Consider the following 288358-nt stretch of genomic DNA (forward strand, 5'->3'; position numbering starts at 1 on the left):
ACAGAGGAGTAGAATAGAGATATGCCTTTGATATTATGTGAGCATGAGGGAGGGACATCAAATCTGGAACTCAAATCAATGCCTAGAGTGATGGTAGAGTTACTGCTTTGGAAGTGAAGCTTTAGCTAATTTTTAGTAGAAGAGTAGGAGTTAGGGAAGAAGTAGAGATGGGACTGTCAGCAGATGGCCCTTGGAGAGTAAACACTTGGAGGCATGAAACAACATAATGCTGAGAGGAATACGAAGACATGCAATGAAAGAAGGGGTTAGAGAAATAAGTGCCTAGGAAGATAGTGTCAGTCGAACTAAACAGATTTTAGTTGATATGGCTGTTTTACTATCTGGTAGAAGTTTTCTTTTTTAATCTCCTCAAGGACCAGTAACAAATAGTTCATTGACGATTCTTTGAATAGCACTGCTCTGGGGAGTATATTGCATTAGGAAGATTAGAAGGAGAGATACTGGAGTGTGTGTGTAGGCTTTGAGAAGGAATTGGTGTGTATACACACACACACACACACACACACACACACACGAAAAATATAGGAAAAGAGGGGTTAAATGATAGGGCAAAGTCCAGGGAAGGCTTGCGTAGAATAGGGTTGGGAGCAGGTTGTGGGGTTCAAGAACATTTGGAATTGCTGCTGTGGACAGTAAGAGGGTAGGGGAGCTGGAGTCCCAGGATCAAAAATGTCATCTGTTTAAATTGACTCAAGAATGGTGGTTTGAGACTGAATGTGGTAGACAGACACACGGAGAAAAAGAGGAGGAGAAATTTGGGGGCATGGACAAGAAAGTAGTCAAAGAGATGGTCCGGTATCTGGAATGGAAGTGAAGCCAAGGAAAGAACTGAAGCCAAGTGAGAAATAATGGACTAGATGTATTAATGATGTTTAAGAGCTTACATAGAAGCAGTAGGGGAACGATAAAGCTGGAACAAATGGAGGTTTTGATCACAAAGTGAGAAATTCAAATGAAAGTTGAACTTCAGAAGTGGAGTTATTCTGGATGATGGCAAATGAAGTCACAATAATGAACGGCTGAAGTGAACTGGGGTTGGTCATTGAAGTTGAGGAGCCAACTAATGCTTCTACATGGGTGTTAAAGTCACCAAAATGATGGCATAATATGGTGTAAAGGGAAAGATGTGAGCAAGGTGAATGTGGGTGAGTAAATGGTTTTCATTGGGGGAAAGTGGCAAATCAGAATCACCTGGGTAGATTAAAAAAAAAAAAGCTATACAGGTTGGTCCCCAAAGCTAAGGCTGTTATTGGATATAACAAAGCCCACTGGCATGGAGAGGGGCGGACTCAATCACTTGGAACCTTAATAAGCAGGAGAGATTTTTCTCCACTCTGAAATTATCATTGGGGAATGCCTGTCTCTCTCCTCCCTACTCCCATCACTTCCTATTCTGTCCATTATGGGGAATCGGGAGCCACTAGAGAGGGCTAGTGTGGTAATAACTTTCCTTAGGAGAAGGATTTCAGATTCCAGTGAAAAGCAAGGGGAGATGATAGAATAAAGGAAGTATTCAGTAATGAGTTTGAGGAGATCTGTTTACAATTGGAACATTAGGTTATAAAGCTCCACAGAGGCATGTTTTTACATTAAACTTGATACCATAAAGTTACTTTAAAGAATCTAGTAGGATGTCAGGCAAATCTCCTTTCTTCTTGCTCCCAGGGGACATAATTTATATTTAAGGATTTGTATTTTGTAGCATAGTTTGAGTTTTCCCACATGTTTGAAAATGTTTCTTTTAAGGGATTTCAAATTAAAATTTGAGCATATCTTCTGTGGTGAATATTTCATGTTTTAGTGGAAAATATGGTTTACTTAAGAAATTTGGTTTTTAGCTTATCCTTTCAGAATGCAAATATGTTAAAAGGTGAGGTATGTTCGTTATAGGACATGATCTCATTTGAAACATTTTTGTGTTCTTTCATTTTCCTTCAAATTTTATGAAAGAATATTCATATTTCTATTTAAAATGTTTTCTTTGTTTTTGATGAGGGCATGCAATTACAGGACATAAAATTATTTTTTAGATTTGTAACAGCTGTGAAAATGTTCAGTTTCCTGAATCCACTTTTGATTTTTACTGGAGACTGCTTAAACCTTTCAGTTTTAAGTATAATAATGAAAGGAAAGCATATGATCCCTATTTTAAATGAATTGAAAGTACATTTTGCAGTTTTTGGTAAGTATTTTCAAGCTATTCTTTTTACTGTAACTTTATAAAATAATTCACGTACTACATTTTGATTTTTTGATGTAAGAGAAGTTGAATAATCCTGTTTATCAGTTTACATGCACTGCGACAGCATTTGGCAGCTAATAGGATTGTTCAATGAATCTGAACATGTTTAATCAAACCTAAGGTTGATTTTATGTGGCAAGATTTTTTTGCATTATTTTTATCTTTACTACATTTATTGGGGTGACATTGGTTAGTAAAATTATATAGGTTTCAAGTGTATATTTCTATAATACGTCATTTATATATTGCATTGTGTGTTCACCATCCAGCGTCAGCTCTCTGTCCATCACCATATATTTGGCCACGTTTACCCTCTTCTACAACCCTTCTTACTCCCTTACCCACTGGTAACCACTAAGCTGTTGTCTGTGACTATGAGTTTTTGTTTGTTTGTTTGTCTTATTCATTTGTTGCTTTCAGTTTTATATCCCACATATGGGTGAACTCATATGGTTCTCAACTTTTTCTGTCTGACTTATTTCACTTAGCATAATAATCTCAAGGTCTATCCCTGTTGTTGCAAATGGCAGTGTTTTATCCTTTTGTATGGCCGAGTAATATTCTGTTTTATATATGTACCATATCTTCTTTATCAAATCATCTATCGAAGGAAACTGGTTGTTTCCATGTCTTGGCCACCATGAATAATGGTCAATGAACATAGGGGTACATATATCTTTACAGATAAATGTCCTCAGAATTTTTGCATAGAGATCCAGAAGAGGGATTGCTAGGTCATATGGTAATTCTAGTCTTAATATTTTGAGGAACCTCCATACTGGTTTCCATAGTGCCTGTACCAATTTACATTCCCACCAACAGTGTGTGAAGGTTCCTTTTTCTTCACTACCTCTCCAACACTTGTTATTACTTGTCTTGTTGATGATAGCCATTATAACAGTTATGAGGTGGTATCTCATTGTGGTTTTGAGTTGCATTTCCCTAATAGCTAATGAATTTGAACACTTTTTCATATATCTGTTGGCCGTTTATATATCTTCTTGGAGGAAGTGTCTGTTAAGGTCCTCTACCCATTTTTTTAATTGGATTGTTTGTCTTTTTGTTGTTAAATTGTATGAGTTCTTTATATGTTTTGGACATTAGCCCCTTATTGGAAGTGTTGTTTACAAATATCTTTTCCTATTCAGTTGGTTGCTTCTCTGTTTTGTTGATTGTTTCTTTGCTGTACAAAAGCTTTTTAGTTTGATATAATCCCATTAATTAATTAATTTTTTTTACTTTCCTTGCCTTTGAGGTCAAATTCATAAAATCCTCTCTGATCCCAAGGTCCGTAAGTTTCATACCTATGCTTTCTTCTATGCAGTTTATTGTTTCAGGTCTTATGTTTAGGTCTTTGATCCATTATGAATTAATCTCATTGTATGGAGACAGGTAACAGTCTACTTTCATTCTTTTGCAAGTGGCCTTACAATTTTCCCAGCATCATTTATTGAAGAGGTTCTCTTTTCTCCATTTGATGTTTTTGGCTCCTTTGTTGAAAATTATCTGCCCATATATATGTAGATTTATTTCTGGGTTCTCAATGCTCTTGCATTAGTTTGTGTGTCTGTTGTCCTGCCAGTACCCTGCTGTTTTGATTATTATTGCTTTGTAGTATAAATTGCAGTCAGGGAGTATGATACCTGCAGCCTTGTTTATTTTTTTCATAGGATTGCTTTGTCTATTTGGGGTCTTTTGTGATATCATACAAATCTGATAATTTTTTGTTCTATTTCATTTAAAAATGCCATCGGGATTTTGATGGGTATTGCATTAACTCTGTATATTGCTTTGGGTAATATGGTCATTTTAACCATGTTGATTCTTCCAATCCATGAACACAGAATACCTTTTATTCATGCATATATAAAAATGAGAAGTATAAGAAGTAGTTAAGATCATGAGCTTTGGATTTAGCTGGACCTACATCTGAATCTTGGTTCCACTATCCTCAAGTTAATTGACCTTGAAAAACATGACTAATCTGTAATAGCCTCAGTTTTATCAGATGTAAAATAAAGAAAATAATGGTACCTACTTCACAAGGTATTTGTAAGGATTGAACAGCATAAATATATAAAGTGAATGGTATAATAGTAAGTACTCAATTATATTTTAGCTGTTTTTATTAAGAGTAACAGATAAAAGCTAAAGAAAAAAAGGATAGTTGAAATACTCATGAAATGTGTGGGCTTTTGATGAGAAGATAATGGTCTGGACATTATTTGCCTATACTTAAGAGATTATTAGGGAATTTAGATAGAGGGTGAGATCAATAGGGATCTTGATTCACCCATCTTATTTTAGGGGTGTATATACTGGTTAATTGTAGTTATAGCTAGTAGACACAGAAGGTTTTTATTTTTTTTCTGTGAGCCTTTCTAAAAAAAACTATTGATTCTCAGTGTTTAATGATTGGTTCCCTTTAGTTCTTCATACTATAATGTCTTCATTTAAAAAAAAGCGAATGCATTCTAAGCATCTCTCTGTGTTATGAAATAATCTTTTTTAAATTATGGTAAAATATGCATAACATGAAATTTACCTTTTTAACTATTATAAAATATATAGTTCAGTTGTATTGTAGTGCATGAAATAATCTTTTATAACAATAATTTTAATGGTTGCATAGTATTCTATTTAATGATGATGTTTTATTATTTAACTAATCTATTAGCTATTTAAGTTATTTCTATATATATATTTTTTTGTTATTACAAAAAAACTTGATGTTAAAAGGGGATTGGAGATGCTGATCTGGGAAACAAAAGGATGTTGAAATCTTTTAGCTAGATATTAGGGAGTGGCTGTTGTAAGTAGACAAGATAGCAAGCTCAAATAGTTAAAGGAAGAAATGATTATATATAATCCTATCATTTGTTCCATCCTTCCCAAATGGTGACAGAGAAGATAATGAATGAAGGAAAGGAGGAAGAAATCAGTTCTGGGATTTAACTGACACAGAAAGAATAGAGTCTGGGGAATAAATACTTGACCCTGCTGTCTTCCCCAACCCTTTCCTTTCAAATTCCCGCCTGTGTCTACCATTGGTTTAATCCAACAGGAAGCAAGTAGGTAAGGGAGCCATTTGATATGGTCCTTTCTTCACTTTACCTACTTGTTGTGTTCTTTGTCTGCCACAGACTAAGTTCTGAACTCATTACCATGTGGATTTAGAATTTAGAATCTAGAAATGTTCCACATTTAAACTCAATATATATTCGGTTACTATTTTTAGTCCAGACATTGAATTGGACCATATGTGCTGACTTTGTCTACTTACCTACATTGTGAAAGGAGGGGACTATGGATGTTGAAAACTCGGTTTGCCAGCAGTATAGCCTGAGTTCTTTAGTATGTGACTCCCCTTTCTGAGGAATGCATAGATATGCTGTAACTGTGTTATTTTCAGTTTGTTTGACATTCTATTTATACCATAAATCTACATTTGATTGATTTTATAGGCATTTTTGGGATGGATTCTATTGTAAGAAGGTGAGAATAGTCAATCCCTATTGGTTATATCCAGTTTATCAACTTTGCTGAGAATTATTTTGGATTTTTGTTTTGACACTTTAAATTCTTATAAATTTAATACCATTTGAAGAGTACAGAAAAGTACCAAGAAATAAAATAATTATTCATAGTTCCATCATTTTAGGTTAACATTTTGTGATATTTCCTTGAAATTTATTTAATGTACATTTTTCATGTAGTTGAGATTGTACTGTATTTGTATAATTCCACGTACTACTTTTTCTTGAACATTATATCAAGCATTTCTCCATATATAGGTGTGATCAAACAATATGGTGAATGCTGCTGCCAAGTACAAGTCAACAGAAAGGCAGGGATCTTCAATATGGGAAGCAGCGTGTTGAACCCTAGGAGGAATATGTGACAAGTTTTAACTTGTTTGGTGCAGTCAGTTGAGTATGAGCTACGGTAGAGAGAGGTGTGTTTTAAAATTTTTTAATTTTAATGAAGTCCACCTTATCAATTCTTTCTTTCATGGATCATAATTTTGGTGTCATATCTAAAAAAATCATCACCAAACTCAGGGTTATTTAGATTTTCTCCTATGTTATCTTCTAGGAATTGTATAGTTTTGCATTTCACATCTAGGTCTGTGATCGATTTTGATAGGTGTAAGGTCGGCATTTAGATTAATTTTATTTTTTTTTTTGCATATGGATGTCCAGTTGTTATAGCACCATTTGTTGTAAAGGCAACCTCTTCTCTATTATATTGCCTTTGCTCCTTTGTCAGGGATCAGTTGACTGTATTATATGGTTCTATTTCTGGGCTCTTTATTCTGTTCCATTGATGTATTTGTCTATTGTTCTACCAATACCACACTGCCTTGATTGTTGTAGCTTTATAGTAAGTCTTGAAGTTGAATAGTGTCACACTTCCAACTTTGTCCTTCTCCTTCAATATTGTGTTGGGCATTTTAACTCTTTCGCTTCTCCATATAAAGCTTAGAATAAGTTTGTTGATATTCACAAAATAGCTCGCTGGAATTTTGATTGGGGCTGCATTGAATGTATCGATCAAGTTGGAAAGAACCGACATTTTGACAATATTGAGTCCTCCTATCCATGAACATGGAATATTCTCCATTTATTTCATTCTTTGATTTTGTTTATCAGAGTTTTGAACTTTTGTTTGCATAGATCTTGTACATATTTTGTTAGTTTTATGCCTTAAGTGTTTCATTTTGGAGGGTGCTAATGAAAATGGTATTTTTAATTTCAAATTCCACTTGTTCATGGACAATATATAGGAAAGTAATTGAGTTTTGTATATTAACCTCATATCCTACAACCTTGCTATAATCACTGATTAGTTCCACTGTTACATATTCATAACATTTGCAAACATAAAAAATGTTATTGTAAGACATTATAAGTAGTTCTTTAACTACTACTTCATTACCACTGAAAGTCCCACCAAATAATTTTCCCCAAAAATGCTGTAGGAAGAGGGAGATGTGCCAGAGGTATCAATGATAAGTTTTCAAATAATTTAACAGTTACAGGATTTTCTAAGAGTATACAAAGGCAAATATAATTCACAAAGACCCATTATTAAAAAAAAAAAAAGTACAGATGGGTCAACATTATTTGTTAACACATATTCAGAAGGAATGAAACCAGATTTCACCTGATTTTTTCCTGTATAGTTGGTTTTATATGTCATGTTGATTCATTTTGAAATGGATATAAATTGTACAAACATCCTGCTTTATGTAAACTGATGCTTTAAAAATATTAAATTATAAAAATTAAATCAGTGAAAAATTATGAATATTACTAAAGTGTTTTTTTTTTATTTACAAAGGGATCTATCACAGAATTACTTTCAGTAGTAATTTATATTAGTGATTTCAAAAAAATCACTGGTTTTAATTTTCAAAATCACTATTTATATAACTTCATAAGGAGCACAACTATTTTAGAAAATGTTGTAGAGCTACATACGGATTTCTCTTAGTCCTTCACCACATGAATGATTTAAAAACCAAAACAAAACAAAACACATTGATTTTAGTTAGGAGTAAAGACATCAGTTTTTATTCTTAACTGAACTAGCACAGGCTAGTGTGCCTACACTGACTAAACATAATTTTTAAATTAGCAAGTTATTAACCTAGCATTAATCACATCATTGCATTGTTTTCATATTGTAAGACATCTTTTCCACCCTACTTGATAGTTTCTTTGAGAATGCAGTACTACCTGAATTACAAAGAGAATTTCTGTAGAATAAAGGCTTGTACAAGTTTTATCATTTGTAATTAAAGTTGGGATAATTAAATGTAGTATGTGATAAAATACATGCTCTTATCATATAGTCTTTCCAGTAATGGAAACTCTACTATTTGGAGAATGTTATTTAAATATGAAATGGAATAACATTCTTGTGAATTAATTTCCAAACTGTTTTTATTTATAGAAAACCATGAGCTTGATTTTGATGTGGATATTTTGGAAGAATACAGGAAACAAATGCACTTGGTTTCTCCTTAATGTCTATGACAGATTTATTTCTGAAACTCTTGGACGTGGTGCAGTAACAAAAAATGGTTAATTGGAACAATATAAAAATTGGGTTAATGGGATTAGTGGAAGAATTGTGGCTAGATACTTTGGCTAAAGTTAGAAGTCAAATGTAAATGATAAAGATTGTGCTGAAGTTGCTAACCAAATAGCAGTAGGATTTAAAGAAGAAGGAGCAGATCTTGTCATTGCAATAACTCATATGAAGTGGGAAATGATGCATGGCTTGTAAAAAGAACAGGGGTCAATTTTATTCTAGGGGGCCACGGCCATGATTATAGAATCAGGAAAGTGAATGAAACTTGAATTGTCAAAAGTGGGTCTGATTTAAAAACCTGACAAAAATACATATAAGACTCTTTGATGCAGCTTTCTAATATGCACTTGCGAAAGTGGATGTTTTGAATTATTTGCGAGAAGATTCATATATTAAAGCAATAGTACAAGATTTTACTCAAAACATACAGTAGATGAATATTGCTTATATTTTCAGCAAAGTACAGATTAATCACATGAATATTTATTGGAAAATACTGTAACATAATAGCATATAAGAAATGAATAACCAACATAGCAAATATCATCTTCCATCACAATTACTTAATGCTGCTACATTTTACTTTATTGGATTGTAATTTCCATATTCAATTTGTAAATTTATTTTGGTTTTGTAAGTAACAGGAATTTAATATTTGGATTTATTTTAACTATCATTCTGAAAATATTGTTTCAACACTCCAAATTCTGAAAGACTTTATTTTTTACTAAAGTGATTGCTACTCAAATTTATTAAGTAGTGGATTAACAAAAGAACAATTTTATATCAACTCGTAATGAAAAGAAGCTCTCTCTTCTCTGTTCTCCTATTGAAATACCTCAAACTGTGAGTGGTTTGTTATTAGACCACTTAAACTTTTACATGAGATTGAGGTCTGGAGGCTTGTCTTTTCTTCCACCGCAAAATTGTAGTGCCCAGGGGTGTGTGTGTGTGTGTTTACATTTGCAAGAGCTGATGGGAAATATGATGTAGGTTCTCTTTACATCTGTGCGTGCATCATGTCATGTAACTTCTGGTACCTGATTTGATTCTATGGGAATGGAGTTGTCTGTTCTGATCGTGATCTAAGTATTAATGGATGGCTTTATGTTTGGATCAGCTTGGTGTCAGGGATATTCTACATATTCTTATAACAGTTTTCTGGCTTTAGAAGGTATAGAAGAAAGCTCCTAAAATTTATGATAATCTAGACCCTTAAATGGCTCTGAAAAATAAATGATTGTTAAAATATCTATTACTTTGATATCTCTTTAATATTTTGGTATTTGGAGAAGGAGAGTTTCAATAAATTATCTGATTTTGAGCGAGAGGTAAAGAAAAAATAGTCAAGGCGAGAAAAATTAATAAAAAAAGGAGAAATGTTGATTTTCGATAGCTATTTTTTTCTTTTAGTGTATGTTAGAAGAAGTTCTCTGCCCAATTAATGTAGATGGCTGTGAAATTACTGTAAGAAAGGTCTGAGAGCCGTCTTGGAAATTTGGAGACTAAGACAGTGTCGTAAGCTACTTGTACTGATGTAGCACTATTTAACTCAGGTTATTTCATTGTTTAATTAGTTGAAAATAAATAATTATGCTTAAAAATGACTAAATTTTGTTTTTTTTAAAATTTATAGTAGCAGTACACTACTTATTAAATACAACGTTAGAAACCCATTTCATTAACTTCATGGGATCAGATCTTCATTTTCTGTTATGCTCAGATACAGCATTCAGAATTAGTTCAGTTTATTTGAAAATTAAAAATTTGATGAGATTTTGAATGAAGACATGGCTTTGTCATTTATCTGTTTTAAACTTGGTGTGTATTCAAGCCTTGATTATATGAGACGCAGTGGATTGAAATCTTTCACTTACGTTCTTGCTCTTTTACTAATTGCCCTTCTTACCTGCGCAATGAGGAAGTGGTAAAAAATCTTGTAGGATGATTGGGTAACCTACTCCTTTACCTAACCATTTTTGTTATGAGTTACAAGATATTAAGAATGTCTATAGGGAATAGACGATTAACCCTTTGGTGAAACCCACCGTGACTCATATGCCATAATCCAGAAACTTTAGATACTGTGACTGTCTGTTCTCAGTGACTCAGTGTGTGCTAATTATCTGAAAAGTTTAGAAGGTGACATCACTTAACATCCTAACCACAAACCTCTTATGATGACATTGTCACCGAAAATATATGTAATCTTAATATTCCACATGAATAATTCAGGTTAGTTTGTGGAAACATTTCCTAAGAGTGAGATTTGTTAAACCTTAGAATCGTTTCCTTAGCAATTCTTTGGAGTTGCTCCCCGTGGAGAGCTTTAAAAATGGATGATTTTTGCTTTGGGGTGCCTTAGGCATGATCTTGTCAGAAAGCAGTGGGAGAGCTAGTGGCTTTTCAGTTCTAATATTCTGTAATTAAAGAGAAAATAATAGCTAACGTGAAAGTGAGTCTAAAAATGAACATGCTCTGTATAACTACATAATTAAGAGGGAAGAGAATAGAAACAGAAACATGAAACATGGGTTAGGGAATAGAAAAAAATGGGGGAGGGAGCTTTTGGCAATGTGGTGCCCAATTCTAAAATTTTGAACATGATATTGAGTAATAAAGTTGACACTTTATGGAAAAAAATCAGTATTGCATTGTTTTTCCCCTCAAATTTATAGGCACTCTCCATCTGATAGAATACATCCAGCAGGGAATTTCACTTTGCATGATCTTTTGGCTATCCTTCCCATAGTGGACTGGTTTTAGTTGTCAGAGTACCAGCTGCATAATTGCTTGACGTACTTGAAAGTGGAATTTACATACCCAGTTCTAGATGGGCAGTATGTTTATACGTTTCTACCAATTGATGTACTCACTACTTTTTTTTTTTTTTTTTGTATAATGGAACTGAAAGAAAACTTTGGATTTAAATATGCTTTAATATTTTTAATGTTTATAAATCTTTAAAGTGTTAGTGCATAAGGATGGTTTTGGAAATATCTCAAATTATGTTTTTTAATAACTAGTCTGAGATTAGCAAAGTACTGGTCTACAAAAATTATACTTCTTAAAAAGTAGGATTATTTTTAGTTGTATACATGTATGAGTATATTTGAGTGAGTCCTTAATTTCAATACCTAAGTACCTAAAATTCCTTTTTTTTAATCCCTTTGCTTATTTGAGAATTACTACTTTGTTCACTGGAATTTTACTAAATCCCTGTGTAGCATTCTTAGGTAAATGGGGATGAAATAATAGACTTAACAGGATACTTCTCTCCACGCTTCTAACACTTAAACCAAAATATATAAAAAGGCACTAGCTCAACATTATAATCTACAGTATCATTATAATGTATATATTATAGGGTATCATAGTGGCAGGAGTTAAGAGGCTGAGAAAAGGGTGAGACCAACCATCTGGAGAGAAAGCTTATAGAAAAGTTTTGCTTTTCTAAAATCTTACTTCAGTTAACTTTTGTTTAAAAAGCTTCATTGAGATATAGTTTTACTGAGCTATATTGAGTGTACAACTCAGTGTTTTTTAGTATGTGCACAGAGTTGTGCAGCTATTACTACAATCAATTTTAGAACATTTTCATCACCCCCTGAAGAAACCCTGTAACCATTAGCAGTCTCTCCCCATTTCCTCCCAAACCTACAAGCCCCAGGCAACTACTAATCTACTTTGTTGTTTCTATGGATTTTTCTATTCTGTGCATTGCATACAAATGGAATTATACAATATGTGGCCTTTTTACTGGCTTCTTTTACTTAGCATGTTTTCAAGTGTCATCCATGTTTTAGCATGTATCAGTACCTTATTTCTTTTTATTGCTGATTAATATTCCATTGTATGGATGATAATACATTTATTCATTCATAAATGATGGACATTTGGGTTGTTCCCACTTTTTGGCTGTTATAATGCTGCTATGAAAATTTGTGTACATGTGTTTATGTGGGCATATGTTTTTATTTCTCTTGGGTGTATACTTAGGCATAGGATTGCTGGGTCATATGGTAATTCTACTTTAGCTTTTTGAGAAACTGCCAGATTGTTTTCCAAAGTGACTGTACCATTTTACATTCCCACCTATAGTGTTTGAGGGTTTCAATTTCTCAATTTCCTTGCAACACTTATATATATATTTATAATATCCATCCTAGTGGATGTAAAGTGGTATCTCAGTGTGGTTCTGATTTGCATTTTCTTGATGGCTATTCATGTTGAACATCTTTTCGTGTACTTATTAGCCATTTGTATATCTTCTTTGAAGAAACGTCTACTCATATCCTGTGCCCATTTAAAAATTGGGTTATTTGACTTTTTATTATTGAGTTAGAGGAATTCTTTGTATCTTTTAGATATGTCTCTTATCAGATATATGATTGCCAGACATTTTCTTGCATTTTGTTATTTGTCTTTTACGCTATGGTGTTTGAAGCACAAAAAATTTTTAATTTTTAAGAAGTTAATTTTTTATGTTTGTTTCTTATGCTTTTGTTTTCATATCTAAGAAGCCATTGCCTAATACTTCTTCCAAAAGTTATGGAGGTTGTACCAATACGCCTTCCAAAAGTTTTTTTTTTTAAATCGTTTTAGGTCTTTGATCCATGTTAATTTTTGTGTATGATATAATAATGGGGAGCAGCTTTATCTTTTGTGTGTGGATATCCAGTTGTTCCAGAACCATTTGTTGAAAAGACTATTTTTCCCCCATTATATTGTCTTGGCACCCTTGTCTGACATCAATTTACCATAAATATAAGGGTTTATTTGTGGATTCTCAATTGTGTTCTATTGATCTATAAGTCTATCCTTACTGGCAACACCACACTTTGAAATCAGGAAATGTGAGTATTCCAACTTTGTTTCTTTCAGTTTCTTTTGGCTATTCTGGGTCGCCTGTATTTCCATATGAAATTTAGAATGAGCTTGTCAATTTTTTCAACAAAGGCAGCTGATATTTTGATATGGATTGTGTTGAATCTGTAGACCAATTTGGGGAGCATTGCCATCTTAAGTTTTTTGATCCATCAACACCCATTGTCTTATCATTTATTTAGTCCTTCACTCAGTGTTTTGTAGTTTCAGATTATAAACTTTATACTTCTTTTGGTACATTATTTCTAAGTATTTTACTCTTTTGGATACTATAATAAATGACATTGTTGCCTTCATTTCATATTTGTACTGTTCATTGATAGTGTATAGAAACACAATTGGTTTTTTGTATATCGAGTAAATTGTGTTTTCACATTATACTAATTGGATGATAATGTAGAGAATAAACTCATGGAGAAACTTAAAGTAATATAACTGGCTTTCTATGTGTTCAGTTTATGGTGAAGTTCTTGGGAAGCTCTATAAGTACTTTCTTTTTCAAAGGTAGAAATGCTTGTTTCCCACAATAAGTGCAGTTAAGAAATCTAATCTATAGCCAGTAGCATTGTTTTTCTTAAGTAGTTTCTGTCTTGATATTAAATGTAGGTATGTACCCACAAAGGGATTTCAAACATGATTTTAATTAAGCCTAGAATGTAGATGAACTTCATTTAGATGGTTGGTTTTTCTTCAACCTATAGTTGTATTACTTGACCTTAGAGTTTCTTATCGTATGTCCTTCTCCCCAGTGTTGGTCATTTGCCCCAGGAAAATTATAGCGATGGGTTGAAAGATTTTACGAGGCTCCCATGTATTCTGATCCATGAGGCAATTTTCCTTTTGGAGTTACATAATGTAAAGTCATTCTATGTCATTTCTCTTTTTGAGTATCTATATACACTAAAAGTAGAGTCTTGCACACAGGCATTTCATAAATTCTTAACTGATTTTATAGGTTAGTATGGAATTAGGAGTAAGCAGTAATATTTTGACTTAATTTCCTGGAATGAAGGCTCAGGTGGGAGGCATAGAAGAAGAAGGATGAGTTTTTTGGAATCAAGACTAAAACTGTTTTAAAAATGATTTTATAGTATTTCAGACTTTACCTTGGTTGATTGGGTTTTAGCCAAATCCTAATGTTAGTTTGGTAGTTAAGGTGATATTAGGGAAGATGCAGCAATAAAAGAGATAATGACAAATATATAGAAGTGTTTTCCATTTTCTTAGCAGTAGGGCTAGTTCATATTCTAGGAAGAAAACCAATCTGCAATAGTTGACAATTGTTTGCCTGGAGGTGGGCTCACTGAAGCAGACATTCTATCAGAATTATTAATTGGGCTGGGAAGGGGAGATTGAGTCAAATGCCAAAATCAACCCAGTATCCGGCATATGGCAGTACTTCATCAGCTTTTCTCTGTGAGCAGTTATTGGACAAACATTTGCATGGGCCCTGTCTCAGGTAATCAAGAAACTGCTATGTACATAAGTTCTTCGATTTTTCAGTGTTAATTACTAATATGTTTTCAGGAAAATCTGCATTTTTTTGGATGCTGAGTCTGTCATTAGGAAAAACCAGATTTTTCCAGCTAAGTTAGTTAACTCTTTAACACCAGAACTTAAATCTTAATATTTTGGATAAAAACTTAAAATGTACTACGTTCTTTTCTTCCTTCAATTGTATCCCTAAAGTTGACCCACTGTAATCACTCAGGGTCATCATCATTAACCTTGAGTAATGTGCTGATACAGGCATCAGTGATATAACCACCTCAGAAAGAATTCATTTGTGTTGAAAGAGAGAGACAATCCACTTGGATTTTTTTTTGTTTGTTTTTTTGAAAAATTTCAAATGGCAGTTTTTAAAAATTTTAATAGCTTTATTGATTGAGATAGAATTCATATATCACAAAATCCATCTATTTAAAGTACACAACTGAATGACATTTAGTATTTTAGAGTTGTGTGACCATCTCATAGTCAATTTTAGAACATTTTCATCATCCCATGAAGAAACCCTATATCCATTAGCAATAACTCCTGTTTTCCCATAATATCCCCAGTCCTAGGCAACCATCCGTCTACCTTATTTCTCTATAGATTTGTCTGTTCTGGTTATTTCATATAAATGGAATCATATCATATGTGGGATTGGTTTTTTTCACTCAACAAATATTTTCAGGATTCATCCATGTTGTAGCACGCATTAGTAAGTACTTCCTTACTTTTTATTGATATATAATGGTCCATTGCGTACATGCACATGTGTGTTTTTATACACATTACATTTTATCACTTTATTTACACATTAGTTGATGGATATTTGATTGTTTGTTTTTTTTGTCTCTTTAAATAATGTATAATAAATATTTATGTACAAGTTTTGTGTGGCCCTACGTTTTAATTTTTCTTGGTTATATATGTGTTGGGTATGTATTTCTCGGGAGTGAATAAGTTTCGGTGGGTTTATTTTTTTTTGGTAGGTTGCTTTTTTCCTCATAAATGTGGAGTGAGGGCACATAACAATCATAAAACATCATAGGCAGTATTGCACTGCCACTTTTTGTATAATTAATTAGAAGATAAAAGGCTGAAGCTTTTCATAAGTGGTTCTCCCTCCAGAATTTACCGTGTTTTTTATTGTTGTATTTTTTTCATTTGTCAGTACCATTTCAGAACATCATCTAACTATTATAATAACATTGAAAGTCCTGGACATTACCTGCATGATGGAACACTTTTCATCAAGTATCTTCATATTTTGAATAACACCATTTTCCACAGATTGAATTAGTGTGGCAACACTGGGGAGCAGGAAAATGGTAAAAATATTCCAATCACTAACAATATTTTTTTGGGATAATTCTATAATTCTGTTAAAACAATAGTTTTGATATCCTTTGATAAGCCCATGATTCTGAAAATATCATTTAGTGATTATAAAAAAGAAAATAGTAGAATATCACTTATTAGGTTATCACTTATTCTATTTATTTATTCAATATTTATTGACTGCATGTACTGTACTCTGTAGTTGGAATTTAAAATGAACAGGGCCTGGTTTGTGCCCTTGAGGAGCTTAAAGTGTAGTAGATCTGGTATGTGAGAAGTTGCAATGAAGTGGTTCTTAATAAATGGAGTAGCAGGAGTACACAGTGCATGTAAGGAAGTGGTATGAATTTGAAAAGGGCCAACTTGGGAGTATGTTTCCTAAGTATTTGGGACCTTCTATGGCTTCAGGAGAACTGTCACTTAATTTTAAGCAGGAGCATGACATGATCATATTTATATTTTAGAAAAATAACTGGTGGCAGTGACAGTGGAGAGAATAACCTGTAGAGGGGCTGCAGGGGATGTGTGCCAGATGGATTTCAAAGCTGTAATCAGCACCAGTTGAAATTTGATTAGACTTTTATGTAGAGGTGGTGTCACAAATTTGATTATATTTGGTGCACAGATATTGTCAGATATCTTTAAATTGCTTTGAGACAAGAAATACAAATATTTGGAGGCCAATTAAATCAGTCTGAGTTCAGTTGTTCAGTAGGATGTGTTATCAGTCTTGAACGTTATCTGACACTCTTATCGCTTAACATCCATTGTATTTCCTGGATCGGATACTCTGCTCTTTCTTTGTACTTTTCCCCCACATTTTTGTGTTATTTTTGTGTTTATCTTGTTTTGGATATCTACCAAGCTTTGCACATTACCTTTTTTTAACATAAAATATTTTTTAATCTTGTGGTAATAATCATGATAAATATCTGAGGCAATCATAAATATCTGTTAGCCTTGGTTTCCTCAGAGAGAAATGTAACAGAGAGAAATAGCAGAATTTCAGGACACTTACAGTATTTACATTGCCTTTTATTATGTCATTTGTGTGTGTGTGTGTGTGTGTGTACACATACACATACTTGTCAAACATTTTGAATGATCTTAATTATGTCAATCATAAAGAGCTAGATAATACACTTAATACATATGTTAGATTAGATGTATTTTTCCAGAAGTTAAGCCAAATGGTATTGATCCCCAAATAAAGTAGTGTACGGATATTTGTGTACAGATTTTTATCCTCATGTATGGTTTATGGTTAGTAATGATAAAGGCTCCTATACCTTTTGAAGAATTCTGTGAGCCTCACATGTACAGCCAAAGGGCAGGAACATGGAATGGGTGGAAGGGAGGGGAGGCCCCCTGGTTTCCACAGCTCCGAAGCCCTGCCCTCAGATCCTGCTTTCCTGGCTCTGGTGCTCTGTGCTCTGAGGCCAAGGCCTTCCTCCCAGAGCCACGTGGGCTGGCCAAGTGTTAGGCCCTTAATTAGTTTTAAAACATTTTTTGTTTTCCTTTTCCTCCCCACACAGAATTTTGGGGTGATTTGATGAAGGGAAGCATTTCTACTTTTTCAATTTAGCATAATCAAATGTGCTTATTTAATGTTAATGCTTTTTTATCTTACCTACCGGTATTAATATATATTTTGTAGAATTATACAAGAATATATTTTTAAATTTTAGATTTCCTCAAGTTGCTGGAATAGAATTTGGATTTATCCAGATGCAGGACCAGTACACTGAATCATTAGAGATATTATAAAAGTTCAAGGACAATACTTAGAGAGAAAAAAAGTTTATCTTCTTGCTATAAAGGAGTACATTGGAAATGTGAGATTAATTTCTTTTGAAAATGTTTTAAATAAACTCATTGTTTTATGTTAATATATACACTCCTGTACATGCTTACACACACATATAGTATAATTGTCTTTTGATAATTTTAGACCCTTAGTGGTTTCAATAAATGTTTTCCGTTGCATTTTGATAATTTATGAATTGGACTTATTTTATTGTAAGCAGGTATGTGTTTATTATTAAATATTTTTTTGATTAACAGATTTAAAAATATAGAACATCCAAAATTCATGCTTATTAACGGTTTTCTGAATGATTGGCAAACATAGCTAGAGGTGGCTAAATAACAACCAAAATAATGCCATAATGGACTGCTGAATTTTAAATTTAGTGATAAATATTTCTAATACATTTAATGTTCTTATTGTCAGTACATTTTGTTAATGTCATATTTAGTAATATATGATGAAAATTGGGTCACTGTATCAATGAGGACTATAAAGTTTAGTGGGTTTCTGAACATACAAGTCTAGAGCAGTGTCAGGGTGATGGCATGAAGCTCGTTAAAAGTCCAGATTCCAGAGTTCTAATACGAGAGCTATTTAATGGGTTTCGGATGAGGTTCAGTAATATCCATTCTAAATAGACCTCTGAACAATGGTAATTTACAGCCACGTTTTTGTTTTTTGGGTTTTTTGTTTGTTTGTTTGTTTGGTTGGTTGTTTTTATAGCCGCATTTAAGGATTGTTGGTAGCCCCTTCCGAAAGCTGCCAGGCAATAAAGCCTAGAGCAGCAGGGTCAGGACAGCATGTCTAGATCCACGGAGTGGGACAGGACTTGGAAGTGTATTAGTGTATCATGTGGAATGTATGTCTTTTTGTATGAAGTTGCATTTCAGTGCTTCCTATAAATTTAAACTATGTAGTTTTTTATTTATATGTATTTCTGTATTAGAAAACTGAAATATGATTTGATATTTCAGGAGAGAGATGTTATATTATGCTTAAACGTTGTCCTTGAATGTTTGACACAGAAACGGCAAAGTACTTTCTACTGTAGTCATGAATCACTTTGAATCCATAAAAATTTTGCAGTAAAAGAAACAGTGCCTGAAACCTGAATGAGTTTAATTCCTACAACCAAATTACCACCACAAACAGGTGATCATATAGTTTTCCTTAGGAGTGGTTTCGGTTTTGAATCAACTTTTTGGTAAATTCTGGACATAGGATAAATGAAATTTGGCACTCTAATTTCTTCTGTTTGGGAAAATATAATAAAAGATGAACAGCTTAATAAAGACTGAGCTCTATGTGCCAAGGCATAAGGGTAGGACTGAGGGAAATACAAATAATTAAAAGAAAAGCATAAGCAAAAATTCAGACAAAATACACAGAGTAAGTTCTCAGAATGTATATATTCTTCAAATTCTTCTACTTCACAATCTTACCTCATTTTCTTCAGGTTTTTTCCCCCCTTTCACTTCAATTGTATATGAACCTTTCTAATTAGTTAAATTGGCTTATGTCCTATAAAACATTTTGTCCTTTCCTGCCTAATAAGCAGTGTACCTTGGCATATGGAGATCATTTTATTTTATTTTGGCTTAGTTTTACTCATATAAATAAGTAACTTAGTAATAATTCAATAGCAGATTGGATCAAAGTCATAATGGGTTTTATAATTGTTTAATTGTTTGATAAAATAATTGTCTTCCTATAATATACCCAGTTTCTGAAAGTCATAAACCTATAATTTTGAAACTGAAATGTGCCACCTTTTATAATAAATCAAGAAGAATTAATGTATTTTTAATTATATTTAAACTTAAATTGTCTCTTAAAATTTTATTCATGGTTGTACAGCTGACGTGGAGAATGGATATTCAGAGAAATTCTGGTTAAATTATACTATTGGTCTGAAATTCAATCCATGCATTCTAATAAATGTTTAGGCTTAATTTTAGAATATTTATTTTGGAGTCATTATGTATTTTAACCAGTTTTACTGTATTTTTAGCCTTTGAGGAAGAATCAGCTAAATCAGCAGTTACTGCAGTACCTAGCATAGGAGGACAAATTTGCTGTGTTTCTCAGGACAGGAGTAAACATTCACACCAACTTAGAACTGCAAGAAAACAAGGCTTAAGAACTTTTCCCACTGTGAGTGACAGTGCATGTGAAAATTCTGATTTTGATTGAAATACTGTATAGGTAAGGTGTTTTATTAGTGCCAAAATGAATCTAACGAATTAATACATAATTTTAGCATTGCTAAGCACTGCAATATAATTTTGATTATTTTGTATTGTTCTAGAATTGATTTTAGTTCTGGAGATGTTGCTTTAAAACTTTTTTTCATTTGATTCTTATTGAGTCATGTAACTTTTGACTCTTCAGTGTGTTATGCAGAAAACAATATGATACGTTTGTGAACATGTTGTCTGTGATTTAAGTACATACGTTGCATAAAGTTTCCAGATGCAATGATTTCCATGCTCACCTTTTCACAGTACCTATTTATACACTACCTTTTTTTTCCTCTTAATCTTGCTTTGCTTGTTTTTTTCCTATCTGAATGAAATACATATATTCATTTCCTTCCGTTGCTGGCTTAAAACTACTTTATCTTCACTATTATGACTCTGAGTTGATTCAGAACAGGGAAAAATACATAAATGCATATAATACTGATCATTACTGTTGACTGTTCTAGTAAATTTGATTATGAAGTTGTAAGGTACAGCAATAAGATATTAAATATTATTGTTTTAGAAGTTGTGAGTTTTTCACCTTAATAGACAGTGTAGACTTTTTATGCAGTGTGCTTATCATTTCAATTAAAACAGTTTTTCTTCTTACCAGAAAGAAATGAGTGGGAATATTGCATAATTTATCAATAAACTATGACAAAAAATTCATTTTGCAATAGTTTCAAACCAGGTTGGGCCAAATGTATAATTGGTTAATTGATAAAATAATCATCTTCCTAAATATACCTCATATCTGATAGTCTTAAGTTTATAATTTTTGAAAGTAAAATGCACCTCCTGCCTTTTCTCAGCCATAAGCTGTATATACCATAGTTAGGGCAAAAAGACATTCTTTCCCAGGGAGTTATGTGTACCTCTTTCTAATCTGTAGAGGAAAAAGACACACCCCAGTACTGTCTAGATGAGAAGTCGTGAATTGCAATAAGCTGTGTAGAGTAGCATTGTTAATGTGCAGGTAAAAGTGCAGGTTTATCTGGTAGAAAGAACTGAGATGGTACAATTTTCACTTAATTTCCCTCTACTTTTAGCTTTCTATTAGTCATAAGCAGAAATGGATTGCTTATACACACATATACTGATTATCTCTGACAAATCCATGATAATAGAAAGCAGACAGGAGTGGAAAACTTTGATAGCAACAATAGTTTTAGACTTCATTTGAATAATCAGATCCAGGTAGATTTCTGAAGTCTATTTTTAAATTAGAAGGTGTATATAGACTCCTAGGTAACAAGAACTTTATTCTGAAATCTTCAGTATATGTGATTGGCATTTAAGTGGAGGTTAGTTCATTGCCAAAACAGTATTATATGCATCATTTATACAGTAAGTGGACATTCATTTATTCAGTAAATATTTATGGAGCATGTTGTGTGTTTTTTTTTTGTCAAATGCATGCATGAATGAAGCGACCTTCTGAGTATGTTATTGGTGAATTTTACTGTGTGAAGATGGGCTGTTTTATATGAAAGTTTTAGGCGTAGAGGGAAATGAAGTCCAGGGGGTTAAAACCAAATGGAGCTAATTCACAGAAGAAAACTGAAACACGAGTATCAGAGAGGACAAAGGGAAAAGACAGAATGTAATGGAAAATTGAATATTACCTGGCTACACTACAACTTGTTTTTTACTTTAATAATTTATTGATATTACTTCTGAATACCTTATATGTTGTGATAAAATAATTTACTTATGACAGATGGCAAATATAAAATGGCTTTTCAGATTATGTTAATAGAATAGGAATTTCAGAGTTAAAGTTATTTGCCTTGAAAGGTAGTAGGTATGATGCTTTAAAAAGTATTAATTTAAATGTATATTAATTCAGACAGAGCTGAATAAGAATTTTACTTTCTTAGGAAAACCTTTATATTGCAAATATACAATATTAAAATAGCAGAGTTTAAAATACTTAAGAGAATATTTTAAACACATTTCTTAAGTCATTTGTATATTGACATGGTTATTATAAATCTTTAGTGTTTAAAGCAGAACTCTACTAGCTGAGGCCTCTTAAGGTGCTCCCCTCATTACCTTGAGTGCAGAAGTTTATGGTGGTATCTACTTCTCATCGCCTTGCAATTTACTACTCTCCTTACTTGAAGTTTTCTGTGTTTCAGTGTTTCCCCCAGGAACCTTCTTATCAGTTTCTATCAGGCCTCATTTCAGCATCCAACTTCATTTTATTCTCCTGACATGATGTCCACTGGGGGCAGGCTTCCTATTGGGAGCATTGGCTGTGCTAATGAAAGCATCTATTTTTTGGTTGTTATTCTTTAATGAGGTTGTCAGTTTTGTGTTGAAGTGAAAAAGGGAGATCCATATTAATTCAGTCATTCACATATATTGAAAAATGATTCAGTGACCTATTTGCTAGTGGGCAGAGATAGGAGGGTATATAGATCATTCGTTCTCAAATTTTACCACATAATAGATTTAACCTAGGGAAATTTTAAGAATCCCTATTCCTGTACCAATTAAATCAGAATATTTGGGAGAAGATGTAGGCATCAGTATTTTTAAGAACTCCCCAAGTGATTCTACTATGCAACCAAATTTGAAAACCAGTGATATATATCTAGGGTTGGAAAAGTTTTTATGATTTTATGTGACAGATGCTGTACGTATTATCTTTCTTCCTCAGTCAACTTGTCCTAGGCATGAAAACATAGGCATGGCCTGAGAGAGTGAATGTCATGTAGCAGGAATAAGGACCATGGACATTTGGCTACTTCCTCCTTCCTCATGCAACTTACTTGTGCCTTCAGGGTCTCCTCAAGCTTGACTGCGCGCGCGCGCACACACACACGGTGCCAAAAGAATGTATACACATATTAAAAAAGGAAAAAAAGTGTATTAAAATTAAGCTGATGGTAACCACTTTGAGCACCTCTTGTAATTGCAGAAGTCAAGTGTGACTTGTATTCATCTTTTGTTATTGGTATATACTGAGTATTACAATTTTAATACAGTGTTTTCCTTTTAAAAAATGTGTATACATTTTCTTGGCACCCTCTGTGTGTGTATGTGTGTGTGTATACACACACACACACACACACACACACACACACACATCAACTCCGTTTGATAACAGGGCACTGCTGTGCATGCCCAACCTTATGGGTTGGTATAATAGGTCAGACAATACCCACTTGATGATGGGCAGCTCAGGTATCATGATAACTTAGTGGCACATGGTCAGATATTCAGTCTCTACTAAGGCCCAGCAGTAGGCCAAGAGCTGTTTCTCAAAAGGAGAATAGTTATCCACAGAGGATGGTCTGGCTTTGCTCCCAAAGCCTAAGGGTCTGAGCTGTGATTTACCTATTGAATCTTGCAAAAGGCTTCACACAGCAGCCCTATCCATTCAAGCACCATTGGAATGTGCTGGATCACATGGCCCAAATGACAGCAGTTTGCATGGCACTGTGGACCTGTTGGAGAACCTTTTCTTGTTCTGGTACCACTCGATACCGACAGCTTTTTACATCATTTAGTGAATGAGTAGTAGAACACCCAAATAAGGTGTATTTTAATTCCAAAATTTAAAGAGGACCCAAGAACATGTGCCTCTTTTTTAGTGGCAGGAGGGTCAGATGCTACCTTATCCTTCACCTTGGAAGGAATATCTGTATCTTGACATGCTACTTTCAAATCTCATGCAAATTTCTCTTTATACGTGACACCATATAAGAAAGGAAATTCTGGGAAAATTATTTCCAACTTAGCCAAATAGGCACAGTACAAAGCCACTATCATTGCAACCATATAGGAAAAGGATTCGGAGAACCTAGTTCCAGCTTAGCCAAGCGGACACAGTGTAAAAGCACTGCAGTCAACTGGATCTGAGCAATAACGGGCAGCTGCAGACTGAAAATCACCTATTACCCACACATTTGTGTGGGTGATTCTACATAATAAAAGGACCCCTAGACATTTCACTGAGGAAGAATGTCTGAATTTTCGCTTAACGTTGTTGGAGAAGTCCCTAAGTTAGGCATTGAACTCCTTAGAAGGTTAGGTGGAAAGAATACAGCCTCCTGAACTAGGTATATCTGGATTTAACTCTGGGCTGTACCACTTGGTAGCTGTGTGACTTTAGGAAAGTTATTTAACCTCCATTAGCTCAAATTTTGTGTATAAAATGGGTGGGTAACAAGAGCCTTTTAGGATTGTTGTGAAAAAGCTACTGTATGCGAGATACCTTGAATAGTATCTGGCATGTATTTAACATCGATGTTAGTTCCCCCTTTATTACGTAGAATCACCCACACAAACGTATGGATAATAGGTGATTTTCAATCTGCAGCTGCCCATTATTGCTCAGATCCAGTTGACTGTAGTGTTTTTACACTGTGTCCGCCTGACTAAGCTGGAACTCTGTTCTCCGAATCCTTTTCCTATATGGTTGCATGAGAGTGGCTTTGTACTGTGCCTATTTAGCTAAGTTGGAAATACTTTTCCCAGAATTTCCCTTCCTGTATGGTGTCAGATAGAGGTGGCCTAAAGAGGAATTTGCATAAGATTTGAAAGGCAGAAGCAAAATCGCTGCCACTACACTCTGAAGGTGTAGTGCTTAGCGGCTATAAGGGGCTGAGGCAGCCGGCCCAGCAGGCTCCAGGCTGCCCTTGTCCTTCCCTGACCTGCATTCAGCTCTTCTTCTTCACTGCTGGTCCTCTGGCCATGAACATTTGCCTGCTCAGCACCCATCCTTTGGCTATGGATTAACCGAAGTCGTAGCTGCACGGAGCCAACAGCTTTATAGAACCCAGCTCCTCTTTGTGGTCCACTTTTAACAGCTGGGTGTGCCTAGCTTCCATACTTCCTGAGACCTCCCTGTTCTAATGATGTAGGGGGACTTGTCTCTGATGCTCAGATTCTGCTTTTTAGACCTTTACGTCCCCAACTCTTCCCACAATTGGGTAGTGCCTAATTCCTACCATAAATTCCTTATTCCATAAGACAGTCCATGTCATGGTTTTCCTTCCTTGAATGAACAGGGATTGCTACGCTGGTAAAAGCCTGTGCTGTGCAATATAGTGGCCAGCTGGTAGCCACGTGTGCCTGCTGAGCACTTGACATGTGGCTATTCCGCACTGAGTTATGCTGTGTGGAATCAATGCAAGGTTTTGAAGACTTAATGCCAAAAAGACAGTAAATATCTCATTATTAATTCTAAAAATAATTTGATATTATGTTAAAATGGTAACATTTCGAATGTATTAGTTTAAAAGCATTATTAAAATTGCTGTGTTTCTTTTGACTTTAGATGTGCCTATTAGAATCTTTAAAATTAGATATATTGCCCACATTACACATCTCTGTGAAGTGCTGAGCTAAGCCTCCATATTAGACATGCTTTTTCCATGCTGGTGGCTATGAGGACGATCTTCCTCTTTATCCTTATTCCATCTGGGGAGGTGGTGCTGCTGAATGAGACAAATGGATTCCAGGTATCTAGAGCTATGCCTAGAGAAACTCAAGTTCTAGATGGTGGTTAGGTGTAGTTGAGAAGTTGTATTAGTACTGTGCTAATGAATTATATAGTTTTATATGGCATTTTGGGGACTAATCTGAGAATCCAAATATAATGTTTTTCTATGAGAAAATATATTCAAATTTAGAAGAAAAATAAACGGAAGGAAGATTCTGTGAAAACAACTTGTTCTTAGTTGGAAACTGTTACTGTTAGGAAAGGAAAACAGTATAGAATTTGCTATAAAATATTTCAGAGCTGGAAAAATGTAAGCACTGACATATCTTCAAATATTAAAAAATTGCCCTCATTACATCAAGAATTAACATCATTGTGTAAAATAAATTATTTTAGTTAATTCTAGTTGAAAATTTGATTAATCTGGGACCTTTACTGTCTTATGTATCTATAAGTTAAAAAATTTTTTGAAATAAATCTAGTACAAGATGTTTGATGAGCTTAAAGATAATTTGGTATGATAATCTGAGAGTTATGGACAGAGGTGTAGCTTACTGATGTACTCTGACTAGATGTTATAATTTATTGCTGAGATTACTACATCGATAGTACTGTCAAAGTCATAACTGTAAGTAAAGGAGACTCCTTTTGCCCTGAATTGATATATAACGGTATACTGCACCTTAACAGTACACGTGTAAAAAATTATGAAGGCACCACATTACAATTGAATTTATGGTAATAAAATGAAGTACTTTTGTATGCTAAACATTACAAGAAATAACACTGCGACTCAAATTTTGCAAGCAGCTATCATCAGTATCATTTTAAATGTTAAGAACAGTAATGCCAAAATCGATAATAAATATTTCGTCAAATGGAAACTCCTGGATAACATCAAAATTAGGAAATTATACTCCTTTACCTTCTGAGTAATTTTGTAAAGTTAGCATAAGACTAACGCGTTTGCTTCAATTTCTCAGTAAAATGCTTCACTTGCGTGGCATGTGCCAGAGACCATGTGCCACAATGCCAAATAGATTGTTCTAAATCTGTGGTTCAAAATGAGACCTATGAAAGAATATCACAGCGCTTCACCCTGTTGACTAGAAAACTTCATTTATAATCCAATTTTGCCTAATGGCCCAGTTAAGTGATTCAATTCTTTGCTATACTGTGGCTGTCAGCTTAAGGGAATGTAAGACTTCCTTGGTGGTAATTAAGGATTCTGACTGTACACTAATAAGGAACAATGATAATGTATTTGTATCCAGCTCCGTCAGCCTGAAGTCCTGCCAAACCTCAACCTGGATTGCCTGGCCTGACATCTTTCCTTGACCTCCATACCAACTTCCTGGAGCATTTTGAGGCTGTCTCTTTTGAGGACCATTTTTGGGGGCTCTGGTTTTCCTTCCTTTGCAGTGTTGATTCAGTGTCATCTTGTTTTTCACCCTCTTTGAGGAGCATATGGGAGCCTTGCAAACTCTGGGCCTACCCCTGAGCCAGGTACTTTCTCAGCCTAGCAGAGCCTACCATGGGTCTCCTGTACTGGGCTTTCGGGGCAGTCCAAGGCAGGAAAGAGCTGTGGTGGGGAGCTTAGCTTTTAAAAAGTAAGACTTTTTCTATGGCTCTTTCAAAAAGTAGGTTTTTAAATAAGGGTAACGGAAAGGGTAACACGTTTATTGAGTATTTGCTTTCACTAGCATTATCTCTCTCAATCCACAATACTATTTTTTTCCCTTTCCTTTTAATAAATGAAGAAACGTAAGATTAGAGAGGTTAAGTAACTTGCCCATTATCAAATAACATATTTGGTAAATATTGCTTTGTCTTTGCACAAACTTTTTCTTTACGAACTTTTAGATCTGTTCCCTATTTTTCTTGTAAACAGAATTTTATCCCAGTAGAATCCGGTGAAGGTCTGTTTCAGCATGCCTAATTTTACAGCTGCAGAAAATGAGGAAAGAAAGGTTAAGGAAATTTTAGTCCTATAACCCAGGACGATAATGAGGTCTTTTGATTTTTGCAATTATAATGTATAGTACGAATTAGAGGTGAGCAGAAATGCCAAAGTATATTTTATTTTAAATCTCCAATGTGATATTATTACTGATAAATGTAGTCTCACATTTGTTCTATTTAAATGGTTCTAGATAGAGATATGAAGGCCAAAAGGTGGGTAATAGAAGAAGAGGGAAAAGTGGGAAATAATTTTTTTCTAAAAAAAAAAAAGGAAAAAGTTTGATTTGTGGATTTAAAAAAATCTTACATATTGCTACCTAGACTCAAAATCTCACCAAGTAATTTCAGAAGCTTATTCTATAGATTTCGGTAAAATGAATTATAACATAATTGATTGTAATTCCTATATATTGGATAACCAGTATAGCATAACTCTCAAATGCCAAAATAATGAGAAATTTGTCTTCTTGGGGCACTGTTACGTTAATGACAAGAAAGCAAGATTCATTGCCTTTTTTCATTTGCACTTCCAGTTCCTTGTTATCCTAAGTGTGACACATGGGCCAGCAAATCAGTACCACTTTATAGCTTATTAGCAATGGAGAAGCTCAAGTCAACCCTACTTTCTGAAAAATAAGCATTTTAATAAGATTTGATGAAGGCATATGAAGATTTAAGAAGGTTGCTGTGGATGACTTTTGATCTAGGTTGATTGCTATACTATATTATCTGCATTGGTTTACCTTCAAATAATGGGACCAGAATAAATATTGCCAGTAGCATCCATTTAGTTCTGTAGAACTGGAAAATCAGGACTATATACTTTTCCCCCCTTAATGACAGGGGTTTACATTTTTCTGAAATAAGAAAATTAAATTATGTTTTAGCCACACCATTATATTTAAAAAATCTGGTGTGTAATTCACAACTAGATTCCTATTAATCTCCTGTTTTCAGGTAAAATAAGAAGAATAGGACTGGAAAGTAGTTTACTCTTAATTATAGCTCATAACTAAATGAGTATATGTCACAATCTTATTAATTATAGTCAATGAGCTACATTTTTCATTTTCCCCTCAACAAATGGCAAGACATGTTTCTGAAATATGAATGCCTTTCTGCACCCTTGCCCAAGGATGAAAGATACCTAACATGGACTGATTTTTCTCATCACTCTCCTTCCCCATGTTTGAGGGACATTGCTGGTGGATCAGAGCACTCTTTTCCCATCAGAGCAAAAACATAACATCAGAATCCTTCTCAATAAAGCTCCCTAGGTAGCCACCACCAATCAAAGTTGGCCTTCAGAATGAAAGCTATTATCATAGGTAGTATAGTGTTTCACAGATATTAAGGAGTTTTTCATTGGTATAATGAAGCTTTAGGTGTACAGTGCAGTGATCAGGCATCTACACCATCCCTGAAGTGGTCTCCCTAATAAGACAAGTGTCCATCCAATACCCTACAAAATCTTTACATTATTGATTATATTCCCCAAACTGACTTTCGTATCCCCGTGGCAGTCTTGTGGTTACTGATTGTGCTTTCTAATCCCCTCACCTTCTTCTTCATCCCCACCCCCACTCCCATCTAGCAACCCTCAGGTTTTCCTCTATATCTCTGAGGCTGTTTGTGATTAGTTCGTTCATTTATTCTTTTCTTTAGATTCCACATATAAGTGAGATCATATGGTATTTGTCTTTTTCTGTCTGACTTATTTCACTTAGCATAATGTTCTCTAGGTCTATCCATATTGTTGCAAATGGTAAGATTTTATTTTTCTTTATGGATGTGTGATACTCCATTGTATAAATGTAACACGGTTTCTTAATCCAGTCATCTACCGATTTGCATTTTGGTTGTTTCCATGTCTTGGCTATTGTGTACAGTGCTGCAATAAACATAGGGGTGCATAAATTTTTTCAAATTAGAGTCTTGGATTTCTCTGGATAGACACCTAGGAGTGGAATTGCTGGGTCATAAGGTAGTTCCATTTTCAGTTTTTTGAGATACCTCCATACTGATCTCCATAGTGGCTACACCAATCTGCAATCCCACCAACAGTGCACAAGGGTTCCCTTTTTTCACATCCTCGCCAGCACTTGTTTGTTGATTTATTGATGATAGCCATTTTGACTCGGGTGAGGTGGTATCTCATTGTGGTTTTTATTTGTATTTCTCTAATGATTAGTGAGGTTGAGCATTTTTTCATATATCTGTTTGCCATCTGTATGTCCTCTTCAGAAAAATGTCTCTTCATGTCCTCTGTCCATTTTTCAATTGGGTTGGTTTTTTTGGAGTTCAGTGAGTATTTTATAAATTTTGTATACTAACCCCTTATCAGATATATCATTGACAAATATCTTCTCCCATTCAGTAGGATTGCTTTTTGTTTTATTGATGGTTTCCTTTGCTGTGAAAAAACTTTTTAGTTTGACGTAATCTCATATATTTATTTTTTCTCTTACTTCCCTTGGCTGAGGGGATATATCAGTAAAAATCTTACTCAGGATAATGTCTGTAAACTTTCTTCCTATATTTTCTTCTAGGAGTTTTATGGTTTCAGATCTTACATTTAAGTCTTTAATCCATTTTGAATTTTTTCTTGTATATGGTGTAAGGAGGTGGTCCAGCTTTATTTTTTTTGTGTGTGTCTGTCCAGGTTTCCCAGCACCATTTATTGAATAGACTGTCTTTACCCCACCATAAATTGTTGCTTCCATTGTCGTAGATTAAATGACCATATAGGCACGGATTTATTTCTGGGCTCTCTATTCTGTTCCATTGATCTATGTGTCTTTTTATGCCAGTATCATGCTGTTTTGATTACTATAGCCTTGTAGTATAATTTGAGGTCAGGTATCATGATACCTCCCACTTTGTTCTTATTTCTCAAGATTGCCGAGTCTATCTGGGGTCTTTTATGTTCCATATAAATTTTAGGATTATATGTTCTATTTCTGTGAAAAATGTCCTTGGTAGTTTGATAGGAATTGTGATGAATCTGTATATTGCCTTAGGCAGTATGGACAGCTTAACAATATTAATTCTTCCTATCCATGAGCATGGTATGTTTTTCCATCTATTTGTATCCTCTTTAATTTCTCTCTTCAGTGTCTTATAATTGTCTCAGGTCTTTTAGTTCTTTGGTTAAATTTATTCCTAGGTATTTTATAGTCTTTGAAGCAATTGTAAATGAGACTTTTCTTAATTTCTCCTTCTGATATTTTACTATTGGTATATACAAATGCAACTGATTTCTGAATATTAATTTTGTATCCTGTTACTTTACTAAATTCATTTATCAGTTCTAATAGTTTTTTGGTGGAGTCTTTAGGGTTGTATATATATAGTATCATGTTATCTGCATATAATGGCAATTTTACATCCTCCTTACCAATTTGGATACTTTTCTTTCTTTGTTTTTTTTTGTCTGATTGCGGTGGCTAAAACTTCCAGTACCATGTTGAACAGTAGAGAAAGTGGGCAACTTGCCTTGTTCCTGATCTTAAGGGGAGTGGTTTTAGCTTTTCCACATTGAGTATAATATTAGCTGTGGGTTTATCATATATGGCCTTTATTATGTTGAGATATGGTCCTTCCATTCCCACTTTCTTAAGGTGTTTTTTTTTAAATCATAAATGCTGCTGAATTTTGTCAAATGCTTTTTTCTGCATCTATTGATATGATCATATGATTTTTATTTTTCATTTTGTTAATGTGGTGTATCACATTAATTGATTGCAGATGTTGAACCAAACTTGCAAACCAGGAATGAATCTCACTTGATCATGGTGTATGATCTTTTTAATGTATTGCTGAATTCTGTTCACTAATATTTTGTTGAGGATTTTTGCATCTATGTTCATTAGGGGCATCAGCCTTTAGTTTTCTTTTTTGGTAATGTCTTTCTCTGATTTTGGGATCAGGGTGATAGTGGCCTTGTAAGAAGTGTTTGGGAGCATTCCTCCTTCTGGATTTTTTGGAATAATTTGAGGAGAATAGGTGATAATTCTTTTTTGAATGTTTTGTAAAATTCACCCATAAAGTCATCTGGTCCAGGGCTTTTGTTAGTTGGGAGCTTGTTGATTACTGATTCAATTTCCCTAGTAGTAATCAGTCTATTCAGGGTTTCCGTTTCTTCTTGAGTTAGACTTGGGAAGTGTATGCTTCTAGAAAAATGTCCATTTCTTCCAGATTGTTTAATTTGTTGGCATATAGTTGCTTATAGTAATTTCTTAAAATTTTTTGTATTTCCGTGGTGTCTGTCGTCACTTCTCTTTCATTTCTGATTTTACTAATTTGGGTCTCCTCCCCCCCTTTTTTTTTTGATGAGTCTGGCTAAAGGTTTGTCAATTTTGTTTATCTCCTTGAAAAACCAACTCTTGGATTCATTGATCTTTTGTGTTGTTTTTTGGTCTCTATTTCATTTATTACTGTTCTGATCTTTAATATTTCCTTTCTTGTACTCCCTTTGGGCTTATTTTGCTGTTCTCTTTCCAGATCCCTTAAGTGTAAGGATAAACTGTTGATTTGTGATTTATCTTGTTTCTTTAAGTAGGCCTGCATTGCTATGCATTTCCCTTTTGCTGCATCCCATAGATTTTGGGTTGTTGTGTTTTCATTTTTGTTTGTCTCGAGATATCGTTTGATTTTTTTCCTTGATCTCATTGTTGATCCATTCATTATTTAGTAACATGTTATTCAGCCATCATGTATTTATGTGTCTTCCAGTTTTTTTCCTGTGGTTGATATCCAATTTCATAGCACTGTGGTCAGAGAAGACAATTGATATGATTTCAATTTTCTTAAATTTACTGAGAGTTGTTTTGTGGCCTACCATGAGGTCTATCTTGGAAAATGTTCCATGTGCGCTTGAGAAGAACGTCTATTCTGCAGCTTTGGGGTGAAAAGCTCTGACAATATCGATTAAATCCAACTGGTCCAATGTGTCATTTAAGGCCATTGTTTCCATATTTATGTTCTGCCTGGAAGACCTGTCCCTTGTTTCAGAGGTGTGTTGAAGTCCCCTACTATGATAGTGTTACTGTTGATCTCTGTCTTTATGTCAGTCAATACCTGTTTTATATATTTAGGTGCTCCTATGTTGGGTGCATAGATGTTTACTAGGGGTATGTCCTCTTGTTGGATTGATCCCTTTATTATTATATAGTGCCCTTCTTTGTATTTTAATATATTCTTCATTTTAAAGTCTGTTTTGTCAGATATAAGTATTGCTACTCCAGCTTTTTTTCTCATTTTCATTTGCATGAAATATCTTACTCCAACCCTTCACTTTCAGCCTTTGTGTGTCTTTTGATCTGAGGTAAGTGTTTTGTATACAGTATATGCAAGGGTCTTGTTTTCTTATCCACTCAGCCATCCAATGTCATTTGATTGGAGCGTTTAATCCACTTACATTTAAAGTGATTCCTGATAGGTACATAGTTATTGCCATTTTTTTATTTGTAGTTAGATTGTTTTCGTCTTTCTTGTGCTTACAAGGACCTTTTAATATTTCCTGCAATGCTGTCTTGGTGGTAATGAATTCCTTTATCTTATTCTTTTCTGGGAAGCTCTTTATCTCTCCTTCAATTTTAAATGATAGCCTTGCTGGATAAAGCAGTTTAAGTTGTAGGCCTTTGTTTTTCATCACTTTGAATACCTCCTGCCACTCCCTTCTGGCCTGCAAAATTTCTGTAGAAAAGTCATTTGATAATCGTATAGTAGTTTCCTTGTATGTAACCTGCTGTCTTTCTCTTGCTGCTTTTAGGATTCCCTCTTTAACCTTTGCCATTTTAACTATAATGTGTCTTGGTGTGGACCTGTTTGGGTTCATTCTGGTTGGAACTCTCTGCACTTCCTGGGCTTGTATGTCGGCTTCCTTCACCAGGTTAGGGAAGTTTTTAGTCATTATTATTTCAAATATGTTCTCGATCCCTTTCTCCCTCTCATCATCTTCTGGTATTCCTATGATGCACATGTTGTTGTGCTTGATGTTATCCCAGAGGTCTCTTAAACCATTTTCATTGTTTTTTATTCTTTTTTCTTTTTATTGTTCTGCTTGGGTGATCTCTGCTAACTTGTCTTCTAAGTCACTGATTCGATCCTCTGCCTCATTTAACCTACTTGTAATTCCTTCAAGTGTGTTCTTTATTTCAGTTATTATATTCTTTACTTCTAACTGGTTGTTTTGATTTCCCTTTTTCTCTTAACGGTTTAATGGTTTGTTGATAGACACCTGTAATGCAATTAAAACATTTACCACGCTCTTATAAGAGCAAAATTGTCTCTTGCTATGCTGTCAATAATAAAATTACATTTTAGTAGGCAGTATGTTTACTTACTAGATATTCTTTGGGTGAGACTCTTATAAAAACCATGCAAGAGTACAGCCAACTTAGGAGGACTGTGTCTGTTTTATATTTTATTAAATTGATTGGGGTGACATTGGTTAGTAAAATTATATAGGTTTCAAGTGTACAATTCTATAATACATCATCTATATATTGCATTGTGTGTTCACCATCCAGAGTCAGTTCTCCTTCCATCACCATATATTTGACCCTCTTACTCTCTTCTACCTCTCTCCGCCCCTCTTACCCTCTGGTAACTACTAAATTGTTGTCTGTGTCTATGAGTTTTTGTTTGTTTGTTGCTTTCAGTTTTATATTCCACATATGAGTTAAGTCATATGGTTCTCAACTTTTTCTCACTTATTTCACTTAGCATGATAATCTCAAGATCCATCCATGTTATTGCAAATGGCAGTATTTCATTTTTTCTTATGGCAGAGTAGTTTTCCATTGTGTATGTATACCACATCTTCTTTATTCAGTCATCTATCAAAGGACACTTTGATTGTTTCCATGCTTTGGCCACTTTGAATAATGCTGCAATAAACATAGGGATACATATATAGGGGTACATATATAGTGGTATCTCGGTTTTTGAACATCTCTGTTGAAGAACATTTTGGTTTATGAATGCCATAAACCCGGAAGTAAACGCTTCGGTTTTCGAACACGACTCAGAAGTCGAACATGTCACACGGCTTCCGCTGAGTGCAAGATCCTGAGGCCTAGCTGTCAGCTGTTTTTGAACGTTTCAGAACTTGTAGATTACGTTAGAAAACCGAGGTTCCACTGTATTCTTTACAAATAAATGTTTCCAGATTTTTGGGGTAGATACCCAGAAGAGTGATTGCTGGGTCGTATGGTAATTCGTAATTTTTTGAGGAACCTCCATACTGTTTTCCATTATGGTATACCAATTTACATTCCTACTAACAGTATATGAGGGTTCCTTTTTCTCCACAATCTCTCCAACACTTGTTATTACTGTGTTTCCCCCAAAATAAGACCGAGTCTTGTATTAATTTTTGCTCCCAAGGACGCATTAGGGCTTATGTTCAGGGGATGTCATCCTGAAAAATTATGCTAGGGCTTATTTTCCAGTTAGGTCTTATTTTTGGGGAAACATGGTACTTGTCTTGTTGATAATAGCCATTGTAACAGGTGTGAGGTGGTATCTCATTGTGGTTTTGATTTGCATTTCCCTAATAGCTAGTGAAGTTGAGCATCTTTTCATATATCTGTTGGCCATTTGCATTGTCTTCTTGGGAGAAATGTCTGTTCAGGTCCTCTGCCCATTTTTTAATTGGATTTTGTTGTTGTTGTTGAGTTATATGAGTTCTTTACATATTTTGGATATTGGCCCCTTAGGACTGTGTCTTAATCGTACTTAATATATTGATGGTTATGTGTGTAAGAAGTAACCATAAGCATTGTGATAATAGTTCAATACCTATTTTTAGACATACTGGAATAAGAAAAATGATTCTCAAAGTATATCTATTGTACCTTGTGTGAGATCCTAAAAAAGAGTAAAAATGGCAAAGTATTTGTTTTCCTGACCCTATAAATAGAAGCATGATTATAAGATAAATGCATATTGCAGTAAACACACACTAGGATGTCCATCGTCTAACGAAGATTCTCAGGATCTATGTGAAAAAAACCGAAATATGGAAAAGGAATTCTTATTATAGGTGTTGTCTTCAAAAATAGCAAAAGGAAAATAAATTCATCCTGGCAAAGAGCATACATTGATAGAAGTTACTGAAAGCAGGCACTGAGAGTTTACTGAAAATCAGAAATGTTTCAAGAAAATGAGGTGAGCATAGGAACACTTTACTACATGACAGTATCCTCTGCCTTTAACTGCAGAATCCTATCAACAGAGACTTTAACTGTCACTGCATTTAATTGAATGCTCATCTATAATGCATTTGTTAACAAATGATCCAAATAAAAATCAAGATTTTAAGAATCTGTCTTCCTTTACCCATATAGAAGACATTTAAATGATAATAAAATGGCTTTTTTTTTTTTTTTTGTCATGCCAACTATTTTGGGAGCAAGTTTCCAAGGCAGAGGTGAAATTGATGGTGCTTTTATTGCTATATATAGCATTTAATACTAAACTGGCATTAGTAATATAGCAGATACAGAATTAAGCGTTTTTTTTCTGCATTCTTGAATTTGATGATTAAGAGTGGTAAGGTATTTCACATAAATTCTGATTCCTTTTATATTTTGTCTAAATTTCCCTATTTTCTGAGTATAAAATGAATTGGTGTTGGTTTTGTGAATTTGCTTTTTAAAATCAAGAAATAAATTACCTGCTGAAAGTATTCAGAAATCTACCTCAATTTAGGCATTTTTTTTTATCAATATGTGAAAATGTTTAAAATTAACCTTCACCATAATAAAGTTTGATAGAAGTAGAAATTGTTGATAGCGATAGCTCAGAAAATGAAACCTATTAAATAATAAATATTATTGTACTTGATTAGTTATAGGATTTTCTTTTCCTTTTCTTCTTTATTGGGAAATGATTTTTTTAATGTAATTGATACTGTGAAAAACACTAAATAAAAAGAATATTTAATTTTTTTATTTCACTCTAAAGCTCATTCATGTATTTTATTTATAACTTTAACAATCATTTATTGAATGGCTACTGTGTGATAGATACCAGAATGGTTTCTTTTCACCCTAGGTTTTATCTGTTTTCTCATAAACAGTTGTGTCTAGGAAATGCTGTACTTCTTACTATTTAGCAGCTGTTAGCTCCATTTGTATAAAATTTTAAAATATTTTAAAGTAAAAATAGAAATTTACAATTATTTTCTAAATTTACGCTTAATTTTAATATGCCAAATGATGTCATTCTTAGATCAAATTATTAACATTGCATAAAATCAGATCATTTAGAATGCTCCTCTAGACTGTTTTATTTTTTAAGGGTATTATATTTATTTAACATATATTTATGTTTATTATATATTTGTATTTAGTTTATACATACAGATTTATACACTGATATGATCACTGACCTAATAATATATACTGGGAAATCAGGACTGTTTCTCTGAGAAATATGTATCAATAATACTACTTATTTTACTTCATGTATAATTAAAACCAACCTTTAAGTAATTTAGGAATGAATAAAGGAATATCCGCTAAAGCTTCTAAGCCAGGAGTTGCCTGGGAAATGGCTCCAATTTATTTTCAAGTTCTTAAAATAATGCTCCCCATATGGATTTTGTTAATTTTTCAGTCCTGACATATATTTTATGAAGGCTATATTTTCCCTTATATTATTTTTACTTTGAGCAATAAATTTGTGATTATAAATATCCTTTTTTATTTCTGTAAGGTAATACTGAGCTTTGTCTACAACACTGTTTCCACAAGATATTAGTTACATGTCACTAGGCAGCACATATAATTTATATATTTTATTATGATGTGTGAGCAAAATTGATCTCTGTGTTTCTCAATTGTATTTAATGTTCTGCTTTCTGGACTTATGATGTCTAATGCACACTACTATTTTCTCTCACAGATATAATTTTAAACACAATAGGAACAGTATTAGAATAAAAATCTGTACCATTCTTCCATATTTCTTAGAACATCACATACCATCAGGTAAGTGCTTTTATTCAAATATAATCAGTAGTAATTTGGCCAAATTTGAACTTTTCATAGACTGAACTGTTGAACCTTGATCCATTCCAATTTGGATGGATGGTGGTAATATTTTTAGTACCATGAGAGGTTCATCTAAGCATATAAAAATACGCTTACTGCATTATCAGATTTATGCCATCATAGTGTAGGAATGTTGGATCGGTAGTTCATAATAAAAGCTTTTATCCTAGGTTACACAAAGACCACCTGAAATAAATAAGCTTACTTCTTTATGCTTTAGTTTTCTTATTTTTAAAATTGGGATATTTGTCCCAATTCCTTCCCACACTGGGGTAATTCATATCTTCTATTTTTTTTGTTTATTTGTTTTAATAAGGAAAAAAAACTAATTCCAAGGGTTACTGTAATAATAAATAAATGTCAGGTTTTCTTTCTATAAATCCATAAGTCTATTTCCAACAATTCTTTATTGCAGAAATTAGATCACATAATAACAATAAAAAAATTTATAAGCCACTCTTTATTGCACATTTACAATATATCTGACAACCTTCTAGTTAAATGAACCACTAAATTAATTACATTTTGGACATGCATTGCTGTTTTAGACTACTGAAAATCAGTACATTTTATATTTCTTCAGAGTAATCCTGCAATTCTAAGTGTTAATATCCTTCTCTAAGTGTCTATTGGTGGAGGTTAGTCTCAGTTTTTCTTAATATTTATTATTCTGTTCTTGTAGTAATTAAAAACGTTGCACTAAAGCTGTTACTAGGTCTGTAAGAAAAGGACAGTCAACTTTGTTGGTAATAGAAAGGGACATAAGTACCTACTAGGGATGATTGGAAATCAAAACTGAATATACCTGCTAGGTTAGTTCCAGAGAATATAGTTTACCTTTAATGCATATAATTTGCTTGAGAGTAAGTGGTGACTAACTATTTTTTCTGATATCTACCCAGATAATCATTTCGTTTTTTATTTTTATTATTTTTAAGTGGAGGGAAACCTCAGTCTTTACAATAAATACAATAAAATTAGAGCTCACAAATTCTAAACCAAGAACTATGAAATTAATTGAGTATTGTTGCTAAGAGCGAGATAGATTAGCTCTTGAATAAAGTTGCTTGTTACATGAAAAAAAAACATTAATAAATTACCTATTCTCAGACTTTCTATAAGCACCCACATTTTATATAGTGAAACATTATAAATAGTTCAAAGCACATTTTAAAAATGTTTACGTAATTGTTATCTACATCATTCGTGATTGTTCAGCTGTGTTAAGATAGTAAGATATGAAAATTCCTAAAACGGAAAGAAAAAATAGCAAAGAAAGCAGAAAACAATGAATCCAATGACCCAGTTTACTGAATAAATATAGATGATCACCATGTCCATGTCAAACCACCAGCCGCGGCTGTCGTCCTCGAAGGGCAGGTAGTCCATCCTGTGTGCGCCGTGTGGGAACTGCCTTCGTGTAACAGGAGCCGCACGTCGGTGGAAACCTACAAGGTGTATGGACACAGTTTAAAGCTCATTAAATTCAGATCTGTGCTCAGACAGGAAGCTGCATTCTGAACGCAGGTACCATGAACAGAGTATATCTTGATTTCACTTGATTGTTAGGTTGTATTCCTGAGTTTTTTTCAATGATAAGCACTTACCAGAAGTCTCTTTAAGTTTCATGGTGAAATGCTGTTCTTTTTTTCACTGTGATAATTACATGTGAATTTACAGCTTGACCATAAACTTGCCGATTGGCCACCTTTTTTTTTTCCTTGGCTGACCAATATATCATTTCAGAAGTATCTAAAAAATACAATTCAATTTTCCAAAGACTGATAACTTGATTATTAATCTTTGCTTTTTAATCTAATGCCTACTTTAAGTATTTCTGTGCTTATCAGTGTTAGTAAGTGGAGACAATATAATAAACTGAACAAAACGATTAGTACTTGCTGGTAACTCTGATGATAAAGGTTCTGTGAGTCTCAAGCTTGAAGCAGATTCTAGTTCATCCATTGAACTGAGTAATGTTAAACATTATGCCCTAGATTAGTCTGCTTATTCTGACCACTAGGTTGCATTCATCTGGGTGTTAGTATGTTTACTTAAAGTCAAACTTCTTTGATTAATAACAGTCCTAAATTATTGTTTATGTATGTTTTATTTTTAAAAATAAAATTGTACATATTTAAGGTGTAAAACATGGTCATTTGATATATAGTGAAATGAATATTATAGTCAAGCTAATTACTGTGTTTCCCCGAAAATAAGACCTAGCTAGACAATCAGCTCTAATGCCTCTTTTGGAACAAAAATTAATATACGACTCGGTCTTATAGTAAAATAAGACCCAGTCTTATATTAATATAATTTATATAATATATAAATTATTATATAAAATAAAATATAATTATTATATTATATTATAAAATATTACATTATAAAAATATATTATAAAAATATATTATATTAATATAAGACCAGGTCTTAATATAACATAATACCCAGTCTTAGAGTAAAATGAGATCTGGACTTAAATTATAGTAAAATAAGACCAGGTATTATATTATTACATTATATTACATTATATATATTATATTATATTATATTATATTATACCCAGTCTTATAAGACTGGGTCTTATATTGATTTTTGCTCCAGAAGACGCATTAGAGCAGATTGTCCGGCTAGGTCTTATTTTCGGGGAAACACGATAACATATCTCCTCTCATAATTACCTTTTTAGTTGTTGTGAGAGAGCACCTGAAGTCTATTCTCTCAGCAAATTTCTAGTATCTCTTATCAGATATATGGTTTGCAAATATTTTCCTCAAATCCATAGGTTGTCTTTTCATTTTGTTTCCTTTGCCATGCGGAAGCTTTTTAGTTTGATGTAATCCTGCTTGTTTATTTTTGCTTTTGTTGCCTGAGCTTTTGTGGTCATAGCCAAAAAAACCATTGATAAATCCGATGCCAAGGAGCTTACACTCTGTTTTCTTGTAGAGATTTACAGTTTCGGGTGTTAATTTAAGTTGATGATCTATTTTGAGTTGATTTTTATGTATGGTGTAAGGTAAGGGTCCAATTTCAGTTTTTTTTGTTTTGTTTTTTTTTTTGCATGTGGCAATCCAGTTTTCCCAGCACAATTTACTGAAGAGACTATCCTTTCCCCATTGTGTATTCTTGGTACCCTTATTGAAAATTAGTTGGTTTTATATGAGTGGGTTTATTTCTGACTCTCCACTGTGTTCTATTCACCTCTGTGTCTGTTTTTATGCCAAGTAACATGATGTTTTGATTACTATTGCTTTGCAATATAATTTAAATCAGGAAGTATAATGCCTTGCACTCTGTTCTTCTCAAGATTGCTTTGGATATTCAGGGTCATTTTTGGTTCCATACAATTTTTAGAATTGTTTTTTCTATTTCTGCAAGAAATGCCATTGGTATATTGCTAGAGATTGCATTGAATCTTTATATTGCTTTGAGTAGTATGGACATTTTAGTAATATTAATTCTTGCAATCAGTGAACATGTAAAAGCTTTCTATTTAGTTGTGTCTTCTTCAGCTAAGTTTATTTAACTTTTTTTTTTAAAATTAAATTTATTGGGGTGACATTGGTTAATAAAATTATGTAGGTTTCAAGTGTACAATTCTATAATACATCACCTATACATTGCATTGCGTCAAATCTCCTTTTGTCACCACATATACAGCGGTTTCTTTCATCAATGATTGAATTGTGCTAGGATGATAGCTCAGCTCCTCTTATTTTTTGTTTGCCTTATTAGTATTATCTTCAATCTGATTTCCTTATATAGTCTGTTCAAGTCTCTTGTCCACTTTTTGCTGTAATTTAGCTAAAACTAGATAATATAATTCAAATTTAGTTGGGCATATGTAAACTTGGATATATTGCAACACACAGAAAGCAAACTAATGAACTCAGCCCTTCTGTGTTGTCAAATCTCCAGTTTTCCTCAGCTAACATTACTTACCATAACATCTAAGTAAGAATGCTAGTATCCTCACTAAATATTAGTAAAGCTTAACTTTTCTTCTGCGTAAACATAATAATAAACTTTAATGTTATCTTCCTACATTCCAATAGATTGCCTTGCATCCAATGTGTGGGCATTCTATTTTGGAGAGCACATGTAGGGGATTTCAATCCCAACAGCTTTTTAAGGCTATCTAACCACTGTTCTCTAAAATATAGTCTATATGTTAGGAGGAAAGGGACTTTTCTGTTCGTGTAGAAGATAGGGAAAGTGGGAAGAGTTGTTCTCATGTTCAATATTATCCTAATACATAAACACAAATATTCCCAAAGTAGTATATATACCTTTTCAAAAACTTCTTCACAGATTTAGGCTGGAGAACAGGTAACACTGTTATTGGATATTATTACTGTTAACTTTACACTTAAAAATATGTGATTTTGCTATCCCAAAGGATTATTTATAGGCCTTAGTTTCTTCATATTCAAAAATTTCAGTTGTTTGGGTCAAGGAAGTAATGTTATTAATGCCACAGTTGTAAAACACAGTAGAGCTGAAAACAGACATGGCACAAAAGATGAAGCATCATGGGAGATTATACTTACTTGTTTTCCCAGGACTGTCTTTTTAATCTTGTTGTCCTGGTATAATTACTAATAGTGCCTCTTTTACTCTAAAAGTGTCCTCATGAATGCTAATTTCCTTCTTTTGGTGGAAGGAGGGAGAAAGAAGGCAATATTAGAAGACACTGGGATATACAATTTCCAGCTCTGAACAGCAGAAGGCAATATGACCCAGCATGGCTTAGGCAATACATTTTTATAGGTAAGCTGGATAATGATCATTGCCTGGTTAATGTTAATTTCTTTAAAAATTTTTTTAAGTAGGGACGGAATGTGTTAATAATAATTTTGGAATTTTCAGAACTGTAAATGGGATGGGATGATTGCAGTTTCTAAATCGAAATTAGACTAACAGAAAACAACCTCACAGACAGTGTTTGTAAGTATTAGATTGATTATGACATTAGAAAAATTGTCAGAATACTGATCACAGTGATTAATTACAGATTCCACTGTAAAATGATGATGAAAGTGCCCAATTCATTGAGCTATTATGAGGATTAGATGAATTACCACATATAAAGCATATGCCTGGCCCATAGTAAAGGTTCAATAAATGTTAGATTCTTCTTCTTATTGCTATTACTACTTTTTTTTGACACTTTCATTTGTGTACTGAACAAATATTAAGCATCTACTATGTTCCAGGCTCTCTGCTAGATGCTGGAGATATGGTGAATGATGCTTAGTGCCTATTCTAGAGATGTTTATAGTCTTGAGCAGAGTTTCCCAAGCCTGGCACTACTGACATTCTAAGCTAAGGAATTCTTTGTTGGGGGTGGGGGTGGGAGTTGTCCTGTGCATTACAGGATGTTAAACAGCATCCTTGGTCTCTATTCACTAGATGCCAGTAACACATTTGGCAGTACCTGTAGACAACCAAAAATGTCTACAGGTACTGCCAAATGTCCCCTGAGAGGCAAAATTGTCCTGGGTTATGAACCACTGGTCTAGAGCAGTACTGTCTAATGGAACTTTCTGTGATGATGGAAATGTTCTATATCTGGGCTGTCCAATACAGTCGCCACTACCCACATGTGCCTAGTGAGCATATGAAATGTGGCTAGTACAACTGAGGATCTGAAATTTTAATTTTAATTTAATTGCCACACATGCCTGGTGACTATCCTATTGGACAGCGCTGGTCTAGAGGACCTCCAATATCCTGATGTTATCCTGACCTTCACTTCCAGTGTCAGAACTCTTCCTCCTCTTTCTCAGTTCTTTGTTCCTCCCCTAGTACCTGTTTCATTCAGTCCTGTGTTACTTCTATTCTTTGGCAACTTATCTGCCTCCATTGTTAAGGCAACTTATCTGCCTCCATTGACAGGCAGGTGCTGTGTCTAAATTACTTCAGGGTCCCAGATCTGACAGTCGATTGTCTCAGTTGAAGCAGCACGATTTGGCATGCATTTGAGGGAATTTTTGAACAATAGAACTGTCCTCAGAATCAGGGAGAGCGAGAGGTGGACCCAGGAGGGTCCAGGAGGGTCCCCGAGGGCTGGTGGGAGGGTGACATATCCTTGCATTGGGCGGTCCCCAGACCCAAATCCCTGGAGGGTAGGTGGGCCCAGGAAGAGGGGACACCAGGGTGGCTTCTCCTTACTTCTTGTTGTCTTTGCCTTTCCTTTTGTCCTTTGCTTTCGATGGCATCTGCTAATACTACTTTTAATATGAGGAAGAAGCTGCCTTTACTTGCCAGTGCTTGTTGTTTATATTATGCCTATCTTTTCTGAATAAATCAGTAAACTTACCATTCATTGCTTGTTCAAACAAATGGCTGAGCAACTGTTTTCTTCAAGTATGTGTTGATTTCTCTAAGGCAATTGCTAACTTTTTATAGACTATCATAATATCAGACACTGAGAATATGGAATTTATTAAATATTTATGGAGCGTACATGTACTAACATTAGTGACTGATGATTTAAACATATTTTAAGACATGGTCCCTGTCTTAAAAACTCAGTCTAGAACAGTGTTTCTCAATCTTTTTTTCCATTATCAGCCTTGTAAGGAGAAAAAAATAAGTTAAATTGAAATTTATTTTAAATTGAGCATTCTAATAAATAAATTAAGCTAAATTATATCTACTTTCTAATGAGAAAGATTAAGTAATAAGGAACAAAATTTTGTCAGGTATGGTTGAGATTTTGAGGGCCACAAACCACTGCACTATCTAAGCTCTTTGTTGTCCCCAAAACCAATTTTGCCATCATGGGGGCTATATTGCCCCCATTTAAAAAGCATACTTAGGGACAGTACACTTAAAACCATTATATCAGTCAAAATACATATTTTATTATTTATTTAATTAAATTTATTGTGGGTGACATTGGTTAATAAAATTATATAGATTTCAAGTGTACAATTCCATAATATATCATCTATGTATTGCATCCTGTGTTTTAATATATACAACCACTTCATTCCAAAAAAAACTGGAGTTAATGGAGTGAGAAGCTTTTTTACTAGGAATTCACTTTTACACACACTTGACCACAACCTACTATTGGTGATAAATTGATAATAATTGGTTTGGTATTAAGTCATGGTTTAAAGAGTATCCAATATTTATTAGTACATTTTAACTATGCTATTTTAAAGAACACAATAAAGACACATACTTCATACTTTTTTGACATATAACATTGCAGTGAAAATCATACTTTTCAAGCAATCATAAAATTTGGATTCTTGTGCCAATGTTACACATCTCATTATTGGGTCAAGTCAAAATAGTTTCTCTGTATTTATTGAGATGTTCACATAGGTTTCCTATTTAATCTGTTAATGTGATGAATTCAAATAGGAGATATTTTTTAAATGTTGAAAAATTTCAAAACCTGTTAAAGTAATAGATTTTCTAATATTTCATCATTCCTTAATACCTAGGATAAATTCCATGTGTTCATGATATTGGTTTACATGCACTGGTGAATTCAGCTTTATATATTTTACATGACATTTTTATGCCTATTTCTGTAAGGAAGATTGGTCTATAATTTTCTGTTTTGTGCTATCTTTGCCTGGTTTTTATGTCATAATTTTATTGGCTTCATAAAACATAGCAGTTATGTGACAATTCCCTATGGATCTCAGTGTGTCTGCATATCTTGCAAACACAGACTGACTGCCTTTGTTCTGTACAATTTTTTTAAAGAGATATTTCTATAGCAAATAGTCTTGGCAGATAGCATGTATCCCTCTGTTCTAAGATTTTATAGCCTCAGAACATAGCATATTTAATACCTGTTATAAAAGATTTGAGATTCGTAAGCTTAGAGCTCTCCATGTAACACCCCCCACCACATGTATAGATATCATCTGGCCCTGTTTGTAATGCCCTAAGAGAAATGGGGCTCAGGTATCCATCACAAATGCTGTTATGAGTAGTAAACCATTTGTTGCTGACCTAGGAGTGTCATGTCTGCTGCAAGCATTCAAGAAACTGGCAGACTAAACTGATAGCTTGCAAATGAGGTAAATCTCAGACACTTAACAGTTCACAATATTGGCAATCTTGTGCTCTATTTTTACTGTGAAACAGTTTGCACAGAATTGGAATCCTTAAAAGTTTGATGAATCTAGCCTACAAAGCCATTTGGGCCTGCAGTCTTTTCAGGTGTGGGGGTAGATTTTTAAATACCAATAAATTTCTTCAATAGTTGTTAATCTAGTTCTGTTTTCTACTTCTTCTTGAGTCATTTCTGGTATTTATACAACATTATCCATACTATCCAAGTTTTCAAATGAATTGGACTAAAATTTTTATAGTTGTGGTAACTTTAAGGCTCTTCCAACTATTCTGGTTTCTTTCAGAGTAAATGGTTTATGTGCACTTCTCTGTCCCGTAGAAGTTAGGCACAGCCATGAGCCTTGATAATGAAAATGACTGTCCAATGAAAATACTGTATTGCTTCTAGGTAGAGCATCTATCAGTTTGAGATGTAGCAGCAGTCTCTTTTCCTCCTCAGTAACCTTTCCACAATAACCAGCAATGCACCAGACAGAGGAAGCTGTCATGCTGGGTCATAAAGTTTAGGGTGGTGTGCAGCAGGGCCCTCAGGAGTTCATGGAAAAAACATTTCAATGTTACTGTGAATTCTGACTGAAATAATAAAGTGACTTTAAAAAGTGTAAAAGAGAAGGGTGATAGAAAGTTGAATCTGACCTATTTTCCCACTTGAAGGGAAAAAAAATAGCTCTTGGAGAAATTCATTATGTGAAATCAAAGAGGAAGAACTGCAAAGGAAAATCTCCAAGTCACTATCAGGTTTATAAAGAATATAAAGAAGAACCAGCAGTCCACCAGCATCTCAGGTACTGCTGCCTTTTCCTAAATTCTATTTTGTAAAAACAATTTTATCTCAGTATTTCTCTCGTATCCTGCAAACAAGGCTATGACCTTTTCTCCCCAACAGAATATGGTCCTAATTTATATTCACTATCAAAGACTAGAAAGTAGGCTCCATTATTTTGAATATTCGTTCAGAAACAGAAAGACTAGCAACAATTATCTCATTCATTTTTGCAATTTTAGCAGCTTGCACAGTGCTTATAGTGGGTTAATATGTGCTTGTTGAATGGATGGATGAGTGCCTGTATATAAGGATAGACTTAGAAGGAATACTTAGCATATTTTCTGAGAATTTCCCAACTCAAGCCTCTCAAATGTTATTTTCAGTAGGGATTGAATATTATTATGAATATATTTGAGATACATTTTGTAGTTCTTATGAAAAATATTCTTTAGATGTTAATTCAGAGCCTTGAAATCAGTATTAAAAAGAGATATATCCCATCCTTCATGTGAAATGGGACAGACAAAAGGTTGAAGCACAGTGTTTCACTGCTCTGTCTTCTTCGTATTACATAAGAATTTGTGTCAAAAGTTGATTGATATAATTAGGGCTTAGCAGAGGTGGAGTGATATTTTTATAGTCTCAAGTAGGTATAGAGGTACTCTGTTAATATACTTGAATATTTAATGCAAAGTGGATTTTATATTTCATCTTTATCTCCTATAGCTTTAGGATTACAGAGTCAAATGTATTAATCCTGCAAAATTAAATTTTTATATTGAATAAGCTAAAGTATCTTGCAGATTACTTATAATTTTATAACACCTGCTTATTTTTCAATACAATTCTGTAACATCTGCTTATTTTTCAATATAGTTTATAAAGTTACCAGGCAAAATTATAAATTTTTAAATATTTTGTTTCTGTAACCAGGTAAAAAGTGAGTACCATGTCTTTTTTAAAAACACTTTTTTATTGTGATAAAATATATACAACAAAATTTGCCATTTTAACCATTTGTAGTATACAATTCAGTGGCATTAATTACATTCACAAAGTTGTGCAACCATCACCACTATTTCAAAAAAATATTTTCATTACCACAAAGAAACTCTATAGCCGTTAAGCAATAATGCCTCAATTCCCCACTTTCCCTAGCCTCTACTAACCTTTAACCTACTTTCTTTCTATGAATTTGCCTATTCTAGATATCTTATGTAAGTGGGATCATACAATATTCATCCTTGTGTGTCTGGCTCATTTCACTTGACATAATGTTTTCAATGTTCACTAATACTGCAACATGTATCAGAACTTCATTCCTTTTTATGGCTGAAAGATATTCCATTATATGTATGAACCACATTTTGTTCATCCATTAATTTGTTTACAGATACTTGGCTTGTTTCCATCTTTTGTCTATGGTGAATAATGCTGCAAAGAACATTGGCATACAGTTACCTGTTTGAGTCTTGGTTTTCAGTTCTTTGGGGTATATACCCAGGAGCAGACTTGTTGTGTATGTTTAGCTTTTTGAGGGAACTCCAAACTCTTTTCACAGTGGGATGCATCATTTTACATCCCTACCAGCAATGTACAAGAGTTCTAATTTCTCCACATGCTTGCCAACAACATTTATTTTCTGTTTGTTTGTTTTTTTAACTTTTATTATAGGCACTCTAGTAAGTCTGAATCTCATTGTGGTTTTAATTTGCATTCATTCCCCTAATGACTAATGAGGTTAAGCATCTCTTCATGTGTTTCTTGATTACGTGTATATCTTTGGAGAAATGTCTATTCAAGTCCATTGCCCATTAAAAAAATTATTTTGTCTTCTTGATATTGAGTTCTTTATATATTCTGAATATTAAGCCCTTATTAGATATATGATTGCCAAATATTTTCTCCCATTATAAAGGCTTTCCTTTCATTTTCTTGATCGTGTCCTTTAAATGCACAAAAGTTTTAATTTTGATGAAATTCAATTTATTTTTAAATTTGTTGCTCATGCTTTTGGTGTCATAGCTAAGAATCCACTGGTCGTGATTTACCCCTATATTTTCTTCTAAGAGTTTTATGGTTTTAACTCTTATATTTAGGTTGATTCATTTTGAGTTAATTTTTGTATATGGCATGAGGTAGGGGTCTAAGTTTTTTCTTTTGCATGTGGAAATCCAGTTGTCCTAGCACTATTTGTTGATGACACTATTCTTTCCCCATTGAATGATCTTAGAATCCTTGTAAAAATCAATTGGCCACAGACATATGATATGGGTTTATTTCTAGACTTTCTATCTCATGGATATATACATCTATCCTTATGACAGTACCAAGGTGTTTGACCACTGTAGTTTTGCAGTAAGTTTTGAAATAGGGAAGTGTGAATCCTACAACATTATACTTCTTTTTCAAGATTTGTTGTTATTCAGGACACCTAGAAATTTCATGTGAATTTTAGGATCAGCTGTTTCATTTCTGCAAAAATGGCTATTTTGATATTGACAATGATTGCACTGATAGCTTTGGGTAGTACTGATATTTTAACAATATTAAGTGTTATAATCCATGAACATGGAATGTCTTTTATTTAGGTCTTCTTTAATTTCTTTCAGCAGTGCTTTGTAGTTTTTGGTGTTCCAATCTTTCACAGTATCCATGAGATTTTTATCTATCTATCTAGCTAGCTAGCTAACTATGATTCCACATATAAGAGAGATCATATGATATGTCTTCCTTTGTCTGACTTATTTCACTTAGCATATTGCCCTCAAAGTCCATCCATGTAACAAATAGCAAGATTTCATGCTTTTAGTATGGCTGAATAATATTCCATTGTACATATACACCACAATTCCTTTATTTATTCTTACATCAATGGACACATAGGTTGTTTCCATATCTTGACTATTGTAAATAATGCTGCAATGAACATGAGAGTGAACATATCTTTCCAAGTTAGTTTTATTTTTTTCTTCAGATAAATACTCAGAAATAGAATCAATGGATCATATGGTAGTTCTATTTTTAATTTTTGAGAAACCTCCAAACTGTTTTCCATAGTGGCTGCACCAATTTACATTCCCACAGACAGTGCCAACTGTCTTTTCTCCACCTCCTTACCAAAAGTTATTTCTAATCTTTTTTATAATAGCCATTCTAACAGTGTAAGGTGATTTTTCATTGTAGTTTTGATTTGCATTTTCCTGATGATTAGTGAAGTTTGAGAACCTTCCATGGAACTGTTGGCCATCTGTATGTCTTCTTTGTAAACATGTCTATTCAGATCCTCTGCCCATTTTTCAAATCAGATTGTTTGTTCTTTTGCTGTTGAGTTGTATGAATTGTTTATATATTTTGGATATTAGCCCCTTATCAGATATATTTATTGTTTGTTAATATTTTCTCCCATTCAGTACAGTGCCTTTTCATTCTGTTGATGGTTTCCTTTGTTGTACAGATGCCTTTTCATTTGATGTCATTCCACTTACTTATTTTTGCTTTTGTTGCTTTTGCTTTCAGTGTTATTTTTAAAACATCATCACCAAGATTGATATCAAGGAGCATACCACCTATGTTTTCTTGCATTGTTTTAGGGTCTCAGGTCTTAAAGTCTTTAATCCATTTTGAGTTAATTTTTGTGTATGGTGTAAGACAGTGGTCTGGTTTTATTCTTTTGGATGTGGCTGTTCAGTTTTCCCAACACCATTTATTGAAGAGACTATCTTTTCCCCAGTGTATATTCTTGGTTGTTTAGTCACAAATTAATTGACCATATATGCATGGGTTTATTTCTGGGTTCGCGATTCTGTTCCATTGATCTATGTGTTTGATTTTATGCCAATACTGTACTGTTTTAATTATTATAGTTTGAAATCAGGGAACATGATACTCCCAGCTTTGTTCTTTTTCAAGATTGCTCATGCTATTCAGTGTATTTTACAGTTCCATATGAATATTAGAATTGTTGTACCTTTGTGGAAAAAAAGTGCCACTTGAATTTTGAATGTGATTGCACTGAATCTGTAGGTTGTTTTGGGTAGTATTAGGTTGGTGCAAAAGTAATTGCGGTTTAAAAGGTTAAAAATAATTGCAAAAAGCACAATTACTTTTGCACTGACCTAATATATGGATATTTTAACAACATTAGTTCTCCTAATCCATAAGTATGAAATATTTTTCCGTTTTTGTGTGTGTTCTTCAATTTTTTCCATTAATGCCATGTAGTTTTCATCATACTTTCACCTCCTTAGTTAAACTTATTACTAGGTATCATATTCTTTTTGATGCAATTGTAATTGGGTAGTTTTCTTTTTGATTGCTCATTATTAGTGTATAGAAATACAACAGATTTTTGTGTATTGATTTTTTTATCCCACAGCTTTATTTCTGCATCTATTGAGATGATCATATGATATTTATGTTTCATTTTGTTAATGGGGTGTATCACACTGACTGTTGCAGATGCTGAACCACACTTGCATCCCTGGAATAAATCTCACTTGATTGCTGTATGATCCTTATAAAGCACTGTCGAATTTGGTTTGCTAATATTTCATTGAGGATTTTTGCATCTATGTTCCTGAGGGATACTGGTATGTAATAATCTTTTCTTGTGGCATCCATGTCTAATTTTGGTATCAGGGTAATGTTGGCCTCATAAAATGAATTCCCTTCTATTTTTCCTGGAAGCATTTGAGAAGGATTGGTATCAGTTTTTTGAATGTTCGATAGAATTTACCAGTGAAGCCTTACAGTCCTGTACTTTTGTTTGTAAGTAGGTTTTGATTACAGATTCAATCTCTTTACTAGCAATTTGTCTGTTCAGACTTTCTATTTCATCATGATTCAGTCAAAACTGAATCAAGGCTTTTGGTAGTATTGACATTTTAACCACATTAATTCTTCTAATCCATGAACACAGGATACCTTTCATTTATTTGTATCTTCTTTGATTTCTTTCATCAGTGTCTTGTAATTTTCATAGTAGAGATTTTTCACCTCCTTGGGTTAAGTTTATTCCTAAATATTTTATTTTCTTGATGCTATTATAAATACGATCAATTTTTCAGAAAATTCATCATTAGTATATAGAAACATTACTGATTTTTGCATGTCAATTTTGTATCCTGCAACATTACTGAATAGGTTAGTTCAAACTCTTTCTGGTTGAGCCTTTAGAATTTTCTATATTTAAAATCATGGCATCTGCATATAGAGACAATTTTACTTCTTCCTTTCCGATTCTGATGCCTTTTATTTCTTTTTCATACCTAATTGCTCTGGTTAGGTCTTCCAACACTTTGCTGAATAAAAGTGGCAGGTGGGCACCCTTGTCTTGTTCCTGATCTTGGAGGAAAAGCCTTCAAATTTCAGCACTGAATACAAGGTTGCACAATTAAGTTTACAACTTGTTGCAACGATGTTGCTAACCTTTTTTTGATATCAAAGAGATTATTCATTATGAATTTGTACCAACTGGACAAACAATTAACTAAATTTACTATGGGGAAGTGCTGAAAAGGCTGCATGAAAAAGTTACATGACCTGAACTTTTCGCCAACAATTCATGGCTCTTGCAACACAACAATGTACCAACTCACATGGCACTGTCTGTGAGGAAGATTTTAGCCAGTAAAAAAATAACTGTATTGGAACACTGTCCCTTTTTCCCTGATCTGGCCCCCAATGACTTCTTTCTTTACCCGAAGATAAAATAAATATTGAAAGGAAGACATTTTGATGACATTCAGGACATCAAGTGTAATATGATGACAGCTCTGATGGCCATTCCAGAAAAAGAGTTCCAAAATTGCTTTGAAGGGTAGACTAGGCACTGGCATCAGTGCATAGCTTCCCAAGCGGAATACTTTGAAGGTGACCATAGTGATATTCAGCAATGAGGCATGTAGCACTTTTTCTAGGATGAATTCACGAATTTAATTGTCACACCTCATATAATAGCAGGGGGTGTGTCATATATTGCTTTTATTATGATGAGATATGTTCCCTGTATTCTTGCTTTGTTGAGTTTTTTTTTATCATGAACAAATGTTGACTATTGACAATTGCTTTTTCTTCATCTGTTGAGATGATCATACGATTCTGTCATTCTATTAATGTGCTTTATCACATTTAATGATTTGCATATGTTGATCCATCCATGCATTGCAGGAATAAATCCAACTCGATAATGGTGAATGATACTTTTAATGTGCTGCTGTATTTGGTTTGTTGAGAATTTTTGCATCTATAGCCATCAGAGATATTGGCTGGTAGTTTCCTAGTAGTGTCCTTATCTGGCTTCGGGCTTTTTTGCATTGGGAGATTTTTGATGACTGATTCAATTGCCTTACCAGTAACGGCTCTATTTAGATTTTCTCTTTTTTCCTGATTTTGTTATGGTAGGTTGTTCATTTCTAAAAATGTTTTAATTTCCTTAGGTTGTCCAGTTTGATAGCATATAGTTGTTCATAGTAACCTCTTATGATCCTTTGTATTTCTGTGGTATCAGTTGTAATGTCTCCTTTTTTATTTGTAATTTTGTTGATTTGGATCCTCTGTTTTCCTCGGTTAGTCTTGCCAAAGGTTTGTACATTTTGCACATGTTTTTAGAGACCAACTCTTAGTTTGGTTAATTATTTTCCTGTTCTCTATTTCATTTATTTCTGTTCTAATTTTATTTTTTCCTTCCTTCTGTTAACTTTCGGTTCAGTTTGCTCTACTTTTTGTAGCTCCTTACATAATAGAATTCAGTTACTTACTTGGGTGTATTTTTTGCTTTTTTAAAAAAAATTAAAGTTTATTGGGGTGTATTTTTTGCTTCTTAATGTAGGTGTTTATTGCTATGAACTTCCATCTTAGAACTGCCGTTGTTGCAGCCCATATGTTCTGGTATATTGTGTTTCCATTTAATTTTTCTGAAACTTTCTAATTTTCCCTTTAAATTCTTTGTTCCATTGCTTCAGGAAAACGTTGTTTAATTTCCATGCATTTTTGTGAGTTTTCCTAATTATTGATTTCTTAATTCCATGCCATTGTGATCAGAGAAGATTTTTGGTATACTTTCAGTCTTCTTGAATTTGCTGATTTGTTTTGTGCTCTAATATATGGGCTATCCTAGAAAATGTTTCATGTGTGCTTGAGAAGAATGTGTATTCTACTGTGTTAGAATGTTTTGTATATGTCAGGTCCATTTTATTTATAATGTTCAAATCTGTTGTTTCTTTGTTGATTCTCTGTCTGAATGATCTAGCTAGCCATTGTTGAGAGTGGGGTATTAATGTCCCCAACTATTATTGTACTGCCATTTATTTTTTGGTTAGCTCTGTTAGTTTTTGCTTTATATATTTAGGTGCTCTGATGTTGGGCACATACATATTTTATCTTCTCCAGGTATAGAATTCTTGGTGGACAGTATTTTCTTTCAATATTTTGAATATGTCATCCCATTCTGTCCTGGTCTGAAGTTTCTCTTGAGAAATACACTGAGAGTCTTATGGGTGTTTACTTTTATATAACTTCTCTCTTTACTTTTGCTGCTTTTAAAATTCTTCCTATTTCTTTGACTTTCGACAATTTAATTAAAATGTATCTCAGTGTAGCCCTATTTGTGATCAACCTACTTGGTGTGTCTTTTGGGTCTCATGGATCTAAACAGCCATTTTCCCCTTCAGGTTTAGAAAATTTTTAGCCATTATTGGTTTAAATATACTTTTTGCCCTTTCTCTTTTTCTTCTCCTGCAGTTCCTCTAATGCAAATATTGTTTCTTTTCATTTTGTCCCATAGGTCCTGGAGACTTTACTTTTTCATCATCATCATCATTACTATTATTACTATTAGTATTTTTTGCTCCTCGGGATATTTTCAAATGTCCTATCCTCGATGTCACTGATTCTTCTTTCTACATGGTCAAGTCTGCTTTGGAAACTGTCTATTGAGTTCTTCAATTATTACATTTTTCAATTCTAGGATTTCTGTTTGGTTTTTATTTTGATGGTTTCTACTTCTTTGTCAAACTTCTGTTTTATTGATGTATTTATCCCCCCGAATTTTGTTTAGTTTTCTGTGTGTTCTTGTAGTTCACTAAACTTCCTTAAGAGGATTATTCTGAATTATCTGTCTGATGTAGATCTCCATTTCTGTAGGGTCAGGTATTGGATCTCTTTTAGCTTCCTTTGATGGTGTCGTATTTACCTGATTTTCATTATTCTTGATTCCTTACATTAGTATCTGCACACTTGAATAATTGGGCTCTTCTTTCAGTCTTTACAGGTTTCCTTAGGCAGAGACAGACCTTCACCAGTCAGCTCAGTTTGGGTTTCTGAGCGTGTTTACTGGCAATGTCCTTGGGCAGGTGGGCCTCCTATTACGGTTTTGGGTTGAAGCAACTGTTCCAGCTTTAAAGTTGGAGATGGGGGGTGATGTACCATTGGCTGAGAAGTTGGCTAGGAATGCCAACTTTGTTCCCTACTCAAATAAGGCTGTAAGATAGGCTCAGTGGTTGCCTGAATTCTCTAGTCAGGTTTACTAGATAGTCAAGATGGAGTACTATAATAGTAGATGGGGCTATGAATTAGCTTTCCTGTCCTGGAAGGGTAGGATCCAGGGTTTGTACAGCTCATTGTTTGTGGACTCGTATCAGGCAAGAGTGTGCACTAAATTCCCTGGTCAGGGAACTTTCTTCTCTTCTGCACCCTCCATGATTCTGGCCGAAAAAGGAATATATATTCTTTCTCTTTGTTTCTAATTATTTTTTTTATTTTTCAATAATAGTTGACATTCAATATTATATTACTTTAAGGTGTACAATACAGAGGTTAGACATTTATATAACTTGCAAAGTGATCTCCCAATAAGTCTAGTACCCACGCAGCTCTAACTCTTTATAACCTGTGATTTTACATTTTATTTTACATTTTAGTGGCATTGAATGTAACTCTTGTTTTTAAAGTAGTTTATGGTATGTAGGACTTATTACTGGGTCAGCTTTTGAAATAAATTTTAAATTAATAAGTATACCCTATAGCAAAAACAGAAACTGATTCTGCCACTGGAAAATAAGTTGAAAATAAAAGACACTTTGGAATTCATAGGCCCTTTCAGAAAATTATCTTACGAATGAAATGGTTCCAATTTCAGAAGAAATGTAAAGGTTCATACACTTTCTACTAAAATGCATTACTAAGTCTACAGCATATTTTAAAATCTCTCTGACCTCCAACTTTCAGGAAAGTCAGATTTCTGGGTTATATTCAAACTCCTGCTGTTTGAGCATGTACTACTTTTTTTTTCTATTCTTTTCCATGTGGATATTCCTTCATTTATACTGAGCATGTTTAAACTTGCAGAATCGATCTGACACCTTCAGCAAACTAATGATCAAATAAAACAATTCCCCAGACTTTTACAAGAAATGGATGGATTTGTTATAAATATATCTCAGACAGTTGCATTTTAGCTGCATGCTTTTGTTTAGTGAGAAAAATTAGGGCATGGGATTTTAAATTATGACCTTTTAAAAATTTCTTTGACTTGAGTAGTATTTAGAAAACAAATTCAACAGCATGGAACTTTTTATTTTTTTTGCAAAAAATCTTACTAAAACCTGTTAGCTAGTTTGCTTTATATGTAGTTAATATTTTAATATTATAGATATATTTACATTTATATACTTATGTAATACGTATTTTTTTAGGGAACCAACTAACATGGCATGGCTGGAAGTCATGTCAATTTGATATTGATACCTGAGGATGCACTACCTGGAAATCATAGATATTTCTGGAAGAAGAACTAAGATTGACTGAGTCATCAGTTCAACTAGTACCTGATAAGAGCTGAAAAATGCTAGCTCACATTTACCTGTAATATTTCCATTCCTTGACATTATCCACTTCATGTGTAACTACACAAAATAATGTATTTTTAGAAGGAAAAAACATACTGCTTACTCATCATATCTGTAAGACACTGTGTTGTAGGGTGAAAAGGAATGGGTCTAATCTAGGTTTTAAGTATGAGCTAGCTTAATGGTTGAATTAAATCAAGAAGAGTATATATGAGTTTCATTGGCTAGAAAATCTAAAACTATGTTATAATGTTTTGATGCTGAAAAAACACTATTTTTTTGGAGCTAAAGGCATCTGTTGGAAGATTGCCCTTCCCACATAAGATCCCCCTTCCCACATAACTTCCTTCTACCACCCTCACAAACTAAGCTGAAAAGAAATTTTTCTTACGTAAACAACATGGTGTACCGTGTTTCCCAGAAAATAAGACCTAGCCAGACCATCAGTTCTAATGCGTCTTTTGGAGTAAAAATTAATATAAGACCAGGTCTTATATAATCTAAGACCCAGTATTACATTATTTTACATTATATTATATTATATTATTTAATATTACATTATATTATTCATTGTATTAAATTATATTAAAATAAGACCGGTTCTTATATTAATTTTTGCTCCACAAGATGCATTAGAGCCGATGGTCCGGCTAGGTCTTATTTTTGGGTAAACACGGTAGATGGCATGGTATGTTTATTGAATAGTGTGATATAACTATGGGAATCACAGAACCCAATTTTCAAATATGATCTTAATTTAGTACCATTTTATCTTAACCAAGATGATTCAATCAACTAATTACATATGGTGTCTTATGAAAAATAATTACAAATGAAGAATAACAAGAATACTACATGTGTAATGTATAAGATTACTGAAATGTATGGCCTTAAATAAAAATTTTAAAAAGTAAAAAGAATGTTTGTCAATGATATATCCGATAAGGGGTTAATATCCATAATTTATAAAAATCTCACTCAACTCAACTCCAAATAAACAAACAACCCAATTAAAAAATGGGTAGAAACTATTAAGAGATGTTTTTCTAAAGAGGACATACAGATGGCAAATAGACATATGAAAAAATGCTCAACCTCACTAATCATTAGAGAAATGCAAATAAAAACCACAATGAGATACCACCTCACCCCAGTCAAAATGGCTATCATCAATAAATCAACAAACAACAAGTGCTGGCGAGGCTGTAGAGAAAAGGGAACCCTTGTGCACTATTGGTGGGATTTCAGGTTTGTGCAGCCACTATGAAAATCAGCATGGAGGTATCTCAAAAAACTGAAAATGGAACTACCTTATGACCCAGCAATTCCACTCCTAGGTATCTATCCAGAGAAATCCAAAACTCTAATTCTAAAAAATTTATGCACCCCTATGTTTATTGCAGCACTATACACAATAGCCAAGACATGGAAATAACTGAAATGCCCATCGGTAGATGACTGAATTAAGAAACTGTGCTACATTTATACAATGGATTATTACGCAGCCATAAAAATAATGAAATCTTACCATGTGCAACAATATGGATGGACCGAGAGAATATTATGCTAAGTGAAATAAGTCAGACAGAAAAAGACAAATACCATATGATCTCACTTATATGTGAAATCTAAAGAAAATAGTAAATGAACGAACTAATCACAAACAGCCTCAGAGCTATAGAGGAAAAACTGAGGGTTGCTAGATGGGGGTGGGGGGGGGATGAGGGAGAAGGTGAAGGGATTAGAAAGCACAGTCAGTAACCCCCACAAGATTGCCACAGGGATACGAAAGTCAGTTTGGGGAATATAATCAATAATGTAAAGATTTTGTAGAGTATCTGATGGACACTTGTCTTATTAGGGAGACCACTTCAGGGATGGTGTAGATGGCTGATCACTGCACTGTACACACTTAAAGCTGAAGCTGAATAATAATGAATGTCAAATATATATACATATATATATACATATATATGTATATATAGTCACAAGTCATACACACACACATATATATATATATATATATATAGTCACAAAAAGTGGAGTACAGCATTAGGAATAGAGGCAGTGGAAATGTAATAGCTGTATGCGATGTCAGAGGGGTAGTAGATTGGGGAGGGGGCTTATCACATTGTGAGGAATATAAATGATAAATGTCTATTACATTGTTTTGTACACCTGAAACTAATAAAAAAAGTAAAAAGATAAAAATTAATGACGTAGAAGACCATCTTAATATGGTAGGAAAAGGACAGAATAAATCTAAAGTAAGTATCAGTAAAAATTTAATAGAGAGAAGAAATTAATGAAATAGAAGATAAAGATACAATATAATAGAATCAATTTCAAAAACTGGTTATCTGAAAAAAATAAAATAAAATTGCAAATACCTAGCAAGATCAAAATAAAACACAAAACACGAGTAAATAATATTAAGAATACAAAAAGAATATAACTATATCTATAGGATAGAGTAAAAGAAATAAATATCTTTATTAACAAATTTTAAAACAGAAAAAAAATAAATTCCTAGCAAAAAGATAAATTATATAAACTGACTGAAAGAAAACACAGAGGCAATGTTACTAATAAGTATAGATTTTCTGTTTGGGTGAGCTATCCATTGCTGCCAATGGGGTACTTTGTTCCCCTACTATAAGAAGCAAACTATAGATGCAAACATCCTTAAAAAACAAAAATACTAGCAAATTGAACACAACAACACATTAGAAAGATTATACATCATGATCAAGTGGGGTTCATTTCAGGGGTGCAAGGATGGATCAACATATACAAATCAATCAATACGAGTATGATTCACTGCATAAACAAAGGATAAAAATATATCAATAAACGCAGACAAAGCAATTAACCAGATACAACATCCATTTATGATGAAAACACTTTATAAAATGGTTTTAGAGGTAAGTACCTCAACATAATAAAGGTTATATACGACATACCCTGAGCTAATATCATACAGGTAGTTAATAGTGAAAAACTGAAAGCTTTTCCTCTAACATCAGGAACAAGACAGGGATGACCCCCGTCACCACTGTTGTTCAATATAGTATTGGAAGTCTTAGCCAGGCAATCAGGAAAGATAAAGAAATAAAATGCAGCCAAAATGGGAATGAATTGTCACTTTTTGCATATTACATGATTCTTTTTATAGAAAACCCTAAAGATTCCACCAAGAGAACTATTAGAAATAATAAATGAATACAGTAAAGTTGCAGGATAAAAAAAAAATCAATGTATAAAATCCACTGCATTCCTATATACTAACAATAAAATTTCAGAATAAGAAATGAAAGAAAACAATTCCTTTTGCAATTGCAACAAAAAAAATAAAATACCAAGGAATAAACTTAACAAAGAATGCAAAGGACGTGTACATTGAAAACTATAAGACATTTTTGAAAGAAACTGAATAAGACACAAAGAAATGGAAAGATAGTCGATGTTCATGGACGAGAATAATCAAAATAGTTAAAATGGCCATACTACCCAAAGCAATATACAGATTTAATGTAATCCCCATCAAAATCCCAATGGCAATTTTTAAAGAAATGGAACAAAAAACACATCAGATTTGTATGGAATCGTAAAAGACCCTGAATAGCCAAAGCAATCCTGAGAAAAAAGAACAAGGCTGGAGGTATCACATGCCCTGACTTCAATTTACACTACAAAATGATAATAATCAAAACAGCAAGGTATTGGAAGACAAACAGACACACAGACCAATGGAATAGAATTAAGAATCAAGAAATAAACCCACATATGTATGGGCAAATAATTTTGGACAAAGGAGCTAAAAACATACGATGGAAAAAAGAAAGCCTCTTCAATAAATGGTGCTGGAAAAATTGGAAAGCCACAACCAAAAGAATGAAACTAGACTGCTATCTCTCACCGTGTACCAAAAGCAACTCAAAATGGATCAAAGACCTAAATATAAGACCTAAAACAATAAATTACATAGAGGCATAGTTTTGTAAAAGCATTCCTTTTAAAATCAGAGATGCTACTATCATTTTTTTCTATTGAAAATCAAACAGAAGTCCTAGCTCAGAAAGCAAGGTAAAAGAGGAAAAAACATGTATTAGATTGAAAGATGTCTATTTACAGGTAAGACAGATATGATTGTCTTTGTTGAAAGCCCTCCAAATCCTATAATTATTTTAAGATCATTTAGTAAAGCTGCTAAATATGAGGTTAATATCCCACAACTACATTCCTATACAACAATTAGAGAATAATTTTAAAGACCCTTGTGCTTGCTTCGGCAACACATATACTAAAATTGGAACGATACAGAGAAGATTAGCATGGCCCCTGCGCAAGGATGACACGTAAAGACCCAGCATCATCATATAATAAGTATTCAGAAAAGTGGTCTATTATTTGAAGGCAGACAGACATGAATCCTCTGAAATACAACGTAAGAGGTGGATCCTAAATGAAGATCTAAGTGAGAAAGGTAAAATTATAAAGTTAATTTAAAAAAACCTAAGAGGAAAACTTTGTGACCTGGGAATGAGGAAGAACTTCTTAAACAAAACTTCAAAATTGGAGATCTAAGATGGCGGAATAAACACTGTGCCTGCTTCCTTCTGTGAACACATTGAAATTACAACTAAATTATAGGACAATCAACCTGGAGACCATCTAAAGTCTGGCTGAACTAATTTTTATAACTAGGGATCTAAAAAAGAAGCCATATTAAGACTGGTATGAGGGGTGGAGACATGAACTGGATTGGTCCTGACCTCCATGTGGTGGTTGAAAACAGGGAGGGATAGGTTCCTCCCCAGAGGAATGAAGGACCCCAGCCCTACCCCAGGCTTCCCAGCCTGGAGTACTGGTGCCAGGAAAAGGAGCCCTCACAACATCTGGCCGTGAAAAACAGTGGGGATTCCAACTATCCGGGTGGTTTGGGAGGCTGCAGGAAATCCAGACATCTTCGTAAATGGTCCACACACAAACTCACTCACAGGCACTCACCTTGTGCTCCAGAGGAGGGACAGTGACTTGGGGGGCATCAGAGGCATACGGAGAGCAGACTGAGGTATGTGGCTTTGAGACCAGGGCTGAAGGACCCGTGTCGGGGTCCTTCACCCATGCAGTTGGACAGCTGGTTGCCATCTTTAATGTTTGAGCCTGCCCGCCACTCTTATAGCCACATCTGAATTTGATTGGTCTGGTGAGCTCTGGAGCTCCACCCTGCAGACTCACTGGGCCCCTGCCCCACCCAACTCCCCCAATGCCAGAAGCACTTTCTCAGTAAGCCGCGAGCCCCTCCTGCATTGCACTCTTTCTTGGAAAACTAGCAGAGTCCATGGACTCCAGGCAGGCGATGACTGGCCTCAGTGTGCTCTGAGACTTTTCCTAAGTAGCTCCAGGCTCAGCACTGGCACCAAACCAGAATCTACACTAACCTGGTGACTACAACTCTGCCCACTCCAGTGACTCCCTGAAACCCTGCCTCACCCAACTTGTGTAACACATGAGGCTTTATCAGTGGCTGAACTTTAAGGGAGCTGGTAGGTAGCAGCAGGCCTAGGGTATCCTGGCATTTTGTGGAGTTACCCCAGGCCTGAGACTGATGGCAGACATACTTGGTTACAGCATGGCCTTTCCCACGTGCCTTCAGGTTTAGCACAGGCAGCAAACAACTGTGGATTGCTTTCTAGCTCCTACCAATTAGTCCCTGGCTAGTCACAGGCAGTGGGTGACCTAGGCCTGCACTGGAGCCCCTCCCAAGAGGCCACAGAACCAACATACCTTGGGGTTGGCTTCAGACCACAGCAGACCACCAACCAATTAGCCCCACAAATGGCACACACAAAGGGTGGTATCAACAGGCAGCAGAGCCCGCTGGAGCGAATCCCACTCAGTGGAGTAACCTCCTTCCCAGGAGACCATAAGCTGCAGACATGGCCAAACACCACAGACCATCAGCCTGAGGGCCAATCCCACCCATCAATATACCAATACCAATCAAAGCTCGACTATAACAGGAGGGCACACACAACCCACATCTGGGATATTCCTGGAATACCAGAGCATGTGACCAGAGAGACTGTGTCAGGGCCCCACAGAGCACCTACTAGATAAGGTGACCCAGCCAAGACTGTGAGGCATAGATCTATCTCATAAATATAAACACACACAGAGAGGCAGCCAAAATGAGGAAACAAAGAAATGTGTCCCAAATAAAAGAACAGGAGAAAACTCCAGAAAAAGAACTAAATGAAATGGAGGCAAGAAACCTACCAGGAACACAATTCAAAACAATGGTTATAAGGATGCTCAAGAAACTTAGTGAGAACTTCAACAAAGAGAGAGTAAGTGTAAAAAAGGACATAAAAACCATAAAAAAGACCCAGTCAGAAGTGAAGAATGCAATAACTGAAATGCAAAATGCACCAGAAGGAATCAGCAGCAGACTAGATGATGCAGAGGAATGAATTAGTGATTTGGAAGACAAGGTAGCAGAAAACACCCAATTGGAACAGCAAAAAGAAAAAAGAATTAAAGAAAAATGAGGATAGTTTAAGACACCTCTGGGACAACATCAAGTGGAACAACATTTGCATCATAGGGGTACCAGGAGGAGAAGAGAGAAAGCAAGGGATTGAGAACCTATTTGAAGAAATAATGACTGAAAACTTTCATAACCTGTTGAAGGAAATAGACATACAAGCCCAGGAAGTGCAGAGTTCCAAACAAGATGAACCCAAACAGGCCCACACCAAGATAGATTATAATGAAAATGGCAAAGGTTAAAGACAAAGAGAGAATCCTAAAAGTAGCAAGAGAAAGGCAACTAGTAACTTATAAAGAAGCTCTCATATTATTGTCAGCTGATTTCTCAACAGAAGCTTTGCAGGTATCAGAAGGGATTGGCAGGAAATATTCAAAGTGATAAAAATAGGATCTACAACCAAGACTACTCTACCCAGCAAGGCTATCATTTAAAATTGAAGGACAGATAAAGAGCTTCCCAGACAAGAAAAAGCTAAAGGAGTTTGTCACTGTCAAACCAGTATTACAAGGAATGTTAGAGGGACTTCTTTAAGGAGGGGGAAAAAAAAATTAAAATTACGAGTAAAATGGCAACATATCTATCAACAATTACTTTTAATGTAAATGGAATAAATGCTCCAACCAAAAGACAATAAGGGCTGAATGGATAAGAAAACAAAACCCTTATATATGCTGCTTATAAGAGAATCACTTCAGATTGAAATACACACATACACACACACAATGTGATATACAGATGATGTCTTACAGAATTGTACACCTGAAAACTATGTAACTTTACTACTAACAATTGTCACCCCAATAAATCTTAATTTAAAAAAAAAAAAAGATGTGTGGTTTTTCGGCCTGACCATAGGCAATTACAGAGGCTTTCCTTGGCAGGCTTCACAGGAGAAAGGTGCCCTCCCCACACCAAACCTGGTGTACAGCCAGTGCATGTCTCTGAAGGAGCTGCAGTCAAGGTCTCAGGCCCTGGGCAGTGGTGCTCTTTCACACATGTACAATCCCCAGCCCCAGTGCCTGCATTCCCAAGTCCTTTAGAGGCGTTGGACAGATGGCTTCTTCAGGCACCTCTGCTGAGACCTCTTTGGAGAGGTAAAAGGGGGGAACCTTGAGGACATTTTTCCCCACTCTGAATTAGTACCCAGTACTTTTCCACTCTTAGCCCTTCCCATTGTCCCCCCCCCCTCCCCCCAGAGAACCTCACAGAAGCCTCAAGAACCATAAAACTGCTGGCACCTTTTGCTCAGAACATCCTCAGCAGTGAGCTGACCCCCACTCTCTGCAGATCCCCCTGCCCCTGGACCAGGGCGCCATTCCATGGGGGGCAATGGAATACGGGGGTAGGGGTAGGGGAAGGGGCATTTCCTCAGGTTTAGCCTCTGGCTTACACCATTGCACTAAGTGGTTAAAGGCTTAACTCTTTTCATTAAGCTCAGCTGTTGTTGCTCAGCTGAGCTCCTGACAGTGATATATTTCTTAAGTCAGGTTGTATAATAAAGCTTTTGAACATCCTCCATAAAAACGTACAAAATGTTAAGCTCTGTGGAACTCCTATGGACAAATAAGGTGAAATCACAAAGAAGCAACTGTTTAACTTGTAGCTTCAGTACCCCAAAATACAAAAAGATGAAGGAAATTACGGGGTTATCAGAAAGGTGCTTCATTCTTTCTAAAATTTGGATGTACGATAGAAGGTAGGATACAAAGGAATCTTTTAAAGCACATAATTCATATTATAAATATTTTCTTCTTTGGTATGAAATCCTTTAAGCAAGACTGATTTTCTTATATTTGATTTCATATTATATTTGGGTTAAATGTGATACATTTTAAATGTTTCCATACCAACTCAGTTACTAACCACTTTGTAAAACAGTATGCGCTTATATAATGTTCTTCAACTACTTTCTTCATTCAAACCACTATATAAAGTTATATTTGTCCTTAAACTTCAACTTTGCCTCAACTATGCAGGCTCTGTTTCTTTCTCCTTTGGTCTCTGTCACTGCTGTACGGATCATATCGGTTTTCATACACAGAAGTCCTTCCTGCTCCCTGAAGATCATAGTTCCCCAGATCTGAACCTTTCCAACCAGACCTCGTACTATCATAAGGGGCAAATCTAAAATTGCACAGTAGTTCACACTCTGACAGACCATGTTTTTTTTTCATAAAAGATGAAATTATACTTTGTCCATATTGTATGATCGTCATTATACAGTAACAAATTTTTAACGGTGAAAGACGTAATCCCTTACTCTTATTTTGATAATTCCTTATGTTTATATAGTGTGAATAGTTATAATTTAGAATGTGCTTTCACATGAACTAATTTGATCCTTATAACTACTCTATTAATTAGGGGAGGCAGATACAATTATTCCCATTTTAAAGATCAGAAAACAGAAACAAAAGAAAAGGTATCTATGACAGCTTGAGGTCAAATGGCTAGTTAGGCCTGAACACAAAAAAAACTGGTTTTCCTAGTCCACTGCACACCTCTGAGACTCTCTACACAAAAGCTCTCCCACTTTCTATTTCTCCTAATCTTGTGGGATAACTGTAAAATATTAAAACTAAATAAACTTGGCCTATGATAATGAATTATTTCGATCTTATACCAGTGCTTTTGAATATCAGTGCTTTTGACAAGTCCTGTTACTTTTGAGATAAATTTCATCATCTACACATTATGGACAACACGGTAAAGTAAGTGTAATCATGAGTTTCTCTTAAATTCTGCTCTCAAATTATTGCGTAGTCTCCATTTTCTTCATATCTATACCTGTAGCTTTCAGCAAAATCCTTACTTAAAATTGAACACTGCAGAAATGTTTCCACTAACATTTCTAAGACAGGAAAACGACAGCTTTAAAAAGAGAACTTGGACAAAGTAACCAGGCTTTTTTTTGAGGGGGAGGGATTAGTTTCCTTACCTCCAAAAAGATGGAATGCTTTTCTGCAGCTTGGTAGGGGCCATTTTGCAGAGCTGGATTTCTGAAAGCTTTGTTTTATTTTCAAATATTCTTTAGTGAAGAATGTTTTTGTGGCATTGTTCAGTTCTAGAATAAAGCAAAAGAAAATAGTATTTTAAAACATTAATCTAAATAAAATGGCAAGAATATGAAAAATAATTGTATTTTGATAATAAATTCAGATCTCTTTAAGACAGTGGAGACAAAAGTAGAGCCAACTTGCTTTTTAACTCAGGCAAACGTAATTCTCCCAAACTCACATTTGAGGCAATTTTGATCTGCCTACATATAAGAACATACACCTAATTGAGTAGCTCCTCGGTTAGATCCTATGCCCTCTGTGGAGGAAACAGTGATGAATAAGACGCAGTTCCTGCAAGAAAACTATAGAGTAAAAGATGGAAATAAACAAGTAGACAAAAAAACGGGAATAGTGTGTTAGGGGTATAGGAATAGAATAGCTAAAGAACAATTACGTGAGGCTCAGGAGAGATAATGGTAATGAAAAACCCTTTAGAACTTTTCACTTCATAATCTCTTTATTTCATTCTATATGTGATGAATTGAGAGCATTTAGTGAGTCTAATGCTGATGATTTGAGGAAGTTTAAAAATTTAGAAACAAAATTTCAACCTTTAAGAAGCTTGCTAATGAGATTGAAAAAGAAAAAAAATTCATGTGAAGTGAGCACAGACCAGAGAACACACACGATGATATTCACTTTAACTAGTAGAAATTCTCTATATATGAGCCATGGAAAGCATGGTGCAGTTCTTGTCGGAGAGGCTAGTGTAGTTAGTTACTAACTTGAGAAGTAAACTATAGTCTTTCCATCAGTGGTCCTCTCTTTTATCCTACAATTATTGCCTATTTCTTCAGTTTCTATCCTATTCAGGCTTTGAACTTCTGTTCAAACCAGTTACATTAAATTTTCTCTATTTTTCCTGATTATTCCCTTGGATTGATTTTTACCTAATTCACAAGAAAAATGGATTCATGAAGTTTGTATTTAGCAACAAAAGCAACAATGTATAAAATAGACTACTGTAGGCAAGGGAGGTTATGTATTAAACCTACAACTCTCTAACTTCCCTGCCCCATTCCACACCCGAGACCCAGTAAATCAAGCTTACAAGTTAGAGAAAAAATATTTTCATAGTTTGTATACTCATTATGTATGCATGGAGTTGTTATGGCTAGTGAATTTATTATCCTTTATGTGTTTAACAGTTAAATCATTTCAGGTTGGATATGCCCACAGTGTTTTCTGCAGCAATGCACTGCTGTTTCATTGAAGTTCACTTTGCCCACTACCTATGAACAGCCACTTAGTACAAGATGGTCATGGCACCATTACCTGCTTCCAAGGACTCATCAGTGTCACTCATATTGATGAAGAGAATGGAAGAAGTTATCAAATGACTTATAACTCATTCACTGACAGTAACAAATATCTTCTTGCAGGACTTATCCTTAAGCAGTGATGACTAATTCATGGTCTTTTCTGAGAAATTAAAAATTCCATGATTGCTTTGGCTATTTGGGATCTTTTGTGATTCCATACAAATCTGATGATTTTTTTATTCCATTTCTTTAAAAAATGCCATTGGGATTTTGATGGAGATTGCATTATATCTGTATATTGCTTTGGGTAATATGACCATTTTAACTGTGTATTGGTTCTTTCAATCCATGAACATGGAATATCTTTCCATTTATTTGTGTCTTATTCAATTTCTTTTAATAATGTCTTGTACAGGGCTGGAGGTATCACACTGCCTGACTTCAAATTTTACTACAAAATGACAATAATTGGCAGAAAAACAGACACCCAGATCAATGGAACAGAACTGAGAACCCAAAAATAAATCCACATATACGTGGGCAAATATTTTTTAACAAAGATGCCAAAAGAATACAATGGAGAAAACAAAGACTCTTCAATAAATGGTGCTGGGAAAACTGGAAAGCCACATGCAAAAGAATGAAACTAAACTGCTATCTGTCACCATACACCAAAATTGACTTAAAATGGATCAAAGACCCAAATATAAGACCTGGAACAATAAATTGCATAGAAGAAAATATAGGTATATAGACCTTGGTCTTTTTTAGAGAGGATTTTATGAATTTGACCTCATAGGCAAGGGAAGTAAAAGCAAAAATAAATGAATGGGACTATATCAAACTAAAAAGCTTCTCTGCACAGCAAATGAAACCATCAACAAAACAATGAGGCTTTCAGTTTTCAGTTTTCAATCCCACATATGAGTGAAATCCCACATATGAGTGAATGGTTCTTAACTTTTTCTGTCTGACTTACTTCATTTAGCATGACAAGATCCATCTATGTTGTCGCTATTGGCAGGCAGTATTCGAACAAGACAAACAAACAAAAACTCATAGACACAGACAACGGTTTAGTGGTTACTAGAGGGGAACGGGAAGGGGTGGTGGTAGAAGAGGGTAAGGGGGTCAAATATATGGTGATGGAAGAGGAATTGACTTCGGGGGGGTGAACACACAAAGCAATACATAGATGATGTATTATAGAATTGTACACTTGAAACCTATGTAATTTTACTAACCAATGTCAACCCAATATAATTAACAACAACAAAAAAATCCAATTAAAAAAATGGGCAGAGCAACTGAACAGATACTTTTTATAAGAAGACATACAAACAGCCAACAGATATATGAAAAGATGCTCAACCTCACTAGCAATAAGGGAAATGCATATCAAAACTACAATGAGATACCACCTCACATCTGTTAGAATGGCTATTTTTAACAAGACATGTAATAACAAGTATTGGAGAGGTTGTCTGGGAAAAAGAACCCTCTTACATTACTGGTGGAAATGTAGATTGATACAACCACTATCGAAAAGAGTATGGAGGTTCCTCAAAAATTAAGAATATAATTACCATATGACCCAGCAACCACTCTTCTGGGTATCTACCCCAAAAATCTGAAAACATTTATCTGTAAAGATATATGTACCCCTATGTTCACTGTAGAATTATTCATGGAGGCCAAGACATGGAAACAACTGAAGTGTCCTTTGATAGATGACTGAATAAAGAAGATGTACACATATACTGGGGGTGCCAAAAGAATGTATACAAATGGACACTGGTTAATGTTGCTCAAGCAGTAGTTTGTGTAATCAGAAGTGTCTGGACGCTGATGGTAACACTTTGAGCACTTCTTGTAATTGCAGAAGTCAAATGTGACTTGTATTCATCTTTTGTTATTGGTATATATTATTACAATTTTAATTTCTTTCTTAAAATGTGTATACCTTTTCTTGGTACTCTCTGTAGAATGGAATATTACTCAGCTATAAGAAAAGATGAAATACTGCTATTTGCGAAAACATAGATGGATCTTGAGATTATCATGCTAAGCAAAATAAGTCACACAGAAAAAGTTGAGAACCGTATGATTTCATTCACATGTGGGGTATAAAACTGAAAGCAATAAATGAATAAGACAAACAAGTAAGAAAAACTCAGAGACACAGACAACAGTTTTGTGGTTATCAGAGGGTAAATGGGGAGGGGGCAAGTAGAAGAGGATAAAAGGGGTCAAATATTGAGGGTGCCAAAAAAATGTATACAAGTGGACACTTTGGTCAATGTTGCTCAAGCAGTAGTTCGCCATAATCAGAAGTGTCTGGACGCTGATGACAAGCACAATGAGCACCTCTTGTAATTGCAGAAGCGAAACGTGACTTGTATTCATCTTTTGTTATTGGTATATATTGAGTATTACAATTTTAATGTTGTTTTGCTTTCTTAAAATGTGTATACTTTTTTTGGCACCCTCTGTATATATGACAGAAAATGTGACTTTGGGTGGTGAACGCACAATAGATGATGTGTTATAGAACTGTACACTTGAAACCTACATAATTTTATTAACCAATGTCTCCCCAATAAATTTAATTTAAAATATCCCATAAGTGGATTGTATTAACAATTAACTCTTGGACAAACTGGCTTGCAATTTACTAAGTGCCCTTAAAAATGAGACCAGTGTGAAGGGTAAATGAAGATTTCTATGGGAGATAATATAAACCCAGGAGAAGAGATTGCAACTCAAGAATTCTTATTCCTCCCCTTTCTCTTTCTCTGCTCCTACATCCCGTCTTTAGAGCTTGTGGCCACGTCCTAATATGTTGATGCAATAACCAAAGGATGCCATTGCAGTCCCTCTGTTATACTGAAAACTTATTTGAAAGTGACAGAATTCTAAGACACCAGATCAAAAGGACATTCTTGTAAGAGTCGTCTAATAATTTCAGTTTTGATAATGGGCCACAAACCACTTTTCCTAGAGGGTAGGTGAGAGTAAAGTAAATTAATAATGATGCCTGTGATACTTCTGTTTCTTAGCTTCAAGGAACATAGTGCAGTTTTAAGCTATATTTAACATAGCCATGTGGTTAATGTATCAAAACAGGAAAGGGTTCGTAAATATATTTAGAGTACCTAAGAAAATTATAATCAGAGAGATTATTAAAATCTGCAAGAGATGACAGTTGTAACTACAACATTTTGTTGAACATACACACCATATGTGTCCATAACATAATCTTATGAGACCAGCAATTTAACTATACTTGATCTGAAGGGCCTTTGGAGAAAAGAGGACACAGAAGCCCTGGTCCCACTATTGCTGGGCCAAGTAAAAACTGGGTTCCAATGCCTCCTAACTGTGGAATCTTTTATCAGCTGTTGAATTCTCTTTGTGCTTGCTTTCTGCCCCATCTCCTGCAATCATTTATTTTGCACTTGCTATGTACCTGGTACTTTGCTGGTCCATCTAGGAATACAGAAATGAATTAAATGAAATTCCTGTCTGCAGGGCATTGTACTAGATCACTGATTCCAAAATGCATGTCTGCAGCCTGACTATGCATCAGAAACATAAAACCATAAATTCTAGGACCTTGCCTAGATATACTGGAACAGAAGTGCTGTGGATGTGACCTAGGAGTCCCTGTTTTCTACAAGCTCCTTCGGTTATTCTGATACAGTGTCAGATTTGATAACCACTGGATAATATCATCTTAAATCCTTTTCTGTTCTAAAATAGTTTCTTTTACTTAAATATGTTAAACCTTATCTCACTTTGCTATAAACTGTACAAACCCCAAGGATGCTATTCTTTCTGTAGAACTGTGCTGCCCCATTCTAGTGGCATTTGAACTTGGAAATGCAGGATTTGGCAACAAATAAAATGTTCAATATTACATTTCTAATAAACAAGAAAAAGATGAACAGACCAAAATAAAAATGGACATTTTTATGATAAGGCATTTAAAGCAGAAAAAAAGGATAGCTCAGAGTACAAAGAAAATAAGAACTTGGATACTGACATTTGCAATAATTTTGAAGCATAATTTTGCAACATATATAGACTTAAAACACACATAGGCTTTAACGACTTCTGGAAATCCATTTCAAGTAAATTCTCAGAAATTTGTACAAATATTTATCCACATATATCAGCAAATAAATAAATGATAAATAAGTAAATTAAATGTCCCATAATAGTAGATAGCTTAAGTAGGTCATGATATAATCAATAATCACAAGAATTTTAAATAAAACAAAGAAGGTTAAAAGCTTTATTATGTACAATTTGATCTCATTTTTTTTTTTTGTAAAATAGATGATTACGTATATGTAATCATTTATATGTGGTATCCTTCTGAAAGGATACTAAATGTGATCTTTAAATAGTAGGACTATGGAGGATTTTGAGCTTATAATTTTATTTGTATGTTCTGATTTTCCTATAATGAATTATATTACTTATATAATTTTAAAAGTTATTTTTATAAGAAAACGAGACCATATTTTTGGCTGTCCTAGCAATGTTGCTTTCCCTACTTTATACTCTGATATTTCCTCAGGTTTTATAAAAGAATACCATAAAATGCAATGTTAGAAAACCTGATACTGCATTTGCTCTGAGGATGTTTTTGAGGATATTGCCTAATCCATCTTTCAATATGCTTCAGAGGAGAAATCACATTTTAAAGTGCCAGAAAATCCTTTGCTTACCCTTAGGAATTGCTGCATTTCTTTTCATGGATCACGAGAATCATTTCATTGTGTACTTTTATTTTTCCTTAGGCAGCCAAAATGTTTAAAACGAAATGCTTCACCTAATTGTAGTTACTATGTAGGTCCATATAGCTTACATATCAGCCATCCACCCTTACTTGGGCTTTATACTCCATTTCAATTAATAAATTCTTTTGTCCTGCTATTTCACTGACTGTATCTTTTAAAACACCTCAAATCCTTTTGAGATAGGGTATAATTATGTAGGATAGTCCCATTATTATTACTAGCTTCTAAATGACAGTACACAACCAAATATAGTCTCCACTGGAATAAGTATTCCCAATATGATTTACTTTAGAAGAACCAATTTTGAAAATAAAGAAAAATATGGCGTCATTTTGATAAATGGACCAAGAGAGACTTGCGTCATTACTGTTTTAAGACATTACAAAAAGCAATTTAAAAATACCTATCAGTGTTAAATTAGATCATAGAAGGCAGGGACAACATCTGTCTAAATCACTATGTAAACTATCTAGAGACTTCCTATCAAAACAGGCTTTTTAGTAAATGCTTTCTTGCATAGATGGTCAGAGATAACATGGAGAAAGAGGAGTCAGTGGTGCCTCTACTTTTTTTCACTGCAAAGAATCCAGCAAGAAAAGAACTGCTTTTTCCCACTTCAATATAAACCAGAAAAAGAGGAACTTCCAGTAGGCAGCTGCCCTCTCATGGAATTGCTTCCTTCCCTCTCTTCATCCGTTACTCTCTCTTACCGATGAAAGGAGTACTCCACCTGGTGAGACTGAGGACAGCTTGACACCCGGACCACATTTCCCTGTTGGGTGGAGTCACTGTGCTTGCTCTTCAGTCTCCAGGTCTGTCTAAACACAGTTCAGTGACTTTGTGCTCCAGTCCTAGTGCACTAGGCAGATCAAGGAGGCATGTCTCTACTTTCTCTTCATTGTTTGATTACTGGTTCTGTAAGCCAGGTCTGGAAGTCTGCATGCAGCTGGTTGGGTCAGGGTACTCAAAGCTTATTTTCATAATCTTTATTCTCCCTTGCAGATGGGTCGTTGCTTTTCTTTTAGGGAAGAAAATGTGCCATGTGTTCTCTTTATTTTCACTATTAATGAAGTAAGTACTTTGATCCCTATTAAATCCTCTATGGTTGAGACGAGAATGTGGAGATAGAAATTTTTTCCTTTAACACTTAGCACAAAGTAGTGCACTCAATAAATACAGCTCTGCTTACCACTATCATTCTTCCCTTTTCCTTAGCAGTTCTCTACGTTCCACATTCATTAGTTTTTCCTCTTTCCATTAGTACGTTTAAATACTGTGGTATATTCCATATTTATGTGATAATGAGACAAACAAATCCTTGCTCTAATTTTACTTTCTTTTTGTTCAAGAAGAAAGGCCTTAAGAACAATACGAAGGTTGAGAAGATTTGGAGTTTGGGGGAAAGGCATAACAGTTGTCCTCAGAGATTTATTCTCTGAGACTCCAGAAGAAATAACAAGGGCAAAGAATGAGTAAGAGTGAAAGGCAGATAGGAGACATAAACAATCAACAGGGCTGCTTCAATTTTTAATGGAATATCTTTTACACTGGAGAAGTCCAAGTAAAGACAGAACAACATCTAGTTAGGGTGTTTTAGAAGAGATCCCCGCACAGAGTAGAGGATTTGAGATGAGAACCTATTCTTATCTACGATTCTATGATTCCATGATTCCAAAATAGTTCTATGAGTTGGGCAAGCAGTGTTTTATAAGCTGGAGAGTGATAAATTCTGTTGTATATGGTTTTCAATAATGGATACTAATTAGCAATCAACAGTGTCTACAATTTTTTTGTTTTTCTATCAACTTTCAATAGTATATCTTCACCTCCCTTAAAAAATAGATATTAATGCCTTTTACCCTTTCTTCTACATATCCTCTCCCACTTCAGTTTCTCAACTTTTAACAGTGTTAAGTACTTTATCAAGATCACATCCAACAGCAAATGCATGGAGCATTCTCTATTCTATACTTTCTCATAATAATTTATAAAGTACCTCTAGACCTGAAACAAAGTGGTAGTCAAAATAATCAGGCAAACTGAAAGAGAACAGTTACCTGTCTGAAAAAAGACTCTGGAAATAACTGTCCGACACAATGGGCAGGGCGTGCTTGCAGGATTGTCTTTGGCAAGAGTCCGTAGACAGGGCTCACAGAATATGTGGTGGCAGGGGTAACACATGTACGGGTTGAAATAAACATCCAGACACACTGCGCAGATGTAGCTTTCCTTTTCTTCTGCATATTCATTGTCATCATCTGTACTCATCTCATTATTCAAAGTCTGCAAAACATAAGCAAAAACAATTTTTTCTTAGTTCAGTATGAGATTAGTTTCCTTGAAAAACAGAGCTTGACTTTATATTTTGTTAAAATGAATGAAAATGAAAAGCACATACTCTGTGTCTGTGACATATTTCAAAATGACAGAAATGCTACCTTGCAAAGTGAGAAGAAACTGAAAGCATCCGTGAAAAACACAAGTCTTATTCTTTTCAGTATTTTTATATAACGCTAAATGCTAAAACACACCTAAGTACTTTAAGGATACCTATATATCTAAGCAGCATCAGTTACATGTTAGGTGTACCAGTCCCAGGATTACAGATTCCTCACTTACCCCACTCCCACCACAGCAAACGAACTGATAGTCACAAGGTGATGAAGCCTACATGGGCATCCGCACATGATGAAAAGTGAGGACAAAAGGATATCATACTTTATCTTCATGTTGTGCATGGAGCATTCTGCAGTCTATACTTTGCACCTTCCTGGACCTCAAAGCCAAGAAAAGGCCAAAGCCTAAGGTATGTCAGGAAGTAGACAAGGCAAAAAACTTGCAGTAACGGTGGGCTCAGCCTTGCAGCTGGGAAATATGAGCCCCCCCACCCCCCAAGAGGATGGTGAAGAAAGAGGCTCTTCAGAGGCAGCTCAGAGGTTAATAGCACAAAGTCTGGTATTAGAGTTCCTGTTATTTATTTAACTGCACAGTTTCCTCATCTGTGAGGATATTGTGAGGATTAAATGAGGTAACCCACTTACAGTGTTCAGCACAGTGCCTGGCACACAGTAAACATTAATTAATGTTGGTCACAAGCATCCTCCTGCCCCCTCCTCCAACCCCTTCCTCCTGTCCACCTTCACAGGCTCTGTCGTTGTTGCTCCAGCCTTGAGAGATTTCCTCAAACGAGGCCTGCGGCATAATGGGAATCTACATGGTGTAATCTTTTCTCCTCACTTTGATTTTAGTGAAAAATGGAGATTGGTGATTCATATTTGAGTGGGCCTTTGGTTTAATAAATATTTGTAAGTTACATGAAGGCTAAACGTTATGCAAATGAGGCCAATAGAGCCTTGAAAATACAAAAAATACCTTTGCACTGGATACACTATTATTTGATTTATCCAGATGGCTTTGCTTCCCTTCTGCCAGTTTCGTTCTGCCACTTCTTGGTAATTTTTCTCTTATGAAGGACATATCTGAGTCTTTAGCCAATTTATTTTTAACTGGGTTGTCTGATTTTTTTCATAGACTTGTAGGTATTTTTACTTAACCTCGTTATTTTTTTGTTATGGGTTATATATGTTACAAAAATATTTTTTCCTTTCTTTCTGGTTTTCCTTTGCACTCTTTTTATGGTGTCTTTTAATGAAATGAAATAATTAATTTTAAAGAACATTTTTCTCTTTTGTGGTTAACTACTTTCTCTGTGTCTTATTTAAGAACTTTTACCCTTTCCCTAGGTCATTAAAATACCATTATTTTGTGTTTCATAATCCTATCATCTACCTGAAATTGATTTCCATGTATGGTGTACATTAGGGGTAAATTTCATTTTTATTCTTTATTCAATTCTTAATTGAAACAGTCCATTTATTGCAACAATTTTCCTTCATTGCTCTGAAGCGCATGCTGCTATTAATTAAGAGGTCAAACATGCCTGGGTCAGCTATGAGGCTTCATTCTGTTCCATTAGTTTATTGGAACTGTCTATTCCTATGCCATATTGAGAATCTCTTACTGTAGCTTTATAATAAGCCCCAATTTCTGGTAGAAAAAAATTATTTCATATTATTGTTATTCCTCAAGAGTGTCTTTGCTATTCTTGGCCTTTACCATGACCATATAAAATTTGGAATTACCTTATCAAGGTATTTTATTTTTATTTTTTAAAAATTAAATGCAAAATTTATTCAGAATTTCAAATTACATATTTCAAATTTGTAGAATGGAATAGAACCATTTTGGAACTGGAAAGATGGCATAGATGAACACTGATATCCCTTGAAATCAACTTAATAGAACAATTCCTCTGTAAACCACATCACCCTTATATAATAAGATGAAATAGCATTTACTCTTGCACTTTGGCAATAGCTATTTCTTAAAGGAATGAAGAAAAAAAAAGTAGTGGTTTTGTTACTTTAAGTTCATGAAAAATGGGATCCCATCTTTAGATTAAATTTTTTTTTTTAAGTTCATCTATGTTCAAAGGAGCTATGGGTTAAAAAAAAAATCAGAACAGAATGTCTAATCAAAGCAACCAAAATTATCTTGAAAATGAAGAGGAATAACGTAAGGTGCTTTCATGCCTTTTTTTGCTACAAACTATCACAACTGATTAAGGATTTCTGGTAGTTAATTAAAATCTTAGGAGCAGAATAAATAGTATTATACAAATAATAAAATGTGGTGCTTTTCCCCCCCAAATAGTCTTATTTCTATTTTAGTCCCATGATCTCTACAATATGGTCATAACTAAAATACCTAAAAACAATCCTTGGACATTTTAGAATGGTTACCCATTCACTTCTATTAAAATAGGAGCCACATAAAGAGTGTTGTCTGACCAGATCCAGGATAAATACTTAATTTTTGTTTCCCAGTTTATTTATCAAATCCTGGTATGAATAAAATGCTGAATATCATTCTTGTGGTGCCCAAAGGTCCAAATTGTTAAGCTTTTAATAAGGTTGAAAAACATTTCATAAAATTTAATTTAATATGCCTAACACATTTGTGAGGTCATTAAGTAAACAGTGCTACCCATTTTAATACATAGTAAAGAAGCATGGATAAATAACATACTCATACTTTAAGCAATAAGAATTGGAATTAACCATAGAGGCTTGGGGCCCTCTCTCATTCTAACCAAACGAAATGAAACTTAACGTTTTAATCTTTCTTAAAAACAAAACAAAAAACATTGCATCATTTATAATTTTCTCTTTTTTCGTTTTTTCACTTTCTTATTAAAAGATGCAGTACCCGCCTTCCAAAGTTGGCACCCTTTTCTTCAATATGGTAAACTAGATACAATGCTTAATTCAAGGTAGGACTCTGCTTCTACCCAAATTAATACAAAATTAATAGTGGTTACCAGAGGGTAAGGGGGGACTGGAGTGGTAGATGAGGATAAAGGGGATCAAATATATAATGATGGAAGGAGAACTGACTCTGGGTAGTGAACACATAATGTGATATGTAGATGATGTAATACAGAATTGTACACATGAAACTTACGTAACTATACTAATTGTCACTCCAATAAACTTTAATTAAAAAGAAAAAGACATTATGCTGTGAGAACTAAAATTACATTTGACATTTTTACTTTAGGCTGCAAAAACAAAAAACAAGGAAACAAACAAACAAAAAAACTTGAAATAGGCTTGTCAAATGATGAAAATTCATTCTTGGCAGGGAAGCAGAAGGCATACCCTACCACAAAGAAAAGATGCTTAGTTAATGGAGGTTGAGTTTAAAAGTACAGTTAAAATAATGAAGCTTAACTTCTGAAAATTCTAGGTTTTATTTATCTCCCAGTGGTAACCAATAACCATACTATTGAGTTAGGGTTCTTTATATTTAACTATGTCACCTAAAATACAAAAGTCCATTAACAATCTAAGTTAATGGGTGTGGTCTTACTGAAAATTCTTAACCATATACTTGTCTTGAGAAATTTTGTTTTTCTTTTTTAAAATGATGAATTGTCTCAGTATAAACACTGCATTTCTAAAACAAAGTAATGAAAGGCGAAGCTAGTGCAAGCAAACTTAAACTCATTTAACTACCAGCTGAAAAAGCACTTTGGTTCTTCAGGAAAAAAATTCGCAAAACAAAAAAATCTGTTTCATTTAACAGTTCTGTTTATTTTAATAGCTGTAATCTAATAGTTACATGATAAAAACACTCCAGAGGAACCAAACTGTGTAGCAATGAATGAATTTCTGCATTCAACACATCTGGCAGAAAAACTAAAGTTAAAATGCTAGGTAGAACAAACTGGTCTTTAAAATATCAATTCCTTTCCTTTAAAAAAATTACTGAGTCTACCAAAAAAATGCAAAAACATGGCTGTGAGTAAGTAATAGTTGTGTTTAGGCTATTACAGTGCAGGTTATGCTCGAGGCCACTCACATCCAGCTTCACTGCTGCTTGCACTTCTGCTGGGCCTTAATCCTTCTCTGGGTCATAATCCGGAACATTTCCCTCCTCTTTTCCTCCTTCCTCACCCAATTCTTTACCTTCTTCATCATAATCACCACCGTCATATTCAATAACTTCTCCAGTAAAATATAACACTGATCTTGGGATTATACACACACGTAAAACGTGACCAATTTCTACGTCTGCAGCGAGGATAGCTTCTGCAGCGTCCCCCAGGTCTCCACTCTCAGGAACTTCAGGAGGGGCAAAAAAATTAAAGAAAGAGGCACTGGAAACTGTTTTGGTCACAATATGAACTGTCCTATGTCCCCTATGTTTCTGCATTTTTATGGTTTTCAAAGTGACATTCTTCCCTTTTATCCAATCTATTTGGCACCCCACATAATCTTAATTTCTAGTCCATCAAAAGAAAGGGATCAGAATCACCTGGTTCTGACTTCATCCTATATGTCTTTGTTAAGTATTTATTGGGTTCTAAGTAAAACTCATAGGCTGACCAGCATCTGAGAACTTCACTTTAATACCTTCCAAGTGCTATAGCATAGATTGGTCATGTTCCTGGACCATATCACTGAGCAAGTCAACATTCTGAAAAATAGTCAACCAAAGTTCAGGAATTCCCCTGGGGTCTTTTCCTTCATCCTTTTTCTCATCTTCAATCTTGGCCTTTTCTTTCATCTCCTCCGAAATTTCATCTTCCTCATCTGATTTCCATTCATAGTCTTCTTCCGTAGGTTCATAAATTATATTAATGATCTCGAATTGCCCATCAAATTAAGGCTGACAGAGAACAGCATACTTTCTTCCAGCAGCAGGAACTTCCTCATAGAACTTGGCTTCTCTCTGTGCGCACCTAACTTGAAGGCTTTGGAGAGCATTCACTCGTCTTTTGACTTCCCTAGGCAAGCTTTCAACACATCCTGTTGGTGTTTCTACAAGACCATCAACTTTTTCTTGGAGGGCTGCAAGCATCTGAGGATTTTACATCATCTGAATAGTTAGTTGATGTGCTTTGATTTTTGTTTCTTCACCAGTTTCTTCTTATTCTATGTCTTCAACATCATGCAAACCTTGGTCAAGAGCAGACTGTTCGTTGCTGTCACTGTCTGCCATGTTGTAAGAACTCCAAATATCTGTTCTTCGCATGGGGAGCCAGGCAACTGGAGCTGTGCAGGCAGTGACTCAGGGCAGCAGTGGGAGCAGTGGGAGGTGGCTCTGCGGGCAGATGGCACTGGAAAAGCTCAAGTTCTTTTTTAAAAAGTCAGAATTCTTATTGGAACTGCGTTGAACTTGTGATAAATTTAGGAAGAGCTAGAAATCTTTACAAATAGAATTTCAAAATACATGAGCTTGGTTTAATCTCTCCATTTATTAAAAATTTTCAAAAATTATTTTGGTAGAAGTCAACTTATATTGGAATGAATATTTTGTCTCCACCTTTATTATTTCACTCCTTTTTCTGAACTAACCCATTTCTATTAATATATATGACATGCTCTAATGTCTGTCACATCAAAACAAAACCATAAAAACACCAGACCGCTCCAGCTCATGCTACATTCCTCTATTCCATTTCACAGCAAAACTTCACAAGAGATTTGATCATATTACGTGCAATTTCTGCTGCCTCACCTCCTATCCACTCCTCAACTCTTTCTACCCTGGCTTCTGTTCTTACTCTGCAGAAACTACTCTTGTACAAGTCATTAATAACTTCTGGTATAGCCAAATCCAGAATGCTTTCAGCAGCATTTCCCAAGTCGACCTGGACCTCTTTCTTGCCACCAACCTAATGCTTTCTTCTTACATTTGAAATAAATTAAATCAATAATTAGTTACTTTTCAAAATAGAAAGCAACAGGCCCAAATGGGATCACTGGTGAATTCTATCAAATATTTAAGGGAGAAATTATACCAATTCTCTACAATCTCTTTGAGAAGATAGAAGCAGAAGGAATACATCCTAACTCATTCTATGAGGCCAGCATTACCTTAATACCCAAATCAGACACATATGTTATAAGAAAACTATTGATCAATGTCCCTTATAACATAATGCAAAAATTCTCAACAAAATATTAGCTAATTGAAGATCCAGTTCTTTTTGTGAAGAAGTTATAAAAGGATGCATATATTAAGAAAATATTCAAAACTGAACAGTATATTATTTAAGGAAACCTACACAATTCATAAAATTATAAAGAAGAATAAGAGAATTATTAACATAAAATCCAGCATCGTGTTTATATTTGGAAAAGAGAGAAACATTTTGGTTGGGCGAATAGCATGGGTACTGGTAATGTTTTGTTGCTTTAAAAAAAAATTAAACAATGCATATCTTTACAGACACTTCAAATTACTATTAAAATAATAAAACTAGAAACATAGAAAAATATTAGCAAATTGAACACGACAATGCATAAAAAGAATTACATACCATGACCAAATGCATTTTACAAAGTCAAAAAAGTTAATCAAAAAGGCTACATCCTCTGATTTCAACTGTATGGCTTTCTGGAAAAGGCAAAACTATGGAGACAGTAAAAAGATCACTGGTTGCCAGGGATAGAGGAGAGGGAGGCATGAACAGGCAGAGTACAGAGAATTTTTAGGGTGGTAAAATTGTTCTCTAGAATGCTATAATGGTAGATACATGTCATGCTGTTTGATAGCATTTTACCCATAGAACTTCTTTCAAAATTGGAGTCAATCCTCTCAAAACTTGCCACTGCTTTATCAACTATGTTTATGTGCTATTCCAAATCCTTTGTTGTCATTTCAACCATCGACAATCAAAGGGCTAGATATGAAAAATAGGGACTGGCTACAAAAGTTCTATGGCAGTGATGAGAGTTATGGCATTTCAGGGAGTCTGTGTATTTGATGTAAGCCCCCAGACAACACAGGAGCAAGGTAAAAGGGTGTAACAGGCAGAAGGAAGGGAGAACAGAGGGCTACAAAATTATTAAGATACCAGTCAAGTGAATCGGAGCTCCAGTCCAAATGGAAACGAGTAGGAATATAAAAGTCCATAGGCTGGGCCAGCTCAACAGAAGGCACAGGCTGTACTTGGCAGCAGGACAATTTCTGACCAACACTCTGGTACCTCAAAGTTAACAAGCTGAGGCAGGATTGGTTGAGATACAATGTGAAGCTGAGGTGGGCAAAGCTGGGTCAGGCAATAATTTACATTGCTATGTTTACATCATATAGGATTACAAAGTAAAAAAGTGTGACTACATATATCTTTGATTGTGATTTTTTTTCTTCTATCATTTTAACATTTCTGAAACTGTTATGTAATTTTAACCAGATATATGTCTTTCATTTAAAATTCTTCCCACCTCACCCCAAAGACTTTACTGATTAATTTGATTGTCAATCATGATGTCTTAAAAATTCAGGAAATATGGCAAATTTTCCTCTGAGTCAAAAGAATAAACAGCTACTGTGCAACAATAACATTTATTTAGTACTTACTATATGCTAGGCACAGTGCTAAATGCTTTTATATAGAACAACACATTTAATTCTCATAACAACTATTATCTTGCCTGTTATGGGCTGAAATTTGTGGCCCTCAAAATTCATATGTTGAAGCCCTAACACTCAATGTTATGGTATATAGAGGTGGGGGCCTTTGGGAGGTAATTAGATGAGATCATGAGTGTGGGACCCTCACGAAGGGATTTGTGCCCTTATAAGAAGAGGACGACTGAGATTCATATTCTCTCTCTCTCTCTCTCTCTCTCTCTCTTGCTCTCTCTCTCTCTCTCTCCCCCCTTACTCCTCCTTACTGTGAGAAATACATGTTTTTTAAGCCACCAAGTCTATGTATGGTATTTTGTTATAGCAACCCTCACAGGCTAAGACACTCCCCATTGTACAGATTAGGAAACTGAGGCTCAGAGTGATTGAGTAAGGTTAAAGTCATGATAACTTATTTAAGCCACAGCTCTGCTTGACTGCACAGCCCAAACTCTGAACCACTTCTCTGTGCTGCATCCATGAAATTTAATACTGCACTTTCAATCACAAATTTCTTCTCTATCAGTTTTTTCTATATTTTTCATGCAATGCACGTTCATCATTCTAGTCCAAGACATAGTCATCTTTTTCCTAGATTGCTGCAACAGCCTCCTTATAGGTCTCCCTGATTATACCTTCTCTCCTTTCTCCCTCCATTTTCCCCATAGTATATTCTTAACTCGGAAACTAGATGGCTTGTTTTAAAATATCACATCAGATCACAAATTGCTCAAATCAACAAGGCTTACAAAACCACGCAGACTTAAAACTATAGTCTTTACATGGATTCTAGGTCCTGCATAATCCTTCCCAACCACCCTTACTTCCCTGACCTCACCTCCTATGACTATCTACCTCTCACTGCACTCCAGCCACAATGACCTTCTTGTTGGTCCTATTCTTATCTGAGATGTGCACTCCTGTCTTACGACTTTTACACTTACTGTTCTCTCTGTCTAGAATGCTTTTTGCAGATGGGTTTCTCACCTCCTTTAAGTCTTTGATCAATTCTTAATTCTCAGTAAGATCTACCTTAACCACCCCTATTTAATATCACAACCTACTTCCCCCACCTTCTGACAGTTCCACTTTGTTCTACTTTTTCCATGACATTTATCAACTTCTAATATTACATATAATTTTACTTATTATTATTGTTTGTCCTCTCTACCGGAATGTAAGAGACATGAGGGCAAGAAATGTTGTCTGTTTTACTCACTGATGTGACCCCAAGTGCCAAGAACAGTACCTGACATGTAGTAGGAACCAAATAAATGTTGGTTAAATGAATAAACCATAGAAGATAGATTACGTGTCACTAGGAGACAGATCCTATTTTAAGTGAGATATTGGGAAAAAAAGGACCCAATCAATTCTTCATTAAATCATTAACACAATATAGCAGGAATATCGATAATTCTAAATAGTCTCAAATATGTTTAGATTCTCAAAAAATATCTACCGTGCAAAATTAAGAAATATAGAAAAATACAAAGTAAAATGAAAGCCATCCATTAGCCAGAATAATCCTAATATTATTTAAGTATATATACAAATGTATGTATGTTTAAATATTCATATATATATATATGCCTAGTGTTTTTTCTATGTATCAACAATCTTTAATTTTTTTTAAGAAACAAAATTAATACATCAAATTTAAAAAGCTTCTGCATAGCAAATGAAATCATCAATGAAATAAATAGGCAACCTACTGAATGGGAGAAAATATTTGCAAATCATGTATCTGATAAGGGGCTAATATCCAAAAAATATAAAGAACTCATACAATATTCAAACAACATGAAGAATGCATACAATAGCAAAAAAAAATCCGATTAAAAAAATGGTCTGAGGATCTGAATAGACATTTTTTAAAGACGACATATTGATGGCCAAAAGGTACATGAAAAGATGTTCAACATCACTAATCAGGGAAATGCAAATCAAAACAACGAGATTTTACCTCATACCTGTTAGAATAGTTATTATCAAAAAAATAAAAAATAACAAGTGTTAGTGAGGATATGGAGAAAACGGAACCTCACTATTGGTGGGAATGTAACTTGGTATAGCCACTATGGAAAACAGTATGGAGGTTTCTAAAAGATAATATTAAAAATAGAACTATCCTAAGATACAGCAATTCCACTTGCAAGTATTTATTCAAAGAAAACAAAACCACTAATTCAAAAGATATCTGCAACTCCATATTCATTGCAGCATTATTTTCAATAGCCAAGATATGGAAACAACCTAAGTATCCATTAATGGATAAAGAAAATGTGACATACAATGGAATCCAGTCATAAAAAAAAGAATGAAATCTTGCCATTGAGACAATATGGATGGGCCCTGAGGGCATTATGCTAAGTGAAATAAGTCTGACACAGATACCTTACAAACTCACTTACATGTGGAATTTTAAAAACAGTAGCAACAGCAACAACAATAAACCAAACTCATAGATACAGGTTGGTAGTCACCAGACGTGGGGGAAGAAAGGGTGGGAGAAACAGGATAAGGTGGATCAAAAGGAACAAACTTCCAGTTATACAATAACTAAGTCATGGGGATGTAATGTACAGCATGGTGACTACAGTTAATAATACTGTATTGCATATTTGGAAGGTACTAAGAGAATACATTTTAGAAGTCCTCATAACAAGAAAAAATTATTTTGTAACTATATACGGTGACAGATGTTAGACTATTGTAATCATCTTGAACTATACAGACAAATGTATAATCATGTTGTACACCTGAAACTAATAATATATGTTAATTATACCTCAATAAAAAAACAAAATTAAGATTATCCTCTCTCAACATGTTCTTCCCTAAAAGAGATGCACATGTACAAATATCTTCTATTAAAACCTAAAGAAAAAAACCTCTCTTTGGATGCTACATTTTCATCTAACTACAATCACTTCTCTCCTCTTCAGAATCAAGTTACTGGAAAGAAAGGAATATCATTTCTGTCTATTATTTCCCATTACCCACTTAAAACTGCTCTAGCCAAAAGTCATCTATGACCCAAATGCCACATCCAGAACAGCATTTTTAGCGGTCATTGTACTCAACAATACTGCAGCATTTAACATTGTCGGCCAATTTCTTCTCTTAAAATTGTCCTTTTCAAGAATGCCACTTGAATGGAGTTTCCTTTGAATTTCTAACCCTGTTTCTTTCCCTGGCTTTTCTTCTTTGGCCACCCGCTAAATGCTGGTATTCTGTAGTGGCCAGCCTTGGACGTTTTGCTTTTCTAACAGTACATATTCTCCTTCAACAATCTCATCTTTCATTCCTATATAGTTTTAGCTACTGCCTGTTGTGACGATGACTCAATAATCTCTAGCATTAGCCCAGATAACTCTCCTGAACCCCCAATCCGTTAATCTATGGATATCCATTAATCTATTAGGTAGGTATCCATCTGTCTGTGGAATTGTCACCCAGGCACAGGGAAACATAGTGTGTTGAAAGGTAGTTTAACTTTACCCTTAAACCTGCACCTCATCCAAAATCTTAGTAACTGTTACCACAATCCAATTGTTATTCATCCAAAAAATAAATTTAGCCATCATTTTAGATTTTCCTTTATCTTCACTTTCTACATCTCACCAGCAATCAACTCATATATATTCCATTTGCTTCATAGCTCTGTATTGTACTCCCCATTGTATTTCTTCCCATTGTCACTGCCTCAGTTCAGCCCTCATCATCTCTTGTGTGGACTTAGACAATCTCCTCTTTCACAATCTCTACAGTTCATGCTCTATACTGCTATGAGACAAATCTTTCTGAATGGAATATGGAATACATTGCTTTGTGTCTCTTTGAGGGAAGGAAGATTTTTCACCCTCTTTTTCAGTCCAGAGAAACCTCTATCCAGCCTCAGGTAAAGGATTTACAATTCAGGTAAATCAACTTATAGGTAACTGACCAAATCATGTTACTAACTGGTGGATGAGGTTACAGTTTAAAATGCCAGGTCCTGCCACCATCTCCTTCTCTACTTTTTTCCCGTGATGCTATAATGCTCACAAATGTGACACTTTTAGGTTGAGAGGTCAGCTGGTTGGCTGGTACCAAGTTTGAATTTGGAGCTTTATTTTCTAATTAAAAAGTAACACATGCTTATGGTAACAAATGAAACAACACAACGTAATTAAGCAAATTGTGGTAGACACTATTGGTTGGATAACCCAATATTTTTTCTAACCCTCTTTTCCTTTACAAGAACCATTATCTGTTATGTAACCCAGAAAGCCTAAATAGTTATTTACCAAAGCTTTCTTATAGTTAGAGTTGGCCTTACTTTGGCCAATGAGACATAAAGAGTATGCTGACAGCTGCTGGGAAAGCTTTGGATTTCCCAATGAAAAGGGCAGAAACAGCTGACCTTATCCTTTTCTTTTTCTTGAAAATAATGATCTTGAAATTTGGATGTGTCAGCCATCTTGCAACATGAGACAAAATGCATGAGAAGAGAAGGAAAGTGGAGACAGAGTCTGCATCCTTGATTGCAGAAACTATCTCTAGACTTATTTTATGAGAAAAATAAACAGTTCTCCTGTCAGTCAAGTTTTTATTTACAGCTAACATCATAATAACCATATTACACTCCCCCTATCCATTCCCTATCTTCCACATGCAATCATCTGTGAGTTAACATTGGGGAATCCTTTCATACCATCTCTAGGCTCACACAAAATATAGACACACATGTGCACACAAATACTCTGCTGACAGTTTTTTCACTTACCAACATGCCATGAATATCTATGCAAGTTCGTAGATATTGATCTATCTTTTATTTTTTAACCTAGATATACACGCATTTTACATAATTAAAGTGATCTCGTATCTGCTTTCACAGTTCAGCTTTTCTCTCCTTTATTGCTTGCCTTCCCCGACCCCCAATTCCCTACAGACTTACTTCTCCTCCCAGTCTCTTGTCTCATTTCTTGTACTGTTCCATCTTGCATCTTACCATTTCCTCTATGAGGCCTGATCACTCTCCTTTAATTACTCTACCCTCCATGAAATGTTGCGCCTCCCACCTCATGCCCCTGCTATTCTTTTTACATCTTCCGCAATACCTATATTGATTGTCTACATACGTCCCCCTCCAGTACATTTATAAGACCCTTATGGCCATGGATTATGCTTTATTTTTTCTTAATTTCTGGACCTGGAGGGAAGAACAGAAATTGAAATCAAGGAAGGAAGTGGAGAGGAAATTTGAGCTACGGGGATAACATGGGAAAATCATGGAGTGCGTGGATGACGCACCTGTCAGTTTGACTAGACAAGTTTTTCTAATAAGGAACAGAAAATTTTCCTTGGAGAGCTAAGGTGGGTCGGTTGCTATTGATTAGGAATGCACAATCTATAGCCTATGGGCCAACTACAGCCTGCTGCCTGTTTTTGTAAATAAAATTTTGTTGGAACACATCCACGCTCCTTTGTCTATGTACTGTGTACGGCTGCTTTTGTGCTACCATGGCTGAAGTAAGGAGTTGTGACAGAGACTGTATGATCAGCAAAGCCATTACTTTGCCAGCCTGAGAAGCTTCATTATGTTACTGAATGTAATACAGCACTGCTGATTTCCGCCACAATCAACAAATATTTATTGAGGGAGTTAATAAGCAGTATTTCAGGACTTGGAGATTTTCTTAGTCTGCTCAGGATATAATAACAAAATACCATAGACTGGACAGCAAAAAGAACAGACATTTACTTTTCACAGTTCTGGAGACTGCGAATCCATGATCAGGTTGCCAAATATGGTTGGGTTGTGCTGAGGGTTCTCTTCCTGACATGCAGAGGGCCACCTTCTCTCTGTGTGATCACATGACCTTTCCTCTGTGCCTGTCAAAACAGATCTCTCTCTCTCTCCCTTTTCTTACAAGGCCAGCAATCCTACGGAATCAACCCCCAACCCATATGACCTCTTTAACCTCTATTACCTCCTAAAAACCCTATCTCCAAATACAGTCACATTGGGGTTTGAGTTTCAACATATCAATTTGGGGGGGGGGGCACAATCCAGTCCATAGCAGGGGTACACAAGGCACTAGGGACGCTGCAGTGAACACATCCACTCGTCCTTTAAAAAAGAAGAAAAATGTGAAGAGGGGTATTTTCAAGACTGTGAGTGCTAAGTGGCAGAAAGAGGCAGTAATTAAGAAATGGGGTGCCAATGGGTTGAACCAGAGTGGTTGTGCCGGGAATTTCAGGTATTTTTGAAACCCAAATCAGCAGGAGCAAATTTTCATTTGAGTGGAGAAGGAGATATTGATTTTACAATGAATAATTTTGATTTTTTCCTTGTAAGCATTAAAATATTAAAATCATATCTCTTAAGTTCACATTATTTTGATTTGCATTCCCCTATTACTTTTGAAGGTTTTTAAAAAGAAGTCACCTGCAGGCTGATGAGAATTCTCATTGGACTACCATAAAGAGAGAACACAGGTCTATAACAAAAGCCATTTTCAGCCTCTAGCGACAATCCTTACAGCTGGCAATCAGTTCCAGCTCCACTCAGTCCAGCTTTTCCTAAATCAGCATATCACACATTACTTTAGAGAGTAAAGAGGTCTGTTAATCTTCTCTCTTCTTTACTAAACCTCTTGAGTATCTTTTCCTGCCTTATTCTTTTCTTCTTTATATTCTTTTGTTTCTTTGAAGCACAAAAACATTTCTATATTAACCAATGTGGGTTTTTGTTGTTGTTGTTGTTCCCAGTTCTGGTTATTCATGACCCTTCTCCATTCAGGCAGAAATAGATAATGTTTTATTGCCTGAAGGAATGGGTGACACAGGGGTATGTACATAACAAAGAAATTATTACATTTTTGGCATTTGACTTGCAAAAGCCTATATATGATTCTGAACATAAACGAGAGATTTGAAAGATGCTTTCCCTCCTATCTCTCTCCCCTTATGTTCAACACACACCACATAAAGATTCTATGGGATTGGGGCAGGAATCTGGTAGATCTCTGACAAAGCACTCTGAAACATATTCGCCTGAGCTTCAAACTGTGGGAGGATGATGAACAGGACAGAAAATTCCATCAGGTTTTGGGTTTGCACAGCAGGAAAGCCCACAACAGAATAAAGTCTAAAGAGGAAGCAAGGTCTCAGAATTCTCTCATCCTTACCACAGTAAGGGAACAGCAGAAGACAACACTGATTTGGCACTGAGTGGACCGTAAAGATCTTTCAGTCAATACAGGGAGAAAGTAAAGTGACCATGTAGATACCTCAGTAGGCGTCAACCAGGCCAAATATCCATCCCCTCTACTAACACACTGACAATTGGAAGGCCCAACAAACTTAGAACCCACACCTAGGAGGAAAGGAAAAGAGAAAGCTCTGTACTGATTACGATTTAGGTTCTAGCCTCCAATAGAAAGAGGGCTAGAAATACAAATTAAATTCACTCAATCATTCATTCATTCTTTCAACAATATCCATTATGGACTTATTATATACAAATAACTTTTAGTTAAAAATAATAAAAATTATATTTCCTGAACGCCTGACTTTGTGGACTATGATTCATTCTTAGAACAAAATCTTCCCTCTCCTGTCTTTTCATTATATCTTTTAAACCCTTCACATAAACTTGAAGTATGCCTACCTTTCTCTAACTCTTAATCTATTGCACTTTTATGTCTGACACAAAGTCCACACTAGTCAGGGAAAAAGTTTAGATATTAAGGTTATCAGAAAATACCACTGATTAAGAAACAGCATATGGAAGTTACTTTAAATATCTGGACATGTATGTTACAGAATTCATTTCATTTCTGATTCTTAAAAAATGTAAATTTTTATAAATGTCATTATTGTGTCATAAGAATCTGCATTTCTAGTCTCAGAATATGGCTTCAAATTTGCATAAATGCATATTCCAAATTTGACAGTTTTGGATTTCTAACATATGTTAGCTTCCATATCAGTCACTGAAAACATATTTTAAGAAACAACTGGACAAGTTTTTTATATTGCCAAAAACCACTTCTGGTCAGTATGGGGAACCAAGCCAATGCAGTAAGCCTCCCTCAAGTGCTAATTCAATAAAAATGCCACATAAAGTGTTCAACTATCTCGTATGTATATTGTGGACATAGGTTATGAGTCAAAACTCTAGGCTCTATGTATAGCTGCAAGCTAGACAGGCTGTTTGGTTTGAGGAATATGGTACAGAAGCCAGCTACTCTGGACAGGAAGGATACCAACACTCCAAACCTGCACTAATTGAGGGTGTGAGGTCTGAATTAGCACTCCAAGAAGCTTGGAACCCCGGAATAGAAAGAGTACCATGAAAATAAGTCCCGCATTAGGGAAAGCCCTAAGACCATAGCAAAGTCAAACACAAAACCGGCCCCTATTCCTCCACAATTCAGCTCACCTGAGATTCACACATAAACAGAAGAGAAGCTCATAGTCAGAAATTACAAAATATGGCAGAAAACACACCGCCAATGAAAAAAATGTAAGTAGATGAATGGAAGCATTCACTTTCGAAGAACTACATATAACTGAAAAATAAATAAGAAATTTAAAAATAAGTATGCCAAAAGATTTTAAAAGGGGACTACAGTTTATAAAGCAAGAACAGGAGATAATAATAATATAATAAAAACAAAAAGTGAATTTGGAAAAAACACAAGGAGACTGTAAATATAAAAAAGCCAGGTTAAAGAACATAGATTCCGGAAACTGGAAAACATCACTAAAGGAAACAGATGGAACAATGAATCGTTAAGATTCTTAGCTTATCCAGTTACTATGTTAATATGATTTTATAACTACTTATACGTCAAAAATCCAATACTGCAGTTATTTTGTTTGAATTTTTTACCTACTTTTAAAATTTGGTGGTTTATTTTCTTTCTGAGTTTTAAGAATTCCTTGTATGTCCTAGATACACATCATTGATGCAAATGCATGATTTGTAAATATTTTTTTCCAGTCTGTCACATATCTTTCTATTCATTTTTAGCAGTATCTTTTGAAGAGAAACACTTAATTTTATAAGGACTAATGTGTCAATTTTAATTATTTTTCCTTTGGGAATCTTTTTTTTTTTTTTTGTCTTATCTAAAAATGCTTTGCCTAGCCTAAGGACACAAAAGCCTTTCTCCTATATTCCTGAACTTTTATGGATCAGGTTTTACATACAGGCCTATACTACCTTGTGAATTAATATTTTTATATGGCACAAAGTATGGATCAAGTTCTTTTACTTCATAATGTTTCAGCACCTTTTGTTGAAAAGTGATCCTCTCTCCTTTGAGTTGACTTTGTACTTTCCATTTGACTTCTGTATTTCCAGACTCTATTCTGTTGGATGCTAAAATCAGTGAGCAAATGTTTCAGGAGAAACAGGTTATGTACAGTATCTCCCCCAATTTACTTTTTAACTACAAAGGAAAGACAGTAACTTCACAGTGGAGAAACCTGCCAGACACCAACTAACCAAGTAACCAAGGTACACATCACCAATAATAATATATATGAACATGAACTCTTTGATATGATACACTTGAGGACACAGCATTTTTGTGGTATTTTTGTCAAAAATATATAAGCGCATTCCATTCACAAGATAAACAAATAAACCCAAGCTGATAGAGTCTAAAAAATAACTGATCAGTACTCTTCAAAAGGATCAAGGCCATAAAAGACAAGAAAAAACTGAGGAAGTGTTACAGAATGAAAGAGACTAAAATAACTAGAAGAGAAAAAGAACATCACTACAAAAATTGGGGAAATTTTCTATACTTTAGTTAATAATATTGTACCAATGTTAACTTCCTCTTTATAATTATGCTAAGCGAAAGATGAATAACAACAAAAAAAACAAGTACAATACTATACAATTCTATTTATAGAAAATTCTAGAAAATGCAAACCAATCTATAGTGACAGAAAACAAGCAGATGAGTGCTGAGACATGCAAGGGCCGTGGGAAGCAACTACAAAGAGGCGAGAAAGAACACATGGGGGGATTGGGTATGTTCATTATCATTATTATGGTGGTTAGATCTGTGTGGTATACATGTCAAACTTAATCAAATTTATACTGTGAACATGTACAATATATGTTAATTATATCTCAGGAAAAAGAAAAGATTCTCAGCTTATCTTAGAGAGATAGGTAGAGATTTCCTTGAATCCTTCTAAACATAGAATAGGGATATAAGGAATTTTAGAAAATCACCTTATTCAGCACTAAAACCAAGGCTTCTCTAAAAATTTCTTTCAAATAATACTCGATATGTTTCGCTAATAATTAAACTGCATGATACTCTTCTAGATAAGCAGTTCCCAACTCCAGTGTCAAATCTGTGGAAACTATTTATTTTTTCTGACTAACTTTTATTAAGTCACTGGCTCTCTGATATGCCTCGACATTTGACAATGTTGATCATTCCCTTCTTAAACACTTAAATGTTTTTTAATCTTTGTTACTATATATTTCTCTTGATTTTTATGATACAGCATTTTTTTTCTTACCTTCTTGCTTGCTGCTCAAGTGCATCCTCCTTTTACCTCCTATCAAGTTGGAGTTTCTTAACACTTACCCCTGAACAGCTTTCTTGGCTTTTCTTCTCAATCTATACAATTTCCCTGGGCAGTGTGGACCTAGAGCTTCTGCTCATATCTATATACAGATGACTTCCAGATTTATAACTCCAGCCATAGCCTTGCTTTTGAATTCCAAAACTATATGAGTGTCTATTTGGTATTTTTGTTGTGATGTCCTAATGGCATCTCAATTCAACATGCTGCAAACTGCACTTACAATCTTCTCTCCATAACTAAGCCAGGTCTAATTTCTTTAACCTGCTGAATCCACCCAGTTCCACAAGCTGGTATTCTAGGTGTTTTCCTTGATATTTCTTGCCAATCTATCAGTAAATCCTGTTTATTCTAGGCCTTGAATTTCTCTTGAATCCATTCCTACTTTTCTATCTTTACAACTACCACTCGCTCTTCACCTGGACTACGCTTCAATGAACTACTAACCGGTCCTTGCATCCTTTTTGGCATCTATCAATTTTTGCACACTTTGCCAAAATAATTCTTTCAAACTGCTACTCCGTGGTTAAAAAGCCTTCAGGGCCTTCCTATTGCTCTCAGGCTAAAGAACCAATATCTATATGGTCCCTTCAGCTCCACTGTAATCTCACCAACTTCATCTATCACCAGCTAGGCTATTGCCCTCTGAGCTCTAGCCTGTCTTTTTACTTCCTTAAATGTACTATTCTCTTTCAGGATACAGATCTTGGCACATGTTAGTTTGTTTATCTGGAATGTTGGGCCCTCATATCTCTTTACCTAGTTAACTCCTACTCTTTGCTACAAAGACACTATTTCAGGAAACCTTCTGTGACTTTTAAAAATATGTTCCCCACTTATATGCTATCATAGCAACACATACTTCTCCTTTATAGCATTTATCATAGTTTGAATTTTACATATTTGTGCACACGAGCTTAATTTATGTGTGCCACTCCCACTAGACTTGAAGCTCTGTACCTAATACATTGCCTGTTATGTACTCGTAGTAGCCACTCAATATCAGAGATAAAATAATAAAATGTGTTTAATAAATTACCAATGTTTGCAAATAATTTAGTTTCAAAGTTCCTTATTTCTAATCTATTCTACTTTATTATCCCTACACTCTAAATCTATTTGCATTCTGAATTTCTATTTGCATTCTGAATTTCTTTCTTGATTCGTAGAAAAGGGGAATGATTAAGATGGGGAGTTGGGAAGTTAGGTGTAAAACTGGAGACGTTCCTGAGAATGTGTAGGAAATTCTCCTTTATTTCTGACATAGTAAGGAAAAAAAAAAAAAAAATACACCTGAGAATTGCTGCTCTAAATTACCAACTAATAGCTTATTATTTTTTAAGATAAAACAAAGTCCTAAGGAGAATAGAAATAATCTTTAGACACACATTATGTCTTTTTAGGATAGTCAGCAACACATGACTAAGGGAACTCACAGTTTATTCACTCCATTGTATCCACTGTGTGATGTCCTAGTTTTAACCTCATCTCTGGTAAAAAGCAAGCTCTTTTGATAAGTAACTGTAACAGGCAGAAAGGAGAACAATCTAGTCATCCAAAATAGTGCTTCAAGTTTTTATAACCATCCTTATACTGGTAGTTACATAAACAAAGAAAGTATTAGGCATATGCTATTTCCAGTTCCATTGATTTCAATAAAAATTCAGTTCACATATATAATACATACTTCAGCCTTTCAAGCATGATGCTGTGTATAATATCCTAAATTAAAATTTTAAATGTTGTCCTATCTGTGAAAATTATTGTATATTAGGGACTGAATGTTTGTGTTCCCCTAAATTTATATATTGAAATTCTTACCCACAATGTGATGGTATTTGAAAGTGGGGCCTTTGGGAGGTGCTTAAGGCAGGAGCGTAAAGCCCTCATGAATGGAATTAGTGCCCATATAAAAGAGGCCCCAGAGAGCTCCTTTGCCTCTTCCAACATGTGAGGACACAGTGAGAAGATGGCCATCTATGAATCAGGAAGCTCTCACCAGACATTGAATCTGCCAGTGCTTTGGTCTTGGACTTCCCAGGCTCCAGAACTGTGAGAAATATGTTTGCTTAATCTACCTGTCTATGGTATTTTTGTTACAGCAGCCTGACCAGACTAAGACCTTGTATCTTCTGTTAAATGGCTGAATAGTATATAGAGTACATTATTGCTCTGATTAAAAAGGTAATAAATGCCAGAAAAAAAACAAAGGAAATAAAACCCCAAATCACACTTTATCCTGATAATCAAAATAACCATTGCTAATATTTTATATATTATTTGAATTTTGTTTTTGGTGTGTGTGAATTTTTTTTTTTTTTTTGTTTTTTTTACATAAATAAGATTATGGTATACACATTGCCCCACTGTGAACATTTTGCAAACCTGTATTCTTTTCTAACCTTCATAATGGATACAACATATTCCTGAAAGCAGTGGTTCTGAACTGGGGTGACTTTGTCCAAAGGGGACATTGGGCAAAACCTGCAAACATTTTTTATTGTCATGACTGAATGACTGGGGTGTAGTCGTATGAGTGTTACCAGTGCTTATACATCTAGTGTGTAGAGGCCAGGAATGCTGCGAAAGGCAGCCCCTCATGCACAGGCAGCCCCTCCTACCAGAACTATCCAGTCCAAAATGTCAAAAGTGACAAGGCTGAGAAACCCTGTTTCAGTGCACTGTATTTTAAATGCTGAAATCAGTGGAAGATGAAATCGGATCTTATACTGCATTGTCATTAATTTTTGAAGATATGTTACTAAACCTCCACTGTACTTTTTCTATGGTGATGCATAAAGTCCCTTTTAATATTCCTAAACTTCTTTATAATGTATTCCCATTGGGCAGCTTCTGAAAAGGAAAGAAAAATCCTGGCACCCAATCCCTAAACATCCAGTTATGAAAATGTAATTCTTAACACAGCATTATGTAATTCTCAGAGTACTCTGAATCTCACCTTAGAATTTATTGCAATGTAATTTTACATTGATTTATGTGTCTCCTCCACTAAATTATAACTTCCACAAAGGAAAGAACCGTGCCTGTCTTTTCTCACCATGATGTTATGTTTCTTAGCATAAGTCCTTAAACATAGTAAGCACTTAAGTGTTTATTAAATGAATGATTAACAGCAGTAACCAGGGCAATGAAGTAATTACTTTTCATACGTTGGTCACAGAAACCAAAGAAAATACATATATAAATAAAATAAAAGTGACGTGTATTAATTGGAATATTCAAAAGTAACATACATATTTATTACATCAAATGTTTAACATTAAATGGAGGGCTCAGTATAGTTAAAATTGCATAAAATACCAATGGCACGTATTCATACACCTTACATTTTGTGATTTATTTTCATGAATGACTTAACCCAATAATCTGATTTACACCCAGCAGTAGATTTCTTGTTTAATTTCTAGTTATTAATTCATCGATTTACTCTTTATTTCAGATTAATGCACAGATGTTAAAGACCAAGCACATGAAATATCTGATTCCTTCAAATTATTTTATTGCCCAATATTGTTTTGTCTCTTTCAATTCTAGTAGGGATCAAAGAAAAAAAATTAAATTTAAAAAAGTCAGTTGAAAATATCTATTACTTGGTATCTCACTGGCACATGATAAAAACACATCAATTATATATGGTCACACATTATGCTCTTCCTATTTTTATTAAAATCATCTGAATTTACCTTCAGATAAATTTTTAGTATAAGTAAGATTTCTACACTATATCCCTCAGTAGTTCCAAATCTAATTGGGAGAAGCAAAATAAGACACCTAAATATTTGATTACACTTAAGCTACAGAAGTAAATGTTTTAAACCCTTAAAAATGCATGCTCCAGAAAGGCATAAATTGAATTCCCAATTCTGCCATTTAATGTACTTTATAATCTTAGACAGATTATTGTTAAATTCCGAGTCTCAGTTTACTCATCTGCACAATGGGAAAAATACCACTTACCTCATAGTTTCATTGAAAAAATTAAATGAGATCATACACATAAAGTGCCCAATAAAAGCCTGACACAGAGCATATTAAATAAGTAACTCCTTTAAGGCCATGGGTACATTCCACACATATAATACAGACTCTGACCTCAAATTCCTAGGGAAGAAAGGCAGGACTATTTTGCAGTAATTTGCTTACTGGTTACATGGGTATACAGGGAAGTGAATAGTGCATTTACTCAGTAAAGTTCCCTTTTCCTTGCCTAGCTATTTACTGTCCAATAGAAGAGAGAAGGATATAGACTGATACTTCTTTGGTGGTACTACTGAAGCCCACCATTTAATTTCTCTTCAGTTGGACAGGGCTGGTTATCAATACAATACTCTTCTCCAAAATGGGATAAATATAAACAAAACAAATAGAGTGGTTTACCTATTTATTCTAAAGACATCTTTTTATGTCTTTCTGTGAAATACAGTAGTTCCTTAAAAACAAGAAAAACAACAACAAAAAACAAAACACTAACGGAGTCTTTTGTTTTTGTGGCTATATAGGAAAGGAGCGGTGAGAGAGGAAGACACTCTTATCAGCATGCATTATGGTGGGCTCGGTTTACCTGGCTCATGGCTTTTAGCCAGGCAGTGAGTGCCTGCAATAACTGAAAATTGATGGGTACCTCTAAGTTCCAAACTGAAGTTTTAAAAGTAGGTCATTACTTCACATACGTATATGCTGAAACCGTTCTTGCTCCATTGGAAAATCAGCTTTATTTAAAAAATAAATTTTGAAGATAGAAAATAAAGTCTGAGGTGAAATATTGGCACTAATCACAACTTCCAAAGGTACATGTGATTTTCTCTGATGTCCCACAGATTAGATGAACAGTGGCTTATTAGAAGAACAAATTATCTCAGATGAAAACATCAGGGCCTTCAGTAAGGTTTTTTAAAAATCATTTTCACTTCTACTTAGAAAGGAACAAACAAATAGCTTTCAGGCTTTTAAACCTGGGCACACAGGCATACTAAAAAGAGACTGCCGTGCTGTACGAGGCACAGGGAAACAGTGAAGACGTACCTCAAATTTGCCACACAGGGGCTGCTGCTGGCAATGACAACCTATCACAGGGGACATTTTAGGGGGAACAAAACCATCACGCATTTCCTCTTAAAAATTATGACAGACAGGTGTGATAATTTTCAATGAAGAGAATACATAAACGAAGACAGCATTAACAACAGTAAAGGCAGTTGCAAATAGTGACTAGAGTAGAATGTAATTAATTTAACAATGTGTCATTGGATGGGTTGTCTCAAAGGAAGTGAAAGATATCAACTATTAAAGAAAAGAGAGAAAGGGCACATGAGAGATAAGAATGGTATGAGCAAGGCTGTGAACATGGGAATTAGCTATTTGGATGTAGGTATGCAACAAATGGTAGCAACATTAGAGGAAGTAATAAAAGATAAATGTGATTTGGTGGTTCCCTGATAGAGGATTTTGATGCTGTGTGTGAATCAGCATAGGTTTCAGGGAATGGCTCCCATGATAAAGAGGAGTGTTTAAGGAAGAGGCAGCAGCTCTGCATATAACTAAAAGAAGTTAAGAGGGATTAAAGGCAGGACACCTGCCCCAAGGCTGTTGTCCAAACATCCGAGGACAAGGAGCTGGACCAAGCTTTCGGCTGTTATCATTGTGGAAAAATGGGCCACAGCAGATAATACATTTTTCTTAGGTAGGAAGGAAATTGGAATGTACTAGTTCTTTGGGAATTAAATCAGATGGGTCCCAGAAGTTGAATAGTTCAAAATCTTACTTTGGTATGCCCTTCTTGTATAAGATATAGTTTGATTTTAAAAGTTAAAAATTCACTTAGACGACAGTATCAGAATGTTAATGTTGAAACGTCAACAGAGCATATATAGATAGGTTTGTGCCCCTTCTGTGCAAAGTCTCTTTACCTATTTGCAAATTTATAATAGGAAAGGAAAAAAAGTGGGGGAAAAAAGGTGGAATGTCATGTGTACTAAAAAAAGGAGCAAAGACTTGAATACAAATATTTCACTGTATCCTAATTTATAATGTGGTTGGAATAGGTTAAGCTCTAAAAAGTAGTATTATAGTTAGAATTAAACCTATTAAGTTATAAAAACTCAGATGTTTTGTCTATTGTGTAATAAAACTCAAAATGAGGTAAGAACTGTGCAAAATAATGTTAGGTAAAGTAAAGGCACAATTTGAACTCCAGCTTAATCAACTTGTGAACTTAAGTGAATCAACATCAAAAACCAATAAAGTAGATAAATTTATGGTAAACAGTATTTGTAACCAAGTTTCTTAAACTGTGATCTATGGATAGAATGTGTGGTATGGGGGTGTCTATGAACTAAGATGGGAAAATGAATTTCGTATCTATTTTTCTCTAACTTCAATTTGAAATTTATACAGTGTCTTCAATGATGTACGTAGGAGGAAAACCTCAGCAATATTAGTACCTGTGACTTTGTCACCAATAGAAATCAGATATTTTCATATGACATTACGATTATAGCAGATACGGCCAAGTGTCACTAACACTGTGATGACTTTATAGTAACAATTAGACTTACTGCTAGATCCTGTTATTTTATGCCTTAATAAAGAAACACATATGAGGTTGGTCAATTAAGTTCACCAACTTGTTGCATCGATGTTGCTAAACTCTTTTGATGTCAGAAGGATTACTCATTATAAATTTGTACCAACTGGACAGTTAACCAAGTTTACTGTTTGGAAGTGCTGAAAAGGCTGCGTGAAAAAGTTAGACGACCTGAACTTTTCGCCAACAATTCATGGCTCTTGCATTACGACAATGCACCAGCTCACAAGGCACTGTCTGTGGGGGAGTTTTTAGCCAGTAAACAAATAACTGTATTGGAACACCCTCCCTACTCACCTGATCTGGCCCCCAGTGACTTCTTTCTTTACCTGAAGCTAAAGAAAATATTGAAAGAAAGATATTTTGATGACATTCAGGACATCAAGGGTAGGTAATATGACAACAGCTCTGATGGCCATTCCAGAAAAAGAGTTCCAAAACTGCTTTGAAGGGTGGACTAGGCACTGGCATCAGTGCATAGCTTCCCAAAGGGAGTACTTTGAAGGTGACCACAGTGATATTCAGTAATGAGGTATGTAGCACTTTTTCTAGGATGAGTTCGCAAAATTAATTGTCAGACCTTGTATAACCATATATATAAACAACTGTTGAATATATCTGCCTATATATTCCACAAACATGTCAGTCTCAATATGTCTACCCATTTCTTACCTCACTTTCCTCCCAAACTTGCTCCTTAACCTTTACATATAATTCAAAAGAATAATATCCTCAATTCATTGACCAAAAAAACCCTTAATTTTTCTTCTTTTACCATCACATCTAATTAGTTCCCAAATCCTGTTGGGACTTAGTCTCTCTCAAATTTGTCAATCTCCAATGTCATTTTAACCTCTCTTACCAGAATTTCTATAATAACTTCCTAACTAGTTTCTCTGACTACCATCTAAATCTTATCTACATCCCTTCTCCCATTCACCCTCTACACTTCTGCTACACTGGCTTAAAAAACACAACCAGATCACTCTTAATCTTGTTTAAAATTTCTGAGCAAGGCATAAAATGGTCTTTTAGTTCTGGCCTCTACATCCTTTTCCATCTACTATAGATTCCGGTCAGCAATGTCCCCGTATTTATCCTTCTACCAATGTTACCGTGTTCTTGTAATTAGTACCTGAATAGGCCATGTGCTCTCCTACTCAACTTTTGACTGGCTGTCACACAAGATTTCATGCAAGGATTCCCAGGAGGAAATCTCTTCAACCCCTCACGTTTCCTGTGCAGAGTTCCTCCACCATCCTGTGCACACTGCTTTATTGGCGCTTGCCAACATTATAATGTCATCACTGCCTTTATATCCATCTCAGCTAGACTGCGAGCTCCCAATGCACTTATCAAATAAAACTAGGGTTAGCACTAGGTCTTTTTCTTTACCTATGTCTGTAGCCCTGAGGAGAGTGTCTTTCACACATGAAGGACTCAGTAAATGCTAAAGGAATAAAATATACCAAGAATTTTGAAGCTTTATCCATTGTCAAACATTTTTTTGTTCACTTTTTAGATAAATGGCTTAACGATTAAAAAAATAAGGATCCATAATTCACCTGATGGCTGATTTTATTTGTTTGATAAGTGTTTTTAAAAATTTAGTTCAAAGCCATGTGATCTTTCTTTAGAAATGTGGAAAACATGATTTATTTATGGCAAAAATATAATAAGGAACAAATGGAGCTGACTTCTGACAGCGTAGGTCCGCCCTCCCCAAAGACCAAATATCAGGTGTCATTTCAGATGGCTCAGGTGTATTTATTTACCAAATTACTTTCCCTTATGAACCTGTGCATCTAGGAGAGGACATATATTAATGGCTGGAGAAAAACATGGGAATCAAAGTTTTCTTCACTATTGTTCTATACATTTTCTTAGGCAGTTTGTTTTATGCAATTTGCTTGAAGCTTGCCATACTCTATAATTAGCTAAGTTCATTATGGTATACAATATCCAAACAAAAAGATTATCTAAAAAGAATGGATAATCTTCAGAGACTGCCCTGTACTTTTACTATGGCTTGCTTTATGACTGTGTCATTACGAAACCTAGTTTTATTTGATAAGTGCATTTATAAATTCATTGTCCTCCAGCTCAAATTTTCTTAAATGCTTTTTGTAACATAACACATTACAAAAGCATGTTGCAAAATGGCACAGATTTTATGATGTCCCCAAGCCATAAAATCTTTTATTGCCATTTAAACAAAGAAATAAACAATTCCCATTTGAAGAGCTGTGTATTACGAGAAACAAGGCACTGATATGGTTCTGTTAGTCTCTGATGAAAGGAATCATTAGCTGAAACACCATCAGGCCCTATTTATGGCCATTCTGCCATTGCTTCTTAAATACCTAGCAACTTCCGAGAATGTACCTAGCTAAGGGTGGACTTCGAAAAGTTTTAGTTCTCCAAAGGTTTTAGCGTAAAGGTGACTACTCTGCATAATCCTTATTTTCCAAACTTTTTTTCCTAATAAAGAATTGTATTTACTTAGAAGCATTCAGAATGTCAACAAAACAGCTGCAATTTTTTTTTGCAATTACAGAGTGGTATTCAGTTAACAACAATTATTTCATACAAGCTGCATCAGAGACAACTGGAGATGAAAAACTTACCATCCCCATATATAACTAATTTTTGCTGTGTCCCAACAAGGACTGGCTTTAAGTTTCCATGCCAATTTACCACCCCCGTACTGTACCAGGCAAGGTTAGTGGCAATTACGAAAAAAGACACTGTGCAGTTTAAAACCAAATCTTACACAGTCTTAACATTGCAATTTTTTTCTTTAAAAGGAGTAAGTTTTGTAAAGTGGGGTTCAATGTTTTATAGCCAAGGGGGAAAAAAAGTGCTAATACCAACTTATTTATCATAATCTTCTTTATCTTCTTCTTGCTCCTCCTCCTCTTCCTCTTCCTCCTCTTCCATCTTTTTCTTGCTCTTTTCAGCCTTGACAACTCCCTTTTTTGCTGCATCAGGCTTTCCTTTAGGTCGGTATATAGCAATATCCTTTTCGTATTTTTCCTTCAGCTCAGCAGCCTTCTTCTCATAAGCAGCCTTCTTCTGCGTGTCATCTGCAGCAGTGTTATTCCACATGTCTCCCAGCTTCTTTGCAACGTCACCAATGGATAGGCCGGGATGCTCTCTTTGGAGCTCTGGGCAATACTCAGAACCAAACAAGAAAAAGGCAGAAGGAGGCCTCTTGCATGCATTGGGATCCTTGAACTTTTTTGTTTCCCCTTTAGGAGGGATATAAGTTTTCATTTCTCTTTCATAACAGGCCTTGCCTGCCTTTGCTAAGTCTTTAAATTTTCCGTTCTCTTTAGCAGACATCGTCCCCCCGGCTCTCTGAGCACTTCTGAGAAAACTCTGAGAAGTTGAAGCATCTGGATGTTTCTTCTTTTGCCCCTGCCGGCAGGTTTGCACAAAGAATGTGTATGATGACATTTCGCCTCTCGGCTTCTTACGATCTCCTTTGCCCGTGTTTAATTATTTGTCCTCAGCAACCACAGAGGTGCCCAGTGCCCGTCCGACTGGCACTCGCCCTGGTGCTGTCTCTATGGAGCCCAATGCACTGCCCTGGTTGTGAGAGCGGGAGCCAGATGCAGCCTCTGTTTTTCAAACTTTTATGTAACTGAATAGGATTTTTAAATATCTTCCATTTATTAAAGGCAACGTGGTAGAATTTGGGCCTAGTTTTGAGGCTTAGAATACCCACATATTCAATTTTACGTTGTAGGATAACATTAGTGTAAGCATTAAGAGTATGTGAAGGTCCAGGATGAGAGACTCCACCTCTAGTGGTAAAGGCAAATTTAATATGAAAAACAATTTTAACTTTAATAGTACTTACTATTTATCAAATGTTTACCAAGTGCAAGGCACTCTCCTGAAATTGAAATGTCTTGTCTCAATCTCCTCAGTAACCTTAGGAGGTACGCACTATTAGCTCCAACTTACAGTCAGACTCAGAAGCCCAGAGACAGGTACTTGGCAGCTAGTATCTGGAAGGAAGAATCAGGACTCAACAGCACTGGTCTGAGTCCAAAGCCCCGGTCTGGGCAGGCATCAGGCTAAGCTATCCATGTGATATCTGATTTAAATAAATAAATAAATAAATAAAACAATGGGTGAAGGTGGCCAAAAGGTACAAACTTCCAGTCATAAAATAAATAAGTCCTGGGGATATAATGTATAACATGGTGACTATGGTTAATAGTACCATATTGTATATTTGAAAGTTGCTAAGAGAGTAGATCTTAAAAGGTCTCATCTCAGAAAAATAAATGTGTAACTGTGTGGTGATAGATGTTAACTAGACTTACTGCGGTGGTCATTTCACAATATGTACAAATATTGAATCATTCTGTTGTACACCTGAAATGATTATAATGTTATATGTCAATTATATCTCAATAAAATCAATCCCTGAATTCGATACCATATAATAATTGTTTATGTCTTTGCCCTCTGACCATGAACTCCTTGAGGGTAGAGATCCAGCCTTAATCATGTCTGTATTTCCAGGATTGAGTACAACAGCGTATGGTACACTTAAGCACTTATCATTCATTCATTCATCCAGCAGATGTTTATTGAACACCTGATATATGTCAGCCCTGGGACAGGTGTTGGAGATACGACTGAGTAAAACCTGACATAGCACTGCTTTCAAGTAGCTTACGGCCTAGTGGGGAAGCAGATATTAATCCAATAATCTCACTAGTGAAGGTTTAATTACAGACTGAGATAAATGTTCTGAAGGAAAGAAATAATTAATTGAACTTAACTGACAAAGGAACCTGATCTAATTTGGTAGGTGAAGGAGGATTTCTAAGGAAGAAATCCTTTAGCTGACATGTGGAGGATGAGTAGGATTAAAAAGGCAAAATCGAGAAGGAAGAGAGGAGCCCAGGTAGAGGTTGCAAAGGCCCCGTGAAAGGAACAGAGAGCTAGGGGGAAAGTGCAGCAAGATGATGCAAGAGAGGCAGGTGGGTGTTGACCAGGCCGGGTCTCTCAGGTCATGTTAAAATTTTAACATTCATCTCAAGAAAAGGAAATCTGTGGAAGATTTCTAAGAAGGGAGACGATGTCTGGCTGTAGTACAGAGAAAAGATTGGCAGGCCAAGAGATTTCCTGGGTGATCATTCCATGCTCAGTAATGTGCTAGGTAATGTTAAAAAAAAAAAAAAAGAGACACACACACAGAGATTTATAAAGCAGATAAACATCTTTTTATACAACCAATAGATTTCTTTTCTTAATGCTTTTAAAATGATATGATTTATAAATAGTGATTTACATAATTTTTGCTTTTCAGCTACACACCTACAACTTATTTTTTCAACTGGTATTTTTTAAGGCAGGCACAGTTCTAAATACTAGGGTTATAGGAGTAAAAAAGGCAAGACACTCTCTCCCTTAGAGCTTAACTTCTAATGGAATTGAGAGATAATATACAAGTTAAAAATGTTTAAAAAAATAAGTAATTGCAAGTGAAGATAAGTGCTATCAAGAAAATCAAATAGAAACAAGTAAGAGCTATGAGTGGTCAGAAAAGGCCTCTCTGAGAAGGTAACATTGGATTAAAAACAAGAACAGCGAGCCAAACAGAGACTGGAGGAAGAGCAGAGGCAAAGGACTGAAGGTGGGACTACACTTGAGTATAACTAGGAAACAGCAAGAAGTCAAAGTGAAGTGAGCGAGGGGGAGGATGGTACAAGATGTTTAAGAACACAGGCTGGGAGAGGGAGCGGATCATTAGGGTCTTGAGGACCTGGTAAGATGTTTGTATTTTATTCTATGGCACATTTGTTGTATGGCACTGGGAAGCCATAGGACATTTTGATACAGGAGAATAACATGATCTTATTTATCTGCTGTGTAGACGGGGGGTGGGGGGGTAGACTGTGGGGGGGAGAGGGAGAAAAGTAGCAGGAAGATAATTTGAGTTGGTGCAGTGATCTAGGCAAGTGACAATGGAGATTCGATTAGCAGTGAAGGATGAACAAATGGATTCAGGACATACAGGGGGTGCCAAAAAAATGTATACACATGACTTGTAGTCATCTTTTGTTATTGCTATATATTGAGTATTAAATTTTTAATAGTTTTTTCCTTTCTTAAAAGCTATATACATTTTTTTTGTCACCCTGTTATATTTTCAACTATACTAGGTTGATAAAAATTGTCTATTTTCATTAGATCACAGGAGTTTGCTTTTTCAAGGAAACCTATGGCAAATACTTTTGCAAAAGAAAGAACTTGTCTTTATTTCATCCATAATATAAATTCAGACTTTGACATACCAGGTTTGTTTAAAAGTAGAATATGTCTGTATCCATTCATCTATCCATGAGCATCTAAGTTGCTTCCGTATCTTGGCTATTGTAAATAACGCTGCAATGAACATGGGGGTGCATATATCTTTTTGAATTAGTGTTTTTGTTTTCTTTGGATAAATACTCAGAAGTGGTATTGCTGGATTGTATGGAATATCCGTTTTCAGTTTTTGAGGAATTGTCATACTGTTTTCCATAGAGGCTGCACCAATTTGCAATCCCACCAACAGTGCACAAGGGTTCCCTTTTCTCCACATCTTTGCCAACACATGTTGTTTGTTGACTTTCTGATAATAGCCATTTTGACTAGTGTGAGGTGTTATCTCATTGTAGTTTTGATTTGCAGTTCCCTGATGATTAGTGATGTCAAACATCTTTTCATAGGTCTGTTGGCCATCTGTATGTCTTCTTTAGAGAAATGTCTTTTCATGTCTTCTACCCATTTTTTTGATCATATTGTTTATATTTTTGTTATTGAGTTGTATGAGTTTCTTATATATTTTGGATATCAACCCCTTATAGGATATACCATTTGCAAATATATTCTCCTAGTCGGTGGGTTGACTTTTTGTTTTGTTGAAGGCTTCCTCTGCTGTGCAAAGCTTTTCAGTTTTATGTAATTCCATGTGTTTATTTTTGCTTTTATTTCCCTTGCTCGAGGGGAAGTGTCCAAAAAGATATTACTTAGACTGATGTCAGATGGTGTACTTCCTATGTTTTCTTCTAGGAGTTTTATGGTTCCAGGCCTTACATTTGTCTTTAACTCATTTTGATTTTATTTTTGTATAAATAAAAAAGAGAGTGGTACGGTTTCTTTTTTTTCTTTTTCTTTCTTTTTTTGCATGTATCTGTCCAGTTTCCCCAGCACCACTTGTTGAAGAGACTGTCGTTACGCCAGTGTATATTTTTATCTCCTTTGTCATAGATTAGTTGACCATGTAAGTGAAGAGTTATTTATGGCCTCTCTGTTCTGTTCCATTGATCTGTGTGTCTGTTTTTGTGCCAGTACCATGCTGTTTTGGTTATTATAACCTTGCAGCATACATGGTTTGGGATCAGGGAGAGTGATACCTCCAACTTTGTTCTTCTTTCTCAAGATTGCTTTGGTTATTTGGGGTCTCTTATAATTCCATATACATTTTAGGCTTATTTATTCTAGTTGTGAGAAGAATGGTACTCGTATTTTGATAGGAATTTCATTGAATCTGTAAGTTGCTTTGAGTAGTATGGTCATTTTAACAATGTTAGTCCTTCCAATCCATGAGCATGCTATATTCTTCCATTCTTTGTGTTTTCTACAATTTCTTTCCTCAATGTCTTAACAGTTTTCAGAGTACAGGTCTTTCACCTCCTTGGTTAAATTTATTCCTAGGTATTTTATTCTTTTTGATGCAATTGTGAATGGCATTGTTTTTTGCATTTCTCCTTCTGATGGTTCATTATTAGAAGATTTGGTATATACAGAGGGTGCCAAAAAAATGTTAAGAAAAGAAAATAAACTGTATGAAAATTGTAATAATATATACTTATAACAAAAGATGAATACAAGTCATGTGTATACATTTTTTTGGCACCCTGGTATATACAATGGAATATTACACAGCAATAAAAAAGAATAAAAGTTTGCCATTTGCAACAACATGGATGGATCCAGACGGCATTATGCTAAGTGAAATAAGTTAGGCAGAGGAAGACAAATACTGTATGGTTTCACTTATATGTGGAATCTGAAGATAAAACAAAACAAAACAGACTAATTGAAACAGAGACTAAAGGGATGGTTTCCACTAGGGCAGGGGTGGTGGGATGGGTAAAAAGAAGAAGGGAATATAGTCAGTAATTTCGTGGTAAGCTAGTACAGATGACTACTAGAATTAGTGACCACATTGTAAGGTATAGAAATGTTGAATCACTACATTGTACACCGGAAACTAATATAATGAATATAAGGTTGTATACCAACTATACTTATATAGTTAAATAAAAAAACATTATTCAATATGTATCAAAGAATTTACATTTTTTCTTTGAGAATAAACATTGGCTATTTTTTTTCTATATCCATCAGTCTAATACTTTGTAATCAAGTAATCAAATAATTACCTGTTTCACTTATTTGTGTATAGTATTAAATACCATAAGATAACTCAAAAACTAGTAAATGTAAAGACTCAAGAATCATGTAGAGTTTTAATATTAATAATTATAATTTTTGTAAAAAAAGCATATGTCTGTATTATTTTGATTCATGGTTTTTCCATACCTTTATGTAAATGCAGGCTTTACAGTGAAGGAACTTCACTTACTAAAAGCTCTTCTAGGATAAAGATGAGAGGAAAGTGAAAGCTACTCTCATACTACCCACGTCTTTTACTCTAATTTCTTATAGATCTTCAGTTTTTCTTGTCCATAAAACTCCAAGGACTCCATTGCATTTACCAGGTTTATGGAATAAATAAACACATCAGAGTCCCCAATTACAGATCTTTTTTACACACTGAAAAATTGCAACCTAAATAATATTTTGGTAAGAAATGTTAAAACCCTAGGGGATCAAATTTTAATGTTATTTATTTCTTCAAAACTAGAAGAGTTACTTGTGAACATTTTAGATTTTTGTTCTGTCTTTGAAAAAAAAGAAATGTTAGTATTCCACTAATTTCCAGAGAACTCAACTTCAGTTTTGATGGCTAAATGATAAGAGAGATAAATGATGTGAAAAATCCAGAGAAATTGAAAGCTCAAGCGATAACTTTCTCATAAAATATTCTACAGCAGACATAAACTCCACTGACATACCTTAAATTCTTAGCATTAAGAAAGAACAACTTGTAGAATGGAAGTCTATACTTTCATAAATGTTTATAGTCTAACAAGTATAATTTCAAAGTCACCAATCTCTGATGTGCAAAACCATACTGGTTTCACAGCAAGTGAATCTAACTTGTCTATTTAGCTTTCATTTTCTGTACATGGACTAGGACAACAATTTTCAGGGCAAATCATTTGGTTCCAGTTTTAAAGCTCAATTTCTTTGGGGTAAATAGTCAGGATTCTCCCCTGGTACATTCTCCTCTCCATCTCCCATCCTTGATGCCTCAGAGGACCTGGGAAGGCACAGCACTTACATGAATCAGGGCATCTGAGGTGGGAGGAAGGAGGGTGAATGGTCCATGGGTGTCCTCTGTCAATACTGGCTCAGGGTGGGAGAGGGCTTTTCATAAAATGCTCATCATTCATTCATTCTTATTGAATCCCTATGTGCATAGCAGTAAACACAACCTAAAAAAGGCCTTTATCTCATGGAGCTTATAATCCAGTGGGGATAGATAAACAAAAAATAAATACATAATAGGTGGCATTAAGTACCATGAAGAAAAATAAACTGTAAGGAAACAGAGAATGTATGTGTGGGGTAGACATGTCACTTAGGATGGTCAAATAAGGTCTTTTTAAGGAAGTGACATTTGATTTAGAGATGTGAATGAAGTAGCAGACTCACGTGGATACCTAAGGGAAGATCCTTCTAGGCAGGAGGAACCATAAGTGCTTGGAGGGTGCAAGAGACAGTGAGGAGACCATTGTGGCTATAGCAGAGTGAATGCGGGGACAGGTAATAAGGGATGCCATCAGAAAGAGGGCAGAGTATCAGGACTGGACGTTATAGAAAATCCTACTTTTAGTGCATGATCACTGGTTAAAAGTTCTGAAGCAGCCTGTCAGCAAGTTTCCACTGGGAAGGGAAAACCAAGTACTATGCGCCAGGCACTCAGACGCATCACATGCACGTTAGCATCTGTAAGTCTAAAATCCAGTTTACAAATGAGGGATCTGAGGCTCATACTGGTTAAGGCTCTCATTGTCTCTATTATAAACACAATATGTCCTCATCATTTTGGCACTTGACCTGGTGGCCCTTGTCACATGGTTGTACTAGAAATGCCAGATTAAGCAAGATTTAACAGATTTATTTCCTAGAAGATTCATTCCGAGTCCTTGATACCATGTTTCCCCGAAAATAAAACCTAGCTGGACCATCAGCTCTAACGTGTCTTTTGGAGCAAAAATTAATATAAGACCCGGTATATTGTATTATGTTATATATTATGTTATAAAGACGGGGTCTTATATTATAGTAAAATAAGACTGGGTCTTATATTAATTTTTGCTCCAAAAGAGGCAGTAGAGCTGATTGTCTGGCTACGTCTTATTTTCAGGGAAACATGGTATGTATTTTGAGTGTCCAAAAAGAGGACATACTAGGTTGGTGCAAAAGTAATTGCGGTTTAAAAGGTTAAAAATAACTGCAAAAACCGCAATGACTTTTGCACCAGCCTAATAGTTTACAGAGTACTTCCACGTTTAATATACTGTAAAACCACAAATTAACATTTTGTGGAAAGTTAATTATAACATGCTGCTATACATTTTAGTCCTATGTGTATTTCTTGTGCAGATGGTTAATGTGGAACAAAGATACAAGCATCACTTGCTATTCAAATCTATGTGGCTCCTGAGTTCTAATAGTGAGGAGCAAGATACACAGAGAAAATGTGTATCACTAAAATTGTGTTCAAATCTACTTGGTTCCTGAGTTTAAAGAGTGAGGAGTACCTGTATATTTTTATGGATGAGCAGAACTTCAGTAGTCCCATCTAACATGTGTGAAGGTAACACCTAAAACATATATTTTGTTATATTCAGCAAACATCTGCAATTTCAAGTATTAATAGAACTTTTACCATGTTTCTCATTTTAAATGCACATTTGCTCTTTCTGAAACAATGAATTTGCAAAGGAAGCATTTTCAGATGAATATAATGCTTGTTTTTAGGATAATAGTTACTTATTTATGTCCAGGCAGATACATTATAAAATATTCATTAGCACTAGCATAACTTTAAGAGAAAGCTAACAGCTTCATGACTGAGGGCACCATGTTTCATAAGATCTCTGATTTAAAAATGTTTCTATTTGCAAAATGAAGCCAAATTAATAATTCAACTAGCTTTAAAATGCCACAATCAATACAACAGCTTCTAACTCAACAACAGAGCAATATTTTAAAAGACAATCACAATATAAAATAGATTCCATTCTTGTTTTGAGCCAGACACACAAAAAAATTGCAAGTTTTTTCAAAGAAGGGGTAGTGTTTACTAGCAGATGGGAAAATGCAACATAGAGCAAAAGCAATTACTACCAGGAATAAAGCGTCTCTAAATGACAAATAAAAGCTGGGAACAAAATAGCCTGAAGCAATGATTCTCAGACACTAAAGAGCACATGAATCAGCTAGGGAACTTATTAAAATGCAGATTCTGATTCAGTAGGTAGAGTGGGGCCTGGGATGGTATATGTCCAACAAGTTCTCAGGTGGTACAGATGGTACTTGTCCATGAACCTAACTTTGAGTAGCACTATCTATACAGGTCCTATACATGAGATACTGTTGAGAGACCTATACTACATGAGTCAACATAATAAACAAATCCTTTCTTTAAAAAATGTTGTTTTGTTTACCTGGTAGGAGAAGCAATGGTAAGTTCTCCAAAACCAAAATCAAAGAAACAAAACACCCCACAAGCACCAGTCACCATTATAATCTTCAAAATCATAAAAATTACAATTGATATTTGAGATTGGGAAAAAAGAGATTAATTTGAATATCAAGAACTTTGAGATCTCTTACTGAGGAGATGCCAATCTCCCTGGCTAAAAACTGGGGATTTCCACAAAAAAGATCTGTCAATCGTTGAGGGGAGAATGACAGGGTAAAAACTCAACAGGAACAAGGATGTAAAGTTAAAGAACACATACACACCAATTGCTACTTCTAGGAATATATCCCAAGGAAATGACAAGACTGAAGGTGTATGTACAGAATAGGTTTTATCAACCAAAGAGTGTGTTTGTTATTTAAAAAAAAAAAAAAGTGACCAAAGAAGGGGATCAGTCAAATCAATTATGGTATATCCACAAAATATACTAATCTATTTTTTTCATCCATCAAATGAAATACTAGGTGACCAGCAAAATGTTGATATAAATCTATAGTTAATGACATGGGAAATTGTTTACAGAACATTGTAAGAAAAAAGACTACAGCACAGGATGCACAAAATTATTCTACTTAAACATATGCAAATATAGAAATAGTAGATTATGAGTAATTTGGGAGGCTTTTTTGCTTATCTAAATGTTCCACTAATATTTTGCCTAAAATAAATAAAGACTACTTTGCTTAATACAAGCAAGTGAATAAATTATTACGTTTTCCCTGAGTACAAATACATTGATTTTAGAGTTATATCCCCCAAATTCAGATCCTGAGTAAGTTACTTAACCTCTTTGTGAATTAGTTCCCTCACCTATAAAGAGGGCATAATAACAGTACAACCATTACAAGGGCAGAGGCAAGGATTAATATGGGCTAACAGATGGAAAGTGCTTAAAACAGAACTTACCCATATAGTAAGCACTATATAAGAGTTGACTCTTTCTTTCCTCCCTCCCTCCCTTTCTCCCTTCCTCCCTTCTTTCCTTCCTTTCCCTTCCCTTCCCTTCCCTTTCTTTTCCTTTCCTTTTTTAATGATTAAACTGGTCTCTTGCTGATGCCTGAGATGATGTTATCATTAAAGTTCTGCTTTGGCTCCTCAGTCCACCTATATATTAGCTCTAGAGCCTTTGGAGATAACTAGCCCATGGAATAGTCTAAATCAGAGCAAGAATACCCTGAAGTGGTCAAGCAGCAGGCAAGGCAGAACTCTGTACATAGCTATTCAGGATTTTTAAACATTCAGTAGAATGACTATTCATAAATTGCTGGTAAGAAGATAAACTGGCTCAGTCTTTCTAGGATACACTTTGGTAATATGTATTTAATCAAGATCTGAACAATTCTAAGAATTTAGTTTAAGAAAAGTGATAGCTGTGATATTCAGAAAACAAAGATTTAGATTTAAGGATGCCAATGTATAATAACCAAAACTTGGAAAAAATATGTTTTCAACAATGGAACATGACTGAAATAGATTTAATATATTCACATATTACAATTTTTTGAGAACATTTAATGCTATATAATGTTCAATTTGTAAAAGTTGAACACAGAACTGGAGATAAAACAAGAACTCAATGTTCTCTTAAAAATTTTGAATAGAAGATGCATAGGAAAGTTCACAGGAAACCAATCTTTTAAAATAAAAGATTTAATATTTAAAAGAAAATTCCCTGTCAGACATATTCCTTGTACCTTGGTATTCAGGAGACATAGTTTACACCACATACACAAAAATGATATGATCAGACTTCCAGCCAAAATGGACAAGTAGGTGAATACTGTGTTTGCCTCCTCACACGACCACATCATAATTACAACTAAATTATAGAACAGCAATCATTGAGAACTACCTGAAGACTAGCTGAACAGAAGTCCTATAACTAAAGATATAAAGAAGAAGCCACAAGGAAATTGGGGGCGGAGATGCAGAATGGGTAGGCCCACACACGAGGTGTGGCAATTAAAAATTGGGAGTGATATCTTGGCTGCACAGGTCACTCCTGAGAAGTGAGGGATCCCATCGCCACAGGTGCATACCCAAACCGAGAGACCAGTGCCAGGAAGAGGAGTCCCCATATTATTTGGCAATGAAAAACAGGGGATTGCACCCAAGTGAGACAAAGGGTTGCTGGAGTTCTGGGCATTCCTCCTGAGAGGTAGCTGTTCACTGGAGACTCGCTAGCTCTGGGTTCTAGTGCAGGAGTGGCAGCCAAAGACATATGGGGAGGAACTGAATTGACTGGCTTCAACACGAGAGATGGAGGGGGAGGAATAGGGAAGATTCTCTCCTGGGATAGGGTGTTGGTAGGTGCCATTGCTTCTTTGTTGAGCCCTTGGCCCAACCACCAGCAGTGGTAGAGCAGCAGTAGATCTCCACAGTCCATTAAGCTGGCTAACACTTGTTGCCCCAACCTGGTGGTTCCCTGAGACTCACCCCACCAACTCATTTACCCAGCTTTTTTAGCAGCTTTCCCACACAAGTGGCCTGCCTTAGCTTGTGCTCCAGACTTTCCTAAAGTCTCTCAAAGGCCCACAAACCCCAAACAGGAGCAGCTGGCATCGGCATGCCCTATACCTCTCTCTTGCTAAGAGGCTCCAAGCTCAGCACAAGAGGAATCCAGTCTCAATTTGCATCAGAATGCCCATCAGGTGGCCCCAAGCCTGGCACAAGTTATGGCCAGTGTTTACCTGAAATGTAGCTTTAACTAAGTGGCCAAACTCAGCACAGGAGGAGGCTAGCCTCAGCTCACACTGTGTTGCCCATGAAAGGGTACCAAACCTGGTATTAGTGGCAGCTGGGATCGGTTTGTAGCACCTCTCCCAAGCACCTCCAAGTACAGCACAAGTCGCAACCAATTGCAGATCACTTTGTAGCTCTTACCTATCAGCTCCAAGCCAGGTACTAATGGTGGCTGACCTTGGCCTGCAATGAAACCCCTGCCAAGAGACTCTAGAATTAATTACCTGGTGGCCAGTTTCAGACCACACCATAGCACCACCCAACCACCTCCACAAATGCCACACCCAAAGGATGGACTAGGTTGACACAGGAGCCGTGCTAAGACAATTCTTGCTCAGTGAGGTTAGGCCCCCTAATGGCTTGTTCACTGTAGTAACAGCCACCCTTCATAGACAGTCAGCCTGAGGGTCAATCCTATCAACAGATATGCCAAGAACAATCAAGGCTCAACTAAAACAGGAGGGTACACCCAAGCCACACAATGGACGACCCTGGAGCACTTGACTCAGGTGAACAGGGAGACTGTGCCACCAGGCCACAAGACATCTACTATATAAGGTCACTCTGCCAAGACTGGGGGACTTAGCAAATCTACCTAATACATAGAAACAAATACAGGGAATGAGCCAAATGAGAAGACAAAGAAACATGTCCCAAATGAAAGAACAGGATAAAATTCCAGGAAAAGAATTAAACTAAATGGAGATAAGAGATCTACCAGATAGAAAGTTCAAAACACCAGTTATAAGGATGCTCAATGAACTCAGAGGAAGAACACATGAACTCAGTGAGAACCTCAAAAAAGAGAGAGAAACCATAAAAAAGAGCCAGTCAAAAATGAAGAATAACTGAAATTAAGAATACATTAGAAATAATCAAGAGCAAATTAGAGGAAGCAGAGGATTAAATCAGTGATCTGGAAGACAAGGTAACAGAAAACACCCAATTGGAACAACAAAAAAGAATTAAAAAGAAAAAAAAGGATAGTTTAAGGGGCCTCTGGGACAACATCAAGTGAACCAACATTCACATATAGGGGTACCAGAAAAAGAGAGACAGCAAGGGATTGAAAACCTATTTGAAGAAATAATGATGGAGAACTTCCACAACCTGGTAAAAGAAATGGACATATAAGTCCAGAAAGTGAAGAAGGCCCCAAACAAGATGAACCCAAAGAAGTCCACACCAAGATACGTCATAATTAACATGCAAAAGGTTAAAGACAAAGAGAGAGCCTTAAAAGCAGCAAGAGAAAAGCAGTTAGTTACCTACAAGGGAGCTCCCATAAGACTGTAAGATGATTTATCAACAGAAACTTTGCAGGCCAGAGGGAGTGGCATGTAATATTCAAAGTGATGAAAACAAGGACCTACAACCAATATTACCCTACCCAACAAGTTTATCATTTAGAATTCAAGGAGAGAAAGAGTTTCCAAGAAAAGAAAAAGGTAAAAAAATTATCACCACTAAACCAGCATTACAAGGAATGTTAAAGGGACTTGTTTAAGTAGGAAAAAAAAAAAGATAAAAAATATGAATAAGAAAGAAAAACAATTCTCACTGGCAAAGGCCAACATTTAGTAAAAGCTGTAGACCAACCAACTATAAAGCTAGTACAAAGGTGAAAAGGCAAAAGTAGGAAAATCACATGTAATTACATCAACAAATTAAGGGATACACACACACACACACACACACACACACACACACAGAGTAAATAATGATGAAAACAAAAATGGAGGAGGGTGAGTAAAAATTGTAGTGATTTTAGAATGTGTTTGAACTTAAATGACTATTAGCTTAAAATAGACTGCTATAAACACAGCTTGGTATATGTGAAGCACGTGGTGAAGACAAACCAAAAATGCATGAGAGAAATACAAGAAATAAGGAGAAAGGACTCCAGACACAATACTATAGAAAGTCATCAACATATAAGAGAATAGAGTAAGAGAATAAGAAAGGAATAGAGAAGAACTACAAAATAATTAGAAAACAATTAAATGGCAATAGCTACATATCCATCAATAATCACTTTAAATGTAAAAAGACTAAATGCCCCAATAGAAAGATATAGGGTGGCTGAATGGATTAAAAAAATAAGACCCACACAAATGCTGACTACAACAGACCCACTTCAGATCAAAAGACACACAGAGACTGAAAGTAAAGAGATGGAAACAGATATTTCATGTAAATGGAAATGGAAAAAAAAAAGCTGGTGTGCCAATACTAGTATCAGACAAAATAGACTTTAAAACGAGGCTGTCACAAGAGATAAAGAAGGGCATTTCATAATGATAAAGTGATCAATCCAAAAAAATATATATATAACACTTTTAGGAGGAGTAGCAACACCTAGATATATAAAGCAATTACTGATATACATAGAGAGCTCAACAGTGATACAGTTGGAATAGGGGACTTAAACATCCCACTGACTTCAATGGATAAATCATCAAGACAGAAAATCAATACGGAGACAGCAACCTTTAATGACACACGGGGCCAGATTGATTTAATTGATATTTTTAGAGCATTTTACCCAAAAGCAACAGAATAGACATTCTTTTCAAGTGCATGTGGAACATTTTCCAGGAAAGACCACACGTTAGGCCATACAAAAAGTCTCAATAAATTTGAGAAGACTGAAATCATATCAAGCATCTTCTCCAATGGTATGAAACTAGAAATCAATTACAAGAAGAAAACTGAAAAACACAGAAACATGTGGAAGGTAAATAACATGCTACTAAAGAATGAATTGGTTAACAATGAGATCAAGAAAAAAATCGAAAGATACCTTGAGACAAATGAAAACACAATGACTGCCAAAATCTATAGGATACAACCAAAGCAGTTCTATAAGGGAAATTCATAGCAGTACAGGCTTATCTCAAGAAACAAGGTCAAATATACCATGTGCTGGAAGGAGAACTGACTGGGTGATGAGCATACAATGTGACACAGAGATGATGTATTATAGAATTGTACACTTGAAACCTATGTAATTTTAGTAACCATTGTCACCCCAATAAATTTAATTAAAAAAAAGAAACAAGACAAATCTCAAATAAACAATCTAACCTTGTATATATATTGGATATGTCTCCTCAGGCAAGGGGAACAAAAGAAAAAATATATACAAATGGGACTACATCAAACTAAAGGTTTTATGTACAGCAAAGAAAATCATCAACAAAGCAAAAAGAATGGGAGAATATATTTATCAGTGATATATCCAATAAAGGGTTAATGTCCAAAATATATAAGCAACTTATACAATTTAATACCAAAAACAAAACAAAACAAAACAAAATAACAATCTAATTGTAAAATGGGCAGAGGACCTGAATTTCTCCAAAGAGTACATACAGATGGCTGAAAGACATACGAAACAATGCTCAACATCACTAATCATGAGGGAGACGAAAAATGAACCACAATGAGAGATCAACTCACAGCTGTCAGGACGGCTATTCTCAATAAACCAGCAAACAACAAGTGTTGGTGAGTATATGGAGAAAAGGGAACCTTCATGCAATGCTGGTAGGATTGTAAATTGGTGCAGCCATTATGGAAAAAAGTATGACGGTTCCTCTAAAACTTAAAAATAGAACTACCATATGACCCAGCAATTCTACTTCTGAGTATTTATCCAAAGAACTCCAAAACACTAATTTGAAAGATGTAGGTATCCCTATGTTTATTGCAGCATTATTTATAATAGCCAAAATATGAAAGCAACCTAAATGTCCATCAATAGAAGAATAGATAAAGAAGATTTGGTACATATATGTACAATGGAATGTTACTCAGCCACAAAAAAGAATGAAATCCTGCCATTTGTGACAATATGTATGGTCCTAGAGGATATTGTGCTAAGTGAAATAAGTCAGATGGAGAAAGACAAATACCGTATTATTTCACTTATATGTATGTAGAATCTAAAAAAAAGAAAAAAAGGAAAAAAGAAACAAAACAGAAATAAATGCATAGATACAGAGAATAAATTGATGGTTGCTATATGGGAGGGTGGTTCAGGGGAAAAGTGAAAAAGGTGAAGGAATTAAGATGTACAAATTGCTAGGTATAAAAAACAGTTACTGAGGTGTAAACTACAGCATAGGGAATATAGTCAATAATACTGTAATAACTATGTATGGTGTCTGGTTGGTATTAGATTTATCAGTGTGATCATTTTGTAAAAGTTATCTAAATAGCTAATCACTATGTTGTACACCTGAATCTAATATAATATTGTATATCAACTGTAATTGAAAAATAAAAATTTTAAAAGAAAGGATATAAATTAAGTTGAATTTATTTAGGTCTTTATTCAGATAGCTCAGTCAGGATACATGCAGCAGCTGTAAAAATACATCTAACAATCAAGTTGTTACGTTTCCCTACAGTACTGCATATTGTACTTTTTCATATCTTTTAAAAGTAATAATGCAGTTTAGTTTTCTCAAAAGTAGCATTTTAATGCCTTTCAAGTATTTTTCTCCTTCACTAGATCTATTTAATAAATATTTGTTTAGCTCCTAATAGTGGCTAGGTAAAAATATGAATGAAAAAATAGTCACTGCCTTCAAGGAACTATAGTCAAAGCTGCCACTGTATAATAAATTACTTCTTCCTATGGAGGCTCAGACAGGCGTTTATACATGGACAAGGAACAAAATGCAAAGTGACACTAGTGTTTGTTTTTATAAAACAAAAACAAAACTTTTTATGGACACTCTACAATGACACAAATTAATTTACTTTCTACATTTAAATTTCAAAATTGTAGAGCGAATCTATGTTAAAGTAATTTAAATTCAAAAAGTGGACTTTATCTTCAATAAATAACTCTTCTAAATCATTTTTTCCCATATAGAGAAGGAGTATATTTAGGCATATCCTCCCTTAACAGTCCCTCTCTCAGTTAGAATTCCTCAGAAGTATTACCACATTGTTAAAGAAAGGGGTTAAGGGCAGATTCCTTATTAATGCTTCCTCTGTCAGTCGAAAAGCAAACATTTACTTAAAAAGAAAAAAGTGTTAGAGAAAAAATATTTAGCTACTTTCTGTTAAGGAGTAATATTGGTTTATTCTTCTTCTTATTATTATTTCCTGCTGATTATCTTGGTTACCTGTTATGATAGCTAACTTTTATTAAGTGTTTTTTAAGTGCTTACTTTCTTATAAGTACTTCATATTTATTAGCTCATTAGATCCTCACAACCACAATATAAGGTAGATAGTATTATTAGCCCCATATTACCAAAGAAACTGAGGCACAGAGATCTAAAGTTTCTTAAATAATATATGTATTTAAATATATGTATTTAAATAATATATGTATTTAAAGTTTCTTAATATATGGCAGGCTATCATCTAAAAACCCACAATGTGAGTCTAGAATCCTGGTGTGTCACCATTACCTTATTCTGACTCTTAAGAACTAGAACTAAAGGTCATCCTTTAAAACCTGAAACACTAAAACTGAGGCCTAAATGGATTAAAATGCTTAAGAGTGTAATAGCATATGGAACCATAAATAGCTGAAAATGTAAATGTAAATATCCAAGTAAATGAACAGATAGCTGTTAAATGAACTGTTAGGAAAAGTAGGATGTACTGAACAAAGTACAGACTCAATCTGTTGAGAATGAACTAGAGAGAACCATCAAGTCTTCCTTCTGGGGCCAAACACTAAGTTTTAATGAACAAGCAGCCTCCTACCCATTGTAGTTTCTGTAGTATCTATTACCTACACTATGTAGTGTCTATTACCAACACTGTAGGAACCAAGCTGACCCTAAGCAGATCCATTTGTATGACTTGGTACCTACCAAAAAAAATGACTTAGCACCCATATCATATCAGGACACGGCACAGAAATGGTCACTAGATGTTAACAATTATCATCATCATTGTCATTTAAATATTCTAATAATATTTTCATGCATATAGCACAAAACATCAATTGCACAAGGCCCACTTGTGTTTATTCAGGGATTCTTCAATTTACTTTTAGTGCTTTTTGTGTGCAAATCAACTGAAAGAGATCTGTGAATTTTCCCCTTTGGGTCTAGTGAATCTGTGTTTCCAAAGTCTTCAAAGTCACCGTAGATGACAAAATTCAGCAAAGTTTGAAATAGAAATTTACGCTGCTCTGTGTCACTTGGGAGCTGAGAAGGGTAAGAAGTGAAACAAAAGAAGAGAGATATTATCTTGTCTTTCAACCTCAATCCCCAGTATTCTATACCCCTCTCAACTCTCCAGGGCTTACTGAAGTTCTTTTTAGTTTCCTCTCAACAGTAGCAGTAACTACTGATGGCCTCTAATGCATGAGGCATGTGTCATTTAATTACTTAACTAGCACTGTGTGGAAGTCACCCTGCACTTTTCTCTGGAAGAGACAAAGACCTTGAAATTGGACAGATTGGGTTTGGAACCATAGCTTTGCCATATAGCAAGAGTGGGACATTTGGCAAATTTTAGTCTCTTTATGTCCCATTTGTTTCACATATAAATGGGGAGTAAGTGCAGAACACTACAAAATTAGAAATATCACTTAGAGAATAGGCACTTTTTACATAAGCCTATACCACTACACATATTAAAGAATTTCCAAGAATTTGCTGATTTCTGTAATGCCATTTTAATCATAGTTGATCATTTAATCCTATTTAGCTTTATTTTCTAATATTCTCTCATAATAGCATTGCTTTATTAAGTGGAAAGACTTAAAATGTTTTAATAATCCATAGTATATAAAGATACTTGATGCAGTTGGATAGCATATGACAATTTTTTCACAAGACAATTTAGCAATGAGTACCAACAGCCTTAAAATTCTGCATATTCTTTGATGAATCATTTTACTTCTAGAAGTTATTCTAAGTAAATAATCCTGGATACTCACAATAACTTTAGGGGTAAGCATGCCATTTAAATGTGTTCACCAACTGCCCCCAAATTAAATATATTTTTGATAATTTACTTTAATACTACTCAGTTATTTAAAACACTAAAGGAATAATGTACTAACATGAAATGATATCATGATATAATTACTAGGAGAAAAGCAGTTTTAATATACAATTTAACTTCATATTATAAAAATGAGTGACAGAAAATGTGCAAAGATGTAAATGATAAGAGATTTTTAAAGATGTTAATAGCAGTTATGACTGGTGAGATCAGAGTTGATTTCTATTTCTGTCTTTTGGCTTTCTGTATTTTTTTTTAACAACAGCTTGCATTTTTGTTGTATTATAATAAAGACTAAACAGTTAAGAGTTTGTCTGTCTAAATCTAGTTGTAGAGAAGTATATAAATCAATAGATATTATGTAGATATAGAGAGAAAGAGTCCAAGAGAGAAAAGGTTTGAGTAGATTCTTATGGCACATAGAAGACGTAAACATAAACTGCTATAAGAAAGGAGGAGGAAGTATCATCAAGGAGAAAAGTAGAAACAGTAAATCAATGCAGAAAGTGTGACGAGGTAGGCACTCTATAGCTAAGCATTTGTGATACCTCATGTTGCATGTTCCTGGTTTACTCTCATCTATATTATGTCTGCCTAGAAGTCCTTTCACAGTTACGGTCATTAGCAAAAATGGAAAACAAAACACACCATTCTTATATCAGGATAGCTTCAATTTTCACATCTATAAAATAAGGACATATGGAAACCATATTCCAAGAATAAGTTAAAACACTGAAAAGTACCTTAAAAGATGAGGTTACTCAATCAAAGGTTACCAGCATTATTTATCATGTTGTAAACTAATCTAAATTAATTATTGTCCTGGGGCCCTACCTTCCAGCTTGGTTGACTATTAAAGCCCACAGATTTGTCCTTGACTATCAGGAAAGGAGTATAACCTTGAACTCCCACTGCACTCTGATTGGAATGTTTTTGCTCCACTGGTTAACCCTGCATCCTTTAGTACAGTATCACTTCCTCAAGGATTATATCTGGGACCCCTAAACTCCATTGCTATATGTATTCAAGCACCCCACACCTCCCTTATTATAACATTCTTTAAACTATATAGTGTTTACCTGTTTGATATCCTCACTAATAGACTGAGCTCCGTCAAGGGCAGGGGACATGCCTGTTTTGTTCTCTGCCGTACCGCCAGTGTTCAGTACACAACATGACATAACATAGGAACTCAAACACTCCTTGGGGGGAGTGGATGAGAGCTATATTCCTTGATAACACTTTGGTTCCTTACAGATCTGGCATGAGACTACGGGCTTACATTGAGGCTCATTATAAAAACAGCTCTCTAAAATGTATTGTTTTACTTACTATAAGAATCTGGTTTACCACTTCAAATATCCTTTTTAATGAGGGGCTTAAGTGAGATGATTTCTTGGCAATACTAAAAATATTAATTTCCAAAGTAACCAACTAGCTTTTACCACATGAATTGTGTATCTAACTCATTTCCCTTACTGTACTGGCTGTGTAAATTTTGTGTACTGACTTTACCCATAACTTCATCTTATTTTAACTATTTCTGCTTATTCTTCTCTAGATTTCCTTACTTAATATAATCTTATATGTTTTTTTATTCCTCTTTTTTTTTTCTAGAAACAAATCAGAAGGCATACACATTAAAATTTGATATTAATAATATCAAACTTAGCCAAAATTGTAATTATCTGTGGCTGAGACAATTTTCCTAGTAATACGGTACTTGAATGGAGAGCTAAAGATGATCAATTTTCAGTTCCTACTATATTCCATTAGTATATCTTTGGATAATTCAGGTTTGAATTAAGTATCATCAGTAGAATATTTCTTAAACTATATGTTGGTTTAGTTCCTCTGCCATTTCTCTTATATTTCTCTCCATTCCTATAAATACTGTCTTATATAAAGCCCTCCCTCACCAGATTACTTGATATTCCACTTTCTGATCTCCTGGTTTCCAGACAACTTGTCTCAGTCTCCACAATGTCTCCAGAAGAGAAATCCCTCTAACATGTAAACCTACCTGTTAGGGCCTAGCTGTTGCCAAAGGGTCCCCTCAGCATGGGCTATAGTTGCACTGAGTTTCCCCACCACCAGCTTACCAGTCTTGTCTAGGCATACTGAACAGCGGTATGTGAGGTTCAAAGAAAGAACCAGGCTAATTCATTCATGCCTCTGTACTTTTTTCTACACACTGCTCTCACTGCCCAGACTACTGTGCATCACCTTGTCTAATCGGCAAAAACCATTCATCTTTCAAGATAACTTACCATCTCCTTTTACCAGCTCAGGCATCATGTCCCTGTGAAACACTTTAAATCTTTGTCGGGTGTAGGACTGATCAGTTCCCCTTTTGTACCCCCACTGCACCTCATAAGATGTGGTTTCTCCTTATTTCCATTTCCTCCCTTCAGTCACCTAGGTTTTTCAAGAAAAAGGTCATGCTTAACTCATTCTGGTAACCTCAGTGCCTGACACATGGCGGGGGCTTGGTCAATAAATCCGTATTGAATTGAATTAAATTCCTTACTTGAACTACTTGTTTATTTTTCTCTGTCTAGTCCTTTGCGACGATTCTGAGAAGTACTATTTGTGTTGAGGAAAAAGCAGCAACGGCAGCAGGCAAATCAAATGGCATTTAGGACTTGCAAACTGCCTCTTTCTGAGCAGCAGCATGAGACGCAGGCTCTGAGATAAAGACACACAGTCACAGCTGATCAACAACATTCAAAGTAGTGTTTTTCAAAGTGTAGATTGAGGGAGATGAAACGGAGGAAGATGAAAACAGAAATGTAAGGGGGATAAACTGTGAATAAGTTTGGAGAGTCACAGACTTTCAGGTAAGAGATTGCTGTGACCAGGTATGTTTTAGCCGTAGTTGAAGATGATAATAAGGGCTTGAACTAGGGCCTTGAATGGCGGGAATAAAAGAAAAGAGACAGTTTAAAGGCAGAAGGAATCAAATTTAATAAGCGATTATATAAGAGTATGAGAACCATTAATACGTGGCTAATGAAGGAGATGGAGTCATGAAAGGCTCCTATATTTCTACCTTTGGCACTTGGTTAAATGATGCTATAAATTTAGATAGAAAATTCAGGAACACTCAACACTGAGGTTGGCTATTTTAGAAAACTTTGGGTTCAGTATCATTATGAAAATAGCTATCTTTCACAAAACGAGTCCATAAACCTGTTTCAGAGTGTGGCTATCTTTGGCAAATGTATATATTGACCTTAAAGGGGAAAATATGCTGTTTATTTCTTGTTATAGAAGCAATTCGTGTATGTTTTAAATATTTGGAAGATTTTGTAAATCTTTTTATAATTTTGATGTTTTCCTCCAAATTTTTTCATGGTTGTGATCAAATTATCTGTAAACATACCTGTATAGCCTGCTTTGTTTTTCACTTGACATTATAACATAGCATTTTAATGGAATATCTTAAACACACATTCTATTAGAATTAAGGTAAAATGAGAAAGGGTAACTGTCACCTAGAAAGCCCAGCCCCATGAGTTAGAAAGCTTAAGGTCATAGTAATGCCACTGACCGTGCTATTAATCTGTATTTAAAAGGAAAAAACTTGACCCCCTTTACCCCCTTCTAGTGCCCTGGATGAAGAACTGACTAGGTGGTGAACACACAATGCACTATATAAATGATGTATTACAGAATTGTACAGTTGAAACCTGTACAATTTTACTAACCAATGTCATCCCAATAAATTTAATAAAAATGAAAAGAATATATGGAAAAGAAGATGATATACTCTGAAATTCTGAGTCATAAAATGCAGAAGAAACTCAAGGAACAGATGTCCAACATGCTGTGATGACACTTAAATAAAACAGTTTAACAAGAAAAAAAGTAAAAGGAAAAAAATTTCTTAGGAATGGAATAACAAATAGGGAGGAAAACATGTCACTAGCATTGATCCATCTAATTCTTACTTTTTTTGGAAAAGGCACTAAACATGTAGAAGAAACCAAGGCTCAAGTGAATTAAGCAACTTGCGCAAGACCACACAACTAAATTGTCAATGAGCCAGGATTCAAACCTCAGTCTGTTGGGACTTTTGGTTCTCCTTCCAGTACGTTATGCTGCCTCCTTCAATTACTAGCCATACAGAATGACAAGTTTTTTGAAACAGCCCAGGGCATTCATTTGGAATGCAAGGAGATTATTTAGGGCAGTGAGTCTCAATTCTAGTGGTGGTGAAGAAGAAGTAGGCAGAGTGTCTATTGGCCATTTGTATGTCCTCTTTGGAGAAATGTCTATTCAGGTCCTCTGCCCATTTTTTAACTGGATTGTTTTTTTGTTGTTGAGTTGTATGAGTTCCTTATATATTTTTGGATATTAGCCCCTTATCGGAGTGAAATAAGTCAGACAGAAAAAATCGAGAACCATATGATTTCATTGATATGTAGTATATAAAACTGAAAACAACAAAAGAACAAAACAAACAAATGAAGGAAAAAAACCTCATAAACATAGACATTAGTTTAGTGGTTACCAGAGGGTAAGGGAGGAGGGGGGTGGTAGATGAGGGTAAAGGGGATCAAATATATGGTGCTGGAAAGAGAACTGACTCTGGGTGGTAAACACATAATGCAATATATATGATGTATTACAGAATTGTACACCTGAAAGCTATGTAACTTTACTAATAATTGTCACCCCAATAAACTTAAAAAAATAAAAAAAGAACTAGGCAGAGTGGTAGACTAGATCGTTCCAGTGCGACTTTTCAATTCTAACATTTTGTGACTCTGCACTCTTCTGCAGGGTTGCTGAACTCTTGTTTTCTCCCAATGCAATCAGTATTCTTTCACAGATTTTGCTGCATATCACCCAGTACACTTTGGTCTAAAGTCTCTCAGAAGCCTGCACACAATTCCCGTATCAATTAGTGTCTTAAGAGTGTGTGCAAGAACCCTGAGGCAAAACTTGGCCCACTATGTCATTTATATCTAATACGCTTCCCAATGGTAATTGTTATTAATTTATCATTGCATTTTTAATCAGTTTCTATTCTATTTCCTTAAAATATTATTTGTCATGGCTATTTTACTTCCTATTTTTAATACTTTATGTTTCTTTAAATTACGGACATAATTTGAAAATCAATAAGGCAACACAAACTGCTCTTTGTCAATTGTTTCACCTAATTTCTGATCTACCATAGGCACTGCCCACTTTTTAAAAATCAGATAATGGGCAGTATAAAGAGAGCACTGTCTAATGGAGCAGTTCAAAACACTGGCTGCACATTATTGGAATTACACAGAGAGGTTTTTTAAAATGCTAATGACTAGGCCCAGTACAAATGAATTAAATAAGATTCTGGAGGGCAGGGGAAGGGCTGAACAGAGGTATTATTTAAAAATCTCCACAGCAGTCTATTTAAGTCAAAGGGCCGTGTAGTCATCAGACAGCAAAATACTTTGGAAGCGACACATTTTCTATGAAGTTTTCTAGAGGAATAAAAGACAACTGAGGATTAACCCCCAACATTCTGAAGTTCACAATGCTTAAGATACAGAAGGTGCCAAAAAAATGTATACACATTTTAAGAAAGGAAAAAACTGTATTAAAATTATAATATTCAATATATACCGATAACAAAAGATGAATACCAGTCGTGTGTATACATTTTTTTGGCACCCCCAGTATACACTTACCTACAGTGATGCAAAGACTTCTGATGTTTTCTTTGAGCTGGGACATTGTTTTCTTTTCTTTCCTCTTTAGATTTAACCCCAATACTAGTAAACACGTTCCCCTAATTTAGGTTAGATAATGGCAGTGCATGAAAGTTAGGACTACACACAATGCTCCAGAGCCTGCTGGAAGAGCAGAATTCAGCAATTCACTTCTGTGTACACAGGGACTCTTTACCTTAGCATGACATACGCTATTCCCCAAACTACTACTAATTAGTTTAAAGTCTAATTCAAATTTCTAGCTTCTATATTTAGCATAATGATTAGCGACCGAGATAACTAATGAGTTAACTGAAAGAGAACTCACCCTTCCTTATACAACTCAATACATTCGTGGTATCTATTTCTCATTTATTTTATACCATCTGAGAAGAAAATACAAGAGTATTTCTTTCACATTTAGTTGATTCAAAATAACACAAAAAATAACATTAGGAAAACTGATCTTTTAGCTCATTATTAAGTACAAAAAGCTAACATGGGCATCCAAACTGAAAGCTATCACCCTTATCATTAATACACCTGTGCTCTGTGACTATTATTTCTATGGAAGGAAATGGACCCTAGTAGTAGTCTGAAGTCTTGGTATAGCTTTGTGCTACTTGGGAGTTGATTATACTGGGGGTGCCAAAAAAAGTGGACACTTTGGTCAACGCTGCTCCAGCAGTAGTTTGCCATAACCAGAAATCTCTGGACGCTAATGGTAACCACATTGAGACCCTCTTGTAATTGCAGAAGTCAAACATGACTTGTATTCATCTTTTGTTATCAGTATATATTGACTATTACAATTTTAATAGTTTTTTCCTTTCTTAAAATGTGTATACATTTTTTTGGCACCCTCTGTGCACCAAGAAGATGTGGTTTATTGTCTAATGTTCCTTCATTTAGAGTCATGGCTCCAGGCAATACTGTAAGGTAGATCAATATTATTATATCTTCAGAACTCTACCTTTTTCTCAAGTAGCCTTTGCTCTCAAATTGCTTCTCCATCCAGAGCCCACTAAACCTCTTCAAACAATGCCCTGTGCTTCTTAGTTACCTTTCCTGATCCAGCTCCCTCATCCAAATCTAACTGTCCTTTATCCCACTTAGGGAAGACCTGATGGGTCAATCTAATAATTTCTGTCAAATTATGATACTAATGGTTGATACATAATTAATGAATTATGCCTCCTAGCACACATATTCATTTTCATAACCGAAGAAAAACTACAGAAGTGAGTAATGTAGAAATTCCATGGAAGGTTAGAAAAAAACGCTAATTTTTCCTAAACTATCAAGACCTATAAGTAGCTACCTCTTCTCTCTTAAGGCTGGCCTAAATCATAGAGTCAGTAAAACCGTCTGCAGTAGGCAGAACAATCCCTGTTCTCCCCCCGCAAAAATGCCCACATCATAATCCCTGGAACCTGTGAACATGTCATGTTAAATGCAAGGGGAGAGTTGTGTATGGAATTATACCTGCTAATCAGCTTACCTGAAGGAGATTGTCCTGGATTAATTGGGTGGGCCAATGTAATTACAAGGGTCTTTAAATAGGGAAAGGGATTCGGAAGAGTCAGAACCAAAGATGGCATCATAAGAAAGACTTGACCAGCAACTGCTGGTTTTAAAGATGGAAGGTGGGCATGAGCCAAAAAAAGTGGACAGACTCTAGAAGCTAGAAAAGGTGAGAAAATGGATTCTCCCCTAGAACCTCCAGAAAGGAATGCAGCCCCACTAACACCCTGATTTTTGCCAAATGAGATCCATTTCAGACTTCAATTTCAACAACTATAATAAATTTGTGTTGTTTTAAGCAACTAAATATGTGATAATTTGTTATAGCAGTGATAGGAAATTGACATACCAACAAAGTACTCAGAAGGAGCTAGCACCTTGATTTCCTTAAAATACATGGTTGGTATTTTCCTACTAGATTATGCTGCTGCTTTATAGAAGTTGCCTTGTTTGTACTTGCTAGTGGTTAGACAACCTACATAGATGATCAAGTGTGGCTGAAAATAAAAGAGGAAAAGAAAGATCCAACAACCAGAAATAATTTAAACTATACTGTAAAAATATCTTTAAATGTTTAACTTCACAAAAAGTAGTTAGTAAAAAGAAGTCATTGCTTGGTGTGGCCTTGATCCACTCTTCTAATCAAGAATGAGGTAAGGATGGTTTATCAAATGCAAGTTAACAAAACTCTACTAAACCTCATGTTATGAATGGTTCATGGTGATTTAAGGCATACATCATTTCACTCTCCTCTGCCAGCACCCCACTCCACACTGTATAGCACACTTGCCATTGAGTTTATCCTGAATTTAGGGGACATGCCTATTTCCAGAAAACTACACATGCCATCTGAAACTGAAAAACAGAATAGATGGAATATCTATAGCTCCTTCAGAATAATTTATCCGGAGCATTATTCCAGGGTAGCCGTTTTATTCCCTCCAGCAAACATACTCATATAATACCCCTGAAAAGCAGCTTAGTAAAAGCAGACAGTCTCAGCTGATAACAGCAACAGAAAACCTTAGTATGATTTGTAAATTCTCTCTCACAAAGCTCACTTTTTAAAAATTTTCTAAAGACTAAAAATATGACATTCCATATTCCACCCCATATATGAAATTCTTTGATGGAAAGAGCTTGATTGTTTTGCTGCAAGAGAAAATCTGGTGCCCTCTGGTGTTGGAAAACAAGACGGTCCACGTCACCTTTACAAACTAGCATTCCAGAGAGGTTCATAAAAAGTATAGACTAGCACATTCCAGTGCAGCACAGATATGTATATTTTACTGGAAAATTTTGCTTATGAGTTATTAAATACTCAATTTTATTCTGAAGGAGTATTAGAAAAGCATTATTTACAAAGTGGAACCTCTTAGGTAACATAATACTTTCCTGTATTAACTGTTGGGGTCTGTAGCTTTACATCCCGGAAAACAAAGGCAAATGATTTAAGATTTTACAGCAAAAATAATGATCAAAAAGGGCACATTATTAGGGTAGTATGACTTATAATTGATTCTTCAATGTATTATAAAATAATAAAGACATACAACATGGAGCTAAAAAAGATTAACACTTGTAATAATATTACCCAGCTTAAGAAGTAAAGCATGACCAATAGGGTTGGAGCTCCGTACATGGTACCCCGCATCACATTCCCCCTCCCCCTCAGCGGTAACCATTCAATTGATTTGTAAACGTATTTTTCAATTTCATACACTTCAACACTACATTCCTACTAAAATGAAAAAAATTAACCTTAAAATATTACTTTGTAAAAGAAAGCCTAGGTGATAGCAATTACAATTGGCCATACAGAGCCAGGGAGAAGATTCCAGCAATATCTCCCCAGTTTGGGGGCACATGGAAGCTGATATTGTCAGGTTCCCAGCTGTGAGACGAGTAGGTGAGACTGACATCTCAGGATCAGACAAGTTTCAAGGAGATTTGAATAAGACAAGGAGGCACTGCCAGCAAGTGACTATGATTTTTAAAATGTGGAAGGGCAGAAATGGGGCAATAAGGGAGACAGCAGGTGGGCAGTGAGTATCTTGGTTGATGTCCTAAATGAAGCCAAATGTGGAGGTTTAGCACATAAACCAGGCTCAGGCTTCCCAGTGCACACAAGGCCAAAGAGCTGGAGGCACAGCCTGGTTCTACTTATCACACGCAGCTAGCACCAAAGCTCAGTCCTGTGTGATAAGCTCCAAATTTCTGTGTCTCTCTGGGACTAGCTTACTGGTGACTCTGTTTTCTCCCTTCCCCAAACAAGTTGGCCTCTCACAAAATTTGGGAAAGGATAGCATGCAAGATGCATGGTGTTCTCCTACTTCCCAATTCCCTTTTTCCACCCAGCGCCTTCATGCTCCTCTCTAGCTGCCCAAAGCCTGTTGCCATCAGAGCGTCTCCATGCTCCAGCAACCTAATAGCTCATAAAAATCAAGCGATACAAGTAAAACACCCTGTACTATACCCAGAATACAGCTCCATAAACGTTAACTGCTATTATCATCACTCTCACCCCAACTTCTCCATTCCATTCCCACCCTCCCCCTTGCTCCCAGCCAAACTTCCATTCTCTTAATACCAGGCAAAGAAAAGCTATCTGAATATACTAAATGTTACTTGGACGTGGATATTTATACTGTCTTTTACTACATGCAAGAAGCTATATGAGGTGTTGGAAAATATAAGATAAAAATATTTTGTCTTCTCTAGTATGGTTCTTCATCTAATTCCTTCTCAGCCTGGTTCCCGGTTACAGCTTCCTTTCCTCCGTAACATCCATCAGAATTAATTCTCTTTGCTCTTGTTAATAAATTATTTGTCAAGGACTTTAACAACTCAGTTCTAAACCACTCTTAATTCCTTTTTGTTGATCTCTCCTTTCCAATAGTTCTCAACCCTGCCTACACATTGGAATCACTTGAAAAAAAAAAAGTGTGTGTACATGTATGTATGTATGTGTATATATATGTGTGTGTATATATATATATACACATATATATAAATTTTATATATGTATAAATTTTTTAATATATACAAACACACATAGTAATGCCAAGTCTAACCTAACCAAAGCATAATCTGATAGAGCCCAGGCATGTTATTTTTTTATTTTATTGCTAGTTTCAGGTGTACAAAACAATAGTTAGACATTTATACCCCTCACAAAGTGATAACCCCCCCAGTCTACTACCCCTCTGACATCACATACAGTGTTACACTTCCACTGACTCTATTCCTTATGCTGTACTCCACATCCTGTGACTATACATACATACATATATATATATATATATATATATATATATATATATATATATATATATAATTAAATTATAGTTGACATTCATTATTACTCAGCTTCAGCTTCAGATGTACACTGCAGTGGTCAGACACCTACACCATCCCTGAAGTTGTCTCCCTAATAAGACAAGTGTCCATCGGATACCCTATAAAATCTTTACAACATTATTGATTATATTCCCCAAACTGTCTTTCGTATTGCTATGGCAATCTTGTGGTTACCAATTGTGCTTTATAATCCCCTCATTTTCTCCCTCATCCCCACTCCCATCCCATCTAGCAAACTTCAGTTTTTCTCTATATCTCTGAGGCTGTTTGTGATTAGTTTGCTCATTTAGTCAGTTCTTTAGACTCCACATATAAGTGAGAGCATATGGTATTTGTCTTTCTCCATCTGACTTATTTCACTTAGCATAATGTTCCATCCATATCATTGCAGATGGTAAGATGTCATTCTTCTTTACGGCCAAGTAATACTCCATCGCATAAATGTACCACAGTTTCTTAATCCAGTCATCTACCAATGGGCATTTCAGTCTTTAAAAGCTCCTCAGAAGATTCCAAGTTGTAGCCAGGGTTAAGAACCACTCTTAGCCTCTACTCTTAAATCATTTACCATTCCTGAAGCATTGGATACATCATTTATTTGTTTAATTCATCCACTCGGTAACCATTTACTGAGTTCCTACCATGGGCCCAGGCTGGAGTTTGCTAATCAGAACTTTCCAGCTACACAGCATCCTCAGAATCAAGCATAAGTTTCTAACTGCTGCATTGTAACTCTTCATAAGCAGACCATTTCTCCTCTCTTCTCTGTCATCACTCTTCCAATTCCTGCACAATATTCCCACCCTTCCTCTCCCAATCAAGGTTGTTTTGTGACGTCTCTGGGATTTTCAGTTGCATCTCAAGGTTTTGGTCAAAGTAATCCTGCATTAACTAAACTATTGGCTATAACCCACTATAATATGGCATTTATGCAAATGCATAAGTATTACCGATATTCATATCTGTCTTCCCTATTCAAGTAAAGGCCCCTGAGGGGAAGGATCATATTCCATTCATCGTTGTATCCTCAATACTTAGCACAGTTTCTGGCAAAGAGTGAAGTACCCAACAGGTATCATTAAATGAAGAAGAGACTGTATTAAGAATAAAGGTATATGATACTAAGATGTTTTTTGAACCACCAAAGATTGATCAAAACATCCTTTCTTGAGAGGCTGTGGTACAGTTAACAGTTAAGAGCATAAAATTTGGGATAAAGACCTGCCACATACCAGGATTGTGGGAAGTCATTTAACCTGATTCTCAGTTTCTCCTTCCATAAAACGGTGATAATAGAAATTATCTCATAAAATGGTGTAGGATTAAATGAAGAACTCAGAAAAACACCCCGCATATATAGTAAGATGTGGTAGGCAGAATAATAGCTCCCCAAGATGTCCATGTCTTAATCCCTGGGATTTATGAATGTTACCTTACATGGCAAAAGGGACTTTGCAGCTGTGATTACAAACTTGAAAATGTGAATGTTATTTTGGATTAGGTGGGCCTAATGCAATCACAAGAGCCCTTAAATAGGTCAAAGGGAAGATGTGACAAAGGAAGCAGAGATTGAAGTGACGCCATTGCTAAAAGGAGGTCAAAAGCCAAAGAATGCAGAGACCCTAGAACTTGCAAAAGCAAGGAACGGGTTCTACCCTAGAGCCTCAAGAAGAAATGCAACCCTGTCAACACCTCAATTTTAGCTCCATAACACCCATTCTCAGACTGTGATCTCCAGAACTATATGATGATAAAACTGTGTTGTTTTAAGCTACTATGTTTGTTGAAATTCGTCCCAGTAACACTAGGAAACTAACACATAAGGGATATATAAGTGTGATAATTATTATTTCCCCCTCTCTGTTTCAGCATTTCTGAGTTAACATCAATAATGATGTCATGTTGATAGTACATGTCCTTGATATGATGTATGATGTGATGAAAATGGCATTTTAACTCTGTGATCTCCCTCCCAAAAACCCATGTACAGAAAATAGTTAATACAGTAGGCCTGTCCTACTATAAGGTTGGCTCTAGGCTGACATCTGAGAACTGAAATTTCTGGAGAGTTCCCATCATCCTACTAAGAGTGGCTCACTGTGCCTAAAATTTTGGCATAAATAATGTGGTTTATGTTGAACATCTGCTTTTCTTCTGATGTCTGGAATTTTTGTATATGTCAGGCAGAAAGGTCTACATGACCAGCCCCCAATAAAAACCGTGGGCGCTGAGTCTCTAATGAGCTTTCCTGGTGCAAACATTGCACATGTGTTGTCACCACATATTGCAGAAGGAATTACGTTCATTCTATGTAACTCAGTAAGTCAAAGGGGAGAGGCCTCTTGGAAGCTTGCACCTGTTTCTTCCAGTCTTTGCCCCCATGAACCTTTTCCCTTTGCAGATGTTGGTTTGTATCCTTAAACTGCAATAAAACCTATTTGTGAATATGACTATAGGCTGAGTGCTATGAATCCTCTTCTTGAGTAATCGAATGTGGGGGTGGACGTGCAGACCCGTTACACAAACCATAACCCCAGTCTAATCATGAAAAAAGCATCACCCAACCTCAATTGAGGAACATTCTACAAAAACCTAACCAGTATTCCTCAAAACTGTCAAAGTTGTCAAAAACTGGGGAAGTCTGTGAAACTATCAAGGCCAAGAGGAGCCTAATGAGACAGGACAACTAAATGTAACATAAAGTGGTACCCTAGATGGGATCCTGGAAAAAGAACATTAGGTAAAAAATAAGGAAATCTGAATAAAGCATGAACTTTAATTAATAATAATGTATCGATATTGGTTCATTAATTGTGACAGATGTATCACACTTATGTAAGATAATAATAGGGGAAACTGGGTGTGGGGCACATGGGAACTATCTGTACTAGGTTCACAAATCTAAAACTATTCTAAAATTAAAAAGAAAACAAAAAACTCTTGTTTAAGAAATTTCTGATCATGCACGTATTGTGTACAGAGCATTTGCTAAGCATTAGGAAATTTAGATCTATACAATTACTTAAGGTAAAGGCACTACCAATTCCATGTAATTTTGCTCCACACTTATAATTTATCTATATTTTCAAATCAATTTGAAATAATAGGAAAACAAAATTAAGACATCTAGTTTATTAAAATTGACTGAATATTTGCATCTTACCTCACTGGATGGTGACTTTCTGGAAGGTAGAAGCAAATTAGAAGTATTAACCTACTGAGCAAGACCTAAATATTTTTGCATTAATAAAATGAAGAGATTGACAAACTTAAACTGAAACAATAATTTGGCACAAAGTAGAGTGAGAAATAAACAATGATTTGTCTCAATATATGAATATGTCTGAAGGTCATGATGTTCTTTCAATCTATTGTCTTCTTCTCTACAAAACCAATTTGTACTTATATTTCTGTTTTTAATAAAACCAGTAAAATCTGTGTCATCTAATTAAATTGTCATATTTTCATTACTGAGGTTTTTCATTTCAGCAAACCATTGATTTTCTGCTGGAGGAAGAGAATGAATGGGGAATAGTTGTTCAATATGTGTGTTACTATTATAATTCAGAAGCACATAACATTCTCTTTTAAAAAAACAACCAAATATATACCTGGAATATGATTTTGTGTGATGAATAAACAAGTGATAAAAGACTTAATGGACTCCATTAAATCTGCGAAAAATTAAAAATGATCTCTATGAGCAAATCCATGAAAATGAAATTTAAGAGCTTTCGTAGAAAAATATATATCTTTTCTCTATAAACATAAGTAAGTGGGTCTTTAATGTAATTTATTGGCCTCTATTCTCCCCAATGCTTATGTCACTCCCTTGTAATAATACAAGCAGTCTTAACTCATTTAGTTCCCAGTGAACAGTGTAATATAATCAGTGTAAATGGTTTAGTGATTTATTACAGACCATGATATTTGGTCAATTATTTTATACTGTCATGCATAGTACTCCACAGAATGTAAGGTAAACTCTCTCTTTTCACAATAGTTTCCTATGGGCTTTAAAGAGACATTTTCTTTTATTCATATAAAATAGGCCCAATCTTAAGAAATGTAAACACAATGGAATGAAATGCTGTTTAAATTATTTTAAAATATTATGCAACCGTACTAGTGGCAGCTTTACTCCCTCTCAATCCACAAGAGAAAATACTTTGTGCCAGGACAAATTTTTTATTAATTTCCTCTAAATGCAGATATTTCAGCTTTTTCATGATCATACTAACCACTTAGAAAAGCTACATAGGCCAAAGGAAGTCTCAAAGAAAATTAGAAAATGATTTGAACTGAATAACAATGAAATACAACATAAAAGTCAGAGAATGAAGCTAATACAGTAATTAAAAGGAAATTTATAGTATTAAATTTTTAGATGAGAAAAAAGAAAGATTTCCAATTAATAATGTAAGTTTCCACCACAAAAAAAGTTTATAAGAGAAAGGAAAATAAAGTCAAAGTATAAGAAAGCAGATAATAAAGATCAGAGCAGAAATCAATGATATGAAAATAGAAAACAATAGGAAAAATAATTGAAACACAAAGCTGGTTCTTTGGAAAGATCAACAAAATTTATAAATCTCTAGCAAAGTAAAAAGAAAAAGAGAGAAGGGTGGGGGAGAATACTAATTGTCATTATGAGGATTGAAAAGGGGATAACATTACAGACCCAACACACACTAACAGTATAATAAAGGAATACTATTAAAAACTCAACACACACAATTTCAAAAATTTACATAATTCATTGAAAAAAAACAAACTAACAAAACTTACTCCATATGAAATAGATCACCTGAATTGTCCTATAACTATTAAATAAATTAAATTCATAATTAAAAATGTTTCAAAAAAGAAATCTTCAGGCCCAGACACTTTCATTATCAAATATGTTTTTAAAAAGTGACATTGATTCTCCATAATATTTCCCAGAAAATAGAAAAGGAAAGAACACTTCCTAATTCATTTCATAATGGCAGCAATGTCCTGATGTCAAAATTAAAGATAGTATAAAAATAGAGAAAACTACAGACCAATATCCTTCACATACACAGGCAAAAGAAACAAAAAAGAAACCTTCCAAAAATATTGGCAAATAGTATCCAGCAATATAAAGAAATAAAAATACAACATAATAAAGTGGTGTTTATTGTGGAAATGATAGACTGGCTCAATAGTTGATAAACAATATTAACATTGAAAACACATGATCGTATCAATTCCTGCAGAAACTTTGACAAAGTTCAATATCCACTCATGATAAAACTATCAGCAAACTAGGAATAGAAGGAACTTCCTCAACCTAATAAAGAACATCTACAAAAAACTTAAAACTAACATATTTAATGGTGAAAGACAATGCTTTTCTCCTAACATCAGAAAAAAAAGAGAGGAAAAGACAAATGTCTGCTCTAACCACTTCTTCTACTCAACATTGTACTGAATGTAATAGTTAATTCAATAATAAATAAAAGGAAAAAAATCTACATTGGAAAGCAAGAAGTTGTCTTTATTTGCAGACAACATGATCATCTAAATAAAAATTCCAATGGAACCTACTAAAAAAATATTATTCCTAATAGGTGAGATTAGAAAGGTTGTAGGATATAGGGTCAACATAAAACAATTAACTGTACTTCTACATATTATCAATGAATAACTGGAAATTAAAATTTATTAAAACAATGCCATTTACCAACAGTATAAAGATATGAATACTTAGGGATAAATCTGGTAAAAAATGTCAAAAATCTGTGCTCTCCCAACATCACAAGATACAAAGTCAAAATAAAAATTGTGTTTCCAATATACAATGGTAACCCAAATTTTAAAAAATTAAAACTAACATCAAAAAGTAAAGACTTAGGTATAAATCTAACACAGCGTCCACAGATTTTAAATGTTGAAAATTGCAAAATATTGACAAAATAAATCAAAAACCTAAATAAAAAGGGATATATATCACGTTCATGGATTGGAAAAATCAACACAGTAAAGATTTCAGTTCTCCCCAAGTTGATCTATAGAGATTTAACGTAATTACAATCAAAATTGCAGCAGGATTTTTTATAAATATAAACAGGTTGATTGTAAATTTTATATGGAAAGGAAAAGGAACTAGAATAATTAAAACATTTCTGGGAAAGAACGATCAAGTTGGAGGCATCATAGTATTCTGTTTTACTACATAGTACTCTGACTTACTACAAAGTTACAGTAACTAAGAAGAAAGGGCTATTGGCAAAGGGAGAGACATAAAAAGAATAGAGCGTCCTGAAACAGACCCAAACATATACAGCCAATTGATCTTTGAAAAAGCTACAAAACATTTCAATGGAGAAAGCATAGTCTTTTCAACAAATGCTGCTGGAAAAATCAAGCATATCTATGCAAACAATGAACCTTGAGCTAAACCTCACATCTTATTAAAAATAATTAACTCAAATGAATCATAATACTCAACATAAAACTTAAAACTATATAACTTAGAAGAAACCATAGGAGAAATCTTCATAAGCTAGGGTTAGGCAAAGAGTTCTTAGATATGACCTCAAAAGCATGATCCATAAAAAGAAAAAAAATTTGAGAAATTAGACTTCATCAAAATTAAACATGTTTGTTCTATAGGAAATGAAAATTGTTAAGAAAATAGAAAGACAAGCTACAGCCTGGGAGAAAATATTTACAAAATCACATACCCAATGAAGGATTTACATCCAAAACATATAAAGAACTTTTACAAACAAACACGAAGAACACAATCCAGTTAAAAAATGACCAAAAGATTTGAACGGACACTTCATTAAAGAATATATACAAATGGAAAAATGAGCTCATAAAAGTGTTCAACATTATTAGGAAAAATGAAAATGAAAATCACAATATGCTACCACTACTACATTATCTATTGAATAACAAAATGGAAAAAAACATTGAGAATACCAGGTGTTTGCAAGGATGCACAGCAAATGGAATTCATACATTGCTGCTTGGAAAGCAAAATGGTATAGACATTCTAGAAAACAATTTGACAGTTTTTTTATAAAGTTAAATGTATACTTACCATATGATCCAGCAATCCCACTCCTGAGTATTTACCCTAGAAAAATGAAAACAGGTTCACACAAAAACCTGTACATGAATGTTTACAACAGCTATTTTCATAATTGCCAAAACCTGGAACAACCACCAACAAGGTGGTTCACTCATACAATGAAATATTATTGAACAATAAAAAAGAACAAACTATAGATACATGCAACAACTCAGCTGAATCTCACAGGCAAATGTGGCTGAGTAAAAGAAGTCAGTCTCTAAAGATTGTATACTATATAATTCTAATTTTATAACATTAACATTGTATTATTTTTATAACATTATTAAAAAGACAAAACTAAGGTAATGGAGAACAGATCAGTGATTTTCAGGGATTAGGAATGGAACAAGGGTGTGATTATAAAGAATTCAAGGTACAATTATAAAGGAACAAGTGAGATTTTGGGGGTATGGAACTGTCTGTATCCCCACCACGGTGGTTGTTATATGAATCTATACCTATGTAAATCATAGATGCCAAGAATAAATCAATTTTATTGCATGATAATTAAAAAATAAAAACAAAAACAAAAAGACTATGCTGCATTAAAAAAGTCTTGCTGGCTGAATGTTGCTTAGCACTGTCTTTCCTCAAACTATACGTTCAGTCAACATTTGCAGAACAAAAACTGAAAACTGGCTGTATTTTCTGCTTCAATATCAACTCATTTATGTTCCTAACCTTCAAAAATTTAAATATTGTCTATGTCTATCAGTTTTTGTTTCTGTGTTTGTCTTGTTCCTTTCAGCTTTATATCCCACATATCAGTGAAATCATATGGTTCTTGACTTTTTCTGTCTGACTTATTTCACTTAGCATAATAATCTCAAAATCCATCCAATAGTTTAGTGGTTACCAGAGGGTAAGGGGGGGGGAAATGTGGTAGATGAGGGTAAACGGGATCAAATATAGGGTAATAGAAGGAGAACTGACTCTGGGGGGTAAACACACAATGTGATATATAGATGATGTAATACAGAATTGTAAATTTGAAACCTATGTAACTTTACTAACCCTTGTCACCCCAATAAACTTTAATTTAAAAAATTTAAATAAAGTTTTGTATTGTCATTAACATTTCCTATAATGGTTTCTGCCATAGAAATATCTATAGTTTGTACAAAATATCATTAAAAATGTCAAGTGAAAGTCAGAAATCTTGATTTTCCAACCAATTATTCTAGACTTTAATAACGAAAATCATTGATAACAAAAACTTTTTCTTTGTATCGTGTATGCTTATCTTCCACATTAAAAAAAAGACAGGATCTGTACTGAAATTACACAAAGGCATGGTATACCAAACAGATATTTGATAAATGCTTACAGAATTTACTAATCTTTATTAAAATGGAATGAGCTGAATAACTAAGCCATTAATTCATCTCAAATAGTAACTCTTCCTAGGATTTATCTTTTTGCTTGAATTAGCAAGATTGATGATTTAAAATTATTTTTCTTCTTTCTGGTTCAAACCATGATGTAGAATCATATCCCTAAATCATGTTATTTCTATGTTGCTGCACACTTTTACATTTTCTTTGCTAAGGAGACATTGGGCATTTGTTTGCCTGTAGCTCCTGTGCAACCAACCAAACCTATTAGGATCCTGCCATGTCACTCCCTATACTGGCCTGTCACAGGTGTGACTAAGACTCATTTATTCTGATCAGTTAGCTGAGCAGATTGGTTAAAACACATGCGTGTGAATGAATAAAAATAATTTCACACACACACACAGACACACACACACGCGTTACTAATTTGGTCTTGCTTTGCTCTAAACTGTAAAATTGTGTTCCTACACTGAAAAATGATTAATGATATAGCTGAGGTTTTCAGAAGTAACCCAAGAATTAAACACATTTTTAAAATTGCAAAGATGTTATTTGCATATACATGTACAGAGCAAGTATATTCTCATCCTTCTTTTAAATTTCTATTTCTTAGAGAATTATTTTGGAGCCCTTTACATTGTTTTAAAGGTATTCTTTCTGAATATTCATTTTTTTAAAATTGTTTTCTGATAATTTTATTTTATAGAATTCTAGAGTTGCAAATTCTTTATTTTTAATTTTTATTAAATTGATTGGGGTGACAACGGTTAGTAAAATTACATAGGTTTCAAGTGTACAATTCTGTAATATATCATCTATGTATTGTCTAAGGCCATAGCACCCTGAAGGCACCCAATCTTATCTGAATATTCATTTAACATCTCCAATTTATCTAGGTTTAGGTCAAATTTTCAATAAAATTATTGAATTTTACAGCTTCAATAAATCAAACTATAAATTATATTATAAAATTGCTGAAACATATCCATTTATACATTCTACAACATACGCTTTGAAGCCATGTCACACCATTCCTGCAAAAAAACCGAACTGGAATGTTCTTGTCAGTAACAAGTCAAACATGTACTAAACAATTACCTATTATACCTACTCTGCTATCTAACTGAGAGAGGAAACATACCTAAGCCTTACTGAAGCACTCAAAGCAGTCATTCTATTTTGTTCAGTCTATGACCAGGATCATCAGCAGTAATGAGTCTGCTGAACTGTTTTTAAAGGAATGAACTAATATGTAAAGTTGCAGCTTTCTCTATTGTAGCTCTAAGGACACTTAATATTCAACATACAGATTAATAAGGACAACTCTCTATTGTGAACAAGTAAATAATAAAGGCAATTTGCAAAAATAAAGTTTATATAGGAATACACTAGTCTTCAAACTTCCCAACTTTCATAAGCACCTCATCCATTGGCTTTAATTGGTTTCCTGGGCACCTAACATTCATTGTTCAGTCCCTTTATACACCCCACCCCTAAACATATCAGTCCGGGTAGAAGAATTTAAACCACAGAGAAGCACACTCTCTTGTAAAATTACAGTAAGGGTCACAATTTAACACCGTTAACCACACCTGGATCATGTGTCACATAACTGAATAAGGCTGCTTGAAAATATCCATTTAAGCTATATGTGAGGAAGTGAATGAATGTCACTAGATTATAAGTAGATGTACGTAGACAAATTTTTATGCTTCAATTTAACCTGAAATAAAATCCTAACTTGAATAAATTTAAAATGTATATGACAATCTTGTCTCAATATCATGAGATTACTGTTCTTCTAAAATATTAGCAGAATTGGGAAAAACTTCCCAAGAGGATATTTTCTAACCATGTGTGAGCACAGAGACAGGGTTAAACATGTCAATTATCATACACTACAATTAAGTTCAGCTAGAGAGAAATGTCATTTCACAAATCATTACGACCAAGGTGTATAAGGATGCAATGTTAGCTCCTCTCCCAAAACCCCAACGTTTGTAATACAGAATTCTTAGTAGACTCTTTTAAACATTACCTGCTTCTGCAGCCATCTTTCATGCCTCCGTTGTTTCCTTCTCAGATTCTTCAACTTGCTCCTTTCTCTCTTACTGAGCCTCTGATTCATGGCCCCCAATGAGAAACTGCCTGAGCGCAGGAAGTCCAGAGGGGAGAGGTGCTCTTCCTGGTCCGAGGCCTCCACCACATTCCTGCCAGCCGAGGGCAGGTCCATCAGGAAAGTCAGGTTGTTAGAACTAGCATGGTCAGAGCACACTGCAGAAGCTTCTAGACCACACTGAAATTCTCCTCCTCTTTGTGTCTGGGTCTCACGGGGAGCCACCGACAATCTTTGCAGCAGCATATTAGGATCAAAATTTGATGAAATCTGAAAGGAACATCTATTTTTAATAGATTCTAAAGGCAAGTCCAAAAGGTCAATAGGCTGTGTTTCATTTAGCCTGGGATAGGCAGTAGTTTTACTATGTATTTCATATAAAGTGGGTAATAAAGTCAGTTTCTCACTGATGTTCAGATCCAAACTATGTGATTTTCTATGAAAAGCTCTTGTGGTGCATCTGCCAGTCACAAGCTGGGGAACAAAAAGCTGGTATTTCGGATCGGATGCTTTGAAGAGCAGTTTTTTGTTCTTTATCTTGAAATATGTAGACCGTACCTCTAGGCAGAGTGCTTCTGTTAATCTTCCAGGGCCATTATTATTTTGAGCCATGTTTAAAAGCCCATGATTTCTGTTTCTGGAGGTGCCACCTGTCAGCAGACTTTCTGTGTCGCAACCTGATGGAACTCTAGGATGTGACAAGTATTTCAGCGAGGGTCTCGTTAGTCGGCTGGCCTGTGCTGGCTGATAATCAGTCCGGCTCTTGGAGAGATGCACAGCTGTAAGCTGGCCACAGGAACATTTTGGAGTGCTGACAAAATTAAAGCCCCCTAAACGGGCCCCACAAAAAGGGCAATTCAGTTTTCCAACTGTCCATTGGGCCTATAGGCATTAAAGGAAAATAAAGATAATGTTTTCATTATAAAGTGATCAAAAAGAACGTGAGTCTCTTCGGTTTTTTTTTTTTTTTCAAGCTGATCACATGAACGTTTTCGATTTACAGAAAAGGCTAGTTAGCTTTCTGTTTTCTGATTAGTAGACAGAACAGTAAATAGAAACAAGCTTTCCAATAGTGATAAGCAGCTCCAAAGTTCTAGAATAACATACTGTACATCACGCCGATCTAAACAATGCTCCTAAAAATTCTAAAAGTGTCTCTTAATAAGTTGAATATGGATACAGCGTGAACTAATGAAAAGAAAAATACACTATGGAACCAGGAAGCCAATCAGTCTACAGAGCTTAATTTGCAAGTAAAATCTCACAGAAAAGTATCTGTTTTGATACACTTCTTGCATACCAAGCACTGTGGGAAGGGACTTTATCCAACCAACAGAATAAAGCTCTTCTTGTTTTTTTACATACAACCAAAAGATACTGGTTGCATACATCAGATAGTGTATTTTCTATACTCAGATTTGAAATTAATAATGAACTGGCTTAAAATTATCTTTTCAACAGAGATAACGGAATATCTACAGTGTCCTAATACATTTTGTAAAGTTCAGGTCACTTGTAAGCAGTGCACTGGCATTTTCCCAGGAAATCATTACAATGTGAGAATGGATACAAGGAATATCAAATGTTACTGTTTAATAAAAAAGTTAAGCTAGTCAGTGAAGAAACACAACTATATTTTTCTAAAAATCATATTACTTATAGTTTTCTAAGACTTAAGTGTTTTGAATTGTGAGAAATAACACTATACTGTTAGCAAGATGATTTCTTGCTCTTATAATATTTCACTAGGGATCCTTAAAAGTGTGGTATTTTGATTTTTATTGGGCCAATAAGTCATTAATTATCCAGTTTATTTTATTTGTACACATACATGAATAACATACAGAATATTTTATTGATTCCATTGATACTGTTCCAGGTGCTGGAGATAAAATAATGAACAAAATATAAAAACCCTTGAGTTCATGGAGTTTACATTCTAGTAGGGAAGCTAGGCAATTAACAAGATCTGTAAATCATATATGTATGTGTCGGTGTGTATATATGTATATGTGTGTATATGTATAAGAATGTATATATATATAACATACAGTTATATATATTTACAAGCACTATATATTATAGTGTGTGAGTGTGTGTGTGTAAAATATAGATAGGTATATAAAGTAGAGAAGGAAGAAAGGAAGTGTGAGGATGGTAGGTTGGCCAGACAATGCCTCATTGAGCGTAAAGGCCTATGGAAATGAGGGAACAGGTGAGTATCTGTCGGAAGAGCTTTCAAGCAATGGGAAATAACAAGTGCAAATTCTGAGATGGAAGAGTACCTGAAACACTCCAGTAATAATGAAGAAGCCAGTAAGCGTAATCAAGAGTTACATACACATCCTTTCATGTCTCTGAAAAGAATGCATCCAAGAAAAATAGCTCTACAAGGAGGACAAAGACATTCTGAGGGTACTATATGCCTAATTTTACTGTGAAACTAGGAACTTACTTTTTGTATTAGGCAGTCTATCCATTCTGGAAGGGCTTCTATATTCATGTGCCACACATGACAAATATTTTGATCGTCAGCTGAATCATGTCTATCCTGTTATATCAAAATGCATGATATTAGTTATTACCAGTTCAGAATTTATTTCACAAATTTCATATTTCAGTGAAACACAAAAATATAAATTCAATTTCAGCTCTTAAGGAAATACACACCGCCCTCCTCTCCTCATTCCCATCTCCAAGAACAAACCCACGAAGACCAAAAAAAATAATAATAATAAAATTAAGGAATAACCACCTGTGAATTTTTTAAAAAGGCTTCCATTTCATTGAGTTCATCAATTAAATTTAAAATTTAACAGTAAATTACTTAATGGACAAATCCAGTGCCCGATCCTTTTTTTCTATGTGTGAGAAAAAGTAGAACCATTCATGACAACTTTCCCCACCCACCTTCAAGCTCTGATTTTATCTTGATTCTACCAATGACAAAATAAGAGTTTCTATATTCTTTATCAAGAAGCTCAATAAAAGTGCAAGAGAATGGAGGAAATAGGCAATTGAGTAGGGAGCTGGAAAAGCCCCAAGTAAACTTTAGCTGTATAAGAACAAAAATTTCAAGATAGACAATTTTGGCTTTTTGAAAGATTTGTAGAAATAAATGTGAGTATAGTTGACACAGTATAGCTTCCCAACATGTCAGAAAAATGCAGGGCAACCAATGTAGAGATATGTGGCTCTTTCCTACCTATGTGACCTTAGGCCAATTGCTTTACCTCTCTGGGTCTCAGTTTCTTCACTTGTAAAACACTGCTAGGTAACTGCTAAGTTCTCTTCTGAGTCTACAAAATTTTTTTCTATAAAATGACAGGAAAGTGTTGACTGAGAAGGAGAGGGGGAGGGTAAGGCTCCTGCCCACCTACTCTTCCCCAGGATCAGATTTTAACGTTATCGTAATTGTTTTAATGGGTCAATATACTAAATTATACTTGTACAATTAAAAAAATTATTTAAAAGTTGATTCTGGCAATGCTGGAGTAAGTAGTATTATACATGCTCTGGTAAAACTAGCGAGATAAAAAAAGGTAACAAGAAACAAAGATGAACATTTTATAACAATAAAGGCGGTAATTCATCAAGAAGACATAACACTTATCAATATATATATGCACCTAATCCAGGAGCACCGAAATATAGAAAGCAATTACTAATAGACCTAAAGGAAACAACTGACAAAAACACAATTATAGTAGGGGAATACCCTATTGACAGCAATGGATGGAACATCCAAACAGAAAGTCAGTAAGGGAATATCAGCCATAAATGATATATTAGACCAAATGGACTTAATCCATATTTTTAGATCTTTCCACCCCAAAATGGTAGAATACACATTCTTAAGTGCACATGGATCATTCTTGAGGATAGATCAAAGGAAAAAGAACTGGACATACCAGCACAAAGAAGACACAAAACACACACTCTCTTACATTCCTGGTAGGAATGCAAAATAGTGTAGTCATTTTAGAAAAAAGTTAGTCAGTTTCTTTAAAATGTTATGCCTATGCTTATTTGAGATAGAGCAAATTGAAATAGGGCAATTTATAGTAAGAACCAATAAAAAGAAAAATATATGTCTACATAAAGATTTGTAAGCAAATCTTTACTATAGTTCAAAACTACAAACACCCTAATGTCCATCAACAACTATGGCATCCACACAATGGATCAACACCTATGGGATCCATACAATGGAATAATACTCAGTAATATTAGGTTGGTGCAAAAGTAATTGAGGTTTAAAATGTTAAATTACAAAAACTGCAATTACTTTTGCACCAGCCTAATAAAAAAGAATGAATGACTGATATATGCAACAACATGAACCAATCTCAAAAACATTATGCTGAGCATAAAAACCCAGACATAAAAGAATATATGCTATATGACTACATTTATAAGAAACTAGAAAAGACTGAATCTTATGGTGGTTACATGAGTATGTATACATTTGTCAAAACTTACTACAATGTGCATTTCATCACATGTAAATTATACCATAACAAAACTGATTTTAGAAAGTAATTAATAAAAATATCTTTTTAGAAAAGTGATCAAGAAACACTGGAAAATCATAGAATCTTTAGTTGGAAGGCTCCATCGGCACATACTATCTTAGTCCTCTTTGTACCCTCAGGTCACAAGAAAGTGCCCAACATATAATAGGTACTTAATAAATGCTTTGGGAATGAAAAAATGCCTATTCTATATCAAATTTTATATACAGAGGGTGCCAAAAAATGTATACACATTTTAAGAAAGGAAAAAACTGTATTAAAGTTGTAATACAATGAATGACACTAGCATTCATTTGATTAACGCCATCTTTTGAGCAAACATCATACCACGCATTGCTACCGTAATTCAATGCAACTTCGAAAAGTAATACATAGATAACATCTCTTAAAAGGTGTACATTTTTTGGCACTCCCGGTATTTTTCAACTGCAATCATTCCCTAGGCCGTGTAGTTTGTATTTCCTTTAAACTACTGAAAACTGCCAAAAATGTACATTGATAACAGTGTGCATGTTTTAACTCTCTATAATATTAATTCTAATTTTTTTCCTGACTTTTCAAGATTCTCTGTCTACGCAAGAGTTAAATAAATACATAAATATTTCTATATTTGTACAAAGAATAACAGAATATTAATGTGAGAATAAGTTAATGGCAATCAACCTATCAATACCGAGTGACTACTGGACACAATGTTGACCATACAAAGGGAGTGAAGAAACTTATTTACATGCCAAGGACTATGTTGGGGTACCTTCTACTTATTTTCTCATTTTATTATTTCATTGTGCATATTCCACTATTTCGTTTAACCATAGAAAGTGATCTTTATATTTAATCACATAAAACTGACCATGACACTAAGAAACCACCGCATATGATAAATTCTAGAGATGCTTTATGGACATTCCTGTGACAATAAACATTGGAGTCATAGTTCTAGGTAGGTGAAGGAAGTTTTATAATGTATTTATTCTTATTTTTACGAGGTAACACACATTTGTACTGTGATTACTATGCCCAGGCACTGTTGAAGGGTTTTACTATTTTACAGATAGGAAAACTAAAGCAAGAGATTTTAAGTAACTTATACGTTATTTGTTCAAGGTCACACAGTAAGCAGCAAATCAAGGATTTCCATTTAGGAAGTCTCCCTTCAGAACTTATGTCCTCAGTCACTAAGCTTCCCATACCAAGTAAATGCTATCATTTTTAGGGCAATCAACTTTCTTACATATTTATCCTGAGTGTGTTTTAAGGCATGATACTACTATTCTTCCCTAAGCTTACAAAACAAACAAAAACCTGGGATGTAACTTATTTTTAAATTAACCCAAAACAATACACTAACTTATACAGAGGAAAGATATCTTTGGAAGAAATTCCAGTTGATTCTGATATGTGACCCCAATCCAATCTCCTTCATTTGAGAACTATTACTGTAAAGCAAGCACACATTTTCCTCTCAACTGTTAAAAGTTAAAGCATACTTTCATGTCAACAAAAAAGAGGAAAATCAGTTACAGCAATTAATACAGGTGAGAGGAGCATAAAGGATTGGATTAAGACTGTATATTGTATTTCACTTCCTTTTCTGAAAACTTAGATATTACAAAGACAACCAGGAACCTCAAATATAAACGAGGCTGCCAACTACTTCACCTGTATTTACAAATACAAAGCCTTAGAAAAAAAATTATTAATGACACTTACTTCCAATATAATTTTCTAGGCAAAATAGGACATATCAAACTATTCAGTTTATAAATGTACAGTCACTTAAAAAATCATACAAATATATGTGATAAAACAAGTAATAATGGATGTATTTTAAGATGAGTGATTCAACTGGAAGCAACCTGATTTGAGGAATTTAAAGCCTTTAAAGTAGTGGCACAACAGGTTATCTCCTTGGAGGGAAAAATTAAACTGAAAATTAGTAAAACTGTATTAGGATTTAAAAAATTCTTACTAGACAGATTTTCATGTCTCTAATTAATCATGTGGGGCAAGGCGGAAGGGAAGAAAAAGTAACAGACAATTTCATTTAATGCTGACAAAATGTTGACGAAATATTTTACAAATGAAATAATTTGTTCAAGCAGCAGGTGGAGCTAATGCATTGTTATTCTGTTGGGTTTTTTTTTTTTTCTTTAAGAGTGGGGAATGTATTCAGTTGCTGTGTACAAGAATTTCATTTAATTTTAAAGTTACACATGTAATGCATGTCTTTCTGTCATTTGATGATAGTTAAGGTTTTTAATTAAGCAGAAGGTTAAATGTAAAAAGTTGACAAACAATTTAATATTAATAATAATGTGTTGAAATGTTTAATGCTTAACATTTCCAATATTAGCAATTAACAGTCCCTTAGCTAATTTGTTAAAAGTGAGTCAACTATATTATTTAACTACTGCAGCTATAAAGACTAGAGGAAAAAGATGAGGCAAAAATGTCATTTACATTAACATTATTAATTAGATGTTGAAAATGTTACAAATATAACAGAACCAAATTCTATTACACTGCCTGGTTTTTCTATTCGTACTTTCAGAATGTACTTCAAGGGGGACAGTTTTTTATTCAAAAGGTCAGAATGAATGAAAAAATAATTGAAAGCCTCACTTAAGAGTAGATAGCCTTCCTGCATCCATTCTTGCTACCTTCCGAGTTCACTTGTCACAATACAGCCAAAATTTCAATGGTCATGTTACTCCTTTTCAGTGATTTCCGAGCTCTTAGACTAAAAATCAAAGTCCTCAATTTTGGCTTATAAGACCATAAATGATTTAACCAATACCCATGTTTCTAGCCTCAAATTTTGCCAAACTCCCTCTTGATATCAGAGCTCCAATCATGGAAATCTTCTAGTTCCATTGATACACCACATTCTCTCCCCGCCAGAGCCATTGAACATGCGGATGCCAAAGCTTGGAACATTCTCCCTCCTGTACTGCCCTCAATACTCATCCACCTATCTCTACATAAGTCACTTTCTCAGAAAAGCCCCCTCACAACTAGGTCCAATCCTCTGTCTGTATCCTATTCTTATGGATACATTCCACTTTTGACACTTACGCAGCTAAAAATTTAATATTTAGACTGACCACTATCCTAATGCTTCACAAGGACTTAACATCTCTCTTCTGCCGTTTTCTGAATTTCCAGTACCTATTACAGGACCTGTTGTGTTTTAGTCAGCTGGGTCTGCCATAGCAAAGCACCGCAGACTGGATGGCTTCAACAACAGACATAGATTCCTCACAGTTCTGGAGGCTGGAAGTCTGAGGTCCAAGTGCCAGAATGTCCAGGTCCTGGTGAGAGCGCTCTTCTTAGCTTGCAGATGGCTGCCTGCTCACTGTCCTTACATCTCACATGGGTATGTGTGTGTGTGTGTGTGTGTGTGTGTGTGTAGAGAGAGAGAAAGAAAGAGAGAGAGAGAGAGAGAGAGAGAGAGAGATCTTCTCATTCTCATAAGGCCACAGCCTCCTATCAGATTAAGACCCCATCCTTATGACTTCATTTAACCTTAATTACCTCCTGAAAACCTACCTCCCACCTCTAGATATAGTCATATGGGGCTTAGGACTTCAACATATGCACTTGGGGAGAGGGGGACATAATTCAGTCCCTATGCTGACACTATGAAAAAGGAACATAAAAATATTTAAAATGTAATAATAAAAATATAATTTATTTCAATATTATAGCCACTGAGGGAAAGATACTGCCAGGATAACAAAGCCAGAGAGACAATGAGCACAACATCTAGCCAAAGAGGTGAAGGGGGAAGTATATAATCCATAACCAATTCAACAATCATTAATCATATTTATGGCCACCACTGTTTTAGCAATGGTGTTACAAAGATGAAACACTTCACAGCCTGGTAATAGAAAGAGCCATAACCAAACAATTATAATGCTTTAAATAGTTAAGTTTGGACCATTCCTCAACTTGCATTTTCTTCAACTCACTGGAATCTGGTACCTGCCGCTATAATTCTCACACTACAATGAATGTTGACCAATAATCTCTTTGCTAAAAACAATGTACACTTTTGGTTCTCATTCAGGTTCTCCACATAGGGCTATATAGCTTGTATGCCAACTCTGTACAAATCCGGGGGGCACTTTCCACAGACTAGCACCCCCTGGAACTGTGCAGTGTACCACAGGCACACGGAAAGCAGGATGGGTCTCGTACATACATCTCCCCGTGACATTCAATACTACCATGTTTCCCCAAAAAGAAGACCTAGCCGGACAATCAGCTCTAATGCGTCTTTTGGAGCAAAAATTAATATAAGACTCGGTCTTATTTTACTATACTATAAGACCGGGTCTTATATAATATAAGACCCGATCTTGTATTACTGTTTGCTCCAAAAGACGCTTTAGAGCTGATTGTTCGGCTAGGTCTTATTTTCGGGGAAAGAGGGTACTAACCGACCCCTCTCTTTGCAAAACATTCCTTGGTTTTCATTAACACTGTACCCTACTTTTCAGTCTTATCTTTTTCGCTACTTTCCCCGCTATATTGTGAGATTCTTTTTCTTCTTTCCATCCTTTCAATGTCCCTAGGCCCTCTTCTTTCTCACTTCATTCACACTCTGCACGGTGATCTCACCTGCTCTCCTCCAGGCTTCAGTCACCACCTACATGTGCTGACCCCTACTTAGTTCAGTTCTCTGTTTTGAATTCCATACCCATAGAACCAGCAGCCTCCCCAAAATCTCTATTTGAAACGTTCTCTGGGCCTCATAAACTTGACATGTCCAAAGTGTATTAAAACTGACTGAATAACTAAAATTGAGGTCAGCACTCTCCCACCGCTCCTGACTTCACAAATGGAGACCATTTCTGCTATGTTATTTCATTTTTATGTTTTTAGGGTTTTTTGTTATTTGTTTTTGTTATTTGGCTTTTGATTTTGTCTTTTGCTCACATTTCATGTGTCTCAGGCTTGAACGTAGGACAGGAACCTCCTTTTCTCCCTATAGATATTGTACATTGTTTCAAAATTCCATTCTAAATTCCTTGTCACATGCTTTACAACATGCCAGTAGCTGGAAAACTAAAGCTCAAATGTCCCAGATTTCCTTACAGCTCAAGTTCCACACATGACCTAGCTTCCACCAAGCTGATACACCTGCTCAATATTATCAAAGCAGCAGTGATGTCTGTATTTGTGCTGTTTCTTCCAGCAAGCTTGATTTTGGAGGTACTTGGTTATTCTGCAGCATCTAGTTCCTACTTTTGTGAGGGCTGAGAGGCAGTGTGTGAAACTTCCATTTCCTGGCATTGCTCAGGGATAAAGAAGTGTGGTCCTGGAGCCAACAGCTATGAATACTGTTTCCCCCAGTTTCCTGATCTTCTCTGTTGTTCTGAGATCCATTTTCTGTCTGCATGGATGTAGAAGACAGGTGACAAAGTACAGGGTTTCCTCAGGGTAGGGAGATCCTAAGGGGGAACCCCTACATAAAGCTGGGTTTTAATCTCGGTATAGGAGTGAATGAGAAATAAACCTGCTGCTCGAGACACAGAAGGGATCTTGCCTATCTCAACTTTGGCATTCTGTAGAAAGAAAGAAAGAAAAAATCTTTCCTCAGGGTATAGAAGAATTTCTTGAACAAAAAGTACAAAACATAAAGGAGATGATTAATAAATTCATCTACATTATGAACTTCTGTTCATCAAAAGATAGCACAGTGAAATAAATACAAGTTATATAAACTGGCAAAAGGTTTTTGCAATACAATAACCAACAAAGAATTAGTATTTAGAATATATAAAGAACTTCTAAAATTCAAAACAAAACTACCTAACAGAAAAACAGAGAAGAAGACATTTCACAGAAAACACAAATGGCCCCAGAGGATAAGATACTAGAAGGGGGAGGAAATAACCATGATCGAATGTGGCTGAGACAAAACGAAACAAAACAAAACAAAACACACAACAACAAAAACTGAGTGTTTCTTTAAGAAGGAGAAGAAAATAATAATAGGTGGGTAGCAACTCTGTCTTCTGAATTGAGAATTCCCTGTAAAATCCACGTATTACGATCTTTTGGCACCTCTTTGATATTGCTACTTTCATATTGCTCTTAGAGAAGCTCGGGGATTTTATTTTTGTTAAATAAAAAAGCATTTCGTTAAGCACTGTGGAATATTATTCAGGTGTTCCTATTGACTTTTAAATTATACATGAACTTTCTTTTCTAGGCCCATATTGAATACTACTATATAACAGGTTTTCCATTTCTTGATAGAGTCTTGAATTTAACTGTGGTGATGACTAAGGTTCACTCATGGTGGGGATAAAACAAACATGGATTATTATTGTATTTAACTTATGTCTGTGATATTGTACTTAAAACTTTAAAACTTTAAGGTCATGTTAATGTTAGCAGCTAAAGGTAAAATTAATTGTAAGTGTAGAAGGTGGGATGCCTTCTGAATATCACTGTGAAATGCTTTCAGTGGGTCAAGTAACATTATAGGTAAAAGCTAAGTCAGGTGTGGAGGAATATGAATGCATGTGTGGGTGTGCCAAGGCATTCCTATCCTAGGAAAATAGTTGAAGATTAGAGTTAGCAGGACTTACCTTAATCACTTGATTCTCAAGATATTTCATGAAACAACCGGAAGTTGCTATACATTTTCTACATTTCCAACAACGAAGAATATGTATTTCTTCTTTATTATGATGTTCAGCTATCACTTCTTGACTTCTTTTCATCTGTGGGAAAATTAATTCAGTTTTAGAATGTTAAACTGAATCACATCAAACTTGATTTTCTAAACCTTTTCCACAGCATTAGCTTTATGTGGAGCAGAGGGAAGAGAATCATCATTTATTGAGGTGCCTACTAGTAACCAGTTCTTAGGTTAGGAGCACGCTACAGACTATGTCTGGGATTGAAATTCCACTTAACTATTATGTGCTGCGTTACGTTAGTGACTACCAGCTTCTTTTATTTTTGCAGAACATTTTATGTCTATTTCTTTTCATCTGTTACTCATTAGAAGTGGTAAAAGGCAACTGCTGAAGCGTCAAATAAGTTACTGCAGTGGCCTGAAGAGAGTCATAATAAAGAACTATAAATATTCCTGTAAATAAGATGTTTTGAATACCCACAGCATTAAATTTTAAATATAATAGGATACCAAGTTGTAGTAAATTTTGTGAAAATTGAAACTTATTTACTTTAAATGTATGGCAAAAATCTCTTTTACTGAATGCAAAAATTTCTCTTGTATATTGTACTCATGGAACAGTTAACTACTCTACATCTTGTGGTATGTGTAGTCAAACAAAGACTTCGAGAATAGCCCTAACAATTTTTTAGTCTATTTTATACCTGAGATTTTATATCAATACTGTGATTTACACCAATTTACAAAAACAGTTTCACACTAATAGGTAAGGATTCCAAAACAGATGCAGTGTATTTAATAATTTGTCTGGTAACTATTCATTATAAAGAAAGAAAATGTTCATTTATTAAGCTACCCACAAGAGCCTCCTGTCTTGTTCCCAGCCACATTTCCTCATTTGTCAGCTCTTTCATTTTTCACTCATTCAAGAAACATTACTGAGAGCTAACCATGTGCTACATAATGAGTCAAATTCTGGGGGCACAATGATGAATAAAACTTATTTTCTGTCATAGAAGTATTCACTATGCTATATATCAATAGTTTTCTACCCTAGCTCATTAGAATCATGTGGGGAGCTTTAACATATAGTGATGCTATGGCCCCCCTCCTAGAAATTTTGACTTATTCTGAGATGGGAAGAGAGCAAGGGATGGGTACTTTTTAAAAGTTCCCCAGGTGACTCTATAGTGTGGTCAGGATGAGAACAAAGGTCTACTACACAAATGGCTAACGAAAATGCAACAGCTTATAAGGACTATAAGAGAGGACCTTAAGCAACTTCAAAGGAAGGATTTAAGGAACTCTGCCTGGGAGGGCATAGCACGCCCCTGTTGCAGTCCATCTAGCTTTGACCTTCAGGTAGCTAGGCAGCAGAACCCATCTTAGCCCAGCTAACCACTCTATTTAAACCTTGTCCTCAATGATTATCAATAGCATCTTAATTTGCAAATGTCTTAACCTCCTCCAGCTTGATGTATGTTTCTTCATTGCTGAAGCCCCCCCCCTTACTTAACTTCTTTAGCACTCCTTTCACCTCTCCATATCCTTAGCATCCTCTTGCTTCATCTCCCTTTTAACCACCAGTGGGTCTCAGTCAGGAGTGGGGACTGCAGGGAGGGGTCATATCAGAATCAATGATGGAGAAACTTCATAACTGCCGATGTGCTCCCCCTCCCTGAGATCCATGCACACCTCCCCATTTCTACTCCTCCCCAAGATTTTTTCCATGCCATCTTGGAGCACAAGCATGTAGTTAGAAAAAGCCCTGTAGGTGATGCCAATAAGTCTTCACTGCAAATCACTGAAAATCATACTGTGTGTGACAACTCTTTCATATAAACCACTTTTAAATTTATGTATCTAGTTTTGATCTCATTCCAAAGCTCTAGCATGCCAAAAGTCACCTTCCAGGTGTTAAATGCACATCTCTACATTAATCTCCTTTAGGGCCTTTGTACTGGCAGTCTAGATTTGTGCTGCCCTATACGGCAGCCTCGTGAGATGTGTTCTTGAACACCTGAAATGTGGCTAATCTGAACTGAGATGCACAGTAAGTGTAAAATATACATTGGAGTTTGAATACTTAGTAGAATAAAAGAATGCTAAATATTTTAACAGTTTCTACATTAATTTCTTATTGAAATAATATTTTTAATATAGAGAGTTAAGTAAAATATAGTGTAAGAATTTCACTTGTTTCTTTTTTTACTTTTTAATGTCGCCAGAAGAATTTCTAAAGTTACATATGTAAGTTGTATTATACTCCTACCGTGTTTCCCCCAAAATAAGACCTAGCTGGACAATAAGACCCGGTCTTATTTTACTATAAGACCGAATCTTATATAACATAACATAACAATATAACATAATATAATATAATACCAGGTCTTATATTAATTTTTGCTTCAAAAGATGCATTAGAGCTGATTGTCCAGCTAGGTCTTATTTTCGGGGAAACACGGTAGTGGATGGTGTTTGTCTAAACCTCCTTGCCCCAGGTCTCCGCATGGTTGGCTTCCTTCTCATCGTTCAATGTCAGCTCAAAGTCATCTCACAGGTATGGTATAAGAAGTATCAGAGGAGTTTATTTAATGTAGGTCACAGGGCCACGTTCACACAGATTCTACTTCAATGTTTCTACGGTAGGAATCAGCATATTTAACAAGCACATTAGGTGATTCTGTTACAGGTGCTCTGGAGATCACACTTTGAGAGATACCAACCTACAGGATACAGTCTAAGCTCCTTCCTAAGTCAAAAAGGTCCTGTAGGTACCACAAGGGACTCTTGTGATGGAACTGTTCTGTATCTGATTGTGGTATGCTCACATGAATGTACACATGTGATAAAATTACATAGAACTAAATACACACACGCAGACATACATACAAATTAGTGCATGTAACTAGTGAAATCTGAATAAAGTCGATGGTATGAAGGGTGGACAGGATCTTTCTGAGAATCCATAATGCACAATTCACAACTGAATCTACAACTATCTCAAAGTACAATGTTAAAAAAAAAGACATTTACCATATACATTTAAAACTTAAAATTTTAGTCATACTACTTTTATCAATTAACTCTCCTGACTACTTGTATAATCTAGAACAATAACTCTGCAATATTTTCTATAAAGAGAATAAAAGGATCATTTAATCTTCCCTCTAAAAAAAAACGACCCTTGACCCTTTAAAACCTCACTCCAAACTGGTTCTTGGTGTCCCCTCCAAAAACACTCCACACCAACACTATGCAGATCTTTGTGCAGTTCCCTAAAATTATCTTTCCCTGTGTTCCCTCTTTTAAATTTGCTGATCTCTCTTCCTGTAATATCATTTTCCTTTCTCCTGCCTATATGTTAAGAAATGTCTGTCAAATAAAAACATTATGGTGTGTCCTCATCCACCTTATTCACTGGATCTGGCACCGTGCAACTTCTGGCTCTTCCCCAAAGTCAAAATGATTCAGGACATCGAGAGAGCCATGACAGCACAACTAAAGACACTCACAAAAGAGAACTTCCAGAACTGCTTCAGAAAGTGGCAAGAATGAAGGGATAAGTGTGTTTGAAGCAAGGGGGAGTATTTTGAGGGAAATTAATGGCAATGTGTCTTTTACTGTAATACATTTTTAAAATTTAAACATTCACCATATTGTTTGATCACACCTCGTACACTTACCTGTACATATTTGTGTCTTACTGATTTAACTGTGAACTCTTAAAAAGCACTATTCAACTTTGTATTCTTACAATCAAACATGGTACCTGGCACCAAAAAAGACACTCAACAAATGTTTGTTGAAATCAAATGAACAAGATCTGACAGAGATCTCAGCTTACAAAATGTGTGTTTCCAATACCAAGTTTTAAGTATGTCTGGCCAACTAGTGGGGCAAACCAAATAGAAGTCCTTTTGCAAGGGATGAGAGGAGACCAAGGGAAGAAATAAAGTTATGTCTATACATTTCTGAGCTTGAAAGGAGAACTAGAGGTTATCCAACAGTAATATATTTATAAGAGAGATGAGATGGCTTCTGTCAGAGAACTTACGTTAAAAGAAGGAATCAAACATGATAAATGAAGCTATGAACAGGATGTAGTCTTTGAAGGAAATACAGCATGGTTGTTGGCTGCTAACTCAAATCCGTCCTTAACTTAGCACCTAAATGGGTTCAAGGAAGACAGGGCATGGTATAAGTAAACAACTTAAAGCTATGTTTTCTGATGTGGTCTACATAATTTGAGGCAGCACCCACCAGATGGCTTTAACACTCTGAGGACTTGAGGGCTAGAGAACTGTTGAAGCAGACAGAAAGTGCAGAAAGATCTTGGGAAACAGTACAACATAACATGAAAATGAACTTATTCCTTAATTTATATGGTAGCCTCAGAATGCCCAGAAATACTGGGACCCTGCAGGGGGGCTGGGTTCTGAGCCAACAGACGTGGATAATAAACTAAAATTCTGATATGACTGTTCATATGACTGCAGTGGAACTGAAAGGCTGATAAGGCTTATGAACTGCAGGTTTTGTATTGCTTTTCTCCCCAAACCTGTTCTGATCAGATCAGATACATGCATTTTTCTAAGAACAAGTGCTCTCCCCAGACCCAAGTTCTTCCCACCAAGGTCACAGTTTTTGTCATGATAACCTTCTTATCTCCTGTTCCACACTTGGTCTCTTAGACCACACTAGCTGCTAATAACCTGCTTGCTATATACCATATTGCCTGCTCATAGATTTCCTCTTGTTGTACTTAACTGTCTTTTCTGATATCCCTGTCGCTTTTTGGTATTTCCTCAATGGAGTGGCCATTTGGAAAATAATGTTTTGCTGAGTTTATGCCAATCTCCCAAATATAGACACATTTCACATTTCATTACAAAACATCAAAAAACAACAACATTTGTTAATATCACCACTAATCTCAGCAAAAGTTCTTTAATTATTGGGCAATAGTCAAACTCATGGTGGTGAAAACAAGTTTTTTAAAAATGCTAAGTTTTGTTTAAAGATCAAATTTTATCCCTTGCAACAAACATTGCCAAACAGTCATGTCTGAATAAGCAGTTTGTCAATAATTCAAGTAAAAATGGTGTGCCATGGAAAGGTGGACAGTTCAGCTCTAAATTGAAAACAACTGAGTAAGGGCTTTGCCTCAAGACCACCATCAGCCTCCAGTGTACTGCGGAAGTGCTTTACACATTCTTCCCATTTTTTTTCCACACAGAATATTAAAAATATATGACTTAAAAGTAAAGATTTAATAAAATCAATAATTTTAACTGTTTAAATAGTGTTTTAACTGCATGTGTATGCCAAAGGACTAGCAGTTTTACTCATAGTTGCTTGAGTATTATTAATGAAAATGTTAACACAGTAAAAAACAAACAAACAAACAAACAAAAAGGGCAAATAACATCTTAGTATTACCAAGAAAAGAGTCTGAGCTAATTCTCTGAAAGCTCTTGGAGACAACAGGGGCCAAGGATCACATTTTGAGAACTGCTGCTTTATGCAAAACAGCTCTCTCAAACGTGGTAACTATGAAAATCTTATTTCCCACCAACATTCTTTAAAATATTTAAGAATAGATGAGTCCCTATGGAGAAACAAATCTGGTTGAAATTTTCTATAAAGCCAACTACTGGAATTACAATCTCCATAAAGAAGTTTCATTCCTTCAACAACCTTTAGCAATTTACCAATTATTTTTTTATGGTAAAATATCAGCATTTGTCATATGTCAAATTCCACACACCAAGGTCTCCAATTTTGCTTACCTCCCTCCTTGTTATTCATGGATTTAAACTTGAGATAATGTGAATAAAATTATAAATTCTTAAAATTAACCTAAAATTAGAAAACAAGAAAAAACCAAACAACTTTAAAAATTGAAGAATAAATTAAATATTTTCTCCAAAGTCCATAAAAAATAGGGAGGGGCCCAGGCAAAAAGAATATAATTGGCAAATTATACCAATCCTTTAAGAAATGAATGATCTTTGTAAGTAATATAACCATGGTTCTGAAAACATAAAAGGAAGACTAGTTCCACAGATATAACCTTGACATATTAATTATATAAAGAGATATAAAACTAGTCAAGGAGAGTATAAAAAATTATATACCAATATATTTATGAAATAGATGCTAAAATCCTAAATAAAATATTAGGCAACCGAATCCACCAGTGAATTAAAAGAAAAATACATTTTGACCAAATAAGATTATTTCCAGGAATTCAAGGATGGCTCAAAATTGAAAAAACACACAAAACTATCCAATATAGTCAGCAAACTAAAAGAAAAACAAAACAAAACACATGACCACCTTAAAAGATGAAAATTAAAACTTTTGGTGAAGTTTAATACTTAGTCATGATTAAAAAACAAAAATACATAGCATTCTAGAAATAGAAGGAAATTCCTTAACCTGAGTAAAAGGGAGTTACTTAAAACTTCAACTATTATAATGCTAGCTGGAGAAATGTTGAAAGCATTCCATGAAAATCAGCAAGATCAAAAGAAGACCATGATGCTCATTATTTTCTGTATTATTTAACTGTGTACTACAGCTACTAGCTAACACAATAGAAGAAAAGTAAATACGAGGTGTATGGACTGGAAAGAGTCAATAAGTGAGCAAGAAATCAACTGCTGTTATAACATATGACACCATTTTTCTTTTTGGGGCTGCAAATGTTTCTATCTTCTTAGAGCTATATAAATCACAATGGTGAGCAAATTTGTTTCCTGATACTGAGGAGAAAACATTTATAGATAAACAATACCTACATTATATTACATACACACACACACACACACACACACACACACGCACACAGACCCTTACACCTTTGATGTGGTATTTCTTTGCTCCCTTACCACATAGATCACTCTGTTGATTTTCATCTCAACTATATCACTTTCATTTACTTGGTGTATAAAACTTTCATATATTGGTAGATGTATTTGGTTTAAAATGTTTAAATTCAGCTTTTGGACTTACATTCAATACTCTGGTATTATCAATGACGAAAGGCACCCCTATATGTACATTTCTCACTGTTTACATGGTAAGAATGAAATCATCGAAAATATTTTTCCACATTGTTATCCTTATTTAAGGATATTGTGCTGCTCAAATAAATCTGTTGGGACACAGTGTTAAATTAAAAAATAAGCTAATGTGTTAGTTGGTAGTTTTCTGAGGTACTAATAATGTACTAATTTCTAATGTACTATTCGTTTCTCTGGTACTCATGGGTGTGCTCGCTTTGTGAAAATTCACCAAGCTATTCACTTGTGATCTGTTTTCTATGTGTATCTTATTTCAACATAAAAATTACTTTAAAATTTTGCAGTGATTTCAAAGTTACTCTTTTTGTGTATGTCTAGGTCCCCGTTCCCACCATTTATATAACCTCATGCTTGTCTCTGTTTAAAAACAGGGGGTAAAGAATGCTCAGTGTGAAGCAATGTCAACAGTGACAACTTTCATTATCTGGTCCCTGGATACAAGGTCATTTTTTAATGACAGGTGGAAGTCAAGGAATTCCAATGGGACAAGGAATCAGAGATGTATTTTCCTATCTCTGCCTACAGGAGGACTACTTATCCACCACCAAGGAACAACTGGAGAATGGGGAAGATGTCAGAATGTGTCTCTGCTGCTCTCTCATTGTAAAAGTGAAATATATCACAGACCAGTTTATATGTGGATAAACAGTTCCAGCCCCTTTCACCACCAAAAGATTGGTTAAATGCTAAAGAAAACTTTTAGAATCCAACTATTGAACAGCTGGGAACGGGCCAAGATAGAAAGACAATTTTAGGTTAGTGTTTTCCAGCTATTTCATCATCTTTATATATTAATATCTAATTATTTGGATAGAGAGAAGGAGGGATCAATAGGTTGAACATAGAATTTTAGGGCAGTAAAACCATAGTTTATGATACTATAATGGTGAATTAATGACATTATACATTTGTTAAAACCTATAGAACAATACCACACACAGAGTGAAACCTAATGTAAAGTAAGGATTTTAAAATAATACATCATACTCATTCATCGATTGTAACAAGTGTATCACATTAACACAAGATGTTAATAATAGAAACTGTGCAGGAGGAGAGGGAGTATATGGGAGTTTTCCATAATTTCTGTTCAATTTTTTTAAAAGCTAAAACTGCTCTAAAAATAAATTATGTTGATTAAAAAGTTTTGATATCTAATAATAGCATTATCTACTCAAAGTTATTAATATTTAACAAAAAAGGGGAAGTTTGCCGTTGTCTGGGCTATTTAGATAATTAAAAATAGCTCTTCCTTGGAAATTTGGCAACATTGTTTTTTTAAGTGTAAGAAAAATTTCTACCTTATCAGTATGATACCTGTATAAGTTTACTTGGGCTACCATAATAGAATACCACAGGCTGAGTGGCTTAAACAACAGAAGTTTATTTTCTCACAGCTCTGGTGGCTGGAAATCTAAGATCAGGGTGCCAAAAAATTTGAGGTTCGTGTAAGGGCTTTCTTTCTAGCTTGCAGACAGGTGCTGTCCCACTGTGTCCTTACACTGTGCTTGTGCATTGGTCTCTTCCTCTTCTTATAAGTTATGACAATGGAATATCATAATATTGTGAGTAGGAAGTTTTGAGGGGACAAATTCAGTGCATAACATTCCTCCCTCTGGCCCCCAGAATGCATGTACGTCTCAAGATGCAAAATACACTCACCCTAGATCAACAGCCCCCAAAGCCAAAACGTATTCTAGAATCAACTCCAAGTCTAAAGTAGCATCTAAACCAAGTATGGGTGAGACTTGAGGTATGACTTTTCCTAAGGTAAAATTCCTCTCTAGCCATGAACCTCATGTGAAACCAGACAAAGTATGTGCTTCCTAAACAAAATAGTGGGAAAGGCATGGGACAAACATTCTCATTCCAAATGGGAGAAAGCAGAAAGAAGAAAGGGCCCTATCTCCAAATATAGTTATATTGTGGGTTAGGGCTTCAACATATGGATTATTTTTACAGGAGGACACAATTCCGTAACAGTACCTAAAGAACCCAAGTCAGTCTTCTCAATTTTGACATTATTGGAATGCTGTTATTGTCTTTCCTGTTATAGCATAGAATCAAAGCCCTCACATAAAAGTTCAAAATTTCTCAAAAGGTAAAAGTCATCCATCTGTTAGTGAACAAGAAAGAAAAATCAAAAAGTGAAATGGCCAAAGAATTGGGAGTTCCCTTATCAATTATCTGTATATTTCTTAAAAATTGGAACAAGATAAAGACCAGATAAAAAGCCAAGAGAAGTAAAATTGGTAAAAGTGTGAAAAGAGCAATGCATAATTAATTAGAATACAAAACACTAAACTGATGTAGCCAGTTCAGACCATCTCAGAGCAAATAATATTTCTAAATTTTGGTCTTTTTTAAAAAAGAAAAAGCCAATGAAACTGCACTGCAGGTAAGGGGTTATGTCAACCTTGACTTTCAAAACCATGGTGCTACACCTAAATGATGCAACATCTCAATCTCTACATCTGCTAAAGACTGGCTTGCAAGCAGGAGGTCTGAAGATAAATATGTCCGTGGGAGCACATTTAACGCTGATGAGACGGGATTCCTCTTTAATGTACAACCAAACCAGACATTCGCTCTTACGAAGGAACGATGCTATGGAGAAAACTAACGACTGACTGTCAAATTTACTTTGTTGCAATAACAAAGTAAAACAACAACAACAAAAAAAAACCATCAAAACTACTTAAGGAAATTTGATATATACACCTTAACTGTATATACTCGTATAAGGTTACTAAAAATATACTAGCTTCTGGCAGGATTTGGGAGTGGGGTTGGAGGAGGGGGAATCACCACTAAAATCAGAGAGAAAATGCCTGCAGAATAGGGATATTCTACTACTGACTGAGAAATGCTGCCCATACCCTCTGGGGGGGTCTAACTTTAAAATATGTATATACTTTTTTTTTTTTTTTTTTGCTTAAAAGCACATTCTATATTTGCAGCCATTAGACTGAGGCATAATTAGTCACCTAAAGGTTGTATACTGGAAGTGCTTGGTATACTATGTCCCCAGGAAATGAAAAGGAGTGCTCCTTTTATCATATAAAGAAGTAGCATATTGTTAATGTGAGGGAAACCTCATTGTTCTGCAGGACACAGTAACCGCAGAAGTAATCCACAACCGTTTTGCCGAAGTGGGCTTTGGAACCAGTGACTACTCACACAGATACTATTTTGTAAAACTGAAACTATGTCAGCTTCTCCTACTGATGTTTAATATTTCTGAGGTAAATGTGTTATGAACACAGAAGAACTGGAATAAAATATGCCCAAATCCAAGCAGGCCACAAAAAACAAATATTAATAACACTACCATCAATGGGATTTATAGATGATGTAATACAGAATTGTACACCTGAAATCTATGTAATTTTGTTAACAATTATCACCCCAATAAATTAAAAAAAAAAAAAAAGAATACATCAGGACCCCCAAAGGAATCTTACATTAAGCAGAAATTAAAACAGGGTCTTATGGATATGACTAGATTCTTGTGGAATTTATATGCCTTATGTACTTCAGTAGCTATTTCTAGAACTTGTATTATTTCGTAAAAGGTGGAAGGATCCCTCTCAAACTAGCCTTCAATCTTTATCAAGGGTATCAGATACTTTATATGTACAAACAGGAGACTGTATCAGGCGATTTCTAAACTGCCAATGGTATGATTCTAGACTTGGTAGCTGTAGGGACTACAATGGCAATTGAATTCTCAAATTTATTAACTCTAAAAGTGTCAGACAGAGAGACAGCTCAATCTTCTTCAATAATTACTGAGGTTACACACTTTGGGGTTTGAACATGTTGAAGTCAACTTCAACAGCTTTTTAACTGTTTAAATGATTCTGCACACACTTTGGTATTCACATCCAGAAACATTTTTTCTTGGAAAGCATCCAACTTTTGTTGACTAAAAGAAGTATTCAATAGGTCAAACTACCTAATCCCCTTCCAGTCAGCTCTCACCTACCTTCCCTCTACTTCTCTTCTACCTTCCCTGGGCCTGTTGCCGTCTTACACGTGAGCACAGTGTATATTTAACCTGAGGGAGTAAAGGTAACATGAGATTTGATGCTACTGTAGCCACCAGTACCTCCCCTCCCACAGCTTTGTAAGCTACACAATCAATGTTGAACACCACCTCTTTATTCTTTAAATTTCTCCTTTTCCCTTTCCTTTCTCTCACAAACATACTTCAGACACTATCTTGAATGTTCACTGCAGTCTTTCAAGCTGTCAGACCACCTTTAAGAATTGTAAAAAAAAAAAAAATCACTGAAGAAATGCAGACATTTTGTAACTTCTGTATCTTGATTAATTTTGCCCATTTTAAATGCTACCATTCTTTGGTAAAAGAAGGAATAAATTCTAAAGATGAATGAAAGTAATAGTGTGTAGGACCCGTTCTTATCACACACTACTTCTCATGTACTACTTTCTTAGGGAGGAATTATAAGAAAAGGTATTACATACAGACTATAGTTGTGAGCAAAGCTGAAATGTACTTTTCAAAAAGGTGTGATTCACATGTAAATCTTAGAAATCACCATATGATGAGTCTGCAAGTTTTTATTTCAAGGAATAGATTTAGCACTTTTTGGAGATTTTTGATCAATCTAAGATATATCTAAATGTATTTTAAATAAAAGTGCCAATAATATTTTTTATTGGACCAAGAAGAGACAATAGCAAGAAGAAAATAAAATCAGGTGATTTTTAAAAATTAATTTAAGTTGTATTTTGACTGTATTCTTTCATTCAATAAATATTTGCTGAGCAAACGTGTGTGTGTGTGTGTGTGTGTGTGTGTGTGTGTGTACTATTTTAGCAGGAAACACAAAGAATAGCAAATACTATATTGTGAAAGTATATGAAAGGCTGAGAGAGGTTCTACGCCAGTTGGGGACAGAGTGGGTAAAATTGTCAAGGTTCTCAGAGGGAAACATCTAAGTGAAGAATTAATTCTGAGGTCAAATAGAGCATTCTTTCTCCAAATGCTTCTCAGTTTTATTTCTTAGAAGGGTATATAAGGGCTAAAATATATTTACTTTATGGGAAATATATTACATGATATAAAGATTGCTCTTAATTGGAAGTTAATTAGTAGTTGCCTAATGAGCCATACTTTTATTGAATGGGTATATTCTTTTTGATGGCCAAGTATCAATAATCAAGAAAGGATTCAATGAGAAAGTGGCAGCAGCAAAGATAAGCATACGAACTTGGCTTCAAACTCCTTTTTCCTTCTGGGCCAAAGAATAGTTACACAGAGAGGCTGTTTGTTGGATGCAGAGGCAGCTATACTAGGTTACTGCAAAAGATTGCTAGATAATGGAGCCAAAAAAGCAGTAAGTATCTCCTAGTACATAAAACACTCATCTGGAAGGTGAGACTTGAGCTTAATAATTTACTTATTTATCCCCTAAAAAGGGTTTAAAGCTCCTGGCACTTTTGTTGTTTGCTCTGTCTTCCCTGAGCAGCCTGTACCTTTGAACAGTTCATCTGTTACCTAAGCCTCTCTTTGGTACTCAGTACTCAGTGAGCCACCAGGTACTATACTAATGTGCACACTTGTTTCTTCCTCTCAAGTGTAAGCTCCCAGAGAAAGGGCATAAGCAGTGTCTCAAGTCTTTATAGTTCTTCACAATACTACCCAATACCTTGCATGGGACTATAGATGTCACTGAATTGAATTAGGGGCGACTAGAGCTACTGTTCTCTCACGTTGGGGATCGAAAGGAAATTCTAACACATCAAGTATAAGCCACGTGCTTCATTTCATTTAAGTTCACCTACGAGCCAAACCTCTCAGGAAGTACAGTATGCTGCATTTCACGGGGGGAAAAGCCCAATTCAGAGACTGCATTTTGATTTAAGTTCTCATATAATTCTAATTGAATCTAAATAGTTGTCCTAGCATACTATGTGCTTTCACAAAGTCCTGCTCCTGCCCCAGTAAACGCTTGCTTACTCACAATTAAAGTTAGAAAAGAAAAATGAGACAAGGTAGCATGTTTTGAAATGGCTTAGTAGATTTAGTTTTAAATAAAATTCTGAATATAAAGCAGAAGTGTGGCTATGGAAAATATCAATTAACTCTTCTACTAGATAAACTCCATTTGAATGGAAACACATTGCTGTAGCAATCCACCCAAAAGATGACACTCAGAGCAAGTGATAGTGCGGTGGTGGTAAATAACGGTCACATTTTGGATATGTATATTAAAGGGAGAACAAACAGGATTTCCCGACAGATTGAATATGGGGGCTTCAGAGAAAGAGGATTCAAGGATGGTTCTAGAATTTGGGGCATGAGCAACTATAAGGATGGAACTGCCATCAACTGACATGGGGAAAGATGCAGGTGGAACAGGAGTTCAGTTTTGGATATATTCAGTTTGAAATGGCCACTCATCTTTCAAATAGAACTATTAAGTGCACAGCTAGATTCAAGAGTCTATAGTCCCGAAGGGTGACTGAGCATGAATTTAAATGTGGGATGGACACCTAAAGCCATGAAAATGGATGAGATCTACAAGGCTGTATGGATAGAGAAGAGAACCCAGCACAGAGCCTGGGTTCATTTAAATTTTCTGGGGATCTAAATTTCCCCTCAATTATGGCTATTAATTCTCACTCATTTCTTCCTGAGTTTTGTAATGTTGGACTATGAATTCATCTTTACCACGAGGCCTGTGTGGGACCTTGTTTGAGGACCTGTCGCTCTAGAAAGCACAATTTCACAGTGTGTCTGCCAGGTGGTCAAGGGACATCACCAGCACCGCAATACTTTGTAGGTAAGTTTCTCAGTTTAGGGTTCCTTGGCTCACCCTGCTAGTATAAATTCAAGTCCTAAAGTCGCAAGTTAAAAGATCCTCTGGTGATTTCGAGGCTGTCAGAATCTGAAAATGGATAAATAAAGGGAAAGAATCAAATCAAGCACTTATTCTTCCTTTGCTATACAGACTATTTCAGTATACAAGTAGATGGTGAGAAAATATTCTTCAGTCTAGAGGCATAATGCTAATAAAATAGGATGACTAATATAATCTCAATTTTTAAGCCCCTAATAAAATGGTGGACTTAGGGGAAAAAACCATCAATGGATACTAAAGCATTAGAAAGAAAGGATGATGGAGCATTTTGTAATGAATTCATAAGGCTATTGCCTTCTGAACTCAAAGATCAAACCTAATATCGTAACTAAATAATCATAATTAAAAAGAGGACAACGGTATTAGTTTGCTAGGGCTACCATAACAAAGTACCTCACAACAGAAATTTATTTCCTCACAGTTCTGGAGGCTGGAAGTCTAAGATTAAGGGGGTCATCAGGGTGAATTTCTTCTGAGGCCTCCTCCTTAAATTTTAGATGGCTGCCTTCTCCTGTGTCCTCACATGGTCTTTTCTCTCTAGGCACATATCCTGGTGTCTTTTTTGAGTCCAAATTTCTTCTACTAATAAATAAGGACACCAGTCAGATTAGATTAGGGCCCATCCAAACAGCCTTGTTCTAACTTAATCACCTCTCTAACGCCACTGTCTCCAAATACAGTCACATTCTGAAGTACTGGGAAATAGCTTTTCAACATATAAATTTGGGGGGATACAATGTAGCCCATAACAACAACCAAACATCACGTGCCCCAATGTAATTCAATCAGAAGTACTCAGCACCATCTACAACATATTCTTTATAAAAAACAGACAAACAAAAAATTAACCTGACTGATCAAACATTAAATTTAAGAAGTACTTTATGGAGACTAGAGGAATGTATTAAATGATACCATGAGGATACAAGTAGCCAAACACAGAATACGGGAAATTCTACAGGACATATGACTTGGTTTTTTCCAACAAATAAATGAATTTTTAAAAGAGGGTGGAGAAACATAACAGATTCAAGATACCAATCAAATGCAATGTGTATAACTTATTTGAATCCTGATTCAAATAAATCAACTCAAAAATATAATTTTTGAGATAATTGGGGTAAATTACACATAAACTAGGTATTGGATGATAAGAAAGAATTGTTGATTTTGTGGATGTGATATATAATGCTATTATGTTTTTTAAAGGCCTTAGGTTAGAGATAAACGTAAGTTTGGGTACTTATAGGCAAAATTACATAATGTGAACAAAGACACAAGAATGGAAGAATAATAACTATTAAAGCTGGTTGATGGGTACATGAGGATTCATGATACCATTCTCTATTTTTCTGTGTGTTTGAAAATTTTATACTTCTTTTTTTTTTCCTTCCAACTCAATGAACAAGCTTTTCAGATGAGACTTTTTTCCACCTTCTATTCAGAGACGAGGCCAATATAGACTTCCTTATAACCTCTCCAAGTCAGTGGATCACATTTTTTTCTAATCTACTTTTCTACTAAGAATGTCGCCCTTCCCAAATCCTGGCTTTAATTTGGGGCTCTCATATCTCAACTCCTTGACTCATGTGTATCCAAAGCCTAATACAACCCCTAGACTAGTGAGCCTGGCAACCTCACCCTAACACCAAGGGTAGTTTTTATGACATCTGTCTACTTTCCAAGCTCTCCCACCCTTTCTTGGGCGTTCTTTTACTTTGTTACATAGTCATCTACACATCTATGTAGCATATAATCAATTATTTCTAGAGAAGTTCTTATTTGTGGCATAGGTTTTCAGGTTATCATAATTGGAAGCCTCCCTTTTCTGTTAACCACTGCAGAAAACCCCTCTAATTCCTATTAGGCAATGTCACTCAGAGTTATAGTCATGGTTTTCAGATTTGTTCTGAAAACTTCAGATTCCTGAAAGGAAGGGGCAACAGGGAGGGAAGAGAATTAAGGTGGATTGGGGACAAAAACTTCCTTGTCAGCTCTTTCAAACAGGTAGAATGGGACAGAATCTTTCCCTTTAACAGTCCAAAGAAGAAATATGCAGAGAGGAAGGTATTTCATTCTATATACTCCATAAACAATAAACAAATGCGTAACCTCAAAAATTCTCAGCCAGCAATTATGGCTCTGGTCCCTAAGGTATAACTTTATGGAAATCTGAAGTATTTTCTTCTCTGTCTCTTTTTTTAATAGTTAGACATTTACCATTTATATCCCTCACACAGTGACAACCCCCTCCCCCCATCCACTACCCCTCTGACATCGCACACAGCCATTACATTTCCACTGCCTCTATTGCTAATGCTGTACTCCGCTTCTTGTATATATGTATATATGTGCGCGTGTGTCTGCATGTGTATGTGTGTGTGTGTGTGTGTGTGTGTGTGTGTGTGTATGTAAAATTGTATTCTCCTCTGAAGGCTGAAAATGCAAAAGGCCTCATTGTTCTCCTGCTGCTTTCAGCAGCTTCCTAGTGTTGGCTGTACTGCCCAGGCCACTGCCCATGCTCCAAGGCCAGCAGGCCAGCATTTCCTCAGTTCCTGCACTCCACTGGCTCTCCTCCTGCTCCTGCCCCTGGACCCCTAGAAAGCTTGCCTCAAGTGGCCAGGAAGTACTGCCATATCCCTCAGGTCTCAGCTTAAATGCCCTTTTCTGGGGGAGGGACGGGGTCTTCCACATTATTTTTTCCAAAAGCCTTTCTAGTTCTCCAGAACACTGATCACACTTATTATCTGTTCTGTGTCTGGCTTCCTTGCTGAGTTGCAAACTCCTTGACAGGCTAATCTTCTGTAGCGCTAGAAAAGTATTGGACACTTACAGGTTGAATGAATGAATGAATGAGGAAGCAAGCATAGGCAAGACCAAAAAAAAAGAAGCCATTCTTTCCTAACTGCTTAAAGTCAGGGCACAATTTATGGGCATCACCCGAATAAATTCAGCAAACACTACCAAAGGAAGCTGGTCCCAGCCTCATAAAATTATTATAGAGACTGACTTTGTAGAGACTCTATTTTAGAGCACAGACTGAGTTTCATGACATCATATGTGGTTTGATGACCATATGTGACTGGATGTATTCAAATTATTTATAACCCTCTTTATGAAACTATCCATCAGAAAATAGTATTTTTCTCTTTTTACTTAGCAATAGGCCAGAAAGTGGCATGTTCTATGTATTTTTTTAAACCCAAATCTCTACATATAGAACGTGAAGGGGTTGAGATCATTTAAAATAAGTACTAGCTGCTATTTTTGAGTGCAGGACTTAAGTGGTATTAACGCCTTTAATTATCAGGACATTCCTATGAGTTAAAGATTATTAACTTCATTTTACAGATGGGGAAACTGAGCCCTAGAGAAGTTAAGTAACTGACTTCCAAAACTATTTCCCCCATTTTGTGAGGAGGAAGTTCTTATTTTCTGCAGTCTTAAGATTTCTCAGGACAGAGTGAGATGGACTAAAGTCCTTACTGAGAGGTCAAAGGTGAGATGGGGAACGTGCTCTCTTTTAAGTCACTTACTGGCACAGAAGAGGCAACACCTATCATTGGCTGTCCTCTCCTACCTGCTGGCAGCTTAGCCGACCACAGTAAGAAAAGCAGAAAGTAGCTATGGAAGCAGCGACTAGCTCCAAGCGTCACTGAACTACATTCAGGCCTGATCAGTTTGTGGGAGAGAGCAGACGTGCTCTCTTTAAGCCATTCTAAAAATAAAACAGGGTCCAATAAGTCAAGAGAGCCCACAAAAACTCTGCACACGTGCCTACCTCACCATATGGATGTTGGTACTTTTTTAACCTTTGCCTTGCTTTTGTGTACTCCCACCCTTTGGAATTATGGAATCCACATTATCACATAACCAGCTGCTATCATTTATTCTGTTTTTTTAATAAATTTACCACTATCTGGCAGCAAATGTTTCTGCAGACATTTGTTCTATACAGTCTTTCAGCATGGATCTCCTAGAAATTCAGTGATGCTCTTAGATGGTGTAATAAGATGAAGTTTTTACTTATAATCCTAAAACAGCCATGCTACACTAGTTGTTTTTTCCTGTCTTCACCTTCGGTGATTTATGTTGGTGATGCCCATATATTGTGCCCTGACTTTAAGGAGTTAGGAAAGAATGGCTTTGTTGTTGTTGTTGTTGTTACCTATGCTTTTTTGCTTATCCCCTGGGAGGCTCCTGAAATATGCAGGGTTTACCTTGCCTTCTTTAAGTGTTTCCAGACATCTGACGTACCAACTTATCCTACATTATGAACAGTTACTGAACAGTTACTCATGACTCTCAGTAAATCCAACATCCATAATTTCACAACAAAACTTTCCATGGTGATTAGCAAGATCTCCTAATGAAATCAATTCAATTTCTAAAAGTTCTTTAAAGTTCAGGTTTTTGAGAATGACATCATTTAAGAAAGCTGCAGTTGCACTTTTCCCCTCAGACAAACCCTTATAGGAACACCAAAATATCAATTGATAAAAGCAATGCAATGGTTAAATATTTCACTATTTGCAGAACCCCTGAAGCACAAATTGAGCACACAGATATAAAACACGGTATTCATGTGACTACTACCTATCAAGTCTTTAAAATGAATGTTATATTACAAGTCCTTTCAATAATAAATCTTCCTTTGTTTCACAGTGTTTCAGAGGTTTCATTTCAGATTGCTTTATTTCTTTTTCTTCCTATATATTTCGATCATGGGGAGAGCTGCCCAGATTGGGTGTAAAATAGACAAGGTGAGGAAATGACCCACGGTCACTTCACTTTTCTGTCCACCTGCTCAGATCTGTGGTGGCAGAGCTTCCTGACATACAAAGCACTCTGTCTAGTCTCCCTATCTCTAATGGGCCTTCACCACCTGCCTGGTGCTCTGTTCTCCACCCTGCTCTTCAGAGGGTGATCTTGCACTACTCTATTGCCTGTTTCTTTGGGAGAAGAACTGACATGACCCATGAAAGTGACTAGAACCGCAATGCTGCTATGTATTATCATTGGGTTCTTTGTGTCTCGGGTCTCCAAAGGCTCTGTGGTACCCACCACAAACCCCCTATTCTGCCTAGTGGGTTCCTGAAATTTGCCAGGAATACAGAAAATGAGAGAAAATCCAGCAGCTCCTGCTTGCAGAGCAGTATCTGAGAGGCAGAGAGGGATGTCTTTCCCATTTGCTAGTTGGTAGAGGACCTGTATATTGGAGGGAATTGACTGAAGGAGCAGAAAGAAGCCTCTTAGCCTGTATGCATCAGACAGTCCATAAAAACAGACAAGGGTGGGAGAGGAATATGCCGGTGCTGATGCAGAGAAAAGTCCTCTCGTAAAGGACAGTCACTGCTTAATTAAGGCTATTTTCTCCTGGTTTTTAGGAAGTTTTTGTTTTGTAGTGAGTTTTCCTACGCCTTCATAGGAAACTAATGAAAAATGAGAAAAGCTACACTGGAAGCCGCTATTTAGATGCCATTTTGGACTGGGAAACTCTTTTACATAAATTTTAATTATTAACTTAAATATTAACAATTTTATGTATATTCCAGGGATAAACTGTGTAACATGTTTATTTCATTTATTTATTTATATCCTACCTTATCTAGAAAGAATTCAAGAAAGTAAGGTAGAAAATTGCAAACCTTAGGAAGACCAAGGTTGTGACTACATGTAAGTCAAAAAACTGTTCCAAGAAACAGTCAAAATTATTGATAAATTTAAAATATTGATATCTTTCTGAACTTCAGTATAAGAAAATAAAAACAAAATTAAGAGACAACCCATGGACAGGCAGAAGAAATCTGCAAATACTATAAGGAAATAGTTAATATCTACAATTAATTCTACAACACAAATTTTTAAAAAGACACATATCCAACAGAAGAATGAACCAAGAATATGAAAACACAATTCTCAGAAGACAAAACCCAAACGGCCAACAATCATATGAAAAGTGTTCAACTTCACCAGAAATCAGGAAAATTAAAATTAAAACAAAATACTATCTCACACCAATCATATTGGGAAAACTTTAAAAACCTAATAATACCAAGTATCAAAAACAATGTGGAGCAACAACAAAAACCTCCTAAACTACTATTATGGGTAGATACAACTAGGCACAAGCATTCTGGAAAGCAAGGTGGCAAGATTTGGTAAAAATGAAATGTGTACCTATGCATTTACAGTTCTATTTCTAAATTTGCATGTGCATAAGAAAATATATCATATAGAAATGTTTACTTCAGCAACATGTTATGGTAGTAGCAAAAAATTGTAAACAACCCAGTGTTCATCAATAGATTGGATAAATACATTTTTGTTCATTAATTCAATGGAATACTATGCAGCAATAAAAGTTAATACACTAAAGATGTATACATATCTAGAAAAAAATTCCAAGTTACTACGTTAAACAAGGAAAAGGCTGCAGAAATATACTCAGTGAAGGATACACACAGCATGGTAACAGTTACAAAAAAACTTACAGCATTGTGCAACAATGTTATATTTTGTTTACTGATACATGCATATGTAGCAAAAGTATAAAAACATGAATGAGAATGATAGACACCAAGTTTAGGATGATGGTAACCTCCATTCCAGCTGGGTCCTAAAGGATAGAGAGGATTTAGACAGCAAGTAAAGTGGAGAGGAATGGGCATCTTGAGCAAGGAAAATAACATAAACCAAAATACCAAGTTGGGAAAGGATACGGTTGTTTGATGAGCTAAATGTCTAACGTCTGACTAGAGCAGAGAAAGCTTTATTTAGGACTCTAAGTCTCAGCTAGTTCTAAGTCAAACAGGTACAGCTATGCAAATATTTATTTTACAATTTATATAATCTCCAGAAGGCAAAAGGTCTGGGACAGAGTAAATTGTACCTTAAAACCCCAAATTTGGGCAGCATATGGCCAGAAAAAAAAATTTCCTTTAGTTTTAATTTCTATCTCTATGAAATAAAACTTAAGTAGACAGTCCCCAATTTACTCATTATGTCACTGGTCCACATGTTTATGCTAGTCACTCCATGTTGACTAAATGAGTGTCATAATTCAGTTCTGGACCTTTGGATACAATTTTTCCACAGGTTTCTAAATAGGTCAGGCAATTCTCATTCAGAGTCTCATGTTTATCTCAGCTATTTTTAGAAGGACATTTTGAAGCTTCTTTAATGTAATATATAGAAGATGTATTATAGAAAAGTAAACTTGAAACCTATATAATTTTACTAACCAATGTCAACCCAATAAATTTAATAAAAATGTTGACAAAAATCTATGCTAATGATCTATTGGCTGTTTCTAAGGTTTTTCCAGCTATCAAACCATCAGTGAACTAATCAGTTAAAGAGATTACAGAACCTGCGGACAGTTCTATTATAATTAGAATAATCTCTAATATTTCTCCATGCTACAGAGAAATTTAACAACATTTTTAAAATGTAACCCTTCCAATTTTCACAGCTAGGTTTTTAAAGACAATATTCACGTCATTTCTTCAAAGATTTTCTAAAAATCTAAGAAAACAACAAAACACCTTGTTAACTAAATGATTAATGTTGTTTATTGCACTAAAGATACTCAATTTTCATCAACATGATTCTATTTTTGTATACTTTATTGTATACTAGGGCCAAAACAGATATTTAATGTGGGCATTTTTATGTCCCATTTTAGTGGGGACTGCCTACTTATTGGGGCTGTTTGATGAGGGGCAATTTTGATTAGTTCTTAAAAATGAACATTACATTTCCAAATGGAGAAAGAAAAGTGCCTGTTATACTTGTAACAAATATCCTCATCCCTCCCTGAGGCAATTAACTTCTGCCCAAAGTGGCAATCAAAGATGAAGGTCAGAAATTAGAGTGAGGGTCGGAGGAAAGGTACAACTCATAGATGGGATGAGATTGACATGGAGCACATCTGGGAGGCAAACCATGTGTATAACCAGGAAATAATCTTTACCACCATACTTGCTTATCGTAAAGGAAATCTCTGCTTGTCTGCTGATAGTTTACATGTCACTTCAATAGTCTGACTCAAAATCTGACTTTTCTCCAAGTTAACCATGCACTCGTAGTTAAAAAGAGAGATTTAGCTGTCAAATAATGGAAAAAAAACTTTTTTTCCATTTAAATATCAAAAGGATAGTTCCCTTTTTTTTATATGTTCCTGATCATGAATTTATTGTGCAGTGGAAAGGAGTATATTTGTAGCCACAGTATTATTCTGTTCTCAAGCTACAGACTGCACAGAAAATTCTCTGCTTCTAACTGTTCCCTCAGAAAATGATGTCATATTTGTTTATAATAAAACTCCTTTTTAATGATTTTAGAGGACCAGGCCAATATCTCTTAACTGCTAATATAATTATAACAGATTTCTGGCACTTACAGTATATATAATACACTTATAAAACTTTTTAAACAACCCAGAAATGAAGAAAATGAATAACTGGTGTCATCAGGAAAATTTATCATACACACAATTTGCTAATAATTCTTTTGAAAATAGCAATTTTATATTTTGATGAGGCCATTTTGACCCAGCCGTATTACACTCAAAACATATAATGTGGAGGCAACTTTTATGATTCTAAATTATTATAAAGATTTACATTTACATTTATGTGAAGTTCAAACTTTTATATTAAGTATACCCCCAACGTAATACTGTTCCGGTATTATATATAATTTATTTACTGTATTCTACTTAGAATAAGTGATAGGTTAAGAGACAAATTATTAGTTCAAAATGTGTAATAACATACAAATGTACACACAATTACAGAATTCCAGCCTACAGGGAAGCATTGCCCCCTTCAAAGTAGTCAATCTGAGAAGGATGCAAACTTGTTCTAACAATGTTGTTATTATTTAAAATTATTTTTAAGCCACCCCTTTGAAATTGCCTTCATAGCCTTCTGGATAATCTTTTAAATATCCTTTAAGAGTGGTAAAACCTTGAAGGTAGAACTGAGTTTCGCAATTATGCAGAAATCATTCCACCAAGTTTGAAAGTAAAACAGGTGTTCAAACAGAGTTACATACATAGTTTTTCTATTTAAAAAAAACAAGTGCTTACAAAAGTAATTCTAAAATTAAATTTTTATGTTGCTTATAAATTGACCAGAATTTTCAAAAGATTCAAGAGAATTGTGAATAATAGCAGTACTTTTGCAATAAGTAGTTAGCCCCCTAAAGTAACCACAAATAACCCCTCTCTTTAAAAACATCAATAACAGCATGTTAGGGGGAGGGGACAGTGTTTCAGGACTCGGTTGAGTCACCCTTTCAAGTCACAAAGCAGTTTTCTTCCAACGTTCAAAATATTTCCTAGATATTACTTCATCTAATTATCCAAATACCCCTTATGAGAGAAAAGACAGATTATCACTCTTTTTTAAGACAGCTAAGTGAAGGGGGTATAAGGGAAAGAGAATTGCAAGTATTTATTCTGAGTCAATAATTAAGTTTAGGCACACTGTGCCCTAAAATTTGTGCTATATAGCTAGCAAAATTTAACTGAATTTTTTTTAGCTTTATGCTGCTTGATAAAAAGGCATTGTATGAGGTAGGTGTGTCACAAAATATTGCAGAGATCTATTAAAATGATTATTAATTCACTGCATACTTGCCTGGAAGAATTCTTGCTTGATTTATGAGAGGTACGTACTAAAGAGGCCAGTGTCAATCCTCAGATACACTAATAAAAGTCCTACATAAGACTATTTGATTAAGAAAAAAGCTGTTTTCTTTTAACACTCCTTGAATTTTAGAAGAAAAATATATGTTCACCTTGAAAAACCAAATATATAAATGAAAGAGAGGAAGAAAAATGGGACAATAAAAGATCTATTGGCAAAATCATCTAAGAGCAAACCCTCAGGAAACTTCATAAGTTGTAGATGATTCTAGCGAGATAAGAAAGCACAACATAATACGTATATGATCACAAGTTAATTTACATTAAAATTATTAAAATGACTATTCTGAATTTTTAATTCTTTCCTATGAGAAAAGAAAACTTGCTGCTCAATGTTTAGGGATACCTAAGAGCTGGCTGCCTCCATTCTATTTCTTAAATAAACGCTTAGGGTCTCTGCTCTGATGATCACTAAGTATCTCTGGGTCCCAGTGGCAGACATATTTACACAGGAGATTAAAGATTTGACAGATGAAAGACAAAGGAAGTTTAGCCCCTAGTACCACTCTAGTGATCCTATTCAACAACTGAGATGTTCTGGTCTTTTAAGTATCATCTGTAGGGGTACTTTTCCAGGAGTCTGAAAGGACTCCATTCTATTTGTTTCTTCGGGGGGAGGGAGGTTTTAGTAATTAATGAGTAAATAAAAATATAATGAGTATCCCACAGGCACTCTGCGCACGAAATTTTGTTTGAGATTGAGTGGCTGGACGGAGGACAACTCAGTCAGACGCGTTCTAATCACAGCTCCCACAAGTGCTGACTGCTTCGTTTTTCTATAACCATGTTTCCTCCTGGGTGCCTCAGCTGTCTAAGTCTATAAAATGGGACACTTTAATAGTAACCTGCCTACACAATGCGCCTTTGAAGTTAACTAATGAATGCTCTCCCGGGTGCACTTAAAACTATTAGATGTTACACATATACTTAGTACGATCTCCAAAAGGCCACGGTAATACACACGTGTTATAAGGCACTAGTAATAACCCCCCACTCAAGGACCATCTCCACACCTGCGCCCCGCTGCATTTCAGAGCTTACTGTGACCTCTGCCTAGTAGAAAGTTTGTACTCTCCGGACCCAAGGCTGCAACAAAAGCATCTGCAATGCCGATACCGAAATGGACCAGACAAAAGAAAGTGGATCTGTGCAGAGGAAACAAGCCGTGGAAGGGGGTGTGTGCCCTCTCGCCACAAGCTCCCGTAAGATGAGACAGGGCGCAGTTCCACACCTCGGACCTGGGGGGCGTCCAGCAGCGGACCCCGGTCGCCCACCCCAGTCTCCCTGCCCCCGGCCGGCACCCTGCCCTCCCCCACCTCGCTCCCGGCCCCTCGCCGCCCGGGCTCACGTTTCCAGACCCCGTGTAATTCCATCCTCTCCCGGGTTGCGCCCTGAGGCCGCCACGGAGAGCCTCAGGTGTGAAAGTTAAACCGCCGCCGCATCACCTGAGGCCGGGAGAGGAGGCGGGAGGCTCCGGGCCAGCCCAGTCCAGCCCTCGGCGCGCCCTCCTTGGGCGAGTGCGGGGCCCGGGCGGCCGCGGCCGGGCTGGGCGGAGGACGGACCCCTCGGGGAGCGGCGCCCGCTGCGCTCCCCCGGCCTCGGCGCCGCCGGCCTTACCTGCATCCGCGCCCCGGAGCCCTCGGCTCCGCGCCCCGTGCCGGCGCGCTCGGCCGCCCGCAGCCCGGCTCTGAGGACTCGCCCGGCTCGGGCGGCTGTGATGCTGCTTCGGAGAGACGGGAAGCGACAGGAGCCAAACCCCGCGGAAAGCGCTCCAGCTGCGCCGGCAGCGGGGAGCCCGCGGCCTCCGTCTCCGCGCCCGGGCTCTCCCAGCCAACACCGGCCCTGCGCACCCACCTCTGCGGGTTCCGGCCCGAGCCGCGCGTGGGCGGCGCCCCGCCCTGACCCCGCGCAGACCGGCGAGCAGCGCAGCCGCGCGGGGCCCGGCGGGCCCGTGGGAAAGTTGTTCTCTCCTGTCGTCCCTTCAGCAGATGCAAGTGTCATCTCCCGTCTCCCATGGTCTCACCCAGCCCTTCTTGGAGTTCTGAGCTCTGAACCCACCTGCTGCGGCTCTTCCCCGCTAAAATTGACAGGTGTCCCCAGGATCCATCTCCATGCCTAAGACTCGCTAAGGCAGCACCGCTACCCACCTGGTTTTAGTTTCCCTTTTGACATCACTATCTGAATTGCTTACCTTCTTCTACCTAAGGTTCCACCTATGTGCAACCGAGATTAACCACTGACGTGTTCTTCACTCCCCTCTTGACACATTTCAGGGGGTAGGGAGTTGATAACTGGAGGTCAATCAAAGTGCTTATTCAAGGAGCGAGGGGGCCTCTGGAGTAAATGTTGACTTGCCAGCAGTCATAAACTGTTTTCAGAGCAATGGCAATAGATGATCAAGACTACAAATAAAGTTTGGAATATAAAAAGCAAGTTTTATTTATTGGCTTGAGGAAGGAGAAGGAGGCTACAGATGAATCTCAAAAAACTATGTAGCTTTTTCTGCTATACAGAAATTTCCATTTGCCTGAAGTGGCTTATTTGGAGTCTTGTCCCAAGACTAGGACTGTACACATTGGTTTCCCACTTGAAAATCTGATGAAATCAATAACAATTCCAAATAATCACCATCATCACGGTGTGACGGGCCAGCCGCCACAAGTCGATTGGTTCCCGAATGGGGGTGTGGGAATGAATAAAAGACACTCTCACATATGATGATGGCGATCACGGACCCCAGTGATGCTGAAGTCACTTGAGTTTATTTTACTGCACCCATATAAGCAGTTTGAGTACGTGCAAGTATGTATTAACATAACAAATGTAAATTCTTTAACCTTCACATAGAGGATACAAAATTTACTGAAACTCTCACAAGTAATTATCTTATCAATTGCCCTGATAGGCATCAGCCTTCTGTGTCCGGGAACTGGCCGTTCCCACCACATTCCTCAGCAGCTTACAAGCTCAAGCTCCCCCCAGGTGCAGGCAGAGACAATTGCCTCAGGGGGAGGAAACAGGTAGCATAAACCGAGCCATTCTGTAAAGCTTAGAGTCACCTGTAACCATGGCTCCCCACATCACGGGAAAAAGAAAGTTACAGACCAATATACCTTATGAATATTAATACAAAACTCTACAACAAAAAAACTAGCAAACCAATCCAACAACGTAGAAAAAGCATTTTACAACATAACCTAGAGGGATTTATCTAAGGAGTGCAAGATTGGTTTAACATGCAAAATTTATCAATGTAATACACTCATAATAGAAGAAACAATAAAAACCACAGGATCACCTAAATATATGAAGTAAAAGCACTTGATAAAATTGAACACTTTTGTGTGATAAAAACATTCTACAAACTAGGAATAGAAGTGAAAGCCCCCAACCTGATAAATGCTATCCTGAAACAACCAAAACAAACGAACAACCCAGAAAGCAAACATCTTACTTATGGATGAAAGACTGGGGTGGCCAGGTAGCTCAGTTGTTTGAAGCATGGTTAATAACACCAAGGTTGCCGGCTGGATCCCGGCATGGGCCACTGTGAGCTGTGCCCTCCTTAAAAAAAAAAAAAAAGATGAAAAAATGAATATTTTCTCTTTAGATCAGGAATAAGACAAGGATGTTCGCTCTTGCTACTTTTATTCAACATTATACTGTAGGTTCTAGACAGGGTAATTACACACGGAAAGGTCAAATATCTAATAGGTAAAAGGGCAAATAGAAGAAAGAAAATTAATGAAGAAAACCAGGACAACAGTTCTCAGAACTTAAGGGCAATAGGACACAAGCTCTCAGCTCAGTGGTTAAATATTATCTATACCAAAGTGTATTATTGGGAAATTTCAAAGCACATGGTTAGAGAGATCTTAATAGCTTTTAAGGAGGAAAAAAATGATCATTTACAAAGATTCAGAAATCAGGAAAAAAAAGGGGGGGGGGCAGATGGCTCAGTTGGTTAGACTGCAGGCTCTCAACAACAGGGTTGCCAGTTCAATGGTGGGCTGCGCCCCCTGCAACTAAAATTGAAAAAATGGCAACTGGACTTGGAGCTGAGCTGTGCCCTCCACAACTAGACTGAAGGACAATGACTTGGAGCTGATGGGCCCTGGAGAAACGCACTGTTCCCCAAGAGTCCCCAATAAAATTTTTTTTAAAAAAGAAATCAGAATGGCATTGGACTTTTTAACAGAAACATAAATAAAACAAATTCCGAGGGAATAGAATTTACAATCCAGAAGTTAATAAACTATGAGGTCAAAAATATATATTTTCAGGTATAAAAAGTTTTAAATGTTCTTCTCATGCATTGTTTCTTAGAAAACAGTTGGAGGATGTGCTCCACTACAACAAAGGTGTGATGTAGGGGGTATGACAGAATAAAATGGTGCAGGTTATACCCAAGACAACTGTGAAGGGCAGAGTAGTCCCCAAAAGATGTCCACATCTCAATCTCTGGAAACTGTGAACATGTTACAGTCCACACCAAAAGGGACTTTGCTGAGGCAATTAGAAATATGAACCTAAATACAGAAATTATCTTGGATTATCCAGGATAATCACATGATCCTTTAGAAGCAGAAAATTTTCTACAGCTAGAGTTAGAAAAATGAGATGAAAGATATCAGAGTGATTTAAACCCTGAGAGAGACTTGACCTTCTACTGTTGGAAGGAACCACATGGAAAACAAGAGAACAGCTTATGGAAGCAAAGACCTGGCTGAATTTACAGTGCTTTTTATTTTTTAAGAAACACATTTTTAGAGGTACAGGTTTTATTATAAATAGGCCTGAAAGAAGAGTAGACAAAAAGTTTTAATACTTTCTAATTAAGTAATGTAATTTAGCCTCCTGTTTCCTATGAAGCCACCACCATAAAGTCAAGAAATGATAGAGTTGACATATTTGGAAAGTAAGAACACAGGATACTCAGTTCAAACAGGATTTAGGATAAAATTTTAGTGTAGAAATACTTATACTGAAAAAATATTTTGTTGTTATAAATTAAAATTTAACTGGATATTTTTCATTTATATTGCAACCAGAAAAGTGACTCCTTAGAGCAATGGTTCTCAACCTTGGCAGCACATTGGAATATCCTGAATGGCTTATGAAAATATCCATGCCCCATGGTCACCCTGGTATAACTTCATCAGAATTTAATGAGGTGGGACCTCAGATGACTCCAATGTATAGTCAAGGTTGAGAACCATAGACCTAGAGAGGAGGTTGCTTGCCTTCATTTTGTTTAGTTCTTTTTCCGGAGTTTTCTCCTATCCTTTCATTTGGGACATATTTGTTTGTTTCCTCATTTTGGCTGCCTCTCTCTGTTTGTTTCTATGTATTAGGTAGATCTGCTATGTCTCCCAATCTTGGCTGGGTGGCCTATGTAGTAGCTGCCCTTTGGGACCCGGGCACAGTCTCTTTGGTCACCTGCTCCAGGTGTTCTAGAAGTGTCCCTTGTGTGGGTTGTGTGTGCCCTCCTGTTATAGTTGAGCCTTGGTTGCTATTGGCACATCAGTGGATGGAATTAACTCTCAGGCTGATTGGCTGTGGGGTTTAGCCAAGTCTACAGCTTATAGGCTGCTGTGTGGACGAGAGGAGGGGCAGAGCTTACCCCACTGAATGGGATTTGCCCCAGCTGGCTCTGGTGCCTAATAGGACCAGATAGTAGGGCTAATTGAGTGGTGTTCTTTGGTGGTCTGAAGCCATCCTCCAAGTATGTTAGTTCTGGGGCAAGCCCACATCAGCCACTGCCTGTGACTGGCAGGGGACTACCAGGTAGGAGCTACAGAGTGATCTGTAATTGTTTGCTGTCTATGCTAAACCTGGATGCATGTGGGGGAGACCACACTGTGAACCAAAGATGGTTGCCACCAGTACCGGGTCTAAGGTGGCTCTGCAAAAAGCCAGGACACCTTGAGGCCTGCTGTTACCTGCCAGCTCCCTGAAATTTCAGCCACTGATAAAGCCTTGTAAGGTATACAAGTTGGATGAGGTAGGGTCTCAGGGAGTCACTAGAGTGGGAAGAGTTGTTTTTGCCAGGTTAAGTAGATTCTGTTTTTGTCCAGTGCCAGGCCTGGAGCTACTCAGCAAAAGTCTCAGAGCACACTGAGGCCAGTGGCTGCCTGCCCCACCTCTGATAATTTTCCAAGAAAGAGTGCAATTTGGATGGGGCTGGCTAGTTGCTGAGAAAATGCCTCTGTTTTAGGGGGAGTTGGGTAGGGTGGGGTCCCAGTGAGTCAATAGGGTGGAACAATTGAGATTCAGATTTGGCTACATGGGGGAGGGTTCAACACAGAAAAGATGGCGCCCAACTGCCTGCTGCCTGGGAGCATACCCAACATAGGGAAAATGGCGATGTCCTCTGGCCATCGCTGGGGAACCACACACCCCAGTCCGTTTCCTGCATGCCTCCAATTCCCGATGAGTCACCATCCCTCCACTGGAGCCCAGGGTGAGTGTCTGTGAGTGAGTCATTTAAGAGGACATCTGGGCAAAATTAAAAAGGACTAAATGATGCAGGACTTCACTGGCTATGGTAAGTATTTTGTTCCTTATCCCCAAAGCAGTGAGAATCCACTGAAGTATTCAAGCATCTCGGAGAACTGATCAGATTTATGTTTTGAAAATATTAATCTGGCAACAGTGTGGAGAATGAATTGGAGAAAGTTAAGAATAGGCCCAAGAAGACCAAGTAGGAGGCTACTGCAGTAGTCTTGTGCAAAAATGTTGGGATTATGGTAGAAATGAAGTAACTTCATATTTGAACAATTTAAGGTGGAATTGGCAGATAAGAGGAAGTCGGTGCCTATGATGACTACACTGTATTTCTTATTTGCGTAATTGGCTAGATGGTAGTAGCATTTAAATTAAATAGAAAACATTGGAAGATAAATGTATTCTAGAAAGGAAGAACAAGAATTTGGTTTGGGATATATGAAACCTAAGATCCTCATAAGCTATCTGAGAAGAGAGGTCAAGTAGACAGATGGAAATGTGAGTCCGGAGCTGAAATGACAGATCTCTATATAACTGGCGATCTGTATAGCTGGCAACCATCATATTGGTTTTGTTTTATGATGAAAACCTACCAACATTTCAAAAATCTTGATTCTATTATTTGGAGTTTTTACTTCCGACCTTTCTGAATACATGCTTTCCATGTATTCATCCAAATTGGTAACCATTAAACTGGACAGTACTAAATCCTAAGCAAGAGTATGGCTTGGATATCTTGCATCATAAGTGGATACTGGCTGTGATTTGAAACAGGAATTTCCAAGCTATGACTGTCGTCTGGGCTATTAGCATATTTTACGTTTTTGGCCACTCTTCTTGTTCATTCTTATGAACTTTTTCATGGAATATGTGTCTTTCCTATTTCTGCTGTGTGCTTTTGGTATGATAGAGCTGGAAGATAGAATTGGTTAGCTGAAAAAGTAGGGGAAAAAAATGAAGAGATAAGTTTTTAAGGTACCAAATGCTTTAAATGTTTACTTGAAAAATGACTGAGGGAAGAATGTTCTACATCAATCGCACATGTTTATGGTGCTTTGGTAAATCTAGGTAATTATTATTATTGATTCATCGTGTGTCTGCTTTGGTACCTAGTTTGAAGATAGCAGAAATAGCCAGCTGCAGTATCTCTGGAGTATGTAGAGTATGGTTCCCTCTCCTCCATTGTCCTATACAATGTTCTAAATCTCAGTCCCTCAAACTCAGAGCTGGATTCTAAGGCATCTTAAGCATCGTTATGTAACCCTCTTTACAGACGAGGTCAGCTGTCCGTCTTCTTCTCAGTCAGCTGTTTTCTCTGTTTCCACAAGAAATCCAACCACACCAAGCACATTGCAATCTTTGCAGTTTTTTGGCTCTCAGGATATCACATAGCACCTCACACAGCATACCACTTCAAAAGCTCACTCTGCTATCTCTTCCTAAATCTCTGCTCCTGGCCGCACAAGCACTGGACTCCTTCTTTGCCTTCCCCGCCTCACAGGTCTCAGCTCACCTTCTACCCCCAACCCCTGGCTTCTGTGTGCTTAGTCCTTTCTTTCTCAGGTATTTAAATCTCTCCTATCACTTTTTTTTTTTTCCTTCTGCAGGGCAATTTCAGGGGTTTCTAGTTTCTACTTCTCAACTTTCACATCTCATAGAGCTCACCAACAGAGATCCCTCCAGGTACTAGGGCCCATTCTCCTAGGGCAGTGGGAAGTTGTAAATTTATAATGAATTTATAATGAAATTTATAATGAATATTTTTACTGTGGGCTATTTCCAACATTTTCTCATTCCTTCCACATAGAAGGAAATTCAGGCTATTTATTTTCTCAGTGTCTCAATGCCACCCCAGGGAAGAGAATAGTGTTGAGATGGACAGAAAATTGGGTTTAACAAAGAGGCTATTCCCTAAAACACTCACCGATCAGGTGGGAGGGAAAATAAGAAAGCTGGAAAATTAAGAGGGAAGGAGGGGGAGAATTAGTTAGAAAAGTTGTAAGGAAGTTAGATAATTTCTGCCCTTAAAATGTTTCATGATATAATAACCTATGTGTTATTTGAAAAGGGTTAATGAAGGCCAGGCCAGTAACAACTAAGGGACTAATAGAGAAACAGTGTGATCTACAGGTAGAAAAATAATGTGATAAATATGTATATTAGGGTTGATTCATAGTCTAGGACAATTGGTTAATGGTTGAAATAATTAATAAGGAATCTATCCCAGAGGTGTTTAGCTAGTATTTGAAAAACCAGCCAGAATGATTAATCATTTATCCATGTCAAAGTGTTTGATAATTAGTATATGAATGATAGAAATGATTCTTCATTGACGTTCGTGACATTCAAAGTATGTACAGATTGACAAAGAGAACGTCACAGTTACCTCCACACTTGCCTGAACAGGAAATAAAAATCTAACAGTCCCAGGAGGCGATGCTATTGAGAAGAGCTTGATCTTAAGCCTAAGGACTTCATCGGGTCACATGTCTAAACATTTTTGGAGGTGTCTGATGTCTGATCTTACCGGAAGATTGGCAGAATCCTACAACTAGAATAGTGTTGTTATCTGCCTTGAGTCAATCTTTTGTGCAAAGTGCTTGAAAGGGCAAAGGACAGCGATGTCACTGAATTTACAGGATAGGTTAATCACCTTTTTTTCTTCTCCAATTTTTTGTATTGTGGTAAGATACACCTAACAGAATTTACCTCCTAAACCATGGTTAAATGTACAGTTCAGTGGTATTAAATACATTCATAATGTTGTACAACCATCACCAACATCCATCTTCAGAACTCTTTTGATCTTATAAAACTGAAACTCTGTACCCATTAAACAATAACTCCCTATTATCTCCTCCCCTCAGACCCTTGCAATCACAATTCTACTTCCTGTGTCTATGATTTTGACTGCCCTAAGTACCTAATTTAACTGCAATCATATAACTCTTTTTGTGACTGGCTGATTTCACTTAGCATAATGCCCTTTAGGTGCATTCATGTTTTAGCATATGTCAGAATTTCCTCTCTTTAAGGGTGAATAATATTCCATTGTCACCTTTTCTTTTGCCTACTTGTTTTCTAGTATTTGTAGCTGTGGCAAATTTTGGTCTGAGAGTTGCTTTCACAGTAATATTCCACTGGTAGCGAAACTTTGTGGGAGGCAAGCTGCAGTCCTTAGATAGCTCTTAGAACCAGGCTACTGTTATTTAACAGAAAGTATCTACGCTAATAATTAGGAATGATCACATTGGCTTAGGTCAGTTCTTAACATTTTGTTTATAATATTTATTATCAACATCTATAAGTGCTTATTTATTACATCTCAGGATTATAAACCAGTTCTCAGAAAAAAATATAGCCATATTTTATGAACAGTTGTTTTATGTTAAAGTGTGCAAATTTTCAGCCTTAAAAAAAATCCTTATTAAGCTATTTAATTATTGCTTTTCTTTATTCATTTGAAAGCTTTTTACCAAATAAGGTAATTCTAAATAATTTTCTAGAGTTTCAGCTTTGTTTTGCAAATGGAGGCAGAGTTTGGATTCAGTCTGTTAGAAATCTGATTGGCTAACCCAGCAATTCCTCTCCTGGGTATCTATCCAAAAAATCTGAAAACATTTATACATAAAGACACGTGTGCTCCAATGTTCATTGCAGCTTTGTTTACGGTGGCCAAGACATGGAAACAACCAAAATGTCCTTCGATAGATGAATGGATAAAGAAGTTGTGGTATGTATACACAATGGACTACTATTCGGCTGTAAGAAAAGATGATATAGGAACATTTGTGACAACATCGATGAATCTTGAGAGTGTAATGCTAAGCGAAGTAAGTCAGACAGAAAAAGCAGAGAACCATGTGATTTCACTGATATGTGGTATATAAATCAAAAACAACAAAAGAACAGGACAAACCAATGAGAAACAAAAACTCATAGACACAGACAACAGTTCAGTGGTTACCAGAGGGTAAGGGGGTTGTGGGGTGGGAGATGAGGGTAAAGGGAATCAAATATATGGTGATGGAAGGAGAACTGACTCTGGGTGGTGAACACACAATGGGATTCATAGATGATGTAATACAGAATTGTACACTTGAAATGTATGTAATTTTACTAACAATTGTCACCCCAATAAATTAAAAAAAAAGAAATCTGATTGGCAAAGATTTTTTGGTTACAAATTTATTTTTTGCAAGTGTTCTCATAACTTAAGGCAGAGGGTGCAAAGGAGAAATTCCCTTATAAGTGCTGTGTGTATTCCTATGACACTAACCTTTCATTTCTGCATTATTATTGAAATTGAAAAAGAGCTCAAGGAGGAGACAAGGAGAACAAGGAAATGGAATTAAAAGAAATCAAATAGAAAATTTTGCTCAAAGGGATTGGAGACAAAAAAAAAAAAAAGAAGATCAAGATCAGACTGATGAAATAAATCAGTGCCCACTGCAAAGTCTCTATTTTGGGTCTAAATGTAATAAAATTGTAATTTTGAAAATGTAAAATAATTTCAATTGTTCTCTAGTATTGGAAAAACATAACACTTCCCCCTGATGAAAGATAAAACAACATATGTTGAGTTTATTACCGAGCATTACCACATGCTAGGCCGTTTCAACAAACACTATTTTTTAACTTCTTACTGTGCAGCTAATTATAAGAAAGTATGATTTGGTTATTACACATGCAGGGTCATCATAATTGGATAGTGATATGAATGGTGGAAAGATAAAATGCACATTTAGTGGAGGTACATTTTCTTAAGTAGCAAATAATATAGATACGTAACATGGAGCCCCTCCAGATGGACAGACGTCTTCCCACAATACCAGAACTTCCCATGGAAATTTTAGCTATGGATGATATCACTGGTGCAAACTAAGGATTCTTCCAGCATGAAAACTTATCTTAGTGTTCTGTGACTGTCTACTCCCCAGGTGGAGGTTAACAGGTGAAAAACAACCCAAACACATTCCTAAGTATTTGTTACAAAACTAGGTAATGGGAAGGCCAGTCTCCCAAGAGCATCCCTTAGCAGGACAGGCTTGTGTGTGAGGTCATTTGTATAAATGCACTAGAGAAAATAGAGCCTCAACCATGTTTTACACTTGGGCAGTCTCAGTGGCAAAACTGAGGGAGCTAAGGGTAGGCCTGAGGTATGTAACACTACAGAAAAGAGAGATAGTTGAGTGTGTAAATATAATATGCATGTAAATATACTATGTAAGTATGTGTGCATATTATTTTATAGATAGGCAAAGCTTATTTTAAATGCCAGAGCTGGAGCCAGTTTTTCCTGGATCTCAAAACACCATTCTGAAACTATAACCACTACCACTCCCCAAATCCATACTATCTTGTAAAAACACATAATTATTTACTTTGAGGTCAAATATCAAACTAGAAATGGTAAGATCCCAAAAGTCTCAAATTATCAAGTGAAATTAGCCATATTTTAAAAACATATTGTGTTTTTTCTCTGTCTCGCCCTAGTGACTTCCAAAATAGCAAGTGGACACCCAATGTTCCTTACTCTCATGGCTCATACTTTATAATGGATAAATCATAGATAATAACAAATAAACAAGTACAGCCCTTTACTTCATAGCACATAATTATGGAATCATTATCTGGGATTCCAATCTTATGGCTTCTGGCTGGGTTCTGGAAGCACTGGCTGGTGATCAGAGGATGGGGGTAGGGTGGGGTGGAAGAGGTTGAGATATTTATTCCCTTCTCTTCCTCCATAACTAGCAGCATGGTTTGGGCAGTCCTGCATTTGTGCATAGCCACAGCTCCTGTCAGACAGCACGTCTGTGGGTCCAGCTCTTGCCAGCTCTGGTAACCCTGATCACGTCTTTGCTCCTTTAGGCCTAAGGGTGACAACAGCTTTGTGTTATAATAATCACACCCACACCTCTGTAAGTAGAACATTATTTTATTCATTACTGTGTCTCTACTGCCCAAATAACTCCTGGCACATAGGAAGTAGTCAATAGATATTTGTTCAAACGTGACTTGCCTAGGTACAAGTTCAAATGGCTGCTGTTTTCAATATAAACTTCTTGGAAAACACAGACTTTAAATCCACTGTCCTAAATGGAAAATTATTTAACATCTAGATAAAGACTTGCCAAATAAGTAGCTAATGGGAACAAAACTTTAACTGGATTAGAACAAAACACATGAAGGACCAAAACTTCAGGGCCAGTGTTTGCCTAGAAGCAGGTATGGGGTTAAGCTAAAGAAAACTAATGCAATAATTCTTGGTGAAAAGATTCAGCCAACATTTGGGAACCACATAATCTAAATGAATTCTCATTTCCAACTAGTATAAGGAACCAGAAAACCTCAAAATGAATAAACTCCCATACAGCCCTTTGATGTGAGACTTGCAAATGAGCACCAGATAAAAGCCCGACAGCTCTTCAGACAGAATCTGCTCCAGCCAATGAAATTAATGTCAAACAAAACGAAAACCTAGGCAACTACTTAAATAGCCCAGAGAATAAAGTGCTTTCCCTCTCCTTTATTTGAAGGAACTTAGATATTAAATAGTTTCTAAATTATATGATTTTAATTTATTCAAAATAAGTGGTCAAAATGAAAAGAGAGACATACGTGTAATTTAAATTTTTTCTAGCAGTCACATTAAAAAGAAAAAAAAATAGGCGAAATATAATCAATAATGTTGTAAAGATTTTGTACGGTATCAGATGGGCACATGTCTAATTAGGGAGACCACTTCAGGGACAGTGTAGATGCCTGACCACTGCACGATACACCTGAGGCTGAAGCTGAATAATATTGAATGTCAACTATAATTTAATATATATAGTCACAGGATATAGAGTATAGCATAGGGAATAGAGTCACATGGAATTGCAGCAGCTATATATGATGTCAGAGGGGTAGTAGATTGGGGGAGGGACGTTATTAGTTTGTGAGGGGTGTAAATGTGTAACAATTACATTGTTTTGTACACCTGAAACTAATTAAGAAAAATAGCCAAAGTTAATTTTATAATATATTTCAATCGACCCACTATATCCATTGTTATTATTTCAACATACAATATAAAATTTATTGAGATATTTTATGTATTTTGGTACTAAGTCTTCAAAATACAGTGTATACTTTATACTTGTAGAACATCTCGATTCAGATGATAAATTTTCACTGAAAAACAAAAATGTGCTTAATAATATTTACAGTTGGAAGTAGATTCATGGACTCCAGTTATTCTAAACATTCTTAAAAGTTCCCCAATAACTGAATCAAGTGTGAACTTTAAAATGTAAATTAATTGAAATTGAATAAAATTGAAAAATCAGATTCTCATTTGCACTGGCCACATTTACAATGCTCAAGAGCCACATACGGCCAGTGGCTACTGTAGTCAGCAAAGTAACTAAGTCATGGAAGAAAGACAAAAAGAATGGTAAGTGGAACATGAAGAAAAAGGAACTAGGGAGAAATACTCTAGCTTGATGAAATTAAAAACAAAGGGTTGAAAGGACTGTGATATACTTTTTTTTTTTTAATTTAAGGAATGATTTCTTAGTGAGTAAATGACAGTGTCTGAATGAATAATGGGAGAAGCTCCTGTCTTTTTCTGACCATTGTGGCTAGGATTATTTTAACTTATTTTGATAATTCAAAGGTACCAATAACTGGTTTTCTTCTGCAGCGACGCGGGCCTAAGCACTTGCCATTTTTGTTTTCACTTGAAATATGACATGTGGAACTTTTCACTGATTACAGAAACATGGCTCCCAGGGAAGAGGTATCACATTTGTTGGGACGTGCACAAGTCTTTCTCTGTTCTCTTAGAGGTAGGTACGTTTTGACTCCAGACTTTGGCTACAAAAATAAATAGGCTTTTTCTTTTTTTCTTTTTTTTTGGGGGGGAGGTACCTCCTGGTCGCTGCTACCAACAGGTTTGCCTGCCTTTGCTGGGATAATCTGCCTAATACTCTGCCACCTAATTAGGTTCCCTAACAACCTAAGCTTTCATTCTATGGGTCTCATTCTCTTGGATAAGCCTTGTCGTCTCCCTCTCTTCCTGTCTGTTCCCTGTTTCTTGGTGTGGACACAGTCCCAACCAGCTCTCTGGCTTCACCCTCCTCAGCTCAGACTCCCCAGGCCAGTGGGTCTGCCTAGTCTTCCCATTACTTGTCCCCTCTGAATTGCTGGCTCAGCGTGGTGGCTAGTTTTGAGCTGGTGAAGCTTTGCTGCCCCCTTCTGGTTTGAATGCTCAACGAATATTTGTTTAATGAATCCTGGAAACGTTTTGGAACTGCAGGTCTTTCCAAATGATCACGTATAATGAAAGCTACATAATTTTTAAAATATTAAATACTATTTATTGAGCAGCTTCCATGTGCCAGAGATATTAGGCATTGGAGATACAGCAGTGAATGAAACAGACAAAAATCTGTGCCTTCCTGAACTATCAGCGGGAGACAGACAAGTAGTATACAAACAAGTAAAATATGTGGTAAATCAGGAATTATATATAAAAATATAAAGCTGTCAAGGGACACAGAAGGTGGGACATTTGCGTTTTAGATAAGGCCAGGGAAGGTCTTCCTGAGACCTAAAGGACATGATAGCAAAGAATAAAATAAATAATAAAGCATGAGGCTGTTTGGTATGTTTGAACATCAAGGAGGCCAGTGTGGCTGAAGCATTGGAGCAGAGTGAGTAAGGGGGGTAGTAGAACATAGGTCAGAGAGCTAAGTGTGGTAGGGCAGGTGGAAACAGAGTACACAGGGCCTTGTAGGCAATTTTATATATATACATAGGCACACACGCACATGCGCGCGCACGTATCAAATTAAGGTGTCAAATGAGGTCAAACTAAGAACATGATTCAATGCAGTAGAAGCTGTTGCTAAAACTGAATTATCACTTGTAATATGAGCATGATCCTGCCTTCAGTGGTGCAGTTTCATTTGAGATTTAACTGTCCATTTGACTTGTGATGTAGGATGACTTTATTCTTTTCTGACTTTTCTCTATCAAACTACTGTGAACCTATAATTCGCATAGCTCACTTTACAGTCATTTGATCTTCCTGTGGCATGACTGTATCCTTTATCAATTAATCCTGCCTCTCACTTTTTCTCCTTAGTTCATCACAATTAAAATATATGCTCGCAATAACAGCATTGTGAATGCAAGTGCAAATATGGGCAGTGTTATGGAGTGCCTGCCATGACTTCTCTATGCCCACATTCTCTTGCTCAAGTGGAAAATGTCTACGTACTAAGACTCAGTTTATATGGCATCCTTTCCGGGAAGCCTGCTTGATGTCTCTGGGCAGTGTCTACTGCTCCCTTTTCTGTGTTTTCATCTTGCCTCTTTTTACCTCTCTATAGCCCTTGTCATGTACCTAATCATTAGCTTGTATATCCTTTCTGCTATGTGATTGTAATTCCCTACAGGGCAGGAATTGTCCTTTACTCATTTTTGTATGCTTGATAACAGTTACTCTTATATAGTAAATGCTCGATAAATATTAAATGAGAAAATAAACACCATTTGTGCTAAACAAAATTATGGGCTTTTCATTTTGGCCACTTATTTTGAATAAATTAAAATTATGTAATTTCAGAAACTATTTAATATCTAAGTGACTTCAAATAAAAGAGGGGGAGAACGCTTTATTCTTCTCAGGGCTAATTTAAGTAGTTTCCTAGGCTTTTTATTTTGTTTGACATTAATTTTGTTGGCCAGAGCAGATTCTGTCTGAAGAGCTTTCGGGCTTCATTTTCTCTGGTGCCTTTTTGTAAGTCTCACATCAAAGGGTTATATGGGGGTTTATTCATTTTGAGGTTTTCTGGCTCTTGTACTAGTCGGAAATGAGAATCCATTTAGATTACGTGGTTCCCTAATGTAAGCTGAATCTTTCCACCAAGAATTATTGCATCGATTTTCTTTCGCTTAACCCCACACCTGTTTCTAGGCAAACACTGGCCCTGAAGTTTTGGTCCTTCATGTGTTTTGTTCTAATCCAGTTAAAGTTTTGTTCCCATTAGCTACTTATTTGGCAAGTCTTTATCTAGATGTTAAATAATTTTCCATTTAGGAAAGTGGATTTGAAGTCTGTGTTTTCCAAGAAGTTTATATTGAAAACAGCAGCCATTCAAACTTGTACTTAGGCAAACAACCTTTGAACAAATATCTGTTGAATACTTCCTATGTGCCAGGAATTATTTGGGTGGTAGAGACATAGTAGTGAATTAAATAATGTCCCTTGCTCTCATGGCTCATACTTTATAATGGATAAATCATAGATAATAACAAATAAACAAGTACAGCCCTTTACTTCATAGCATACAATTATGAAATCATTTCCTGGGATTCCAATCTTATGGCTTCTGGATGGTAATTAGAGGTTGGGGGTAGGGTGGGGTGAGATATTTAACCCCTTCTCTCCCTCCATAATGAGCAGCATGGTTCGGGCAGTCCTGCATTTGTGCATAACCACAGCTCCTGTCAGACATGTCTGTGGGTCCAGCTCTTGCCAGCTCTGGTAACCCTGATCACGTCTTTGCTCCTTTAGGCCTAAGGGTGACAACAGCTTTGTGTTATAATAATCACACCCACACCTCTGTAAGTAGCACATTAAGTCTTTCACTTAAACCCTTTTGTTTAAGTGCCTTCTGTTTCCTGTTAAGATCATGACTGATACAGCAGAGATGTTAAAGAATAATTACCCACATATGTAGCTACTCCTTCTATCCATTTCTACAAAGAGTAGTCTAGCCCTGTATCTTACACAGTAGAAGTTCTTCAATATATATTGTTATTGAAGATGAAAAATCTCAGAAAAATCCAGTCTGGAGCCCCAGAGTCATTGGAAAATAGGATCACACAGATCTGATCCATTCTTTGAGGTTGATTTTACTTATAATTTGGTTTCATGAACACAAACTCTTATTGCTGTGTATTACATTTCTTTAGGTGATACTGTAAAAACTAAATCATACTCTGAAAGACTGGAAACCTCTTCATATTAAATGGAGAAGTAACATTTTAGGGAAATAGAGGCTTACTGGCTTAAACAATATAAATATTATTACAATTCCCAATGGTGAAAGTGCATTTGCTATATGATTACAGAATGAGGTAAGAGTGTTGAATTTATTCCTTTAAACTATGGCTCACTGCTATGGCTATAGAGGATTATGTGCTCTGATGTCCAAGAACTGAAAAGTAATCTAACACAATATTCCAAATAATAAAACATGAATTTCTATCACAAAATTTCCAATAAGTGACTTCCCAGCTTTTTCCAGAATATTTTCAGTTTGAGAGATCTCATTATAATAAACTAAGGGGTAATCTAGTCCATTTGTGATACTTCTAAGTATTACAAAGCCCTTCCTTAGACTGACCTCACTCATACTATTTTTTATTACAGAAAGCATATCAGCATTTGTCAGGGGATGGGGGACAAGCTTCCAGGAGAAGCAAGAGGGAAGAATCACATAGAGGAATGAGGAATCTTTGGTGGATGTGGGCCATGTTCGTTATCTAGATTGTGGTGATAGTTGTGTATTCTTGATAAATGTACAGTTTCTTGTATACCATGTATATCTCAATTAAGCTGTTAAAAATATCTGCAGTACTAAAGGGATGGTACAGACCCATTTCTCAGACTATTTGTTTCCTTTAACTTTAGAGAAATAAAAGCTTTAGCAAAGCAAGGTTCAGAATGGTTAAAGATACCTTTAAACAAAAAGCAAAATTCACTCACTTCATTAACTTACTTAACAAGCACTGTACTCAGGCACCGTAAGACTTAATGCACAGGAAACTTCGAAGGGCATTTCCAGATAAATGCAACTCTGTATTATTTTATCCTGTCTTTGCATCATTTTTATAAACTGCTTTCAAAAGATATCATTCATTTCCATACCAGTTGAGAGGCCTGTAATAAACTCCCACAATGTTTTAATTTGCATTTATTTCTTCTTTTGTCGAGAAGAATTTATGGTTTCATTCATGAGCTGCTTGATAGATCACGTGCCTTCTAATATGGATAAAGATATGCATGGATTGCTTTAAATATTGTATGTCCTACCAATCTATGCTAGCAGGCGTTTGTTCTGTTTTTCAATTAAGCCCTCTTACAACCATTGTTGTATCTCTTTCCACCCTACAGATCCATCAAATAGGTCCCTGATTATCCTAAGCAAGACTAAAAAGACCACACTCCTACCTCTAATAAAGGGACAAAACTCATATTCACAAGCAGTCAGAGTCCTAGATACACCATCCTTCTTGCCTCATAGAAGAAGGGGAAGTGAGAGGACGAGGAGAGAATTAGAGAGGCAGATGTTGACAAGAGACTAAAATAATGGAATCTTGTGTGTTTCCTTCTTATATACTCCAGTACACATTCCACATAGTATGATCAGTCTCTCCTCTATTGGACAGTTGCTGCCTGAAATGTATTCTTGTTCTTAGAACCTCTGTTCTTACTCCTCGTGTTCTGGCAGAAACGGTCAGAGTAGGACACAAGTAAAATCTACTCTAGCAATTCATTCCTCAAAAGAGGCTCCATCCTGTTTGCGGACTTCAACTGCAGGTTTCTCTCTACTTCGCAGTCCTCAAGCAAGTTCAGTTTTACCCGTTAATTCCCTAATTTCTTCCTGTTGATTTTTTTTTTCTTTTTACTGAATACCTTGACTCATATAAGCCACAGAAACAGAATTCTAGAATTGAAAGGACCTCAGCTCATCTAATAAAGTGGTGCCACATTTCCCAAACTTTGGTGCACGTTGGTTCCCAACCCCAGGCATTGAAATGTCATGGACATGGATGTGATCTGGTGAATGGAATATTTAGAAGCTCCCTAAGTAATTGTAATATGCAGCAGAGTTTGGAAAACAAGATTCAGTGTGAATTTCTGACTTTTCTCAGCACATATAGCTGGTAGGTGGCCAAGCCAGGACTTGAAAGAAGGTCAATTGCTACTTGAGCCAGTGCATCCAATGTTGTGCTTCTTAATGAAATCGCCCAAAATAATAGTATGGTAAAAATCAGAGCACTGTTTGAGATTATATTAATGGTATAAAATGCACTAAATGAGTACTAAAGAATGAAGATTAAAACGGGCCATTCAAAAAGAAAAAGTTTAGTAATGGTGAACTATTTTAATATGATAGTGCATTAGAGACATTATCTGATTGCTATCAATGAAATACTCATGAAATTAGAGTAAGTCTTTAGCAGGCTAATATGCAGTTCTTCATACTGGATCATTAAAAGGCAGATTGGAATGATTTGTCTTTTTATGGGATGATCTATCTGTTAACATCAATTTTGTAAACTAGAAAGAAAAATTGTGTTCATAGAGTCACTTGAATAAATAAATATTCCTCCATTCTTTTGACTAAGAAATAATTCTTTAAAAATCTGTGGATATTCAGCATACCCAGAATAGTAATGGAAAGGTTATAAGCAAGCAACACAAAAGGAAATTTGAGACAACACAACACCAAATAAAACATAGCAACCAAACATATTTTAAGGCCTTTGCTCTCAGCCCTACCATTAATTATTGACTATCTGGCCTTATTGTTGATCATGTCAAAGAAAGGAATGTACAGTTGACCTTCATTGTCCTTGTGTTCAGCACAATGTCTCCACTTCCTAAGGTAGTTATCTATTCCCTCAGTGTTCCCTCTCTTTTTTCTTTAAATTATATTTATTAATAGCAGCAAGATACCTTTTATAGTTTTGATTTAGATAAAACTTTGGCTACAAGTGGAGGTATCAAATATATACATATGTTGCTACCTATTCTCTTTATTAAAGTTGTTTGAATGTTAAGAAACATACAATGTTTGCAAATACTCTGGAATTTCTCAAATGGCATTCATTTCTGATATACTGTCCCAGAAACACATGTGCAAATCTTGGGTTGAGGAAATATAAATGAAGCCTAAATTTGGCTCTTGGTTAGTCTTCTGGAAACTTGGATGCAGACAGAATTTTTCAGCTAGGGCAGGACTTTCCACACTGCAGCCCTTAAGGTGCATTGAGGGATTATGAAGGTGTTACCTGAATCTATGTCCCGCTTCAGGGCAAGGTAAAAGGCTGCTGAGGAGGTAGCTAAGGTGTGTATTTCAAGTGTAGGACTGGCTTTCTTAACACAACTCCTGGGTGCTTTGATCAAGTTCCTTGAAAGAATTATGTAGCTTTGCTACTGACAGCACAGACCAATTACACGGTGAACTCCCACTGGAGTTTCCTCTGGGAGAGTTTCACTGAGCTGTGGAGCTATGGAGGGAACTAGAAGCTGTTCTGGGAGAGGAGAGAGTGAGAACTATTGGCAGGAACTGCTCTTCCTCAGAGTTGTTATCCTAGAGGAGTTAGTACCTTTGGGAGCTGTTGTTGAGGATTTGCCACATGGTCTTTATCAGAAGCTCTGTTGGGGGTAAGGCTTGTTACTCTGGCAATACAAACTAAATAAGGTGAGGATAATTGCTCAGGGCCAATATCTGCTCTGATTGGCTAGGAATCCTTGAGTTGATTTGTTACATTGCAAAAAAGTAATTGTCACAGGAGTGGACACATTGTTTTGTCTATTAGAGAAAATATACCCCTGCTTCACCTTCTCTCCCAATACAACCAGGAAGCTACTGATCAAGGTACTTACCCTTTGGACACCTGAACAAGCATAAGGGTGGTATGTGGCCTAGACTGGGCCAATCATAATATTGTGCTCCCTTTGCTAAAGTGATTGGACCAAGGAATGGCACGTGACCTGACAAGGAACAGTCTGGGTCCGTTCCTGTAAATTGAATTAGAGCTGGAGGAGAAAATTCTCTTGCCTGTTAGGTTACAAGTAGCCTGTAGCCATGTTCCCCTAATATGAAGAGAGCCTTCCCGCATTAGAGGAGAGTGAAGCTGCGCAAAGAAGAGCCCAGAGAGGAGAGGAAGGGAAAGAGAATTGATTGTGCTTAGACCTCTGGTTCCACTCACCAAGTTCATGAGTGTCCCTAGTCCTGCTGCTCTTCCTTCATTTGAGAGCTATCCTAGTACCTTTTCAACAAATTGTTATGGTGTGTAACGTAGTCTGAGCTAGGACTCTGTTACTTATAATCTGTAAGGACCCCCACAAAGAGTTTGAATTTCTCCCTCAGCAACAGAGACCCTCAGGAGTGTGTGATTTTGAAAAAGTTAGCCATTTGGGGGCAAAGGAAAATAACAAGGGTACATTGAGGGAAAGCATTTAAAAATAACAAAGAGATCTTGTTAAATAAAGGTGTCAAATTAAAGACAGGTACACATGACAGGCAGAAGGGATTAATTAATAAGTCTATTTCACTAATGGAAAAGTAGATGCCTCCTGAAATTATAAATTATTAGTCTCAAATAGAATGTTGTATTTTCTGAGTCACCGCTACCCATCCTTTGTCCCTACCCCTCCAACCTTATCCACAGCCCATTATTAATTTCCTCAAATTTTAGGGCTGCAACAAAGTTATCGTTGGTTTAGAACAGGGGTGTCCAAACTGCGGCCCGCGGGCCAACTGTGGCCCGCAATCCATTTTTAATTGGCCCATAGCAAATTCCAAAAATATATTTAGTTTACTTAAATAAACTAGGTGAGGCAATACGTACTTCACCTCGAGTGAGTGGCCCAGCTGTTTGTGTATTTTACTGCATATGGCCCTTGGTGAAAAACGTTGAAAAAAGTTTGGACACCCCTGGTTTAGAATGTAGCTGAAAACTGTAATGTGAATAACACAGATGATTATGTAGGGGGTATTAACAAGGCAAAATCAATACCTACAGTGAAAAGCCTGGATGCTATTTAGTTCCCAATACCTAATCAATAAGAAATAAAAATGTAACAAAGAAATAGTCTTGTAGTCTTGAAGAACCAATTGAAAAAGCCTGCAACTTAAGCAAAATAGTAAGACAATGGAAGTATGTAAAATCTTATTAAAACATTTTTTTGATGCTGCTTTTGGAACAAAAATGACCCACTCATGAACATTATATAGACTCTGGACGTTGTTTACTATTTGTGCCGTGCTTTAAAATTTGTCTCACCACAGGAATCTTAGCTAATAAGAAGGCATTTCGGGTAAAGAATAGTTTGAGATGTTTGGTAAAGGAAAAATAACATTCAGATTATGTTCGGATAAATGCAATCATGTAGAAAGATGCCTCAAAAAATTTAGTTGTTATATATTTAAAAGTCAGGAATTTGAGCAAATTACATACTTTTGCCTTCGTGATATTTTATTCATGACCATCCTTCATAGGTTTGTTTGTTCAACATCATTCTCCAGACTCTTTTTGTTAGTCACAAATAAGATTCCTGTCTCAACTCTCACCCACTTCACAGGAATTTGTTAAACTGTTCTTCTCTCCTTATTTGCACCCAAATGTGTATTTATGGAGTAAAAAGTAATTTAACGAAAACCTTAGCAAAATGTAATTAAGAAGTTAACTTGTAGAATCGCAAAAGTTTAGAACTGGAGGGGATGTTAGTGCTCATTTGACTCAATGTCCTTATTCCACAGGTAAGGAAATGAGATGCAAGAGCATTGATTAATTTGTAGCTCAAGGTTATGTTTGCACCTAAAAAAAAAATTCTCCCAAACTAATTATAAATGTCTCTTAGGTTATCCATTGTTTTGGTGTTTCTGTGCCCTAGGTTTTCTTTCTTATTTTTTTTTTTTAGACCCAAATCTCTTTGAATGACTCTCAGTTTATTGCGTGAGGTGATCTGGTGCAGTGACCTTCAAAGTGTGGTCCCTGGGACCATCAGTAGCACTGGGAAACTTAATAGAAATGCAAGTCCTTCCCAGATCTGGTGAATTAGAAAGTTCGGTGGTGGGGTCCAGCAAGCTGTTTTAACCGTCAGGTTATTCTGATGTACTAGGCTTATGGAATGACTTTTGGTCTGCATGTTGGGAAACTGAGATCTTAGTCCAGATTCTGTACCTAGTGAGTTCGGACAATTCACTTAACTTTAAATCTGTTATTCTTTTTCCTTTTCCTAGCACCCTCTAATGCTCTCCCACAGGCTACAGAATACAATTTAACCCCTTTACCCCTTTGTTAATTGATCCCCTCAACTTCTTCCACTTCATTTTCCCTTCAACTGCTCCCTTAACTTTTGGCTCCAACAGTATCAATCTCTCTGTTTCACTTTCCCTATTGTTTCCTTGCCAGGAACGCTGTCTTCCCTCTTCACCTGACTCAGTTCCTTCAGGAAACAGACCAGAGGCCCAGGACTTTCAGGAAGCCTTCTTTGGCTTCTTCCCAGAATGAGTTCTGTGCCTCCTCTATTGTTCTCATAATATTTTATGCACATGACATCAAGAGATGAAAACATGTAGGTATTTACAAGGAGGAGGTATTGAAGGAGAACAAAAGGGCTTCCCAGGACAAGAGAATGGTTTGTGCCAAGGTCCTGTGCTTGGGAGTGAGCATGGCACAAACAAAGGACTGAAAAAGGGCCAGTGTGGCTGAAATGTTCAGAGTGAAAGGGGGCAGAGTGGTGCAAAGTGAGGCTGGAGAGATGGGTGGTGGCCAAACAATGTAGAATATTGTAGATTTGCTTTTATCCTAAGACCAATAGGAAAATATGGTATGTTTTTAGAAAAGAGTTAATGTAATAAGATTTGCATGTGAAGCGGCTCACTTTGGCCACCTTCTGAGGGTAGTAAGAGCAGAGATTAGGTGACCACTTAGATAACCGTGGTAGTAGTGCAGAGATGATGGTAGCTGGGACTTTTCTTATTTGTAGTGAGGAGAGAAGGGGATGGATCCATGAGACTTTTAGGATTTGGTGATGGTTGGATAGCAGGGGTGAGGGAGAAGGAGGGGTCAAGGATGAATCGAAGGCTTTGGTTTGCATAACTAGTGCATTCAGTCATTTGTTTGGGGGGATAATGGAAGAAGACCAGGTTTTGGGAAAAAGATTATAAACATCAAGGATTTGAGGAAATGTCAGTTAGTAGTCAAATTCAGAGGGAGGTCAAGGATGAATATAAAAATTCAAGGTGATCACTTCTAAAGTGATCTTTATTAGACAGGTTTTTATTGGATTGGTGGGATGAAAGGCATATTGTAATAGGTTGAGTAATGAGTGGAAAGTGAGGAAATAGAATCAGGAAGTTTTGTTAAGTGTCTTGAGAAATGAGAATGTGAAAAAGAGGAGAATTATATGGGAGTCACTGAAATGGGCATGGTGTAGACATATTAGGGTTTTACATGTATTAGGGACTAGAGGATGAATATGTAAAGAGGAAAAGTGATAACTGATGGTTACTCCAGAGAGCAGTGATGAAATCCTTCTGTGAAGGAATTAACTCTAAGATAAGGTTGGGACATCTCCCCTAGTGCTATGTTATCCACGGTAGGTTTGTAAGTTGGGTAAACATAAAGTTGGGGGAGTTCCCATCCAAAAGCTGTATCGTCTCAGTCAAGTTTAAGGATCAACCATATGCTGAGTCTGAAGGGCTTGCCAACGCTCCTTCTGTTATTTGGCATTATAGGGCTCCTGCGGGGCTTTGAAGCTTGTACCTTATGTTACTAAGAGCTACCTGGTACCAAGAATGAGGAAGTTAGAAGAACATGGGATTTGGCCTTGTTGGATTAGCGTTCAAGTCTCATCTCTGCACTTAAGAACATCTGGACCTTGGTCACCTTCCTCAACTTATTTTATTCAATTGCATTTCTTTATTAATAAATTGGAGAGAATGACTCTTATCTCACAGGGCTGTTGTAAACAGTGTGATGAAACTCTGCACAGATGTTAGTTATTTTAGTACAACAGGGTCTATGGTCAAGGAATTTTAGAGCTTGAAGTTTCCTTATGGATCCCCAGTAGAACAATAACTCCCTAATAATGAGCATGAAGGAACTGAAGCCAAGGGCAGCAGGGTTAAGATGGGAACTAAATTAGTATCCCATCCGTTATGTTCTTTCTGTTATTGCACATTGTTCCGTGTAGCCTTTGGAAGAATTAGTTTAGGTAGTTACTTTTTGTTATTTCTTGCAAACTTTTTCTTTTTATTTATTTATTTTCTATTATATCTCTTTCCCAAACAGAATTTAAAGCAACTTATAATAAACATGTTTGTTTTATTCTGGGCAAGTGTAGGTTTTAAGTTAATATCTAGTAACTCAGTAGTGACGACATTGGCTATATCATTTCCACCTGCCATATTTACACTACCAAATAAGGGGACACTCCTATTTTAATACTCTGAACAATTACAATGGGTATCTCAGTCCCTATGTATTCTCAAAGCATGGCCAGTTTACTATGGGCAGTGAATGTCCTAGTACTTCTTTGAGATTACCTTTTAGAAGACAGTAAATAAAATAAAATATAATGGTTAATTTCCTTCACTTTCCACTATCCATCCACTGATAGCACTGGAGAGCAATCATTTAATTAATTCTCTGGAATTTTTTTTGGTAACATTTGTTTCAGATATTACTCCTCATCATCTTTTCTTCCCATTAGTCAATGCTTCTTTTTGTGCTTATGAATATTTCATATATCATATCTTTTGCCTCATGTTGAGATTTAATGATCCTCTTTATCCTTTACTAGCCTTTAGATATATTAATCTCATTAGCGTGAAAGGGAAAGGGTTGAACAGATTTTTCAGGGCCAAGTCTAAGAGTTGTAGAATTTTAAAAGTGTCTGCTTTACCAGAATTTGATATTTTAAAAAGTATGGCTAGGAGTCTTGAGAGAGATGAGATGTATTTATGAGACACATATTTGTTGGAAGTGGATAATATTTTTATTTGAGTATTATATAAAAATAAAACACCTTTATATTTGAAAAAAATTCTTGGATCCTGCATTAAATAATTACTTAATTAAAATGGGTCCTCCAATTTTAACAATTTTAGAAGACTGACAAAAAGCAAGATGAGCAACTAATTTCTAATGAAACCAAGTCATTGATTGAAACATGAGAGAGCTTATATATTTTTTTGATAAGTGTAAGAAACATAGCTATCCTCAACAATTACTGGATAAATGCTTGATGATTCTCTGAACATACTAAGGAGATATAGTTGAAGATTGTCAGCTAAACTCTGTGAAACAGTGTCTAGTTATTTAGTAAGAACCATTTTCTCTTTTCAAAGAACTTGGCAGCACTTCCTGGTAGAGATTCTGTCTGCATCAGCAGAATGTTTCCAGTGAAAGAACACTGTGGCATCATCCTTGGGTTGTATACCATGCATGAGACTGCTTTCTAGAAGAAAATCTCTTATAAAGTGATACTTCTGATTTGTCATTAATCACGCACTCTTTGGATGGGGTATAAGACATAAGACAGTCTGGTTTCTTTATGAAAATAACAGTAGTGAGTGATTTTGGAAAGAGATTTCACTCTATTTGCATTTGACAGGTAAACAAATTAGTTTTCTGATGAAATAAAAGCAAATTGTTAGCAGAATGCAGGTCAGGGCACATCTTCAAATCAAGGTCTGAGGTCTGGTTTTGGTATCTCCTCTCCTCTGGCCTTCAGTAAAGGATGAAACCATCCACAGTTAATAAGAATTGCTTCCATTTCCACAGTCCTTTAGGTAGCCCATTTAAATGGGTAACAACATATCCCATTATGCTCTAAAGCATTCTGAATTCTGTCCTCTGGAAAAAGATCAGTGGGTCACCATTTTCTTCTTCCTTATTTATGTTAAAAATATTTATTGCTATCTCTTTTCTCATCTGAACAATCTGAATTTATGTAACCTTTTCATGCAGATTTGATTTTCTCACCCCTGGGCTCACCCTGATGATATCCCTGACACTCTTCCAGGTCCTCCTTCCCTTGGATGAGGGAAATCCCGATACCAGAGGATTCTTGGCTCTTTAGTCCTCAAGGCTCAGCCTGCTCCTTAGCTTGCAGCCTCCCTCTGCTCACCTTCCTAATACCGCTGTTCTCAGATCTACATTCTCAGCTGTGCCTGGAGAGCAGTGCCCATAACAATCCCCAGTGGGGCTGCTTTATGAGTAGGGGGAGAGACGTGGTTCCAGGGTTAACAAGAAGGCCCTCCACTACTCATTTCCTCCCTAGAATCTGCTCTTTCTCCCACAGGAGACAAAGCCTTAAATCCTATATAAAGTTTGTAATGCAAACATACTCCAATAGAGATAATATGGCAACTTAAATTTGTTTGCATAAAATCATAAATGCCTAGTACGAGATCCAGAGAACATGCCATATAATGGTTGGATAGAAGAGGTAAATTTGACTTTGCTTATGCCATTACATGGTTACTTTTGATTAGAAATGGTAATGGTCCCTGAAAGTACTGGGTAGTGAAGGGATGACTTCTTGAGCTTAAAAGAGATGAACTATTCATTGCTTAAACATAACTCTGAGTGTATTGTCCCTTAACTTATCAAGCTTACTGATTCTTTCCATGGCCATGTCTACTAAAGATCCCATCAAAGGCATTCTTCATTTCTGCTCTTCATTTGTGGTTTTAATTTGTAGAAATTCCTTTTGATTTTTTTCTTAGAGTTTCCATCTCTCTGCTTATATTACCTATCTGTTCTGGCACATTGTCAATTTTTTCTCCATCAGAGTCTTTAACATAGCAGTCATAGTTATGGTCAATTACATTTCTGTTCATTTCAAGATCTGTGTCTGATTTTGATGATTGCTTTATCTCTTCAGATTGTTTTTTCCCAATTTTTTATTAAATTTATTGGGGTGTCATTCATCAGCAAAATTATACAGGTTTCAAGTGCACAATTTTATGATACATAATCCATATATTGTATTGTGTCTTCATTACCCAAAGTCAAATATTCTGTCACCATATTTTTGGCCCCCTTTACTCTTTTCTACCTCTCTCCGCCTGGCCTCCCTTACCCTCTGGTAACCACTAACCTGTTGTCTGTGTCTAGGAGTTTTTGCTTGTCTTGTTCATTTGTTGCTTTCAGTTTTATATCCCACATATGAGTGAGATCGTATAGTTCATACTTTTTATGACTTATTTCACTTAAGCAAGATTGTGTTTTCTCCTTGCCTTTTGGCATGCCATGTAGCTTTTTTTGTTGAAAACCAGACATGTTTGTATGAGGTAATAGGAACTAATAAATCAGACTTTAATGTGAGGAGTTGTGATTATCTGGTTAGACAATGGGTTGTGTTTAATGTTTGTTGTAGCTATAGATTCAAGTGTCTTGAAATTCCTCTAGTGTCCTATTTTGTCTCCCTTCTTGACTTTGGGTTTCCCTAAGTACTGCTCCTTAGAGAGAGTCTGTGTTTTGCATCTCTTTGACTTATCATCCACTATAATTATATTGGAGTCCTGTTGGTGTGATGGTACACGAGGGTTGAGGTGACACATTCTATAGTCTGATCAGTGGTTCTGTGTCTTAGGTCTGTGAGCTACACAATTATTTGTTCATAGTGAGCTTTATTTCCCCTCTTAGGTAAGACAGGAAGGCTAGAGTGGGCAGAAGAGCAAGGAGTGTCCTTCTCTCAGCTGAGACAGGCTCTGGCCCAGTCTTTTCCCTGCCTGAGTAGGCCTTTGTTATGAAGAACGCTTTGGGCTTATTTCACACTGATTGCTCTTTCTCAGATCTTTACTGTGAGAACATGGTGGGGTTGCTGGAAGTAAACTCACAGGTCTGCCTGAAAACTGTAACCCCAGGAGTTTCTCATTCTCATGCTAGTCCACATTCAATCTCCAGCAAGTCATCAAAATTACCACTTAAATGTCCCTGGCAGTTTATGAATCTAGAAGTATCTGCTCCAGGTAAGCTCATCTTGGTTGTGACTTTGACTCATTTTCCTCTCCAGATTTTGGGGTGGTGATTTTCCCTTTAACATCTGTTCTCTGATGGGGGTCTAAGAAAAGTCACTGATTTTCAGTCTGTTTAACTGTTTCTTGTTGTAAAGAGAGGAGTGATTTCCAAGCTCTTTAATATGTCATAGCTAGAACTAGAAGACTATATTACTTTTTAATGCAAATTTCATGTTATTTCTCCGGGTGCATTCCTCTGGAGGCAACATGACTATTTAAAAAAAATATTGAAGTGACTGTACCTATATTCCACATTTACATAAAACTCAGGTCTGACATTAAAGGAGGTGAAATAAAAAAAAAAAAGATGACTTTAGAAGAGCATTGGAACGGAATTCTAATTTCTACTGATGGGACCCTGAGAATGTAGAAATCCTCCCCCAAACAACCACTGCTCCTCCATGAAATGTTATGTCAAGGCTGCTTTGATATAAATGTTATGTCAAGGCTCAAGCTGAAATAACCTAAACACTTAAAAACAAGCTATCCTGAAATGTCTCCTTTTCCAACTCTGATTGTTTGAGATCAAAGTACACCTCTGTTTACTTTTTTATTCTATCACATATAATATCAACTTGCAAATATTCTACTGATCCCTTAAAGATCAGATCATATGCCACATTCCATATTAAGCGTCCTCTGATTACCTCAAGTGGAAGTAACTTCTTTTACCTTTTCTTTAATTGTTACAATGGTGTGCTGGAAACAGTTCATACTGGCTTATCAGAGCTGAATGTGACCTGCATCTTTCCCAGTTCCACATTCAGTGATGTCATATTAGTAGACTGAAATCAGGTATGGTAGGGACACTTATACCATTGAAATTGGCAAACACTAAAAATCAGTTTTTTTTTGTTTTTTTTTTCTCGAGCCGGTTAAACTTATACCATCACACTACTGTGTGTGTGTGTGTGTGTGTGTGTGTGTGTGTGTGTCTTTGTAGATAGATAGAAAGACAAATAGATACATAATAGCTGTTTATGTACATATGTCTTATTGCAGTTTACAGTTTCTTGAGTATAGATACAGAGGGCAGGTGTTATTTTTACTCCTGAGTATCCACTCCATCTTTTTAACTGGGAACCACTGGTTCTATTTTTAATTCTTGGCTATTTAGGTGGAGTTTAATTCTCTCTTGGTTCCAGGGTTAGGTATGAAATTGACAAATCAGTATATTGGTTTTCTCTCTCCGCAGTGATTGGTTCAAAGGTAGTCACATGACATACCGAGTTAATCACAGTCAGTGAATAGAGGCCCTGAGACTTTAGTTGGAACTATTGGAAAAGTACTCTCCTTTTACTGAGGTCCTGAGTCGACAGACATTAAGTTTGGAACTTCTGGTGGCCATTTAGCCAATGCAATGGTAGACCTGCCTAAGAATAAAGTTAACACAGAGAAATGAAGAACAAACACATGAAAAGAGAAGATTCCTGATAATAATGAGCTGGAGCTATACTGAAGTTACATGCTTTTTCAAGTATGTGGGCCAAGAGTTATTTAATATTGAATAGTTTGGATTGGGTTTCTGTCACTGGCAATCAAAAGATCCCTGACTAATACAGTAAGTAAAATATATCTTAAAAAATTATTATAACCTCACATCAGTTTAATGCCCTGTATCTAAAGAGACTCAATTCATTGAATGAAAGAAGGAACCTGAATGAAATACAAATTCAAAGTTTGCTGTTAATATGGGATATCTTTATTTCCTCCTGACAGCCTTATTAAATATTTGAGTGACTCATTCATACCAGATTGCATCCATTTTGAAAGAAGAAGAAATTGTGTCTTATTACTTGACTTTTATTCCCTCTTTGCTGTTTAGCTTTTACTCATTTATTATTTAAGAAATAATTTCTTCAGCTAAATGAGCCATAGTAAGTACTTCTGTCTTGGGCCCTTCAAGGTAAAGGTTTTCATTCTTAAAAACATACAATGAACTATAAAAATTCATATCACTCCATAAATAAGCTATTTTGAATTTTTTTAGGCATAAAAGAGAATACTAATCTAGAATGATAAAAGAAACTACAAGAAAGTAAAAAAAAATTAAAATTTAACTAATACTATCAATGCCGCGAAGTAAAGAAAAAATAATATATTTATTATCAACTGCCTAAAATCTCCGTAATCCTTTTTTTCTACTTGCATACTGTTTGATTGCCTCATCATATGACAACAATTTTGTGATATCATTTTCTATAGAGAAAACAGAATGATCATTCAGTCTTTCCTCTTGCATGATTCTCCTCTGGGAGGTCACCCTCAATAGAACATTCCTTCATTATCCCAAACAGAACACATGCCTTTTTTAGCCGTAAGACTGGAAGTAAAGTCTTTCTTCACAGTGAAGTCCCTGGAGAAGACAAGAGAAGAGAAGGTGTTGATGCTGCTGCCTCTGTTCTCTTCCTTACTGAGCAGCTGGCAGACCAGAGAAAGTCACAGTGGCAACTGGTCTGTGGATGTGTCATGGGAGGCCCCAGGATTTACTGGGATAGTGGGTTTTAATTCATGCTAACTGCTTCTGTGGGAAACATAGATTATTACTGAGATAAACTTCAAAGGCAAAAATGAAGAAACCTGACCTCCCATTCCTTTGTAAGCTACAAGATGCCTCTAGATCCTACTTCTGATTCTAGCTCCATAGTTGATTTTACTTTCTCTTATCTCAAAACATCAGTTGATGAGATACACTTTAGTGCCCACTAAATTTGGGTGCTGTGTCACACACTTTGTGGGGGATATGCACAGCCTCCATAGAACACAAAATATGATGCCTGCTTTCAAGAAACCTAGAGCCAAGTCTTTTCTCAAATGATAGAAAGTGGTAAGTATTAGGTATGAGTTACCAACAAAATGCTATGGCAATCCAGAGGAAGGAGGGGTGCATTCACCTGCAAGATCAAGATCTTAAAGAAAAGACAGACTTTTTCATGGTAAGTAAATGCTACAGTGAACTTCTCCTGTTATTTCTGAATTTTAGCTAAAGCCCCCCAAGTAGAAAATAGACACAAAAAACCTAAAGAGAATGCTAAGGAAATACTAGGCTCCATCTATGGATTACCAAGAGTTAGCCAAGCTTGAGCTGAGACTCTCATCAACTCTACCCCATCAATTGAAGAGGCATGTTGTGGAACTTCCCCCTTTTCTCACTGGAAGTAAGGGAAAGCAGGGTGTTTTGGACCGAAATGCGTTCTTCCCCAATTAATTTATTGAAGCCCTTACACCCAATGTGACTGTATTTGGGGATAGGACCTTGAAGGAGGTAATTAAGGTTAAATGAGGTCATATAGATGGGGCCCTAACCTGAAAGAATTGGTGTCCTTATAAGAAGAAAAAAAGGCACCAGGATGTGAGTGCACAGAGGAAATGCCATGTGAGGACACAGTAAAAAGACAGTAGTCTATAAGCCAAGAAGAGACACCTTAGGAGAAACCTACTTTGCCAGCACCTTGATTTTGGACTTCCAACCTACAGAACTATGAGCAAATAAATTTCTGTTATTATATTTAAGGCACTCAGTGTGTACTATTTTGTTATGGCAGTCCTGGCAAACTAATATAGAGGGTTCTCCAAATAAGGGACGTTCTAAGAAAACTTCTTGTAGTGATTAGAAATGACTATAAGAATGAGACTGACATCTCATCCCCTAGTATTTGTTGGTGTATATAAAATTAGAGACAAAGTATGAAGTTTGTTTTGATTTTGATTGTTTTTTTTAATACCTAAATTTGAACTATCCTCACTAAAATGGGAATATGCTGAGATGTCCTTAGAGAGCATGGAAGGTGATCTCATAGATCATGTTTGAAAGGAGTAATTGGTGAAAAATAAACTGTTTCTTGTTCAGATTGTTCAATAAACTGGCTATACGTGCAAAACTGGGACCCTCTGCATTATAATCATCTACATGAGTCACTAATCTTATTGAATATGCTCTTACACAAGTAGATAGTTTTATTTTATGACCTTAGTAGTTTTTAAAAACTGCTTAGTTTTTGACTCAGAAGATAGTCCCCAATAATCAGATTTATGGACTAGGAGAGGAACGTAGTATAGCAAATATTGTCTATATTTCCAGTTTTGCCTTTTTTCTCTAAGGCAAGAGAAGGGCAGGATTTTTTTATATTCTGACATTTCTTACTTTCTGTGTTGCCTTTTTTTCTTTTTTTCTTTTTTGTTTTTTTGGCAGATCAAATTATGGCCTTTGACTGCCCCTCCTCCCCGGTATATGTGTATGTGTCTGAGAGAATGTTTAAATATTAGAATTCTGTGTTTGTTTGTGTGTGGGGGGAGGGAGGGATGAGGGAGGGAGAGGGAGAGAGAGAGAGAGAGCGCTTAAATATGATAATTCTCTATATTTCAAAATCAACTTTTTGACCAACGGAGGTATTTAATAGATTATATGGATGGCTCAAACAAGGGAGTTTGTTATGTTTATTCTTGGCTCAGATATTGCACAATTTCAATCAATGGTAATTTAATTTACAAGTCATAAATATCTAATAACAACACAATTGCCAACATTAACTGAGTTGGGTATTTCAGTGCATTCACCAGCAGACATCATACCACCTGCCACTGCTACTGGCATATTTAGTTGACATCTCACTTAACTAGTTCTTATGATTCTTAGTATGAGAATATGATATATTAGTTTTTATTATGAGTTCTTCTCTTTTAGAGACTGTAGGGTGTGTAAGAAGCTTAGATTGTTTTAAGTCCCTGGGTAGTGCTGGCACAGTGCAGAGAAAAAGAAATCAGAATTTCAGTGAGTGAAGGAAATAAGCAGTATATCTTTGGTAGTTATATGAGAAGGATGATCAAAAGTCAGAGAATGACTAAATACCAACTAAAATGTGGTCAGTGTAGGCAGTTTGCCTTGGGAATTCCAAAGTGGTATAACTAAAAGTCATGCTTTATTGTTTGACAAACTTAACCTTGTGAGTATACCTGTAATCCTTAATTGAACTTGATTTGAATACATTTGCAAATATTCATATAGCCTATATTTATCTCACACTAATATATGTAATCAATGCTATAACAACCAAACAGAAGGCAAATACAGAGAGTATCCCACACTTGGTCATCAATCTTATGGAAAATTCTCACATTGCAGCACAAGCTGCCATCTGTTGTTTGAAACTCTATGCAATGAACTGATTCACTTGCTTGATAATTACAAACTTTGTTTACCTACCCTACAACCTTAGGTAATAGGGACTTCCGTCCATTGCTTCCTTTCCATACCAACTGTGGTAGGCCAGAAAATGCCCCCCAAAAGATATCCATGTGAAATCCTTGGAACCTGAGAATGTTACCTTATTTGAGGAAGGATTTTTGCAGATTTATTTAAGTTAGGATATTGAGATGAGGAGAGAATTGTGAATTACCTGGGTAGAGAGAAATAGACAGGCATACAGAGAAGACACATATGTAGAGAAGGAGACATGAAGACAGATAGGAGTATTACAGCCACAAGCCCAGGAAGCCAAGTAATGCCAAGAGCCACCAGAAGCTGAAAGAGGCAAGAAGGATTCTCCTTTAGAAGCTTTAGAGGAAGCATGTCCCTGTAAACGGACACCTTGATTTCAGACTTATGGCCTCCAAAACTGTGAGAGAATAACTATTTGTTGTTTTAAGTGACCAGATTTGTGGTGATTGGTTATGGCAGCCCTGGAAAACTAATATTTCAACACACACACACACACACACACACACACACACGTTTACACACTATTTTGACCAATACTATTAATCTTAGTTCAATTTACCCTTAAAGTTATTTGGACCTACTGTATGTTTTCCAAAAAGTTTCCATTGAAAAGCTCTAAATCAGCTTGAGGAGAGTAAAACAGACGATGAATTACAGGATCTGGTTCCATTTAACATAGTATTCCAGTTATCTCTTACTACTTAACAAATCACCCAAACCTTAGGGACTTAAAACAAAAGTCTTATTTTCTCCCATGGTTCTGTGGATTGACTGAGCTACTGGGTAGTTCTGACTTTGGGGTTTTCATGTTAATTGAAATCACATGGCTGCTAGGTCATGCATAATCTGAAAGTTCTATTGGGCTGAATATTTCAGACAACTCACTCTCAAGGTGACAATTAATTCTAGCTGTCCCCCAGGAGCTTAGCTGGGGTTGTTGCCCCGGGGGCAGCGACACATAGCCTCTCTTTGTAATGTGGCTTTTCTTTTCTTTTTTAGCATCAGTTGATGATTTGTATTAAATTCATAAAAATCTTAAATACAGCATTCATACAAATGTTATGTACTCCATTTTTCCTAATCGTAAAATATGGAAAACAAGGTAGAAGAGGGTAAAGAGAGTCAAATGTGTGGCATGGGCTTTTCATAGAATGGCAGATACACATAGGTTCTCAGAGTGGGCATCCCAAGAGAAAGTTTTCCAAGAAACAAGAAGTGGAAGTGCCAGGTCAGGAAAGCCTATATCTTAACAGTTACTCTGCTATATTTTATTGCTCAAGAAATAAAAGTCTTACCCAGATTCAAGGAGATAGAAAAATCGACTCCATTTCTTGATGAAGGCATACCAAGGACACATCGCAAAATAGCATGTGAGATGTGACCAATTTTGGAAAATACAATCTGCTATGGATAGTAATACAGTTCATGAATAATGCTAAGTTCAGAAAAAAATGATTCGGGCTTGAGTAAAAATGATTAAAATTCAAAGGCACTTTGAGAGATAAGCTATTACAGGAAAGACTCCTTATTTTAATACAGCTTTTGTCTGGCAGCCTCAGTTATAGCCTCTCTCCATTTCTCCCAACTTTCCATTAAAAGAAAAAGGGTAATCTCACATTGCCTCCAAAATCTGAAATGAACTAGCAATATCAAGAGTTCTTTTCATGACCTATCTGAGCTCTGATTCATGAAATAGACTACAATTTGAAAAGAAACTCTTCCTTCCATTACTATTGTCTGTTCTTATACCCGGGGCCCCAGGATCTGAATCACTGACAAATTAGGCAGCTGTCTCTCTACCTCAAAGGTGCTTAATTGCCTTCCTCCTTGCCCTATCATCAACCTTCAAAAAGTATTCCTCCCTATCAAGTTACTACTCCCATCAAAGGTGTTTCCACCAAAAAAACAACTGGGCAAGAACTGGGGAGAGGAAGTGGTTCAGAACTGGTGGTGTGGCATAGCCTTTGGGCAGCGCAATACTAAAAAGTAAAGTATTTTGGGTGAGAGTTAGGACAAGAGTAGTTAGTTCTGGAGTTGAGGTTCAGAGTAATACACTTCCAGGCAGTGAGGGTAGGCAAAGATACTGCTTTAGGAGAGCAGAGAGGAAGCTATGCACACCGGAACACATTATTCTGCCCTCCAGCTATAAATTTGAGAAGAGGCATGAAACATCCCCAGAGTGGTTAGAGAACAGGTCACATCAAAGGTCCATGGGCAAACATTACTTCTAAACAGAACTTGTCTTATTCAAACAGAACAAGAGAGTTCTAAGAATCATCACTAAAATGATCTATGACAAAGTAGAGAAAGACATTTCAAGAAGTCTTTTGATATTCTTATCAGAGTACAAATTCATATAACTACCGTAACGTAGGAATAGAAAGAGGGAGAAAAGACAGAGATGCAAGGAGAGGGAGACAAGATTTAAACCTTGACAAGAAAACATTATTTTCTTATTTTTATCCCCTCCCTGAAATTTCTGGGCTACATGAAAAAGTTAAGTACACATTCCTCAAGGACAAGCAAATGTTTTAAATTTAAGAAAGGAAAAAAAAGAATACTAAGCTACAAAATGGGGAATAATTGCTGGAACTAATAATGGTATAAAAGGATCAATGACCTTAGATAATTTCAAGTAGCTTAGTGCTTTATTACTAAATCAAGACATGTCAACAATGGTATAGACAACAGGACATGAAAACACATCCTGCCATATTTTTATTGTTCAGACACAGCTAATTTAATGTTTAACATTTTAGGGTGGATATTTTAGTAAAAGTAGAAAGAAAGAATAATCAGTGATGAAAGCAATTGGGAATAGTGCACCAGAGAATGCAATGGAACATTCGTCAGCCATAAAGAGAATGAAATCTTTTCATTTGCAACAACATGGGTGGGCCCTGAGAGTATTATGCAAAGTCAAATAAGTCAGACAAAGACACATACCACATTATTTTACTTATATGTGGAATCTGAAAAACAAAATAAATAAACAACCAAAACAGAAACAAACTCATAGATGCAGAGAACAAATTAGTGGTCTCCAGATAGGAAGGGGGTTAGAGGATGGTTGAAAAAGGGGAAGGGATTAAGAAGCACACATTGGCAGCTATAAAAATAGTCATGGGGATGTAAAGTACAGCATATGGAATATACCCACCAGATTTTTAAAGGGAATTAAGACTCACGGAGAGCACTTAGTGATCCCTATGACATGATTAGCTTCGGAAATGTATACCCTGAACCATGTGTTAACTCCATTATTCCTGTGAAACATATGAGAAAAGGAAAAGAATAATTGAAGCTAATTGCTACAATGAGGTTGAGGACTAATGCATGGATTATCTCAGGAAGTTTTTACACACTTCCAGCTGACCTGTACAAATTAGAGAAGTCTTCCCTCTTAGATTCAGATGACAGAGGAGACTTGTTTTGTGACCGACCACTACTCACTAGTAGGAGACACTTCAAGTAATTTAAAATGTGAAAGCACATTTCTGAACTCATTCAAGAAGGCATAAGAGGAGAAGTAAATGTATTTTCATTATACAAATTAATAAAAATAATGGAGGATATGTTTCCCTGAGTTAGCATTTTTGTCTACAGGTTTATTCAGCTCACGGGATTTCGGAAGAGCAGGTAGATTTGTTGCAATTAAAAGGCAGGGTTACCTACAATACCAGAAATCAGAAACCATAAAAATATATATAGATCCTGAAAAATTAGACTTCTTTACCAGTACCTGTTCATAGTTCTTTCATCTTCCTTCCTTTGGTTAAGGTGAACACTTATATTTGAAATTCTGTCATACTTTGGGGTTGTACATCCCATCCTGATTTTTCCTCTCCACATGATGGGTCAACCAGACTGCTCTTCTGGTACTGTTTATTGCATACTGTCAACTCTCTCCTCATTCACGGCAATTGCTATTTAAGAACTCTTTAATTACTAGCTAATCCTATTTGCTGTGTCCCTTTCTCTAGTTACCATAACAACAGAAGAGCTGGTCAAAAATTCATTATCCAGTCTTATAAGCCAGACAGAGGCCTTCCAGAAAGACCAGTACAGTGTAAAGGAGTTTTTAAAGGAACAACAACAGATGATTTTCAGTTCGAATTACAGAATATATCATAGACTTAGAGTTGGAAAGGGTTTTAGATTTTATCTACTCCTCCTTCCAACCCAATTCAGGAAATCCCTTGTATTTATACCCATTGCAGGTGGCCATCTAACCTTAACCTAGAAACTTCCTGTGATAGGCACCCTCCCTTTATGGTGTACCTACCTATTCATTGATGCCAGCTTTAATGATTATAAAGTTCTTTCTTGTGTCAATCAGAAATACGCTTCTCAGTAACTTCCATACATAATTCTTGTTACGTAAAGTGACACTTCACAAAATAAGCTGGGTCTATTTTTAATTTGTTCCCCATTTGAACATTTGAAGACAGGTAGTATTGAAGTGGTCATCTCTATTTTTGCCTGCCCAGTACCCATTTCCATTTCTTTTCATAATAATCAATTTTCCAAGGAGAACTTATCTTTGTCCTACCCTCCACTGATGTGTTTACCGTGGGGTGAAATCGTTCTTTCTTCCATCTTCTAGGGTGTGTATAACAGAGACCCTCTCACTTAGTGTATTCCGTTCTCCTGGCCACAGTGATTATTTCAGTTCTAGGCTTGTGATCCAAACTGGTCCTATAGAATTCTATATAAACACTTACATGGAAAATACTAGAGAAAAGAAGCTCGCCATGTTTTGAAGTTGTTAGGATGCTAGAATATGAACTTGGAGCATATAGGGAGATCCTGCCTAAGAATGAGGGTAACCCAAAGAAAGCAGAACCTTGAGATAGAAAGAAACAGAGACTTTAGCACAGTGTTAGATCTCCTGGAGCCAGCCCATACTTTAAGCTATGTTACTTCTTGAACTTTTGGATACATGAATCAAAAGACTATATAGAAGCCAGTTTGAGTTTCTGTTAACTGTCCCTAAAGAGTCTTGAATAATACAATTATCATTTTGTGAAACTTCTCTTTTCTTAAGTAAAATTGTGGCTTGAGTCTCAGCCCTTTTCATCTCTGAGTCATACTATGCTATATGTGCTTTCAATTGTTAACGTCTCCAGGAAAATTGGATACCTGTAAGTGAACATAGTACTTTAGATGAGAATAGAATGCACTAGTGTAGAATACAGTCAAGCATTTTTCTTCCTTGTTTATGCCCCCTTGTCCTAAATTTTCACCGACAGAGGCCTTGATTGCCTTAAACCTCTCTCCTTCCTTTTTCCACAGCTTGCCATCCTATTGGCTTATACACCACCTGAATTTCTTAGGCCTTTTTCACACAAACTTATATTAGGCTATGCCTCACCTCTCCATCTCTTTACTTTTACTTTTAGCTCTTTCCCAAGCTACACAGACATATATCCACGTGTCTGGTATATTGAAATAGTTTTGAATTTTGAGCTTGAGAAAGTAACTCAATCTCACAGAGCTTCAGTTTGCTTTCCTGTATTATTAATTTCAGGTCTACAAAACAATGTAATAGTTAGAAATTTACACCCCTCACAAAGTGATAACTCCCCTCCCCCAAGCTACCCCTCTGACATCGTATATAGCTGTTATAATTCCATTGACTCTATTCTCTATGCTGTACTCCACATCCAGTGACTATATACATATTAAATTATAGTTGACATTCAATATTATTCAGCTTCAGCTTCAGGTGTACAGCGCAGTGGTCAGGCTTAGGATGCTTTTGACTGCAGATACTAGAAACTCTACATTAAAAAGGCTAATCGATAAGAATATATTATCCATAACAAGAAGTCTAGAGGTAAGACAATTTTAGTTTTGGTAAATTCGGTGGCTAAATGATGTCATTGAGATCCAGGCTCCCTGCATCTTTGCATTTTGTAACATTCAATGTGTTCTCCTCAGGCTTCTTCCCTTTATGGCTTCAAGATGGCCACCAAGTTCCATGCATCACAGTTAGACATGAAAATACCACCAGCAAAAGAGGGACTCCTCTTCCCAAAAGGTTCTTTTTCAGAAAGAAGAAAAAGGTTCCTAGAAGCCCCTCAGATTGCCCCTCAAATCTCAATGGCCAGGATTCTATCATAAGACTATGTTTAAATCAGTCCCTGGCAACGGGTATGGGCTGATCAGATTGGCTTAGACCAGTGGTCTCAAACTAGCTATGTGTCTGAATCACCCGAAGGGGTTGTTAAAACACAGATTTCTTGGTTCCATCCCCAGAGTTTTGATTCAATAGGTCTGATGCGGGGCCCCACAATTTCCTTTTCTAACAAGTATTCAGATAATACCGATGCTGTAGGTAAGTAACCAACTGGCTTAGACTAACGTGATGTACCCCTGGGACAGGAGTAGAGGTTGGGGCCCATATGGGGCAGGTAGTTTCCCTCAGGGCTTTATTATGAAGGAAGAAAAGGTAGGTAACCATAAACATCTTGCTATGGGAGCTAATAAAAGCAAACCCAAAGGATCATCCTGTGAGTTATAGAAAATGCATATAAATTTCCCATCATAGTAATTTCAATAGATGTAAGTCATACTATTTTTCTTGTTGTTATTACTAATTCCATTATGCACAGACCTTGTATTTATGGACTCTTTCAATTTTATTTGAAAATCCGGTAAGTACATACTCACATGCTTTTCCACCTTTATTCAGGTCACTAATAATATATTAAACAGGCCAGATAGAAAATTCTGAAAATTGCAGTAGAGATTTCCCTGATACTGACATCAACCCACTAATCAAAATGCTATGACTTGGTTCTTTAGGGATTTCACTTCATCGAACTGTCATTTAGCCTTATTGTCCCAACTTATCCAAAGGATATCTCTAGAGACTATAAAATAATTGGTTTCAAATTTGCCTATACATCTCCCTAAAAAAATACAGAGTAAATTATATGTTCTGCTATTTAATTAATAATATTATCTAACATTTTCATAGAGTGATTACCCTCTTTCAGATACTGTGCAAACTGTTTGGCATGGGTAGGTACTATTATTATCCCTATTTCATAGAAGAAAGTGAGGGGCTCAGGGCCTTGCAACTGATAAATGGAGGTAATGGGATTTCGGTCTACCATAACATAATCTTTGCTAACAGGCACCTCTATACATCAACAGGACAATCACAGGAAGTGTTCTTGATAATAATCCAGCAATACAGCCAGTACCTAAAATGCTCTCTCACACACATATACACATACGCGTACACATCTGTGTTCTTCGTTATAGCTTTTAAATGCTCTACATTTTAATATGTATTAGTTCTTTGAAATTTGTTCACTAAGCCCAGGTGCATAGGCAAGCCATATTTATCAGCGTTTAGTAAGCCACTGTATGAATAGGACCATCATGATGGTCAACAGAACTGCTATACGGGGAAAAGTATATTTTAATATTATATTGTCTATTGAACATTTTAGTAAACATTTAGAGTAGAAATATCTGCAAACGTTTGCAACAACTTTTGCGGAGTTACACAATGGATTGGAATTGGAGCAAAACAGTAAGAGATGGCCACTGTGAAAACAGGAATTGGTATTTAACTAATTAAACTCAACACCTAAACACTGTGATGATTTTGTCCTATTTATTATAAACAAGCAAGCTCTGATGATTAATCCTTACGTGACTAAAAATACCAACTAAATAAAAAGCTCATTGTTTGGTGTTAGGGAGAGTCTTCAATGTACTTGGGGTCCCTTGGCTCTTTTTTGATGACTTTTCTGCGTTTAGCCACTAATTGAACTTATTTTATGTCCTGATCACTAGTTTGTTCTTTGAAATTTGGCTGGGAGCCTTGCATTCTTAGGGAGGAAGCTAATCAGCACATTGTAAACTGCCCAGATCTACCTGGCCGTGAATTTTAGCATATTTAGGGCAGGTTGGCAGAGGGGTTAGGCATGGCTGTCGTTTCTGTTTTCTGTTTTCTCGTCACAATGTGTTAGGTCTGTTGCACCAGCAGGTGTCATACTGGGCTGCACTTTCCCACAGAAATCCATCAGGTAAAAATTCAGAATCATTTTCTGTTCTATAAATACTGAAAATAGAACACTAGCCTCAAGCATTCTGCCGTACAGAAGCAGCAAGTTATGCTATCTTAATTATGAAGGCATCAACTCTGAAGGTCGTTCCCTCCTCCCAGGTCTCTTGGAGGGCTGCTCATCTAGGCAGCTAGTCTGCTGTTTTTAAAGGAGTCAAAGGACACAGGTCTTTAATGAGTCTCCCTTTGCTGTACTAGGCAGAAGTTGTCTTCTCAAAGGGGGTAGGTGTTTAACTCAGTGGTTGTCAGACTTGAGCATACATCAGATTCACGGGGAGGGGTGCTTATGCCAGGGATTGCTGATGCCCACTTCCAGAGTTTCTGAATTTGTGTTATGACAAGTTCCCAGGTAATGCTGGGAGCAGATTTTGTGAGCCACTGCTTTAACTTAAGGCTTTGGTTTTACTTGGCAGACTTACCCATTTGGATGCATTAGGTTTGCCGTGTTTTTTCCATCTCCATTTGCAACTGCCCAGCACTTGCAGCCGTGGGGAGTAGCTCACATTCGGATGCATTCTTAAATAAGGGCATGGGATAAAGAGTCACACTGCAGGTATTCTGTTACATATGAAGGTTTTTGGATGCATGTAATAGAAATGATTTTAGCTAACTTACTGTAGTAGATGCTGTGGGGCTCCCGGTCAGATCCCCTTTTCCACCTATTCCCTAACAGCTGCAAGTGCGACAGGTAATGGCTTATACCGGTGACATTTTTCAGAGAAGTACCTTTCTCTAGGAAGAGCTGCCTCTCCCAGAGATGTCTATGAAGTTTCACACCTATCTTCCCCTGTTGGAGTAAGTACTAATTGATCAACACAGACGTACCAAAGTCCCCTTGACTCAAGGAGGGACAACTCTGTTGTGCAATATACAGCCTAAAGCTACACTGTCCAATACAGTATATATTAGCCACGTGTGGCCACTGAGCCCTTGAAATGTGGCTAGTTGGAATTGAGATGAGCTAGACGTATAAAATACACCCTGGTTTTGAAGACTCACTGAGAAAAAAAACGTAAAATGCCTCATTAATGATTTTTTAAATGTTGAAATGACAATACTGTGTATATTTTGGGTTAAATAAAATATATTAAAAATAATTTTGCCTGTTTCATTTTTACACACATGGCTCAGATTATATTTCTATTGGACTATACTGGTCTAGGGCCTCGACAGCTATGTGGGTTTGGCCAAAGCTAGATTCTACTTGAGACCATTTATACCTCCAGAAGAAATCAAGATTGGATGAGTAGAAGACTGAGGTCAGCTGCTCAATAAAAAGTCATGATCCCTTAGCTAGTCTATGTCTCTGAATCAGTTCTTGCACCCACGATCCATCAACTAAAGCGGAGGGTGTGTCCCCATAAGGAAGGATCCTTCAGGGATACACCAGAAACACTGTGGTGAAGGTGAAGTTCTCCCAAAGGTCAAAGTTTTGGTTAGCACACCCCATCATCATCTTTGTGTGGAGAGAGAAAACATGCAGTAGCAAACAGCTTTGTACGTTGGTCAGGAGCCTGGAATGAGCAAGATTGGAAGACTAGGGTCAAGGAAATAAAGCAAAGAACCATATGGATAGAACTTTGGGAGCAGGGACAATATGTGAAATTTTTTGTATGCAAACGAGGAAATATCCATTCCAGAAAAATAACTGAAAATTCGTGTAGACAGGATAGTTTAGAAGAGTCTCTTTGTGAAAACTAAATGGACCACACATTCGCTGCCTACTCTATTTTGATTGTTTTTTCTGATTTAGGGAGCACAGTGGGGAGAAACAAAAATAGTGCAATGATTGGGATATAGAGACTAGAAAACAGAATTTCAGACTCCTCATTACAATGAAATTAAGCAATGTGAATTGTATTATTTCAGGTACCAAATTGAGGTAAAATTTAAAAAATACTAATCAGTTTTCCATCTTTAAACCAGGAGACCCCAAGAGGTGCTCAGGATGAGTTTTTTGGCTTCCAAGTTGTTAGGAAACTTTTAAAAATATTATAGTATTCGAAGAATATTATTTTTGTTATTTGAACCATATTTGAAAGGGGATTTCAAAACCTTTCTTCATAATCCTTTCTAACCCTTATAATTTTTTCAGCCTGGGAGGAAACTCCAGACACCTGAATTAGCCTTCATTGAATATAGTAGGCAGAATAATGGCCCTTCCCAAAATATCCATGCTGTAATATCAGAACCTGTATATATGTCACCTTGTATGGCAAAAAGTACTTGAAGATGTGATTAAGGTTAAAGTGATTAAGGTTAAAGGTCTTGAGATGGAAAGAGTAGCCTAGATAATCCAGGTAGGCCCAACCTAATAAAATGGACCTTACAAGTAGAGAATGTTTCCCAACTGTGGTCAGAGACACAGAAGAAGGAGATGGCATTAGAGATGTGAAATGACAAACCCAATGTTGCTGGCTTTGAAGATGGAGGAGGGGACCATGAACCAAGGAATGTGGCCAGGAATGACCTCTAGAAGCCAGGTGACAGTCAGCAAGAACATGGAGATCTCAGTCTTAACACAGAACTGAATTCTGCCAACAACCTGCATGAGTAAGAAAACTGACCTTGCCTGTGACCCTCCAAAAAGGAATGTAGCTCTGGGAACACCTTGATTTAAGCTTGGTGAGACTGTGTTGGACTTGTGACCTACAGAAATGTTAAGTAACACCTTTGTATGGCTTAGACCATGAAAGTTGCGGCACTTTGTTACCGTGGCCCATAAGTAATTTATACGCTGGACCTCCCTGGCCAGATCCTTATCTGCAAAACAAGGACAATACCATATTCCTCTCCTACTGAGGACAAAAGGAGATGCTACATGGGACAGAGCTTGGAAAACTTTAAAAGCCTGCAAACAATAGATACTACTAGATTGAGAAATACCGTGTTTCCCTGAAAATAAAACCTAACCAGAAAATAAGCCCTCCCATGATTTTTCAGGATGACATCCCTTGAACATAAGCCCTAATGCATCTTTTGGAGCAAATCTTAATATAAGACCTGGTCTTATTTTTGGGGAAACACAGTAATTGATGTGGAAGTCTCAGAGGAGGTCTGGTTGGTGCAAATATCCCATTACACTGACTGTTTCTAATGCTTGACAAGGCCATAAGGTAAAGGAAATAAATTATTTCAAATTCTGTTTTGGCACATTAACATTTGACGATATCTAAGCTTTAATGAGGTCATGAGAATAAAGATAGAAAGCCCTGGTAGTGAAGATTATATACATGTTACTACAGGAATATAAGAAGAGTAGAACTATTGCTGTTTTAATATAACTCTTCAACTGACAGAATGAAAAGTTAATTAATATGTACTACCTAAAAACCAAATAGCAGATTTCATCTCCATTTTAGTTTATTGAGTTTGATTTGATTATGCTGATTCTCAAGCAGCAATAGCTACTTGGTATTACAATGAGAAAAGTAATGCAAAATAGCTGCTCATTTTTTTGCACATGGTTAATTACGTAGGCTCATTTATTTTGGAAAGGACCACAGAGCTTACTTAGGTATGTGGATAGGACGGCTCTTTGCTTGTTGGGATACTCACTTCCAGAGAAACTTTTAAAATTGAGGCCAGTTTGTTCTCTTTTTTTTTAGGACAATCAGACCTCGGTGGTTGAGCAGCTTAGTCAGGGAATATTTATTACAAGGAAGCTGTTTCAAGCTAGTTCCAGTGAAGGGAGCTTAATTTTAAGAATTCCACAAACAGCCTCAAGGGTATAAAAACTGAAATATAGGTAGTCTTATGAAACCAGGAATTGGGAAACTGAAACCATGGCTTCTTCATCCACCTTTTATGGAGCTTTCGGTCTGTTGCTTCTGCTTGTATCTGAGTGCATGTTCCACTTTCCTGCAGATTTCCTTTCTCTGCTTAGTTATCAGCATGCATATAGCTCAAAGTGACTATTTCAGGCCAGCCTCTAGGTACACTGAATTCAATTGCACAAAGTGCCTCTAGTTTACTCATATATTAAATTAGTATAGACATGTGATTTATCACCAGCTGGTTAAAGGATTGGATACTTCGAGGCATACTCTCAGTTCAATGAGCTGCATGCTCACCTTGCCTAGTACAATATGACTGCTGTGTTCTGCAGCTTTTAACAGGCAACTCCCAGAGAAGAGGCTATGGGGAGGCAGATGGCTCAAGCCACACCTCTTATATTATAGTCACACTTAAAGTTTTATAGTTCCTAGCACCTGAAGAAATAGTCAATTTCCTATTTGGTTTATGTCCTTTGACAAAAGTTTTTCACTACAGGCATACCTATTCTTACTGCATTTTCTTTTATTGCACTTCACAGATGCTGCATTTTTAAAAAATATTTATTGGGGTGACAATTGTTAGTGAAATTACATAGATTTCAGGTGTACAATTCTGTATTACTTCATCTATAAATCCCATTGTGTGTTCACCACCCAGAGTCAGTTCTCCTTCCATCACCATATATTTGATCCCCCTTAGATGCTGCATTTTTAACATATTGAAAGCAAGACCCTCAACCAGCAAAAAGATTATGACTCACTTTACTGTGATACTTGTTTTATTGTGCTGGTCTGGAATGGAACCCGCAATATCTCCAAGGTACGCCTGTGTTTAACTTCAAAGCATGACATATTGCCTTCTTTTATATAGAGCTAATGAATACAATAAGTAAGTATAATATCATATCTCCAATAGACATGTCATAAATATTGTTGAAAGTGATAACATTTTTATCCTTTGTGAGTTTGTAATCACCATCTTTCTACAGTTATTGTCATTGAAGCTAGGCGCAATATGTGTTCATAGTAGGGATTATACCTAGGTTGTTTATTTGGTCTTCCTTAAAAAACAGACCCTGGGAGTATTTTTTCTGCTTACTGAGGGAAGCTTCTGGGACACATATAATCTCCTTCAAATACATATTGATTTATAACTAATAAATCAAGGAAAGGACTTCAATTTAGCAATAAAAATCTGAGTCCACAAAGTCTAAAAATGTGATGCAAAAGCAAAAATCTAAATTCCCCATTATAGGGGAAACTTCGTCCTGTTTTGCCTTCAGTGTTTCATTAAATGGAACATAAATGTTATTGTGAGCAGTGCAACTAGGAATTTTTACGAGCCTGGCGATATTGTGGGAAGTATCTCTAAAGCTGTATAAGTTACAGAATTCTAATATATTTGTAGTTTGTGAAGTAATTGATTACAAAAAGACTTGTGTTATAATTTCGAGCCTGAAAGTATTAGACAAGATCGTAAAGGACTACTTGTTCAGGAAAACTCTGCTTCAAAGTTGTGATACACTCAAAGCCCACACCAGCTTCGAGATCTCATTGAATGTCAGGTAAGACCTTCTGATTGAATCACCTAATCCTGAGTCTAAAAGCTACCTGGAACCATCAATAATTAATAATATAATTGGAAACTATGCTTTTAGAGAAATATAACTTAAAATTGATACATCTACTAATGAAGTTAATTTTTATTATTAGGAAATTATCATTTTCTCTATTAATTTTATTTTTTGTCTTAAAGTTTCAGTAATGCTTTAAAAGCATTTGAAAGCAAAGTCTGGTCTGAAATCTGTCAAATAAACATTGTGAATTTTTCAAATGTTCTAATTTTTCTAATGTCCTACTTATCTTTTACACTCATTGTTGTTCAACTCATTGCTGAATAAATTATTTTCCACAAAAAACGAAAAGAAATGACAAAAATAACAGTACCGACTTGCCTGAATTTGCTTTCACTATGGTTTATTTCAGGACCATTGGTCTCTATTTGGGTTCCACTTATGAGTACCCCAGTTTGGAAAGTGCCCCCAAGCAGAAAGCTGCCGTGAAACACCTCATGTGTTTTCTTTCACTCAAGGACCATAGCTTTATAGTTTATTGTGAGAGGATGTGTCTAATACCCATTATTTGGTCATATTCAGAATCAGAAGTCCTTTTGTTTCAATTTTCAAGTTAAATAAACTGAGAAAGAACGTTTAAGTAACTTGGCAAAGCTCCTATAGCTTGGCAGAGTCAGAATCTGAATTCATTCTATCTGGCTTCAGAGTCTGTGGTCTAGTGGAGAGACTAGCAATACTGCTTGGAGATTTTTTTTTCATGACCTCAATTTACTGACATTAAAATAAAATTAAAAAATAGTGTAATTTGGTAGGTGTACTGTGTGCATAGTGACCAAGAAATAGAACATAATGTTATATAACCATGGTGACAGCAACTTATTGAAGTCCCTTCCTCAGCCAAAAAAGAAAGAAAGAAAGAAAGAAAGAAAGAAAGAAAGAAAGAAAGAAAGAAAGAAAGAAAGAAAGAAAGAAAGAAAGAAAGAAAGAAAGAAAGAAAGAAAGAAAGAAAGAAAGAAGGAAAGAAAGCTACAATACACAGTTTCTTTGCTTTTCTGACCTTGTGGATCTATGAGTACCAGACATCAGAGTTACCTCCATGGGAAACTAGAGATGCTGTGAGGAGTTGCATCAACTCAATCATGTGTATCCTTGATATGGGCATAATGTAGATAGGGAATTTCATCAGAGAAATAGAACTATAAAATAAACTAAATGGGCATTTTTGAAAGAAAAAAATACAATATCTGAAATGAAACTTTTCCTGAATGTCCATTCATTGGTACATTAGACACTATAGAAGAAAGAATCAGGAAACATCCAAGACAATCAACAAATCCCAAGCAGGTTAAACATAAGGAAAATCACACCTAGGTACGTGATAGTTAAATTGCTGAAAATCAAAGATGGAGGGGAAGTTTTTAAAGAAGCTAGAAGATAATACACATTACATGTAGGAGACCAACAATAAAAATGATCTCTAGTTCTCATCAGAAATAACGCAGCTAGAAAACAATGGAACTACATTGTTAAAGTTCTGAAAGAAAAATAAGTGTCAATGTAGAATAAAGACAAATAACAGGTCAATAGAACAGAATAGGAAATTTTGAAATGACCCATATTAAAGTTAAATTATCAGTTAGTTTTTGATAAAGGCATAAAAGGAATTCAGTGGAGGAAAGGAGGTTGTTTTGTTTTTTGTTTTTTGTTCTTGCTAAGTAAAGCTAGAACAACTAAATCTCTGTGTGGAAAAAAATGAACTTTGACACTTAGCTGACATCATACTTAAAGAAGAAAAAAAATAAGTTGAGGTGAATCATAAACCAAAACATAAGTTGTATCTCTAAAGTTTCTCGAAAAAAATATAAGACAGCATTGTCATTACCTTGGTGGAGGGAACATCTTATACAGAAGACTGCAAACATTCACCCTAAAAGAAACACACACAAATAAATTATTCCTCTTCAAAAATTTAAAACTTCTGCTCATTAAAATACTCCATTAAGATAATGAATAGCTAAGCCACACACAGGGAAATAACATTCACATTATATACCATGTTTCCCCAAAAATAAGACCGGGTCTTACATTAAGGTTTGCTCCAAAAGACACATTAGGGCTTATGTTTAGGGGATGTCATCCTGAAAATCACGCTAGGGCTTATTTTCCGGTTAGGTCTTATTTTTGGGGAAACATGGTATCTCGGACAAAAGACTCGTTTCCACAATATGCAAATAATTCCTACCATTCAATAATAATAATACAAATAGCCTTAAGTACACAAAGGCAGAGGATTTTAACAACAAATGTTTTACAAGGGAAGATATAAATGGTCAGTTAGCAAATGAAAGTAGGTTCAACATCACTATTCATCAGGAAAACACAAATTAAAAGCAAAATGAGATACCACTTCACACCCATAAGCATGGATAAATTTTAAAAGGATGGCAACACCAAATGTTGGTGAGGATGTGGAACTGGAATTATCACACACTGTTGGTGAGAATGTTAAATGATACAATCACTTTGGGAAAATGTTAGTTTCCTATTAAATGAAACAAATACCTAACTTATTGTCCAACAATTTTAATCCTAGTCCAAGAGAAGTGAAATCAGAAGTTCACAAAAAGACTTGTATAAGATACTGACAGCAGCTTTATTCATAATAGTTCAGAACTGGAAATAACACAAATGTCCATCAATAGGAAAATGGAAAACAAATTATGGTATAGTCACACAATGGCTTACTATTGATATATGTTACAAAATGGAGGAATCTCAGAAACATTAACTTGTGTTATTGGGGTAATGAGGCTGCTGCCAACAATTGGCAGACATTGTATTCTTCTAATTTTTAAAGAAAGGGGAATTATTATACCAAAGCAAAAGTAGCCAGACATAAAAGAACATAAATGATTCCATTTATGTATAGTTCTAGAACAGGGTTAACTAAAGTATGGTGACAGAAATCAGTACAGTCATTGTCTCTGGAGATAGTTCGTGAAAGGTAACTCTGCTAGGAAAGGGCATGAGGGAACTTTTTGGGGTGATGGACTTTCTATGTTTTGTACACATTTGTTCAAACTCATTTTTCTGTATGTACATTATACCTCAATTTTAGAAAGAAAAGAAATTAAGGTGACATTAGTAACTACTTTATAAGAGTGCTATGGGAATTAAATAAGCTAATATATATTATACATATATTATATATTATATATTATATATATATACACATTGCTTACAATAATGCGTGATAAATCATAAGTAATAAATACACATTATAAATTACAATTATAATTCATGTTATTATTTCAAACATTCCATTTGTTTAATGTACTACTAGTGGTTCTGCACAAATATTTCTAACATTCTGCAATATATTGCAGAATGTTAGAAATAACACCTCACATTGTATAGAATAAGGCATCGTATTATTCAGTTCCGCTGTTTAAAAGGCATTGCAGCTGTTTCTACTCATGAAACTTCTTGACACTCTGCATATACCCCATCTGTGGTTTTCTTGCCAGCTGACTTATAAATGGCTGAAAATTTTCCTTTCCATTCAATTATCTAGAAATTTAAATGTAAGTATAGAATTAAGACTGCTTTAATTATTCCCATCCCTCAAGAGATCTTACGCTTCCACAGAATATAACATTTAAAGCACATTTAAACAGAACAAAAGATGGTTGAGAAAATGGTTTTGTGGTGATACCCTCAAAATCCATAGCCCAAAGTATTCATCGGATGAAATCAATCAAAAAATGATCTTTCACCTGAATTCTTTAGGGGATTGCTTCATCTACATAGTGCTGAGTGCCAATGTCTCAGCTTAAAGGGTAGGGTGAAAATACTAGATTTACCTCCTTCAAGTAATAAACAGAAACCAAACGTTACTGTACTGATGATACCAAATACCAGGGGTAATTTGTTTTTTAAAAGAAATTGTGTTTTTTACCCCTCTTTCCTTGGGAAGCAAACACTCACTGATAGATGCTGACAAGTGAAAAGCAAATGGTAAACACGACTGTTTCAACCTGTCATAGGCGGTGGAAGTCAGCTGGACATCATTTCTTGGCTCTTATCCGTTTTCATGGAGATTTCAACGTTGAAAACTTTACTCTCTGTATGGTACAGGTCCAATTTCTGAGGCAGTAATTGTAGACAGTAGCTCAGAATAAAGATCACAGAGACTAACAGACCAAATTAATTTATTATATTAGTAAAAATAAAGCCACGTTCTAACTCTAATTTGCTTTGGTATAATAATTCTGCTTTCTTTAAAAAACAGAAGTTATAAAATGTCTATCAGTCGGTTGTCAGTAGCCTCATTACCCCAGTTCCACACAATTGCCATGTTTGATCAAGCAAAGCTGAATAACAGCTGGCCCAGGTATTATTAGTCTGTGTTCCCATTTTAGATAAAGATGTTTGCAAGGCACACAAACATTTTCTTTCCTCTCCACTGCTTGGAACACGGGCACACTGTACTTTACTTATGGTCAGAAAACTTTTGAAGTTAGACACCACATCACATAAGCCATCATGCTAGGAAAGACTTTGCCAAGAGGTGAGGTTAGCGAGGGTTTTCACAGCTGCACCTTTTAGCACTTAGACTTGCTATTCTTAAACAAGAGATTTAGTTAAAATAAAAACCAAAACTTTTCTTTTTTTCAATTAGATTGCAATGGTTGAATGAAATCTTCTGTCTCTTAACTTTCCCTGGAATTATTTTTCATGGGAAAACTCTTAATGAGAAGGCCTGAGGTCTATACGATTATAAAAACTAATTCTTAAGAAGACCAGGTTTAGAAATATTAAATAGGAGATGTTTATTGCATGCCCAAAATGAAGGGGGATACTATAAAATTAATCTACAAAAGTGTTTTTATCTTAAAAACATAATATATGTTTACATTCCCTTAAAAAAAGTCCTAATTATTTTGTTTTTTGGAACGCTTTCATTGGCAAATTTCTTTTTCACACATAACATTATTTGAGGCAATTATTTATCAGATCTTTTTTTGTAATTCAATTAGAATAGCTTTAGAAATTCTTCCCTCAAAATGCTACACGAATTGGCTCATCTAAAGTATCCCTGTAAACCCAGAAACTGACTTCAGAAAAAATCAACCTACCGGCCCCCAAACACCTACCTGTCCAACCAACCAATAATACTATGTTTATAAACATCAACCTTTCAAACTTTCATAAGGCCAATCACAGCTATGCCTAACACTAAATTGTATGAAAACTATTTAGGCAAAGCAACACACAAATAACAAAATAAAACTAAACAGACAAAAAAAAAAATCTTAAACAAATACCATGTATTATTAAATGCCTGACATTAAGCTTTTGGTTGCCAAGCCATCCATTTCAATGATACCCATCTCAAACATATTGTCAGCTGTATGACAGACACTAGTAAAACAACTGGATGACAAACCAGGCCACCCACAGCGAGGATGGTTTCTTTTTAGGAAGCCCTGGGAAACCTAGGTAACTGGGCACTCCAGTGACCCCACTTTCCCCTTCCCATGACCTAATTCCCACTCTATGTTTTAAATTCACCAATAAAAAGTGAACCCGCAAAACCCTAGGCACCCCAAACTTGTACCCCAATAAAGACAGAGCCCCAGGTCCCCACACTCCCCTCCCCCAACCTGGAGTGTGCTGTATCCTCCAGTACCTGTGAGTAGTGAATCTTTTCTCAAAGTTCCTGATGGTTGTTGCTGAGGTGCGTGTTGCAATCATAGGATATGGAAGGGCTGGTGCAGCCACAACATTGGCTCTGATGGGGAAAATATGTGAGTGGGAGGCATGGAGTACATGTAGTCGCAGGTGAGTGCCTCACTGTTGATAGGCTGAGACAGAGAGAAAACATACCTCTAAAGACGTGTGGTCCTATTGTTGTGGTTTTCCTTTTTTCAAAAATCAAATCAAAGAAGAAAGTTTTTTTAAAGTACAAAGAAATTTTGTGCAAAAACCCAACAGAAAACAAAACTCCTTTGAGTATGCAAATGTGCCTTCCCATTGTTTAATCCCAGTGTTATGGTTAGCACTGAAAATTTGAAATAACACAAACTTCCAACAATAAGATACTGATTAAATAAATTGCTGTTCATCTATATAATAAGAGATTATATTGCTATTCAAAACTCCTTATTTTAAGGAATGTATAATGCCATGCAAAACATTGATTGAAACTAAAAATGAAGACATTAAACTATATATATGTATAGAAAAAGACTGGAAAGAAGTAATGTAAATATTGACAATAGATAATGGGGTAATAGGTAATTATAATTTTCTTATATTTTTCCGTCCTTCTAGCTTTTTATAATAATCATGTACTAATTTTGAAATCAGAAAAAAAATATTTGAAAAGTATTCTAGCATTTTCATAGGTCACACAGTGTTTTCTGTTTTGTCTCCTCATCCCCAAACCATGACCCTGGCTGCCGTACAAGCTGTCTTGGCAATTCTTTCACGGTGTCGTCTCCAGTCTCCTTAACTCTCAGTCTAGGAATCCTGCTGTACGTTTCCCCTTGGCTCATGCTTAGCCTGAATGATACTGACATTTCTTGTTACTATTCCTTTCCCCCGTGCCTTTGGCAGATGGTATTAACTGATCAGTGCACTTTCCCCCTCTGACCCTGGACTCTCCTCTAGATTATTCCGGTCAGCTATGCCTGCTCAGTTGGAATTGGCATGAACGATGAAATCAGCAAAGCATGAACTAATCTGGGGATTGAGAGAGTCTGGTCATGCTTAGAGAGCCCGTGAGGCAGGCCAGCTGGGTTTCTATTTACGTGGCAGACTAAAGAGCTCTTTTGGGAAGGAGTTCTTCCAAAAGTAAGAGGGGTCAATGTACAAGAGCTTGGCTGAAGGCCAGGGATTGTTGTTAAAGGAGAAAAGTGATTTTCAAAGCTGAATGGCATTTGCTAGTCAGATTTCCCTTTGCCACAGCCCCTAGAGAACACGAGGAAACTTTCCTTTATGAGTAGGTTGCAGTAATGGAGATGGCTAGTGGTCTTCCCACTTGAGCATAATAACATCATCCTAATACATCACATTCAAGAACTCTAGAAAAGGAAACAGCACAGTGTATACCAATCATTACCCTGAAGCTTTACAAACATATTAGGAGCAGTTTAAATGGAGCGATAATTTCTGAAATTCTATAGGTGGGATCATACACAAAGAGAATATAGTTCTGCTAACATTCCAGGTTTCCCATTGTAGCTTCAAATTTGTGTGGTCCATGAATACATGGATTATTCTGTGATACAGGAAGGGAAGCTAGTATGTTCTTCATTTTACAAATTAGTAAAAGCATGGAGAAATTAAACCTGTTCACATAATAATTTATATTAGAGAAGGACTAGAATACAGGTGTGACTTAGTTCTTTTCATGACTACTTCGTAGACTAACCAAGCAAACACCTCGGGTAGGGCCCTGTATCAGACGCTGGGGACTGCTACTTATAAAGTTAGAAGTACAGACTCAATTTAGCCTGCTAAAATCTAACGATGTGATTTGATTTGTAAACTTCAACTGAGTCTGTGTAGAATTCTAGGAATCATTATGTAGTGGATTGTATTTTTCAAAGATGGAGAATCTCATAGGTTCTTCTTTAGATGTGATGTAGATATTCTTTTATTGAGAGGTTGGGCAGTTCCTTTTTCTGCCTTGATAAAGTTGAAAAAGGCAGTCCCCTTCAACTTGGGCAGTTCCTTTTTCTACCTTGACCAACAGGAGGAAGTTTTGCTGTGTGACTTCTGAAGTTTGCTTATAAAATGTGATATGGCTCAGAACACACACCTCTGGGATCTCTGAGATGCCATATAAGAATCCTGGCCACCTTGAAGCCACCATCCTGAAGAGATGATGAGGAGGGACCACAAAGAGACACAGAGAGATGCCTGAGCAGCCCTATTTTCTCCAGACCTTGCTCAACTCTTCCTACCCAGACCCCAGACATAAGTGAAGAAATTTTCAAGGACTCCAGACTCCGCCACCATCTAACAATAACCTCATGAGAATCCCCAAGCCAGAACCACTCAGTCAAGCTGCTCCCAAATTCCTGACTCACAGAAACTATGAAAGAAATTAATGTTGTTTCTTGCATCTAAGTTTTGGGGTGACTTATTAGGCAGGAATAGTTAACTAATGCACACAAGGGAAAGATGTGTTCACCAATCTTCTCAGTTGCTATCCTTGCTTTAGAGCTGAGAAGCCAACAGTGCTTAATTCAAGATAATTCTCTTAAAAAGATAAAACTGATGAATCCAGCCATTTCTTTTTTATTGCACACATTTATCTCTGGTTGGAGTGCTGTTTTTACTTCTAATATGCTTGCCCATGTTCTTTTGATGAGAAACCATCTTTTATAGTTCCGTTAAAGACTGCTGTAAAGCTCTCAGTTCATTGAATGATAGCAATGCCGGCTTCCTTTTCTAGGATGACATGAAAAAGATGAGGGAGCTGAAGCTTGTTGGCATTTGCTCTTTACTTGCTCCAGTTTCTGACTCCCTGGGGTCTGCATCTTCTAAGCAGTTCAGGTTCCATCCTAGGGCAAACTGGCTGAGGATCTGAGAGAAACAATTAAAGCTGAATCTGCGAAGTCTTACCTTCTTTTAAGGCATAACCATTACAAAGTTGATTCACAGGATTTACTGGGAGTGTTCAGAAAAAAGCAGTTTTAGATGTTTCACATTTTTTCTCACACTTCAGCATGATACTAAGTTGAAAGAATTCGGAAAACAGTAAATGACACCAAAAACTTGACCAAAAAGAGCCGTTACTCTGTTGTCTTACCATCCACTCCTCTTCTTCCTCCTTAACTGAAACCTCTCTAGTCTGCATTTAACAACTTCATTAATCATTTGGACATGTAACTTAATCTCTCTAAATCTCTTTACTTAGCTATAAGATTGGGATAACAACAGTATGCAGTTTTATTTACTTAGGTTGTTATTAAGTCAATACATAATTGCCTATCGCTGTATCATTAACTCTCTGATATTGCAACATCCTATTGTATTATAATTTCTGGATTTAATAAGAAATTGTGAGTTGATGGTTGGATGGCTACTCTCTACTAGACAGGTTTGAAAAGGCCTGGGATCTGAAATTGTAATCCTTTGTGAACGCCTAATCTCCTAAGTGTTGGTTGCAGAACGTTACTGGAAGAGTTGGAAAGCCAGATGAGTGGCCTTTGACCTCAGGTTTCTTCCTAATCTTAGCACCCTCCCTGGCATTCAGAAGGACACTTGTTTTTGCTCTGCTTGGTGCAAAGGAGACAATCAAGCTCATTATTTTCAGGGACTCCAGGGAGCCTTGCCTTCCAATGAAAGGCAAAGTTGGTGTGGGGTCACTTAAGGACACCATTTATTTTCTCTTTCTGTGGGAATTAGATAAGGTAGTCCTTGGGGAAAACCAGGTGGAATAAATTTTTCACAGGAAAAGAACCAGAAGGCCAGAGAAGGAGGGGGCTTGTGCTGTTAATACACTTTATGTTGTTCAGAAAAGTATAGCTCCTTTACAGAATCCCCCTGTGACAGTGGATTTAAACTGTTTCTCTCTGCCTATTATGCTGAAAATAATATAATTGGAAAAAAATAGTTGATAAGACAGTTGAATGAATTTCATGGGCTAAAACACATAGGTAAGTTGCAAGAAACAATTTTATATAACATTTGCTCAAGAGACGTGGTTCAAGATACTTTGGAGAGGAGTGTTTAATTCTCTTTTTTCTAGTCAAGGCAGCTTTCTTCCATCAAATCTTGTAACCGTTGACTTTGATTTCTCCCACAGACTCTGAGGCTCCTGGAGAGGAGCCCTTATCATCTTCAATTCTTTGGTTCCCTGGGGTCCATCCTGCAGGATCAGAACTGCAGTGCAGCCCTGGGTAAAGGGCATGTGCTTTGGAATCTTAAGGCATGGTCTTCATCTTGGCTCCATCACTTATCAGCTGAGCGACAATAGGGAAGTCACTTACTGATTCAGAGCCTTGAGTTCCTAATTTTGTAAAAATCCAGGAATAACATTTACCTTATAGGTATCCAGTGAGGATCACAGGAGATACAACATGAGAATGTTTCATATACTTTAATGCTTAAATATTAGTTATTATATCTACTTTGTGTCATTATTATTGGTCCTTCCTCTCATATTAGACTGAAAGATCCCTGAGATAAAGATTTTGAGTTTCCCTAGTTTCTCTCATAATAATTGGCATGAGTAGGTGTTCAAAAAGTGTTTGAGGAAGGAATGCATGAGTGCATAATTGAATAATAAACCCATTTTAGAGGCTGTCTCTCTATCATATAACCCTTCTGCCTGAATTCTGAGGATTATAAATTAAACTCTGGGCCTCTTGTGGGGTAATCATCGCTTAGGGTAAGATTCTTTTAAAATCAGAGCATATGAGGACATATACATCAGCTCTGTGGTCCAGGCTCCCTGGGGTAGATTTATGATCGAGGACCATTCCTGCTGATAAATTACCCCAGGTGTTGCTGACATGCAAGTGCGGATTTAAGAGTTTACGGAATCATTTTGTAAAATTTATTATGCAGTGCGAGTGTTTGGAATAATTGGGAGTATGCTCAGTTCCTTTTCAATGCTTCACTTGAAGTATGGCCCAAGAAATCTACTCTCAACTTAGAGAGCATTGGTTCTCAACGAGTGGTCCCTGGACCAGCATTATCAGCTTCCTCTGGAAATTTTAGAAATGCAGATTATCAGGCCCCACCTCTGATCTATTGTATCAGAAACCCTGGGTGTGGGGCCCAGGAATCCATGCTTTCTTGTTAACAAGCCCTCTTATTAACAAGGTGATTCTGATACACCCTAAAGTTTGAGAACCTGACTTAAGACTATTGCAACTAAGAAGAGAAAACCAAAGTAGAAAAGAAAAATAACACTATTTTAGTAGTTTATCATGAGTGTTTGGTTTTCAAGTGTTTTAAAACGTTGCCAAATCTATTGTTCTAAAAGGAGTCCTTTGTCCAGATAGGGAAACTGAGTCACGGATAGGGTAAATAACTTACTCTAGTTTAGGTCAGCCTGAGAGACCTGTGTCTCTTTAAATCCGAGTTTTCCTGGGTGACTGGCACTCTCATTCTGTAAACTCATGAATGCTAACCTGAGAGATGTAATCTGTCATCTCTCATAGGTATTATGCTGGAGGTGCAGAATAACTGACTGAAATGGGTCACTCTAATGGTGGGAATTTGCAGTACTGCAGATATTTGACGTGTTAGGGTTCTTTACATCACACCACAGAGAGAATCATTGACTTCTTCCGTACATAAAGGATGGCGTGAACTTTTCTTCAGTTAGGTCAGCCAGTTTTGAACCAGTTATGTCATCTGTGTTGTTCCCCAGGCAGTGGGAATTGAGCTGGTCCCAGGATTTTGAGACTTAGCAGAACTCAATCAGAAACTGAGATAGTAATATGAACTCATTTTATGCTAAGCAAAAAGCTGTGGTGAGCACATACTTGATTCATGGCTAGGCCACAAAAGGGATAACAGCCAGGTAGAAATGAGGGACTCCATGGCCATTTCTCCTACAAATATCTCATACAGGACCGTTACTTGATGAGAAATTGTGTGCACCTGCCAAATGGAGTGTCATGCTCTCACTGATAAAATAGGATCGTTTTACTTTGTCTTTTTTCATGTTTGTGTTCATCCTGCTCCAGTCAAAAATAAGCTTCACAATGCTGTTTGGCTACTTTAGGCTATAACTGCTCTTGTCTTTTTTCCCTGTAATTGTTTCATGACCTGCCTTTTCTCTCCTTTGCTAGTAATATGGCATTGTTTGTTTCAAAATGATATTAAACACTAAAACTCTAAAGTAATATTTTTTAATTTTTCTGTAGAAACTGACAATACTAATGAAGCCTGGCAGCTTGGTCCTACCTGCTGTATCACTGCATTATTTACTATACTTTGATGCAATAACTTCTGTCTTCCTGCCTTCTGTTGGCCTTCTTCCACAGCCTGCAAGTTACCAACCTTTTTACATTTATTCTCACACCTCTACCTGCTTGTTGAAATGACAGCCTGAAATTTGCTGGCCTCAAAAGCACAGTCTCTAACTTGGGATCACACATGATCTATAGGGTGGCCTTCACGTCATCTGAATGGTCTTGGAGTTACTGCCCATTGATAGGAAGTGGAAGAAACTTGAAAAGTGAATCAAGGGCAATCAAGAAACTATATGGCCCTAGAGAGTGGGTGGACTTCTGAGGAAATTATCTTAGAAATAATAATTAAGTTGTTTGGAGTTATACAGTGAAGTAGTGATTACTGACAACATTTCTCAGCTGAGGTGATCACCTCAGGTAGGCAGCCCGAGCACATAGAACACGACAAGGGTTTATCCTTGAACTATGATTGAGAATTACTAGAAGGTGAGTTTGGCTCTTAGGAAGTCAAGGGAACTTGAGTTTTCAAGGGTTGTGGACTTCTTCAAACACAGGGCTGTAGGGAAGTCAAGCTTGCCAATGGTGCCTTCTCAACCCCTTTTCCTATAGCCCTTTCCCACTCCTGGGGCTTCCTCAGGAGACCTGGGCTTTGGTGATACCTACTGAGAGTACAAAGCTCCCCAGGGAGGTCTCTCTGGAGGGCAAGGTTGCAGGCTCCAAAAACTTCCATCTCATCCTTGTTCCCCTCATAGTTCCCTTTCCTAATCTTGTTGAGAGGCAAACAGTTTGGTAGGGCGTCGGGATGGAGGATTATTTTAGGCAATGAGTTTTGCACAGGAAGTAGATAGTCATGAGTAACGACGTACAGGGTCTAACAGAGTAGAACAGGCCAACACAGAAAGGAAAACAGCAAAGCTTTATCTTTCCCCCTTGACAATGGCTTGCCATTCTGTGTTAGCATGTAGGCAGCAGGCTTCTGCATAAGCAAGGAAGACAATTATCTCTGGGGATGTTTCTAGGAGTGCCACTTAGTCTTCTTTGCCCAAGTAAGTGCATTATTCCCATGAACCTGTCACAGTATCTGAAATTCCACCATTAAAAATACCTTCCTTTGGATTAAAGCACTTTTACATAATACATGTTACCTCAAGTATTTTTTTTTAAATTGTGTAATAGAGTGAAAAATTCGATCTCTCTGACTCCATCTTGTTCAAGCCTGCTTTGTTGGACTTCAGGTTAATGGCTTCTTGCATATAGACATGCTGATCATTAGAGGAATTCTGCTTATGGCTTGAATTTTACAAAAGCAGCTCCTAACCAGAAAGAGCCTCTCCTTAGGAGATAAGGGAGGTGTGTATTGTGTATCAAAGACTCGCAGGAATCTTGGGACTGGACTCACATCAACTAGGGTCAACAGACTAATTACAATCTTCCTTGGACCCTGCTGGCATCCAGATGTCATCAGTCATCAATCATCTCTTGCCCCTCTCATGTCCCCCTTCCCTTGGAATTAAAGAAGCCTGAACTCTGTACTTTCTTAAGATGGATTTGAGGCACTACTAGGTCTCCCACCTTCTCAGTTGGCACTGATGTTTTGAGTTTTGGCCTTTCAAAGCATCAGGCACACAGACACTGGAGCAGTAACAATTGCAGTACTTGGAGCAGGCTTAGCCAATCAAGCAAAACAAACATATTCATAGGAACAGCTTCGAGGAAAGCACAATAATTTTAATCCACCTCCTGTGTTTGCATACATGCTGAGTTCACAATCTCAGCTGCCATTGATCGCCTTCCAAGGTTGCGAAGGACAGTCTTATGGGGACCCTGTATCTGTAATGTGGATAATGGCAGCTGGAGTCAGGTGGCTGGCAGTAACGGAAAGAGCAAGGGTGACACAGGTGCAGAGAGGCAGAATGGACATGTCATTCTCATGAATTAAATGGCTCTTTTACTAAACATAGGCAGAATGGACCACTTCCCCTTCTGCAACCCAGACAGCAGTGGACAAGCATATCACCATATTATGTTGCAAATTAACCTCTGGTGCTCTTGCTAGAACTGTTCTGACTTCTATTTTGAGATTTTTGGCTAGTATTGAGAGTTTACTTTCTCTTAGACTCATATGTTTACATCATACCCTCTTGAATCTAATTTTATTTCTTGCTTTTGCACTTTCCCTTTTGAGAATTTCTCTCATTATACTCCTTTTAAAATTTACTGACTTCACATTTACCTCTACAAGTTTTATAACCTTAATTTTTATTCTTGTTCATGGTTCTCTAACGAAGTTGTTAAATAAGATTGCAATGGTAACATATTAAATCCTCTTTGTAACTCAAGCATTTCCATTTCAGAATGTTCCCCCAGTGCTTCAGGCTACCTTTGGTATTAAGGATACTGCTTACATTTGAACTAATTTGAATTAATTTGATTATTCAGTTACCATGAGCTTCGTGATATGTAACAACCTAATTCCTTCATTCCCGTAAAATGAGAGCGCCGCTGAAAGTTTGAGGAAGTGTTATCTAAATGGTTGAAAATGCCTAGCAAGTTTAGGTGCCACACAATTCCCACTTGAAATGAAACAGCTGAGTTAAATTGCTCCAATAGGTTAATCCATTGGTTTAATCCAAATCACTTAATATTTGGGCACATTTGTGGATCTGGCCTGGGAGTTGGTGGGCATCAAAGTTTTTAGCCCTGCCTGTGACTTAGTGGGATTCACTTATACTCTGCCTACCAGTGCCTTCTGTCATAACATGGGTAACATTTCCCATTTATGGAATATAAACTTTTGAGGACTCCCACAACTATAAAGGAACTTGCTTCTCAGATTAAAGTTTAATGGTACATATGATCTGTTACCGTAATATTCTTGATATTACCTTTGTTTAATAATCTTATTCAGGAAGCTTGTTGATAAGAAACTTACTCTGTTTCTTCCGTTTGTCTCTTGCCAGGCCACCTTGTTGTACAAGTCCAGAGGGCGCCCTCTTGTGGACAATATTAGTGCCCCTGCAATTGTGCCACACAGCCCTGCTGCAAGGGTCATGAGTTGCTTACGGTTTTTCTCTCTCTGATCATTTCTCTCCTCCGCCCCATAGCTAGAGATGATATGGCTGCCTTGGAAAATAATTCTATGGTCAAAGCAGTCTTTCATTTTGGAAAAGATCATGTGACAGGTACTTTGTCTGAGTTGGTTATCCTGGTCCACTTTACCTCTTCCTTTATAATTTTATTTATATTATTTTACTATGTATTCTATGTTACTATAGGACTTTTAAATTCAATTTTTATTTTTACCAGCAGCAATAAGAAGCACAGATTGTCTTGTCTTTTCTTCCTCACTTCTTTCCTGTTGATCAATATAGACTGACTAGTAGTGTTAATGCTATTAATTTTCATTATAACCGGAAAAAGCCAGACTGCTATAACCATTCTATTGATCACCTTCCCATTGACGATGTGCACAAGTCCCCACACCTGAGACTTACCTTACTACTTCTTCATTACGTGGGTGTGGCACCTTCATACTACAGGCGATGTTGATGGGATGCATACTGTTAATTCGTTGAATGGAGCCATTTGATGTCTCTTTAGTCATGTGCTTCTTCTGTAGGTCTGTCTGTGGATAAGAGCTAGAATGGAAAAAACAGACAAATTTAAATAAAGCGGACCCTAGCCATTGCTTTTCCATCTCCTATAAGCCCTCTTAGCCTGGTACAATGAAAAACCCACTTCCATGGGTTGAAGGAAGAGGCAAAATAAAAGACAAAGCAGATCCCAATTAATTATAGTAAACGTCAGTTAGCTCCCCATACCTAAATGGGTGATAAGAGGAAAAGAAAATGGTTCGAGCCGAGTTAATTTCCTCTTTTAAAGAAACAGTTATAAAATACAGTAGTTCCAGGGCATGTAGTTTTTAAGATCTATGTGGTTCTAGATCAAACAGCTTTACATGTTTTTGTTTGTTTGTTTGTTTTGTTTGTTTGTTTACTCTAAATTATTGGGTTGTATTAATCAGAAGAGAAAATTAGTTTACTGGAGGAGGGTAAGTTACTAGATTAGATCTAGTCATTGAAAATAAATGTGTTATTCTATTTAGTGAATTCAGGAAAACATGCACATTTTAAAAAGACACTGTGGAAAAGCAGATACAATAAGAAAGAGATTGAGTTCTTAACACTTGTGGGGCTAGTGGAAAGAGTCCAAATGAGGCTATTTGCTATTCTTCTTTTCTATTGTTACTTCATCCCACACCTAGGCTTACCTCAAATGCATGTGAGTACACACCCTAGCTGTCTAGGAAAAACACTCCTGTGTTTCTTCTTTACTATTACATTACTACCACACTTTAGTTCATTCCTGACACCAGATGTGTAGAACTACCACGTATCAAGTGATTCTTTCACACCAGCCAGTGTCCTACAATAAACTAAATTCTGAGATTATCTACCTGGAGATAGCATCAGATCCCAGAGATTAAGGGGCTCAGTCCCATAAAACTGTCCCACCCCTCACTTCAGATGCCAATCACAAGTCCCAGGTTGTCATCCATGCTTCTGACGGACCGGCTATGAACTGGCCTTCCCATGACCTCTTTCTTAGGTCCAAGAATTTGCTAGAATGGCTCACAGAACTCAGGTAAATACTTATGTATGTTTATTATGTAATAAAAGCTATGATTAAAGGATACAGATTGATAGTCAGATAAAGAGATACGTAGAGCAAAGACCAGAAGAGTCCCAAGCTCAGAAGCTTCTGTCCCTGTGATTGTGGGTATACCACTCTCGGGCACACAGATGTGTTCAACAACCCAGAAACTCTCTGAATCTTGCACAAATGGGATTTTGGAGGCTTTATTACAATTATTGACTTGATTTCGAGCCCCTCTTCCCTCTCCACAGAATGGTGGGTAGGGCTGAAATTTGCAAACTTCTCATCATGGCTTGGTATTTCTCGTGACCAGGCCCCAATCCAGGAGCCCACCAAAAGTCACCTCATTAGAACCAAAGATGTTCCTACCACCCGGGAAATTTCAAGATATTTTTTTTTTGTCTTGAGCTCAATGTCAGATGCTGCTATCACTAAGGAAATTACAAAGGCTTCTTTTTGGCATATTCAAATTGCTAGCATCACTAGTCTTACACTTTGGGCCATTATGAAGTAAAATAAGTATTACTTAAACACAAGCACTGCTATATCACGAGAGTTGAGGTGATAACTGAGATGGCTACTAAATGACTAATGGGTGGGGAGTGTGTACAGCGTGAATACAGTGGACAAAAGGATGAGTCACATCCCAGGCAGAACAGAGTGGGACAGCATGAGATTTCATCACACTACTCAGAATGACACACACTTTATCAATTGTTTATTTCTGGAATTTTCCATTTTATATTTTTGGACTGCGGTTAACCACAGGAAACCGAAACCTCAAAAAGTGAAACACATAATGGAGAAAAGAAAATCTCTTCAATAAATTATGCTGGGAAAATTGGAAAGCCACATACAAAAGAATGAAACTAAAGCGCTATCTGTCACCATATACCACAATAAACTCAAAATGAATCAAAGACCTAAACATGAGAGCTGAAACAATAAGTTGCCTAGAAGAAAGCATAGGTACTAAACTTAGGGACCTTGAGTTCGAAGAGGACTTTATGAATTTGACCTCAAAGACAAGGGAAGTAAAAGCGAAAATAAATAAATGGGACTATATCAAACTAAAATGCTTCTGCACAACAAAAGCAACTATCTACAAAACAAAGAGCAACCAACAAAATGGGAAAATGTATTTGCAAACAACACCTCCCATAAGGGGCTAATATTCTAAATATACCCGGGGTGCCCAAAAAAATGTATACATATTTTAAGAGATGTTAACACTTTGGTCATGTTGCTTAAGCTGTAGTTCGCCGCAATCTGAAGTGTCTGGAGAGTGATGGTAACCACTTTGAGCACCTCTTGTAATTTCAGAAGTCAAACGTGACTTGTATTCATCTTTTGAGTATCACAATTTCATACAGGTTTTTCCTTTCTTAAAATGTGTATACATTTTTTTGGCACCTGTTGTATAAAGAACTTGTACAATTAAACAACAAAATAAACAATCCAATTAAAAAATGGGAAGAGAACATGAACAGATAATTCTCTCAAGAAGCCATACAAACACCCAACAGATATATGAAAAAATGCTCAACTTCAGTAGTTATTATTAGGGAAATGCAAATCAAAACCACAATAAGATATCACGTCACACCTGTCAGAGTGGCTATCATCAACAAGACAAGTAATAACAACTGTTGGAGAGGATGTGGAGAAAAGGCAACCCTCATACACTGCTGGTGGGAATGTAAATTGGTACAGCCACTATGGAAAACAGTATGAAGTTTCCTCAAAAATTAAGGCTAGAATTACCATATAACCCAGCAATCCCTCTTCTGGGTATTTACCCCCAAAATCTGAAAACATTTATCTATAAAGATATATGTACCCAAATGTTCATTGCAGCAGTATTCATAGTGGCCAAGACATGGAAACAACGAAAGTGTCCTTTGATAAATGATTGGATAATGAGGATGTGGTACATACATACAATGGAATATTATTCGGCCATAAAAAGATGAAATACTTCCATTTGTGACAACATGGATGAATCCTGAGATTATCATGCTAAGTGAAATAAGTCAAACAGAAGAAGTCGAGAACCATATGACCTCACTCATATGTGGGATATAAAATGGAAAGCAACAAACAGACAAGACAAACAAAGAAACAAAAACTCACAGACATAGACAACAGTTTAGTGGTTGCCAGAGGGTAAGGAAGGTGGGTAGTAGAAGAGTGTACTGGGGGTCAAATACATGGTGATAGAAGGAGAACTGACTCTGGGTGATAAACACACAATGCAATATATAGATGATGTATTATAGAAATGTACACTTGAAACCTATATAATTTTACTAACCAATGTCACCCCAATAAAGTTAATAAATGGAAAAAGCAAAACTGCAAATAACGGGGGACTATTGTATAGGGGCCTTGGGTATATGCGTGGTACCATTTGGTCTGTGAGACCCAGTAACAAAAGGCTCAGGGGACGAGATTGAGTCTCCCTCAACTGTGGTTTCACTATTTTTGGTTGCTTCGATTATGAGGACAGAAGTCATATGAAGCTCATTAGCATAAGGAAATCACATGCAAATGAGGTTAATAGTGGTCAGGGGCAGAGCAACTCACAATCAACTGATGTCATTGTGGAGAATGGCATGAAGAGTAGCTTGAGAAGGTTTTGAACCATAACATAAGGAAGCCATCACTAGGAGTGTGCTTTAGGACTTCTGAGTGCTGAAGACAACTATGTCTCCCTCCGGCATTGATGGAGCGGCAGTAAATGAGCTACACGGTTATGTATCCATATTTCATCTCTTTCATTACTTGATTCTGTGAGTCTTTCCATTATGCTCCTAAGGTGTTTTCCACATTTATTTTATCCTTCAAATTCTTACAACCACCACTGCATTTCAGGTTCTTATTAACCATTTTCTTAAAGGTCAAGCTCAGAGCCACTTATATTATAATCCCTTCCTCAGGTAAACTGAACTTCTGCTCCCTTATAGCATGACTTATCGGGACAATCCACTGGTTTTTAGCAATTACTATTTTATGTCATTGGCTATTTCCCCTGCTTCTCTTCACACCTTTTTCCTCCAGAACCAGGGCTACCATATGCACTGTGTATAAAGTGAAATCCTGGGCTGGAGGTGAGAGAGTTCTTGTTCTAGCTTCCTCGGTGGCTGCAGAATAGGCTGGAAGATATTTTAGTTCAGAGGTTGAGGGAGGAGAAGAAATTTAAAGAAGAGAGATCGTAGTGTTAAGTCTTGCTTCTGTATCCAACAGGGTTTGACAGTTCTATGTAGAATCCTCTGGACTCAAAAATAGAAGAGACCAAAACTGTCAGATACTAAGTAAGGAGCACTCATTCGGAATCGGCAGTTTATAAACTGTGGATACAAAGAGTTGTCAATTTTTACCAATAGTGAATTTCATATGGACATATTAAGATGATACATTTTTGTAAAAGTAGACGGCATTTACACTAGTCACTACTCAGAGATTTCTGGACCAGTCTTTATTCAATGGCATATAGAATACAAATACATACTCTGAGGAAACACAGGCGAGAGAATTCCCCAGTAGATGTTTCTGAAGTGATGGTGGTGGTGGTGGTGGTGGTGGTGGTGGTGGTGGTGGTGTGTGTGTGTGTGTGTGTGTGTGTGAAAAACCACACAGTATGATAAAGAGACCTTGTGACCAGGAACCCAAATACTGTGAGCTTTTGGAGGAGAAAGGCTGTGTCCCAAGACTGAGCATATGCTTGGCAAGTAGTAGAGGCCCCCAAATAATAGCCATTGAGTAGAATCCAGCACTTAAGACAGTACCTGATGATACCAGAGACATTGGGTTCTTTGCTAGCTGATGAGGTCTCAGCCTTGGTCCTGCATATGCCTCAGATGTTGTTTTCCTACTCTTGGTAGAAATTATCTTCTGGCATAGACCAAATCTGCCTGTAATACCAATCTCAGCGGAAAATGAAATATTTGCTGCTGATCTCCCTGGTTCATGAAGAAACCTCCCTCCTGCTAGTGTTAATGATGTTTATGTGTGCAGCTTTCATGCCATAGTAGTTAGTGCTATACATAGAACTCTTTAGAAAATGTTTTGCTTTTCCGGCTCTCAGGTAACAGGATCTACCTAAATAAGCTTTGCTGTAGTGAGATCTATCTGTGTTCAATGTTTTGTTTTCTGAAGGACTTTGTTTCATACATCCTTGTGGGCACATACTTGGGAATGAAAAGAAGGCAAAGACCTCTTCTTCTCACCCCCTGACTGCCACCAGTTACCACAAATCATTCAGAACATTTAGTAACTGTTGGAATAGAAACATCAAAAGATGAGGGACAGAGAAGGAAGATGATGCTTCTCCATTGTTTCAGGTTTTACTAGGTTCCTTGCCCTCACTTTCTTCTGCTCTCCACAAATTTGCCACAGTTTCCTTCTCACCTTCAGACTCAGCCCCAACCAAAGCAAGTTCTGGAAAGAATCAGGGCAAGGGGGGTAGGGAGAATTGTCTCTAAAGCAATACTTATATTTTTCCTAAATAAATAAATATATAACAAATAAATAAAATTACTCTCCCTTGTTCTATGATCACTATGAACGATGGATTTATTTAGTTTTAACTTGATGTCTTATTATCTGTAATGGTAGACTCAGGTAGCTCTAACAATATATCCCACGGCTTGTTCAAGGGACCATGGTTCCTCGTATTGCACTGATGGGAATAGAATCATTGTTTTCTTTTTTCTGGGCTTGTCTTGATTTTTATTGTACATCTCATCATTTAGATCTTCCTCATTCTAGCCTGTATGGGGTAGGGAAGGACTGATCTCCATTCTGTTCTCCCCTACCCCACCCATCAAGTGAGATACTGACTCGAGCCTCAGCCTGGGCTCTGATGAATTATGCTTTGGATGGAATAAGGTGGGACAGGTTTGGTTTGCTCTGCAAAGAGGTTTCTAAGAATATGATGGACATGAGCTATGCAGAATTTCCAAAGCAGTTTCACCTTTTTTCTATTAGTAAACAATTACATTTGATTTTGAATCTAAATTTTTTTTTGGATTACTATTATTATGGGTACTCTCAAAAATAAAGTTTTCCCAATTGTTCCCAAAGTACATTTTAAGATTTTTCTTTTATTCCAAGGTGAACTCGATTTTCACCTATTGGATTTAGTTACATCTCTTCATTTTCACATTTGTTTTTCATGGCGTTCATTTTCTACTGACCTTTTCTGAAGTTCATTGCTTCCAGAAAACAGACCATATTTTGCCCCCACCCCCACTCCTGTCCCTTTCTTTTCTCCAATCCCTGTTGCTCTTTTGGGATCTTCATGATCATTCATTACTTACACGCCGCTGGACCTCTTCTAGTGTTCAGTAACATGGTTGTACAAACTTTATAATATACCTGTCTTTCTCCACAGAAAATGTGATATAGAAGAAAAAGTTTGGTGTGTAGACACATTACCACAGACTTAAAACACAGACATGCACGAAACCCTTCTCTGCTCTGGGATTCCTCTCTTAAAATATCCATTATCAGACCAGGAACCCCAGGGAGGAGAAACAGAATCCTCCATGGTTACTGAGGGTTACACTTATATTTTGAGCATTAAGTAATAACTGCAGCTCTGGTTGATGGACAGATAGGGTCTGGCAAAAATGACTGGAAAATTCTACTATAGCATCTTCCCAGGAGATAGTCTTCACGTACAGAAATGGCTCAGAAAGGCCAAAGGCATTTTTATTGCAGCGAGAAGTTTTTAACTTGTCAGAAAAATATTTCTGTTCATGAGAAACAATAATTAATAGATGATAAAAACTTGTCCGAACACTTCCCCAGAGCCTGGAGGAGACACTGTCAGGCCACGTATTGATAGGAAAGCTGTTCCAGGCCTGCTCTGGGTTGGCTCTCAGCAGGAAGTGATTACCTGCTGGGGCTGTTGACTCCCTCTGAGGTTGCTTTAAGCTGCTCCGATGGCTGAAGCAGCCTATGGCAGGTCTGTACAGGTTGATGGCTGATGCCACAAGTGATTTGAAGTCTCATCCTTTGTCTTCTCCAGAGGCGCTTCTGTCTTTCCTACCTTCTTTTTCTCCTCATCAGATGAAGGCTGACTGGCGCACACATAACGTTGGGCAAGGTGAAGGACGTAGTGAGAGTTTGTTGCCACACAGCTTATAGTCTTAGAAAGCAGGGCGGTGCATTTTATAAATCTGCTCTAGTTTACACCTCCTGCTTAAAGGAGCTCAGCAAATCTCATTCATTACCAAAGGGAGATGATCCTTAATCCCTCTTTGCAATTGTCAGGCACTGAACTGCTTCAGATGTCTTTCAATTTTGAGGTTGCTTAAATTGAGGGGAACGGGTTGTGTGAGGCTATTAAATCTCATGCTGCTTTTTGAAAACACCCAGATTGTTAAAATGCTACCACAGAGGCCAGGAATGTAACTCTGGAATTTGGCAGGGAGTCAGTTTAACAGGTTCCCCGAGAGACTTGGCTTTTGCAGTGAGCTCAAATCCTGACTGGGCCATTTACTAGTAACACAGACACACACACACACACACACAGACACACACAGACACACACACACGTGTGTGTGTGTATGTGTATATAATGTACATATGTATACATATATATGTGTTGATAGGGAGGGGTTATGTATATGCATATATATAAAGCCGCTTCCTATCTGTATAATGAGAATTATAATAGTAGTTTCATGAGACCTTTAGAGACTTCTACCACCATGCCTGTGAAGTGCTTAATATGTAGCCTGTCACACAGAAAGAACTCAAAACCAATAGTGATAACTATGGTGGCAGATTTCAGCCGTTATACAGACCACATCATAAGGTCATACGTATAATAAAATTAAAGCTTTGGCAGCTCTTAACCATTCTTTCACTTAGTACCTGCAACAGTTACTCCTATAAGGCTTTTGCTAAGTTACCAGAATTCTTCCTTAATTTATTCGATTTCTCCAAATAATTGGATGATCAGGATCTCCAATATCTTACACTAAAGATGCACCTCATTACTTAATGCTGAAGACTTAAGGCATCTGGTGGGAAAAGGTTAAAATTCTTATTTAACATGTTAATGAAAATGAATGAAACAAAAAAAAAATTCAAAACCCCCTTCTTATCTCTTAGTAAATGTCTTTTAAAGATACTTACAAGATCATAAGTGAAATTTATTTAATTTGATTCTATGGTTAATTTGCAAGATTCTATTTTAAACGAATGAAATAAAAAGCTCTACTCCCTGATGCCATCCTGAGAAGAAAGCTATGAATATTGAAAAGCCATGTCAGTGCGAGGTGGAAATCCCAGCAGCTTTTATTTTTGGCTTCTGAGTGGTAGATATGCTATTTAGTCTTTGCCTCCCTTCATCTGAGTCTTTTTCTAATTTAACAAAATGCATTTTTTCTTCATCTAGAGTTCATTATCAAGCTAATAGAAGGGAAGCCTGACGTTAATTGTTCTGTAGAATAGCTACAAAACTTAAAAAGCAGCCTCCCAAGTGCCTCATGGAATTCTCCTGCCCCCGATGTTTGCATAGCTCATTTCACTCAGGCCTCTGCTCAGAAGTTAACCTCATTCGAGAGAACTTTGAGAACATAATCTTACATAGCATCTCTCATCATTCTCTCCCCTCTAACACTGATTCATTTTTAAAAATCAATTAATTGATTAATTTTTTAATTTTTATTTTTAAAGTTAGTTTCAAGCGTACAAAACAATGTAATAGACATTTATCAATTATATCCCTCACACAGTGATAACCCCTCTCTCCACATCTACTACCCCTCTGACATTGCATACAGCCATTACATTTCCTGATTCATTTTTCATAGCCCTTACCTTTCCCCGAGAAATTACAAATTAATTTTGAATTATTGCCTTCGTGCCACACCCTACCATCCCAGTGATCATAACATATGAGAAGATAGGGATTTTGCCTATGTTTACCCATTCAATACCAGTATTTAGAACAGTTCCTGGCACATCTTGATGTTCAGTAAGTAATAAATAAATAAGCAAACAAACCAAGAGGCAGAGTGGAATGATAGAGAAATTCTGGATTTGAAATTAACGTACAGTTTTGACTCCTGGCTATGTTTGTACCAGTGTTGTATGTCTATGGGAAAGCAAACTAAATATTTTGGGCTTCTGTTTTTCCATGTATAAAATGAGGATAACAAAAACTATCTTGTAATGGAGTTATAGCATTCAGTTGAGATGGTATTTGTGCAAATGCTTTATACACTCCTTATGAACAATATTAATTTAAAGAGGTTTGTTATTATCACTCACAGACTAATAATTATGATTACTGAACTATTCTGTTTTAAGTTCAGAAGACAGGCCAACACTTTATACACTTGGCCGATAACCAGTTTCACCATATCATGTGTCACTTAAGTTTTGTTTTTGTCTTTCCCCGGAAACCACAGAAGGACTATATTGAAATATTATAATTTCGATCATTTGGATGTTACTCTGATTTTTAACCTAAGCATTAACGGAATTCAACTATTACCCCCAAACTCCTGCACATGGAAGAAGGGTCTTTTTCTAAAGGTTTCTTGGTGAGGATATTTCAAACAGATACCAGGTGCAGATATAATTAAGACAATTTTACCCGAAAGTTCAGAAATTAAATACATATGTGCAGGATTTTATTTTGAACGTTATGATAGATTGTAGTTTAATATGAATTTTTGTAAGCATTTATTAAAAGTTCAAGTTCTTATTTAGCATTGAATATGTTCTATTAACTAAATGATGTACAACACAAGTTTTGGTATCTAGAATATTCTATTTTCAATTTTTAATTTTGACAAATAAAAATGCACATAAACTCTAAAAAAATTTTGAGGAGTTACTGATATGAATTTAAGTGAAGATGCATTCATTAATAAATTATCCATTTTGAAATTTGGCACCATATATCTAAAACTTGAGGTATGTACATAATCATTGATCTAGTAATTCTACTTCTAGGGATATATCCCAAAGATCTAATCATGGTTATGAGTAAAGCTATATATGTAAAGTTATTTATTACAGCGTTGGTTATAACATCAAATTTAGGCAAAATTACCTGAATGTGTGATAATAGGGAATTAGTTAAAATTATTGTATAATTATTAAAAGGAATATTATAAAGCCAGAAAAAGATGAAGAATATTTAATGTCATGAGAAATATTCATGATATACTAGTAAAAAGAAAAAAAACAGGCCATATAATATGTGTATGTGTGTCTATAGAACAATCTGAAATTGATGGGATTCAAATAGAAAATGGCTTATTTTTGACAAACTGTTGCCTTCAAACATACTCTGTTGAATCTCTCTTCCCTTTCCCTTATGATATCTCGGAAAGATGCCTTAACTTTTCTATTATTTTCTGTTGTGATCGTGTTCTCCATAATTATAGTTCATATTCAGGGATTAAAAAGTCCAGTCCATTCTAAATAAAACCTTTAAGCTCACACCCAATTCAGAGTTCATCTTCCCTTCATGACTCCCACCCCTCCACTGGGACCTGCAGCAGGTCAGGGGAGTATGGGCTGTTTCATTCTCCTTTTCACCCCTTCCCTGCTGCTTCCAGCTCCTTTAGGGCTAGGAAGGGGGAATGGGTATTAGAGGGACAAGAGTAATAGATTTATGTCACTGGTGCTATTAAAATCTGGCATCCAAAGTCTGGCTCTTTAATTGAGTACAAACATGAATTCTTTGGTGGTTCTAAAAAATCCCCATATTGTGTAGTTCCTTGATATAAGCGATGTAATCAGTTGAGTCTTACAACAACCTCTTTCAGGTTGCCCTTGGTGCTACATTCCATAACTTCTTACATTAAGGTTTTCTTGCCCTGGATGGCTGCCTTCTTGGGCAGAGTAATTTCAAGATGGCTTAAGCCTGTTGATGGCCTCTTCTTGGGCGACAGAAATCTCATACATTTTTGCTACAACCAATAATTATAGTTCAAGATTTCCTACTGCTGCCCTCTCTCCTTGTTTTTCCATTGAGAGGCCACACTGGCCAACCCCCACCCGCTAGCATATTCCAAGTGAGAAGCTGTTATTAGTTTTTATGGTATCAGTATGATCTTGGGCTCCAGAGAATTTTCAAGTTCTTCCAAGAACTCTCTTCAATGGCAAAGCTAGTTTTCTGCAGTTTAGCACTGATAGACAAAGCTATTAGAGAATAAAGATTAGGATGAAATTCATAAGCCAAGAGTAAGTTTGTTGGAAAAAAGCGGGGCTTACAGTGTCAGTGTGGTTCTAGGACAGGTTGATGAATGTATATGTCTATAACGAGAACAGGAAAAAAAGAAAAAAGGAAACTTTCTAACTCCTAAAGTTGGAACTAAGAGAGTCCAAAAAAAGATGAAAAGATAGTTATAGTATCCATGTATTTTTGACCTGAGGCTCAGTACCTTTTCTTATTATTCTGAATCCAACATGTAATACTTTATATCTGACCATCAAATTTGAGATCTCTTGTCTTAAAGATGAAAAAGTATGTGTCAAATCTCAACATTAAGGAATATTAAAAATGTATTCATGGCCCTATATAATTCATGAGGTATCTACTTTTCCCCTTCTGACAGGAATATGATATAATTTTAACAGGACACATTGTTCTTTTAGAATATTGATGAGCAATTTGGTTTACAAGATCCAAAACATTTGTGGCATTCTTTTTATTATACTGAATATTATTTTTCTTTTTTTTTAAGATTAAAAAAAATGTATTGGGTAACAGTGTGTTTTTATTTTTCTACACAAAAAGTTAACAGCATTTGGTTATGACACTTAAAATCTTAAGAACGACTATCTCCTTTTACACATTTACTGGGTAGTTCCTTAATCCTTCGCTTCCTTTTGAACAGGGTTTAAGCTAGCATGTGTTCTCAGTGAAGAAAATGTGCAATGTGAAGTTAGACTCCCTAGACAAAGGTTAGCTGGCTATCTTCGAGGTAACATTCCTTGAAAGTGAGGAGATTCAGTTTCTAAAATTATCAGCACACTGAAAACACATTTATTTTTCAGGTATTGTTTCACACTAATCAAGTTAACAGAAATTAATATATATAGTAGAAAACCAATATATTAATTTTCCACCAGAAATATAATTGTTCATATCTAGTGGAAATTTTTAATTGCTAATACAGCACCTGTGATGGTTAATTTTTTTGTATCAACTTGTCTGGGCCACAGAGTGCCCAGATATGTGGTTAAACATTATTCTGGGCGCATCTGTAAGGGTGTTTTCAGATGAAGTGAACAGTTGAATCTGTAGACTGAGTAGAGCTGATTGCTCTCCTCAATATGGATGAGCCTCACCCAATGCGTTGAAGGCCTAAGCAGAACACAAAGGCAGAGTAAGAGAGAATCCACTCTCTGCCTGATTGTTTTCAAGATGGGACACATCTGCTCTTGTCTTTGAACTTGCACTGGACTGAGACTTATCCCAGTGGCTCTCAGGACTTTGGACTCAGACTGAAACTATATTATTAGCTCTCTTGAGTCTCCAGCTTGTTGACTGCAGATCTTGGGACTTCTCAGCCTTCAGCCTCCATAACCATGTGAGCCAATTCCTTATTATCTATCTATCTATCTATCTATCTATCTATCTATCTATCTATCTATCTATCTATCTATCATCTTTCCCAATTGTCTGGAGAACACAGACTAATACAGCAACCAGTTATTTCCTCTTCTTAGCAATATCTGAAGTATAGTTGGGAGCTATACATCACCCATAGAATCCAGATACATTAGGGAAGCTAACCTAGACGTCAGGTCTAAGTGTAGACTGTGGTTGGCCTAAGAAGCAAAGAACATATTCCGTTCAATCATTCTATCCAAACTATGGTTTATTATCCAAATTGGGATAAATTTAAAAGTGAAATGGAAGGATACTAGCGACAATTATTTCAGGCCAATAAGAAACCAGAATGTTCAAAGGAACCAGAATGTGTGATTCTCTTACATAAGCAGTCCAGTTAGAATGTATCTTTGGGTTCCTTCTAGGAATTCTAGGCCAGAAATGTATTCCCTTCCACTGAACATGTACAATGGAGCACACAGCTTCAATGTGCTTAAAATGAAATAGGCTTTGAAGAAGGGAGAGCATAGAAAATGAAAGACTCTAGGTCCTTGGTGACACATTAATTTGTTGGGGTAGCCAAATTTGAAACCCACACTATGTTTGGATTTACATTCACTTGAACTAATGACTTCTCCCTCCCTCCCTCCCTCCCTCCCTTCCTTCTTTCCTTGTTGTCTTCCATCTGACCTTTAGTCATATCCTCAGATCTTTGCTTAATTTCTTTTTTTAAAAAAGGTTTCTAATATTTTAATCTATTACTCAGATTTTCTACCAGAAAGGGAGGTTGGGAGCCTAGCCATTCACCTAGCAAGCAAAAATCCTTCCCTCTTTACTCATGGCAGTCCAGGTCTGGTTCTCTCTTCACAATCTCCCTTTTCTGTAACACAAAAAGCCTAGGCCTGGTGTGTTGAAGTCAAGAGCTTCCTTTGAGGGTGGGTACCCGAGGAAGTTGAACCAGAAAACTAAAAATCTCTTGTTTGGAAGGCTGAGAACATTCCCAAGTCAATAAATTTTGATTTCCAGCACACAGTCTGATCCTACAGACCCAGAAGTCAACCTACCTCAAAAGTAACTTCTCATTTTCTTCCTCAGGGCTACTATTTGTTAGTATTAGAGCTGAACCCTCAAAGAGCAATGTTATTTTACTTATTTCCAAGTCTTTGGAGTGGTGATGGGATGGAGATGAGGTCAGGGGTGAAGGAGTTGGTAGAGTCTCACTGTGACCCATAAGTACCACTACAAGGCCTGACAAGGCCAAAGGCATAGCATCATTTCTGCTTAGGTTGATTTGTTTTACCCTGTTCCTCAGCCAAATTAAAAAATGTGTGCTAATTAGTCACAGACAGTCTGCAAATCCATCACTGCCTCTGGCTGAATGGCCTCCAGTGTGTGCCCTACTAGAGCTGAGTCAGCAGCAATATGTTTAGAGATGAAAGAAAGCACATCCATTACCATATTTTTTACATCTATTTTTAGTCTACAAGCTACTCAGGGCAATTTGTATTCATTTTAGGACTGAAACATTACACTTGGTATGCATATTGGTGAATAAGTTATATACAACTTTGTTCTTCACCTTTGCTTGTGGTTGCACAGTTGCCTGTAAGGGGAGGGAACTCTCATTTCATAAACACTTACCTGTCCTGATCAGCATTTTGACTTACTTTGTCTGATAATTGTAGCTGCGGCTGAATTTCGGATACAGGACCAACTGGTATTTCCACACTGTGAACTTTGTGTAACTGAAGCCACCGTTTTGAGAGGTCTGTTGCCACTTATAATTCTATTTTAGGGTGTGAACAGATTAAATGCATCCCTTCTTCTTTGGAACGAGACACTTGGTAATTTCAGCCACATAGTTCACATAGGTTCAGAACAGTCCTGAATAATTTTTCAGGGCTCTTGTACCCATTATTTAATATCATACATGGATGCCTTCAACCAGAGATTTCCTTTAGCTTTTTGTGATGACCATGCATTGTTGGGAGCTCTTCCATATATTCTACTGTTCAGATCAATTCATACGTCTGATTTCTATTGATGTTGTGCTTTTTCTCTTACTGATTTTGTCTCTTATTGACTGTTTTAGTATTAATTTATGCAGACAGTCTGCATATCAGAATCACCTATATCCAGTCCTCCCTACATACTCTCCTTCCCCCACCCCCACCCCAGGGATTCTGATACATCTCAATCTCTTGATTCAAAACAATTATTTTGATGTTTCTGTTCATACATGTCATCAGGGCAGGAAATCGTTTTAGAGAGTGGGAAGACCCCTACTGGCAAGTGTGTTGGGAAAAAGAGTTTGGTAACTGACTGAGGTGAGGTGAAAGCCCTATGAAGAGAAGGAACTGCCAAGGAGATGGTGTCTGGCACTGCTGCTCTACCAGGCTAAGCTATGAGTGGGCTGGATGGGTCGCCTCCTTGTCCCATGAAGACACAGGGCGAACTCCCAGATCCTACTGCTCCAATTGCTTTGGAAAAGGCTTCTCCTGCCTATCCATTTGTGTATTTCTACCTGTGAATCAGGATCTTCTTAAGGTTGTAGCCTCCTTGAAGCCTTATAGGTAACCACATTTTTATGCCTTCCTTGATTTCTGTCTTTTTTGAACACCTTATTGTTTATATTTCTCAATTTTACACATATGTTGCTTATATTCTTTCACTGTTCCCTGGGTGTAAGTCTCATCATTCTAACAAGATTACAAGTTCCTTGAAGGCTATACCTTGTTATTACTTTTAAAATCTTCCAGAGGAGAAAACTTTGAAAAGAATGGGAGGAAGGGAACTCATACTTATTTATCATTACTATGTGCCAAGTATCATGGGAAGCTCTTGATATTTTACTTCAATTAATTCTCACATGATATTATCTCCTTTGGTCTAGAACTAAAATAAAGTTTGGAGTTTTAAGTAACTAGCTAAAAAGCCCATGCTTTGTAACAGAGAATGTAGAGATTTGCTTTAGGCTTACAGAATTCTCATCTCATGTGTCACCATAGTATTTAATCATCAGCCTCACTGTACCTTAAAAGCATGCTCTGTGTCCACTTTACTTAGGGTTCTTATTGTCGTCTCTGTTTAGTATACAATACAGGAGATGTTTTTCTACCTTAGTATATTTTTCAATGTTAGCCTTCAGTGCTATCTTATAATTTCAAATTAAATGATAATTGTATAATGATATTGTAATCAGTCCGTTGCCCCAAAGTCTTTATACAAATTCTTTTGGGAACATCTAGTGCTTATAATTATATACATACTTATTGCTGCCAAAAATCATCTTTCCTCATTTATTATAAGGATACTTCTAGTAGTGGAAATAGAAATAATTTTCCTTGAGAATGCTATTTGTATTAACATTGATTTTTATTTATCTCAGGAGATAATTTTCACATAGAATGGAAAAATCATTGAACTGCAATTATATTATCTAATATTTCCACAAAATTTCAATCTGTTTAGCTAAGTCTTTGAATATCAAGATTGTTAATATTTCAGTTTTCTTTTATGAATGATTTCAAAGAATCACTCTTTTGACATTTTAATGCTAGTCAAAAATTTTATTAATTCTGACAGTTTCCAATATGCCAGCTTCTTTATCAGTTTTACATTAAATATTGAATTCTTGGAAGACTTCACAACCAGTACCACTTTTTAGGAACTTCTGTTATTTTTATTACTTTCTGACTGCCAAAATCCTGTCATTTCTTTTTCAGTAAAGATTTAATTCTTGAAAACTGTGTTTAATAGTCTCAGACTTTTAAAATTATCATTGTATATATTTTTTCTAGATGCCACCTTCCATTTTTCTTAATTTCATCTCCCTGGGGTATGTTTAAAATTTCCATCTTATTTTTCTCAATCCCTTTGCTACTACTGACATCTTTAGGTTTAGAAATACTTAAATGGCTTCTGTAAGCAACAGGTTTTACCTGGTTTATATCTGCAGCTTGCCACCTAACGTTTTACTGGTTTCATGGCATGTTAATATGTATTTATATTTATATTTGCACCAGGGGTACTGGATCTCTGGAGATGAAACTCTCATGAAGCCATTTCATCACTTGGTTTGTTTGACACCGTTTTCACACATGTGGCAGAACAAGTACAGAACTCTGCATCTGTCTGCTCATTGGGAAAATATATAGAGGAAGTCAGGCGTAGAGGGATTGAGAGCATATTCTAGAACCAGACAGCCATGGATTTGAAACGTGCACCTGCCATTTACTTGTAGCAACTTTGGGCAAATCACCTAATCTTGTGCTTTAATTTCCTCATCAATAAAATGGAGGTGATAGTAATCACTACCATACAATTGCAGGGAGAATTAAATGTGTCAATACATTTAAAGTGCTTAAAATAGTGCATATACATACATATACCTATGTGTGTGTGTACGTTTGTGTCTATAAGGAACACTCTAACCAGGTTTCATTTAAAATGAATCTGTATTGGTTTCACTGTTTCACACATAGAGATAGCCCATGGCACTCTACCTTTCTTACCCATAACATAATGTAGTAAATTTCGATAGTCTACAGACACATTCTTATGAACCAGAAAAAGAAAAGTTGTTTTATTTTTTTTGTTTTTTTGTTTTTTAATTTTTGCCTTTTTGAGTAGCTTCTGCTGATCTTTATATAAAATGCTCTTTTCCTCCCTTCCTCCCTTTTTCTCAAGTCATTGTCTGCCAAGAAATGCCGGCAGCTCTAGGTCTTGCCTGTGACTGTCTCAAGAGAGAAAAACAATACAATAATTAACTGATATAAAGATGTCTAAGGCCATAATCATTTCTGCTCTATTTTTCCTTCTGAAGTAGTAAGACTTTCACAAATGGCCTTGGTAAATTTTGCAAATGTTCCATGAATAAAACTAGAACCACATTCACATATAAAAATAGTTACATGAATTCAAATTTCCTAGAAAAGGCCAGGAGCTGAACAGAAAGGGAATATATTACTTTATTATATGTACTCACCTATAGACTGCATGTGCTTAATAAACATTTTTTCCTGATTCCATTTCTCTCTGTCAAAATCTCAGCTTTTCTTTCAGATTCTTCAACTCAACTGTCCTTTCCTTCACTAAATCTTTGAAAGCCTCCATTAGAATGAAACGATGTATCCAATCATCTATCGCAGGACACTTTGGTCCATATCTTGGCCACCATAAATAACACTTCAATGAACATTGGAGCACAGATGTCCTTATGGATAAATGTTTTCAGATTTTTGCGGTAGATACCCAGGAGAGGGATTGCTGGGTTATATGGTAATTCTATTCTTAATTTTCTGAGGAACCTTCATACACTTTTCCATAGTGGCTGTACCAATTTACATTCCCACCAACATTGTATGAAGGTTCCTTTTTCTCCACAGCCTCTCCAACACTTGTTATTACTTGTTTTGTTGATGAGTCATTCTAACTGGTGTGAGGTGATACTTCATTGTGATTTTGATTTGCATTTCCCTAATAGCTAGTGAAGTTGAACATTTTTTCATAAATCTTGGCCGTTTGTATGTCCTGTTGGCAGAAGTTTCTGTTCATGTCCTCTACCCATTTTCTAATTGGATTATTTGTCTTTTTGTTGTTGAGTTGTATGAGTTCCTTATATATTTTGGATATTAGCCCCTTATCAGAGGCATTGTTTGTAAATATCTTCTCCCATTCAGTTGGTTGCCTCTTTGTTTTGTTGATGGTTTCTTTTGCTGTACAGAAGATTTCCAGTTCGATATAGTCTCATTCATTTATTTTAGCTTTTACTTCCCTTGTCTTTGAGGTCAAATTAATAAAATTCTCTTTAAACCCAGGGTCTGTAAATTTAGCACCTATAATTTCTTCTATGCAGTTTATTGTTTCAGGTCTTATGTTTAGGTCTTTTATCCATTTTGAGTTAAATTTGGTATATGGTAACAGATAGCAGTCTAGTTTCCTTTGCACATGGCTTTCCAATTTTCCAAGAACCAGAGGCTTTCTTTTCTCCATTGTATGTTTTTGGCTCCTTTGTCGAAAATTATCTGCCCATATTTATGTGGGTTTATTTCTGGGTTTTCAATTCTATTCCATTGATCTGTGTGTCTGTTTTTCTGCTAATATCATGCTGTTTTGATTATTGTTGCTCTGTAGTACAAGCTTAGGTCAGGGAGTGTGATACCTCTAGCGTTATTCTTTCTTCTTAGGATTGATGTGGCTATTTAGAGTCTTTTGTGATTCCATGATTATTTTTTGTTCTTTTTCTTTAAAAAATGCCATTTGGATTTTGATTGGGGTTGCATGAAATCCATATATTGCTTTGAAGATGTGGTATATAAGGTCTGACAATTAAGTTGGTGAATTTGTTGCAAAGATATTGCTAACGTTTTTTGATACCAGAGGGATTATTCATCATGAATTTGTACCAACTGGACAAACAATTAACCAAGTTTACTATTTGGAAATGATGAAAAGTCTGCGTGAAAAAGTTAGACGACCTGAACGTGTCGCCAACAATTCGTGGCTCTTGCATCACGACGATGTACCAGCTCACACGGCATCGTCTGTGAGGGAGTTTTTAGCCAGTAAACAGGTAACTGTATTGGAACACCCTCCTGACTCTCCTGATCTGGTCCCCGATGACTTCTTTCTTTACCAAAAGATAAAGGAAATATTGAAAGGAAGACATTTTGATGAAATTCAGGACATCAAGGGTAATACGACGATAGCTCTGATGGCCATTCCAGAAAAAGAGTTCCAAAATTGCTTGGAAGGGTAGACTAGGCACTGGTGTCAGTGCATAGCTTCCCAAAGAGAGTACTTTGAAGGTGACCATAGTGATATTCAATAATGAGGTATGTAGCACTCTTTCTAGGATGAGTTCGTGAACTTCAATTGTCCAACCTTGTATATACGCAATGGAATACTATTCTGCCATAAGAAAAGATGAAATACTGCCATTTGTGATAACATAGATGCATCTTAAGATTATTATGCTAAATGAAATATATCAGACAGAAAAAGCTGAGAACCATATGACTCCACTCATATGTGGGATACACAACTGAAGGTAATAAAGGAACAAGATAAGCAAATAAAGAAACAAAAAAATCATAGACACGGGCAACATTTCAGTGGCTAACAGAAGGTAAGTGGGAGGGGATGGTACATTAGGGTAAAGGGAGTCAAATACATGGTGATAGAAGGAGAACTGACTCTGGATGATGAACACATAATGCGATATGATGTATTATAGATTTGTGTACTTGAAACCTATATAGTTTTGTGGATGATTATCACCCCAATAAATTTTAATTAAAAAAAAAAAATGGAATGATTTACCCTCTTTATTTTCCTAATATTTGTTACATCTCTTTCATGACACGTCATATATTAAGTTGAAGCAAAAGTAATTGCAGTTTAAAAGGTTAAAAATAATTGCAAAGACCGCAATTACTTTTGCACCAACCTAATACTACATCATGGACTTCTTAAGGTCAGAAACACTGTCACTTTATCTGTCTTGTCTTTATCTTTTCCCACCTACCCTTCCTCAGCTTCTGCCTAGTATAGTAGCTCAGGTAGATGGGTCCTCAACAAATTGTTCTTTAATGAATAGATTTATAAATGACTAGACCTGGTATGGAACTTAGAAATTTAGTTTAATTACTGATTTCAGCAATGGAAAACTGAGGCTTAGAGGGTTATCTAATTTTTCCTGATATCACACAGCAAGCACACAGAAAGGAACAAAAAAAGATAACCCTTCTTGTGTTGGTGCATATTTTTAGTTATAATGATTAAAATCTTAGAAGTACTGAGACTTGTAAACCTCTAGACTATCTGAGATATTGCTTTGGAAGTTGTTGTAGCAAATAAGGTATTTATCTCTAAATATTGTAAATAGGATTTCTATTAGCCAGCTTTGTAAAGAAACGGCTTTATAGAGAAACAGATAAATTCTATATTGTATTCTATTCCTCGGTAATCTTGTGCCATTTTTGACTTGTAAATTGATTTGGCCAATCAACTATTATAGTTGTCAGGTTACTTTTGTAAAATGGAAGCCTCTGACAATTAGAGAGAGCTGGGAACTATATTTCTTCCTCTACAATGCTGCTACCGTATGAACTATTAAGATGAAAATCAGTTTCTCCAACCAAACACCTTTTTTTTTAGCCAGCAGGCACAAAACATTGAAACACCTTTTTCCGATAAACCCAGTGAAGCCTTCTTGTCCTTTTAGGAACTCTGACAATAACCTTACCTGAATCACTCTTTTTGTAGAAAATATAATACCTGTCAGCAGCAGCAGCTACCCTAGTTGGATCAGGAAACAAAATCCAGCATTAAATGGATGGACACAGGATGACACCAAATTCAAGACCATCGGCCTTCCTTTGAATGTGGTAGCCTGCTGGGCTCACCTGAGTTTTAGACTTCAGTTGATGCAATGGAGGAGGTGTCTATAATTTTCCTAGCCAAACACAGATCTTGAACAGCACTAAATTTGCAGCGAAAATTTACTTCCAAGGTTCCTTGTGATAATATACCAACTGTCTAGTGAAGATTCTGATATTGGTATTTGAAGGCCTTGTCACAGCCCCAGTCCTGGAGAGTAGACTCCTGAATATTTCCAATGTTAGCAGTGCCTTAGGTTGTAGCTTAAGTTTAACTCACACCTTTAGGTAACACTGTTTGTATTGTATTGTTTTAAAGTAAATTGCAGTTAATGTTACAGTACTGATGCACATCTTGAGGTGTGGAGACCTCAAGTTTTCATTCATGGGGTCCTGGGAGCGCCCGTATTTTTGGCATTTTTAAAATTCTAATGGAAATAGTACCTGTGGTAAGGATTCACTCACAGGTTAACTAAAACCACTTTTTAAATTTTTTTTGCTTTTATGTCATTCCAGTATGGCAACAGTGATGGTCTCATACATATTAGAAATTGATATTGGCAATTTTGTATGTTTTTGAAATGTGTAAATGGGAAACATATTTGAATAATTACTTGTTTGATGTACAAGATCAGCATCTATAGGGCACCTGTAAGATAAAATGATATGAGAAATCTTGGATGGTGATGGGAATCAGCCATGGGAATCAGAAGCGATGTTATCAATGAGTTTCTGACCCGTTGCCTTAGAGATTAGAATTCTAGGTTGTCTGTATTAACACTTTATAAGACCAGTTCGTTTAAGGTCATTTTTACGAGGATACTAACAGAAAAATATACAGCAATAAACAAATACTTTGGAGTCCTAAAATGGACAGGCTCTTAGGGACTTGTATTTGATTTTGATTCATTTTTAAAAAATAATAAAATTAGCTTGTTCAAAAAGGTATAAACTCATAATATTCAGCTAACTTTGGGGACTTGAATTTCTAGATAATATATTTTCATGAGCTGTAGGTGAATTCATATTAGTCTCCATCCAAGGGAGGGTATTAACGGAAAGGGACTCATCTACAGCAACTATACTACTTGCTGCCTTGCCAGGTCACCTCTCTTCTGTCATTAAACTATATATGGCTCTACCACAAAGCCCTACAAGATTTGTTCAGATGACAGCCACCACTTATGCCTGGGCTTGGAACACCTACAATTGTTTCTTTCTTTACCCCAATTATGCACTAACCCTTGTCCTCCAACTCAAGTACACATCTTTGACGGTAGTAGCATTTTGCTGTCTTGATACATACTGGGCTTAATCTCTTACTTTATCACAGAGGTGCCTTTTGTTTGGTGGACTCTCAGCACTCCTCATTTAGACTTAAAGTGCTAAACATTGTTGTGTTACTTGAGACTCTACTGTACGGACCACTTTGTACAATAGCATGTCAATATTCAGAAAAAAATAAGAGCGGAGTAAAATAAGGACTCATATATTTAGTTAGTAAGTGTGAATTGTCACAACCTTTATGGGAGGACATTTGGTAAGACATACAGTCTTAAAATATTGAAATTCATTGTCTTCTTAGTTGTACTACTAGAAATGAATCTGAAAGCAATAATCTGGGTTATGCATAAGTATTTGTGCATAAGAGTGTTGAATTAGTCTTTTAGTGCTGGGCCACAAACTTAGCAGCTCAAAACAACACCTGCTTATTAGCTCACAGTTCTGTAGGTCAGAAAACTGGCACAATGTGGACAGAGTCTGTGCTCAGGTTATCACATAGCTGAAATCAAGGTGTCAGCCAAGCAGAGTTCTGGTCTGGAGACACTGAGGAAGGATCCACTTCCAAGCTCATTCAGTTTGTTGGAAAAATTGAGTTCCTTGTAGCTGTAGGACTGAGATCCTTGTTTCCCTGAGGCCTGTCTCAGCTCCTAGGGGCCACTCACATTCCTTGCCATATGACCTTCTCCAGCTGCAGACTAGTTCTCATGTATCAAATCCTTTGTGCTCTGCATCTTTGATTTCCTCTATCGCTAACTTTTAATCCCAGATTTGCTCATGTGATTAGGTCAGGCCCACCGGGATAATAGTCCCATCTTAAGGTCGACTGATTTGGCACCTAAATGACATCTGCAAAATTCCTGCACAGCAGTATCTAGATTAGTGTTTAACTGAATAACTGGGACAATGTGTGCAAACCCCAGGGATTTAGACTCTTGGAGGTTGCCTTAGAATTTTCCCTCCCATTGTTTAATCCCAGTGTTATGGTTAGCACTGAAAATTTGAAATAACACAAACTTCCAACAATAAGATACTGATTAAATAAATTGCTGTTCATCTATATAATAAGAGATTATATTGCTATTCAAAACTCCTTATTTTAAGGAATGTATAATGCCATGCAAAACATTGATTGAAACTAAAAATGAAGACATTAAACTATATATATGTATAGAAAAAGACTGGAAAGAAGTAATGTAAATATTGACAATAGATAATGGGGTAATAGGTAATTATAATTTTCTTATATTTTTCCGTCCTTCTAGCTTTTTATAATAATCATGTACTAATTTTGAAATCAGAAAAAAAATATTTGAAAAGTATTCTAGCATTTTCATAGGTCACACAGTGTTTTCTGTTTTGTCTCCTCATCCCCAAACCATGACCCTGGCTGCCGTACAAGCTGTCTTGGCAATTCTTTCACGGTGTCGTCTCCAGTCTCCTTAACTCTCAGTCTAGGAATCCTACTGTACATTTCCCCTTGGCTCATGCTTAGCCTGAATGATACTGACATTTCTTGTTACTATTCCTTTCCCCCGTGCCTTTGGCAGATGGTATTAACTGATCAGTGCACTTTCCCCCTCTGACCCTGGACTCTCCTCTAGATTATTCCGGTCAGCTATGCCTGCTCAGTTGGAATTGGCATGAACGATGAAATCAGCAAAGCATGAACTAATCTGGGGATTGAGAGAGTCTGGTCATGCTTAGAGAGCCCGTGAGGCAGGCTAGCTGGGTTTCTATTTACGTGGAGGACTAAAGAGCTCTTTTGGGAAGGAGTTCTTCCAAAAGTAAGAGGGGTCAATGTACAAGAGCTTGGCTGAAGGCCAGGGATTGTTGCTAAAGGAGAAAAGTGATTTTCAAAGCTGAATGGCATTTGCTAGTCAGATTTCCCTTTGCCACAGCCCCTAGGGAGCATGAGGAAACTTTCCTTTATGAGTAGGTTGCAGTAATGGAGATGGCTAGTGGTCTTCCCACTTGAGCATAATAACATCATCCTAATACATCACATTCAAGAACTCTAGAAAAGGAAATAGCACAGTGTATACCAATCATTACCCTGAAGCTTTACAAACATATTAGGAGCAGTTTAAATGGAGCGATAATTTCTGAAATTCTATAGGTGGGATCATACACAAAGAGAATATAGTTCTGCTAACATTTCAGGTTTCCCATTGTAGCTTCAAATTTGTGTGGTCCATGAATACATGGATTATTCTGTGATACAGGAAGGGAAGCTAGTATGTTCTTCATTTTACAAATTAGTAAAAGCATGGAGAAATTAAACCTGTTCACATAATAATTTATATTAGAGAAGGACTAGAATACAGGTGTGACTTAGTTCTTTTCATGACTACTTCGTAGACTAACCAAGCAAACACCTCAGGTAGGGCCCTGTATCAGACGCTGGGGACTGCTACTTATACAATTAGAAGTACAGACTCAATTTAGCCTGCTAAAATCTAACGATGTGATTTGATTTGTAAACTTCAACTGAGTCTGTGTAGAATTCTAGGAATCATTATGTAGTAGATTGTATTTTTCAAAGATGGAGAATCTCATAGGTTCTTCTTTAGATGTGATGTAGATATTCTTTTATTGAGAGGTTGGGCAGTTCCTTTTTCTGCCTTGATAAAGTTGAAAAAGGCAGTCCCCTTCAACTTGGGCAGTTCCTTTTTCTACCTTGACCAACAGGAGGAAGTTTTGCTGTGTGACTTCTGAAGTTTGCTTATAAAATGTGATATGGCTCAGAACACATACCTCTGGGATCTCTGAGATGCCATATAAGAATCCTGGCTACCTTGAAGCCACCATCCTGAAGGGATGATGAGGAGGGACCACAAAGAGACACAGAAAGATGCCTGAGCAGCCCTATTTTCTCCAGACCTTGCTCAACTCTTCCTACCCAGACCCCAGACATAAGTGAAGAAATTTTCAAGGACTCCAGACTCCGCCACCATCTAACAATAACCTCATGAGAATCCCCAAGCCAGAACCACTCAGTCAAGCTGCTCCCAAATTCCTGACTCACAGAAACTATGAAAGAAATTAATGTTTCTTGCATCTAAGTTTTGGGGTGACTTATTAGGCAGGAATAGTTAACTAATGCACACAAGGGAAAGATGTGTTCACCAATCTTCTCAGTTGCTATCCTTGCTTTAGAGCTGAGAAGCCAACAGTGCTTAATTCAAGATAATTCTCTTAAAAAGATAAAACTGATGAATCCAGCCATTTCTTTTTTATTGCACACACATTTATCTCTGGTTGGAGTGCTGTTTTTACTTCTAATATGCTTGCCCATGTTCTTTTGATGAGAAACCATCTTTTATAGTTCCGTTAAAGACTGCTGTAAAGCTCTCAGTTCATTGAATGATAGCAATGCCGGCTTCCTTTTCTAGGATGACATGAAAAAGATGAGGGAGCTGAAGCTTGTTGGCATTTGCTCTTTACTTGCTCCAGTTTCTGACTCCCTGGGGTCTGCATCTTCTAAGCAGTTCAGGTTCCATCCTAGGGCAAACTGGCTGAGGATCTGAGAGAAACAATTAAAGCTGAATCTGCGAAGTCTTACCTTCTTTTAAGGCATAACCATTACAAAGTTGATTCACAGGATTTACTGGGAGTGTTCAGAAAAAAGCAGTTTTAGATGTTTCACATTTTTTCTCACACTTCAGCATGATACTAAGTTGAAAGAATTCGGAAAACAGTAAATGACACCAAAAACTTGACCAAAAAGAGCCGTTACTCTGTTGTCTTACCATCCACTCCTCTTCTTCCTCCTTAACTGAAACCTCTCTATTCTGCATTTAACAACTTCATTAATCATTTGGACATGTAACTTAATCTCTCTAAATCTCTTTACTTAGCTATAAGATTGGGATAACAACAGTATGCAGTTTTATTTACTTAGGTTGTTATTAAGTCAATACATAATTGCCTATCGCTGTATCATTAACTCTCTGATATTGCAACATCCTATTGTATTATAATTTCTGGATTTAATAAGAAATTGTGAGTTGATGGTTGGATGGCTACTCTCTACTAGACAGGTTTGAAAAGGCCTGGGATCTGAAATTGTAATCCTTTGTGAACGCCTAATCTCCTAAGTGTTGGTTGCAGAACGTTACTGGAAGAGTTGGAAAGCCAGATGAGTGGCCTTTGACCTCAGGTTTCTTCCTAATCTTAGCACCCTCCCTGGCATTCAGAAGGACACTTGTTTTTGCTCTGCTTGGTGCAAAGGAGACAATCAAGCTCATTATTTTCAGGGACTCCAGGGAGCCTTGCCTTCCAATGAAAGGCAAAGTTGGTGTGGGGTCACTTAAGGACACCATTTATTTTCTCTTTCTGTGGGAATTAGATAAGGTAGTCCTTGGGGAAAACCAGGTGGAATAAATTTTTCACAGGAAAAGAACCAGAAGGCCAGAGAAGGAGGGGGCTTGTGCTGTTAATACACTTTATGTTGTTCAGAAAAGTATAGCTCCTTTACAGAATCCCCCTGTGACAGTGGATTTAAACTGTTTCTCTCTGCCTATTATGCTGAAAATAATATAATTGGAAAAAAATAGTTGATAAGACAGTTGAATGAATTTCATGGGCTAAAACACATAGGTAAGTTGCAAGAAACAATTTTATATAACATTTGCTCAAGAGACGTGGTTCAAGATACTTTGGAGAGGAGTGTTTAATTCTCTTTTTTCTAGTCAAGGCAGCTTTCTTCCATCAAATCTTGTAACCGTTGACTTTGATTTCTCCCACAGACTCTGAGGCTCCTGGAGAGGAGCCCTTATCATCTTCAATTCTTTGGTTCCCTGGGGTCCATCCTGCAGGATCAGAACTGCAGTGCAGCCCTGGGTAAAGGGCATGTGCTTTGGAATCTTAAGGCATGGTCTTCATCTTGGCTCCATCACTTATCAGCTGAGCGACAATAGGGAAGTCACTTACTGATTCAGAGCCTTGAGTTCCTAATTTTGTAAAAATCCAGGAATAACATTTACCTTATAGGTATCCAGTGAGGATCACAGGAGATACAACATGAGAATGTTTCATATACTTTAATGCTTAAATATTAGTTATTATATCTACTTTGTGTCATTATTATTGGTCCTTCCTCTCATATTAGACTGAAAGATCCCTGAGATAAAGATTTTGAGTTTCCCTAGTTTCTCTCATAATAATTGGCATGAGTAGGTGTTCAAAAAGTGTTTGAGGAAGGAATGCATGAGTGCATAATTGAATAATAAACCCATTTTAGAGGCTGTCTCTCTATCATATAACCCTTCTGCCTGAATTCTGAGGATTATAAATTAAACTCTGGGCCTCTTGTGGGGTAATCATCGCTTAGGGTAAGATTCTTTTAAAATCAGAGCATATGAGGACATATACATCAGCTCTGTGGTCCAGGCTCCCTGGGGTAGATTTATGATCGAGGACCATTCCTGCTGATAAATTACCCCAGGTGTTGCTGACATGCAAGTGCGGATTTAAGAGTTTACGGAATCATTTTGTAAAATTTATTATGCAGTGCGAGTGTTTGGAATAATTGGGAGTATGCTCAGTTCCTTTTCAATGCTTCACTTGAAGTATGGCCCAAGAAATCTACTCTCAACTTAGAGAGCATTGGTTCTCAACGAGTGGTCCCTGGACCAGCATTATCAGCTTCCTCTGGAAATTTTAGAAATGCAGATTATCAGGCCCCACCTCTGATCTATTGTATCAGAAACCCTGGGTGTGGGGCCCAGGAATCCATGCTTTCTTGTTAACAAGCCCTCTTATTAACAAGGTGATTCTGATACACCCTAAAGTTTGAGAACCTGACTTAAGACTATTGCAACTAAGAAGAGAAAACCAAAGTAGAAAAGAAAAATAACACTATTTTAGTAGTTTATCATGAGTGTTTGGTTTTCAAGTGTTTTAAAACGTTGCCAAATCTATTGTTCTAAAAGGAGTCCTTTGTCCAGATAGGGAAACTGAGTCACGGATAGGGTAAATAACTTACTCTAGTTTAGGTCAGCCTGAGAGACCTGTGTCTCTTTAAATCCGAGTTTTCCTGGGTGACTGGCACTCTTATTCTGTAAACTCATGAATGCTAACCTGAGAGATGTAATCTGTCATCTCTCATAGGTATTATGCTGGAGGTGCAGAATAACTGACTGAAATGGGTCACTCTAATGGTGGGAATTTGCAGTACTGCAGATATTTGACGTGTTAGGGTTCTTTACATCACACCACAGAGAGAATCATTGACTTCTTCCGTACATAAAGGATGGCGTGAACTTTTCTCCAGTTAGGTCAGCCAGTTTTGAACCAGTTATGTCATCTGTGTTGTTCCCCAGGCAGTGGGAATTGAGCTGGTCCCAGGATTTTGAGACTTAGCAGAACTCAATCAGAAACTGAGATAGTAATATGAACTCATTTTATGCTAAGCAAAAAGCTGTGGTGAGCACATACTTGATTCATGGCTAGGCCACAAAAGGGATAACAGCCAGGTAGAAATGAGGGACTCCATGGCCATTTCTCCTACAAATATCTCATACAGGACCGTTACTTGATGAGAAATTGTGTGCACCTGCCAAATGGAGTGTCATGCTCTCACTGATAAAATAGGATCGTTTTACTTTGTCTTTTTTCATGTTTGTGTTCATCCTGCTCCAGTCAAAAATAAGCTTCACAATGCTGTTTGGCTACTTTAGGCTATAACTGCTCTTGTCTTTTTTCCCTGTAATTGTTTCATGACCTGCCTTTTCTCTCCTTTGCTAGTAATATGGCATTGTTTGTTTCAAAATGATATTAAACACTAAAACTCTAAAGTAATATTTTTTAATTTTTCTGTAGAAACTGACAATACTAATGAAGCCTGGCAGCTTGGTCCTACCTGCTGTATCACTGCATTATTTACTATACTTTGATGCAATAACTTCTGTCTTCCTGCCTTCTGTTGGCCTTCTTCCACAGCCTGCAAGTTACCAACCTTTTTACATTTATTCTCACACCTCTACCTGCTTGTTGAAATGACAGCCTGAAATTTGCTGGCCTCAAAAGCACAGTCTCTAACTTGGGATCACACATGATCTATAGGGTGGCCTTCACGTCATCTGAATGGTCTTGGAGTTACTGCTCATTGATAGGAAGTGGAAGAAACTTGAAAAGTGAATCAAGGGCAATCAAGAAACTATATGGCCCTAGAGAGTGGGTGGACTTCTGAGGAAATTATCTTAGAAATAATAATTAAGTTGTTTGGAGTTATACAGTGAAGTAGTGATTACTGACAACATTTCTCAGCTGAGGTGATCACCTCAGGTAGGCAGCCCGAGCACATAGAACACGACAAGGGTTTATCCTTGAACTATGATTGAGAATTACTAGAAGGTGAGTTTGGCTCTTAGGAAGTCAAGGGAACTTGAGTTTTCAAGGGTTGTGGACTTCTTCAAACACAGGGCTGTAGGGAAGTCAAGCTTGCCAATGGTGCCTTCTCAACCCCTTTTCCTATAGCCCTTTCCCACTCCTGGGGCTTCCTCAGGAGACCTGGGCTTTGGTGATACCTACTGAGAGTACAAAGCTCCCCAGGGAGGTCTCTCTGGAGGGCAAGGTTGCAGGCTCCAAAAACTTCCATCTCATCCTTGTTCCCCTCATAGTTCCCTTTCCTAATCTTGTTGAGAGGCAAACAGTTTGGTAGGGCGTCGGGATGGAGGATTATTTTAGGCAATGAGTTTTGCACAGGAAGTAGATAGTCATGAGTAATGACGTACAGGGTCTAACAGAGTAGAACAGGCCAACACAGAAAGGAAAACAGCAAAGCTTTATCTTTCCCCCTTGACAATGGCTTGCCATTCTGTGTTAGCATGTAGGCAGCAGGCTTCTGCATAAGCAAGGAAGACAATTATCTCTGGGGATGTTTCTAGGAGTGCCACTTAGTCTTCTTTGCCCAAGTAAGTGCATTATTCCCATGAACCTGTCACAGTATCTGAAATTCCACCATTAAAAATACCTTCCTTTGGATTAAAGCACTTTTACATAATACATGTTACCTCAAGTATTTTTTTTTAAATTGTGTAATAGAGTGAAAAATTCGATCTCTCTGACTCCATCTTGTTCAAGCCTGCTTTGTTGGACTTCAGGTTAATGGCTTCTTGCATATAGACATGCTGATCATTAGAGGAATTCTGCTTATGGCTTGAATTTTACAAAAGCAGCTCCTAACCAGAAAGAGCCTCTCCTTAGGAGATAAGGGAGGTGTGTATTGTGTATCAAAGACTCGCAGGAATCTTGGGACTGGACTCACATCAACTAGGGTCAACAGACTAATTACAATCTTCCTTGGACCCTGCTGGCATCCAGATGTCATCAGTCATCAATCATCTCTTGCCCCTCTCATGTCCCCCTTCCCTTGGAATTAAAGAAGCCTGAACTCTGTACTTTCTTAAGATGGATTTGAGGCACTACTAGGTCTCCCATCTTCTCAGTTGGCACTGATGTTTTGAGTTTTGGCCTTTCAAAGCATCAGGCACACAGACATTGGAGCAGTAACAATTGCAGTACTGATGGAGCAGGCTTAGCCAATCAAGCAAAACAAACATATTCATAGGAACAGCTTCAAGGAAAGCACAACAGTTTTAATCCACCTCCTGTGTTTGCATATGTGCTGAGTTCACAATCTCAGCTGCCATTGATCGCCTTCCAAGGTTGCGAAGGACAGTCTTATGGGGACCCTGTATCTGTAATGTGGATAATGGCAGCTGGAGTCAGGTGGCTGGCAGTAACGGAAAGAGCAAGGGTGACACAGGTGCAGAGAGGCAGAATGGACATGTCATTCTCATGAATTAAATGGCTCTTTTACTAAACATAGGCAGAATGGACCACTTCCCCTTCTGCAACCCAGACAGCAGTGGACAAGCATATCACCATATTATGTTGCAAATTAACCTCTGGTGCTCTTGCTAGAACTGTTCTGACTTCTATTTTGAGATTTTTGGCTAGTATTGAGAGTTTACTTTCTCTTAGACTCATATGTTTACATCATACCCTCTTGAATCTAATTTTATTTCTTGCTTTTGCACTTTCCCTTTTGAGAATTTCTCTCATTATACTCCTTTTAAAATTTACTGACTTCACATTTACCTCTACAAGTTTTATAACCTTAATTTTTATTCTTGTTCATGGTTCTCTAACGAAGTTGTTAAATAAGATTGCAATGGTAACATATTAAATCCTCTTTGTAACTCAAGCATTTCCATTTCAGAATGTTCCCCCAGTGCTTCAGGCTACCTTTGGTATTAAGGATACTGCTTACATTTGAACTAATTTGAATTAATTTGATTATTCAGTTACCATGAGCTTCGTGATATGTAACAACCTAATTCCTTCATTCCCGTAAAATGAGAGCGCCGCTGAAAGTTTGAGGAAGTGTTATCTAAATGGTTGAAAATGCCTAGCAAGTTTAGGTGCCACACAATTCCCACTTGAAATGAAACAGCTGAGTTAAATTGCTCCAATAGGTTAATCCATTGGTTTAATCCAAATCACTTAATATTTGGGCACATTTGTGGATCTGGCCTGGGAGTTGGTGGGCATCAAAGTTTTTAGCCCTGCCTGTGACTTAGTGGGATTCACTTATACTCTGCCTACCAGTGCCTTCTGTCATAACATGGGTAACATTTCCCATTTATGGAATATAAACTTTTGAGGACTCCCACAACTATAAAGGAACTTGCTTCTCAGATTAAAGTTTAATGGTACATATGATCTGTTACCGTAATATTCTTGATATTACCTTTGTTTAATAATCTTATTCAGGAAGCTTGTTGATAAGAAACCTACTCTGTTTCTTCCGTTTGTCTCTTGCCAGGCCACCTTGTTGTACAAGTCCAGAGGGCGCCCTCTTGTGGACAATATTAGTGCCCCTGCAATTGTGCCACACAGCCCTGCTGCAAGGGTCATGAGTTGCTTACGGTTTTTCTCTCTCTGATCATTTCTCTCCTCCGCCCCATAGCTAGAGATGATATGGCTGCCTTGGAAAATAATTCTATGGTCAAAGCAGTCTTTCATTTTGGAAAAGATCATGTGACAGGTACTTTGTCTGAGTTGGTTATCCTGGTCCACTTTACCTCTTCCTTTATAATTTTATTTATATTATTTTACTATGTATTCTATGTTACTATAGGACTTTTAAATTCAATTTTTATTTTTACCAGCAGCAATAAGAAGCACAGATTGTCTTGTCTTTTCTTCCTCACTTCTTTCCTGTTGATCAATATAGACTGACTAGTAGTGTTAATGCTATTAATTTTCATTATAACCGGAAAAAGCCAGACTGCTATAACCATTCTATTGATCACCTTCCCATTGACGATGTGCACAAGTCCCCACACCTGAGACTTACCTTACTACTTCTTCATTACGTGGGTGTGGCACCTTCATACTACAGGCGATGTTGATGGGATGCATACTGTTAATTCGTTGAATGGAGCCATTTGATGTCTCTTTAGTCATGTGCTTCTTCTGTAGGTCTGTCTGTGGATAAGAGCTAGAATGGAAAAAACAGACAAATTTAAATAAAGCGGACCCTAGCCATTGCTTTTCCATCTCCTATAAGCCCTCTTAGCCTGGTACAATGAAAAACCCACTTCCATGGGTTGAAGGAAGAGGCAAAATAAAAGACAAAGCAGATCCCAATTAATTATAGTAAACGTCAGTTAGCTCCCCATACCTAAATGGGTGATAAGAGGAAAAGAAAATGGTTCGAGCCGAGTTAATTTCCTCTTTTAAAGAAACAGTTATAAAATACAGTAGTTCCAGGGCATGTAGTTTTTAAGATCTATGTGGTTCTAGATCAAACAGCTTTACATGTTTTTGTTTGTTTGTTTGTTTGTTTTGTTTGTTTGTTTACTCTAAATTATTGGGTTGTATTAATCAGAAGAGAAAATTAGTTTACTGGAGGAGGGTAAGTTACTAGATTAGATCTAGTCATTGAAAATAAATGTGTTATTCTATTTAGTGAATTCAGGAAAACATGCACATTTTAAAAAGACACTGTGGAAAAGCAGATACAATAAGAAAGAGATTGAGTTCTTAACACTTGTGGGGCTAGTGGAAAGAGTCCAAACGGAGGCTATTTGCTATTCTTCTTTTCTATTGTTACTTCATCCCACACCTAGGGTTACCTCAAACGCATGTGAGTACACACCCTAGCTGTCTAGGAAAAACACTCCTGTGTTTCTTCTTTACTATTACATTACTACCACACTTTAGTTCATTCCTGACACCAGATGTGTAGAACTACCACGTATCAAGTGATTCTTTCACACCAGCCAGTGTCCTACAATAAACTAAATTCTGAGATTATCTACCTGGAGATAGCATCAGATCCCAGAGATTAAGGGGCTCAGTCCCATAAAACTGTCCCACCCCTCACTTCAGATGCCAATCACAAGTCCCAGGTTGTCATCCATGCTTCTGACGGACCGGCTATGAACTGGCCTTCCCATGACCTCTTTCTTAGGTCCAAGAATTTGCTAGAATGGCTCACAGAACTCAGGTAAATACTTATGTATGTTTATTATGTAATAAAAGCTATGATTAAAGGATACAGATTGATAGTCAGATAAAGAGATACATAGAGCAAAGACCAGAAGAGTCCCAAGCTCAGAAGCTTCTGTCCCTGTGATTGAGGGTATGTCACTCTCGGGCACACAGATGTGTTCAACAACCCAGAAACTCTCTGAATCTTGCACAAATGGGATTTTGGAGGCTTTATTACAATTATTGACTTGATTTCGAGCCCCTCTTCCCTCTCCACAGAATGGTGGGTAGGGCTGAAATTTGCAAACTTCTCATCATGGCTTGGTATTTCTCGTGACCAGGCCCCAATCCAGGAGCCCACCAAAAGTCACCTCATTAGAACCAAAGATGTTTCTATCACCCGGGAAATTTCAAGATATTTTTTTTTTTGTCTTGAGCTCAATGTCAGATGCTGCTATCACTAAGGAAATTACAAAGGCTTCTTTTTGGCATATTCAAATTGCTAGCATCACTAGTCTTACACTTTGGGCCATTATGAAGTAAAATAAGTATTACTTAAACACAAGCACTGCTATATCACGAGAGTTGAGGTGATAACTGAGATGGCTACTAAATGACTAATGGGTGGGGAGTGTGTACAGCGTGAATACAGTGGACAAAAGGATGAGTCACATCCCAGGCAGAACAGAGTGGGACAGCATGAGATTTCATCACACTACTCAGAATGACACACACTTTATCAATTGTTTATTTCTGGAATTTTCCATTTTATATTTTTGGACTGCGGTTAACCACAGGAAACCGAAACCTCAAAAAGTGAAACACATAATGGAGAAAAGAAAATCTCTTCAATAAATTATGCTGGGAAAATTGGAAAGCCACATACAAAAGAATGAAACTAAAGCGCTATCTGTCACCATATACCACAATAAACTCAAAATGAATCAAAGACCTAAACATGAGAGCTGAAACAATAAGTTGCCTAGAAGAAAGCATAGGTACTAAACTTAGGGACCTTGAGTTCGAAGAGGACTTTATGAATTTGACCTCAAAGACAAGGGAAGTAAAAGCGAAAATAAATAAATGGGACTATATCAAACTAAAATGCTTCTGCACAACAAAAGCAACTATCTACAAAACAAAGAGCAACCAACAAAATGGGAAAATGTATTTGCAAACAACACCTCCCACAAGGGGCTAATATCCTAAATATACCCGGGGTGCCCAAAAAAATGTATACATATTTTAAGAGATGTTAACACTTTGGTCATGTTGCTTAAGCTGTAGTTCGCCGCAATCTGAAGTGTCTGGAGAGTGATGGTAACCACTTTGAGCACCTCTTGTAATTTCAGAAGTCAAACGTGACTTGTATTCATCTTTTGAGTATCACAATTTCATACAGGTTTTTCCTTTCTTAAAATGTGTATACATTTTTTTGGCACCTGTTGTATAAAGAACTTGTACAATTAAACAACAAAATAAACAATCCAATTAAAAAATGGGAAGAGAACATGAACAGATAATTCTCTCAAGAAGCCATACAAACACCCAACAGATATATGAAAAAATGCTCAACTTCAGTAGTTATTAGGGAAATGCAAATCAAAACCACAATAAGATATCACGTCACACCTGTCAGAGTGGCTATCATCAACAAGACAAGTAATAACAACTGTTGGAGAGGATGTGGAGAAAAGGCAACCCTCATACACTGCTGGTGGGAATGTAAATTGGTACAGCCACTATGGAAAACAGTATGAAGTTTCCTCAAAAATTAAGGCTAGAATTACCATATAACCCAGCAATCCCTCTTCTGGGTATTTACCCCCAAAATCTGAAAACATTTATCTATAAAGATATATGTACCCAAATGTTCATTGCAGCAGTATTCATAGTGGCCAAGACATGGAAACAACGAAAGTGTCCTTTGATAAATGATTGGATAATGAGGATGTGGTACATACATACAATGGAATATTATTCGGCCATAAAAAGATGAAATACTTCCATTTGTGACAACATGGATGAATCCTGAGATTATCATGCTAAGTGAAATAAGTCAAACAGAAGAAGTCGAGAACCATATGACCTCACTCACATGTGGGATATAAAATGGAAAGCAACAAACAAACAAGACAAACAAAGAAACAAAAACTCACAGACATAGACAACAGTTTAGTGGTTGCCAGAGGGTAAGGAAGGTGGGTAGTAGAAGAGTGTACTGGGGGTCAAATACATGGTGATAGAAGGAGAACTGACTCTGGGTGATAAACACACAATGCAATATATAGATGATGTATTATACAAATGTACACTTGAAACCTATACAATTTTACTAACCAATGTCACCCCAATAAAGTTAATAAATGGAAAAAGCAAAACTGCAAATGACGGGGGACTATTGCATAGGGGCCTTGGGTATATGCATGGTACCATTTGGTCTGTGAGACCCAGTAACAAAAGGCTCAGGGGACGAGATTGAGTCTCCCTCAACTGTGGTTTCACTATTTTTGGTTGATTCAATTATGAGGACAGAAGTCATATGAAGCTCATTAGCATAAGGAAATCACATGCAAATGAGGTTAATAGTGATCAGGGGCAGAGCAACTCACAATCAACTGATGTCATTGTGGAGAATGGCATGAAGAGTAGCTTGGGAAGGTTTTGAACCATAACATAAGGAAGCCATCACTAGGAGTGTGCTCTAGGACTTCTGAGTGCTGCAGACACCTATGTCTCTCTCTGGCATTGATGGAGCTGCAGTAAATGAGCTACACGGTTATGTACCCATATTTCATCACTTTCATTACTTGATTCTGTGAGTCTTTCCATTATGCTCCTAAGGTGTTTTCCACATTTATTTTATCCTTCAAATTCTTACAACCACCACTGCATTTCAGGTTCTTATTAACCATTTTCTTAAAGGTCAAGCTCAGAGCCACTTATATTATAATCCCTTCCTCAGGTAAACTGAACTTCTGCTCCCTTATAGCATGACTTATCAGGACAATCCACTTGGTCTTTAGCAATTACTATTTTATGTCGTTGGCTATTTCCCGTGCTTCTCTTCACACCTTTTTCCTCTGGACCCAGGACTACCATATGCACTGTGTATAAAGTGAAATCCTGGGCTGGAGGTGAGAGATTCCTTGTTCTAGCTTCCTCAGTGGCTGCAGAATAGGCTGGAAGATATTTTAGTTCAGAGGTTGAGGGAGGAGAAGAAATTTAAAGAAGAGAGATCGTAGTGTTAAGTCTTGCTTCTGTATCCAACAGGGTTTGACAGTTCTATGTAGAATCCTCTGGACTCAAAAATAGAAGAGACCAAAACTGTCAGATACTAAGTAAGGAGCACTCATTCGGAATCGGCAGTTTATAAACTGTGGATACAAAGAGTTGTCAATTTTTACCAATAGTGAATTTCATATGGACATATTAAGATGATACATTTTTGTAAAAGTAGACGGCATTTTCACTAGTCACTACTTAGAGATTTCTGGACCAGTCTTTATTCAATGGCACATAGAATACAAATACATACTCTGAGGAAACACAGGCGAGAGAATTCCCCAGTAGATGTTTCTGAAGTGATGGTGGTGGTGGTGGTGGTGGTGGTGGTGGTGGTGGTGGTGTGTGTGTGTGTGATTGTTATTGGGTGCCAGGAGAGAGAAGAAGGTCAGTAAGAAACAATCTTGCTTTTTGTCAGGAACCAGAGGAGCTCTCCCCTTTGGAGATTTATACAACCATCATCTGAAAGGCTGAATACAATGTAGTCTGTGATATTGGTGTGGAGTTTCAGCCACAGACCACAGATATAATTTTATGGAGGAACTTGATATTAATTGAAGGTGACAAAGTAAGACAAGCCTGAGGGACTAACTCTCTTAACTGGTTATGAGAGGAGTAGGGCAATTTGCCTAGGTGTGAACGCATTATAAATAACTATATACCTGCTATTCATTTGAATTAATTTGCATTTAAATTCCCTAAAGGTGGTCAAAACTGCCTCTGGGAAAACTGAATGTCAGTATTGAAATTTGTGCATTCTGTACTTTGAAAAGAAGGATATCCTCAAGCATGAAGATTGTTGAAGAAAATAGGTATGCTTATCACTTACCTCAGAGAGAATCAGTACCTGAACTTGCTTTGTTTTTTTGCTTATTAGTCCACAATACATACATCAAGAAAAATCTCTTCAGCTCCTACCATTTCTTCCTATACATCAACCCTTATCCCCCACCTGGTAGTCTGAGATGGAATGAGCGGTAACTTGGTATTATCTATCTTTGTCTTCTCCATCTCCTTGATGTGGAATCCTCTGATGGCTCCAATGTGCAGGGTCATGATAGTCCCAGTCCTTGAGGCAAAGCTGGCAGAAGGAGAATATATCTTAATTGCCTGTAAAAGCCTTCCTCCCTCTGTCTGCTGTAAATGTGTCTGGACAGAGCTGGGGGTGAAAACTGGGCCACATACCATGTTTCCCCGAAAATAAGACTGGGTCTTACACCATATTTCCCTGAAAATAAGACCGGGTCTTATATAAAGTTTTGCTCCAAAAGATGCATTAGGGCGTATTTTCAGGGGCTGTCTTATTTTTTCATGTACAACAATCTACATTTATTCAAATATAGTGATGGCATGTTCTTCTGGAACATCATCATAATGTACTAAATGAATCCATCTGGCTGACGATCTTAACTGGGGCTTATTTTCTGGATAGGTCTTATTTTCGGGGAAACATGGTACTAAACCTGATAAGCTCAGGGGAGGCCAGCATCGTGGGACTTACACACTGAGAGCCAAAATTGACCACATAGATGGTCTGAACTTAAAAATTCCTGACTAAAAGCAGATCATGGCAAGTAGTCATATCTTGGGACTATAGCTTTTTGACAAAGGTCAATCTTTACCTTCCCTGAGCCTGTCTGTTGTTTTTTGCATCTTAGATAACATAACCTTGGAATGTTAGAATTATCCCCTTTTCCCAGACTGCTGAGGGTACAACCTTGCACCAGGGCATGAGACCACAGAAACCCTCACTGTTATCTTTTTCCTGAATACCATCTCTTTGTGCTGTAAATGTTAAGTATTAACTATCCTGCTCCTGCCAATGTAAGAGAAGTATGTGTCTCTGTTTTACATTTAATCCAATCCCAGAGATTTCCCCACTTTGTTTTCTCCCACCCCCTTAATCTACCACCAATGAATTTCATGTGACCCTCCTTATGTCTTCTCCTTTGATTCTACTGTATAAAAAAAGCTGTAAAACTGCCATTTTCCAGACCATTTACTCAATCCTTTGGGATTTTGCTTCCCAGCTATCATCATCAGTTTGGCTCAAATAAACTCATAAAAATTCTCTACAGGTTTGGATGTTTCTTATGTTGACAGAGTGAAGCTCCATCCTAGGAGTCAGAAGCAGGACAATCCATCAGTTAATACTGAGAGGTCAACTCAGCCAGCATCATGAACAGGAACCATAAAAGGGAAGGGAGATGAAAGAGAATAGCGGATCTCAGCGCTGATGTAGGAATCAAGTTGGCTCTGTCTGAAGGAAACTTAGGAGGTGGAGGTAGGGAGCCAGTCGTTTGGAAGTATAGGGAGAATGTTTCTTCAGACACAGCCAACTTGTTCCCATACTAATTCTGAGATCCATCACTCCTTTTCTTCTTCCTCCTTCTCTTTAATATAGGGAAGGGACATGAAGACTATTTTTACAAAAGAAGAAACTAGGAGCTTGGATTCCAAGCCTGCTACCTACATGCTGCAAGACACAGAACTCAGGCAGACATTAATCACTCAGAACAAGCCATCCAGAGATTCCACTATGGCTGTTCTGTAGTTAAGCCTACTATAAACAAGACACAGGTTATGCCCTACAAAACGGAAAGATGAACCTGCCCCTATTCTTGCATCTTACAGAAGTTAAAGATAAACTTACCATTGTTCTACTTTCCTGCCCTCCCCCATACCAATAAATTTTCCATGGAAACAGAAAACACATATAAACCCTAGTCCTGGGAATGGAGGGGGTTTCTCTTCCACTAGAGATTAGAGACCACCACTCCGTCTGAGGGATGGCCTTTCTTTTCTTACTTTCTCTCCGCTAAATAAACTTACTTTTACTTTAAACTCTATACCAGTTCACATTTGAATTATTTCTTACTCAAAGCCAAGGACCCTCTTTTCCTGTAACACCTTGTATGGTTCATGTTCATGATGCTGGTTGAGTTGTCCCCTTAATATTAACTCTGATGGGTTGTTCTGCTTTTCACTCCCAGGGTGGAGTTCTGCCCTGCACCTGTGCAGGCTGTTGGGTGGTACTGCAGAATCATGCCTTGATTTGGCTCATTAACTCCCATCATTGCCACATACACACAGACGGCCAGAAGCTTGCCACTCCACATCGGACTGCTAACCATAGTCATTGCCAGTTGTTCTTGCTGTACCTCACCTGCCCAACTGACGATCCAAGAAAGGTATACTCACTTCCAGATAAGGACTCATTTTGTGTCGAATTGTACTTTTCTGGCTCTAATTCCATTGTCAATGAACAAATGATCTATCATGTCTGGAACCTGAGTCATCCAAGGTATGACATTTAGAGAAAGGTCATACTATTTCCTCAATGTTTAGGATCTGCCCAGCTCCCCATTGCAGTCCCACCAATCTATTCAAGCATGGCTACTCCCCCACCTGTGGCCTCTGCCCTGATTTTATAATTCTGGTTGTGATCTTCTCCAAACCTTGGTAGATATTATGATAATTCTGTTAGTTTAGCTTCCTGAATTATCGACCTCATTGTAAATTTTGCTAGCTAGCCCTAGAGAACACATTCTGCGCTCTCTATCTACTATATAGCTAGAATTTCCTAGTGTTTTTGTGTTTCTTGAACTCTGGCCAGGGGCCTGACCCTTCTTACTCAATATATCTTGGCATGGCTTACATGCTTACTCCTCCTTTACACAATTTTTCCTTTCTGTTCATGCCAATCCTTTGAATTCCAGACTCTGCTTTAGTTTGTATTCTTGCTTGTTTCCTTATAGTGATTGATCTCCTGTCTGTGACCACATCTAGGTGCTTGAAACCACTTTGATTCTATCCTTGTTACCCAGACGTGTTGTCCTACGTCCTCAGTACACACAATAGTCATTCTGATTATCTACAAATAAAGAATGACAGAGAGCTAAAGGAAGGACAGAAGAAACTCACAAAGTATCTGACAACTAGACATAGAGCCAAGCCTTCTGCCACCAGAGAAGTGACCAGGCACAACCTCTTTCTTACTATGGCCACATGGTCTATCATTTCCACTTCAGTCTGCATGTCTGCAGCAGTCTTCTTCTTCCCAGACTAGCTTTCTCTACAAGTCTGTTAGTTTTGCCCATCACAACTTTGGTCTGCCATAGATTGGCCTATGGACTGGTTCCCACTAGAGGAAGTTTCCACTCCCAATACAATCAGAGATGGCCAAGGAGGGGGCTCTTGTGGCAAAACATAGCCACCCAAGTCCATCACCTCAGCAGAGGTCATGAAGAAGGATAACTTCCGATCTTAAAAAGCAGAGGCTGAGAATGGTCTCCAAGCATGTCGAATACAATTAACTCTAAGAATTTGACTAAAATTAGTCAATTCAATGACCATGTATAAATAAGTCAATAATATTTAAAACAGCAAACTAAGTACTGCAAAGTGACAGAAGTGGCGTTAAAAATTCAAGCAAGCAACGGAATCTTATCAGGTCTGAGAGGTTGGCAAAGGAATATATGCTTAAGGGAGGTTAGAAATTAATGAAATTTAAAAAGAGTGGACAATGTGAATAAACTTGATTTGATGACTCAATTAATACTAAAAATATCCTGCAGGAATATGTAAGGGCAAGTAAGGCGTTCTGAGTTTATTTGGAAAAATATTCCTAACTACTGAAAAGGGTGCCCAGAGTTTTATACTCTTATTAAAATGTCATTAAGAAACTAATTAGGGAATTATAATTATCATCGATTAACTCTCCTTTATTGAAAGAGCAGAAAAGCATATCGAATATGATTATGTAGAACAGATTAATAGAGCCCGATATGGGCAAATAGATTTGGAGAAGGGCAGCCTGTACTAAGACATTGATTCTCCCAGTTTTCTGTGTCTTCCAAGGACAGAATCTCAACTATACATGGAGACATGAGTGCATTATATTTCCTCAATACTTATCTCTGAGAAGCGGGGAGCTTCTCTAGCGTGCTGTCAGTGGCAGACTGCGGGCAGCCATGGCACAAGGCAAGTGACGGATGCCAGGCAGGACTGATGTCTGTTACCTGACAGGCCAGCTAGGAAAGCAGAAGCACATGGGAGCTTGTAAGTATTCCCACAGGAAGCAGTAAGTTTAGTGGGTAAGAGCATAGTAGGTGTCAGGCTGGGGTTCGAATCCTGGCCCTAGCACTGCTTCATCTCTCTAGTCTTTTGTTTCCTCAGCTATAAAAATGTGGGATAGTAATTTCTACTTCATAGGATAGTTGTTGGGTTGTTGGTAACATACCTATAAAATACCTAGCATTGTGACTGACGTAATGGGTTTACAATAAATGGAGTTATTATTATTACTTAAAATGAAAGAAAAGAAACCGAAAGAAAAGAAACCAAAAGAAAATGGGATCTACGCTGGAACATGGCATACTGTTATGCTCATGAAAGCACCTCACCTTCCTCCTGGTATACGAGTATGATAATGTTTGGTAGGCATACACTTTATATAAAACGAGGAAAAGAACAAGTATTTGGAGATAGTTTACTGTAACAAAAAAGATAACTAGGTCATTTGGGAAGATATCAACATTTTTTCAGTTGGCAAAAATTGCTGCAATTTTTCTCTATGTCTATTAAGTTAGCTTAAGCTCACTTTCCTAGACATTTTCTAAAGGGTCTCAGAGACCCCTTTGAACCCGCTTTCCCCTTTCAACATTCATTTAAGGATCACTGATTTTGCCTCTTCTTCTTCTCCAATCTTTCTAATGACCCTTCACAGCTCAAGGGTAAATGTTAAGTATCTAACAAACAGAGGCTATTGCAACTTTCCTTAGACTGGCCTTTTGCTCTCCTTCGTATTCCCCCCACCATGAATGGAAAATGTTAGTGCAAAGACTTTCTTCTGTAAATTATATTTTAACTATTTCACTCAAGTTTTTGTACTGATATTATGTTGCTCTTGGCATTAGACTCCAGTATCTTTCAAAGAATCAAAAATGCCTGAGCTTTTGGGAATATGCTTATTTCAATGAAATTAAAAGCAAAATCAGTGGCATGTAAATTATAGACTTCATGACAATTTACCTCCCCCCAAAATAATTAAGCATGTATCAGCTAAAAATGATATTATCCTACATTGCTGTATCATTATCACACTCAAAGAATTTAACATTGGTAAGTCATATTTTTTAATGCACAGTCCACATTCAAATTTTCTTAATTGTCCCTAAAATATCCTTCATGGCTGTTTTTTTGTTTTTTTTTTATCTTTTATGCAATAAAAGATCACTCATTGCCTTTGGTTGTCGTGGCATAGGTACTTTTAAGAACTCACAGGGTGATTTTGATAACCCCTATGTTCCCCTCCTGTTGAAAACAAGGAAGGTAGAAGCCCAAGAGTGTGGCCCTTAGAATTTTATCTTATAAATTATCTAAATATACAATAAAAAAATCATACACTGAGTTTTCCTAAAATTAAGTATTCTTCCAGAGGGATGGGGTTATTATGGGAACTTCATGGCCCAAGATACCTTTGGGGAGATGTCTGAATCAATGGATCTCTAAGAGGGTTCTACCTGGGCTGGGTTGGAAAAGCACAAGTAGAGTTCTCATATCAGAGGGGCTGACCCTCTTTTGAGAGTTATTTGTTTTCCCAGGAGCCAGAATCATTTAGGATTTAGCACCTGCCCAAGGCTAATGCTAAATCTTAAATGATAAACTAATCCTAAAATGAACTAATATGTTCAGTCAAAGATGATGGCTTGACCTATAAAAAGAACCACAACTCACTTGTACTATTAGCAAAGTTGTAATTATAAATTGATAAATGCTAATATATAATATGAAAAAAAATAATTGGTTATAGTATCCCTGTCTCTATTGACATTGTAGTAACCCTTTTAATCTTTTCAAAAATCTTTATCATTGTTTTCAATTTTCTCATCACTATAGATTGTAATGAGAAATTTTTGCTTCATGCCTGTTTTATGGGCTATGAAAGAAATGATGGAAAACCCAACCCCTACAGTGTTTAAGAACTATTCAAAATCATTGCAAATGTGATCAACACTGCAAAATAGAAAAATAACATGAAGCTATTATTCAGATATCTCATCAATTAAGAATTAGTTGATTGACAAATTGTTTCTAAAGTGATGCACTTTTAAGAACAACTCCAGGAGCTGTTACTTTCTCTGCAGCATCCTCTGATATAAAGTGTTAAGGTTGTGTAGAAAGCAGAAGCATTACTACTTCTTGCTTTTTTTATCTTGACATGGCCCTCTCTCTAGGATTATTATTTTTTTCTTTTTGCAGTATAGCTTTAATCTCAGTTGCTTTCACTTCCAGAGTAGCCTTCCTAGAATGAATAGAAGATTAAGGCAATGCTGATTGATTTGGTTTGATACCAATAAAAGCTTTGAGCTTTTTGATTGTTAGAATGAGATTTTCTTGAAATTGACAATACTGACCCTATTCCCTTCCTTCCACCTACGGCACACAGACTATGAAAGAAATAAAAGACAAGGGCATGTCATCACCCTGTGCTTTGAGTTTCAGCTTAACTCTAGAAAAGGATGACTATATGTCTCAGTCTCACAAGCTGAAATTGTGATTTCTTTGTGTGTTATCGTTCAGTACCTTCCTTTCATTTTCTACATTCTCCTTGCCCCTCCCCCTTCAGTATTGCCAATAATTTTTATATAATTTAAAATAATTTTCAATAAATTATTCTGGGCAGTACACAGTGGTGAGAAGGTATGCAAAAACCACAAGGTAAGTTTTCCATGGAGTGGGGATGCTATTGATTTTACTTGAAGATTTTGGGGACAAGTTAAGAAATTTAAATTGTGATATTATTGAAAGTATTATATAATATTACAACAAACAAATATATGTCATTACAATGCAAAATTCACATTTTTTTTTTTTACAGTAAGGCAGACTTTAGAGACTTTTTTTGCTTATGATAGAACTATCCTTTGCCATTGGGGTCCTGTGGCAGCAAAAACTTGCAAAATAAAGTCATATGAGCTCTAGTTCCAAATCTAAATAAAAGCCCCCCTTTGAAATTGCCAAGGAATTTTTTTGGTTAACACGGCTAACTTTTAACCATAGCCAATAAGACTTCACTCAATTTCCCATGTCACAGTTTGAGTTCCCCAGTTAGCAGATTCTGAGGTGGCGTGGTTCGTCTTGCCAAACCTCTAATTGCAACCAGACATTTACATTTTAGGTGCTTAGAGCCAGGAAGCTGAGGGAAGCCACACAGCAAATAAGGTTGCACTTCCCCAGGCTGTAGAAGACACAGCTCTCAGAGAAGCACTGCGAATGAGAGGAAATGATTGACAACTTCTGTCCAGGCAGCCTTCTGAAATTAGCATAGAGCTTCCCAAAGTAACTGCTTTGGAGAAGGAACCATTCATTTAGATATAAAAATTCTAACATGCTTGTTAAAATTCAGTTTTACAACTTACATCTCCTTATATTCTCTGGAATGACAGTAGAGTTGGAGTGACACCTTTTTATGAAAGCAAGCAGCATTTCCTTTCCAGTTTGAGCCCTCAAATAGCTTTACAGTAGCTCAACACTGGTAAGGGCATGCCTCAGTTATGCTATGATGATTTTTCTTTTTAGTATATTTGAAAGACAGTAAAATATGAAAGAATTGTGAATCATTATACATTGCAGGTTTGAAATACTCTCCATCATGAACAGCCAAATAACATCCAAACAGACTCATACGTCAACATAAACTATTCAGACTAATGTTACAGATTCTAGAATACTATTACAGACTAAAATATTTCCTTTTCCTCACTATTATAGAACAATCAAAATGAGAAAGTATAAGATGCACCTGAATGCACAAATGAGTCATGTTTAGCTTAATGTCAGTCTCTGCCCTGGCCTACTTCCATCTCAGCTATTTGTGTTGAGTGTTCAGCTAGCTGTGAGTTATGCCATCTAATTTTTCTTTCTTTCTTTTTTTTTTTTTTTGAATCAGAAACTTGGTATCTTTGTGTATCATGTTTCTTCTTCTCCTGGACTGAGACTGCAAGTTTTTATGCTCTCATAACTCTCTGGACAACACTCCCACCAGTCCTTGAATAATGCTGGTACAGACCAACACGTTTCATTGCTGGCTCTGATTTTTCAGTTGCCCACTGTATTCTTCCCAGCACATTAGGCCTGCTTGTCAGTTTCATTACTTTCAGTCTTGTTTCCCAGGTACCATGTTTCCCGAAAATAAGACCTAGCTGGATAATCAGCTCTAATGAATCTTTTGGAGCAAAACTTAATATAAGACCCAGTCTTATTTTACTATAATATAAGACCGGGTCTATAATATAATGTAATGTAATGTAATGTAATGTAATGTAATGTAATGTAATGTAACGTAATGTAATACAATACAATATAGTACCGGGTCTTATATTAATTTTTGCTCCAAAAGAGGCACTACAGCTGATTGTCCGGCTAAGTCTTATTTTTGGGGAAACAGGGTATTGGGCTCAGTTTTTGTTCTTCGCTATCTTACTTTCAGTTAAATTCCCTTGGACACTCTGAGCCTCAAGTGATGCTCCCATTATATCCTCGTTGCCAGAGAGGGCTTGACCTACTCCTCCCACTTCCAACGCTTTGTTTGATTTGTCTGCTTCCTGGAATGGAACTTGAAATGCCATCATCCTTTTGTGAATTGTTTCCTATTTGTCAGCCACTGTTGAGTCCATATTCTGTCTACTCCTGCTCCCCACACATTCTGGCTGGCCTCTCTTACTCTTACGCTGCTGTAAGGCACCAGCTATGGCATTATAGCGAGCACTGTCATTAAGTGAATAGTTAACTAATTCCTTAAGGTACTCAACAGTAATTAACATTTGGAGTGCGATCCTTTGGAGTATGATCACAATGTAAAACTACATTGTGTTTCTTTGTTTCAGGTCTTGATTATGTAAGACTCTTAACGAAAAGACCAAAATATCCTCTCAACTCTCTCTCATTCTACTGGTATTGGAGATTGAATCTGGCAAGAGAAACTACCAGTCTTATACTTAAGAACCCAAGCCCAAAGTAAGATAACTAGATAACTATGCTTGCAGGATCCTGGAAATGTTGAATATTAAGTATCAGCCTTCTCTAGCCCCCTGTACTGAAGCTGAGACAAAAAAAAAAAAAAAATCAACACAATAAAGTACCAGAACAGTCTTTAAATCCATGAAAAGGGTAATATGTTCACTGGAAAAATGTGAAATGTCATCCTCATAATAATAGAAATAAAAAACAATTACCAACATTAACACATCCATTAATGTTATTCCTGCTACTATCACTGATACCATTTGGTGACCTTTTATAGGTGTTTTAAACTCATTCTTTTATCAAGCCTTGCAAGGGAGGGATAATTATCCTCATTATACCTGTAAAGGAAGTTGAGGCTCAGAGAGATTAAATAATGTGTGTAAGATCACACAGCTAGTAAGTGACCAAGTCAAAAATTGAATCTAGATCTGTTTGATTTTAAACATGTATGTTTTAGCCACTACACCAAGATGACTCTCATCAGCTATCAACTTATTCAAAGATTGCATCTGCCAGGCTATATATATATATATATATATATATATATATATATATATGGAAGTAAAACAAAATAGCACCAATTTTCTGGTAAACTGGAAAGCTGATTTCAACCTAAGTTCTGATTTCCCATACTAGTTTTATTTTTCCTTTTCTGCTTGTGCAGATGTTGGCAATGTCTGTGCATATAACCAGCCAAATTGACCAGCAAGTCCCTTCAGTGGATGGCATGTATCACTCAGGCCAGCTGTGACTGCTGGAGTGGTTTGTGGCCAA

The 288358-nt window shown here is 36.3% G+C and overlaps 1 protein-coding gene, 1 non-coding gene and 3 pseudogenes across 7 annotated transcripts; 2 read left to right on the plus strand and 3 right to left on the minus strand.

The window, feature by feature from the left end:
- Positions 1-38000: 38000 nt before the first annotated feature.
- RNF180 (ring finger protein 180) lies at positions 38001-180539 on the minus strand. Of its 6 annotated transcripts, XM_074328904.1 has the most exons (9): positions 178528-178664; positions 157269-157380; positions 153159-153293; positions 144471-144566; positions 141938-142897; positions 138530-138565; positions 74081-74306; positions 65833-65958; positions 38001-39060 (listed from the first exon to the last, which is right to left on the minus strand). In XM_074328904.1, exons 3-9 carry the CDS (start codon positions 153291-153293, stop codon positions 38861-38863), a joined length of 1779 nt encoding a protein of 592 aa, XP_074185005.1. In that variant the 5' UTR covers positions 157269-157380; positions 178528-178664; the 3' UTR covers positions 38001-38860. The 6 variants fall into 6 exon arrangements, with proteins under 6 accessions (XP_074185005.1, XP_019599323.2, XP_019599306.2 ...); XM_019743764.2 differs by lacking the exons at positions 157269-157380; positions 178528-178664 and adding an exon at positions 180365-180539; XM_019743747.2 differs by lacking the exons at positions 157269-157380; positions 178528-178664 and adding an exon at positions 179102-179123.
- LOC141570982 (U6 spliceosomal RNA) lies at positions 60618-60725 on the plus strand. Its single transcript, XR_012495407.1, has one exon. It is a non-coding gene; the product is annotated as a U6 spliceosomal RNA (small nuclear RNA).
- LOC109453230 (nucleosome assembly protein 1-like 1) lies at positions 78407-79750 on the minus strand (annotated as a pseudogene).
- On the minus strand, positions 101933-102720 carry LOC109453226 (high mobility group protein B1; annotated as a pseudogene).
- On the plus strand, positions 155721-163636 carry LOC109453266 (diphthamide biosynthesis protein 3; annotated as a pseudogene).
- Positions 180540-288358: the final 107819 nt, after the last annotated feature.

This window comes from Rhinolophus sinicus, linkage group LG03, assembly GCF_036562045.2.
Source record: "Rhinolophus sinicus isolate RSC01 linkage group LG03, ASM3656204v1, whole genome shotgun sequence".
Classification (NCBI taxonomy): Eukaryota; Metazoa; Chordata; class Mammalia; order Chiroptera; family Rhinolophidae; genus Rhinolophus; species Rhinolophus sinicus.

Coding starts and splice junctions, on each gene's coding strand:
- RNF180 (XM_074328903.1), bottom strand. Junction 142,898..144,470: donor TAGACTGCCTAATACAAAAA/GTAAGTTCCTAG, acceptor TAATGCCTATAG/GCCCAATGGACAGTTGGAAA. Junction 74,307..138,529: donor TGGGATTGCTGGATCATATG/GTAAGTATACAT, acceptor TATGTTTTGCAG/ACTTTGAATAATGAGATGAG.